General features: G+C 45.3%; 12 protein-coding genes, 1 long non-coding RNA gene and 1 other non-coding gene across 31 annotated transcripts; 8 read left to right on the top strand and 6 right to left on the bottom strand.

Moving 5' to 3' along the window:
* On the bottom strand, positions 17,773-28,128 carry C1H9orf43 (chromosome 1 C9orf43 homolog). Of its 2 annotated transcripts, XM_021067775.1 has the most exons (10): positions 27,770-28,128; positions 25,179-25,245; positions 24,279-24,421; positions 22,680-22,830; positions 22,015-22,075; positions 21,676-21,734; positions 21,388-21,448; positions 19,260-19,339; positions 18,467-18,533; positions 17,773-18,249 (listed from the first exon to the last, which is right to left on the bottom strand). In XM_021067775.1, the coding sequence occupies exons 1-10, from the start codon at positions 27,811-27,813 to the stop codon at positions 18,038-18,040; spliced, it is 945 nt and encodes a 314-aa protein (XP_020923434.1). In that variant the 5' UTR covers positions 27,814-28,128; the 3' UTR covers positions 17,773-18,037. The 2 variants fall into 2 exon arrangements, with proteins under 2 accessions (XP_020923434.1, XP_020923445.1); XM_021067786.1 differs by lacking the exon at positions 18,467-18,533 and having other exon boundaries at positions 18,153-18,249.
* On the bottom strand, positions 34,668-38,497 carry LOC110256105. The gene is made up of 3 exons (XR_002337349.1): positions 38,218-38,497; positions 35,624-35,823; positions 34,668-35,520 (listed from the first exon to the last, which is right to left on the bottom strand). It is a non-coding gene; the product is annotated as an uncharacterized LOC110256105 (long non-coding RNA).
* POLE3 (DNA polymerase epsilon 3, accessory subunit) lies at positions 38,583-41,429 on the top strand. The gene is made up of 4 exons (XM_003122084.4): positions 38,583-38,968; positions 39,069-39,154; positions 39,514-39,632; positions 39,903-41,429. Exons 1-4 carry the CDS (start codon positions 38,903-38,905, stop codon positions 40,073-40,075), a joined length of 444 nt encoding a protein of 147 aa, XP_003122132.1. The 5' UTR covers positions 38,583-38,902; the 3' UTR covers positions 40,076-41,429.
* Positions 47,223-59,381, top strand: ALAD (aminolevulinate dehydratase). The gene is given in 13 exon segments (XM_021067765.1): positions 47,223-47,357; positions 52,889-53,076; positions 54,611-54,661; positions 55,125-55,159; positions 55,162-55,220; positions 56,001-56,136; positions 56,229-56,312; positions 56,413-56,501; positions 56,724-56,779; positions 56,867-56,954; positions 57,045-57,131; positions 58,009-58,138; positions 59,228-59,381. Coding segments are annotated over 12 exon segments (987 nt in total). The 5' UTR covers positions 47,223-47,357; positions 52,889-52,963; the 3' UTR covers positions 59,287-59,381.
* HDHD3 (haloacid dehalogenase like hydrolase domain containing 3) lies at positions 65,003-68,789 on the top strand. 4 transcript variants are annotated; one of them, XM_021067749.1, is made up of 3 exons: positions 65,003-65,114; positions 65,706-65,754; positions 67,712-68,789. In XM_021067749.1, exon 3 carries the CDS (start codon positions 67,886-67,888, stop codon positions 68,639-68,641), a length of 756 nt encoding a protein of 251 aa, XP_020923408.1. In that variant the 5' UTR covers positions 65,003-65,114; positions 65,706-65,754; positions 67,712-67,885; the 3' UTR covers positions 68,642-68,789. The 4 variants fall into 4 exon arrangements, with proteins under 4 accessions (XP_020923408.1, XP_020923405.1, XP_020923415.1 ...); XM_021067746.1 differs by having other exon boundaries at positions 67,679-68,789; XM_021067756.1 differs by lacking the exon at positions 65,003-65,114 and adding an exon at positions 65,202-65,328.
* BSPRY (B-box and SPRY domain containing) lies at positions 71,638-98,828 on the bottom strand. 2 transcript variants are annotated; one of them, XM_021067718.1, is made up of 6 exons: positions 98,564-98,828; positions 94,017-94,115; positions 86,287-86,517; positions 84,275-84,300; positions 74,714-74,838; positions 71,638-72,989 (listed from the first exon to the last, which is right to left on the bottom strand). In XM_021067718.1, exons 1-6 carry the CDS (start codon positions 98,783-98,785, stop codon positions 72,463-72,465), a joined length of 1,230 nt encoding a protein of 409 aa, XP_020923377.1. In that variant the 5' UTR covers positions 98,786-98,828; the 3' UTR covers positions 71,638-72,462. The 2 variants fall into 2 exon arrangements, with proteins under 2 accessions (XP_020923377.1, XP_020923383.1); XM_021067724.1 differs by having other exon boundaries at positions 84,275-84,297; positions 98,564-98,824.
* Positions 108,038-132,237, top strand: WDR31 (WD repeat domain 31). 4 transcript variants are annotated; one of them, XM_005660341.3, is made up of 11 exons: positions 108,038-108,236; positions 111,730-111,825; positions 115,137-115,280; positions 115,786-115,918; positions 117,676-117,750; positions 119,436-119,580; positions 119,675-119,775; positions 121,201-121,268; positions 122,506-122,647; positions 124,326-124,488; positions 125,984-132,237. In XM_005660341.3, exons 3-11 carry the CDS (start codon positions 115,165-115,167, stop codon positions 126,142-126,144), a joined length of 1,104 nt encoding a protein of 367 aa, XP_005660398.1. In that variant the 5' UTR covers positions 108,038-108,236; positions 111,730-111,825; positions 115,137-115,164; the 3' UTR covers positions 126,145-132,237. The 4 variants fall into 4 exon arrangements, with proteins under 4 accessions (XP_005660398.1, XP_020923319.1, XP_020923322.1 ...); XM_021067660.1 differs by lacking the exon at positions 115,786-115,918 and having other exon boundaries at positions 108,108-108,232; positions 125,984-128,857; XM_021067663.1 differs by lacking the exons at positions 111,730-111,825; positions 115,786-115,918 and having other exon boundaries at positions 108,120-108,232; positions 125,984-128,857.
* RNF183 (ring finger protein 183) lies at positions 108,105-150,685 on the top strand. Of its 2 annotated transcripts, XM_021067676.1 has the most exons (10): positions 108,105-108,236; positions 111,730-111,825; positions 115,137-115,280; positions 117,676-117,750; positions 119,436-119,580; positions 121,201-121,268; positions 122,506-122,647; positions 124,326-124,488; positions 140,887-141,341; positions 146,381-150,685. In XM_021067676.1, the coding sequence occupies exons 9-10, from the start codon at positions 141,215-141,217 to the stop codon at positions 146,989-146,991; spliced, it is 738 nt and encodes a 245-aa protein (XP_020923335.1). In that variant the 5' UTR covers positions 108,105-108,236; positions 111,730-111,825; positions 115,137-115,280; positions 117,676-117,750; positions 119,436-119,580; positions 121,201-121,268; positions 122,506-122,647; positions 124,326-124,488; positions 140,887-141,214; the 3' UTR covers positions 146,992-150,685. The 2 variants fall into 2 exon arrangements, with proteins under 2 accessions (XP_020923335.1, XP_013849219.1); XM_013993765.2 differs by lacking the exons at positions 108,105-108,236; positions 111,730-111,825; positions 115,137-115,280; ... (4 more) ...; positions 124,326-124,488; positions 140,887-141,341 and adding an exon at positions 144,863-145,677.
* Positions 148,957-149,028, top strand: TRNAE-UUC. The gene has a single exon. It is a non-coding gene; the product is annotated as a tRNA-Glu (tRNA).
* On the bottom strand, positions 149,124-168,549 carry PRPF4 (pre-mRNA processing factor 4). 2 transcript variants are annotated; one of them, XM_005660339.3, is made up of 14 exons: positions 167,986-168,076; positions 167,036-167,213; positions 164,908-165,094; positions 161,211-161,298; positions 160,712-160,791; positions 160,445-160,538; positions 159,510-159,604; positions 158,012-158,109; positions 157,452-157,575; positions 155,721-155,810; positions 152,800-152,922; positions 152,578-152,685; positions 152,374-152,492; positions 149,124-151,853 (listed from the first exon to the last, which is right to left on the bottom strand). In XM_005660339.3, exons 8-14 carry the CDS (start codon positions 158,091-158,093, stop codon positions 151,660-151,662), a joined length of 840 nt encoding a protein of 279 aa, XP_005660396.2. In that variant the 5' UTR covers positions 158,094-158,109; positions 159,510-159,604; positions 160,445-160,538; positions 160,712-160,791; positions 161,211-161,298; positions 164,908-165,094; positions 167,036-167,213; positions 167,986-168,076; the 3' UTR covers positions 149,124-151,659. The 2 variants fall into 2 exon arrangements, with proteins under 2 accessions (XP_005660396.2, XP_003353667.2); XM_003353619.5 differs by having other exon boundaries at positions 150,973-151,853; positions 158,012-158,070; positions 167,986-168,549.
* On the top strand, positions 168,148-181,141 carry CDC26 (cell division cycle 26). Of its 7 annotated transcripts, none has more exons than XM_021067707.1 (5): positions 168,154-168,722; positions 169,193-169,370; positions 171,527-171,636; positions 172,560-172,653; positions 178,504-181,141. In XM_021067707.1, the coding sequence occupies exons 3-5, from the start codon at positions 171,584-171,586 to the stop codon at positions 178,678-178,680; spliced, it is 324 nt and encodes a 107-aa protein (XP_020923366.1). In that variant the 5' UTR covers positions 168,154-168,722; positions 169,193-169,370; positions 171,527-171,583; the 3' UTR covers positions 178,681-181,141. The 7 variants fall into 7 exon arrangements, 6 of the variants coding, with proteins under 6 accessions (XP_020923355.1, XP_013849220.2, XP_020923366.1 ...); XM_021067701.1 differs by having other exon boundaries at positions 168,159-168,343; XR_002337331.1 differs by having other exon boundaries at positions 168,205-168,343; positions 172,532-172,653; positions 178,504-178,975.
* On the bottom strand, positions 181,672-206,418 carry SLC31A1 (high-affinity copper uptake protein). The gene is made up of 5 exons (NM_214100.3): positions 206,331-206,418; positions 185,676-185,833; positions 184,968-185,040; positions 184,509-184,677; positions 181,672-183,549 (listed from the first exon to the last, which is right to left on the bottom strand). Exons 2-5 carry the CDS (start codon positions 185,799-185,801, stop codon positions 183,348-183,350), a joined length of 570 nt encoding a protein of 189 aa, NP_999265.1. The 5' UTR covers positions 185,802-185,833; positions 206,331-206,418; the 3' UTR covers positions 181,672-183,347.
* On the top strand, positions 206,622-268,886 carry FKBP15 (FK506 binding protein 15). Its single transcript, XM_021067627.1, is given in 30 exon segments — positions 206,622-206,826; positions 217,754-217,869; positions 221,407-221,491; positions 221,924-221,993; positions 226,328-226,402; positions 226,727-226,825; positions 229,002-229,151; positions 230,233-230,301; positions 231,666-231,812; positions 234,939-235,081; positions 235,553-235,610; positions 238,452-238,559; positions 241,478-241,580; positions 242,324-242,430; positions 244,082-244,196; positions 245,843-245,952; positions 246,253-246,360; positions 247,029-247,123; positions 248,204-248,306; positions 252,701-252,872; positions 255,518-255,654; positions 257,369-257,524; positions 258,585-258,737; positions 260,237-260,359; positions 260,960-261,067; positions 261,359-261,518; positions 261,521-261,727; positions 261,730-262,036; positions 263,791-263,887; positions 266,384-268,886. Coding segments are annotated over 30 exon segments (3,612 nt in total). The 5' UTR covers positions 206,622-206,773; the 3' UTR covers positions 266,462-268,886.
* SLC31A2 (solute carrier family 31 member 2) lies at positions 269,520-279,802 on the bottom strand. 2 transcript variants are annotated; one of them, NM_001244427.1, is made up of 4 exons: positions 279,686-279,802; positions 274,902-274,968; positions 272,192-272,378; positions 269,520-270,914 (listed from the first exon to the last, which is right to left on the bottom strand). In NM_001244427.1, the coding sequence occupies exons 1-4, from the start codon at positions 279,689-279,691 to the stop codon at positions 270,746-270,748; spliced, it is 429 nt and encodes a 142-aa protein (NP_001231356.1). In that variant the 5' UTR covers positions 279,692-279,802; the 3' UTR covers positions 269,520-270,745. The 2 variants fall into 2 exon arrangements, with proteins under 2 accessions (NP_001231356.1, XP_013849204.1); XM_013993750.2 differs by lacking the exon at positions 279,686-279,802 and adding an exon at positions 278,607-279,580 and having other exon boundaries at positions 269,667-270,914.

Below are 283,012 nucleotides of genomic sequence, written 5' to 3'. Positions count from 1 at the left end.
ATAGACTTCAACAATAAAACCATAGCCTGGTTCTAGACCAATAAAACAGAACTCTGAACAAAAACATTTTTCAAGAAAACTACAAATAAATAAGTTTAGGAAAGAGAAAGATAGCCAAGATACAAAGGTAATTCCTTAAATTATAAGAGAAAACCATTGTAACCCTACTGTAAATTTGAAAACGGGGGGGTGGGGGTAGATGATGCTTTTCTAGAAAGTATTAATTACTAAAACTAATACAAGAGTTTGAAATTTTTAATACATCACTAACCATAGATAAAACACAAAAGGAAATCAAAAATCTACCTGACCAAAAAAAAAAAAAAAAAAAAAGAAAGAAAAGGCGTTCCCACCATGGCTCAGCGGAAACGAATCTGACTAGCATCTATGACCCCTGGCCTTGCTCAGTGGGTTAAGGATCCAGCATTGCCGTGAGCTGTGGTGTAGGTCGCAGATGAGGCTCAGATCTCGGGTGGCTGTGGCTGTGGTATAGGCCAGCAGCTACAGCTCCAATTTGACCTCCAGCCTGGGAACCTCCATAGGCCACAGGTCAGCCCCAAAAACACACACACACACAAAAAAAAAAACTACCTGACTAAAATTATGGAGGACCCAGATAGTTTTAGAGGCCAATTCTACTAGATCTTCAAGAAAAAAATAATGCCTGTGTAATTCAAAACTGTTTCAGAACTAGGGGGGAAAAAACTGGAAGATTTGTCAGTACTAGATACAAGGCTAGGCAAAGATAAAAATGAGGTAAGGTTAGCAACAGAAAACTATAGGCCAAAGGTCAAAGATAAAAGTAAGAGTAGAAGTTAATGAACTAGAACACATAGATAAAGATCTACAAAAATGTGACAAAACTAGGCCCACAGTCTCCCAGTTTTGACACATTCCTAAAAAAAAAAAAAAAAAAAAAGGCCAGAAAATCTCTCATTTTTAATATAACATCTCCCAATTTTTTAATATTGGCTATTCATTCAAATTCTTAAAAATATTATGTAGTCCAAATAAAATATATCTCTGTCCTATAACTAGTTTGAAATCTCTTCTAGACCAATCTGACTTATGAGTATAGACACAAAAATCCTAAGTAAAACATTAGCGAATCAAATCCAGCAGTATATTCATGATAGATTCAAGTGGTATTTATTCCAGGAATGGAAAGAGTGCTCAAATTTAATGAACATATTAGTGCAGGGGTTGGCAAACTATACCTACAGGCCAAATCTGGCCTGCCACCTATGTTTGTATGGTAAGCTAAGAATGGGTTTTCATTTTTTAATGGTTGAAAATAAATAAAAGATTTTCCATGGCCATAAAAAATAACAATTTTAAAGTAAAAAATGAATTTAAAGCATTTATAAAAGATATAGTAAATATTTATATACTTACAAAGAAGTCTTACAAATCAGTAAGAAAGGATAAATGTACCAAACAACATGAATAATCATTACACAAGAGAGAAAATGTAGTTGACTAATGTATAAAATACTAGTAACCGAAAAAAGGAAAAAAAAAATCATCCCACCATTTGCCTTCAGGAAGTTCCAGCATTTGTATTTATAAATGAGACAACTAAGGTTCAGAGTCATTAAATGAATCAGGTTGCTAGGTAGTAAATAAACAGTGGAGAAATAAGAATCCAGCCAAAGAACCACCACAGAATGTCATCTTTCACACTAATCTTCCTGCTTAGAGTGGTGAGGCTACAAACTATTGGGGCTGAGACCTCCATAGCTACTAACACAATAAAATTAAATTCAGCCAGTGTTTGCTAAGCTAAATACCTATGTTGTGCTAAGCCAGACACTGAACACTGGGCACACAGAAGTGAACAAGTTGGAGCCTACAGTCTGGTGGAAAATTGGATGAGTGTTACAATGGAGAAAACATGGCAACCTGCAAAAACACAGATTAACATCGCTCTCAGTCTGGGGAGCTGAGCAGAACAAGATGAGAAGATTTCTCAAAGAAAGTGACCTGAAGGATGCTTTAGCCAAACCAAGGAGGTGAAGGAAGGGTTACAGGCCTGTAACCCTTTGGCCATTTTTCTCTCAAGGCCAAAAAATGAGAGAAGCATTACATGGTTAGTTGAGGAACAATGGAAAGCATGGCAGGAAACTTAGAGTGTGAGGGAAGGATCAACATGCAAGAAGGTAAACATCATACAGGGCTTCACATATTATTAAAAGGAGCTTGGGTTTTATCCTAAGGGTAGAGCAATCGTCAAAAGATTTTAAGCCAGATCCCAAAAGGTTTTGTGTTTTAGAAAGATCACCCTGGCTAGAGAATAAAAAATGGATTCGGAGGGTGAAGGGGTAGCATGAGAGTTGGAAGCAGAAAGTACTGTTAGATAAAGTCTTTTCCTGTGGTCCAAGCAAAAAAATTGTAGTAGCCATAGGGAGGGTGAAAGGTGGACTCAACAGGACTTAGTGGTTGATCGGAAGGTGAAAGGCAAGGAATCCTGGCTTGAGAAGTAAGCTGCTCAGAAGTGCCTTTTAAGAGATGGAAAACATGAGAGGAAGGGCCAGACTGAGGGAAGACTCAGTGAGCTCAACTATGAGCCTACAAAGGTTGAGTCACTTACTTGCTGTCCAAGTGAAGATGTCAAGTGACTGTTGAATATACTGGACATAAGTTCAGGAAAAATTCTTAGGCTGAAAATACAGATTTAGGAATTAATTCCCAGTGAAACCATGGCATGGATAAGAGAGCCCAAAGAGAATGCTTCACATAAGAAGAAGGCTCAGAAAAGACCCAAGAAGAGTACCAACTGAAAAGACAGACAAAGGAAGAAAGGCTGGAAAGGGAGAAGGAAAACCAGGGGTGTATTAAGGAGATAATAGTCAACAATCTCAAATACTGTTGAGAGGTCACGTAGGTTAATTATTGAGAAGAGTCCCGTTGGATTTAGCAACAGACAATCATTGTTGACCTTCCATCCCAGAATAAAATGCTTGGAGGCAACAGCTCCACATGAATGAAACTGTACCAAATGCACTCCAAAAGGAAAAATACCCTGGGCTCAAAGCCAGAAAATATTCTTGGGTCAAGTCTTTTTTTTTTTTTTTTTTTTTTTCTTGTCCTAAATTTAACCAGCTGGAATGTTTTGTTAACTGGTATTTTTCACCCTTGAAATGCAGAATTTGCCTTTTAAAAGTATGTCTGCAATTCATCTTCAAGGTAAAACACGGTATCTTGGGTTAGTGGTTCTCTGCAGGAGCAGATGCTGGTTGCTGTAAATACCACTGAGAAACTTTAATCAGCCTCAGATGTAGAAGCCTTTGCTGACCTAAATACACAAATAGGGTCTAAGTGGGAACCAAGTTAAAAAAATTCAAGATTTCAAGTGAGCTGAGAGATATTGTTTCAAAGTAGAAGAGAATAAAAACTTCACTGCCAAAGGAATGTGAGATAGTAAGTTAGGTCCAATGATAAAAGCCAAAGACTTGACAGAAAAGAAAAGCATAAGAAAAAAAATGGTTTAATTTCCTTGTAGTTATATTGGCAGCCCTTTTAGCCTCTTCAAGAAGCCCCCTTTTCCTGACTTGATAACAAGCAACTTGGCTTGGCATAGACTAGGGCTCCAGAGGCCCTCTAAAGTTTTCCAAACTTAAAACACAATATAAACTTCTGCCTCCTGCCAAGATGGAGTAACATCTTGGGAATGGATCCAATCCAGGGACTAGATTTTCCCTCTCACCTGAAACAACTAAAAGACTTGACAAAATATATGGAACAACAGTTTTCAAGATATTAGACAAATGGGAGTTCCTGCTGTAGTTCAGCAGATTAAGCACCCAACTAGTATCCACAAGGATTAGGGTTCAATCCCTGACTTTGCTCAGTGGGCCAAGGATCTGGTGTTGCCCTGAGCTATGGTGTAGGTTGCAGATGTGGCTCAGATCTGGTGTTGCTGTGGCTATGGCAGCTGCAGCTATGATTCAACCCCTAGCCTGGGAACCTCCAAATGCTGTGGGTGTGGCCCTAAAAAGAAATTAGACATCAAGTAACAAAGGATGGTGATCCCTGAAAAACAAAACCAACAAGGTGAGCCCTATGATTGCCTCAGCTAGTTGCCTAGAGAGACTTTCTAAAAGGAAGAGGCCAACTCCTAGACTCTAAGTTGAGGGGTTCAGGAAGCCAACACAGCTAGAACTCACAGGGGCGGGGGGCACCAGAGAGGAAAGAGCTGCACAGAGAGCTTCTGAGATCTGCAAAGGGTCTCCTGGCAAGACTTCAGTTAAGTGCTGATGAACTCATAGGTGTTAGGAAAGTACAATGAGGATGGGGAAAGAACCACCCCAAACCCCAAAGGGTTAGAGGGAAAATTTTTTTTTTTTGTCTTTTTTGTCTTTTTGTTGTTGTTGTTGTTGTTGTTATTGTTGCTATTTCTTGGGCGCTCCCACGGCATATGGAGGTTCCCAGGCTAGGGGTCTAATTGGAGCTGTAGCCACCGACCTATGCCAGAGCCACAGCAACGCGGGATCCGAGCCTCGTCTGCAACCTACACCACAGCTCACGGCAACGCCGGATCGTTAACCCACTGAGCAAGGGCAGGGATCGAACCCACACCCTCATGGTTCCTAGTCGGATTCGTTAACCACTGCGCCACGACAGGAACTCCGGAGGGAAAATTTTTGAAGTTCTCACAGGACCAGGATTCTTATCAGCCAAAGTGGAAAGACCTTCTAATTCATGGGGCATTGGGTTGGTACTCAGAAGGGTTTTTCTTCAGTTGTGGGGAATGCCTAGCCCTGGATTAAATGGTGCTCTGTTCCTTATCTTAAAAGCAAGACCCGGGAGTTCCCATCTTGGCGCAGCAGAAACAAACCTGACTAGGAACCATGAGGTTGCATGTTTAATCCCTGGCCCCGCTTAGTGGGTTAGGGATCCAGCGTTGCCGTGAGCTGTGGTGTAGGTGGCAGACGTGGCTCAGATCTGATGTTGCTGTGACTCTGGCATAAGCCGGAACCTCCATATGCCGCAGGTGCAACCCTCAAAAAGACAAAAGACAAAAGACAAAAAAAAAAAAATAAGCAAGACCCAAAAACATCAAAAGCTTTCCAGGTAGCCTAACTCCATTCCAAAAGAAGCTTAAGAATACATATAGGAATACAAATATATCCAACACCCAACAAGGCAAAATTCCAATGTCTAGGTAGTTAAAAGTTACCAGGCATGCAAAGAAGCAGGGACATGTGACCCATAATGAGAAGAAAGATCAATTGAAACCAATCCAGAAATGACATAGGTGATGGAATCAGTAGACAGCACATTAAAATAGTTACCTTAGCTGCATTTATATGTTCAAGAAGCACTTGAAAATCATATAAATAGAGACATGTAAGATATGAAAAAGATCAAATCAAGCATCTGGAGGTAAAAAAAATATGTCTGAGATAAAGAAATACACAGGATGGAATTAACATTCCAAATTAATGTAGGGGAAAAAAGATTAGTGAGCTGGAAGACATAGCAATAGAAACCATCCAAAATAAGACACACACACACAAAAGAAAAAACAGAGCATCAGTGAGCTGTGGGACAATTTTCAGCAATAGGTGATAGAAAATATATTTTAAGGAGTTCCCGTCATGGTGCAGTGGTTGGCGAATCCGACTAGGAACCATGAGGTTGCAGGTTCGATCCCTGCCCTTGCTCAGTGGGTTAACGATCCGGTGTTGCCGTGAGTGGTGTAGGTTGCAGACACGGCTTGGATCTTGCGTTGCTGTGGCTCTGGCGTAGGCCGGCAGCTGCAGCTCCAATTCGACCCCTAGCCTGGGAACCTCCATATGCCGCTGGAGCGGCCCAAGAAATGGCAAAAAGACAAATAAATAAATAAAAGAAAACATATTTTAAGAAGTAATGGGTGGAAATTTCCCAAATGTGATGAAAACTATAAACCCAAAATTCAAGAAGCTCAATGAACCCCAGGCAGAAGAAAACTATACCAAAGCACATCATGATCAAACTGCTTAAAATCAGTGACAAAGAGAAAAATCTTGAAAGCAGGAAGAAGATACCACATTATATACAAAGGAATAAAGATAAGAATGACATTGAACTTATCACAAATATGTACAAGACAGCAGTGAAGCAACAACTTTAAAGTATAGGAAAAGAAAACTGCCAACCTAAAATACTTTACCCAGCAAAAACATCATTTAAAATGAAGGCCAAAATTAAAGATTGTCTCAGATTTACAAAAGCTGATTGAATTGATCATCAACAAACCTACACTACAAGAAATGCTGAAGTCTTTCAAAAGCAGAAGGAAAACAATACCATATGGAAGTCCTGATCTACAAAAGGAACGAACACCAGAAATGGTAACTATGTGGGTACATATAAAGGAGAGTTTTTTTCTTACTATTTAAATCTCTTTAAAAGAACAATATAGCTGGGATAAAGAACCACTAACTAAAAAATACCATAGCTCCCTGCAACCTGGAAAAAAATTGTTCCTTGTTGCCTTGTCGAAATTCTGATGAGGTAATTGCAAGAAGCAAACCCTAGGGAAGCTATTAGCAAGTTAGCATTTGCAGTCATATGGGAATGTGGATTCTATTGATGAAAGAAAATAATATAGATATGTTTAGTATAAAAGGCAACAACCACAGCTGAGATCTGTGGCTTAGCTTGATTATACTCAAAGCTTGACTATAAGGCTTATGGAGAGCAAAGCCCTTTTCTGGCTCAATGTACTGTGATGACGAAGTACCTTCCAGTGGACAGCAGCAGATCCTGCAGGGGACAGAGGTCAGGGCATCCAGAGATTCCCAAATATTCTCCGGGAATTTCATTGGGAACTAGGGAATTGATTCAGGCTGGTTTTACTGGAGCTGTAACTGAGAGAAGTAGCATGTATTCCCTTTGCTTCCAGGCTCTTAACAGTCACTGTAAAGTCACTGTCAACTTCCTCATTATGAAAATCGCTTGCCTCTTCTTAGTCCTCACCTCCTTGCTTTAGTTTCTCTCCCACTTCTCTGATAATTCCTCTATTTCACAGCTCTTCCTGCCTTCCAATAAGAGCGTGTTACCCAGTTGTGCCCTTCAGTCTCCTTCCTTCCTCAATATTCTCCCCTTCTGAGATCTCATCCACTCCCATTTTCAGTCTCGCCTACTTGTTCGGATGATGACTCCCAGGTTTCCCTCCCACACCAGGGCTCCTGGGCCACCTCTGCGTTGACACACTAACCAACAGTCTCCTTCTTCTCTGCACCCACCCTCTCCCTGATCACTCACCTACACTGTAGCCCTAATGGTCTGCTTTCACGTCCTTCTACCCAACTACACTGTGAGCAACTCTAATGCAGTGACCGAGATGTGTCTTCTTAGTGACTGCCAACTGCCCAGCTGAGCACCTGGCACACATTTTAAGAAGGCAAGTCTTGATGTTCCCGTTGTGGCGCAGTGGAAATGAATCCAACTAGTATCCATGAAGATGTGGATTTGATCCCTGGCCTCGCTCAGTGGTTTGGGGATCCCGCATTGCAAGTGAACTGTGGTGTAGGTCAGCATAGGCCGGCAGCTGTAGCTCTGATTCGACCCGTAGCCTGGGAACTTCCATGTGCTGTGGGTGTGGCCCTAAAAAGCAAAAAATAAAAATAAAAAATAAAAGGGCAAATCTTGTCAGGGAATTCAGATCTAAAAATCAGCATGTAAAGCATAAGATTGTAAACAGTCAAAATTGCCCTCAAATAAGCCCTCAGTCACCCATAAAATGTACATAGTGTTGTAAATTGAAAGGGGAACAGCAAATTCACCTTCCCCATATTGCACTCCCTCTGGGATGTATTTTCACTGAGTGCAGAACCGGAAGAGCCCCCACCAGCTGCATTATATCCTGTCACTCCCGCCCACTTGTGCTTCATTTTCTGGCCCCCTACACGGACTGAATTTCCATAAGTAAAAAGCATAAGTAGCAAGAACTCCATTGTAAAGGTTTGATGAACGAACCCCTTTATTGCTCCTTAAACTGGTTCTTCTTTTGACTGCACAATTTCTGATAGAGGCAGCGCCTCACTGAATCAGGCTGAAAATTCTGACTCCTTTCTCTCCCTCACTCTCTTTCCACTTTCCAGGTTCTTCTTTAGTCTTCCTTGGTACAACAGCCCTCTGTCTCCATTTCTTATTGCTACCTATGTGATCCAGGCTCAGGTCACCTGCCGTCTTAACTTTTATGAAAGCCTCCTAACTGGTCTCACTGATCTTGCTGGTCTCTCTCCATTGATGTTCCGGTGCCATGAGATTCACATTTTCTTTTCTTCCTTTTTTTTTTTTTTTTTTTTGTCTTTTTGTCTTTTTGCCTTTTCTAGAGCCACTTCCCTCAGCATATGGAGGTTCCCAGGCTAAGGGTCTAATCGGAGCTGTAGCCACCGGCCTATGCCAGAGCCACAGCAACGTCAGATCCGAGCTGTGTCTGCGACCTACACCACAGCTCATGGCAACGCCAGATCCTTAACCCACTGAGCAAGGCCAGGGATCAAACCTGCAACCTCATGGTTCCTAGTCGGAGTCATTAACCACTGCACCACGACAGGAACTCCTAGATTCACATTTTCTAAAGCACTATTTTTGGAGTTCCCATTGTGGCTCAGCAGAAACCTATCTGGCTAGGATTCATGAGGTTTCGGGTTCGCTCAGTGGGTTAAGGATCCAGCATTGCCATGAGCTGTGGTGTAGGTCACAGATGCGACTCGGATCTGGCGTTGCTATGGCTCTGGCGCAGGCTGGCAGCTACAGCTCCCATTAGACCCCTAGCCTGGGAATTTCCATATGCCACGAGTGTGGCCCTAAAAAGACCAAAATAAATAAAATAAAATCTAAAAAAAAAAAAAAAAAAAAAAAGAGCCCAAGTAATCTCATTTAAAAATAAATAAATAAAGCTTAATTTCAGTCCTATCTCACCTCTATTCAAAATCTATCAATGATGCTATCACATGGAGTCCATTCTGTCCAGTCCAGCACTCAACCAAGCCACAAGCTGTCTCCAGTCCTACCTTCCACTCTCCCCAGATAGGAACACCACACCCCTTGACTATCCCTCACACTTTTCCCACCTGCATAACTTCACTTCACCAAAAGGCCACCTCCACAAACATCTCCACTTGCCAAAACCTAACCCAGCCTCAGATGGTAGCATCCAAAGTGCCCCTTCCTCAACTCACCCCTGTAGCTCCTTCTTTGTCCCCTCAGCTCACATTGCTACATCATATGCACCCCAAAGAAAGGGAGTATGTCACACATGTTTTTTATTCATTCACTCATTCAGCATATATTACTGAGCATTTAAATGTGCCAGGCACTCAACCAGGTGCTAAAGATTTACAGTGAAGACAGATGCCAATCACAGAACTGATAGTCTGGCAGTGGAAGGTGGCAATGGACAAGCTGTGGACCCCACAGAGGCTATGAGAGGAAAAGGGAAAGCTCTCACCTTGAAAGTGGTCAGAAAAAGCTTTCCAAAAGAGTAACTTGCAGGCCAACACCTAAAGAATGAGTAGAAAGTCATTAGATAGAAGGGAAGAAATACAGAACTTTACAGGTTGAAGGGAAAATAATGGGGGGGGGCAGTCTGAAGGTAACAGAGGACAGGGATTATTTAAAAAAAAAAAAAGGACCTACTGTATAACACAGAGAACTCTACCCAACGTGACAATCTATGGGTGATAATCTGTGATAATCTATGTGGGAAAAGAATCTGAAAGATCATGGACGTGTGTACATGTATAACTGAATCACTTTGTTGTACAGCAGAAATGATCACAGCCTTGGAAATCAACTAGACTTCAATAGAACTTTAAAAAAATCAAAAGAAAAAAAAAAAAAACATGGCTGGAGAATGAGGTGAAAGTTGGGGGAAATGGGACTGAGGAAGACAAGTAGGGCCCAACCAGGTCACAGCCCTACAAAGAAAAAGAGGTTGGGTTTGATCCTGGGGGCAAGGGGGAGTTTTGGGGAAAGGAGTAACATGATTACATTTTCACGTTGGCAAGATGGGAGAATGAAAGGGAGCAGTAAAGATCCGAGGTTGATGCGGTGACCCAGGTGAAAGAAGATGGAGGCGTGGACTAGGTAAGAGCAGAAGAAACAGAGGAGCATGCATTGGGTGCTTATAGCCAATTGGGTTTGCTGATTAACTGAACTCAAAGAGGCCGTGAGAGGAAAAGGTCAGAGATGATCACACAGCCTAGGCCAGTGCTTTGTACATAATAGGTGCTCAATTAATATTTGTGGAATGAATAAATGAACAACAAATAAATTACTGCAGGAACAAATGTAGGAGAGGCAGAGAAGAGTAAATTATTTTTGGAGATCCATTCCAAGACAGAACCATAGTTAAAAGTAATAGAGACTCAAGGAGTTCCCATCATGGTACAGTAGAAACGAATCCAACTAGGAACCAGGAGGTCGAAGGTTCAATCCCTGGCCTCGCCCAGTGGGTTAATAAGGATCTGGCATTGCCATGAGCTGTGGTTTTGGTTGCAAACATGGCTCAGATCTGATGTTGCTGTGGCTGTGGTATAGGCTGGAGGCTGTAGCTCTTGATTGGACCCCTAGCCTGGGAACCTCCATGTGCCACAGATGTGGCCCTAGAAAGCAAAAAAAAAAAAAAAAAAAAAAAAAAGTAATACAGATTCAAGGGAAAAAAAACCCTGAATTTGTTGATTTATACCTCCCCTATATTAAACAAGTGAAATATCATCAAGATAAATTTAGGTGTTAGAGCTCATCCACGAATTTGGCAAAGTCGCAGGATACAAAATTAATACACAGAAATTGATGGCATTTCTGTACACTAACAATGAAAGAGAAGAAAAAGAAATTAGGGAAGCAATCCTGTTTACCATCACATCCAAAAGAATAAAATACCTAGGAGTAAACCTACCTAAAGAGACAAAAGACCTGTACTCTGAAAACTATAAGACACTGATGAAAGAAATCAAAGATGACACAAATAAATGGAAAGATATACCATGCTCATGGATTGGAAGAGTTAATATTATCAAAATGACTATACTACCTAAGGCAATTTACAGATTCAATGCAATCCCTATTAAATTACCAAGGACATTTTTCACAGAATTCAAACAAAATATTTTAAAGTTTGTTTGAAAGCACAAAAGACCAAGAATAGCCAAAGACATCCTGAAAAAGAAAAATGGAGCTGGAGGAATCAGGCTCCTGGACTTCAGACTATACTACAAAGAAACAATCATCAAAACTGTATGGTACTGGCACAAAGACAGAAATATAGATCAGTAGAACAGGATACAAAGCCCAGAATTAAACCCATGCACCTACAGCCAACTAATCCATGACAAAGGAGGCAAGGATATACAATGGAGAAAGGACAGCTTGGTCAATAAGTGGTGCTGGGAAAACTGGATGGCCACATGGAAAAGAATGAAATTAGAACACTCCCTAACACCATACACAAAAATAAACACCAAATAGATTAAAGACCTAGATATAAGACCAGACATTATCAAACTCTTAGAGGAGTTTGATATAAATGACAGCAACATCTCCTCAGATCCACCTCTTAGAGTATTGACAATAAAAACAAATATAAACAAATGGGACCTAATCAAACTGAAAAGTTTCTGCACAGCAAAGGAAACCCTAAACAAAACTAAAAGACAACCCACAGAATGGGAGAAAATCTTTGCAAGTGAATCAACTGACAAGGAATTAATCTCCAAAATTTATAAACACCTTCTGCAGCTCCATACCAAAAAAAAACAAACAACCCCATCCAAAAAAAGGGCAGAAGATCTAAACAGACAGTTCTCCAAAGAAGACATACAGATGGCCAAAAAACACTTGAAAATATGTTCAACATCACTCATTATTAGAGAAATGCAAATAAAAACCACTATGAGGTACCACCTTACACCAGCCAGAATGGCCATCATCCAAAAGTCTATAAACAATAAGTGCTAGAGAGAGTATGGAGAAAAAAGAACCCTATTACACTGTTGGTGGGATTGTAAATTGGTGCAACCACTGTGGAAAGTAGTATGGAGATTCCTCAGAAAACTAAAAATAGAACTACCATTTGATCCAGCAATCCCACTCCTGGGCATCTATCCAGAGAAAACCATGACTCGCAAAGACACATGTACTCCAGTGTTCACTGCAGCACTATTTATAATAGCCAAGACATGGAAACAACCTAAATGTCCATCAACAGAGGACTGGATCAAGAAGATGTGTTACATATACGCAATGGAATATTACTCAGCCATTAAAAAAACGAAACACCGGCATTTTTAGCAACATGGATGGAGCTAGAAATTATCATGCTAAGTGAAGTCAGCCATACAATGAGACACCAACATCAAATGCTTTCACTGACATGTGGAATCTGAAAAAAAAGGACAAAATGAACTTCTTTGCAGAACAGATGCTGACTCACAGAAATTGAAAAACTTATGGTCTCCAGAAGAGACAGTTTGGGGGGTGGGGGATGTGCTTGGGCTGTGGGATGGAAATCCTGTGAAATCAGATTGTTATGATCATTATACAACTACAGATGTGATAAATTCATTTGAGTAATAAAAAATATATAAAAATAAAATAAAAAATTTTTAAAAAGGTAAATTCAGGAGATGCAAAGCAATATAAGAGCCTCAGATTGCTTTGGGTATTTCCATCTTCCCAAATGTTGCCTCCCTGAGTCTCTGACCAATAGATGATCTGTCAGGATCCAAATTCCCCCAATTCTAGTTCTCTGTGCAGGCTCTAGAATTTTCCACACTCTTAAAATGGTTCTTCCAATGACAATCTGAATTGTTTAAAGGGTAACTCATTCATTTATTTATTTATTGTATTTATTGAGTATCTACTGCATGCTAGGACTATATATAACCTGGGGCTATGAGCACGACAACAAGAGACACAGCCCCGGCTCCAGGAGCTTCTGGTCCCCTTGAACATTTAAAATGGATCACATATGTAAAGAGCGAAATGTGGCTTTTCCTCTATTTACTCACAAAGAAGTCTCTCTGGCTATGTATATACAGTCTTGAAAATGACCAGAGGCCTCCAGTCTAAGACTCTTCTAGAGTATCATTTTCATAATGTAACATCTCCACCTAGTGGTCTCAAAAAACTTTACCATTTGATCCAGTAAAATTTCTAGTTATGTTCCTGGGAACAACTCCCTCCATCTCTCCAGAACGTTTCCTTTCTCTATCTAAAGATAATCTAGGGACTGCTTCTCTAACATACAATAAGAACTTAATGTTTTTAAGTAAATGCATAAACAGAAGAGCAAATCAGGGAGTTCCTTTGTGGCTCAACAGGTTAAGAATCCAGCATCCTTACTGCAGTGGCTCTGGCGGGGATCCATCCCTAGTCCAGGAACATCCACATGCCGAAGTGCACCCAAAAAAAAAGAGTAAATAAATTTCATACCCTGGTGCCTTGTAGCAACTGAAAGAGAAAATTTACAAATTTTTCCCCAGATGCCTCTTTTTTTTTTTTTTTTCTTTTTAGGGCCGCACTCACGGCATATGGAGGGTCCCAGACTGGGGTCAAATAGGAACTGTAGCCACCAGCCTACACCAGAGCCACAGCAACACTGGATCCAAGCCACGTCTGCTACCTACACCACAGATCACGGCAACACCAGATCCTTAACCCACTGAGCAAGGCCAGGGATTGAACCCAAAACCTCATGGTTCCTAGTCAGATTTTTCACTGTGCCACGATGGGAACTCTGAATAAGCTGATTTTTTTTAAGTGTCACTGCCACCATGAATAAAACCCTGACTCCCTCCCATCCAAGGGAGCTTTTTATAATCCAAAAACGGTGAAGAACAGAGTCTGCTACCCTAGATGTCAGGACCAATACCAAAATAAAAGACAGCTGGCTCTCCAAGGAGACTGTGGACATAGAATGTCTGAAGATGCCTTCACTGACTCTGCTTCTGCGCACAGGTTACACTGGGCCAGGTGTCCTTGGGAAGTATGCTCAGAAAACCACCCAAAAGTGGCTGGTCCCTAGTAAAGATCACAAAGAAAGTAGAAAAATACGAAACCAGAGTTTAGTTTCTTAGGATCATAAGGCTTCCAGGACAACATTCGAACAGACTAAGTCTTCGGTCCTTTTGTCTGCTTAAGTGTGTAGAGCGGATCCCCAAGCAATGCTGGCTGGAGCCTCCTGGCTCTTGGGCCTTAATTCTCCTGATTGCCACGGCCCAGATAGTGGGGAAATGGCAGTTAGCAACAATTACCTGGATCCTCTATCTCTCAGAACATTGAGAGGCTGAAGCAAAGGGTTCATGAGGGCTCTTCCCCACCAGTCAATTCTTCCTTTCTGATTATGACTGTCGGCTGTGCCTAAAGAGAGGGAATCGGAGAGGCATCAAACACAGTGGACAAGAAGAGCGAGGACTCAGGTTCAAGGCCCAACCCCCTCACTTGCTGGCCTTTGGTTTCTGGCAAATTATTTAACCTCTCCAGCAAGGCCACTAGGTGCTGTTGTGCAAGTTGTAGCCCAGTTTAGGGGTGTTGTTCAAATCGTAATCACCATAGATTTGTATATTCATTGAAATAATTTTTCAGCAGATAGTAGTAAAATGTCTTAAAGGGTGCTTTTTAATTTCACCCAAAGGCCCCAAATGGACTCGCATCAGCCCTGTATTCTGAGCCTCAGTTTCCTTAAACCATAAAACAGGGGAGTTCCCGTCATGGCGCAGTGGTTAACGAATCCGACTAGGAACCATGAGGTTGCAGGTTCGATCCCTGCCCTTGCTCAGTGGCTTAACGATCTGGCGTTACTGTGAGCTGTGGTGTAGGTTGCACACATGGCTCGGATCTCACATTGCTGTGGCTCTGGCGTAGGCTGGCGGCTACAGCTCCGATTCGACCCCTAGCCTGGGAACCTCCATATGCCACGGGAGCGGCCCAAGAAATGGCAAAAAGACAAAAATAATAATAATAATAATTAATAAATAAATAAATAAATAAATAAAACAGAAACAATCCACATCTATCGAAAGAGTTGGCCAGAGAACCAATCAAAACAGTGGGTACAAATTGCCTTGAAACCCATAATGTGGGATGTAGATTATATCTCCCTAAATTCTGTTTGTGGTTATATAAATTTGAGGGATTGGCCTACCAAAGATGAAACAAATTTCAGCCTATAATATTTTTTCTCTCTTTGAAAACAGAAGCAAAGGCCAGTATCCAGGTAGCAAATATCTCCACACTCAAAATATGTCATGATTCAAAGGGTAACTTTGTCATAATCTGCAGGACTTAAAAGAATATGCCAATTTCTGGGAGTTGTTTTACTAGGTACAGGAGTTGAATTAGTTATAAAATAGTTAGACCTTCCTGTCTCTGAGTCTTCAGATAAAATGAGCAAATGAAAGCTCGGCCCCGCCCATCCTCAACCCCACTATTGACCATTGGAAACTGGGTTTGCTCTGGAGGACAGGTTTGGAGCTAGGCTAAGGAGAAATGGGAAAAGTGGTAAATTTTTAATTTAGCCCACAGAAGTCCTGCTGCAATGTAATGTACATTTGAGAAAGAATTATTAGGAATAACAGCCCACATAATGCCTCTTGGATTCCTCTCACCGTGAGGATTCAGCTTTCAGTTTAGTTCAGTCCAATAACACAAAAGATGTCATATAACATTTTTTTTGTCCACACCCAGGCCTGGGATTGAGCCCGCACCACAGCAGTGACAACACCAGATCCTTAACCTGCTGAGCCACACGGGAACTGCTGGTGTCATGTAACTTTGATTTGGCTTGGAAAAGAAGAAGAATGGACAGGCAGCAGTTTTAGCTTTCTTATTTGGTCTGTCTTGAGACAATGTCAAAAAGGAGTTGAACACTGAATCTGCCTTTCCTGTACAAACCATACTTAGGGTAACCAAATAATTGATGAGGGGTGAATTCTCTATTTTAAGAAAAGTTCTCAGGCCCAGTCCAGAGCTTCACTTCTAGCCTCACAATGCAAGGAGCTCCACAAACAGCTCTCCAGGAAAACTAATGAAAATCATTTTAAGTCTCTGGAAATGGCTCTAAGAGCATGCAACAGGAATTCCCATATGGCTCAGTGGTTAACAAATCCAACTAGGAACCATAAGACTGCAGGTTTGATCCCTGGCCTTGCTCAGTGGGTTAAGCATCTGGCATTGCCATGAGCTGTGGTGTAGGCTGCAGACGCGGCTCAGATCCCATATTGCTGTGGCTCTGGCGTAGGGCAGTGGCTACAGCTCCGATTGGACCCCTAGCCTGGGAACCTCCATATGCCGCTGGAGTGGCCCTAGAAAAAGCAAAAAGACAAAAAAAAATAAAAATAAAAATAAGAGCATGCAACAAAGAAAGAAACATTTGTTCAAGAGATCTACCAAACTTCAGTAAGAACTGCAAAAGTCTACGGCCTGTGACCCTAGGCCCATTCCCTCCCCTTCACCCCCCACTTCAATGAGACAACTCTATACCAGACTGCTGCAGCCCAAGGACACAGGGCTCCCTCTCACCTAGTTCCAAGTCAGAAGGCTACTTCCCAGGAGGAACAGGATGTCATCATTTCTCATCCTGCCACTAGCTACCTGTTGCTGAGGCTAAGTTCTGTTAAGAATAGCCCATAGGTAGAGGCTAGAAGCTTGACCCTGAGTCCAGAACTGCTGGGAATACTGAGGCCCCAGCTGCCCTTAGCCAACGGGGCTTGGGGCCCAGGCTTTTATTACCCTAATCTAAAGTGCTGAGAAGATGAGAGTTTCATTACATTTTCCTCTTTTACATAATTTTGAATTTTTCCTATCTTAAAAGGTTTAAGGATGAAGTTCCCGTTGTGGTGCAGTGGAAATGAATCCAACTAGTATCCATGAGAACTCGGGTTGGATCCCTGGCCTCGATCAGTGGGTTGGGGATCCAGTGTTGCCATGAGCAGTGGTGTAGGTCACAGACGCAGCTCAAAACCCACACTTCTGTGGCTGTAGCGTAAGCCGGCAGCTACAGCTGATTTGACCCCTAGCCTGGGAATTTCCACATGCCACAGGTGTGATCCTTAGAAAAGAAAAAAAAGTTTAAGGACAAAAACATTTTTGACTTTTTAGGGCCGCACCTATGGCATATGCCAGTTCCCAGGCTACAGGTCTAATCGGAGCTGCAACTGCCGGCCTATGCCACAGCCACAGCAATGCCAGATCTGAGCCACATCTGCAACCTACACCACAGCTCCTAATGCCAGATCCTTAACCTACGGACACAGCTCCTAACGCCAGATCCTTAACCTACGGAGTGAGGCCAGGGATCAAACCAGAATTCTCATGGATACTAGTCAGATTCCTTACCCCTGAGCCATGACGGGAACTCCCAAGACAAAAACATTTTAAAAAATCCTCCCAAAAACCAAGTGCAAAGGACTCCAAGACACTGAAATTCTGAGTCTTTATGAGCATCACTGAAACTTTCCTGCAGACTTAGTAACTTAGGAACTGGATCCTGAGACTCTTTCAGGTTAATATGCGTCTCCTACCACATACCCAGAGATATTACACATAACACGTCACATCACAATGAATGTTATGTGATAACGATGCAGATGTCATTCTCGAAAGAAGCCACTGCCAGAGAATAAAAGGAAAAGCAACGTGGTAGGGGTTCCCACAGGCCAAATTCATCTTCCTGTAACTAGAAACCTTTCAAAGTTTCAGCGGGGAGATAACAGTAACCCAGAAAAGAGATACCAAAAACATCTCTCCCCTCTTCCCAGAAACAGAGAATGAGCCTTTTGATGAAGCAGCAGCTGTATTTAATCACTAAAATTATCCTGGCCCTGATGGAAGAGAAACTATGTTAGAAAGGGGTAGGGCTTTTTCTCCCTCACTTATTTTAGAAGCAAGTAGAAGCAAACAGAATCCCCAAGGTCAGGCCCGAGTAAAGGCTCCAGAGAGCAGCAGTCCCCTCTCCTTCCCGCCCTCATGGCCAAGGTCGCTGTCCTCAGGATCCAAGCATCCTGCTCTGCAATGAGCCTGCCCTGGTGATGCCTTCCACCTACGCCTCCAGGGACTCTTCACTCTGTGTCCCAGAAGGTTGGTTCTCCTCGTCCTCTTCATCAGTGGCCTGAAGAATCCTCAGCAGTTTGAGCTCAGGGTGCCAGCCTATTCTAGAAGCACTGTTTGGGGTTCTCTTGGAGGCTTCCAGCAAAACCTCCACCTGAGTCCTGACGTCCTTGCTAGTACATTCTATTTTGAGTAATTCAGCACCTAAAAACAAAGACAAAAAACAAAACAAAACAAAAAACACCATCATAAATTGCACCTGTAGCCTTCTGCCAACTAACCGTGAAAAACAGAGGACAGAAAAGGCAGAGCTGGGGTATTTTCAGGACCCTTCTGAGGGCTGAGGACTGTGCCCTCCAGGGAGGTGAACCATCCTGGTCAACCCATTCTCAGTCACTAGGTACCTTACTTAGTAACTTACTTTTCTTACTGGGGAAGGAATCCAGGCATTTCTGAGAGGAGGCCATCTGTGGTCTCTTTGTGGCATCCTGAAATCCATAAGTGTAAGGAACCTTGATTCAGGATTTTAGGAAACAAAGGGCTTGTCTAAAAGATGCTTTCCTTGGAGAAATTAATGTCTAAGACAAAATTAATGTCTAGGACAAAATGCCACCTCCTAAGCTTGAAGAGAGAAGCCTGTGTCACATATTTTTTGCCCTCCAGGCTGACCACATGAAGCCAGAACCCAGGTCTTCCCCGTCCCCACTGTCAACTGAGGGCAGATTTGCCTGCAAAGGTGGCTGCCAGAAACCGCTCCCATTCCTCTGTCACACGCTGTTCTTCCCATCAAGAGGCAAAGCCAGTTTCCTCTCCTCTTGATTCCAGGCTGGACTTCTGTTTTTTTGTTTTTTGGGTTTTTTTTTTTTTTTTTTGTGACAAATAAAATGTGGCAGAAGTGATACTGTTCCAGCTCCAGGCCCGTCCCTTAAGTGCTTTCATGAGATTATTATGCTGTCAAGAGGCCCAAACTAGTCACATGGAGAGGCCTCATGGAAGAGAATTAAGACAGTTTGGCCAAGAGCCCCAGCCCAGCCTCCAGCTGAATGCAGCTGCATGAGTGACCTTAAGCAAGACCCGAAAAACTGTCCAGTCAACCCACAGCATCGTGAGAAATGGCGAACCACTGTGGTTCGGCTTTGGGGCATGACAGACTGTCACTACAGGCCAGACAACCGAAACCAGGCCCTAGCCAAATGGCCCTCGTTCACCCTCACCTGTTTCACGGCAGGGCCTTCTGTCTCAGTCTGCTGCTGCTGCTTTTTGTCACCTTCCTGATGTGGTAGCGTTCTGTGACCTAGTGACCACGAGATCAGTTCAGTTCTCTTCTGATGGGTATTTCACATCCCATTGCTGGGCTTCTAGTTGACCCCTAGTCTACATGTGACTCCCCATTCAGGACAAGACAGGACCTGAGAGGCAGGTAAAAGGGAGTTAGGCCTTCTGAGTTCTACTGGCAAATCTGTTCACTTGGGACTATGACCACATCTATTACAGAATTAGCAATTACAGTAAGGTAAGGGTTAAAAGAATCAGGATTCCTCCGAGAAACCTCAGGGGCAGGTGCCTGGACATCACAGTAGCAAACGAAACCCCAATTCTATTCTTATCAGTTTATGAATACTCCTCTTACTTTCTCGTGCCTTCCCTAATGTTGGTTTCTGAAAATGAATGTCCTTCTTGCCAAAAAATTCTAGATCGATGATTCTTTTGTATCAGATGTTTCCCCAACTAGTCCCTAAATGCACTCATTCTTTGCTTTCTCCATCTCCCTTTCTTTAAATGAACATCTTCCAGGAGTTCCCGTCATGACTCCGTGGTTAACGAATCCAACTAGGAACCAAGAGTTCAATCCCTGGCCTTGCTCAGTAGGTTAAGGATCCAGCACTGCCATGAGTGTAGGTCACAGACGCAGCTCAGATCTGGCGTGGCTGTGGCTCTGATGTAGGCCGGTGGCTACAGCTCCGACTAGACCCCTAGCCTGGGAAATTCCATATGGTGCGGCTGTAAAAAGACAAAAAAAAAAGAAAAAAAAAGGATCACACATGGCAGCAGGCTATTCGACCTGATTTCTCTCTCCCTTAGACACCCGACCCCACAGCCAAAGGAGACTGCCCAGTGCTCCCTGCAGCCACACTCCTCCAAGACGCCTTTCCCCAGCCTCTCCCTCCCTCCATGAACTCTCATCCACGTTCACACATATTCAAGATCCAGTAGAAAAATCATCTCTTCTAAGAGGCCTTTCTCAACTCAGTGAGGACATGGAACTGCTCTAAGAACATACTTCAAAGGGGCAGCCCGGTCGCCCAAGCAAAGCCACTCCTACTGGCGGATCAGGAAGAGGAACGAAAGGCACCAGCATGAAACTCAGGGGAATGGGGAGCACCCTGGGCACGGGGTAACCCTGGACAAGCACTTCCGCCCTGGGCCACAGCTTCTTTTCTGTCTACCTCCCATGTGAAGGTCAAGATCCTTCTTAGGTCTTCTGGTTAGAAGACAGAGTTGGTATCAGAGAGCTCAGTGGGATGGGAAATAAACCCAGAGCAGCAAACTTCTCAGGAAACAGCTCACCCGGGCCCTCCCAGGGCCCCAGGGTTGGAGAGTGAATTCTGATGCTTAAACAGTTATTTTCACATTATAGTCAGCAATGTCCAGTCTATTTAGGGTAGAAGAATCTTTCAAGGTTTAAGGGAATTCCTTCTCCTCCCCCCGATTCTGCACTCGAGCTGAGAAACGTCAGAGGGAATGGGGTAGGTCTATCCTTCAGCTCAGACACGATAAGGACCTCAAAAAGGGGAGTCTCTTGTCTCCAGGGTGAATGTGAGAGGAAAGAATGGCCCATCAGAATCATCCCTGGATGGGGCTAGAGAGTGTGTGGCTGCTGAGACTTGAACCCGTGGCTGGGAAGCCAAGGGCCCTGACTCTGCTTCCTCAGAACGCTCTGGTGAGGGGCTCTGGCTCTTCCCCACCTCACTGGCCAGTGGGCCCTCAGGGCTCTTATCTTGGGCAACCTGGCCTTGCTCTTCAGCCTCAAACGCTGCCTTTTCTAAGTAGGACCTGAGGGAAAAACAACTCTGACGCATGCTCGTGGTCACCTCTCAGATCCCTGAGTGAAGCGGCAGCCGGCCCCGCTTGCTTGCTTAGTAAATATCTCATGGAAGAATGATTCACACACACGCAGAGCAGCCAAAGCAAAGCAGTCCAAGGAGTCCAAGGCCTGACAAAGGCTGGTCCTCAAATGACAAACATGTGGAGCTTTTCCTGTCCTCGGCTCTGTCCTGGGATTCTGTCACTCCCGAGCCCATACAGTCTCCTTACCACAGTGTGGATCATAAACCACGGCACCTGAATGTTTAGGTGAAGTTTTATGGCTCCCTGCTGCACTCCTGGATTTCTTTGTGGCCTCCTGAAACCCACATAAGGAGGAACTGAATTAGGACTTGGGGAAGTGAAGAAGTTTCCAAAAAGATTTTAAAAGAAGGAAGTGAGCACCTGTAACCACACAGGAACTTGCATCTGCAACCAGAGAGACGACAGGGAGACCCCCTCTCTCGCATATCCCTTCCCCTTCCAGGCTGTGCCCAACTGCTCCCATCCCAGCAGGTTCCGGGGGTCCCCTCCCTGCCACTCTACCTGCTTCCTACTAGGTGTCTTCACCCTCTTCTGTTGCGGTCGCTGCTGCTTCCTGCCACCTGGTGACCAGAAAGCCAGCTCAATCCCCTTCTCCCTGGCAGCTCCCACCCTTCGCTGGGCCGCTTGCTGTGCCCTGCGACCCAATGGTGACACTCTCTCTCTCTGGTCAGGACCGAGTTGGGAGGGGGTACTTTTTGAAATTGCAGTTTCCTGCGTTCTACACATGACCCCGTATGACTGCGGCCACAAACCTAACCGAACTGGGACCCACATCAAGTATAAGAAACATGGGCTGAAGGGGAATGGTACTAGGAAACCTGGCAGCAGCAGAAAATCTACCTTCTGTTGTCAGGTTGTTATATAACTTCCTCAAATGTTCGGGGTATCTCAGTGCTGGTCTCTAGAGAAAAAAAGAAAAGAAAAATGAAGAAGAAAAGCTCTACTGCAGGTCTTTCCCTTTCCCAAAATGTATTTCCCAATGCATTTACCCATCTAGTCAGCAAGCACTTTTTGAGAAGCCAGTGTACACACATTGCCAGGGGCTCTGGAGAGGGGAGGGGTACAGGGACTGAAGCGCAGAGGAAAGGGAGAAGGCTGCTCTCCTTAGCCCTCTCGCCATACATTGGCTTTCACCGACACACAGCCCAGCCTCCTGTGGGGCCTGGCCCCAGAGTGTCTCTTCCAGATAGAAGAGAAAGGAGAAATAGAAAGTTAAGGGAGTTCCCACTGTGGCTCAGCAGTAATGAACCTGACTAGTATCCATGAGGACACAGGTTCCGTCGCTGGCCCTGCCTAGCCGGTTAAGGATCCAGCCTTGCCGTGAGCTGTGGTGTAGGCCGGCAGCTGTGCTCTGATTTGACCCCTAGCCTGGGAACTTCCATATGCCGAGGGTGCTAAGAATAGAAAGAAGGAAGGAAGGAAGGAAAGTTAATCCTCCAGCCCTGAGGAGAAAGGAGTCTGGATTTGCATGTAGACATCCTTCTCTGAGGTTCTCTAGCCCTTACTTGCAGGGTGAGGCGGTGTACAGACAAATACATCTTAGCAGAAATGGCACTGTCAGGTCGGCTCTTTTCCAGGGGAGGTTTCTTCTTCATCACAGTCAACTGTGTCTTCATCTCCGGAAAAGGTATGGTTTTCCCTTTATCCAGCAGGAGGCTGAAGGGAACAGAGACAGCGGACCGTCAGCAACGCTCTTCTTGAAGAATGGGGCTGGAGTTCCCGTCGTGGCGCAGTGGTTAACGAATCCGACTAGGAACCATGAGGTTGCAGGTTCGGTCCCTGCCCTTGCTCAGTGGGTTAACGATCCGGCGTTGACGTGAGCTGTGGTGTAGGTCGCAGACACGGCTCGGATCCCGCGTTGCTGTGGCTCTGGCGTAGGCTGGTGGCTACAGCTCCGATTCAACCCCTGGCCTGGGAACCTCCATATGCCGTGGGAGCAGCCCAAGAAATAGCAACAACAACAACAAAAGACAAAAAAAAAAAAAAAAAAAAAAAAGAATGGGGCTGAGGAGAAAGATGAAAAGGGCTCCCAATTTTGAGAACTGTCCATTCTGGAACTTAAAAGGCCTGTACTAACAGGTGCTCATTCCATGACCGCTCTCAGATGCAACGATGATGACCACAGCTGAATACAGGAAGTGTTTACTGTACGGCAGGTTTATCGTATGGCGGGCTCCTGTGCTTTACTCCACTGAATCCTTACCACACCCCCAAGGGCAGGCATTATTATCATCATTTTGCAAATGAGGAAAATGAAGATTAAAGAGGCTAAATAAAGTACCAAAATTCAAGAGGTAGTAAATATCAATACAAAATTCAAAGGTTGTCTTGTTCCAAACCACCGATTCATTCTGCCTCCCACTTAACCATAACTCATTTATAAAAAGAGTGTGTTGTGGCTCAGCAGTTAATGAACCTGATTAGCATCCATGAGGATGCAGGTTCGGTCCCTCGCCTCGCTCAGGGGGTTAAGAATCTGGCGTTGCAATGAGCTGCAGTGTGTCGCAGACCTGGCTCAGATCTCGTGTTGCTGTGGCTGCGCCATAAGCCAGCAGTTACAGCTCAGATTTGACCCCTAGCCTAGGAACTTCCAGATGCTGTAGGTACGGCCCTAAAAAGCAAAACAAAAAAAGAGTGTGTCTACCTCCCAGCAGAAGTTTACATAAGAAAATATATGTGGTGCGCTTATTTAGCACAGGGCCTGAGAGATGGTAAGTGCTTAATAAATGGTGGTGATACTTGTCATCACTGCATAGCGCTGAGGCTAAGAACTCAGTGACCAGAATTACCACTGTGGTTCATCGAGTTAAAGATCCGGTGTTGTCTCTGTGGCAGCGTGGGTTCAGTCCCAGCCTAGCACAGTGGGTTAAAAGGATCCAGCATTGCCACAGCTGTGGCATGGGTCATAGCTGCAGCTCAGATTCAATCCCTGGCCTGGGAACTTCCATAGGCTACGGATGCAGCCATAAAAAAAGAGAGAACTCAGTAACCAAGTTAGCGTTTCCTCTCCTCTCTCCTCACAAAGAACACACTGCTTAGGCCCCTCGCAGCTTCTAAAGAAAAGAAGACACTCTGGTTCTCCCACAGGCTTCCGTGACACTTACTCCTGCAGCAGATCCTGAGGTAACATGTCACAGTGGTTCCAGAAAGGTACGGATTCTAAACTGAGTTGCTCCAACAAGTGTACTGGGGACGAAGGAAGCACCGTCACCCCTGTTCCCGTGTGGACCCGAGATGACCTGTCCTTCTGGAAGAGAAACAATGGCAAGAGCTTCCTGAAGCACTCTCTTCAATGCCACCTCCTCCTGTCCACATTCCAGCCTCCCAAGACAACCCTGGCAAGGGAATCTCCTTGCTTCCAGACCGACCCCAGCATCCTCGCCTCCTCTGCATGGCGAGAACCCTCGCCTTCTCCCCAGTCTGCCTCCTCAACCTTTCACTGAATTCAGATCATACGGGGACTAGCGTTGTTTAGTTTTTCCCCAAAAGGTTATTTACTTACTGAACAAATATTTACTGGCCAACTATGTGACAGGCACAGGGCTGGGGCTGGGGATTCAGCAATGAACAAAATGGACCAAGACACCACTCCCTTGGACATGGACCTTCCAGCCCTGGGACTTATTCAAGGCTACGTTTAGTCACTGAATGGCAGGATTAGAATTAGAGGCGCAGGTCCATCATAACTTCTAGTGTGTGGATAGTCTATTCCCATCACACTGAAAATTAGTTTTTATCAACCACATATTCCCTCTGAATACCCAAGAGTTCCTCCTAACACCTCCTCAAAGTGCTCATTCACTTTCCTTCAGGAAGGAGAGGAGGGGGTGGGGGAGTCTCTGAATAGGAAATGGTTTGGTAATTATTCCTTAAAAGAGGTTTGCTTTTGCAGATGTTGTTCATTTAAAGAGAGCATGAGGGAAGGGGGAAGATAACTGAAAGGAAAACAAAAATAAACTCTTCAGAGTAATATCAGGAAGATTTGGCCAAAACACCAAACTTACGCCTGCAGATTTCTTTCTTTCCATCTTTCCATTCTGGCTGCAAACTATATGTTTCTTCTCAGCCGGACTGGAAATAAGAACCACCACAACTTATTCCCAGGAATCTTAAACAGACACATTAGGATATTTATGAATGATAACCATGAGGATTTCTGTCCTTCATTCAGTACTCAAAGATAGCTGATTGGGGGAGTTTTGTTGTGACTCAGGAGAAACAAACCTGACTAATATCCATGAGGATGCGGTCTGACCCCTGGCCTCACTCAGTGGGTTAAGGATCTGGTGTTGCCGTGAGCGGTGGTGTAGGTTTAGGTTGCAGACGCGGCTCAGATGACTCATTGCTGTGGCTGTGGTGTAGGCCGGCAGCAGTAGCTCCAATGTGACTCCTAGCCTGGGAACTTCCAAACGCTGCACCTGCAGCCCTAAAAAAAGGAGAGAGCTGGGTGGGAGCCCAGGAAAACCTGCTGCCCAGAGACTGCTAAAAACAAGACGCCCCCAGCCTCCATCTCACCCTCATTTCTAAATTAGGTTTCTCACCATTCTCCACCATTCTCTCATACTATCCAGTTATTCTTCCATAGAATTAATCCATAGTAATTACGTACTTAGGTGTGGTGATGTTATAATGTCTGAATCCCACCACCCCCTAAGACACTAAGAGGACAGGGACAAAGTATTTAGTTCTCCACTGAATTCTCACTGCTTAGCTCAGAGGTGTTCAAATAATTTTTAGTCCGTCATCTTCCTCCTCCTTCTTGCCTGGAACACAGACATAATGGCTGGAGCTCTAGCAGTCAACTTGGACCTTAAAAGCCCCAACAAAGTACTGAGACGATGGAAGCTGTGGGCTAGGGATGATGACCCCCAAAGCTAGAAGGAGCTCTGTTTCTAATTTCTTCATGGAGCTGACAAACTAGCTCTGGCCCATCTGCCTCTGGGTTTCTTTCACGTGAAAGGAAATAAACCCTTAGAGGATATTTATTTATACCACATATATTCACACACAAAATGCATATATAAAGAAGCATTCAGGGAGTTCCCATCATGGCTCAGCAGAAACAAATCTGACTGGTGTCCATGAGGATGCAGGTTTGATCCCTGACCTCACTCAGTGGGTCAAGAATCCAGTGTTGGAGTTCCCGTCGTGGCACAGTGGTTAATGAATCCGACTAGGAACCATGAGGTTGCGGGTTCAGTCCCTGCCCTTGCTCAGTGGGTTAACGATCCGGCGTTGCCGTAAGCTGTGGTGTAGGTCGCAGATGTGGCTCGGATCCAGCGTTGCTGTGGCTCTGGCGTAGGCTGGTGGCTGCAGCTCTGATTAGATCCCTAGCCTGGGAACCTCCATATGCCGCGGGAGCGGCCCAAGAAATAGCAAAAAGACAAAAAAAAAAAAGAATCCAGTGTTGCTGTGAGCTGTGGTGTAGGCTGCAGACATGGCTCAGCCCCCATGTTGCTGTGGCTGTGGAGTAGGCCAGCAGCTACAGCTCCGATTCAACCCCTAGCCTGGGAACTTCCATATGCTGCAGTGCGGCCCTAAAAAGAAAAAAAAAAAAAAAGAAGAAGAAGAAGCATCATTCACAGGATTTTTTTAAAGAAAATTAAAGAAAGTCTCATTGTCTCTAAACAGTCACTTAACAATAACCTGAAAGCCTCAGCAGTCACGAAAGAAAAACCAATTTCTTCCAAGGACTGTCAAAATTAGCAAGAATTTGGGCATTTACCAAATGAATGATGTTTGTCACACTTGCTTTATACACAAGTTCTCTATGCTATTCATTTTGTACTAATGTGTTAGTCCTTAGGGTTGAGACCAAAGATTCAAGTATTTCACCGAAAACTGTTTTAATAGTTGCCGATGGCTATTAAGAAAAACTGATAGTGGAGTTCCCTGGTGGCTCAGTGGGTTAAGGATCCAGCACTGTCACTTCTGTGCCATAGGTCACTACTGTGGCTCAGGAACCCTCTCACATGCCACAGGTGCAGCCAAACAAAAAATTTTTTTAAATAAATGAAATAAGCAATAAAAACTGATAGAAAGCAGGTGTTTCTTAATCAAAGCTCACAAATAAAGGAGTTCCCGTCGTGGCCCAGCAGTAGCAAATCTGATTAGAATCCATGAGGACATGGGTTTGATCCCTGGCCTCACTCAATGGGTTAAAGATCTGGCATTACCGTGAGCTGAGGTGAGGTCAAAGACGCAGCTCAGATCTGGTGTTGCTGTGGCTGTGGCGTAGACCAGCGGGTACCACTTCCATTCCACCCCTAGTGTGGGAACTTCCATATGCCTCGGGTGCAGCCCCAAAAAGCTAAAAAAAAAACCAAAACCCTCACAGATACATTGGGTCCTATCTTGTACACTCTGTACTGCCAGGTAGAACTTGACATAGAGAAGTCCCAAAGCATGAACCTCAAAGTGTGCCAACCAGGATCCCAGTGTGGCAAGAGACCAGGGTCTTCCACTCTGCTTGACCTTCTGCTTCTTGCAGTGAGGTAGCCAGAAAGGAGATCACAGAGGGAAGGCCTGCACTGGACAGCAGGCATCTGTAGAACACAAGAGTTGAAGACTCCCAAGTTCTAGACATGAGACTCACCTCACCTGTTTCTCTGGTTCTTCTGGGATCCAGATTACATCCATATTCCTAAACCCTTGAAGGCAGGGAAGTCGAGTCTCATTCAAATTCAGCACTGACAGCTAAGAGGAAGATATAAAGCCTATGTATGACTTGAATGCACCCACTCCTGCTGGTATTCAGCACCAGGCTAAGGACAGAATTATTACGCTAACCAAAAAAGTATGGTGGCTCAGAAGATGGTAAAAAGGCATATCCTATCCCCAAAATATCTTCTTACTACTCCCCCAAGAAATCAGGTCTCGGCAAACGTACTCTTCAAAAGCAAGCACTGGGGAGTTCCCATTGTGGCTCAGCAGGTTAAGAATCCAAGTAGTATCCATAAGGATGCAGGTTCGACTTCCAGCCTTGCTCAGTGGGTTAAGGGTCTGGGGTTGCTGCAAGCTGAGGCATAAGTTTCCAATGCAGCTTGGATCTGGCGTTGCTGTGGCTGCAGCATAGGCCAGCAGCTACAACTCCAATTTGACCTCTAGCCTGGGAAACCGCATATGCCCTAGGTGTGGCCCTAAAAAGAAAAAAGAAAAAAAAGAGTAAGCACAGGCAAGTGAGTAGTTTCCCCTGCCTCCCTGTGACAGTAGCAACTCCCAGCACCATTTCATAGGAGGATAGCTTGGGGCTTACCTAAGGAAACATACTCGGAGTTCCCATCGTGGTGCAGTGGTTAACGAATCCGACTAGGAACCATGAGGTTGCGGGTTCGGTCCCTGGCCTTGCTCAGTGGGTTGGGGATCCAGTTGCCATGAGCTGTGGTGTAGGTCGCAGACACAGCTTGGATCCCACGTTGCTGTGGCTCTGGCGTAGGCTGGCGGCTACAGTTCCAATTAGACCCCTAGCCTGGGAACCTCCATATGCCATGGGAGCAGCCCAAGAAATGGCAAAAAGACAAAAAAAAAAAAAAAAAAAAAAAGGAAACATACTCACTCTGCCCACTCCACTCCAAAGACTTAGATGCCCTGCAGATAAAACAGCACAATCTGGGAGTAGGGAGAGAAGCGACAGAGGCACAAGCAACTTTTCTACTTTTACCCTGTCTACAATTAGAAGCATCTACATAAAAGTTAAAGTCATACTTTTTTTCACATTTAGCTACTTAGGACACAAGAGTACTGGTGCTCAAGGAAATCTTATAAATAATCCAGTCTATATCCCTGGCAGGATTCAGGCAAGGGGAAAAAATATTAAAAATAAGGTTGTTCCCATGAAAAGGAACAGACTGTGTTGGGGTAAAGAGGAGACTTTATTTGCACCACAAACCCTTTCATGCATTATGTCTTTTTTTTTTTTTTAAGGGCCCCACCTGTGGCATATGGAGGTTCCCAGGCTAGGGATCGAATTGGAGCTGCAGCTGCTGGCCTACACCACAGCTGTAGCAACACCAGATCTGAGCCTTGTCTGAAACCTACACCACAGTTCATGGCAACACCGAATCCTTAACCACTGAGCAAGGCCAGGGATCAAATCCTCGTCCTCATGGATACTAGTTGGGATAGTTTTATGGCCGTGGGTGTGGCCCTAAAAAGCTAAAAAAGAAAAAGAAGACAAACAGAGTTGCCATATGATCCAGCAATCCTACTCCGAGGCATAGATCTGGAGAAAACCATAATTCAAAATGACACATGCACTCCAATGTTCACAGCAGCACTATTAACCATAGCCAAGACATGGAAGCAACCTAAATGTCTCTCAGACATGAAAGGATAAAGATGGTAGAGGAGTTCCCTTGTGGTACAGCAGGTTAGGATCTGGTATTGTCACTGCAGTGGCTCAGGTCGGTGATGCGGCACAGGTTCAACCCCTGGCCTGGGAAATTTCATATACCACAGGCGTAGCCAAAAAAAAAAAAATAAGAAGATGTGATATATACACACAATGGAATACTACTTAGTCATAAAAAGAATGAAATAATGCCATTTACAGCAACATGGATGGACCTAGAGATTCTCATACTGAGTGAAGTAAGTCAGAAAGAGAAAGACAAATACCATATGGTATCACTTATATGTGGACTCTAAAATATGACATAAATGAAAAGCCAATCACCCAATGGAAAAATGGGCAAAAGACCTGAATAGACCTGAATAGGAAGATATACAGATGGCCAAGAAACACATGAAAAAATGCTCGACATCCCTGATTATAAGAGAAATGCAAACCAAAACTACCATGAGATACCACCTCACACCAGTCAGAATGGCCACAATTAATAAGTCCACAAATAACAAGTGCTGGAAGGGGTGTGGAGAAAAGGGAACCCTCCTGCACTGCTGGTGGGAATGTAAGCTGATACAGCCACTATGGAGAACAGTTTGGAGATATCTTAGAAATCTATACATAGAACTACCATATGACCCCACAATCCCACTCTTGGGCATATATCTGGACAAGGGTTCCTTGAAAAAGACACATGCATCCGCATGTTCATTGCAGCACTATTCACAATAGCCAAGACATGGTAACAACCCAAATGTCCATCAACAGATGATTGGATTAGGAAAATGTGGTGTATACATACACAATGGAATAGTACTCGGCCATAAAAAAGAACGACATAATGCCATTTACAGCAACATGGATGGAGCCAGAGACTCTCATACTGAGTGAAATAAGTCAGAAAGACAAAGACAAATACCATATGATATCACTTATAACTGGAATCTAATATACAGCATGAATGAAAATTTCCACAGAAAAGAAAATCATGGACTTGGAGAATAGACTTGTGGCTGCCCAGAGGGAGAGGGAGGGAGTGGGAGGGATTTGGAGCGTGGGGTTATCAGATGCAAACTATTGTTCTTGGAATGGATGTACAATGAGATCCTGCTGTGTAGCATTGAGAACTATGCCTAGATACTTATACTGCAACAGAACAAAGGGAGGAAAAAAAATGTATACATGTAAGTGTAACTTGGTCCCCACGCTGTACAGCGGAAAAAAATAAAATTAAATTTAAAAAAATGAAAATAAAATACGACATAAATGAAACAAATGAAATATTTATGGAACAGAAAGAGATTCATAGACATAGAAAACAAACATCATTGCAAAGTGGACAAATTAGGAGTTTGGAATTAGTAGATACAAACTACTACATATAAAATAAATAACAAGGTCCTACTATAGAGCACAAAGAATTATATTCAATATCCTGTAATAAACCATAATGGAAAAAATATGAATATATATATATACACACATACATGAATCACTTTGCGGTACACCAGAAACTAACACAACATTGTAAATCAACTATTCTTCAGTTTTAAAAAAACCAGACAAGTAGAAGGGTTTTTCTTCTTAAACTCTAGTATAGCTCTTCCCCTAACTGGCTGTGCATTCACAAATCACTTCCTATCTGGGCCTCAGTTTGTGAATTGGAGCCTACGGGGATTTTAAAATGACACAGAATAAAAAAGAATCGAATAGAAACTTTCAGAGTGTATCACTCATAGTTAAGGTAAAGGTTGTTCTATGACATTTTAAGCTAGGACCTCTTACCACAGGTCCTAGCTTAAAGTGTTTGAAAGTCATGAGAGTAGACAATATGAAGGCTCTTTTTTTTTTTTGGTCTTTTTGCCATTTCTTGGGCCGCTCCTGCGGCATATGGAGGTTCCCAGGCTAGGGGTCCAATCGGAGCTGTAGTCAAAGCCACAGCAACGTGGGATCCAAGCCGCGTCTGCAACCTACACCACAGTTCACGGCAACGCAGGATCCTGAACCCACTGAGCAAGGCCAGGGATCGAACCCGCAACCTCATGGTTCCTAGTCTGATTTGTTAACCACTGCGCCACGATGGGAACTCCATGAAGGTTCATTTTAAATGTGACATTACGACGACATTCTAATTTCCCTGTATTATGAGACGACAGTATTTACCTAGTAGCTGAACATGCTCTGTGCAAGCCGGAGATAGGAAATTCTTTCCTGTGCCAAATGGCCACAAATCAATCCTACTGGGTCTGGGATTTCCAGAAACAATACAGCAGGTAAAGGCATGAGCACAGAGCCTAGCAAATAGTAGGGCCCATGGTGATATCAGATGGTTATCAGCATCATGATCATCATTATTCAGATCATGTTCATCCTATATGTTAAATAAAGGCAAATATTTCATTCCCACTAGTAAAGAGTAAATGCTGAGGAAGTACCTTTTTTAATCTGTGACTTACTTTGGGAGGTCTATCGGTACGGTTTATGAAGTCTTTGTCAGATAAATCCTTCAAAGGCCTGGGAAATGGAAGTTTCCAAACACGAAACAGAGTCACAAAAGATGTAGTGGGATGATAGTGCTATGTGAAAAGGCTCCTACTTAGCTACAGAAAATCTTGGGCTTAAGACTCACCCAGCGAATGTAGGGTATCACCACCTCCTAGTTGGGTTTGATTGTTTCTCCTGGAATGGCTTCCAAACAGATACTGCACCCTACAAACCCCTCACAACTATTTGCTTCATCAAACTGCATTTACAGGAGTTCCCGTTGTGGCACAGTGGTTAACGAATCCGACTAGGAACCATGAGGTTGCGGGTTCCGTCCCTGCCCTTGCTCAGTGGGTTAACTATCCGGCGTTGCTGCCGTGAGCTGTGGTGTAGGTTGCAGATGTGGCTCGGATCCCGAGTTGCTGTGGCTCTGGCATAGGCCGGTGGCTACAGCTCTGATTAGACCCCTAGCCTGGGAACCTCCATATGCCGTGGGAGCGGCCCAAGAAATAGCAAAAAGACAAAAAAAAAAAAAAAAAAAACTGCATTTACGGCCTAGGCCTCTCTCCATTATAGATAGTTACAAAACCATCAATAAAAAGTTTACCTTTGGAGTTCCCGTCGTGGCTCAGTGGTTAACAAATCCGACTAGGAACCAGGAGGTTGCGGGTTCAATCCCTGGCCTTGCTCAGTGGGTTAAGGGTCCAGCATTGCCATGAGCCGTGGCGTAGGCTGGTGGCTACAGCTCTGATTAGACCCCTAGCCTGGGAAACTCCGTATGCCGCAGAAGTGGCCCAAGAAATGGCGAAAAGACAAAAAAAAAGAAAAAACAAAAAGTTTGCCTTTGATGCAGATGTTCAAAAACATGTTAAATAAACAAAACGTGGCAGAGACCTATAATGGAGTATTTTCCAGCCTTAAAAAGGGATGAAATTCTGATACATGCCATAACATGAGTGAACACTGAAAACATTACGTGAGGAGAAAAAAGCTAGACACAAAAGGACCAACATTGTATGATTCCACTTATATGATATACCTAAAATAGGCAAATGAGGCAAATTCAGACAAAAACAATAGAACAGAGATTACCAGGGACCAGAGGGAGAAGGGAATGGGGAGTTATTGTTTAATGGGCACAGGATTTCTGTTTCAGATGATGAAAAAGTTCTAGAAATGGATAGTGGCGATGGTTGCACAATGCTGTGAATGTACTTAATGCTACTGAACTATATACTTAAAAATGGTTAAAATGATAAATTTTCTGTTATATATACTTACCACAATAAAAGTGTCAATCTCTTACATTTTCATATGACTTGCTATTTTATTTTTTTAAAAAAATAGGTTAAATGTATAAACGAATGAATATTGCAAAGAGGTGTAAGACAAAGACCCAACTCCTTGGCCTGATTTATGAAGTCATCTGTGATACAGGCCCCTGCTTTTCACTCCAGCCCCCCAGCCTCACCTCTGACCATTCCTGTTCTATGTTCTAGACACAATATCTAAAGAATCTCCTCTTGCCTCTAGGCCTTTGCATGTGCTGTTTCTGTAGTCTAGAACTCTCTTCCTGTCTTCCCACCCGCAAGCCCTACGTGACTAGAATGTTCAATTTCAGGTCTAGACACAGATGCCACCTGTACAGAAGACAGTGCCCTGGCCTAGGAGCCCTTCCTGTGTGCTTCCACAGACCAAGGGAGCACTCCTCTCGCCACACACATCACCCTAAATGGTTATTTGTTTTCCTGAAAGCCCCTTGAAGGTAAAGACTGTATCTTTTTTACCACTGTATTCCCAGCATGCAGCAAAGTGGCCCCAACTAAAATATACTTGCAAATTCAGTGAACGACTAAACGAAATGTCACATTCTGCCTTGACAGGCCCTGACTGCAAGAAGCCACTATTTTTTCAGGATTCAAATCCCAGAAAACCAGAAAGTGGTCCTACCATTTCCTATTCCACCTTTAGCCTAACAAATCATCAAGGGCTACTTAAATCAAACAGGAGACAAGAAACCACTGTAATGGTCCCCACTAGCACTTTGATTCCAGGCAACAGGGTCTTTGAATTTTAAGTCTAAGTTTTCCATAGACACCTGTCCCTTAGCTTCCAAATCAGTAAGCAGTAACTGGATGCGTAGACTCTAGAGGCAATTCGGGAAACCATCGCTTCTACCTTTGAGAGCTTACAAATGATTTCACACCTAAAAATTAAAGGTAAGAAATGCAGCATAGGAATTCCCACTGTGGCTCAGAGGGTTACGAACCCAGCTAGCATCCATGAGGATGCAGGTTCAATCGCTGGCCTTGCTCAGTGGGTTAAGGATCCAGCATTGCCGTGAACTGTGGTGTAGGCCGGCACCTGTAGCTCCAATAGACACCTAGCCTAGGAACTTCCATATGCTGCAGGTGTGGCCCTAAAAAAAAAACATACAAACAAACAAGCAAAAAAAGAAATGCAGGAGTTCCCGTCTTGGTACAGAGGAAACAAATCCAACTGGGAAGCATGAGGTTGCTGGTTGGATCCCTGGTCTCGCTCAGTGGATTAAGGATCTGGCATCGCCATGAGCTGTGGTGTAGGTTGCAGACACAGCTCAAATCCTGCATTGCTGTTGCTGTGGCTGTGCTGTAGGCCAGCAGCTGTAGCTCCAATTTGACCCCCAGCCTGGGAACCTCCATGTGCCTCGGGTACAGCCCTGAAAAACAAAACAACAACAACAAAAAGAAATGCAGCATATATGGACAGTTTTCTAAAGATCTACAGAAGCTGGTGAGACACTCTCTGTTATGGGCTGAATTGGGTTCCCCAAAATTCTTATGTTGAAGTCCTAACTCCCTCTTAACTCTGAATTTGTATTTGGAGATAGGGTCTTCAAGGAGACAATGAGGGTAAAATGAGGTCACATAGGTGGGCTCTAGTCCAATATGACTTGTGTGCTTGCAAGAAGAAGACATTCAGACACGGATACACACAAAGGGACGACAGTGTTAAGACACAGGGAGAAGAGGGCCACTAAGAAGGCAAGGAGAGAGGGCTCAGAAGAAAACACCTCTGCCAACACCTTAATTGGACTTCTAGCTTCTAGAACTGGGAGAAAATTAATTTGTTGTTAAGGCACACAGTCTATAACAACTCTAGTACTTTGTTATGGTGACCCTAGAAAACTGAAACACCTCCCCCATTTTCACCAACTCCTACACTGCAAATAAGGCTTCTTTGTTTCCCACTGCCTATTCATCACTCCTTTAACTGAACTGATGTCACGCTTAATCTAGCTTTCCCAAAGTCTACTATATGGGCAAAGGATGTCAATCAGGAATTTTGAGGTAGTAAGCCCTTTAAAGAAGATTCCATGATAGTTTACCTGCCTTGAAATTTCAAGTCAAACTTTGAACCTTGGGACAATAAAGGACGCGCCTTGGTGAACGCAAATTTTGACAAATGACGGTGAGCAAGCCTCTTGGCCTCGAAGCAGGAATCGGTGAGGTTTACAACAGTGAGCATTGGGAGTCTTTCTGAAAGACCAGAGTAGAAGAAAACACACAACATATCAAAAGGGAGCCAAAAAGAAATAATCCGAGGATCTTGTAAAGAAGGAGACAGGGCTGGCTAATTCACCTTCAACATTCAGAGGTGGTTTGCAGGAGGAGCTTAGAATTCGAGGGTGGCCCCTCTCAATCCGGCGGATAGCTGCCCAGCATTGCGGATGCTGACAAACAGCCAGGTGACACGTAGTTTCATCCCACTGGCTTTCATCTGGCAAGTTCATAGCCACAAATGGTTTAGGACAAAAGCCAATCTTGCAGCTTTCCAGCCCCCTGGAGAAACAACCACCAGATAATTAGGGAGTATTATATATCAGTCATGCAGACCAAATATTTAGACTCAAAACATAAAATATTTCCTCTGAACCATATAGATAAATGGTAGCCAAAGGATAGTTAGGAAGTGGATAATAAGCAAGTATGAAAAAAATCTCAGCATGGATTAGCAGAGTGACAAGAGTTTGGGTGCAGACTGACTTCAGAAGGTCTCCTAATTGGCCATTGAATTAGCAGCTGAGTGACCTGAGATTTAACCAATCTGAGCTTCGATTTCCTCATCTGCAAAATGAGGATAAGCCCATTTCACAGGGTCATCACAAAAATTAGTTAATGTATATCAAAAGGTCTGGCATCCTTTCCTTTTTCCCATCATTAATCATTAAGAAGAAGATGCCACCCTCTCCAAAAAGCTTTATCAAATTACAACTAAGGTACATGAGACTTGATCATCCACGGTTTTTGATACACACAGGGGCTCCTGAAACGGATCATCTGCAGATAACGAGAGACGGCTGAGTCACAGAAGTGTATTAGATGGCTCAAACCTTCGGAAGATACACTTTATTTTTCAGTATGCTCCAGTTTTCATACAGGTAGCTAAAACACCCAGCAGAAAGGAATGGGTCTGCTTCAACAGCAAATCAATCAACCCACAGGTGAATCAGAGGCCACTGGCTTTTCATTGACTAGTTGTATGGTCTTGGGCAAGTGACAAGTGACTTCACCTTCCTTAGCCTGTTTTCTCATATAAAGTAGGGGAGGGGATATCCCTAAGTAGGACTGTGGAAACATTAAATGAGATAATGTACTTTTACGTATGATATACAGCAGGTGGTCAATAAATGTTACCATCTTTCTCTCTTTAGAAATGTTTAGACAATCTGGAGTTCCCATCATGGCACAGTGGAAACGAATCCGACTAGGAACCATGAGGCTGCAGGTTCGATCTCTGGGTTAAGGATCTGCATTGCCGTGAGCTGTGGTGTAGGGCAGCAGCTACAGCTCTGACTGGACCCCTAGCCTGGGAATCTCCATATGCCTCTGGTGTCATCCTAAAAAAAAAAGAAAGGAGTTCCCGTCGTGGCGCAGTGGTTAACGAATCCGACTAGGAACCATGAGGTTGCGGGTTCGGTCCCTGCCCTTGCTCAGTGGGTTAACGATCCGGCGTTGCCGTGAGCTGTGGTGTAGGTTGCAGACTCGGCTCGGATCCTGCGTTGCTGTGGCTCTGGCGTAGGCCGGTGGCTACAGCTCCGATTCAACCCCTAGCCTGGGAACCTCCATATGCCGCGGGAGCGGCCCAAGAAATAGCAACAACAACAACAACAAAAAGACAAAAGACAAAAAAAAAAAAAAAAGAAATGTTTAGACAATCACTACCACCTATCTGCAATAAACTTTTAAGTGTCTATTTCCTCTTTCTTTTACTCAACACATTTATTGACCACCAAATATGGGAAGGGACCTGTTATGGGCATAGAGAACAATAATGACCAAAAAAAGTCCCAGTTCTAAAGAGTTTATAATATAAGCCAAAGATAGCAAACTACTGGCCTGGGATTGCACCTGGCATATAACTTGTTTTGTATGGCCTGCACTTTGAGCCATTATTTAAAGATGGAAATAGCCCATAATGTTCAGATTTCTGGGTTCTCTCAAAGGGGGGTCCAATTCCAACTAGACAGCCACTGGCTGGAGCTGTGTACCTCCTGACATCTTTAAACCATGTGTATTCTAGTCAAGTGGAGCCCTCCCCCACCAAACCCCATATTCTCTAAGAGAAGAGTTTCAGTTGCCATTTATCACTGCATTTGCTGTTGTTTTTCTCATAATAGGGAAATAGTTCTCTGTACTCATGTTTCTATCAAAAACAGGAAAACTAAGCATGACCTGAGGCAGCAGGTTTCAAGGAAAACAACTGTTCAGTGGGAGTGAGGAGAGTTTCTACTACGTAATATGAAAATGATACAACTTAAAAAGCCAATGCAGTATTTCTCTTGTGGCGCAGAGTGTTAAGGGTACCTCCCACCTGAGTCACTGCTGTGGTGCAGGTTCCATCCCTGGCCTGAGAACTTCCATATGCAGTGGTCGCCCCACCGCTCCCTCGGGGGGGGGGGGGGGGACCATTGTAAAACCATGCTGATGCTTTTGACTAGGAAAGATGAACGATGATCAAGTCAATGAACTAAAACATAAATACAAGTTTAACAGGGTTTGTTTTTGAATGCGAATGTTATTCTTAAAACCGGCTGCTTATGGACCTTTTGTTACCTGACCAGCTCGAAGTGAACCCCAAGGTCTAATCATGCCCATCTTTTTGTTGCCAGCCCTACACTGTACTGACAAAGTAGTCTGCATTAAAAATTTTAGGTTAACACTTATCCTTAATACCATTATTACAAAGTTGAGAGCGGTGAAAAGATTTAAGAGGGGATATCAGGGCCTGGAGAGTTCAATAAAGATTCCCTGCTTCCAGAAGAGGGAAGTGGGAGAATCCGGCCAAGGAGGGCCGCGCTTCCGCGGAGCCAAAGCAGAGGCCAAGCGGCTAGGAAGCCGAAGCCTACAAGGAAGACGCTGCTCCTCAACCCGCGGTGAAGACAGCAGCGGGGCCAAGCGCCAGGTCCCGCCTCTCTTCCGAAGGGACCCGCCCCGCCGGCTCAGTCCACGCCTTCGTCTCCCAAGCCAGCCTCCGACAGCACCGTTGCCAGGCAGCGGCGCAGAGCACTATGGGAAAGGGACGGAAGCCCCAGAAGGCCATACTTAATTTGCTAAGCAAGTTCCAGACGAGGTGGTGGCGTGAAGCAGGGAAGCGAGCTTGGGAAGGGGCGCCAGGTGCCGTTGTGGCCTGATAGAAACCCCTAGGGCTAAAACTAGCGGCGTGGAAAGTTCAGATGAACAGACGACTGCAGTCGGAGGCGGGGCTGGGGGAGGAGGGAGGATATGGCGCGCGGGGCACTGTGGGACACGGTGTGGGCAAAACGGGGCGGAACGGAAGCCTCGTTGGGTCAGACGGTGGCGACGCGGGAAGTCCGGACGCTGTAGCGGCCTGAAGAGGAGGCCGGCTCCGGCCGTGGCAATGGCGGAGAGGCCCGAGGACCTAAACCTGCCCAATGCCGTCATCACCAGGATCATCAAGGAGGCGGTGAGCATCTCCGGCTGGCGGATGGGCCAGGGGCGGACGAGCAGGCAAGGGTAAAGAGGTCCTGGGGCAGTAGCTTTGCTCACCCCCTCTCTTGTCACAGCTCCCGGAAGGTGTCAACATCTCCAAGGAGGCCCGGAGCGCCATCTCCCGCGCCGCCAGCGTCTTCGTGTTGTACGCCACATCCTGGTGAGGCGGGCAGAGCTAACCAGAGCTTAGCTGGGGGCTGAGGCTTAAGGGAGACGCAGACACCCCCCCCACCCCTGGTTCGGAGTTCGCGGCCTAGAACCCGCAAACCCCAATAATTATGATCTTCCCCAGTGGAGGGAGGTTCAGAGTCTTCATCCAGGTATTGCAAGCTGTGGAACAAAATAAAACAGAGTAACTTTGCCTTACCCTTTTGTACAGGGAAGGGAGGGACTTACTGTGTCACCAAAATCCATGTATCTTAGACTTGGGCATTTCCATTCCACCTCTGGGTCGTCCTTTTCCCACTCACTGCATACGGGCCAAGAAGGATTCTGACAGCCCTTAATCTTCTTGTTCAGCGCCAACAACTTCGCGATGAAAGGGAAACGCAAGACGCTGAATGCCAGCGATGTTCTCTCAGCCATGGAGGAGATGGAGTTTCAGCGGTTCGTTACTCCCTTAAAAGAAGCTCTGGAAGGTAACGACCTCTTCGTTTACTCAACCAAGTAGATGTTCATCCTGTATGACCTGCTCACTTGGCCCTAAGTCTTCATTAGCTTGAGTCCCTTTAGGTCCAGTAAGCAAGTATTGGGTGAGATTCAAATGGCACTACCTCATATCAGTTTTGTGATGCTGGGCAGGTTATTTTTCCTTCTGTGCCTCAGTGTTTCCAGTTATGCAGTGGTATTAGTGGCTGCAGTCTGTTTGGTTCAGCCTTGTCTCCCAACTCCCTCCTTCATCCTTACAGCTTATAGAAGGGAGCAGAAAGGTAAGAAGGAAGCTTCAGAGCAAAAGAAGAAGGACAAAGACAAAAAAACAGATTCAGAAGAGCAAGACAAGAGCAGGGATGAGGACAACGACGAAGATGAGGAAAGGCTGGAGGAAGAAGAACAGAATGAAGAGGAGGACGTGGACAACTGAAGAGGATGGGGAGACTGGCGCCTTGGAAGGTACAGCTCTGAAACGTTTGTGTGCAGCTTTTTCCTGCTGGACAGAGTAGTCTTGGGCAGAAGAGCCTGAGAAGATGGAAGTAAAAACTGATTAAAATTATCATCAAAACCAGCGTGTCCCAGATTCAGAGCATCTGAGTAGCAGAATCTTGTTTTGCTTCATGAGCCTGAAGGTTATGACTTTTTGGCAGGAGGGATTATGAACAGCCAATTGGTCACTGGGAGCATTTTTGTTTACTTACGTACATAGTTAGGCAGTTGTTGATCCCCAGGTCCCACCCATTCACCCACGGCTCAAAAAAGTAACAAAGCTTCCATGCCACCTACTGCGTTCCAAATCACAGAAGCAGTCAAGACTCAGGAAAACCTGGGGCTTTGCTTATAGACAGCCTATTTGTACAGTATTTGGCAATACTAGCTTCTTACAAGTGATCAGAATGACTTAGCTTTAGGAAACCACTAAAGGGTGTAGAACAGTGAAATCTGTTCTTTTGTCTCTTCACTTGACAGTAACATTAACTGAATTTTGGTTTTTACAGACCCACTTGGCTTAGAGCCCTTCTCTATTGCCAGTAGGCATGTAACCCGCTTGGGTGGCTACCTTCTGGGCACCAAATGCATTTACATCAGCAGTGTAGAGTAGAATTAGTCAAGCAAGATTGCCAATGTGTCTTACAACAGATGGTGTAGTCTTGAATGCACCTCACTGCCTGCCATTGTACAGCTTTAGGGTATGTGGTCACCTCCTGGAAGGTATAAAACTCCAGGCTTTCTCTTGTAGTCCCGCTCCCGGATTTGTGGTATGGCTTTTCATTCTTCTAATTCCTGATGAATTCCAAACTTTCTTTCTTCTAGGTACAACGTTCTTGCTCTGTGCTTCTCTCCTGTCTCTGTTCTGCCTCTCCTCTGCTCCCCATTCCCACTTTCTGTCCCTCCTTTTTTCACTTCTGCCAGGAACTTTGATGACCTGCTTAATATCTCAAACTATGGGTTCCTCTGATTCCCTAGTTCTAATCTCATGTCTTTTAAAAATGATTTTGTAGACCTCTCTGAACGTTAAGGGAAATCCGATGGTGCTCAGGAATCCAATTCCTCCCCCAAGCCATCCCTTCTAAAGTATCTCTGTTAACCTTATTTTCTTTCCATTTGGCGCTTCAAGCACTTTTTGTCTCTAAGTTGAGTGCTTGGAGGTTGACAGGTAGTGAAATATAGTTTGATGCTGTTCATTTGTTAAACGAATCCAGTGAAAAGTTTGTCAAGAAATGAGTGAAGGATATTGAGAAAATTATAATGCCTTGTATAAATAAAAAACATTCTTGTAAAAAGTGACGTCTCCTATTTCATCCTACTTGTTTATAAGTGTGCTTTTGGGGAGGACCCACTGATCATGCGCTGCAGTTTTTAGAGTGTAGACGAGGACAGACCCTTATAAATATGAGGTCCTGGAGTTCCCGTTGTGGTTCAGTGGTTAACCATGAGGTTGCAGGTTCAATCCCTGGTGTCGATCAGTGGGTTAAGGATCCAGCATTGCCGTGAGTTATGGTGTAGGTTGAAGACACGGCTCGGATCCCTTGTTACTGTGGCTCTGGCACAGGCCAGCAGCTACAGCTCTGATTTAGACCCCTAGCCTGGGAACCCCCATGTGCCATGCATGCAGCCCTAGAAAAGACAGAAAAGACCAAAAAAAAAAAGAGGTCCTGCATCATTGGATGACTGACCAGCAGATGCTGCTTGTTAACAGGCAAGGGTGCTGCTCTTCAGTCGCAGTGAGAGCTTTCTTTGGCCTTGCTAAGAATTCATACATACCCGATATTCAACAACTCCAAACACGGAGTCCCTTCTCTGTGTCTGACTCTGTACTAAGTGCTTTCAAATATTAACACTTAAACCCTATGAAAGAACATTGAGTTTATCTCCATGATTTCAACTAGAACTAGATAATGTAGTCATTGTCTCTAACCTACATAGCTCTTTCAAATCATGTTTCACAGATCGACAACCCCAACTGTCAGATCCAGTGGCTTTTTCCTCCACAGCAGAAATATCTTTTTGTTTGTTTCCTCTCATATTTGTATGAAAGATAAAGTTACTCATTATATTTGTTTTGCATTTCTCCGTTGAAATTTATATTGATGATTCTTTTTTTTATTTTTATATTGATACTTCTTTTCTTTTTGGCCATGCCTGTGGCATACGGAAGTTGCTAGGCTAGGTGAAAGTTCCCAGGCCAGGGATCAAACCTGCACCACAGAAGCAACCCAAGCTAATGCAGTGATAATGCCAGCCGGATCCTTAATCCAATGCACCACAACAGAATTCCTAAATTGATGGTATTTATTTTTTTCTTTCTTTTCTTTTTTTTTTTTTTTTTTTTTTTTTTTTGGTTTTTCTAGGGCCACACCCAAAGCATATGGAGGTTCCCAGGCTAGGGGTCAAATCAGCCGTAGCTGCTGGCCTACACCACAGCCACAGCAACGCCAGATCCTTAACCCACATCCTCATGGATACTGACTGGATTCACTTCAGCTGAGCCAGGATGGGAACTCCCTGGTGATATTTCTATAGCAGTTACAATGTCACAGTATAATGCCTCTGAGAAAGTAGCATACACTGAGTCCTACATAGCTGGTTATTTTAGTGACATGATTATTCTTTTCAGTGGACTTCAGTTTTTTCATCTCTAAATGGGCAGTATTAATACCTACCTTGAAAGGAGAGGGGGTTTTGTTTGTTTGCTTGTTTGCTTTTTAGGGCCTCACCTGCTGCATATGGAGGTTCCCAGGCCAGGGGTCTAATTGGAGCTACAGCTGCCAGCTTACATCACAGCCACAGCAATACCAGATCTGAGCCACATCTGCAACCTACACCACAGCTCACAGCAACGCCAGATCCTAAATCCACTGAGTAAGGCCAGGGATCAAACCCATGTCCTCAAGGATACTAGTCGGGTCCATTAACCACTGAGCCACGAAGGGGACTCCTGAAAGGATAATTTTAAAGGTAACAAAATCATCGATAACAACATTTTTTTAAAAAGATAAAATTTGGGGAGATCCCATTGCAGCTCAGAGGTTAATAACCTGTCTAGCATCCATGAAGACGTGGGTTCAATCCCTGGCTTCATTCAATGGGTTAAAGATCCGGCATTGCCTGCGGCATAGGTTGGCTGCAGCTCCAATTTGACCCCTAGCCCGGGAACTTCCATGTGCTGCAGTATGGCTATAAAAAGAGAAAAAAAGATAACTTTCAGCACTGTACCATGCATATAGCGAGGCCTTGTTTTTTACCCCACTTTCTGTACACATTTTTATTTCCCTTCGTATTAATAGAATGGCTTCAGAATTGGAAGATCATTTTTATAAGAAGCATTGAGAAAGAATCAATCTAACTGATATTCACCTCTAAGATAATTAATTTGTTCTCTCTCATAAGAGTAGCCTAAGAAGAATGTAAAGTCTGGAAATTATTATACACACGAAACACTTGTACTCTGATGAAACTGAAGACTAACCTCTGTGGCTTCTAGTAGACATCACAGGCACTGCCATCAAGTATATAATTGCCTTTGAAGCAGAAGAACATCATTTAAGGGATACTGAAATAGTTCAAATGTAATCCCAGTTTGTTCATCTTATATGAATATATTCCTTTCTAATTGTGTAACTTTTAAATTTTATTTAATACTGATTATAACAGGTTTCATGTGTACAACATTATATTTCTACTGCTGTATACCCTACAACATGCTACTCACCAGAAATGTATTTTCCATCCTTTACCATACTGTTCATTCCCTTTACCCATTTTTCCCTTCCCCTCTGGTAACTACTGCTCTGTTCTCTGTAGGTTTGGTTTGATTTGTTTGATTAGTTTGGTTTGGTTTTTATTTGCTTTAGTTTTTAAGTTCCACATATAAGGAAAATCATACTGTCTTTCTCCATAGGACTTATTTCCCTTAGCACAATAACCTGAAAGTCCATTCATGTTGTAAGTGGCAAAATTTCATCTTTTTATGGCTGAATAATGTTCCGCTGTATGTGGGTGTGTCTGTGAACATATGTATATACACACAACATCTTTATTCATTTGTTGTTGGGCACTTGGTTGTTTCCATATATTGGTGATTGTAAACAATGTTGGGTGAACTTAGGGGCGCATTAAGTTCCATGAGCACCACCCAGCTAAGCCCTCAGGTCCCATCTGGACTTTTGTGGCTTCCTTTGAGCTCAGTTTCCTGCCTCATCACTGCTTCCCCTAGCTTCCTTTGTGTACTGCTTGCCAAGTGGGACTTCCTGGAACATTGCTATGTTACAGTCCCTCACTGCTTTCTATTAAATCAAATCCATAGCTAGACCTGTTACTCCATGGACCTTCTTCCATTGTTTCTACTCCAACATAAGGCTCCAGTCAAGAACGAATCCTCAGGGAGTTCCCGTTGTGGATCAGAAGTAACAAACCCAACTAGTAACCATGAGGACTCAGGTTTGATTCCCTGGTCTCACTCCAGGGGTTAAAGACCTGGCATTGCTATCAGCTGTGGTGTAGGTCTCAGACACAGCTAGGATCCCATATTGCCGCTGATGTGGCTGTGGCATAGGGCGGCTGCTACGGCTCTGATGCCCCCCCTAGCCTGGGAACTTTTTAGGTGTGGCCCTAAAAAGCAAAAATAAATTAATCAATTAATTTAATTAAATAAGCAACTTAGTGGCACTTAACACATTCCTAGCCACCACTTCTATCTAGTTCCAAAACATTTTCATCACCCTGAAATAAAACCCCATACCAGTCAAGCAGTTACTCCGCCTGCTTCCCTCCCTCCTTTCTCTGGCAACCACTAATCTTTAGTTCTTTTTATGCTCTTGCAAGCATTTAGCATAATGTCATGTACCTACATGGGAGGCACTCACAATAGTTTAGTGGGGGCTTCGGGTGGGTTTTTTTGTTTGTTTTTTGTTTCAGTAAGTATAATACACATATAAAGAGGCGCAAATAAGAGTAGAGCTTGATAAATTTTCGCAAACTAAACACATCCATGAAAGTTACACTGGGATCAATAAACAACATGACCAGCACTATAAAAAAGACCCTTTGGTCTCCCTTCTGGTCACTTCCTATCTCCCCAGTAGAAGTCACTATCCTGATTAATTTTGCTAGCACAGATTAATTTTTCCTGGGCTTGTACGTTATCATAAATGAAATCATACAGTCGTACAGTGTCTGACTCCTTCTGTTCAATGCTATATTTAAGATTTATTCATAGTGTTGCATTCACAATACTTTTTATGGATAAGAGTGACAGATTAAGGAAAAATATTTTATTATTATTATTATTATTGTTATTATTATATTGCCTTTTAGAGCTGCACTCACTGCATATGGAGGTTCCCAGGCTAGGGGTCTAATTGGAGCTACAGCTGCCAGCCTACACCACAGCTCATGGCATCACCAGATCCTTAACCCACTGAGTGAGGCCACAGATCAAACCCACAACCTCATGGATCCTAGTCAGATTCGTTTCCGCTGTGCCATGATGATGTCCTGAAGTAAAATATTTTAAAAGGTGATTCCTGAAGTAAAATATTTTAAAAGATGATGTCCTGAAGTAAAATATTTTAAAAGATCGGGAAGTGGGAACCGATCTTTCAGTCAAAAACAAGAGCGAGACATGGGAAAAATAGATTACACCAAAAAAAATTTTTTAATTTTCCACCCTGTTTGAGATCTTAGAGGTAATAGATGGTCCTAATTTTTTTTTTTCCACCGTGATCGTGGCATGCTTAAGTTCCCTGGCTAGGGATCGAACCCCTGAAGCACAGCAGTGGTAGTGTCAAATCCTTAACTGTTAGGCCACCAGGGAACTCTGGTCCTAATTATTTCTAGTTATCAATAAAGTCAGAGATGGAACAGGTGTCATGAAAGAAACAGGCAGCGGATCTAAACTTGAGGTGGGGGGGTAATAAATAGTAATTACCTCTATGAGTTGAAGGAGTATGGATAGCAGGAGTTGAAGAGAAAGCCCAGTGTGACATGGGGCAAATTAATCTCCTGGCAATTGTTTTCCCAGTCTATAAAATGAGGATTGTAACAGAATTATCAAATTAGGTAAGTGAATGTAAAATGTATGGGACTGTCCCTGACTCTTTAATGCACAGCCTTCTTTCCACCACCTTCCTTATTTGAACGCAGATCAGAACTTGTAGCAAGGAACTAAGCAGTGTCGTATTTCCCCAGCATTAAGCCTCTTGGACTTGTAATAGAAAGATGCATAAAACAGGTTTGGGATACAGATTTTGAGAAATAAGATCTGAGAATAAATATAGTACAACCCACTGGCATCCTTCACAGTTCAAAGTCAACTTTTCAATAATCCCTGTCTCACCTTTATAAAGGAATTCCTTTGCTAGGGTATATTGACCCCGACCCCTATTTCACTCATCTGATCCCACCAGTTCACCTAAGCCCCATAAGCGTCACCAGATCCTTCCCACCCTTGCACATACCCTGCAGCATTTTACCTCCACCCCCGCCCCGCCCCCGGACTTGCGGGCAAATCTTTCTTTGTACCCGTCACGGACAGACAGGTCTGATGCTCCTATCAGACTTGGAGCCTTTCCAAAGTACCCATGTCTTTCACATCACAGCTCTGAAACTATGGCACAAGAGTAGGTCCTGAGAAATTACGCTGGAATAAATTTTGTCTGAAAACTTGGAAGCCAGCCTGGTGCTTAACTAATTTAAAATGCTCAGTCCGCAAAAAAGGACTTAGCTATTGTGTTAGGTATTACGGTGTTGTTTAAAATCCTTGAGATCTAATTATTCTTTCAACAATCAGCGCCAAACGTGCTGGGCTGGGAAGAGAAAAGCTGTAAAGAGAACCGCAAAGCTGTAGCTGCCTCCCACGCCTGCTCACACGCAACGCCCCTCTCGCAGTGCTGCAGCACTGTCCAAGTGGGCGCCCTGGCGGTCTTCCCTGCACAGGCGCGGACCTCGCTGAGGGGAGGGGCGGGCCCTCCAGCCCTTCAGCGCACCCGATTGGCCAGGTCTGCCGCCGTGCGTGGGCGGGGCTGTAGCTGGAGCTGACCAGCCCTCAGGCAAAGCACCCGCAGGGGGCGTGGCCTGCAACCTGTCGGGGGCGGGCTGTGAGAGGGGGGCGCTGCTTCCGGGTGAGCTGCCCCGCCCCCGCGTGGGCCCAAGAGACCAGAGCTCGCGACTGTGGTGGCGGGAGTAGCGGCGTGGATTCCTTACGAAAGCCGGTGAGTGGGGGCCAGACTCCGGGAGTTGGCAGACTTGGACGCGGGGGCTCTGGCACCAAGAGTCTTGTATCCCCAGACCCAGATCGTGCTGTACTCCAAGGAGCGCCGGCGATGTCGCTGGAGACGGAGTCATTGTGGGACCCCTGTTTGGGTTCTTAGAGTTAGATGTCCCGCTGCAGCGGGGTTGGGGTCTCCGCGTGGCTGTAGTCCTTGGAGACTCGGGGCTGTAGTTCTTGGAGACTCCGAGTCTCCTCTCTGGGCTCCATTCCCTCGGAGATCGCTGGGGTAGTCTCCATCAGTGCAGAGCCCGCGGTGCCTAGCAGTATGGGGGAGGGAGGTGCAAGCAATAACAGCCACTCTGTGCTAGCCTTGTATGTACGGTGCATGCATTGGCCCATTCAGTCTTACAACAGCCCATCAAGCTCAGTTCAAGCCCTTATTGGCCAGATGAGGGGACTGAAGTCACACAGCTGAAAAGTGACAGAACCAGGATTTGAACCCACGTGTAGAGACTCCAAAATCCACAAGCCTAACCATCTTGCTGCTAGCTGCAACCAGGTCCAGAGTTGCCTTTCTACCTCTTCCCTCCCAACCTCTTTCACCAAGAGCTCTCCAGGAGTCCACCTCTGCTGATGAGCAGCTTTGAAATCTATACTTAGGAGTTCCTTTTGATTCCGTGTTTTAAGAATCCAGCTGGTATCCCTGAGGATGTGGGTTTGATCCCTGCCTTTGCCCAGTGAGTTAAGGATCCAGCCTTCCTGCAAGCTGCGATATAGGTCACAGATTCCCCTTGGATCTGGCTTGGATCTAGCATTGTTGTGGCTGTGGCATAGGCTGGCAGCTGCAACTCTGATTCCACCCCTAGCCTGGGAACTTCCATACGCTTCAGCTGCAGCCCTAAAAAGAAAGAAAGAAATCTATACTTAAAATATCAAAGGGGAGTTCCCGTCGTGGCGCAGTGGTTAACGAATCCGACTAGGAACCATGAGGTTGTGGGTTCGGTCCCTGCCCTTGCTTAGTGGGTTAACGATCCGGCGTTGCCATGAGCTGGGGTGTAGGTTGCAGACGCGGCTCGGCTCCCCCGTTGATGTGACTCTGGCGTAGGCCGGAGACTACAGCTCCGATTAGACCCCTAACCTGGGAACCTCCATATGCCACGGGAGCGGCCCAAGAAATGGCAAAAAGACCAAAAAAAAAAAAAAAATCAAGGGGTAATGGTGGACACTGATGACCTCACTGCCAGAGACCTGGATTCTAGCCCCAGATCTGCCATTGGCCCCTGCACAATCTTGGCCCAAATGCCTGCCCCTCTCTGAGCCCAGTTCCCCATCATGCCAATAGTGTTCATTTCAATGATGCAATCAGCAAGCTTTATGAACCCTCCTAACCAGCATGTTCTGGGATTTTTGGAATTGGCAAATTCTCCAAATTCTCCTAATGGCTAAGCCCAGACGAGACTGGGCTCTTCAAAGGCAAGGCAAGGCCTGGGTCTCATTCTTCTCTTTTATTTCTGTTTCTAGCACCGGTTAGGCCCAGAGTAGACATTCAGAAAATGCAGGCTGAATCAATAGGCAGCTGGTCAGTCCCGTTTCAGAACTGCCTGACACCTGCTGTCCTGGGCCTTTCTGGGACTTTGGATTTCTCAGTTCTGGCCACCTTCTCCCTCCTGGCCCTCCTGACTGCCTCCTCCCCTGCTAGTGGCAGAGCCTGCCATAGCTGGCAGTAGCTCCCAACCCTCTGTGCCAGGACCACAGCCTCTGGAATCCTCAGCAGAGCACAACAACAGGGAATCGGACCCTGCAGCTCTTCTCAGCCCCTCCTGGTGGTAGTTCTCAGGGCCCAGCTTCCGTTACTCCCCACTTGAGGAAGTTACCTTCTAAGGAAAGAGGTAACTTCCTAAACAATCTGAGAATTTACTCATCCCTCAGTGTCCCCTCTTCCATGAAGCCATCCATCCTTGTCTCTCAGAGACACAGTCCACCCCTCTACAGTAGCGTCTGGGTGGTGATTATTTTTCCTCCACCACATAAGCTGCTGGAAGGCAGAGATATGACCTCAGAGGTCTTAGAAGACCCCGTGGCCCATACAGATTTGAGTGAAAGTCCCTTCCCGGTATGGTACCGAAGGCACCGCTGTGACGGCACTCTAGGAGGTTACACCCTGCTCACTTCTACTCCTCATAATAGTAAAAATAGCTGCATGTTTACCGTGCAGCTACTTGTGCCAGGCACATACCTCGTTCCCTATCTCTGATCTTCTCTGCAGCTCTGCACCTCTGATGGTATCATTCCCATTTCAGAAATTGCGAAATGCAGATTCCGCAGCATTGCCCAAAGTCGCCCACAGAGCACAGGGTCTGTTGGCCTCTGAAACATGGTTCTTTCTGCCCTGCCTGATACAGCCTTTCAGTTAAGCCAACCCATTCTGAATCCCAAGGTGACTTGCCCTTGTCTTCAGTGGGGCATCGCAGGGCTTCAGCTGTGGCTTATGGGCTCCCTTGATCTGGGAGAAGGGCCACTCCCAAGTATGTGAAACTCTTCCAGTCTTTGAGGGACTTTTGGCAAAGCAAAACCTCCACCTGGATTTGGCTCTGCAAACAGAAAAGCACCTCCGTTGCCTGGATATTTATTACTACACAGATATTTATTAAGCACGAGTTGTAACAGAATGACTATGTGTGGTGCAGGTAACAGGGAACTTGAGCAGAAGCCAAGAGACCCATGGTCAAGCCCAGCTCTGCACCTGACTCTGGGGATGTCAGACCCCTCCCGTCGCCTTTCTCCACCCTGCTTTCCACATCAGAATGTAAGAGGTTAAATGGTATTGGTGATGTTCAACATTTTAATTTTTTCTGCACTAATACCCATTTCTCAAATCTCTTGCTGAATCCAAAATTAAAGGGGGGAAAAAAAAAACAGAAAAAAATGGAACTGCCCTAGTGAGGCCTCCCCCTCACTACTCTCTCCCCTTCCTCTCTTGTCCCTCATCCCCAAACCCTCCTCTCCTCTGGTGAATTAGACTGCAAGGCCCCTAGGCAACCCAGCCCTGTGGCTTCTGATAAGCAGAAGGCATGTGCAGCCTTCTCATGTCGATGTGGGATTGAGGCCAGTGGAATGCAGCTCTGGATTCCAGAAGCTAGGGTCCCCCTGCTACAAAAGTAGCCTTAAAGTGAATCAGAGACCTAAAGACCTGGCTTCAAAACATGAGCTGCCTCTGCAGATTGACAGTGAGCAAGTCACTTAACCTCTCTGAGTCTCTGCCATTCAATGAGATAATAAATATATAAAGTTCCTAGTACAGTGCCCAGCACATAACATATACCCCATATATTTTTATCTGCTCTCCTCCATCTCTCTAGCCCCAAGGCAGAGAGATGCCTACTGAATCAAGTGTGGGGTATCATAGGGAAAACCTGTCTAGAACTAACTCACAGTTTGGCTTAGTCACCAGCTAGCTCCCTGGTCTTGCGCAAATGATTTAGGCTCTCTGAGCTGGGCTAATCCCTGGCAGACCTGAGAGCAAAAATTTCTCACCAAAAGAGCACTCAGGACTTTGTATCCACCAAAGAATCATTCAATTGGGGGTTGGGACATCTGGGGAGGCCTGGCTGGCCCCTGGGTCTGTTGATGTGGCTGCCTCAGGGGCGTGGTGGGAGGGTGGATCCCGCGTGGCTCTGGATAAGCCCGCCAAGGAGGAGGATCAGACAAAAGAGGCCCCTGACTGGTTGGGAGGGAGCCAAAGGGGCCTGGAAGACTGGGGGCCAGGGAGAGGGAAAGGCGTTATCAGTGTACTAAGGGAGCCTCCACACCGGGCCCAGAGACTGTGCAGCCTCGGGTAAGTCCCTGAGCCTCTCTGGGCCTTGAGGTCCCATTCATCCAAGCAGGGATTGGTGGCTCTTTTTTTTTTCCTCTCTTACTTGGCTATTAGGCATCTCCAAAAGGAAATGTCTAAAACAGAGCTCTCCAGCTCCTCTCCAAGCCAGGCTCCCCACCGCCTTCTTCCTGCCTATCCTTGTCTCCCGTGGCTCTCTAGGTCAAGCAAGCTAGAGCATCTGCCCCAGGAGACAGCCTCTTGGCCGCCTTAGGGTGCCCCCCCCTCCCCGCCACTCTAGCCCCATAGCCGCTGTTCCTCTGCTTCTCTTTGGCTCTGCTCAGGCTTCAAGAATTATCTTCCTAAAGCCAGGCTTTGACCCGGCCCCTCCCCCGCCCCCTGCTCAGAAATCTTTCTGGTCCTCAGTCTGGCTCCCCTCCACACTTACCACATCCCCTGTTGCCCCTCCAGTCCTCAGAGCATCCACAGCCCGTCCCCCTGCTCCACCCTTGACCCCTTTCTTTACCTCTGCCAAGGTGAATGCGTTCATCCTGCAAAACCAAGTTCAAGTCCCATCTTCGCACAAGCTTCTTCTGACCTCCTAACTCTAAATGGGAAGTCATGCTTCCTTTGTGGTAGGCTCCGCCTCTCTGAGATGCCCTCGGTCAGCCGGACCTCCCAGGACCGCAATGCCAACTTGAGACATCATGTGTGCGAGTGCCCAGCATGGCCTGGCACACAGTAGGTGCTCAAGAAACCAACGTGAATGCCCCAGCTTCATTCTGTCTCACGCCCCTTTTTTGACATTTAGGGCATGTTGTCTTGTACCTCATGTGGCTAAATATTTACTGTGTATGCAGGGTGCTGCAGGGGTGGCAGGAATGAACTAACTGTGGACCCTGCCCTGCAGAAGCTCTGTCCACTGGGACAAAATAAGCTAGGTCCACAGGGAACTGTCATCTAAGAGAAATTGTGATCTGGAGAAGAAGAGATGCTGCAGAGGGAGAAGGAAGGAGGGGCTGCCTGGTAGAGAACCTGGCAGGATTTGGGGGTGGGGGGGTCGTAGAAAGAGCACCAGCCTCCTAGGGAAAGAGAGGGTGAGCCAGAAGGAAGTGTGGCTAGTTCTGAAGAAGCAGCAGGAGTTCTCATGGGCTGGAAAAGACAGCTGCCATGGCTATTCCACAGGGGGTGTCTCTCTGTCTGTCGGGCATGGTGCTATTTTATCCTCTTAGTGTGGGTCCTGCCTGATAAGAAGTCCAGGTACCAAGGGATTGGGGTGCTTTTCCATAGTGGTAGAATTACAGGAGATTTTGTCCCCCTTTTTTTGCTTATCTGTACTTTTCTAAAATTTCTGCCATGCACATGGACCTTGTTCATGGAATAGGCAAAGTTTAAGTGGTGGCCAGTCCATCCCAGCCTGATTCTTTGATAAAATACAATGAAAATGAGCTACTAGAGACATGTTTTTATAAAAGAGAGAGACCATATAAAATCCAAACCCAGAGTTTATATTACTAGATTGAGATTGCTCTCGAAGTTTCTGAAGGCCTGCTTTTATGCGTCTGCCTATCTTGGTAAAGACCAACAGGGATAGGTGAACCCCACTAGGAGTAGCCCTGGGGTACAGAGCAGAGGAGTTAGGAATCTGGAAGAACCTGGGGGTGCGTGACCACCTCCCAGGGGCAGGGACCATGTCTCATGTACCTCCCATCACCCCACAGAGCTGAGCACGAAGCAGAACCCCCAGGAGCCCTCCATTCCAACCAGCTGGCTGCTCTCTGTGCCCCCTGCCCACCATGCAGCCACAGTCAGTCCTGCACAGCGGCTACTTCCACCCACTGCTTCGGACCTGGCAGACAGCCGCCACCAGCCTTAGTGCCTCCAACCTCATCTACCCCATCTTTGTCACGTGAGTCCTCCAAAGAGCCAGGTCTCTGCAGGGGGTGTATTGGGGGGACATGACCAGAGCAGGTGTCTGTGTTACTGTTGGGGGGTAAAGTGAGCTGTCAGCTTGGAGCACGAGGTATTGGAAGTGGCCTGCTGGGTTAAGGACAGCCATCTGGGGGCGGGGGGAGCTTGCAAAGAGTAGTCTTCCTGTTTGGCAAATAAAAATAACCCTTGGAGTTCCTGTCGTGATGCAGTGGTTAACGAATCTGACTAGGAACCATGAGGTTGCGGGTTCGATCCCTGGCCTTGCTCAGTGGGTTAAGGATCCGGTGTTGCTGTGAGCTGTGGTGTAGGTTGCAGACACGGCTTGGATCCTGCGTTGCTGTGGCTCTGGCACAGGCCGGCAGCTACAGCTCCGATTGGACCCCTAGCCTGGGAACCTCCATATGCCGAGGGAGTAGCCCTAGAAAAGACAAAAAAAACCAAAAATTAAAAAAAATAACCCTTACCTGTCATCCTGAGCTTTTGCAGTAAAATAGCATCTGGTTTGTTTTTTTGTTTGTTTTTGTTTGTTTGTTTGTTTTTGCAATAAAACAGAAGCTGAGGAGATGTTCTGTAGGTTGTAAAGTGCTGTATGCATGTAAGAGGTGGCAGCTGTGATCATTCATGATAGAATCAGCTGACCCTTCCTGAGGGCTTACTGTGTCCCAGGTACCACTGTGCTGAGCTCCTACATAGGTTGTCTCCTTCAATCCTGACAGTATTCTCATGGGAAAAATAGGAATATTATCCCTTGGAATGTCATAGCCACGAGGGCAGGGATTTTTGTCTGTTTTGTTCACTGCATATCATCAGAGCCTAGAACAGTATCAGGCACATAACAAGTGCTCAATAAATATGTGTTGAATGAATGACTGAATCCACTCAGAATCCAGGTGAGGCATTCCTGTCATGGCGCAGCGGAAACAAATCCAACTGAGAACCATGAGGTTGTGGGTTCGATCCCTGGCCTTGCTCAGTGGGTTGAGGATCTGGTGTTGCCATAGAGCTGTGGTGTAGGTCGCAGACACGGCTCAGATCCTGCGTTGCTGTGGCTGTGGTGTAGGCCAGCAGCTACAGCTCTGATTGGACCCCTAGCCTGGGCGCCTCCATATGCCATGGAGGCGGCCCTAAAAAGCGAAAAAAAAGGAATACAGGTGAAGGGACTGAAGGTCAAAGAAAGTACCATTTGGCCAAGGTCGCCCAGTCAGTAAGTGGCTGGGATAGCAGGTGAGGACCTTCTGACCTCAGAGTGTAAGTTTTTAACCACTTGCTGCCTTCCTGTGAGTGCTGTTGTTTTAGTACAGTTGCTTGTTGTCACTGTTATTCTTGTTCCTATTATTATTTCAGGCCCTGGGCTTGGCCAGGCAGGGGAACCAGATACTGGATCCCATCCCTCTCCCACCATTTGCACCTCCGTATCCCTCCCCAGCTTCCCCGCCATTCTTCCCAGTCACCCCCTCACCACTGGCCCTTCCCACAGTTACCAATCCATAGCCCATCCCCGGCTCTTGCAGGGATGGTCCTGATGACAAACAGCCCGTCGCCAGCCTCCCAGGAGTGGCCAGGTAGGCGACACGGTTGGGAGGGCAGGGTGAGGATGGAGGGAGTGATTTCCCAGGTGGAGGTGCCCAGAAGCAGAAGCAGACCCAGGAGCAGATGGTCCGGAGAGGCCAACTTCAGCTCAGAAGGGTTTTCGCAGGGTCAGAGCTGTTCCACAGCAGAAGAGGCAGCACTGTGCAGTACTGAGCTGCCCCTCTCCAGAGGCATCATAGCAGAGGAGAGCTGAACTCCAGATCAGAGTTCAGTAAGAGCACTTTAAAGGGGCCTTCCACAGCTGAATCCCATACCTCTGCTCTGTGGAGCCTCAGTTTTCCCATCTGTTCAGTGGGTGCATTCCTGCCCCTCCCCGTACTGTGGGGCTCGAACCCTCCTGGGTCAAGTGCAACTTGGCTCTTAAGAGAGGCACGGCCACAGGGGTGGGGGGAATCCCCTGCCTGGGACCTGCCTCACTTTAGCCCCTGCACGTAGATATGGCGTGAACCGTCTGGAAGAGATGCTGAAGCCCTGGTGGAAGAGGGCCTGCGCTGCGTCCTGATCTTCGGTGTCCCCAGCAGAATTCCCAAGGTGAAGAATTGGAGGTGGGATCAGAGGGAAGGGGAGGGGGCTTCGGTGAGGATAAGCTGAGGTTCCATGCTGACCACACCCTCTGGCCTTGAGTTGGTCCTGCAGCCACCAGTGAATGGACATGACCCCTGCCCTTAAAATAGGAGCCGTGGGAGTTCCTGTTGTGGCTTAGTGATAACATGAGCTGTGGTATAGGTCGTAGAGCCAGCTCAGATCTGGCGTTGCTGTTGCTGTGGCAAAGGCCAGCAGCTACAGCTCCAATTTGATCCCTAGCCTGGGAACTCCCATATGCCACAGGTACAGCCCTAAAAAGCAAAAACAAGCAAACAAACAAACAAAAAAACCAGGAGCCGTGTAGGGCCAGGAAGCTAAGTAGGGCTGCAGCTCCCTGAACGGGCAAGTCAGGTCCCCTCTGCAAAATGGGAACAGTGCTCACTGTGCCTTCTCATCTAGGGCAGTGGTAGTGCTAAAGGAGAGGGCCAGGGGAGTTCCCGCTGTGGTGCAGTGGTGGGTTAATGATCTGCTTGTCTCTGGTGTCACCGGTTCAGTCCCAGGCCAGGCACAGTGGGTTAAGGATCCCACATGGCTGCAGCTGTGGCGTATGTGGCAGGTATGGCTCCGATTCGGTCCTTGGCCCAGGAACTTCCATATGACAAGGGTGTGGCTGAAAAAGGAAAAAATAAAAAGAGAGGGCCAGGGGTGCGCTCTGCTGGCTGGCCACCATGCCTCCCATAGGCTTCTTGTGACAGACACACCACTTTGTCCTTCCTCGGCCACCAGGATGAGCGGGGCTCTGCAGCCGACTCTGAGGACTCCCCAGCTATCGAGGCGATCCGTCTGCTGCGCAAGAACTTCCCGAGCCTCCTGGTGGCCTGCGATGTCTGCCTGTGCCCCTACACCTCCCACGGTCACTGCGGTGAGCTCCCTTTTTCCACCGGCCCTGCCGCCAGCTGCGCTCCCACTATACTCCCCGAGACACTTCCCCAAACTCAGCTGTCTGTCCTGCAGGGCTTCTGAGTGAGAATGGGTCCTTCCAAGCTGAGGAGAGCCGCCAGCGGCTGGCGGAGGTGGCACTGGCCTATGCCAAGGCAGGTGAGTGAGCCACCAGCAGGGGTGAGCACCTCTGGGTCAGGGAGGTGGCAGGGTGGGATGGAGGTTCCCAGAGTTCTGAAGGCTACCCTCTGCCCTTCAGGATGTCAGGTGATAGCCCCGTCGGACATGATGGATGGACGCGTGGAAGCCATTAAGGAGGCTCTGATGGCACATGGATTCGGCAACCGGGTAGGGGCAGGGAGTGCAGGGAGGGGTGGGAGGAGGTAAGAAAGCCTGGACCAGACCTGCCCTGACATCTGCACCTCAGATGGAGAAAGCAAGGCCCAGAGCTCCAGGGGGATTAGGACATAGGCCCCTACATCCGGCCTGGGTCCTTTGTCTCTTTGTCACATCACCCTGGGACATCTGGAAAGAGCTGGCTGAGCCGAGCCCCCCATTGTCTCCCTGTAGGTATCAGTGATGAGCTATAGCGCCAAATTCGCTTCCTGTTTCTACGGACCTTTCCGGTGAGTGGGGATGGATAGGGGTCTGTTGGTGAATCCCTGACCTATTAGCCCAAAGCCAGAGCCCACCCTGGTGCTCCTGCTTCCTAGGGATGCAGCTCAATCAAGCCCAGCTTTTGGAGATCGCCGCTGCTACCAGCTGCCGCCTGGAGCACGAGGCCTGGCCCTCCGAGCAGTGGTGAGTGACCAAGCGCTCGGCCCCACCCACCCCGTGTCCCAGGCACCTCGCCCCCCCGGGGAACTGCCCACACCTCACCTCACCCCTTAGGACCGGGATGTACGGGAAGGAGCCGACATGCTCATGGTGAAGCCAGGAATGCCCTACCTGGACATCGTGCGGGAGGTAAAGACCAAGGTGAGGAGTTCATGTCGTGGCGCAGTGGTTAACGAATCCGACTAGGAACCATGAGGCTGCGGGTTCGATCCCTGGCCTTGCTCTGTGGGTTCAGGATCTGGCGTTGCCGTGAGCTGTGTTGTAGGTTGCAGACGCGGCTCGGATCTGGTGTTGCTGTGGCTCTGGCGTAGGCCGGCGGCTACAACTCCAATTTGACCCCTAACCTGGGAACCTCCATATGCCACAGGAGCTGCCCAAGAAAAATGGCAAAAAAAAAAAAAAAAAAAAAAAAAACCAAGGTGAGCACAGACAGGGCAGAGGCCGGAGGGGGCTAGGGGAGACGAAAGTGTGCCCACAGATTCTGGGACCTCCGATCGAGAGGTGGCTGAATCTCAGAGATGGAAGCTATCCACCCCCACGAACAGGAATCCTCCCATTCCTGTCCCCAGCCCTGCCCGGGAACCACTATGGGCCTCTGTGCCCAGACGCGCAGGAGCCTCTAAAGAGCTCTGCCTTAACAGCACACGAATGAGGCATTCCCTTGATGGCTCAGCAGAAACGAATCCAACTAGGAACCATGAGGTTGTGGGTTCGATCCCTGGCCTCACTCAGTGAGTTACGGATCTGACTCAGATCCCACATTGCCGTGGCTGTGGTGTAGGCCCACAGCTGTAGCTCCAGTTAGACTCCCTAGCCTGGGACCTTCCATATGCTACATGTGCGGCCCTAAAAAGCAAAAAAAAAAAAACAAAAAAAAAAAGAATGAGCCAGGCTACCAGCAGCGCTATCTCAGGGCATGGGGCTCAAGACCAAGTGGGTGGGGAAAAGGGGACACTCCCAAAGGCACAACCCCTCAACTTCAACCTGTCTCCTCCCCACCCCCACCTCTTCTCTGCAGCATCCTGAGCTCCCTCTTGCTGTGTACCACGTTTCTGGAGAGTTTGCCATGCTGTGGCACGGGGCCCAGGCCGGGGCATTTGATCTCAAGACTGCAGTACTGGAGGTCATGACTGCCTTCCGTAGAGCTGGTAAGCAGGCAGGGCGGGGTTTTTTTTTTGACCTGTTCCACAAGGGCTGGTAGGCACTTTGCCCTGATAGGCAAACAAAGCCATGAGACAGCCTGGAATCTCATGCCTGGAAATACCAGTGATCTGAACAAACAGGACGAGGAAGGGATATGAAACGGCCAAAGAGAATGTAGACCAGTGAAGGCAGCAGAGCCCTCTGTTACTTTTGGTTTTGAGACCTTGGCCAAGCCCCTTCTCTCTCCTCAGTGTCCCCATTTATTTATTTATTTATTTATTTATTTATTGGTCTTTTTTGTCTCTTTAGGGCCACACCTGCAGCATATGGAGGTTCCCAGGCTAGGGGATCCAATCCAATGCCAGCCTATGCCAGAGCCACAGCAATGCAGGATCGGAGCTGCGTCTGCGACCTACGCCACAGCTCACAGCAATGCTGGATCCTTAACCCACTGCGCGAGGCTAGGAATTGAACCTACCACCTCATGGTTCCTAGTCAGATTTGTTTCCACTGTGCCACGATGGGAACTCCCAGTGTCCCCATTTATAAACTTGAGATAAGATAGCTGGTGCACAGATGTCAAGAGGTTTAAGTGAGATGATACGTGTAATCGGCATAGGTGTATCACTCCCTAAATGGGAGCTAGTTTCATGTTGAGCACACAGTGTGAGGAGGAAACTCACAGCTTACCTGTTTCCCCCACTGTGCAATTTTACCCTCCCGTGTGGCTCAGCAGGTCAAGGATCCAGTGTTGTCACTGCAGCAGCTCAGGTCGCTGCTATAGCACAGGTTCTAGGAACTTCCCCGTGCCTTGGGAGCAGTCAAAAAAAAAAAAAAAAAAGAAAAGAAAAAAAAAATGTATACATTGGCAAACAGGTCCAGAAAGAGAAAATGCCTTCCCCAAGGTCACGCACTGTACAGAGCTAGGACGGACGAGAACTGGACCCAGTCTAGGTTGTGACACCCATGGGCTATGCCACTTCATGGTAGCCTGCTTCCCCCCACAGCCCTCATCTCCCAGAAGGGATTCCCAAAGCCGATCTGATGCTTCCTCCCGGTTCCCTCCCCCGCTTCCTGCTTCTCTCCCAACCCAGGTGCCGATGTCATCATCACCTACTACACGCCTCAGCTATTGCAGTGGCTGAAGGACTGATGGAGAAAGTACGCCAGACCCAAGAACTAGAACTTTAAAAATTCCTGAGCCTTGGAGAAGTGACAACCAAAGTAAACACTGCTTTTAGAACTGTGCGCTTGTGCCCTCTTCCTGCTTAATGTGCTGGCAGGTGCCCAGAAGCCCTGGGTGGTTTTTGCCAAATCTTACCCTCCCAGCCACATCCTCCCAAGCTGTCCCAGCCACCCCCCCCTCCCCGACGCCTCCCCTAGGTCAGCCCTGAGGCTCACCTCTGCCACCCCAGCTCCTTCCTCTGGTTTGGCTTCAGCTTAAAAGCCACCCAGAGTCAGGGGCATTGGCTCCGTGGGGCCTGGGAGAAGGGCTTGGAGCATTAAGGGAAGAGGAGGGCGGTTGGATCTTGAACCCAAGCTCGAGGCCCCTGGCAGCAGAGCTGGGTGCACTGGGACTGAGGCCTAGTTTGGCACCCTGGGTTGAGTTGAGATTTGCTGCGATTCCACGGGAAGACGCTGTCCACAGAGGCCAGGGGCTGCCAGGCTTCCTGAGCTCTCCTGTTGTTTTCTGAGCAGTAAACACAGAGAAGAATTACTCATTAACAGGCAGAGAAGAATTGCTCATTAACAGGCAGGAACGCTGCCTAAGGATTGAAAATCAGAAGCAAAGAGAGAGCTCCTGTCACAGATGCCACCAAAAAGGCTTTTTATTGAAGAAAGTGGTTTTTGCTTTTTTTTTTTTTTTTTTTTTTTTGAGAATGTCTGCTTTGTGCCCAAGCACAATGCTGAGTCCCAGGGCTGTAATAGGACAGACCTCAGCCTCTGCATGCCATGGACAAGAACAGGGGCAACAGACAAGAAAACACAACAGTTATGAATTGTAATACATTGTTACAAATTGAGGGACAGAAAGAATCTGAGGCAGAATGAAAGATGATGGACCTCTCTGGAAAAGCCCTCCCTGAGTCTGAGGGACAAGGAAAGAGCCTTAGGAAGGGCGCAGGGAAGCAGCTACCAGAAGCCACAAGGATGACACAGAGTATGTGGCTCCTGCCCTGGGAGAGGCTTGGCAGGGCCACTGGGAGTCAGATGAGGAGGAAGAAGGTGGACCACGGGACTGGAGGTTGGAAAGGTAGATCCTGCGCCTCCAGAGGAAGCTTGGGTTTTATTCTGCATCTGAGAGGAAGCCATCTGAAACATCTTCACCAGGAATTGCACGTGTTCCAATTTCCCCCATTCCACTGCTAGGGAAAAAATGGAGGAGCCGGTCAGGAAAAGCCTGGCTGGGAGGCTGTCGTCAATCCCACGGTACGATGAGAGTGGCCTGGACCAGGGTGGTGGCAGTGGAGAGAGAGAAGGAAGCAGGATGCCTTCAGGTTATATTCTGGAGCAGACTTTACTGATGCTTTCACATTGAGGGGTTGGGAGAGGGAATGAGAGAAAACAGGGGTGTTTTCGTGGGCTTCTGGCTTGAGCAACTGGTTGAGTGGTTTCCATTCACCCTTCTGAGGGTGTCGCAACAAGGCCCAGCCAGGGCCCAGTTTGCCAGTCTACCTGTTCATCTACAAAGTGACAGGGAATCCCAGCTCTAGAACCAAAGTAAGCTGAATGTAGACATGAAAGCAGTACAATCTGTATTCAAACTTAGAAATATTTGAGGCAGAGGCAGCTCCCGTCTGACACCTGGTGGTCTTTCCCAAAGCCGTGGCCAACTTCACTGAAAACCTGATCTCATTCTGCCTTTGGGAGGTGGCCAAGACTTGAAGAGTCACCTGGAGGCCCAAAACATTCATGGAAGCTGAGCCATGGATGGGCCTCAGGGCTTGGACCCCACCGGAACTTTCTGCCACCGTAGTTTCTGGCCCATTTCTGGTTAGTATGGAAGGGAATGTTCTTTAAAGCCATCCCACACTCATCATTGCTAAGCGCACATGGGGCCTGCTCTGTTCTAGGCACAGGAAATGGGAGGCAGGCCCTGCCCTTTTGCTACAAACAGTCCTCAGGAAGCAAATAACTCTGTGCCCAGGGCCCCCAGGAGTGAACATTGAGCAAAGAGATGACTCTTCCTGAGGAGACCCGAGACCAAGACGCAAGTGTGTAACCAGTGATGTGGTGACAGGTGCTGTGAGGGTCACCAGGGCCTGACGTGGTTGGAGGACCAGAAAAATGCTTCCCTGAGGGTCTGATATTTAAACCTAGACCTGGAGAATGAGCAGCCAAGCCAAGACATGTCTAGGGAAGAACATTCCCCGCAGAGGGAACCAGGGGGCTAGAGTGAGCTGGAAGACTGGGGTGGCTGAAGCACAGGGAAGGATGAGGAAGAGATGCATGAACTGCATGGAGAGAGACTCAGACCAAATCCTGCAGGGGCTCAAAAGCCATGTTTAAGGAAGATGGAGCACCTTTTCATTGTGCCCCAAGAAAAGCAGGTCATTTGAAGGCTTCTGGGCAGGGGAATGACTCACTCTGGCTTGAATTTTAGAAAAGCATTTTTGACAGCACTCTGGCAAAGTGCACATGAGAAATATGGCCTAGGAGTTCCTTGTGGCACAGCAGGTTAAGGATCTAGTACTGTCATCGCAGCAGCTCAGGTCGCTCCAGTGACGTGGGTTTGATCCCTGGCTGGGAGGCTTCTCCATGCTGTGGGTATGGCAAGGAAAGAGTTCAGTCTTCTAACTGATCTGAATCTGAAGCAGGAAGAAAGCATTAAAAAAAAAAAAAAAAAAGGTTTTAAAACACGAAAGAAATGTGGCCTATTCGGGGTGGTGACAGTGGGATGGATAAGGGAATGTTTTTGGAGGTAGATGTCAAGGGTGAATTTGGCTTAAGCTCCTCGGGGGCTGATAGGCCATTTACTGAAGTGGGAAAGCTTGGAAAGGGGTCAGGGTGGCAGGGGAGTGCTAAATTTACCTTGGGTTTGCAACCAAGAAGTTCTGTCAACAGAGTTTATATGACTCCCAAGGCTGCTCGACAAATTTGGGGCAGAACTGGATCTAGAACCGCAATCACTGACAACAGAGCTGGGATGTGAACTCACATAGCCCACCTCCAAGGCCTCTACCCTTACCCATGACACCATGCCCCCTCCCAGTAAACAGTAACGAAATCATCAGTCTAACATTAGGCGGTCATTAGTTCCAGTAATGGTGCAAACCAAGGGGCTGAGTTGCCTTTAGGCATCATGGTCTCCTTGAATGATTCCCTCCAGAGTCAAGGCTTGGAGCCTACGGTCTGCTCCTGCCCCATCCGCAACCACCATGTTTTGCCTACAAAAGCAATAATGGCCAGGTGGGCAGCTGGAGGGGTTGGGGTAGTCCTGGGTCTGGCTCCTTCCCAGTCCCCATTTCCTGCTGTGGGCCTCACTCTCACTAGTAACTTTATCCTCGGGCAGAGAACTCAGCTTTCACAACCAGCAAGGCATATTATTCTCAGATGTCCAGGCCTCTGGTGAGCATTAAAAACCTCTCTTGGGGAGTTCCCATCGTGGCTCAGCGGTAATGACCCTGACAAGTATCCATGAGTATGCGGGTTTGACCCCTGGCCTTGCTCTGTTGGAAAAGGATCTGGATCCAGTGTTGCCGTGAACTGTGGTGCAGGTCAAAGATGGGGTTCGGATGGGATCTGGTGTGGCTGTGGCTGTGGCTGTGGCATAGGTCGGCAGCAGCAGCTCCGATTTGACGTCTAGCTGGGGAACTTCCATATGCCACACATGTGGCCCTAAAAAGCAAAAAAAAAAGAATGTCCATAGAAACATTTTCTAATATTTGAATTAACCAGTAACTGGATATTTGAAATGACCAGTAACTGGAGATAACCCAAAATATCCATCCACAATAAAATATGGTATACTCATATATTGAGGTATCACAGGTGGGACATGAATGCCCTATAAACTACTCAGAGCAACATGGATGAAACTTACCAATAAAATTTTGAGCAAAGAAAGCAAAAAGAGGAGTTCCCGTCGTGGCACAGTGGTTAACGAATCCGACTAGGAACCATGAGGTTGCGGGTTCGATCCCTGCCCTTGCTCAGTGGGTTAACGATCCGGCGGTGCTGTGAGCTGTGGTGTAGGTTGTAGACGCGGCTCGGATCCTGCGTTGCTGTGGCTCTGGCATAGGCTGGCAGCTATAACTCTGATTCGACCCCTAGCCTGGGAACCTCCATATGCCATGAGAGCAGCCCACGAAATAGCAAAAAGACAAAAAAAAAAAAAAAAAAAAAAAGAAAGCAAAAAGAATGCATGATGTATTATTCCATTCACACACGGTTCAGAAACAAGTATAACCATGCATTTTTTTTTATTATTTTTTTTTTTTTTTTTTTGCTTTTTCTAGGGCCGCACCAGTGGCATATGGAGGTCCCCAGGCTAGGGGTCCAATTGGAGCTACAGCTGCCGGCCTACGCCACAGCCACAGCAACGTGGGATCCAAGCTGTGTCTTCAACCTACACCACAGCTCACGGCAACGCCAGATCCTTAACCCACTGAGCAAGGTCAGGGATCGAACCCGAAACCTCATGGTTCCTAGTCGAATTCGCTAACCACTGCACCACGACGGTAACTCCAATATAACCATGCATTTAGAAGTCAGGATAGTGGTTCCCCTTCATGGGAGTAAGTGACCAGGAGACAGGGCACCAGAGTTCTAGAGATGTTCTTTTTCTTGGTCTTTGCACAGATTGCATAGATATGTCCACTTTGTAAAAATCCAAGGACAAGTACACTTCCTTGCACTTTTCCCTATGTATGGTTTTAATAAAAGTTTAAAAATAAGTAAATGAGGAATTCCCGTCGTGACTCAGCAGTTAATGAATTCAGCATCCATGAGGACATGCGTTCGATCCCTGGTTTCATTCAGTGGGTTAAGGATCCGACATTGCGGTGAGCTGTGATGCAGGTCACAGACATGGCTCGGATCTGGCGTTGCTGTGGCTGTGGTGTACGCCGGCGGCTACAGCTCCGATTGGACCCCAAGCCTAGGAATTTCCATGTGCTTAAGGTGCGGCCCTAAAAAGACAAAAAGGCAAAAAAAAAAAAAAGATCCGGTGTTGCCGTGAGCTGTGGTATAGGTCGAAGACGCAGCTTGGATCTGGCATTGCTGTGGCTCTGGTGGAGGCAGGCAGCTGTAGCTTCTATTTGACCCCTTGCCTGGGAACCTCCATATGCCATGGCTGCAGCCCTAAAAAGACAAAAAGACAAAAAAAATTAGTAAATGAAATTTTGGAGAGAGAGAGAGACAGATGTGTGTCTTGTGGGCCCAGCTTGGGTTTACTTAGTTCCCTTGAATGAGAATCTCAAGGAAAAAGCCCCATAAGAAACTTGATTTCTCAAAGAGAAATAACCAAAGCTAGCTAGCAGCCAGTGTTGTGACATGGTCAGGTGTCTCCAGAAGCAATTACCAGGCCAGAGTCCACATAAGATAGATCAAGGGATAAAACCCTCTCGGAATTTTGGTCATCTGACATATGGAGGAAACTATACCCATGAAGTGGACCCATTTTTGAACCGGTAAATTACAAAGAAGCTTGTTTCAAAACAGCAGGACCTGTCATTGGCTTTTGTGTGACATGCAAGGCCCCTTTTTCTCTGCTGAAAAAGTTACTCAAAGAAATGTCTGGAGCCGTGGGCTCTCCCTTGCCGGCCAAAGGTCTGTGACTGAACTTTGCGTTTCCTCCCAGGCCCGAGCCCAGTGAGGGGGAGGTGGTTACCCAACACAAAGCAAGCCAGATCCAAACCCAAATCCCTTCTTCCCAAGTCAGCCTGGGCACCTCCCAGGAGGCGTCCAGATCCAAGGGAGGCGGAAAGGTCTTGGGGAGGAGGAAGGCAGGCAGAGAGAGCACAGAAAGGGGATAAAAAAGTGAGGGGCTGCGAGGGCAGGGTGGGCAGGGGCCCGCAAAGAGGGCACAAGGGGTGCAAAGTAATGGTGAAAGGCGGAGTACGGGACGGAAGGGGGCGCAAGAGGGACTGAGATCGCGTGGTGTCTGACGAAGGGGTAGGGAGGGTCACAGAAGGGACACGGAGGGCAGAGGCCCGCGGTGAGGGCACGTGACAAAGGCGCAGGGTCTCAGGAGGTGAGGGTACGGCGAGAGGGAGCAGAAAGGACATGGGGGGGCGGGGGGGCGGGGCGAGGCGGAGGGGCGGGGCGAGGCGGAGGGGCGGGGCGAGGCGGAGGGGCGGGGCGGGGCGGGGCGGGGCGGGCGGGGGCGGGCGGGGCGGGGCGGAGCGAGGCGGAGGGGCGGGGCGGGCGAGGCGGAGGGGCGGGGCGGGGCGAGGCGGAGGGGCGGGGCGGGGCGAGGCGGAGGGGCGGGGCGAGGTGGAGGGGCGGGGCGGGGCGAGGCGGAGGGCGGGGCGGGGGCGGGGCGGGGCGAGGCGGCGGGGCGGGGCGAGGCGGAGGGGCAAGCGGAGGCCTGGGATCTGGGAGAAAGGGGCGTCTTCATCTTTTCCCCAGTGGCTGTGCGGCTGCGGTTTCTTTCTTGACTGGCTTCTCGGCGAGGCGGGTGAGTCGTGGGCCCCAGGGACTGGCGCCGCAGGTCTCGCTGCTTTTGGCAGAGGTCGTAGAGATACTTCTCTAGCCGCGGGCTACCCGGACTTTGCCACCTCCGAGCCCTGGAGGTGGGGAGGGAGGGTGAGCAATTCAGGCCTGCGGCCAAAGTCCCTAAATTCCCCTCCAGAAACTGAGGAAAATGCTGTGGGCCCTTTGTTCTAGTTTTAGCAGCGCCAATGGCTCCCCGCGTGACTTGGGGCGAATTTCCGCCCCTCACTGGGCCTCCACCTACCCACCTGCAAAGGGAGGGCATCTTTGGACGGGTGTCCCTAAGTTCCAGACTGACTTAAATTCATTTCCTGACAAACCTCCTCTAAGGCCTGTCCCCAGGTTCACCAGCCATGATTGTCCCTCAGCAGCAGCTGGGCTGCCTTCTGAACTCTGGCCCCTCAGGTTACAGCTGAACAGGTTGGGTGTCTGGAATCTGCTCTGTCTGGGACCAGAAGCTGCTTCCACCCTCTAGACGTTGGGTTAAAGAATTTGTTTTCTCTGCAGTCAGTAATCCTTTCACTGGTTCTCCACCCAGGCAGGCATCATCACCTGGGGCTCAGAGAGGCTTTAAGACAGGGAAGACCAGGACCTCTAGGATGTGGTTGAGAGGGTTAAGAACCCGACTAGTATCCAGGAAGATGCGAGTTCCATCCCCGGCCTCTGGTTAAGGATCCAGCATTGCTGCAAAGCTGTGGCATAGGCCCCACCAATTTGACCCCTGGCCTGGGAACTTCCATGTGCTGAAGGTGTGGCCATAGAGAGGGAAAAACAAAGAAGAAGAAGGACCAGGCTGCTCTGCCCTCCCTTTTGTCCTGTGCTGTACAGGTTCACCAAAATCAGATTTTAAAAAAAATCCAACGGAGTTCCCGTCGTGGCGCAGTGGTTAACGAATCCGACTAGGAACCATGAGGTTGCGGGTTCGGTCCCTGCCCTTGCTCAGTGGGTTAAGGATCCGGCGTTGCCGTGAGCTGTGGTGTAGGTTGCAGACGCGGCTCGGATCCCGCGTTGCTGTGGCTCTGGCGTAGGCCGGTGGCTACAGCTCCGATTCAACCCCTAGCCTGGGAACCTCCATATGCCACGGGAGCGGCCCAAGAAATAGCAACAAGAACAACAACAACAGCAATAACAAAAAAAGACAAAAGACAAAAAAATAAATAAATAAATAAAAATAAAAAAAATAAAAAAATCCAAATAGGTCTAAGCAATGGAAGGGAGTACTGGCCATAGAATCTGGAGGTTTGGGTTCTAGTTCTGGCTGTGACCTTAGGCAAATATCTGCCCCTCCCTGGCCCAGTCTGTCCTGGCTGAACATTCAAGGAGTTGGTCAGATGGTTTGCAAGGATTCTAATGTCTTTCACATTCCTAACAGTAGCAATGGCAGTCATAATAATTGTTTCCTTACCTTGACCACAAGGCCCTGCCTGCGCTAGCCCCTCTTTCCCCAAAGCATCAGACTCCTTGCCCTGCCTCAGGACCTTTGTACTCCCTGTTTCCAGTGCCAGGAAGATTTAAAACCACCTCCATTTCCTGAATAGGCATTCAGCTCTCCACTGAAATTTCACTTGCTTCTGGATTTACATCATGGGGCATGCTGCCTTCGTTATGCTTAAGTATTTGTGTAGTTCTTTGTCTAATAGCTGTATCCCCTGTTCTTTAATGCCTGTAATTGCCATGAAATCTAGACATCTCTGTTGCATTCCCAGCTGCTAGAGCACATAAAAAGTGGAGTAAACATACAATCTCATCGAGACCAACAATCTTGTGAGGCTGGGCCCCTGGGCTTGTCTTACACATAAGGAGACAGGGCTTCAGAGAGTGACACTCCTAGGGTCACACGGTGAGGTGGCAGCATCACAATTTGAACCCTGTCTGTCTCCGCCTCCAAGGCCTGACCTTCCACGTCGCCTGCCCTGTTCCAGGATCTTCTGCTGTGAAGACGTGACCCAGGTGCCAGCAGATCTGACCCACGAAGCCTGGAAAGAGAAGACGATCAGGTTGGGGAGGGCAGTGTCTCGTCCAGCTCAACCTCCTCTTGGCCCCTGGGACCTGAGGCAGAGGCTGACCTGGGGTGGACGGGTCCCCTCCTGCAGGCCATGGTGCACCGGCTGCCATTACGACTGCTGACATGGGACGTGAAGGACACGCTGCTCAGGCTCCGCCACCCTGTGGGGGTGGAATATGCCAGCAAGGCCTTGGCCCACGGGCTGCAGGTGGAGGCCGCGGCCCTGGGACAAGCCTTCCCGCAGGTGTACAAGGCTCAAAGCCACAGCTTTCCCAACTATGGCCTGAGCCAGGGCCTCACCTCCCGCCAGTGGTGGCTGGACGTGATCCTGCAGACCTTCCATCAGGCGGGTGTTGGGGATGCCCAGGTTGTGATTCCCATTGCTGACCAGCTCTACGAGGACTTCAGTCACCCCCACACCTGGCAGGTGTTGGAGGGGGCTAAGGCCACCCTGAAGGGGTGCCAAAAACGAGGTCTGAGACTGGCAGTGGTCTCCAACTTTGACCGACGCCTGGAGAACATTCTGGTGGGTCTTGGCCTGCGGGACTACTTCGACTTTGTGCTGACCTCTGAGGCTGCCGGCTGGCCCAAGCCAGACCCCCGCATTTTCCATGAGGCCTTGCGCCTTGCACAGGTGGAACCTGCGGCAACAGCCCATATTGGGGACAGTTACCGCTGTGATTACAAGGGAGCACGGGCTGTAGGCATGCACAGCTTCCTGGTGGCTGGCCCGGAGCCTCTGGATCCTGCGGTCAAGGATTCTGTACCCCAAGAACACATCCTCCCCTCACTGTCTCATCTCCTACCTGCCCTTGACCGCCTGGAGGGCTCACCCCTGGGGTTTTGAGTCTGATGAGGGAAGTGGTGGGGCCTGACCAGCCCTGGAGACAGGAAGCCCCAGCTTTCCCAAGATTTGGCCTTTGCCTGTCTGTCTGCCACCAACTCACAACAGTCTGATCATAAAGCAGAGCTTCAGCCCTGCCCCACTAACCAGCTCCTGGTCTCCGAGATGGTTCATTCATCACACCTGTGTCCCTTTTCCATCATGCATCCCCTTCACCGCCAGCAAGACCCACGAGGGCCCAACTGGCTTCAAAACCAGCGCTTTCAAACTTGGTTTTAGCAGCACGGCTTTTTGCCGTGGGTGAGCTCATGTGGCACCCCAACACGCAAAACGGGAAAAATGAGAAATTGCTAGGATTGAAGCAGAGGACCTGGCGTCCCTCATTTCAGGCCCTGAACCCTCTGCAACTCTCCCCCTGAGAAGCCTGAGATCAGAGGTGGGTAGTTTGAAAACCAAGATGCTAAGGCTGAGCTGTAGGGACCCTGCCCTCTAGGACTGCGTAACCAGAAATGTGGAAGTTTAGACAAGAAATTACAGTCAGGAGAAGAAAGCGTTGATGCCTGTCTGCCATGTGTTAGGTTCTCTGCCAAGGCCTTTATATGCCTATATGAAGCTACCTCCGGGGTGGAGGAAGTGTGACTACCACCTAACAAATGAGGAATCGGATTCTGGGCTGAGTAGTTGCCTGAGGTCGCAGAATCGGTGGGAGCTGGGGTTCCAACATAGACACGTTTAACTCTGAAGCCCATCAGCTTGACTGCTAAGTTGCAAGTAGAAAAGGATCCGGGTCATGTGAGACAATGCATTGGAGATCCAGGGACAATAGGGAAGGCGTCCTAGAGGATGGGAGTCTTAAAGTTGACAAAAGTCCTGAAGGAGGAGTTCCCGTCGTGGCTCACTGGTTAATGAATCCAACTAGGAACCATGGGGTTGTGGGTTTGATGCCTGGCCTCGCTCAGTGGGTTAAGGATCCGGTGTTGCCATGAGCTGTGGTGTAGGTTGCAGACTTGGCTCGGATCCTGCATTGCTGTGGTTCTGGCGTAGGCAGGCGGCTACAGCTCCTATTCAACCCCTAGCCTGGGGACCTCCATATGCCGCAGGAGTGGCCCTAGAAAAGGCAAAAACACACACATTCACACACACAAAAAAAAGGTCTTGAAGGATCCCTGTCCTAGGGATGGCATGGGGGTGGGAAGGCCCAGGAAGAGGGACTGGAGCTCCAGGTGGCAGGAGGCAGGGGATGTGGGGGCAGTCACTGGAGGCTGAAGAAGTGAGTTGGGCTTTTAAAATGTCATATCTCTTCCTGCCTCTCCCTCTTCACACACTTCTTGACTTGGTATTTACTGGACACCTGCGCCTTGCACAGGGCATCCCACTGGTGAAAAGCTTATAGGCACGTACACAATGTATGTTCTGGTGCCAACAGTCGGCAGGGGGGCTCTGGAGTGGACCCTGAACTGGGGGTGCATGTAGATGGGCAGTGGGCCTATGACCTATAGGCTGAAGGCTGATGCGGAGACTTTTTTTTTTTTTTTTTTGCTTATAAACATTTATTTCTCACAGTTGTGAAAGTTGGGCAGATCTGCTGCCAGCCGATCTGATGTGGCTGATGAAGACCGCTTCTCACTGGGCCTTCACATGGTGGAAGGGCCGGGGAGCTCTGTGGGGTCTCTTTCTAAGGGCACTAAATTCCCATTCGTGGCGGCTCCCCTCGTAAAATAAGCACTTGCAAACCCTCGGGAGGCTCCACCATCTAATACCATCACATAGGGCATTAGGTTTCAACATATGAATCCCCAGAGAGACTGTGTGCTGTGATACCATTTCCAACTAGCTCCGCGGCCGACAGACCACCCAGCAGCCCCCAGCTTCGTCGAATGCGGAAGCCCAGGAGGTAACGCAGCATCCTCGAGTCACAGCCTCGCCTCCAGAAGGCTGCCCTCTGATGTGGGGATTCGATTGCTGGTTGGGGGAGCATGGCTTGGGGGCCTTTGGGTGCCAAATAGAAGAGATTGGCTTTGACCCAGGTTTGGGGGCAGAGACTGCCCAGGCAAAGGCAGGGAACTCTTCTCGGACTTGGTTAACCCTCCCGAGGGTTTGTTTTCTATGGGCTTGGTGCCATGGCCAGGTGACTCAACATTCATTCCCAAGTGCCGAGCCGTTAAGGACATGGGTCGTGAACTGTGCTCTCAGAGCTGTGAGGTCATGTAAACCGAAAAAGTTGACTTGATCCACCCAGTGTTTCAAGTAAATTATTGAGAAAACTTAAGAGTGGGGAACGGGAGTTCCCATTGTGGCTCAGTGGTTAACGAATCCCACTAGGAACCATGAGGTTGCAGGTTCGATCCCTGGCCTTGCTCAGTGGGTTAAGGATCTGATGTTGCCATGAGCTTGGTATAGGTTGCAGACAAGGCTTGGATCCTGCGTTGCTGTGGCTGTGGTGTAGGCTGGCAGCGGTAGCTCAGATTCAGCCCCTAGCCTGGGAATTCCATATGCCACGGGTGCGACCCTGAAAGACAAGACAAAAATAAGGGGGGGGCAGAGAGGCATTTCCACCATGGTGCAATGGGTTAAGAATCTGACTACAGCGGCTTGGGTTGCTGCAGAGGCACGGGTTCAGATCTCTGGCCCGGCGCAGTGGGTTAAAGAATCCGGCCTTGCCACAGTTGCTGCGTAGTTTGTAGCTGTGGCTCAGCTTTGATCCCTGGCCTGGAAACTTCCATATGCCATGGGTGTGGCCATAAAAAAAATGGGAGGGGGATTGCTATTCTAATGGGACCTCCTCAGAAGAACAGGAAGGGACCTGCCCTGCCAGCAATGCAGGGCACAGAACTCTTGTCGAGACTCTTTCAGCTGTGTATGCTGAGCTGCCTCCAGCCTCTATCTGGGAATATGGGCGAGGGTGAGGGAGACATCAACTTCCCAGCAGGCGCACCAACAAGATCCAAGCTGGCACTTGGGGGAATCAGCCTGATTACCAACAAAGAATGGGGAAGACATTTTGCAGTCTTTGAAAACCTTTAATAATGTCCATGTTCCCCAAGGCTGGCCCTCTTGTCCCTCAGCTGTTTCTTTGAAGGCCTCACTGCAGGTCTTCACATTATGTCAGAGAAGGCACTAGGTGGGGCCATTCATCAGCTGCAGTGGGGAGAAAAGTTCATCCCTGTTGCCCCGGGTAGGCAGGGACTGGAGCTCTGCCTAGTCTCAGGCAGGGCTGCCGACAGGTGTGTTGTGGGCAGGTCACCTGGACAGGATCCCTTCAGTGTTCCGAGTGGCCAGGCAGGGTCTGGCAGAGGACACAGCCCCCAGGCAGAGTCCTGTGGCCAACCACAGCCTGGCAGGAGTAATAACTCCCCTGCAGGTTTTCCTGTGTGCTAGAAAAAATATTTTCTCTGTGTGCCATGTCATGAAAAGGACTAAGGAGCAGTGAATTGAGGGGATGAAAGAGCTTCAGCCATAGGCTATTCTGCCAGAGAATGGCATCTACTGGAGGCAGCGCTCCGTCACCTGTCCATCCATCCATCCATCCATCCACTCGCTTGCCAAATATTTATTGCACTTTCATTATGCACCAGGCACCGTGCTGGATGTTAGAGATACAGTGGCAAACAAGACACCACCAGTGGAACAGATGTGTAGGCTGGGGAGACCAAGGCTGGGGAACAGCAGGTTCCCCACCGATATCCAGCATGGAGTGGCTGTACCCAGATGCCCTCCTAAAGCTGCCCATTGGACACAGGCAATGTTTGGGAAAAAGACATTGGGTAGAAACATGGCCCGAAAGGGCGGTAGGGAGGCCGACCTGGCCTCCCCACGGCCAGAGGTCAGTGGATGATGGAAATGGTCTGGTCGGCCACGGCAAAGACTGGGAAGAGGGGCCCGGGGAAGGACGCGTGGTGGGTGTGTAGCACCGTGCCCGAGGCCGGCTCATAGAAGAGAAGCTCCTGGGCCTGCAGGTCCAGCAGCACCCCCAGCTGAGATGGGCACCGCAGCAGGTCCAGGGGCTCGTGCTGCCCATCATGTGAGAAACGGAACTCCTGGTCGTAGCGGGAGAAGACCCAGGAGAAGGCGTTGTAGCCCAGACGGGAGTCGCTGCCGGAACCCTTGCGGGGCAGCTGGCCTGAGGCCACGCCCACCTTATAGGCACCACTGTTCTGGACGTTCACCACCCAGGCGTGCAGCCCAGCCTGGAAGGAAGTGGTGGCCAGGGCATTGGGCCAGTGGTCAAAGCGCTCCGGGCCATCTGCCCAGGCCTTGGACTTCTTGGCATGGAAGGTCAGGGTCCTTCGGTCCTCTGACAGTTGCAGGAAGGGGCTGACAGTCCTCTCGTCGATACGCACGTCTTCCATGCCTGCGGAAAGAACTCTCAGAGTTGCCCAAGTTCCACCCTCAGCCCTAACCTGGTCCCGCCCGGTAGCAGAGGGCTTCCTCACCACTCACCAGCAGACAAGCCATAGACTGTCTCTGAGCCTCATCTTAAAATGGGGATCAAAGTAGGACTTATCACAGGGTGGATGCGAGGATCAGAGATGGTATGTGTGAAGTGCTGAGCATTAGTCAGTGCTCAATAAACTATGGCCATGAGAAGAGTAGTTATTATTAGTCCAAGACTCTCATCTGTAAACTTTGATAGAAAGTAGACCCTGAGATGAGTTCCCGTCATGGTGCAGCGGAAATGAATCTGACTAGGATCCATTAGGTTGTGGGTTCAATCTCTGTCCTCGCTCAGTGAGTTAAGGATCCAGCATTGCCCATGAGCTGTGGTGTCCGGTGCAGACACAGCTCGGATCTGGCAGCTGTAGCTCCAATTAGACCCCCTAGCCTGGGAACCTCCATATGCCATGGGTGTGGCCCTAAAAAGCAAAAAAAAGAAAAAAAAAAAAAAAGGCCCTGAGAGGAGAAGTGAGTTACCCAAGTCACACATACACACCAAGTTGGTGGCAGGGGCAAGGTAAAGACCTAGCATTTTGCTTCTACATCTAGGGTCTAGCACTGATCATGCTGCATTCTTTTTTTTTTTTTTTTTTTGGGGGGGGTTGTTTGATTGTTTTGGCTTTTTAGGGCTGCACCTGCGGTATATGGCGGTTCCACAGGCTAGGGGTCCAATTGGAGCTATGGCTGCTGGACTACACCACAGCTCACAGCAACACCAGATCCTTAACCCACTGGGTGAGGCCAGGGATCGAACCCCTAATCTCATGGTTTCTAGTCAGATTTGTTTCCACTGTGCTGCAACGGGAACTCCTCATGCTGCATTCTAGTCAGTCGTATCTGCGGTTTCCAGATCAGACTTGTCATAGCAACACGGTTCTTGGAGGCATCAGATATGCAGTTTCAACAACCAACTAAATGGGACTACTGGGAAGTCAGGCACAATTAGATACCAGAATCTAGACAGGCGAGCTATAGCTTGTACTAACATTTTAAGGATAACATGCAAGGAGGGAAGGTTAAAATTGAGAAAAATTTAACCCTTTAACCTAACCTTTGAGTACATTGTGAAAGTGTCGCAGCTGGCAGTGTGGAAGCTTCCGGGTAGCCTGGGGGGGAAGCCTGCTTTGAGAACCCTCGCACTAAGGGAATTCCTAGTGCAGGAAACCGTGTCATGTCCACCTCTGTGGCCCCAGCATACAGCCAAGGCCAGGCCCAAAGTCAGCCTGAGTCAGTGTTTGTTGAGTAAGTGAGATGAATCCCAACAGCTCAATTCTCGCTCCAATTGGCTATCAATTCTATATTCCTAAAGACAAACTAGGTTTCCAAGAAATAATACGGAGTGGCCACCCTAGGGCAGGACATGAGGAGGACATGATTTCTGGGAAGAAGATTTATCCCAGACGCAACCACCCAACCACAGAGCAGGCTGGTCTGGAAACAGGGAAGACCTGGCCCAGCTGCCCCAGAACTTGGCTGTCCAGAACTTGGCTCCACTGACAAGCCTGCATCCAGCATCACCGGTTGCTCACACTCTGAGCCTAGATGCACCAGTTCCTGGTGTGACCAGGCAGCAAACCCCAGACAGACAGACAGACAGAAGCCCAGTTGCTCCAAGGGGCCCAGGCTTGAGCAGCTCCTAACCTGAGAGGGACCAGAGAACGGCTGTCGCCCAGAGCTGGGACAGTAGTGGGCTCCGAGTGCACTTCTCATTAAAGTTTAACTTTTCCGACTCCTGGGGATCCAAAATGCCCTCTGCTTCCTCCGTCCTTGTGCAGGAAAAAAAAATGGAAAAAAAAGAGAGAGAGATTTAGGAAGGTTCTGGAAATGTATCTGGATCAACATAGGAGGGGAAGAGAAGTAAAATTCTCTTCCCACCAGGGTGACACCAAGAACGGCAGCCAGCCCTCACACAGGAGGGGGGCTGGAGCCAAAAGGAAAGGTGGACGTACCCTCTGTACCCTGGAGCCTTAATCCCGGCAAGGCATATGTTTTACAGGGAGGGAAATACTTGGTACCAGTATTAGAACTTGGAATCAGTGTGCTCTGTGGGGGAAGCAACTGGCCAGGGTCTCCTGTAAATTAGCAGCAGAGCTGGGACTGGGCCCTGAGCCTCTTATGCCTCAGTCTTTCCATTCTACCAGCCTGCGTGAAGAAAAATATGGCCTTCTTCCAAAAAAAATCTCCTACAGCAAAGCCTCTGGGTGTGGTCAAAAGGTACCACCATGCCTTTGCTTTTAAAATGCCAACACGGAGTTCCCCGCGTGGCACAGTGGAAACAAATCCGACTAGGATCCATGAGGATGCAAGTTCAATCCCTGGCCTCACTCAGTGGGTTAAGGATCTGGCATTTCTGTGGCTGTGATGTAGGCCGGCAGCTACAGCTCTGATTCAACCCCTAGCCTAGGACCCTCCATATGCTGCAGGTGTGGCCCTCTAAAGCAAAAACAAACAAACAAACCGCAAACACCCCTGAGGGGTCATGCGGGGAGGAACCATCAGTTATCATCCCAACCAGAGCGTAGTCACAGTGCTTTGTGCCCAAAAACCTCCTCTCTTCAGCTTGTAAAGGGACTGGGTTTTGTGGCAAAGGGTTTAGGGACATAAGATGCTTAGGAGGGGAGGATTGCCATTTACTAAGCAGTCAGGCTCTGGGCTTTTCTGTATAGAACCTCAGATGATCTTTGCTATAACCTGGGAGGCAGTTGTTACAGTATTTGATAGGAAAGAACAGATTCAGAGACAGTCTTCAGCTAAAAAGAAGACCCGGATTCAAGTCTTGACTCTCTGCAGAAACAGAACCAACCAGGCTAGGGGCTGGCACCATTCAACAGAACCTTCCCCTTGACCTGAAGCAAAATCCGAAGGGGTGTGGGGCAAAGCAAGGATTCCCCCCAGGGTTTGGGAGACCTCTGAGCTGGCCTCTGAGAAAGAGCCTTCTCACTGCCTCTAATGCAGGAGATGACTCTGAGTTCAGGTCGCAGAGAAGTGTGAGCTCACACTCTCTCCCCCAAATCTCATGGGTCTGTCTGTAAACAGAGAGGGGAGGGAGGATGTGGTATGTCTCCTCGTGGACACGAGGTCTTTTTTGGGGGTAGGGGTGGTTTAGGGCTGCAACTGCGGCATATGGAGATTCCCAGGCTAGGGATCCATTTGGAGCTATAGCTGCCGGCCTATGCCACAGCCACAGCAATGTGGGATCCAAGCCATGTCTGCAACCTATACCACAACCAGAGCAACGCCAGATCCGAGCTGCGTCTGCAACCTGCACCACAGCTCACAGCAACACTGGATCCTTAGCCCACTGAGCGATGCCAGGGATCGAACCCGCAACCTCATGGTTCCTAGTCGGATTTGTTTCTGCTGTGCCACAATGGGAACTCCAAGATCTCTTTTTTTTTTAAGACTGTCACTGACTGTCCTGGCTTGGGAGGAATGAGGTGAACAGTGCCTAGGAAAGCTGAGAGTAGGCCCTGGTTACAAAGGCTCTTTGTCATCAGGACAAGGGCAGGTCTGTTGCCATCTTCTCAAAGCACTGAGGCTGGCTCTGGAAGAGTCCCAGACATCAGCTGAGGAGGAAAGAGGATCCGGTGTCAGCAATGCTAAATCATCAAATCTGAGCAGCGGAGCAAATCTGAGGCCCATCATAGACACTACAGTTTAGAGAACTAACTGGTCCAGCTACCTCTTCTCATACAGAAGAGAAAATTCATGATGCCAAAGGAGGAGGAGTGAAATGGGGCTGGGACACAGCAGGGCCTGGCTGGGACCAGAAGGCCTGGTCTGTGCAGCGGGACCTGCTGCCATGGCAGGTCAGGGCTGAGCTTAGCCACAGATGTGGAAACCTTGGGGGCTAAGGTTTTAAAAACAGGACAGTCATCCCTCTATATCCTGGGGGCTTGGTTCCAGGACCCCCACAGATACTAAAATCCTTGGGAGGTTCAAGGCCCCTTACAGCTGGCTCTCCATATCCGAGGTTCCCCATCAGATTCGAAAACATTCAAATTCATGATTGGGTGAATCTATGAACGTGGAACCACAGAAATGGAAGGCCAGCTCCTCTGAGAGTGTGCACCCTCAGGCGAAAGGCACAAAGAACTACAAACAAATCTTGAAATCTATGAGAAGGTTTGTCAATCATAGCATGGGTTTAGCAACGCTCAAATAATTCTGCATGTATCATAAGGCTGAACGAATGAATAAATATATTTGTTGCTGTTGCTGGGAGCTAAGGTTCTCACTCTGAAAGAAGAACAACATAAATATGGATAAAGGAAGGCAAAGGGAAAACCCTTTCAGTGTTTGACTGGAATTAGAAGTTGTAATACAAACACAAGAATAAAAAAAGTTACGTGCACACACACTCCCTAGTTCTGTCTGCTGTGCACTGGACAGGCCTGGAAGCAATGATGCATCAGTAGCAATGAACACACCTAATGGCCAAATCTTGGTTTTTAAATACTATTTCCTACTAAAAGGAACCAAGAATCCTTGGAGAAATAGCTGATTCCAGGGCTGAGGCAGGAAAAGAGCAAGTTGAGCCTGGGACTTTGTCTTGTGTCAGAAAGCAAGAAAGTGCTCAAAGAACGATGAGGAGTTGTCAAACCACACAGAGTCTGGCTTGAAGGGGCTCCTACAGCCAAATCTGGGACAGTTTGAAAATCAAAATTAATAACAGCAGTAATATATTATAATGCATGAGTTGACATTGATACTAAATAAGTGAATGAATAAACAAGCAAACTAAGTCCAGAACAGAAAATAAATACATAAAAGGAATCTAAATTGGAAAGGAAGAAGTAAAATTGTCACTGTTTGCAGATGACATGATATTATACATAGAAAGTCCTAAACACACCACCAACAAACTACTAGAGCTCATCAATGAACTGGTAAAGATGCAGGATACAAAGTTAATATATGGCATTTCTATATGCTAACAATGAACCATAAGAAAGAGAAATTAAGGAAACAATCCCACTGACCATCATATCAAAAAGAACAAAATATTCAAGAATAAACTTACCTAAGAGGTAAAAGACCTATACTCAGAAAACTATAAAGCACTGATGAAAGAAAAGGAAGATGAGACAAACAGATGGGAAGATACACCGTGCCCTGGGACTGGAAGAAATAATATTGTTAACAAGCTTCTCAAGACAATCTATAGATTCAAGGCAATCCCTATCAAAATACCAAGGGAAACACTGTAAGTTAACTACACCCTATACAATTTTTAACAAATATCAAGGGCAGGAGTTCCCACTGTGGCGAAATGGGATCAGCAATGTCTCTGGAGCACAGGGACACAGGTTCGATCCCCAGCCCGGCACAGGGGGTTGCCGCAGCTGCAGTGTGGGTCACAACTGTGGCTAGGATCTGATCCCTGGCCTGGGAACTCCATGTGCTGCATGCCTGGTGGCCATAAAAGAAAAATAAATATATATATATACATATATATGTGATATATATGTATATATATAATCACATTTTCCACAAAACTAGAATAATTTTAAAATTTGTATAAAAATACAAGAGACGGAGTTCCCGTCGTGGCGCAGTGGTTAACGAATCCGACTAGGAACCATGAGGTTGCGGGTTCGGTCCCTGCCCTTGCTCAGTGGGTTAACGATCCGGCGTTGCCGTGAGCTGTGGTGTAGGTTGCAGACGCGGCTCGGATCCCGCGTTGCTGTGGCTCTGGCGTAGGCCGGTGGCTACAGCTCCAATTCGACCCCTAGCCTGGGAACCTCCATATGCCGCGGGAGCGGCCCAAGAAATAGCAACAACAACAACAACAAAAAGACAAAAAGACAAAAAAAAAAAAAAAAAAAATACAAGAGACCCTGAACAGCCAAAACAATCTTGAGAAAGAAAAACAGAACTGAAGAATCATACTCCCTGACGTCAAACTATACTACAAAGCTACAGTCATCTTTAAAACAATGTGGTACTGGCACAAAAACAGACACACAGATCAATGGAACAGGATAGAGAACAGGATAAACTCATGTACTCATGGTCAATCTACAACAAAGGAGGCAAGAATATACAATGGAAAAAAGACAGTCTCGTCAATAAGCAGTACTGGGAAAACTGGACAGCTAACATGTAAAAGAACGAAATTAGAACATTCCCTAACACTGTATACAAAAATAAATTCAAAATGGATTAAAGACCTCAATGTAAGACTGGAAACCATAAAACTCCCAGAGGAAAACATAGTCGAACAATCTCGACATAAATTGCAGCAGTATTTTTTTGGGGGGGGGGAGGAATCTGCCTCTTCAAGCAAAGGAAATAAAAGCAAAAATAAACAAATGGGACCTGGAGTTGCTGTTGTGGCTCAGCGTGTTAAGAACCTGACACAGTGTCCATAAGGATGCAGGTTTGATCTTTGGCCTCTCTAAGTGGGTTAAGGATCTGGCATTGCTGCAAGCTGTGGCATAGGTCACAGATGCGGCTCAGATCCAGTGTTGCTGTGGCTGTGATGTAGGCCAGCAGCTGCAGCTCTTATTTGACCCTTAGCCCAGGAACTTCCATGAGCTGTGGTCATGAAAAGAAAAAAAGGGCAGGCGGCGGGGCGGGGGGAACCTCATGTCAAACTCAAAAGCTTTTCACTGCAAAGGAAAGGAAAAGACATCAACAAAACAAAAAGACAACTGCTGAATGAGAGAAAATGTTTGCAAATGATACGGCCCGTATGGGGTTAATATCCCAGCTATATAAACAGCTCATACAACTCAACCTCAAAAAAACAAACAACCCAATTAAAAAATGGGCAGAAGACCTCATAGTTCCCTTATGGCTCATCAGGCTAAGGATCCAGTTCTTTCATTGCAGTGGCTCGGGTCACTGTTGTGGTGTGGGTTCCATCCCTGGCCCAGAAATTTCCACATGCTGAGAGTCTGGCCAAAAAATTTTTTTAAAAATGAGCAGAAGACCTTAATACACATTTTCCCAAAGGGGACATACAGATAGATGGCCAAGGAGCACATGAACAGGTACTCAACATCACTAATCATAAGGGAAATGCAAATCAAAACCACACCTGTCAGAACTGCTATCACCAAAAAGAACACAAATAGCAGATGTTGGTGAAGATATGGAGCAAAGGGAATTCTTACACTCTTGTGGTGGGAACATGGATTAATGCAACTACTGTGGAAAACAGTATGGAGGCTTCCTTAAAAAACTAAAACTAGAACTATCATATGACCCAGCAATTCCTATTCCTAGGTATATATCCCCCCAAAAAACCAAAAATACTAATTCAAAAAAATACATGTACCCCAGAGTTCCTGTCGTGGCTCAGCAGAAACAAATGTGACTAGTATCCATGAGGACACAGGTTCAATCCCTGGCCTTGCTCAGTGGGTTAAGGATCTGGCATTACCTTGGGCTGTGATGTAGGTCACAGACACGGCTTGGATCTGTCGCTGCTGTGGCTGTGGTGCAGGCCGGCAGCCATAGCTCCAATTCGACCCCTAGCCTGGGAATCTCCATATGCCTTGAATATGGTGCTAAAAAAAAAGATATATGTGCCCCAATGTTCATAGCAGCATTATTTACAATTGCCAAGATATGTAAGCAACCTAAGTGTCCATCAACAGATAAAGATGTGGTACACACACACACACACACACACACACACACACAATATGGAATACTACTCAGCCATAAAAAAGAATGAAATTTTGCCATTTGCAACAACATGGATGGACTTGGAGGGTATCATGATAAGTGGAATAAGCCAGACAAAGATAAATACCCTATGATAGCACTTATGTGTGGAATATAAAAAATAAACTAGTGACTATAACATAAAATATATAGAGACATAGAGAACACATCTACAGAGAATCAGTGGTTATCAGTAGGAAGAGGGAAGGGGAGACGGGCAATTTAGGCATAGGGGATTAAGAGGTATAAACTACTATGTATAAAATAAGGTCATATTTTACAACACAGAGAATATAGCCAATATTTTATAATAATTGTAAATGGAGTATAACCTTTAAAAGTTGTGAGTCACTATATTGTACAACTATAACATATAATATGGCACATCAACAACAATTCAATTAAAAAAATAAGCAAAGTTGTATGTCAATTACACTTCAATAAAAAAATTAGTATCCATAGGAGTTCTCATTGTGGTTCAACAGGTTAAGAACTCAACTAGTATCAAAAAAAAAAAAAAGAACTCAACTAGTATCCATGAGGATTAGGTTCAATCCCCGGCCTTGCTCAGTGGGTTAAGGACCAGACATTGTTGCAGGGGTAGGTTGCAGATGCAGCTTGGATCTGGTATTGCTGTGGCTGTGATGTAGGCTGCCAGCTGCAGCTCCAATTCAACCCCTAGCCTGGGAACTTCCATATGCCACAAGCGCAGCCATAAAAGGAAAAAAAAAAAAAAGAGAGAGAGAGAGAAGGGGGAATTAATATACCTGGTAATGGGACAAAATGACATCATCTGCCCACTAGGTTTTTTTTAATGAGATTTTATTTTTTTTATTTATTTATATTTATGGCCACACCCGTGACATGTGGGAAGGTCCCAAGCCAAGGAATGAATTCCAAGCCCAAGCTAAGGCAACACCAGATCCTTTTAACCCACTGTGCTGGGCTGGGGATGGCACTCATGGCTCTGCAGTGACCAGAGGCACTGCAGGTGTTTTCTTATCCCAGTTCACCACAGCAGGAACTCCCATGTGCCCCCTGGTTTGACAGACTGAGGACACATCGCTTATGAGATATTCCTGCTTGAAATGCATAACCTGAGTCTAATCATGAGGTAACTTTAGATAAGCTCAAAACTGAGGGATATTCTAGAGTCATGGACTCTTTAAAATGTTTGGGGGAGGAGTTCCCATTGCGGCTCAGTGGTTAACGAATCTGACTAGGAACTATGACGTTGCGGGTTCAATCCCTGGCCTCACTCAGTCGGTTAAGGAGCCGGCCTTGCCGTGAGCTGTAGTGTAGGTCGCAGACGCGGCTTGGATCCTGCGTTGCTGTGGCTGTGGCGTTGGCTGGTGGCTACAGCTCTGATTGGACCCCTAGCCTGGGAACCTCCATATGCTGCGGATGTAGCCCTAGAAAAGGCAAAAAGACCAAAAAAAGAAAAAGAAAAAATGTTTTGGGAAAATAATGCTAAGTAATAATTACAGATTAAAAGAGACCAGATGGGACGGGGCAGGGGGGAGGAATCCAAACACTGTTAAGAACTTTTGTAGTACAACTGGCTATATTTGAATAAGGACTGTACATTAGGTAACAGTAGTCCATCAACATTGGATCTCCTGAGTGTAATAATTATACTGAGGCTATGTAAGAGAAGGTCTATTCTTAGGACATACATGTTGAAATATCTAAGGATAAAAGATCTTGCTTTCTGCAACCTTCAAATAGGTCAGAAAAAAATAAAATTTTTATATATACACCAAACACACACACACACACACACACACACACAGAAAGAGACAGATGAGAGGCAGAGCAAATGTGGCCAAATTTTATCAATTATTTCTAAGTTCCTCATACTTTTCCATATGTTTGAAATATTTCAAAACAAAAAACAAAGATAAAAATTTTTTTTTTCAAAAATCAGATCATTTTGAAGTTCCCGTCGTGGCTCAGTGGTTAATGAATCTGACTAGTATCTATGAGGACATCGGTTCAATCCCTGGCCTCGCTCAGTGGGTTAAGGATCCAGCATTGCTGTGAGCTGTGGTGTAGGTTACAGATGCGGCTCGGATCCTGTGCTGCTGTGGCTGTGGTGTAGGCTGGCGGCTGTAGCTCCAATTCGACCCCTAGCCTGGGAGACTCCATATGCTACGGGCGTGGGCTTAAAAAGACAAAAGACAAAAATAAAATAAAATCAGATCATTTTGATATGGAGGACTGACTGTATTAGAAGAAGGTGATGAAGATCAAGAAGAAAAAGAGGACTAGCAGAGTGTAAGCTAAATTTGGGTATATCCATATTGTGGAATACTTCACAGCCTCTCCAAAAAGTGAGGTAAGTCTAAATATGCTGGCATGAAAAAATTCCAAGATAGATAGCCTGATAAGTTATAAAGCAAATATGAAAAGACCCCATCTGTTTAAAAAAAAAAATTTCAGAGGGGAAAAAATATCCCACATAGTCTCCTATGTAACATAGGAAAGCCTACCAAGACTCATATCTAACTGCTAAACTGATCACCACTTGGGAACAGAATGGGGAAGAGGTGATGGAGGCATTTGACATTTTAAGTGGTTTTCTACTGGTGAATTTCCTTTCTTTCTCTCATATGCATATATTGCTAGTGAACTTGAATATAAAAATAAATAGAAGAATGGACTGTGCTCCGCAAGTACAGTTCTGAAATCTTACGCAGACAGAGTAAGGGTTTAGTTTCTTTGGCTGGAAAATTACACCCTCTTGGCCACATCCTCAGGCTCTTGGGTCTTCGGACCATCCAGAACTCAGGCAGGGCCTTGTGAAATTCTTTTATTATTGCATAATTAAAATGAAGTTTGGAGTGCTAATGCAGACTTAGATTTCAAAGATTCTTTCATCAGAGAGAGGGGGTGAGGTAGAAAGAACAGTACTGAGTCAGGTGTCAGGTGTGGGTCTGAGCCCTGCCCTGCAGCTTAGGCAAATCCCTAAGCTCTTTGAGCTTCACTATTCTCATCTATAGATGGGATCATAAAATCCTTGGCAGGGTGACTGTACATTTTAAAATAGGATAATGGTATTTTTTTTTAATGGTCACACTGGTGGCATATGGAATTACTCATGGGCAGGGATTGAATCTGAGCCGAAACTTCGACCTCTGCTGCAGCTGCAGCAGTACCGGATCCCTTACCCAACTGTGCTGGGCCAGGGATCCAACCTGTGCCTCTGCAGCAACCTGAGCCACAAGAGTTGGATTCTTAACCCACTGCACCACAGAGGGAACTCATAACAGGATAATGATTAAGAAAGCCTGTGGCAAGCTTCTGATGATTTATTTCATTGCTCTTCCACATGGATCTAAAGCAGCTCTTCATCCTAGGAGCAGGAAGGTCCCTGCCCATCGAGCCAGGCTTCAGGGACACCACTCAGCTGCCCTCCCTGAGCTTCCTCACAGGGGCAGCAGTGCCTGACAGCAATGGACCAAGTAGAAGCCTAAGGCCATGGTTTCTGTGACTGCCCAAGCCAATACCAGGGACCATACTCACCTCTCAAAAATCTCCTGCTCCTTCTGCTGTGAGAAAAGAAAACAGAGTCAGGCTTGGTGCCAGGAACCCAGCAGGTAATTAAGACCTAGATATGATTCACTTGCATGGAGGGCTGCCTGTGGACAGAGACCCTAGAATAAAACCTTTTTTTTTCCTTCCTCAAGACTCCGTGCAAAACTTTATGGGTCCTTCTTTCACATACCTTCCCATCACATACTCTGAATGAATCCCTCTGTCCCCTGTCCCATGGATGTCCTGGGTTTCCCTCAACTACACTTCAGGACAATCATATATTTATCCAACCTCTCATCCCCCACCAAGACTGTCAGGAGTTCCCGTCGTGGCGCAGTGGTTAACGAATCCGACTAGGAACCATGAGGTTGCGGGTTCGGTCCCTGCCCTTGCTCAGTGGGTTAACGATCCGGCGTTGCCGTGAGCTGTGGTGTAGGTTGCAGACGCAGCTCGGACCCCGAGTTGCTGTGGCTCTGGCGTAGGCCGGTGGCTACAGCTCCGATTCAACCCCTAGCCTGGGAACCTCCATATGCCGCGGGAGCGGCCCAAGAAATAGCAACAACAACAACAACAACAACAACAAAAGACTGTCAGCTGCTCGATGGCTGGGACTCTTTCTGAATCTTCTGCTGTGACTGTCCTGATGTTTGGGACAGAAGGTGCTCGGTACATGGAAGCTGTGTGACAAAACGAACGTACAATCTGGGACAGTCACGGAAACTGCCCCACTTGAGCTGCAGCGGGACAGCTCAGGTGCTTCCCATTCTCATTTCTCTGCTTGGCACTTCTACCCAGATGTCGCCCTGTCACCTTAAAACTGTAGGCATATCTATATAAAATACTTTGAAAGGACATGCACCAGCACTTTAGTCATGGTCATTTCGGGGCAGCAGGAGTGAGGATGAGCTCTGTACTTGCGCTGGACCCCTTGTCGATGCAGTGTCCTCTCTGAGAGCTCCTGGACTCTCTCCACCTCCCCTCTTCCTTTAACCTCCCTGTGACTCTTGTCTTTCGGGCATCAACTCCGATTTTTTATTTTTTTATTTTTTGTCTTTTTGTCTTTTCTAGGGCCCCTTCCCGCAGCATATGGAGGCTCCCAGGCTACGGGCCTAATCGGAGCTGTAGCCACCAGCCTACACCAGAGCCACAGCAACGCAGGATCCGAGCCGAGTCTGTGACCTACACCACAGCTCACGGCAACGCCGGATCCTTAACCGACTGAGTGAGGCCAGGGATCGAACCCGCAACATCATGGTTCCTAGTCAGATTCGTTAACCACTGAGCCAGGATGGGAACTCCTCAGGCATCAACTTCTAAGTCACTTCATTCAGGAAGCCTTCCCTGACTACCGCCTCCCTCAAGCCTGGATTGCGGGGGGGTCCCAGTTCTCAGTAATGCCCTTTACCACAGCACAGTATTCCTCCATATTCTAATTATCAGTTTATATAGTCATCTCTTCCATGATGCTGTGAGTTGCTGGCAGCTGTATACCTCCACCCCATAGCACAGTGCTTAGCATTCAGTAGGCACTCAGTAAATATTTGCTCACTATTGAAAAAGCAGTTACCAGGTGCAAAAAAAAAAAAAAAAAAAAAAAAAAATCCGTAGAGTTTTATTGCCCTGTCTCATCTCTGTTCCAAATTATCATTTCCCACCTATCTCCTACCAATCAACATTCTTTTTTTTTTTTTTTGTCTTTTTAGGGCCGCATCCATGGCATATAGAGGTTCCCAGGCTAGGGGTCTAATCAGAGCTGTAGCCACCAGCCTACGCCAGAGCCACAGCAACTCAGGATCCGAGCTGCGTCTGCGACCTACACCACAGCTCACGGCAACGCCAGATCCTTAACCCACCGAGCGAGGCCAGGGATTGAACCTACAACCTCATGGTTCCTAGTTGGAGTCATTAACCACTGAGCCACGACAGGAACTCCCCAATCAACATTCTTGATGTGTCCAGACTTTGGGGGAGTCTAGTGTCTTCACCCCTGCCTGACTTACAATTAGCTGGAGGTCATCCAGATGGGTGAGCATGTCCACCAGGCTGGTCCGGATGGTGTCGAGCTTCTGCAGCGCCTCGGCCCAGTGTACTCGCTGCGTCAGGATGCTCTGGTGGGCCCGCTCCTCTTCGCCATGCACCTGTTCCAGCAACCTCTGCTCCTCGCTCTCACACAGACTCCTCACCAGACCCAGCCGCTGGATGACCAGTTCCCGCGCTGCACTGGCCCTGCTCTGACAAGGGATAAAACGAGGTCCTGGCAGAGCCCCAGTCAAGATCAGGAGGGTTTGGGCTCAGCCAGAGGAACACGGAGCTTGATTAGCAATGTCTGCCATGGGGACAATAAGGGCAGGAAGACTGCTTATACCATCGGAGCCCTAAGATTTCCCAATTGTGGTTTAGGGTAAAGTACTCTGAGATCGAGGAGATCCGATTGTGGCTCAGCAGAAACAAATCTGACTAGGTTTGATCCCTGGCCTCACTCAGTGGGTTAAGGAGCTGACATTGCCATAAACGGTGGTATGGCTTGCAGAAGTGGCTTGGATGTAGCATTGCTGTGGCTGTGCTGTAGGCCAGCAGCTACAGCTCCAGTTTGACTCCTAGCCTGGGACACTCCATATGCAGCTGGTATAGCCCTAAAAAGGCGAAAAACTAAACCAAACAAAAAACTCTGAGATTCAGACATCCAGGCCGTATCTCATGGAGCTAAGATGACAGGACGGAAGAGCTGAGCTGGGCAGGGCTTAGAGATCAGCTGGAATCACCTGCTTATTTCACAGTTGGGAATCCCAAGGCCAAGAGACCAAGGCCAGAGAATCACAGAACTGCAGAGCAGAGAGGACTAAAAAGTCATCCCCATCAACAGGATGCACACCAACAATAGTAGTCTGATTGCTATTTTATCTTATTTTATTTTTATTTTATTTTAGTCTTCTTAGGGCCCCACCCATGGTATATGGAGGTTGCCAGGCTAGGGGTCGAATAGGAGCTGCAGCTGCCAGCCTACACCACAGCCACAGCAACGCAGGATCCTTAACCCGCTGATCGAGGCCAGGGATTAAACCTGCATCCTCATGGATACTAGTCAGATTCGTTTCTGCTGAGCCACAATGGGAACTCCTGTTTGCTATTTTGAATGTCTGAAGATCAAAAGCTCATTACTTCCCAAATCTGTCCATCCCCGCTGCTGTCATGGTAGAATCCTTATCTGAAATGCAGAAGGGCTGAAATCAGTTCTGAGTCAGTGAAGTTAGCATGTGTCCCCTAGCAACCAGCACAGTGCCTGGCACAGAGTAGGTGCTCAGATATTTACTGACTGACTGAATGGGAACGTTTTTTCCAACGTAGTCAAAAATCTCTTGGTAGTGCCCACATGCCAAGTCAGTGGCAGGGCAGTGGCAGTTCTCTTGACTCTCAGTCCATCTCTATTCCCCTACACCCATGCGTTTGAGAGTACCCAGTCCTCCCAAATGCATCACTAAATGAAGCACCTGCATTCTTGCCAGAAAGTAAGAGGAGATCTGTTTCCTTCAGGCCAGAACATCAGTGAGAGCCAGCAGCATTCCTCATTCCCTGCCCCTGAAGACTCGCTGTGCACAGTGCAAGGGACAATTGTGCCTGTTTTTCAGAAGAAACTGAAACCCAAAGTTTGCCCAGTGGGGAAGAGAGAATGGCTGAGTGAGTGCCCGAGGGAACCCAGGGGTTCAGGCTCCAACTCCAGTGTTCTTTTGAGGCAACATAAGACAGTGATTAGGAAATTAGGGTGTAGAGACAATGCCTGGGTTTAAGCCTTAGCTGTCCACTTACTATGTGTAGAACAACCAGCATGTTACTTAGCTTCCCTGTGCCTCAGTTTTCTAATCTGTAAAATGGAGATACTAATGGTACCAATCTCATAAGCCTATTGCAAATATTAAAGGAGTTAATACATATAAGTAAATAGAACGAAGCCTGGCATGTAAGTGTTTGATAATATTAGCTACTGCTCTTCTCTCTATCCCACCTCCATAGCTTTCCATGGGTTGGGTCTCTGCAGCCACATTTATACTGTGTGATCAGGATCAAGGACAGACCCAAGATGCATCAAATACTCCCTGAATAGAAGGTTGTGGTCAATGGCAACATGTTTCTTGAGTTATTCCCAGAAAAGAATAGCAGAGAAAAAAGAAAACTTTGCTTTCCGAAAATATGCCTGAATAAGCCAAAATTCCTCCTAGAACAAAACACAGAAATACAGAGTTCCCCGGGGGCCTATCGGTTAAGTATTCTGCACTGTCACTGCTGTGGCTTCTGGTTTGATCCCTAGCCTGGGAACCTCTACATGCCATGGGCATGGCCAAAAAAAAAAAAAAAAAAAAAAAAGTTGGAAAAACAGCCCAAAGCATTTTTTTTCCTTTTAATGGCCGCATCCATAGCATATGGAAGTTCCTGGGCCAGGAATTGAATCTGCGCCACAACTACAACCTATGCCAGATCTTTTAACCCACTGCCCAAGCTGGGGATCAAACCTACCTTTCTGCAGCAACCTGAGCTACTGCAGATATTCTTAACCCACTGCGCCACAGCAAGAACTCCCAAAGCATCTTTTTAAAAGTAAATCTGCTCTAGCAGCTAAGGGAAGGAAATCCCCTGGAGCCCAGAAGTTGAAAAGAAACTGAAAACCAGTGTAATCAAAAACTCAACTAGTTGCCCTAAATGGGACTTGTGATTTACCTTAGAATCTTGTACTCATCTAAACTATCATAAAAAATGAGAGCATAATAAAGATGTCTCTGATCAAAAATCAAAAACTTCTTATGAATGGGGGAATTATTAAGAGGTGTACTTTAAAATATTTGACATCTTTGGTTTTTGGTTTTTGTTTTTGTTTTTTGTTTTTTTTGGTTCTTAGGACCATACCCATGGCATATGGAGGTTTCCAGGCTAGGGGGTGTATCTGAGCTCTAGCTGCTGGCCTATACCACAGCCACGGCCATACAGGATCCGAGCCACATCTGCAATCTACAAGACACATCATGGCAATGCCAGATCCTTAACCTACTGAGAGAGGCCAGGGATCGAACCCGCAACCTCATGGTTCCTAGTCGGATTTGTTTCTGCTGCGCCACAACAGGAACGCCTGTTTGTATTAAAATCATAAGGAATCAAAAATAGGCCATAAATAGAAAGTGTAACTTTCAAGCTAGCACAGGGAAAAGGATGGACGAAGAGTTGATCAACTCAAAAGAAAGGAGGAAAAGAAGAAAAAAAGCATAGAAAAAGCTGACTATATAGAAAACATAAAATAAAATGATAGCCACAAATCCAAGTGTCAGGAGACATGTTTCTACAATATTTTCTTATTAGCCTCTTTGCTGAAAACTCTATCTTGTCCTGTTTTACTTTACCCCATCTTCCTGCTTGAAAAACAGTCGCAGTGATGGTGAATGTCTTAAGCTTAAGAACAAAGACCCAAAGGCCTAAGTTATTCATAGGGTCAGCTGAATGAGGTCTTAATGCATTGGTCTAGGCACGCCAGACCTGTGCAGATTGGCATGCCCTTTGCACAGCATGATTCGTCCTCTTAAGAATAAAAGAGGAGCCCCATGGCCCCAAGGGGTTTGTGAGGGGTCGTTAGCTGGATATGCACTAGCAAGGAGCACCGAGGTACAAACCTAGGCACGCTGGGTTGCTGCAGATAGGCATGCCTCTGCAGAAGCAATGGTGATTCTCTAGATGCTGTGCAAAGATAGCTGACGCCAAGTTTCCTCAAATGCTAATGACTGTTAAATGCCTAAAGGTCAGAGTAAAAGCTTAATCAGCAACCGGCTATGTGACTTTTAAAATAACTTAAAAAAAAAAACCTATATCCTCCACCTACAACCCCCTTCTCACTTGACGTAATCCTAAAAAACACAATAAAAGCAGTGTGGTTTCTTGAGGTGGTGCTCTTGGTCCCTGAGACCTTGAGCCCCCTGGTTCCCACCTTTACTTAAGATAAATGTCTCTGTGTCTTGCTTTATGTTAACTTTTTTCCTTAAGTTCCACAGCACCCGTTCTTCAGCCCCATCTCAGCAAGATGGGTCTCAGCACCCAAGTAAATCAGAAATCACAATAGTGATAAACTGATGAAACTCCCTAGTTAGAAGGCAAGGATTATCAGATTGGACTTTTTAAAAAAGGAAACAAAATCCAGTTTTAAGACACATCTAAAACATTAAGAACATAAGAAGCTGAAAGTAAAAGAAAAAGTGTTATAACCAGAAAACATTTGTTGGTTTAGCAATGAATAAGGGACAAAATAGACTTTAAGGCAAAGATTCTTGGGCATGAAAGGTCATTAAAAAGTGATAAAAGGGGTGTTTTACCAGGAATATATAGCAAATCTAAATATATAGATTTAATAAATAGCACCAAAATATAAAAAGAATAATTGACAAATTAGAAGAAATAGACAAGTCCACAGCATACTATGAAAATGTAAATGCCCTTTGCCAGTAATCAATAAATCTAGCAATACAAAATTAGTAAGTATAGAGAAGATCCAAACCAATAATAAGCTTAATTAATAGACATATACAGAATCCTAAACATTGTTTCAAGTGAATGTAAAACATTCACCTAAATCAGAGTTCCCATCATGGCTTAGCGGTTAACAAAACCCACTAGGATCCATGAGGACTCGGGTTTGATTCTTGGCCTTGCTCAGTGGGTTAAGAATCCAGCATTGCTGTGAGCTGTGGTATAGGTCACAGACGTGGCTCGGATTCTATGCTGCTATGGCTGTGGTGTAGGCCAGCGGCTGTAGCTCCATTTTGCCTCCTAGCCTGGGATCTCCATATGCCGCAGGTAGAGCCTTAAAAAGACAAAAAGCCAAAAAACCATTCACCTAAATTGACTGTACTTTGGGACATGAAGCAAGTCTCAACAAAGTTCAAAGGACTGCCATCATACACATCATGATGCTGTTAGAAATCAGTAAAAAATATGTAATGATGATGATAAGTATCCTAATTTAAAAAGTAAAATGTGAAAAGACATATTGGGAAATTTTAAAGCACAAATAATTAGTAATAAAAAATCAGGACTTCCCTGGTGGTTTAGTGGTTAAGGACTCAGTGTTGTCACTGCTGTGGCTCAGGTTGCTGCTATGGCACAGGTTCAATCCCTGGCCCAGGAACTTCCACATGCTCCAGGTATGGCCAAAGAGTAAGAAAATTTTATAACTGAATGAAACTGAAAATACTCTGAATGAAATGAATGAAACTGAAAATCAAAACTGTGGAATATTGCTCTATCAATACCTAGAAGGAAAAAAAGTGAGCTTAAATGCTCACCTTGAAAAAAGACTAAAATCAACAGACTTCGTTCAACTCAGGAAGTTAACAAACAACAGGGTAACCCCCCCAAAAAAATTAGAAGGAAAAAATTATAAAGAGGAAATAATAATGGAAAATAGAAACAATCAGAAGAGAACTTCCATAAGCTCTACCCATCACCATCACCTACCCATCTATCTGTACCTCTGCCCATACGCCCATACATTGTCTTCCCTATTTCTTCCTTTCTTTCCTTTTTTTTTTTTTGCTTTTAAGGACTGCATCCTCGGCATATGGAGGAGGTTCCCATGCTAGGGGTCTAATCAGAGCTACAACTGCCAGTCTCCACCACAGCCACAGCAACGCAGGACCCGAGCCTCGTATGTGACCTACACCACAGCTCACAGCAATGCCACATCCTTAACCCACTGAGCAAGGCCAGGGATCAAACCCGCAACTTCATGGTTCCTAGTTGGATTCGGTTCAGCTGCTCCACGATGGGAACTCCATGTCTTCCCTATTTCTGTGGATAAACTGCCCGTGCTCTTACCAATGTTCAACCTTCCAATTGTTGACTAGATCCCATCCCCTTTGCTATACCAGATTATTCCATTTCTCCGGCATCATTAATATCCCCCTCTCTACTGGACAATTGCTATCAGCAAACACAAATAGAGTAATTGCTCCCATCTCAAAGCAAACAGAAGTTTCCACTGTGGTGCAGTGTGTTAAGAATCCGACTGCAGCAGCAGCTCACCTCACAGCGGAGGTGTAGGTTCACTCGTCAGCCTGGCACAGTGGGTTAAAGGATCTGTCATTGTCGCAGCTCTACATCATAGCAGCAGCAGCTTGGATTCCATCCCTGGCCCAGGAAATTCCAAATACTGATGGTGCTGCCATTAAAATAAATAAATAAATAAATTTTAAAAAAAGGAGTTCCCATAGTGGCAGTTCCGACTAGGAACTGTGAGGTTTCGGGTTTGATCCCCGGCCTCACTCAGTGGGTTAAGGATCTGGTGTTGCCATGAGCTGTGTTGTAAGTCACAGACATGGCTCGGATCAGGCATGGCTGTGACTGTGGCTGTGGCTGTGGCTGGTGGCTACAGCTCTGATTAGAACCCTAACCTGGGAACCTCTATATGCCATGGGTGCGGCCCCAGAAAAGACGCGCGCGCACACACACACACACACACACACACGCACGCAAAAAAAAATAACCCTCTCAATCCCATATCCCCCTCCACTGTCATCCCATTTCTCAGCTCCCTTCTACAGCAAAGCTCCTCAAGAGTGGACTGTGCTGTGCCAACTCTGCCCAATTGCTCTTCTCCTAGCCTCTCAGAAACTCATTCTAATCAGGCTTTCACCCCAACACTCTACAAAACTCCTCTTGTCCAGATCTCCAATGATGAGCATATTACTAAAGAGTCCACACTCACTTCTCACCTTATTTGATCTCTCTGCAACATTTGACACCAAGGATCTCCTTCATCTCCTTGAAACCTACTGTGAGACATAATATTCTCTTTGTTTTACCCCTATCTCACTAATTGCTCTTCCTTGGTCTCCTTGGCCTGTTCCTCCTACCTTCTTTCTATCTTTCTTTCTTTCTTTCTTTCTTTTTTTTTTTTTTTTTGTCTTTTTAGGTCCACACCCATGGCATGTGGAAGTTCTCAGCCTAGGGGTCAAATCAGAGCTGCAGCTGCCAGCCTTCACCACAGCCACACGGGATCCAAGCCACATCTGCGACGTACACCACAGCTCACGGCAATGCCCGTGAGGCTAGGGATCGAACCCACATCCTCATGGATACTAGTTGGGTTTGTTACCACCAAGCCACAAGGGGAACTCCCCTCCTAGCTTCTCAATGGTTAAAAGCTTCTCAGTCCTTGGACCCCTGTTTTTTCCTATATGATCCTTCATTGGAAGAAAGTCATTTTCTATCAGTCTTCGCACCAAGTGTGTGCTGGGAATAATTCACTCTGGGAGTTCCCGTCATTGCGCAGTGGAAACGAATCCAACTAGGAATCATGAAGTTGGGGGTTCGATCCCTGGCCTCACTCGGTGGGTTAAGGATCTGGCGTTGCCGTGAGCTGTGGTGTAGGTCACAGATGAGGCTCGGATCTGGTATTGCTGGGGCTCTGGCATAGGCTGGTGGCAACAGCTCTGATTAGACACCTAGCCTGGGAACCTCCATATGCCTCCACTGTGGCCCTAAAAGGACAAAAGACGAAATAAAATAAATCATCCACTCTACCCAGATGGTAAAACCCAGAGAGAAGAGAAGTCATCTTTCCTGGGCATCCAGCTTTGCTAATAGCACAATGAGTCTGAGAGGTTGGGAAGGGACCCTAGGCTGGTCCAAGCCCATAAGGCTGAGGTCTTATCCTAGGAGGGGACCAGGAGGAGAGGGAGAAGGGCAAAGAATAACCTACCACTGCTCTCTGGTTCTTCCCTGGCAAGACGTCAGCCACATACTTGGTGATGGTAGCACTCTGTAACTGCAGCCTCTCACACTGGTCCACGATCTTGTTCTGCAACACAAATGACTTCCATGGCATCTTGATCCATGTTAATGCATTGACTCCATTCCAGCAGTTTTTTTCCTTTTACCCCAGCTCAGCTACCCTCTCCCACAGCCCTATCGCAGACCTCATCATTACTGAGAACTATACCACCTCCAAAATCTTCATTTCAAGGATCCCACACCCTTCCCATCACTTCCCATTCTTCTAGATCACATACTCTAGAATCTCCATTCCAACAATTCTTTTTTTTTTTTTTCTTTTTCTTTTGAGGGCCTCACAGCAGCATATGGAGGTTCCCAGGCTAGGGGTTGAATTGGAGCTGTAGCTGCCGGACTGCACCACAGCCACAATAACGCCAGATCCGAGCCGTGTCTTCGACCTACACCACAGCTCACGGAAACGCCGGATCCTTAACCCACTGAGCAAGGCCAGGAATCGAATGCACAACCTCATGGTTACTAGTCGGGTTCTTTAACCACTAAGCCATGACAGAAACTCCCATTCCAACAATTCTTCAGCCTAGATGGACCAATACATTAGTCTTACCACTTTCCACCATTCATCATCCCCTTTTGTGGCCTCACTTCCCTCTTTATCCTGAAACACCATGCCCATCATTATAATCACTTTCTTACGTACACTCTCAACCCTCCTCCATACTCAGCTCCCTGGAGTTGGTATAGACTCTCCACACCTGCTTCTGAACAGAAGAACATGGCTTCTCAAGCTGCTCTTCCCACTCATTAAACAGTACCATCAATCGCCAACCTCATTACCCAAACCCCAAAACCCAGGAGTTACTCTCCAGCTCCACATCTAATCCATCAGTGAATCCTATCAACCCCATCTTCAAAGTCTCTCTCTGTGTGTCTCTCTCTCCCTCCCTCTCCCCTCTGGCTACTTCTAGTCACCTCTACTCCTGCTGTTCCACCCAGATCACAATTACTTCTCACAGGAACTGCTGTTAGAGCCTCTTAACTGAACTTCCAGCCATCACCACCCTTGTGAAGGAAATCAGATCAAGTCACATCGCAGCTCAAAACCCTGCAATGGTTTTCCAACACACCCAATGTGGAGTTCCCATCGTGGTGCAGTGGTTAATGAATCTGACTAGGTACCATGAGGTCTCGAGTTCGATCCCTGGCCTTGCTCAGTGGTTAAGGATCCGGCGTTGCCGTGAGCTGTGGTATAGGTTGCAGACGTGGCTCGGATCCCACGTTGCTGTGGCTCTGGCGTAGGCTGGCAGCTGGAGCTCCAATTAGACCCCTAGCCTGGGAACCTCAATATGCCTTGGCAGCAGCCCTAGAAAAGGCAAAAAGACAAAAGACCAAAAAAAAAAAAAATACACCCAATGTGAAACCTGAGTCAACAAGGCCCTACCTATGGGACTCTGCATATCTTTCCAATAGTCAATCTTTCCAATGTCACTTCCTCCCACTCCCCACACTGGCTTTTTTCTGCTCCATAAACACACCCAACGTGTCTTGACCTCAGTGCCTTTGCACATGTTGTTTCTTCTGTCTCCAGCAGTCTTCTTCCAAATACATCCCACTCCCCGACTCCATGTCACCTCTTTGGAAGCCTTCCCTGACCACCTGCACACCCCATTCCCTACTTTATTTTTCTCCCTTGACTTATCACTCTCTGACGGCATATCATGGGTCTGTTTACTTTCACTTATTTTTTTTGATATCTGTCCCCCCACCACAGGAACGTAAGAACGATGACTTTGACTTGTTCTCTATGTCCTACTACCTAGAATAGAGTTCCTATGCATAGAAGGCCTTGAATAAATATTTGCTGAATGAATGCACACCCACTTCCTTGGTCACAGGAGCTTCAGCAATTCATTTAGAAATGAAGACACTGGGCCCCATCATGGCCCAGAGGATACGAATCCAACTAGGAGCCATGAGGTTGTGGGTTTGATCCCTGGCCTCGTTCAGTGGGTTAAGGATCTGGTGTTGTCATGGCTGTGGCACAGGCTGGCAGCTACAGCTCTGGTTTGACCCCTAGCCTGGGAACCTCCATATGCCGCAGGTGCAGTCCCCCCAAAAAAGCAAATAAAATAAAATAAATAAATAAATAAGAAATGAAGATGCTGAGGCCCACTGAGAAGTGATTAAAGCCAGACTGCTGCTCTGCTACTCCATTTCTCCAGGTAACAACTGGAGCCCTTCCAGGCAGCAGTGCACCAGCATCTCCCCCAAGAGCCTTGCCCCAATTCTATTTGCCAAAAGGCAACCCAGCTGTCTCTTCTGGGCAGCCTTTTTTTTTTAGGGCCGTACCCGCAGCATATGGAGAGAGGTTCCCAAGCCAGGGGACTAATCAGAGCTGTAGTCGCCAGCAATGCAGGATCAGAGCTGAGTCTGTGACCTGTACCACAGCTCGCAGCAACATCAGATCCTTAACCAACTGAGCAAAGCCAGGGATCAAAACTAGGTCCTCATGGATACTAGTCAGATTCATTTCCACTGAGCCACGATGGAAACTCCAAGGGAACTTTTGTAACCCCCCCCCCCCAATTAGGAATCAATCTTATACTTCACCAGTCCAAACACAAAGTGAAAGAACTGAATCAACTAGAAGGAAGCTGAGCAAACTGAGTCTAGCTTCCGAAAAGCTACAGGGCAGGTATCCAGAAGGTAAGAGAGAGGTTGCTGAACTGGTGTGGTTTTTGCCCAATTCAGTAACAATCTTGCCCTGGGGCAAAATTTCTTTGCTGGCTAGAGGGGGTGGAGGAACCAGCAAAAACCAAACTCTGCTCAAAATTGGAGGGAGAGAGAGCAGGACATCTCCCTTCAGGCAAAGAAGATGAATATGTTAAGGGCCTCAGGAGGGTTAAGCAAAGATTCCTTGCTCCCAGGCAGAGTGCATTCTAAAACAAGCCCCTGGCCTGCCACCCTGGCCCAGTCTTCACCCCTCCTACCACTCAGATTCAGCCTTGATGGCAACTTTTTTTTTTCCGTAAGGTTTCATTAAATTCTCACTCCCATTAGCATCACTTCCTGCCTCCAACCACTGAAGCAAAGAAGTGGTTTTCTCTGGCCTAGTCAATGACTCCCCTGCCCCGCCCCCTGAACAAAAGGAACCTTGGAGAAGTTACTGCCCTGTTGTGGGTCTCAGTTCCCTCATCTGTAAAATGCAGGTAGGACCACTGCTTCAAAGGCTTGGTCTAGATCCAACGGGATGAGGGAGACATATATATATATATATATATATCAGGTTTTTTAAGGGCCACACTGGTGGCATATGGAGGTTCCCAGGCTAGGGGTCAAATCGGAACTGTTACGGCCACAGCAATACCAGATCCGAGCCACGTCTGAGACCTACACCACAGCTCACAGCAATGCTGGATCCTTAACCCACTGAGAGAGGCCAGGGATCCAGCCTGTGTCCTTATGGATACTAGTCAGATTCATTTCCTCTGAACCACAATGAGAACTCCAAGATGACAGATATTTAAGTGCTTTGGAACTGGCAAAGTTTCTATGCACTGTGCAAATCCATTATACCACATTAGCCAAACTTATCTTCATCATCACTCTTGTGGATAGAGGTGACAGATAGGATCAATCAGAAGCTGTCAGGCACTGTGGAATAATTCTGAATCCCTTAGCCCCAGCAACCTGTTAGGTGTGTTTATCACAGTCCAGCCTGAGTTCGCAACTCCAGGGGGAAGAGCCCTCAGGCTGTTGGGAGAATCAAGCCGCTTAATAGCTTAATCAAATTGCAAGGAAATCCCCAGGGACCACAGCTAGGGTGGAAGGAGGAAGGAAGCCTTGACTTGACTCTCCAATCTCAGCAGCTCAGAAGAAGGAAGGTGGCTCGCCTGGAGCCTAGCTGGAAGTGGAGGTTGGGAGAAAGACACCCTAGGAGAAGGGTTCGAGTAGAAACCTCGGATTTCCTCCCTGCTCCCTCCGTTTACCCAAGTGAAACAAACCAGCCTGAAGTGCAGTCCAGCCAATCCTGAAAGGGAAATCTTACCAGGAAACCTGAAGGGCGGACAAGGGGAGCGGCTTTGAGTTGAGGGGCTGAGGAACAAGGAGGAGCCAGGTTTCATCAGATTTCAGTTTCCAATGGGGCGGAAGTTGGGGCACTCCAGGTCCTGGGCAACTGGAGCAGTGAAGCCCTTTATTGCCCAATGCCAAGCCCATGGCTCAACAGCTCTAATAAACGCGCGCTATCACTGCCCCTAAACTACAAATGAGGACACCGAGGCCCAGAGATTTATGATACGCACAGGAGGGACCTGAGGGAGGAGGGATTCGAACTCTGGTCAGCTTGACTCCAGAAGCCACACCCATAACCGCCTAGTTCTACAGCCAGTGCCACTTCAGAGCCCGAATTCCCAGACCAGCCGGTGGGTCCCCGCCGGGTCCACGCCCAGCGCCTCTCCGCCGGCTCCCCCTTCTTCCGGAGCCCGCGGTCTCCTAGCGCCCACGCCCGCTCACCCGCAGCTCTTCCGCGCGCTCCTCCGCCCGGCGGATGCGGTGCCCCTGGCAGCGGCCGTCCAGTCCCGCGCAGGCGGCGCACACGGGTCGTCGCTCAGAGCAGCAGAACCAGCTCAGAGCCTGGCCGTGCTCGGGGCAGAGCGGCCCCGGCTGGGGGGACCCCGTCTCAGACCCTGGCTCGGGCCCCGTCTCGGGCCCCGGCCCCGAGCTCTCAGCGGACATGGCCGAGCTGGGCGCCCCGCGCGCTCCACCTGTCGCAGGTGGCGGCTGGGCGGAGCCTCCCTGAACCCGCCCCCGGGCTCCGCCGAGCGCCCCGCCCCCGGGCCCCGCTGAGTGTCCCGCGCGCAGGCGGGCTCTCGAGGCTGGGTGGGCGCCCGTCCCGACTCAGGGTCAGATCCCGCCCGTTTTAGTAGTCTTTATTTTTGGCTGAATAACTTCGAGCTGTATGCGTGCTTTGTTTTATAACAAACATAAAATACCAAATATTAATGACTGTAAGAAATTGAGTGCTATTAACTGAGCATTTTATTAAGTGCCAGAGTTTGGAGTTCCCCCTTGTGGCTCAGCGGTAACCAACCCGACCAGTATCCGTGAGGACGCGGGTTCCATCCATGGCCCAGCTCAGTGGGTTAAGGATCCGGCATTGCCGGGAGCTGCAGTGCAGGGTCTCAGAGCGACTCCCATCTGGCGTTGCTGTGGCTCTGGCGTAGGCCGGCAGCTGCTGCTCCAATTCGACCCCTAGCCTGGGAACTTACATATGCTGCGGGTGCAGCCCTGAAAAGAAGGAAAGAAGGAAGGAAGGAAGAAAATTGCCAGGATTTTGCTAAGCGCTTTACAAGCTCTCCAACATGTAATACAGCAGCCCCTTTCAAAAGACAACTTAAAACTGGGTTAAAGCTGCGTTCTGGAGTCAGACTGGGCTCAAATCCCATTTAGCCGCTCATTGGCTGAGTACCCTCCAGGACTTCGCCTATAAAATGAGAATAAGGTGGGTACCTACTTCATAGACCTGTGCTGAGGATTAAATGAGTTAAAACACAAAACAGTATCTGGGGCACAGACAGCAGCTGCAATTGCTGAGCATCTGCTCACAGTACAGGGAAAGTACTGCTATGATCCCCATTTTATGGAGATTTAGTCTCTTGCCAGGGGTCACAGTTACTATTTGGTAGCAATATGATTGGAACTCAGGCAGTCTGACTTTTGGTTAATATGATTAATACTGTTTAAACTGCACATCAAGATGCAAGGAGGAATACCTGTGTTAGGCTGATTCCCCCAAAGAATTTACATCCAAATTTTCTTAATTTGAAAAAAAAATGTTAAACCAGTATTGAAAAAAGTAATGCATCTGTATTGAAGAAAATGGAATATGCAAGTGAGCACATGGATGAAAAACCCATCCCCCTAAAGAAATACTGCTAATACTACCTGAGCTGTCTTGGGGCTTTTTTTCTTATGTTTTAATAAAGGAGTCTCAGGCCAGATTGAACTCTCTGTGGAGGATCCAGGTGAGTCTGCCTGGGCATACAGGGAGAGTGCAGTTCCGCAAGCCCAACCTCCATTTTAGCAGAGAGCTCGGCCAAAGGGTGAGGGGCCAGGCCTTGGGTGACAGAGGGTATTCTGAGTTCAGAAACTGGACTCATCACTACATCCCACTGCATGGTGGGACTCAGGCAGCTCAACCCTGTGGCGCCTCTAAGGGGCTCTCATCTTTCCTTTCTCTTAGCTCCTGTGGCTTCAGCTTCAGAGCTACACCACTTAGAGCTATGGGCCCCTGGATTTCCCTTGTGGCTCACGACATAACTACTTGGCGTTGCTTCTACAGCTATGGGCCTTTGATCAGGTTATTTCGAATCCCTGTACCTCAGTTTCCTCATCTCTAAAATGGGAGTGATAAAAGCAGCTATCCCTGAGGGCTGCTTTAAGAATTAAATGAGGGAGTTCCCATCATGGCTCAGTGGTTAACGAATCTGACTAGGAACCATGAGGTTGCAGGTTCGATCCCTGGCCTTGCTCAGTGGGTTAAGGATCCAGCGTTGCTGTGAGCTGTGGTGTACATCGCAGACGTGGCTCAGATCCCAAGTAGCTGTGGCTGTGGCATAGGCCGGCGGCTACAACTCTGATTAGACCCCTAGCCCGGGAACCTCCATGTGCCGAGGGAGCCACCCTAGAAAAGGCAAAAAGACAAAAAAAAAAAAAAAAAAAAAAAAAGAATTAAATGAGATCCTATCTGCAAAGCCCTTAGCTTGGGTGTATGCCATACACTAGGGGCTCATAAATGTTTTATTAGACGGATGAGGATCTGTAAATATACTTGTAGCAAGTTTTCAGAAGGTACACTGTATGAGGTTCTTTGGCTAAGGGGGTACATTGTTCCTGACATCAAAGGAAGTTTCTAGTGCATCCCAGTGAAAGCATAAAGCCTTTATAACAGTGTTTACCCTCTTCTGGGGATGGAGATGGAAATAGCCACCGCAGAGACTGTGGTTAGAATTTTTTCTTATTTTAGGGGCCGCATCTGGGGAGGGCTATTAAACCGTAAGGTAAGAACAAAGGAAGCAGACAAGTGATGTTGTGTGAAGAGAAAAGAGACTGGGGAGAGCAGGGGGAGGGTGAAGGGGTTAAGGTCCTTGGGGAAAGTGGGGCCCCTTCATTGGGTGTGGCCCTGGAGCCCTAGTGGCCTTAGAAGGACTAGAGGCAGGGAGGCAGCTGCAAAATCATCCGATGTACTCTCTAGCAGAGGGACGAGAGAGTGCAAAGGGCTTAGGGAAATGGATTTACTTTTACAATATTGGGATGGTCTGATCCACATTCAGGAGCTGGCTTAGACTGGAACTGGAGGATCAGGCCCTTCCTTTCATGTGCGTTAGGCCCTACTCAACACGTGTCCCCATGAGAGGCCTCGGGATACTTATAAACTCCCAAGTGGTGGCTCTCAAGCTTTATCAGGCTTCAGAATCACTTGGGGTGGTGGAAGGAGGGGTGGTTAAGCATACCGACCTTCCAGGAAGTCTGGTGGGGACCCAGGAATCTGCATTTGTGGCACTTGTCCTGAGACTAGGATACAAACGATTCTCTGACTGCTCCTAGAAACACTGCCCTAAGGCAGTGGTGACCTGTTGGTATAAGGAGAAATTTATTCAAGAGGTGGAGATGAGCATCAGAAAGGGAGGAAGGAAAGAAAGAATGAGAAAGGGAGAAAGAAAGAAAAAAACACTGCTCAAGGGTTTTTTTGGTTCTTTTAGCAGCATATACATGTGCAGGTATGAGTACTGGAGATTGAATATATGTATATATATATATTTATATATATATGTATATATATATATATTTTAGGGCTGCACCTATGGCATATGGAAGTTCCCAGGCTAGGGGTCCAATTGAAGCTGCAGCTGTTGGCCTACGCCACAGCCACAGCAACTTGGGATCTGAGCCATGTCTGCAACCTACACCACAGCTCATGGCAACACCAGAACCCTGACCCACTGAGCAAGGCCAGGAATCGAATCTGCATCCTCATGGATACTAGTCAGGTTCAATACCACGGCGCCACAATGGGAACTCCTGAATGTATTTCTTACTGAAGGTCATGGTCAAAAAAGTTTGAAAGCTACTGCTCTGAGGTGACATTTAGAGCCTTGGCGAGAGTGGAGAGGGCTGTACTTGAACTTTAGGGCTGGCCTAGGCCCTAAAGCTGGGGACAGAGAAGAATGGCACCTTTGTTACATTTTACTCCTTCAGCAGATTTATTGAGCACCTGTCTGTGTGCCAGGCTGTATTTAAGACACTAAGGATACAACAGTAAAGAAGAACAAAGTCTACTCTCCTGGACAAATAAAATAAATGCATATGGGAGTTCCCGTCATGGCTCAGTGGTTAACAAATCCGACTAGGAACCATGAGGTTGCGGGTTCGATCCCTGGCCTTGCTCAGTGGGTTAAGGATCTGGCGTTGCTGTGGCTGTGGTGTAAGTCGGCAGCTACAGCTCCTATTGGACCCCTGGCCTGGGAACCTCCATATGCTGCAGGTGTGGCCCTAGAAAAGACAAAAAAAGACAAAAAAAATGCATATGTAATATAATGTCGATAAGTGTTAAGAGCCATGAAAAAGACACACGAGTTATAGGAGAGAGGGCGTATGGAGGTGATGATCTAGAAAGAACGAAGGCGGTCTCTTGGAGGCGTCAATTGGAACTGTGCCCTGGATAAAGACAGCAAGCAAACTGAGTCTATCTGGGGAAGGACCTTTCCAGGCAGAGGGACAAGCAAGGGTAAAGCTTCTTTTTATGCCATGAACCCTGCTCCCTCTCTCACCAAAGAACTGTACACGATTCACATTGTGAAAAGGTGCTACAGGTATATTTACAGATTCACACACATGATAAAATATTTACTAGCTCCTGGGAGTCCCTGCTGTGGCACAGTGGGTTACTAATCTGACTGCAGCAGCTAGGGCTGCTGTGAAGGATTAGGTTCAATTCCCAGCCCGGTGCAGTGGGTTAAAGGATTTGGTGTTGCTGCAGCTGTGGTGTAGGCCGAAGCTGTGGCTCAGATTCAGATTCGGCCCTTGGCACAAGAACTTCCATATGCTATGGGTGCGGGCATAAAAAAAAAAAAAAAAAATGGGGAGTTGCTGTCGTGGCACATCGGAAACGAATCCGACTAGAAACCATGAGGTTGCAAGTTCGATCCCTGACTTTGCTCAATGGATTAAGGATCTGGCGTTGCCATTGAGCTGCAGTATAAGCCAAAGACATGGCTCAAATTTGGCGTGACTGTGGTGTAGGCCGGCAGCTGTAGCTCTGATTCAACCCCTAGCCGGGGAACCTCCACATGCTGTGGGTGCAGCTCTAAAACGACAAAAAAAAACCCGAAAACTGAAACTAAAAAACATTCATTAGCTCCTACTTATGACCTAGGTAAGAATGTATTTATTTTTATAAAATTGGGATTATCTGTACCTTCTGCTCTGTAATCTGACTTTGCACTTGCTTGCTTATTACATTTGGTTTGGGTCTTTTTTTTTTTATCATCTTAGTAGTGCACATTTGGGAAAGTCTGTTGGAAAAAACTGTCCTTCCCTGGCCTTTACTCTCCCTCGGGGCTGTTCTTTAACGGCCCTTGTCTGCCGGCGGGTCTCTGGTGTCAGGGCTGGAAATCACCTGACTGGGGTTTGCAAGGTTTCCAGTAGTGACGAGGAGAGTCTCAACATTGTGGCTTCTTTTCTCCGTTGACGCATTCAGGACCCAACCACCTTCGACTGTCACCTTTAAGAGGGACTTGGCAGCCTGCCAGTGCAGACAAACTCAGATGGCACAGGTTCCACGTGATGAAGTCCAGGTCCCCAGGGAGAGAGCGTCCCTTCTGCTCCAGCCAGACCACACTGGAGGGGATGAGACCAGACTTGTGTCCAGAAGGCTCTCAGGACCAGCCCCCTTTAGAGGAGAAACAATGTCTCACAGTGGACAAGTGCAAGAGAGAATAACCAGCTCAGGCAGTAAAGAGCCAAGAACTAGGACTGGATTTATATAAGGTGGTGTTAAGCAGAAGGGGTGAAAGGTGAGGAGGAAGGAGGGGGTCCATGAACTTTTCTGTTGCTTATACCCACAGCATTCTAGCTTATATCTTCATCGGCTGTCCATGACTGTCTTCCTCTTTATTTTATTTATTTTATTTTTTTTTTAGGGCTGCACCTGCAGCATATGGAAGTTCCCAGGCTAGGGGCTGAATGAGAGCTACAGCTGCTGGCCTCCACCACAGCCACAGCAACACAGGATCTGAGCCGCATCTGCAACCTACATCACAGCTCACTGATGCTGGATCCTTAACCCACTGAGCGAGGCCAGGGAATCAAACCTGAATCCTCATGGATCCTAGTCGGATTTGTTAACTGATGAGCCACGATGGGAACTCCCTTCCTCTTTCATTTTTATTCAAAAATATTCAATGATTCAAAAAGAAAGATAACCAATCTCTTGTGATAGAACACAATGGAAGATAATAGGAGAAAAAGAATGTATGTATATACACACATATATATGCCTGGGTCAATTTGTTCTACAGCAGAAATTGACACAACATTGTACATTGACTATAATTTTTTTAAAGTATATAAAAGTGTTCACAAGAAAGAAAGAAAGAAGAAAAAAATAGAACCATGGAAAAGAAATCTTAACACTAGAGAGAGATAGCTCCTTCCTGGATGCATTAGTATTTGGAGGGTGAGAGGTGAATAATGACCAGAAATAGTGGTGGTAGTCAGGGAGGAGGGGGACTGGAAGGGGACTGGAGGGGGACTGGAGGGGGTAGGGGAGAGGATGGGGAAGAGGAGGAGGAGCAGGTTTGGGATCGGGGCATTGTCAGAGCTGTGGCGTGGCTCAGATTCGATCCCTGGCCCAGGAACTTCCATGTGTGAGTAGCTTTGACCACTGAAGCCTATGATATGGGTGGTAGGTAGAGATGGAAGATGTGGCTCAAAAGGTATATACCAAGCCTTACAGACCTAATGAAGGAATTTGGATCTTAGTTCTCTATTGTGTATAACAAACTATCCCAAAGCTGAGTGGCTTAAAATGACAACTGTTTCTTTGCTCACAGTTCTGAGGGTCGGCCAATGTGGCTGGGCTCAGTTGGGCTGGTCTTCTTCTTCTTCTTTTTTTGTCTTTTCCCTTTTTTTAGGGCCACACCCGCAGCATATGGAGGTTCCCAGGCTAGGGTCCAATCGGAGCTGTAGACGCAGTCCTATGCCACAGCCCCAGCAACAGCAACATGGGATCCGAGCCACGTCTGCAACCTACACAGCAGCTTATGGCAATGCCAGATCCTTAACCCAACGAGCAAGGCCAAGAATTGAACCCGAGTCCTCATGAATATTAGTCAGGTTTGTTAACCACTATGGGCTATTCTTCTGATGGTTACTCATGTGGCTGCAGTCTTCCGATTGCTCACCTGGTGCTGGATGGTCTAAAACAGTATCACCTTTGGAGTTCCCTGGTGGCCTAGAGGTTAAGGATTTGGCCTGGTCACTGCTGTGGCTCAGGTTTGATCCCTGGCCTGGAAATTTCCTCATGTCACTGGCATGGCCCAAAAAAAAAAAAAAAAAGTCTGACTATGTCTGGCATTTGGTGCTATATACTGGATGGGCCATGTGTCTCAAATAGACCAGCCTGGGCCTCTTCCCACAGTGGCCATATTCCAAGAGCAGAATTTACTAGGCCGGAGTTCCTGTTATGGCTCAGCAGAAACAAATCCGACTGTAACCATGAGGTTGTGGGTTCGATCCATGGCCTTGCTCAGTGGGTTAAGGATCTGGCATTGCCGTGAGCTGTGCTATAAGTTGCAGACATGGCTCGGATCCTGCGTCGCTGTGGCTGTGGTGTAGGCCAACAGCTGTAACTCCGATTGGACCCCTAGCCTGGGAACCTCCATATGCCGCAGGCGCAGACCTAAAAAGCAAAAAGCAAAAAAAGGAAAGAAAAAAAGAAAGAAACTATTAGGCCTTTTGAGGCTCAAAGTCAGGAGTAGCACAATGTCAGATTTCCCGTCGTGGCACAGTGGAAATGAATCCAACTAGTATTCCCTGTTTGATCCCTGGCCTTGGCTCAGTCAGTTATGGATCTGGCATTGCTGTGAGTTGTGGTTATGGGTAGCAGACACGGTTCTGATCCTGCGTTGCTGTGACTGTGGTGTAAGCTGGCAGCTGCAGCTCTGATTCTACCCCTAACCTGGGAACCTCCGTATGCCACAGGTGCGGCCCTACAAACGGGAAAAAAAGAAAAAAAAGAAAAAAAGTCACTTCCACCACATTCTATTGGCGAAAACAAGTTACAAGGCCAACTCTTATGGGAGAAGCTACATAGAATTTATGGCTTTTCTCTTCTTTTCCCCCCATGCCTTTGTCATGTGGAAGTTCCTGGGCCAGGGATTGAACCTGCGCCACAGCAATGGCCTTAGTCGAACCTGCGGTGACAATGCCAGATCCTTAACCCACTGTACCACACGGGAACTCCTTTGTGGACGTTTTTAATATATCATATCCTGGGCAGATGTTAGCCTGAACCAAGATAGGGGGTAGAGAGAAGCAGAGAGATTTTCATTTTCAAGATATTTAGGAGTCAGGACTGAGAAGTCTTAGGGATTGTTTCTTGAACAAGGAGGAAAGGGTGAAGTTACAAGTGACTCCTAGATCCTTGGCGTGGGTGATTGATGAATACTGGTGCCCAGAGAGAAAATACTCAGAGAGAAAAGAGGCAGAACAGGTTTGGGGAGAAGATGATGTTTCCAGTGTGAGTCAGGTCAAGGATGATGTGTCTTTAGAAAGGCAGGTGGAGGTGGGCAGGAAGCAGGTGGATATGAAGATCTTCGGAGAAACCCAGCTAGAGATTCAGTTGAGGATTCTCAGGTGTCTTAAGCCTAGAGCATCTTTCAGGGGGCTGTATTCTCAGAGCTAGAGCATCTTATGGGCAGGGATCTGCTAAGTCATCTCTGCAGCTTTGCTGAGCCTAGCCCAGTCCCCCAGGGCAAAGCAGTCAGTCTCTCCTGGTTGAAAGTTGCCAGGCTGTTATGAGGAAGAGAGATTAAGTGTCTAGGGAGAGTCTTCAGCAGCTCTGAGCTAAAATCTATGTCACAAGTGGCATGAGGGTAGATCCCAGCCCCTGTCAGGAGGAAGTTTCCTAACAACAGGCCACTGACTAATAAAGTAATGAATGCATCATCACTTGAGGGAACATCAGCAGGGGCTAAAGGAACCCTGAATGAGGATGCTGTGGAGGGGATTCCCCTCTGGGTTGGATGACAGACGCTATGACCAGCCGTGACATTCTTTGAAGGTAAATTTCCCTCACCACTCCAACCTCTGTTCCCACAGGCACCTAACATTCAGAAACTCAAGTCTTTGTTCTGCTGGGAGATCAGCACTGCAGAAGGCACCCACTAGGGTGCAAAAGAAATGTTGGCTAGGGTCCTTGCCATTCATTCATTCATTCATTCAAGCCCCTAGCAACCCTGTGCTCTCTGCTATGAATACAGAGGTGAATAGACTCTGGAAGCAATTCAATTGCAACTACAAAAACGTTGTCTTGTAGCTGCTGTTAGTTTCTGGATTTGTCTTCTCATTGGATCTCAAGAGGGTACTGAGGGGTCTCTTTGCTATAGTCCTGGGCTGTAAGATTTGATGAAAGAAAAAAATGAAAGGAAGAGAGGATTGGGAGACCTGGGCAAGTGTACAAAGGAGAATCTCAACCTGGGTGGAATCAGGGAAAACGTCAAAGAAATAAAGCAACATCTCTATCTGAACGAATAATTTACAAGATGGTATTTATTAAGTGATTTCTCCGTAGCTATTACAGTGATAGCTTTCTTTGCATTACATAGATTCTCTGGCAGCGTGGACACATCGGTCCTATTCTCTGGGCCCTCGTCCATGCACTGTTGCAGTAGGGAAAGCATATTGTTGCGCCCCGCTCAACCTTTGGGAGACCGGAAGCTAGGGGAACTGAGTTCGGCGGTGGGAGAGGGCACCCGGAGGGTTTTCTCAGGGACTCCAGCCCTAGAGACGCGCCCCGCGTTGCTAAGGGAGGCGTGGGAGGCTGTGGAGCGTAGAGGCTGCGGACGCCCTCCGCCTCGGCGTCCTCGGTTGGCCTCAGCTCCTGGCCCGGCCGACCCGCCGGTGGGTAAGGACCCTAGGGCGGGAGGAAAGGGGGCAGCTAGAGGGCGGGGGAGTGGGAGCCGCAGCGCTCTTTGAGCCGAAACCGCCCACCTGGCCAAAGAGGGTTGGGAGTACCTCAGGCCGGCTTTGGGTTGGGGGGCGCTACGTTCTGGTTATGGACGAATGCCGCCACCCTCTTCCTTCCCACCCCCTCTCTCCTATCAAAAATCAGCTTCGGCCATACGCGTGGAAAGGATTAGGGGCATTTGGGATCTGAGATGCCAGAGAGGAAGAACTGCGCACAGGTTGTCCCCAAAACTTGGGGCAACCTTGGGAGTTCGGAGCTAGTATTGATTCCCTGAATGGCTTTGGGCAAGACCCTGTTTGGTATCCTCTCGGCCTTAGTTTCCCACATCTGTACATTAGAAGGTCAAATCAGAGCATTTCCCACGTGCTTCTACTTGTTTGGTTTAGGTTCTTTGGTGTCCTAGAATGTAGTTTAAATGTGTGTACAGGGAGATTTGGGGAGCAGGAAAGAGATGTGAAATCATCATTTACATGAACAGTGGGCCAGAAGTCCAGGGGAATACGGTATGGTACCCCCGGTTTTGCTCCTGTGTGTTTTAGCACCTTACAGCTCTCTTGAGTCCCAGTTTCTTCATGAAAAATAACAGGTGGATAGGTGGATATATTCTGGAGTATATTAAGGAATGTTGTACTGGAGAGTTAAAAGAGATTTCTTTGAGTTAGAGTAACCACTGGGTATCTCAAGGCCTTTGGAAAACAGATTGTGACAGAAATGGGTCCTAGGATTCAGATTTAGGCCTGATTCCATCTGGAACTGACAAGGACATTGTGAGCCATATGAAGTTGCTGGATTTTCCAAGTCCTCGCCAGCCTTCCCAGGCCTGAGATCTGGGACAGGGCAGGGTAACTGCTCTCTAAAGGATTTATTGTTGAGCAGATTTAAAGGATTCTCATGTTGGGTCCTTAAAATGCTTCTTTTTAAAAAAAAATTTTATTACAGTTGATTTACAATTTATAATGTTCTGTCAATTTCTGCTGTGCAGCAAAGTGACCCAGTTATACCTATATACACTTTTTTTTTTTTTTTTTTTTTTTTTGGTTTTTAGGGCCACACTCATGGCAGGTGGAAGTTTCCAGGCTAGGGGTCGAATCGGAGCTATAGCTGCCAACCTACGCCACAGGCACAGCAATAGCAATGCAGGATCTGAGCCAAGTCTGTGACCTATACCACAGCTCATGGCACTGCCAGATCCTTAACCCACTGAGCGAGGCCAGGGATCAAACCCACAACCTCAAGGATCCTAGTCAGATTTGTTAACCTCTGAGCCATGAAGGGAACTCCCTATACATTCTTTTTAAAAAGCTTCTTGTCAAGCAGACTTTTCCACCTCAGTATGCCATTCATTCATTCAAAAGATGTTTGCCTTGCATCTGTTCTCCCAGACTGTGCGTAAAGTGCAAATACAAAAGTCAACAGGACACTGCCCCACCTCTCAAGTATAGTGCATGTTCACAGTGTAAACTACAGAGCATTTTCATTTCTTAGTCTACTCAGTAAATTACAAGCTGGATATTATCCAAGTACATGTAATTTGTTCTCAAGGTTTTAAATTGCCTTGCTGTATAATATCTAACATCATGAATTCTTAGCCTTAGTATGAACATTCACTGGTCAGGAGACACTGGCTTCAGTTTAATATCCTCCAGACTCATATCCACTTGTGCATGTTCTCTGTGTATATTTGTAATGCAAGTTTAATATATGTGTATTAAGAGTAGAATTTGTAAAGGCGAAATTGCTGCTTTCAGCACTTCTATCACTGTTAATCTAGTAACCATGCTAGTAGTTGTCATTTGTTACTAATAGTTTGCTAGGCTGAACCAAGAGCTTGCTTGCTTTATTTATTTATGTATTTATCTATTTATTTATCTATCTGTCTTAGGTCTTTTTAGGGCCACACCCGCGGCATATGGAAGTTCCCAGGCTAGGGACTGAATCAAGGCTGTAGCTGCCGGCCACAGCCATAGCCACAGCAATGCCAAATCAGAGCCACGTCTGTGACCTACACTGAAAGAGGCCAGGAATCGAACGTGGATACTAGTCAGGTTCGTTAACTACTGAGCCATGGTGGGAACTCCCCAAGAGCTTTAAATGCCCTAATTTTTGGAGTTCTCTTGTGGTGCAGCAGGTTAAGGATCCAGCATTGTCACTGCAGTAGTGTGGGCTGGTGCTGTGGCACGGGTCTGGGAATTTCCATATGCTTTGGATATGGCCAAAAAAACCCCCAAAAAACCCAGAAAACAAAACCCAACCAACCAAAAAATGCACTAGTTTTTTCAGAGATGCAGTATAGTACATGGATGGAGAGCAAAGCCTCTTAAGAGTCTGAATGCCTGGATTCAGGTTTCAGCTAGGGTACGTATTTACAACTTACTTGTAAACTTGGGCAAGTTACATCTCTGTGCATGAATTTTCTCATCTACAAAATGAGGATAGTAACAGCATCTATCTCAGGGGCTTGTGGAATAATTAAATAAGTTAACTACAAAGTCCTTGGACATTTTAAGTGCTGTTTTGAATCTTCACAGAAGTCTAATGATAGAGTTATTACCCCATTTTATGCATAAGAAAGTGAGACTTAAAAAAGTTCAACAGCTTGTCCTAGGCTGCAGTAGAACTGTAGTTTAGACCTAGGCCTATTTTCAAGGCTAATGCACTTAATTAAATATTATTCTGACTATTTTGTGCTGCTCTTAATTCTTAAAATAAGCCATGCTGTCACGGATAATTCGAATTTTTTTGAGTTCTTAAAATAGAGTTGTTAAAATGCAGTAAAACTTTGTTTCTTCTTTGTAGATGTTTGTAGTGGAAAGTCTGGACTAAAAGTCAAGAGCTCTACCTGGTTAGAATTTTAGGCAAATAATGTTTCTGCCCACATTCTCCAGATCTTTAAATAAAGAGCTTGTATGTGATAATTTTGAAAAGCTCTTTCATCACAAAGTCTATTAAAGTATTATTTTAAGCAGGAGAAATTGCCTTTCTCACGAAAACAGTAAGCTCTGAAGATTTTTGATGAACAGAAGTCCTAGGAGTAGAAGTTCCCACTGTGGCTTAGTGCGTTAATGATACAGCTCATCTCTCTGACATCCCAGGAACATCTGTATGCCACAAATGCAGCCAAAAAAGGAAAAAAAAGAAAAAAGTACTATGAGTAAAATAAAAATATTTGATGATGAGTTTAAATGTATCCTATTTTATATATTTTATTTTTTAATTTTTAATTTTTTTATATTTTAAAGGTCAATATTTGTATAATTGACCTTACAATGTAGTTTCCCTAATTATTGGAAGTGTACATTTTTGCAAAATACTTTTTTTTGTGAGGGAAAACTGCACTTAACAATCTCTTATTTACCTTATAACTCTCCTTTCAATGGCATACATACGATTAAAGAAGAGATTAATTTAAGTGTCTTTTCACTAATTACAGAGATTAGGAAGTGGCTGCCTGAACTATTTTCCAAAAGATAAACATTACAAAGTATTGAATACGGCAGCTCACCAAGAAGATCCTACTGGTTTAGGGGTGAGTAATTCTAAAGATTTTATTTTCCTTAGAATGTCCCATGACTATACTTCAAGATGGGAAGTATGGCTCTCTGAAGATACCAGCTAAGAATCCAATCAGTTTTAAGCAGAGCCAATCCATTTATAGCATCTGTAGTTTCCAGTGACCTGGATCTATGTATGGCATCTGTTCTTAGTTTGATGACAGTGTTGAAAAATGGGTTAGGTTGGCAGATAGGAAGCCCTGCAACCTCTCTCTGTCTGCAAACAATAAAACAGCTTAAGCTTTTTGAAAACTCTCCTGGAATTTTTCCTGTGGGCATGCTTGTGTTACCTGATAAACTGGATTTGCCTTACCTTTGGTGGGTGTCTAGCCAAAAGACACAACCAGAGAGTTTCCTGGGGTTAAGGACTCCACATTGTCACTGCTGTGGCACTAGTACTGCTATAGCTCAAGTTCGACACCTGACCCGGGGAACTTCCACATGCAGAGGGTATACCCCCCAAAAAAGAAGGGAGGAGTTATTACTTGCAGCAAGCAAGAACACCAGTGTCCCTCCAAACAGCAAAATTGGGGAAAGTGTTTTTTTTTTTTTAATTTTATTTTTAAAAATCTATTTTATTGGCGCAAGGGTTCCCATCATGGCTCAGTGGTTAACGAATCCGACTAGAAACCATGAGGTTTCGGGTTAGATCCCTGGCTTTGCTCAGTGGGTTAGGGATCCGGTGTTGCCGTGAGCTGTGGTGTAGGTCACAGACGGCGGCTCGGATCCCGCGTTGCTGTGGCTCTGGCATAGGCCAGTGGCTACAGCTCCGATTCGACCCCTAGCCTGGGAACCTCCATATTGCCACAGGAGCGGCCCAAGAAATAGCAAAAAGACAAAAAAACAAAACAAAAAAAATGTACCACAGGCTCACCTTTTCCTTCAAAAGCAAACTGGGAGTCTTCACAACTGATTTATCGTTTCCCTGGCCTGGTTAAGAGCAATCGTCATGGCCAGACTTAGAGCAAAGAATGGCTTAGGCCTAAAGTGTCTTGTCTTATGTCAAGGAGGTTATTTCTGGTTCTCTTCCCCCAGGATCCCTTGTCTTATGTGTCTATACTGTGCATGAGAATCTTACAGCATCTCAACTAGAGGAGGCCTTAGGTTCGCTATTTCACAACAAATGTGTTTGTCACACTGTACAGGCTACTTGAGGGACAAAGACTATGAGAGTCCTTCCTTTTATGGAGCAGATCATCTGCTAAGATGTGTTTATTCTGGTGTCCTTATTTGTAGATGGGGAGGCTGAGAATAAAGGAGTTTAACCACACTGAAATGAGCCCAGGGCTTTTGATGCCACTCACAGTGTTTTTTCCACTGCGGCTGCTTCTGTACCGGTTACCTATGCTTGTCAGGAGGTCACTTCTGGCAGCTTCTCAAAATGCAGTCTGAAATTCTCCTAGAAAACTGGTTTTTTGGAGGAGTTCCCCTCGTGGATCAGTGGTTAACGAATCCGAATAGGAACCATGAGGTTGCAGGTTCGATCCCTGGCCTTGCTCAGTGGGTTAAGGATCTGGCGTTGCTGTGAGCTGTGGTGTAGGTCACAGATGCAACTTGGATCCTGTGTTGCTGTGGCTGCGGTGTAGGCTGGCAGCTACAGCTCCGATTAGACCCTTAGCCTAGGAACCTCCATATGCTGTGGCAGTGGCCCAAGAAATGGCAAAAAGACATTTTTAGAGGTAAACGTAACCTGTACCATAGCAGCGACCAGAGCCTCTGCAGTTACACCACCAGATCCTTAACCCACTGTGCCACCAGGGAACTCCAAGAGTGGTATTGGTTTTACATTTTTGCAAATCTCTTTACTGTTTGGCTTAAACAGAAGACAATTGGATTCTCACATCTGCTTCCATATTCAATCTATTGCAGTGTTGGTCGGTTTGCAGTATAAGAAGAAAATCAGGCCTCACACAGAGACATTGTTGGAAAAAGTAGGACCCCACAAGTCCCCAAAAAGGTCTCAGGAACCCCCAGAAGTCCTGAGATCACACTTCGAGATATCCCACATCTCATTCTTTCCTACAAAATAACCTCATGGCCTTGGCACACTGATTTAGTGAAGTGTCAAAATGAAATTATTTAATAGCAATCCCGCAAGCTGGGAAGGTTACACTCTTTAAATAACTAAGGCTCTTTTTCAAGAAGCCTCACTGGTGAAAATTATTTATTATTTTCAAAAACACACTCTTAGAATTTATTATAGCAGAATATACATAGTAAATTTATTACTATTATTATTATGAAATAGACAGTGTTATGCAGCTATCACCACTATCTCATTCCAGAACATTTTCATCACCCCAAAGACAACTATTAAGTAACCATTCTTCTTTCCTCCATCCCTTGGCAACCACTGATCTGCTGTCTCTATAGATTGCTGAGTGTGGATATTTCATACAAATAGATTCATAAAATATGTGGCCTTTTGTGACTGGTCTCTTTTGTATGGTGTTTTCAGGGTCCATCGTGTTATAGTATATGGCAGTACTTCATTTCTTATTATGGCTGAATGATATTCCATTGTAAACATATACCACATTTTGTTTATTCCTGTATCCATTGATGGACTTTTGGGTTGTTTTCACCTTTTGGTTATTGTGAACAGTACTGCCAGCAACATTCATGTATAAATTTTGGTTTGGACACCTGTCTTCAGTTCATTTGGCTATATGCCTAGCAGTAGCATACTGCTGGATCATACGGTAACTCAATGTTTGACTCTCTAGAGAAGATCTTAGTATTTTTCAAATTGGTTTTGTTTTGTTTTATCTGCTAATGCCATGTTGGTGCATGCATTCCCCAGGCTGTTAAAGAGAGAGGCAGAGAAAGGAGGAAAAGCAAATGTGTCCAGTTAGTCTTACTCAAAACAAGGATTTTTTTTTTTCTTTTTTCTTTTTAGGGCTGCACCAATGGCATATGGAGGTTCCCAGGCTAGGGGTGGAATAGGAGCTACAGCTGCCAGCCACAGCCACAGCCACAGCAACTCAGGGTCTGAGCTGCGTCTGCTACCTACACCACAGCTACCTAACCCACTGAGGGAGGCCAGGGACCGAACCCTCAACCTCATGTTGATTCTTTTGTAATAAATAATGCCTGTAACTTTCTATAGCCATTTAGAATCTTCAGATTCCATTTTCACCCTCTATTTTATTGATTCTATTTGGATTCGTTTCTGCTGTGCCACAGTGGGAACTCCCAACAAGGATTTATTTTTACATAACCACACTACCAATCGTTATTGTGCCTAACAAGATAAGCAGTGTGTATTCTTCTTTTTACTATACAGGGAAAACAACTTCCAGCAGCCACAAGGAATGCTGTTACTCAGGTGCCATCTGAAACAAGCTTCGCCCCAGAAGGTTTTGTGCAGGTTCTGTGCAGCGATGGGGAAACTACAGAGCAAACTCAAACACAGCACTTACAGATACAGGTACAGCAGTCTTACCTCGGGATCCCTAGTTTTATCGGCCCTCATTATGGTTCTCCGCCAGATAAAGAGCAGGCCTGGAGTTCCCTGGTGGTCGCATGGTTAGGATTTGGTGCTTTTACCACTGCAGCCCAGGTTCAGTCCCTGGTCTGGGAACTGAGCCACCACTGATTACCTTCCCTGAACAGTCAGTTTGGTCTGTTTCCTTCTGGATGAGAAGCAGCTTAGTAGCTAGTGTCTGCAGCCACGTAGAGAGGGGCCCTCCATCTCTAGAGTGAGCAAAGAGTCCTGGCTTCTTCCGTTATCAGCTCCCAGTCATTCACTCATTCTGAGCATTTGCAGCATTCGTAAAACCATTTCTGGTGATGTCAGCACATCTTTCTCTACTCCTTTCCTATCTTTCCCCTCAGCCTGGCCTGAATTGCTACTGTGGCCCATGTGCTTCTTTCCCCTTGCTCGGCTGTGCACCCTCTACCATTGGGCCCCTCACTTTCCATCCTCTCTTTAGCAGCCCCGATGGATTTATAGAAGAGAGAATGCAAACTAAAGCTTTTCAACAGTATAGCCCAGCTCACGTGGATGCCGTCTCTGTTGTTGCTGCTCTGAACTCAGACCTCTGTGTCTCCGGAGGAAAAGATAAGGTGGGGTTTGGAGTTCCCTGGTGGCCTAGCAGTTAAGGATCTGGGGTTGTTGATGCTGTGGCTCAGGTTTGCTCCCTGGCTGGGGAACTTGTGTATGCCATAAGCGTGGCCAATAATAATAATAATAATAATAATAATAATAAAGTAAGGTGCAGTTTGCAGTGCTGCCCGAGGAACCAGCTTATTGCAGGGAAGGGAGGATATTTGGAAAGGAAGTGCTGGTTTTGAATTTCTGGCAGCATTATTGTGCAGTGGAAAACCATGGGCTTCAGAGTTAGAAAGACTGGGTTTCAGTTCCTGCTCTGCCACCACCTGTTAACTTTGGGCAAGTCTTCTAATTTTCTTGAGTGTCAATCACCTTATCTATTAAATGGGGAGAATAATGCCAATTGCACGGGACAGATCCAGTGATAAGATCCTTGGCACTCTGCCAGGCCACCCACAAGCTTTTTATAAATGACAAGTATCATCCCAGCCTATCCATTTTTACACCTACAGGCAGACAAAGGAGTTATTAGCAAAAGGAAACTTCTAGCCTCTCTTATGCCCCTCTTTTGTCAGAATGCTACGTTGGTTTGCACCGTGATTCCTCCCCTTGTCACTTTGGATCTGCTTGCTTTCTCTCCCTTTAATTTGGCTCTATCATAGCACTCAGAGCATGGCCCTTGCTAGCAAAAGTGTTGATTCTTTTGTAATAAATAATGCCTGTAATTTTCTATAGCCATTTAGAATCTTCAGATTCGCCTTTCATGCTCTATTTTACTGATTCTAAGATGCACATGTTTCTGCATTTTAACACCTCTGAAAATAGGATGCATCTAAAAATTATGATATCTTTTTTTTTTTTTTGGTCTTTTTAGGGCCGCACCCATGACATACGGAGGTTCCCAGGCTAGGGGTTGAATTGGAGCTGTAGCTGCCGGCCTGCACCACAGCCACAGCAACACCAGATCCTTAACCCACTGAGCAAGGCCAGGGATCGAACCTCCATCCTCATGGATGCTAGTCAGATTCATTTCTGCTGAGCCACGATGGGAACTCCCCCAAATTTGATATTATAATTTAACTGGCAGCATTTTGTCTTAACATCTATATCATCTTAGACATATGATACCCTATGTATTTGAGCCCCATCTGTGAGGGGTATATAGGACAAGGATTATCCTCTCTCTTTTGCAGATTAAGAAACTGGGCTTTAACTAGGTCAAGTACTAACGGGCTCCTTCCTCAAGCAATGAGTAACAGAGACTAGGCCAGAGAATGCTTCTGAAATCCTGTTCAGGGGGAGGAATACAACAAAATACTAAAGTATGTACCTGGAAGAAAGAAGATTTTAACAGTGATTCTCTCTGGCAGATGGGATTATGGATGAGAATTTTTGAAAGTTAAAAAAAAGTATGATCTGTTTCACAACAGTGTGAATACCTCTAAAAATGATTAAGGTGGCAAATTTTTTAAAAAGAAAAATACGATACAGTCAGAGAAAAAGATCTAATCCCATGTGCATTCTCCTTGAGCCACTACCACCAGAACCTCAACCTAAATCAGTTCCCCTTGGGGAGTGTTATCCCAAACCCATCAGGAAGGCTCAGAGGAGCGGCCCAGTGTCTCCAGAAGAGACAGAAGGGCTCAAAGTAGGGGGACAGGAGGAGTGACACAGCAGTAAAACCTGGAGAGAGAGGGAGAAATTCGGTAGAGAATGAGGTAGAGTCTTATTTCAGTTTAACAACATAAAATATTCCGACGACTCTCTGCAGACAGTTGTGGCCTATAACTGGAGAACTGGACATGTGGTGAAAAGGTTCAAAGGACATGACCGTGAAATCACCAAGGTAACTCTCATATGCTTGTTATCATGGACAGAATTTGGAACTGAATAAAGGAGTGTCTGATGGCTCTAGGTAGTAAGAGTGACTGAATAGTCCGAGTTCAGAAAAGATGCAGGGGCTTCTTTTGATGGTGGGTGGGAAGCCCCACTCCAGGAAAAGCAGAGCAGACCATTCACTTAGCTATTGTTACAGGTGTAGTAGACACACTTTTTCTTTTATTATTAAGCCCTTCCTATAGTAGGTGGCAGAGTGCAGCTGAGAATAACTCATCCTGACCTATCCCAGCTTAACCGAGTTATGCATGTTTACTAGGGTAGGAAAATGACAAACTCTCCATGAGCAGGAACCTTTTAGTCTAGTTGGGGAAATTTTTTCTAAAGCCAGCAACAGTTAAATAAAAATTAATTTGTGGAGTTCCCGTTGTGGCGCAGTGGTTAACGAATCCGACTAGGAACCATGAGGTTGCGGGTTCGGTCCCTGGCCCTTGCTCAGTGGGTTAATGATCCGGCGTTGCCGTGAGCTGTGGTGTAGGTTGCAGACACGGCTCGGATCCCGCGTTGCTGTGGCTCTGGCGTAGGCCGGTGGCTACAGCTCCGATTCAACCCCTAGCCTGGGAACCTCCATATGCCGCGGGAGCGGCCCAAGAAATAGCAACAACAACAACAACAACAACAACAAGACAAAAAAAGACAAAAAAAAAAAAAATTAATTTGTTAGCCTTACAGAGTAGAGTGAGCTTCCAGCAAAAATGATAGAAAATGTCAATTATATAACTCCCTTCTCTGAAGTCCACCTCAGTGAACCAAAAATTCAGACGAAAACTCCCTCATAATGAAAGTAGGCATCATGGAGTTCCCTGATGGCCTAGCGGGTTAAGGATCTGGTGTTGTCACTGCTGTGGCTTGGGTTACTGCTGTGGTGGGGGTTTGACCCCTGGCCCGGGAACTTCTACATGCCATGGGCATGACCAAGAAAAAAAAAATGTAGGCACAGCAACAGTCATATAGCAGAGAATATACTTACCTAACAGTGCTTTTTTGGGTTGTTTTTTGTTTTTTTTGTTTTTTTGTCTTTTTGCTATTTCTTTGGGCCGCTCCCACGGCATATGGAGGTTCCCAGGCTAGGGGTCCAATCGGAGCTGTGGCCACTGACCTACGCCAGAGCCACAGCAACGCAGGATCTGAGCCGTGTCTGCAACCTATACCACAGCTCACGGCAACGCCAGATCCTTAACCCACTGAGCAAGGGCAGGGACTGAACCCGCAACCTCATGGTTCCTAGTCGGATTCGTTAACCACTGCGCCACGATGGGAACTTTTTTTTTTTTTTTGCTCTTTAGGGCTGCACCTGCAGCATGTGGAGGTCTCCAGGCTAGGGGTCTAATTGGAGCTGTAGCTGCCGGCCTACACCACAGCCGCAGCAACGCCGGATCCGAGCCGCGTCTGCGACCTACACCACAGCTCATGGCAACACCAGATCCTTTACCCACTGAGCGAGGCCAGGGATCGAACCCGAAACCTCATGGTTCCTAGTCAGATTCGTTTCCGCTGTGCCACGACAAGAACTCCTAACAGTCATTTTTGAACCAGACTGAGAGAGCACACCAGGCTGTTGCACTTACCCCAGGTCTGTTTCCCATTTGAAAGCCCAGTCAAATAAGCACACTAGAGCTTTTCTTTCTTGAGCAGATTGCCTGTATTCACAAGTCAAACCAGTTCTTCAGCGCCTCTCGCGACAAGATGGTCATGATGTGGGAGTTGCAAGGCCCTTCACAACCAAGGCAGCAGTTCTCCGGCCATGCCATGGTGGTCACTGGATTGGCTGTGAGTCCAGGTAAAGCTGATCTCTTCCCAACACTATGGTACTTTCTGAAAAGCCCTGTTCCAGGCCCGTCTCATGGACCATCTTCTTGCCGTTGTTTCCAAAGACTCATCACAGCTGTGCACTGGCTCCCGTGACAACACCCTGCTCCTGTGGGATGTGGGGACCGGACAGTGTGTAGAGAAAGCTTCAGTCTCCAGAAACCTGGTACGGACTCAAACTTGGTACAGAGCAGGGCAGCAGAAAGGAGCATGGGGTGAGGCAGGGCCTGGGAAAGAGATCGGGAGACCCAGGACCAGGCGTTAGAGGCGGGGGTCCTAACTCTCTGTGAGACCCCAGCCTCTCGGGGTTATTGGATTTGATGAATTCTGAAGGGCTTCTGCTCCAGAAAACAACTCCAGTAGTTTCTACCGGAGTTTAAAATGGTGTCCTCACTTATTCCTTCAAAACATAGTTATTCTATATCTTCTGTGGGCCAGACGCTGTGCTAGAAGCAGGGTTAGTGACCCAGGACACGGTCCCTGACCTCCAGGAGCTCACAGTTCATGCTTATGGTGTGTTCTGTATGTGTGACGTTATGCAGGGAAATTAAACCCAACCTTTTGCTGTATGTATAATTTGCTCTGCTTAAGAAGACCAGTGTTTTTTGCTAGCAGACTGGTACCTCACCTCTACAGCCTTTGGAGTCAGTCATACCTGGGTTCAAATCATGGATTCATCACTTCTTTTTTTTTTTTTTTTTTGTCTTTTTGCTATTTCTTGGGCCGCTCCCACGGCGTATGGAGGTTCCCAGGCCTACACCACAGCCACAGCAATGCTGGATCCGAGCCGCGTCTGCAACCTACACCGCAGCTCACGGCAACGCCAGATCGTTAACCCACCGAGCAAGGGCAGGGACCGAACTCGCAACCTCATGGTTCCTAGTCAGATTCGTTAACTACTTCGCCACGACGGGAACTCCGGATTCATCACTTCTTAACTGTGTTACCCCAAGAAAGTTACTTAGGGTCTCGGAGTCTTCATTTCTGAAATGGGGTAGAATTATAGCACTAGCTATAGTAATGTCCTTTAGTCATTGTCGTTGTCTTTTCCAGTTTTGAAGACCACTGCCAAGAGCGAGATGTGCTTGCCCTGCGCCCTCTATGTTTGTGCAGGGTTGGTGGAAGAAAAGAAAATCCAGTTACCTTGGGTTGTTTTGAGAACTGTTCCATTCCTGTCCAGCAGGGGGCTGCAGGCATAAAGAGAAACAAAGACCCTCTTCCTGAACACTAGGAGGCCTCAAGCTAGGGTTTCATTGGTCCCGCTTTAGAAAAGGGGCTGCTCTCTGGAGGTGCCACCCATCCAGTAGCATTCGGGTGGCAGGCAGTGAGAGAGTGCCTGCACACATGTGCCTGCACACATTTCACAGCTCACAAGTGGTCCAGCTGCTGCCATTGCTGCTGCTAACCCAGGAGCTGCAGGTGGAGCACAATTGGAGGGTATGTGCAAAACATAAAATCCATCTAAGTCAGATGTACTAGGTCTGGCATCCTTGAGGAGTAATGGCAGAGATGCTGTTTAGCAAAGTTTATGGGAATTACAGCAGAGGAATGACGCGGTATGGAGACGTTTTGGAAATGTTCTTTCTTCCAGGTCACTCACCTGTGCTGGGTCCCCAGAGAACCTTATATACTCCAGACTTCTGAAGACAAAACCATCAGGTGGGCTTACTGAACAGCAGCAAAGGTGTTTCTGGTGAAGGTTTGTGGCTCCCGTGCTTATTACCTGCCTCTGTTCCTGCTCTGCTCCTCCACGTTGCTGTGCCCTTCCCATGGCCTTCTGCCCCTCTGCCCCTCACCAGCATGAGGGTCTCTCTGATCTGGTCCCTTGGATCATCAGAGGTTGAATGGCAGGAGGTCAGCTTGTTCTGGTTGGTTTCAAAGTAGCTGATTCTGCCGGCCTCCACTGTGGAAACGTGTTCAGATTGACTTTGGGGTCAGGCATTTGCTCGTCCCACCCCTTCCAGGGGATGCCCTTGCCTGGCTCCAGATGTTCTCCCTCACCCAGCCCTCAGGTGAAGCCCTCCCTGTGGAAGCAGCGTCAGAATCACCGTCAGGGAAGTCAAATGAAGTAAATCCTTCTTAGTCTAGAAACTTTGGATCTCAGAAGAGATTCTACTTAGAAAATGATAGGAATGAGATGAAGATGTTAAAAATAAGAGGTAAAACAAAACACTCCCTAGTAGGCCCCATGGCTCAGGTTGGCCAACGCCTATAAATCTTTTGTATCTGATTTTGTAGTGATGACTGCTCCTCTCCATGCTGAGAAATATCTTTTTTAAAAAATTTAAAATCGGAGTTCCCGTGGTGGCGCAGTGGTTGACGAAGCTGACTAGGAACCATAAGATTGCAGGTTCGATCCCTGGCCTTGCTCAGTGGGTTAAGGATCCAGCATTGCTGTGAGCTGTGGTGTAGGTCACAGACGGCGGCTCGGATCCCACGTTGCTGTGGCTCTGGCGTAGGCCGGTGGCTACAGCTCCAATTAGACCCCTAGCCTGGGAACCTCCAATATGCCGTGGAAGCGGCCCTAGAAAAGGCAATAAGACAAAAAAAATTTTTTTAAATCACAGGCACAGATCTCCTGTCTGTTAAAAGTAGTATCCCGAAGGACTAAATTAACAAATTAACTTGTACAATTAAGATGCTTGGTCTAAATTCCTATTAACTAGATCTCAAAATAGAAAGGACTCAGATGGCATTCAATTTGGTTATTTCCTGCCAGCTTTGGCATCTCTGAGACTGATCTGGTTCATGTTGCTGTTTTTAGGTGAATCATGATGTTCCATTCTGACTGGTCAAACAGCAAAGAGCCAAGACTTTGATATTAGTGGGTTGTTACAGGTGCATTTCATTTCAGCACATTTACTACAAACCTGTTTTCTGTTGTAACTTCTTTCAGATTGTGGGACAGTCGGGGGCTGCAGATAGCTCATACATTTCCCACAAAGCAGCACATCCAGACCTACTGCGAGGTCAGTGAGGATGGACACAGGTGTATCTCTTGCAGCAGCGGCTTTGGAGGGGAAGGCTGCGAAGCCACGGTGAGACACTGGGTGGGGTCCAGATGTTTGGTGGCCGATGAGAAATTACTTCCTCTGGCCTCATGCCTGTACTGGGCTACACTGATGTCTCAGGCCTATTCCAGGTGCATACTCTGAGTGATCCTTTGCATTCCAGATGCTTCTTTCCAGAACCCTCCATTGCCTAAGCTCTGTACATTGGTCATAGAAAAGAAGAACGTGATGAGAGTCAAGATAGGAAGGTGCTAAACATAGAACCAACTGCCTTACTGGTGTCCTGCTCCCACCTGAGCTTAGAAAAGGGAAGGACTGTTTGAAGAAGCAAGTGTGTCTCCATTGTACATGTGGTCACAGGAAGGGAGTTCAAGCGCTTCAGCAAGTTTGGGGCTCTGCTGTTGATCGAGGGCCCACCCATCCGTTACCCGTATTCCTTTCCTTGCAATTAATTTTGGGATAGATTACCTAGGCTCCTCCAAAGTACTTGGGATTCCTAATTATAAAATAGCAGTTCAAATGCTTATCTGGTATCCCAATGGGACAATGATCGCTCCCATTTTATCAGACATTTACAATGTGTGAGGCACTGGGCTGAGCACGTTACGTGCATTATCTCATTTAATCCTGCAAATAGGAGTTCCTGTCGTGGCGCAGTGGTTAACGAATCCGACTAGGAACCATGATGTTGCGGGTTCGGTCCCTGCCCTTGCTCAGTGGGTTAACGATCCGGCGGTGCTGTGAGCTGTGGTGTAGGTTGCAGACGCGGCTCGGATCCTGCATTGCTGTGGCTCTGGCGTAGGCTGGTGGCTACAGCTCCGATTGGACCCCTAGCCTGGGAACCTCCATATGCCATGGGAGCAGCCCAAGAAATAGCAAAAAGACAAAAAAAAAAAAAAAATCCTGCATATAAGCTCGTAAGTTAGGTATTATTAGAGTTCCCATCTTACAGATGAGAAAATAGAGGCCTGGCAAGTTGAAACCTCTTGTATAAGACCACACCTCTAGGAAGTGGTTGGTTGAGGTGGCGAATCCCAGGCTGTTGATACAGCATCTCTTCTCCAAACTAAGCATTTGCAGCTCTTACAACTGTTCCTTGGATGACATGGTGTCCGGCAATTTCATTATTGTTTGGACACAATTCCATGTTCTGTCCACGAACATTATTCTCTGATTTGTGTGCACAAGAGTGGGCCGGCAGGCCTCTCGTCTCCCTTGTCGTGGTGTCTCCCCTTCCTATACTGAGATTCAGCATCTAGGCGTTGACTCAGAAGGTCTGCACTTGTATGCACTTATGAGAAGGTGCTCCTAACTGTGGGGTTCCCACAGGACCCACAGATGCCAAGAGGCTGATATGAGGCAGCTCTTGAGCTGTCATAGAAAGTAGGCGACCCCATACTGTCCCATCTGCTGTAGGACTTTGAGCTTTCCCTTCCCTAACTGTGAGGTCAATGAGGAAGGCAACAGCCCTCTGACACATCCTTAACCTTGGTCATTTGGGACATGGTTGATGCTTAAAATAGTCACTGCATGGCTGGATGTCTGGGTTTATGGATGGGATGGATGAAGATGAGGGGTGTCTGTGGGGAGGTAAATGGAGGGAGTAGGTGCATCATAAGAGGATGGGGAGAGGACATCAGCGAATGAAGCCGCTATGAAGCTACAGAAATATGCATGTGCGAGCTCGTCTGTCATTGCTCTGCAGTTGTGGGACCTGAGGCAGACGCGGAACAGAATCTGTGAGTATAAAGGCCATTTCCAGACTGTTGCATCCTGTGTCTTTCTACCAAGAGCATTAGCCTCCATGCCTGTAATTGCTACCTCATCACATGACTGCAAGGTGAAGATCTGGAACGAAGATACTGGAGGTAAGGAGCCAGCCTCCCTTAAAACTCTTTCTTTCTATTGCTCAGCGTAGACAAAGCCACCCATGTCCTGCCCTGTCCAGTCCCATAGTGGTTAAGAGATAACACCAAGAGACCGGAATCTGTGTTCAGCCTCTAGCTAGGAGCCGTCACCACATAACCCTTGATATCATGTTGTGCAGACTCATTCCTGAGAGCTCAAATGTATTTGGCTCTTTTATTCTTTCTGCCTGAAACTCCTCATCAGGTTTTAACTTGTGATGTTTAAAGCGTCTGGAAAAGAGAATAAGAATTACCATTTTAAAATTCATTTTTAAGTACTAAAATGAGAGCCTCAGCTCAGCAGGGGTGAGCAAGGATTGTCCCAGAAAGACTCTGCCTTCTCTTGACTCTGCAGCCAAGGTTTGGAATGGCAGAAACTTCAAAGCACAGAGAAAATGATGTTTTAGGAACAAGTGCCCCAGAGTCCTTGATGCAGTGGTGTGCCAGCACTGACTGTTAGATTCAGGAATATTTAATATGGTCATGGTGTGAGTGTTTACACCACGAACATGGGCAAATGCTATGAATAAAGGTGGTTTTATTTCTTCCAAAAAGCCAATTTACCAGCACCGTACTGCCTCCATGTTATTCTGTCATGGGCACTGGGTTCTGCCAGCCACAGGAATAGCATTAATTCAGAGAACCTCAAGCCAAATCCTTTTGACAGTAATCCTTCAGAAACTTAGCTCCCAGCATGGGAGGATAGGGTCGCCCCCTCAGAGAAAAGATGTGGGATCACATCTAGCAGCTCACAGGGCAGCTTTCCACAGCAAGCACAGCCTTGCTGCACCCCCACCTGGAGTTGTGCAAGGAGGAGGAGAGCAGCTGTTCTAGATTCAGGGACCATAAACCTGAGACTGGGGAGAAGCAGGTCTGAGAGCGCTGCCCTGCCCGGCAGGTATGCACCTCAGCTCTTAGAAGAGCAATCTGCAAGGAGTTCCCTGGTGGCCTAGTGGCTAAGGATCTGGCATTGTCACTGCTGTGGCTCAGGTTTCATCCCTGACCATAAGAGGGGCCAAAAAAAAAAAAGAGCAGCCTGCAAGAAGTGATTAGAGGAGGTTGCCCTTCAGGTGCCCCAGCATCCTTTGTCCCCAAGCCCAAGGGAGCCAGCAGCTGAAGATCAGTGTCCTTATCTGCTTTTCTCCGCCTGACCCTGACTGACCCTGACCTGTGCTTTGTTCTCTGGGCAGGTAACTGAGGGCAGCATTTTAACTTGGCCTGGGAGGTGAGGCATCAGTTGTCAGACATACTTGCAGGTGGTATGTGTCCTGTTGGTTCCCTGTGCCATCTCTATAGCTGACGTCTTGGGGTTGACTTGCCTGCCAGTGCCCATCTCTCTGAGGGACACAGTGCTCTCTTATCTGGGTTAGGTGCGCACAGCTCGTGCTTTGTCTCTGTGGGTTTCTCACAAAGATGCTGTTTCCTGATGTTGCACTCTCGGCCCCTCCTTCCCCAGTCTGCCTTTTCACCTTGTCTCTGGATGGATCGGGACCTTTGACTTCCCTGGCTGTTGCCGACACCATCTCCTTACTGTGTGCAAGTTTCAGCAGAGGAATTCACTTACTCAGGGTGGACCACAGCCGAGGGCTGGAACTGCGGGAAGTAGCAGCATTCTGAGACTAAGAGACTGTCACTGGACAATAGCAAATGCTGGCCCCTCCTTTCTCAGTGTGACTTTGTGTTTGTTCATGTCATCTTGGGGGAGGATGATGTGGGGTTAGTGTTCTTTGCTTAGGTTCTTTTAGAAGGTACATCACTGTTAAAAGTCAGTTGAAGTCCAGTGGTTCAAAATCAGGTGCAGAGATGAGAAACACGGATACAACCGTAACTTAGGTTCTCAATCTAAGTTAAATCCACATGCAGTGTTTTTTTTGGGGGGGGTTCTTTTTAGGGCCGCACTCGCGGCATATGGAAGTTCCCAGGCTAGGGGTCGAATCAGAGCTGTAGCTGCTGGCCAACGCCACAGCAACGGCAGAGCTGAGCCGCATCTGCAACCTGTACCACAGCTCACAGCCATGCTGGGTCCTTAACCTACTGAGCGAGGCCAGGGATCGAACCCAACTCCTCATGGATACTAGTCGGATTTGTTACTCCTCCGTGTGCAATTTTTAATAAGCTTCAGGGACTCTTCAAAAATAAATAAATAAATAAGTTATGGCTCAAAGTGATGACCATAGGTATAAGAGTGACAGGCTTCTATCTGTGAGAGTCAGAACACAGGTCTGAGTCTGTTCAGCTGACCTTTTCCGTGTCTCCACAAAAGAAAGAAAAAAAATGCAGCAGGGCCGGAAACCCTGTTTTGGCTGCGTCAAAATTTCCTAGCTGGGAAAGAATGGTACAGCTCTGTGGAGGAAATGGATTATAGGCCTGAGATTAAGCACTAATCCCTGCTCTCAGCAATGTGAAGAATCGAGGTTCAGGCAAGAAAGCAGAAGGCTTGGTTTCTCTTCACATTAGTCACAGAGCGGGAGGTGGCACATCCCGGGACCGGTGCTAGGGCTGCGTGGACACAAGACCCGAGAGGGTGTGGAGAGGCTGCCAACCACAGCGAGCCTCCCAGAGTTATATGCGTCATCAGATCCATTCCATGGAGAGGAAACGGAGAATAAGGCTGCAGAATTTCACTTGTATATTTTAATATTTGCATGTAATTTTATATAAACTCTTCCTGGAGAATGACCAGAGTGAGGCAAAGGGAATCTCTGCAATAACCATGGAAAATAAAAAGTCAAAAGATGGACTCAACTATGCCAGCCAGAGCACCCTCAGTGAGAAGGGGCAGGGTGCTCGTGTCTGCCTGTGTGGCCCCCAGGAGATCCGCCCCCAGCCTGGTGCTTATAGCCTGCTTTCCTCCAGGGAAAACAGTCACAACACCTTCGGGCAGGCCCACACATAAGGCAGCTGAGGCCTAGAGAGTCCCTTTCTAATGAATCCCAAAGAAAGTGTTTGTCCTCTCTGTCCCTTGCCTGTCCCTGATACCAGTGAAGGATAGCAGTCTTCCTTGTCCCTCTCCTGCTCCTCTTCAGGGCTGGCTCCCCCGTGCTGTCTCCAGACACCAGGGAGAATCTTAAGCTAGTACAAAGCATCAGACCTGAGTTGGACTCTGTTTCTCCATTTAGCTGGATCATCTTGGGAAAGTTATAAAACCTCAGTTGCCTCACTTATAATATGGAGCCTGGAGTTCCCGTCATGGCTTAGCGGCAACAAACCTGACTGGTATCCACGAGGATGCAGGTGTGATCCCTGGCCCTCGCTTAATGGGTTAGGGATCCCGTGTTGCCGTGAGCTGTGGTGTAGATTGCAGAGGCAGCTCGAATCTGGCGTTGCCATGGCTGTGGTGCAGGCCGGCAGCTGCAACTCTGATTCAATCCCTAGCCTGGGAATCTCCATATGCCACGGGTGTGGCCCTAAAAAAACCACAAATAATGATAATAATAATATGGAGCCCATAATCATACACCCTCACAGGGCCACTCTGAGGATTAGACTATGTTAAATGCCAAGCAGGATCTGGGTCCTTGCAAGTGGCAGTTCTAGCTACTTACTGCCCTCTCTGTCCAGACTAAACGCTGCCCTTTCAAAACGACACATTTACCATCCCTTCATCGTTCTCCTTAGACCATATTTTTTACATCTTGCGTCGTTGTTCAGCTTCCCCGTGACTCCTTAAGTTAGAGATCTTTGAGCCCTGGAAGGACAGAGAGGGTGGTGGGAGAGGAAGCTGCATCACTGAGCACCGAACAGATGGCTGAATACCTTCCGTCTCACTGCAGTTCTGTTAGTCCCGTGTCGCAGATGAGGAAGCTGAGGCCCAGGGACGCCCAGTCCTTCGCCTGAGGTTACGCACGTCGGGAGGAAGGGGAGGAACTGCGATTTGAGCCTGAGTCTTGCCTGCCTCTCCTCCTCAGCCCTTTGCCTCTGCATGATGTCACAAAGTTCACTTGAGAAATTTGTAGACCGTGACATTGTTTGTGTATTTTCTAGACTAGTTATTAACTTTTTGGCTCCAAGGACATCCTCCCGGCCAGGTGCCCACGAGCAGTAGACAGGTGTCTCAGGGAAAGTCCTAGTGTATCCTGAACTATTAGTGCTACAGCTGAGCCTCTCTTCTAGAGGTTAGACAGAAGATCCAAGGGAGTGGGTTGGGATGGAGTTCCAGGGAAGGAGCCAGAAGGAACATACATGTGAGAAAATAGGAGGCCACTGAGGAATTAAACCAGTTGTTACCAATTAAATTGCTTCCTACACGCTACACCTGCTTGATGTAAATAGTCCTTATCTGTGCATTTTAAGTAGAAAGTTGATTAATAAATGCAAATGTTTTATCGGATTTTTCAGTCTTATATACCCTAATCAGGTACTCTGAGCAACTAAGATACAGGCTGCTAAAACGCATTCATTTGTTCATTGAACACTTCATTTTTTTTTTGTCTTTTGTCTTTTTAGGGCCACACCAGTGGCATATGGAGGTTCCCAGGCTAGGGGTCAAATCGGAGCTGTAGTTGCTGGCCTACGCCACAGCCACAGCAACACAGCATCGGAGTCATGTCTGCAACCTGCACCACAGCTCATGGCAACACCAGATGCTTAACTCACTGAGCAAGGCCAGGGATCGAACCTGTGTCCTCATGGATGCTAGTCAGATTTGTTTCCACTGAGCCATGAGGGGAACTCCTGAACACTTCATTTTCGAGTCTGTTCCTCTAAAATCATATAAAGGGATTTTCCAAAGACAACTGACTTTTTCTAGGAAAATTAAGTCCTTGGAATCTGGCCAATTATATATTAAATTTTTAAATTTATGTATTTACCTACATGAGTTAAAATATTTATATCTTTAAGGAAAATGAGTGGTGATTATTAATGACCTTTTATTTATTTGCTTTCTTTGTGGTTTAAACTCTCTTAAAAGATGACCTTTATTTTTACTGAAAAGTTAAAAATGATCTGGAAGAGAGTCATTGTTCTTTTTCAAATAGCTACCACCAAGAACTGTGATGCAGTGACTGTCATTGGTGGTACTAAAGTATCAGATAAGTCCCCATTGTCACTGTCTTCCTGGACAATGATTATTCAAGAAGATTCTCCAGAAGTCCTGAGTTCCCAGTCACTGAAGAAAAAATACCAATCTTTTAGCTGTAGCAGCAGAAAGGTACCTTCAGATATAGGGGTTTTCAGCATTAGTCTTGAGAGACATGTTCTTTTCAGTCCGTAACAGCCTTCATTTTGACCTAGGAATTACAAGTATCGAACTCAGGTCACTTGGTGGTTTTAATCTTTCAACACTAAGAGAAAGGAACTTCACTTCTTCTTTTTCTTTTTTGTCTTTTTAGGGCCACATCTGCAGCATGTGGAAGTTCCCAGGCTAGGGGTCTAATCAGAGCTGAGCTGCTGGCCTTCACCACAGCCACAGCAACATGGGATCTTTAATCCACTGAGCAGGGCCAGGGATCAAAGCCAGGTCCTCATGGATACCAGTTAAGTTTGTTATCATTGAACCACAGTGGGAATGCCTGAACTTAGCTTTTTTCTGGGTGGCCTTTTGAAAACGTCATCATTAAAGAACAGCTTTATCTTTAAAAACAGACTGCTAGTTGTTCCTGAAGTTGGCATTTCCTGGCCTAGGCTGTTCAGCTAAGACCACATTCTCAGCTAGGCACGGCCGTGAGAATAAACTCGTGTCAGTGGATTGTGATTGGAAGCGATGTGTGTCACTTCCGCCTTATTAGCCAAAACGAACATGTTTGTCCAGGACTCCCCCTCTGGGTCCCTTTCCACTTGGTGGAATGCAGACCGCCAAGAAGAGCTTCAGCTACTCAGTCAAGGACAAGATGATGGAACACAAGAAAGAAGGAACCCGGGGTCCCAAATAACCTCCGGGAGCTGAACTCTACCAACAGCCTGACCAGCGGGACCGTGACTTGAAAGAGACATGAACATGCTTTTTAAGCCACTGCATAATCTTTCAACTTTTAATTCCAATATAGAAATCATAAATAGTTTCAGACAGGAGTCCTTTTGTAGCACAGTAGGTTACGGATCTGGCTTTGTCACTTTCGTGGCCAGGTTGCTGCTGTGGCGCAGGTTCGATCCCTAGCCCAGGAATTTCCACATAAGCGGCCAAAAAAAGAGTTGCAGACAGCTTAAGTTTATCGCTGGCCGAGTTTTCATATGCTGAGCACACGCTAGTAACCTAGATGAAGACACGTGATACGGCCAAGAACCCAGATGGCCTTCTTTGTACTTCCCTCCAGAGCGTCTGCCAAGGAGTCTGTAACAGCATACATTGGTTTTGTCTGCTCTTCTACTTTATATAAGTGGAATCTTATTGTAGTACATGAAGATACGGCCACAAATTTCTCCCATCCCTGCATGCGTGACCCTTTGCAAGGTAACATCTCATTAAAGGGTGGGATCTATTTTCCCACCCCTTGAATCTGTGTGGGTCTTTGACTTGGTTGACCAACGGAATGCAGAGGAACAAATGCTGTGCAAGTCTGAGGCTCGGCCTTAAAGAAAGCTTGCAGGTTCACTTTCAACCTCCTGGAATGCTACTCGGAAGTCTTCATGTCAGGGAGGTGACCTAGGCCATGTGGAAAAGAATCCAGCACCACAACACATGTGAACCAGGTCACTTTGGACCACTCAACCCTGCCAGATCTGCAGCTGAATGCAGCTGCAGATGAAGTCAGAAAGGAAACTGTACAGGTAGCTCATACAATCATGAAAAATAATAACTTGTTTTAAGATACTAAGTTTTGGGACAGTTGGTTATACAGCAATAGATTTACATAAAACAGTACGTGCTCTTATTTTTGGTCAGGCTTCTCTTGCTCAACACGATTGTGAGGTTAATTCACATTGTTGTATGTAGCTGAATATCATTCCTTCTCATTGCTGGATAGTATTCTGTTGTGTGACAGTATTATAATTAACCACTTAACTACTGATGGGCACATGGGTAGTTTCCAGTGTGGGGCTCTTATAAGTACTGCTGCTATGAACATTCTAATATTATGTCATTTGGTAAAATATACATGCATTGGTGCTCATTATATAACCAGCAGAGGTCTTTCTGGGCCACAGGGTAACTTTGCATGATCACTTTTCGAAGATACCACCTCTTTCCCAATAGGTTTGTCCCAGTTCACACTCCCACCCGCTGTGCAGGCGAGTCAGCAGAGTTGCATTTGTTTCATACCCTTGGTAACACTCTGTGCTCTTAATCTTTGCAACCCTCAGTTTTAAAGATGAGTATGTAGGAGTTCCCACCATGGCACAGTGGGTTAAGAATTTGCAGCAGCTCAGGTCACTCCGGAGGTACGAGTTCGATCCCCAGCCTGGCACAGTGGGTTAAAGGATCCCGTGTTGCTGCAGCTGTGGCTTGGATTCAGTCTTTGGACCAGAACTTCCATATGTTGTGGGTGCAGCTATAAAATTAAAGATGAATGTGTAGATGTTGAAGACTGTGCTAAGGAAGTGGCAGCTCCATGGGCCAACATTAGAAAGAAGCTAAGGAGTTCCTGCTGTGATACATGGGATTGACAGCGTCTCTGCAGCAATAGGATGCAGGTTCCATCCCTGGCCTGGCACAGTGGGTTAAAGGATCCGGCTTTGCCACAGCTGCGGGCTAGCTCACAAGTAGGGCTCAGATCTGATCTCCCTGGCCCTTGGAACTCCTTATGCTATGGGGTGGCCATGAACAAAAAAGAAAGATGCTGAACCAACTGGTTTTGATTTTTGATTCTACCTGATATCCCCAGTCAAGACCGGAATTTTTTTTTTTTAAGACTGGAATTCAACAATAAAACTTTATATGTGTACAAACCACTTTCACAATCTGAGTCTTCCAATAAATAACACTGGTTTCAACTAGTACTGCATGTCCAGGTGCTGAACTCTCAGATATTTACCTTGCAGATATTTAAAATGAGGCTTCATGGACCTTTGTCCATGACTCACCCTAAGTGGAAAAAACAGGTAACAGGAATTCTGGTTGGGGATCCAGCATTGCTGTGGGCTGTCGTGTAGAGGGCAGCTCGGATCTGGCATTGCTATGGCTGTGGTATAGTCCCGCAGCTGTAGCTCGGATTCAACCCCTGGCCCGGGGACTTCCATGTGCTGCCGGTGCAGCCCTAAAAAGCAAAACAAAACAACAACAACAACAACAAAAAAAAAACAGGTAACAAAAGAGCCCTATACAGCTTTGTCTGATTATGGTAAAAATATACCTGCATATATGATGTCTGTACATTCATATATGAAAGGTCTGGAAGAAATAGAGCCAAAATGTTAACAATGCTGTCTCGGTATTAAGTTTAAAGATAATTTGTTTTCTATTTTATACCTTTCTGTATCTATTTATTTATTTCAGTGAGGAGGAAATCAGTTTGGGTTTTTTTTATCTTGTTGTTGTTGTCTTTTAGCCTTTTCTAGGACCGCTTTCCCACGGCACATGGAGATTCCCAGGCTAGGGGTCTAATCAGAGCGGTAGCCACCAGCCTACACCAGAGCCACAGCAATGCTGGATCCGAGCTGCGTCTGCAACCTACACCACCCCTCATGGCAACGCCGGATCCTTAACCCACTGAACTAGGACAGGGATTGACCCCACAACTTCATGTTCCTAGTCGGATTCGTTAACCACTGTGCCACGACGGGAACTCCTCTTTTTGGCTGCACTTGCAGCCTGTAGAAGTTCTCAGGCCAGGGATCGAACCCATGCTATGGCAGTGACAATGGTGGATCCTTAACCCTCAGAGCCACAGGAACTCCTGAATCAGTTTCATTTTAAAAACTTATTTTTGAAATAGATAATGCATTCATATAGTCACAATCAAGAGTAAAAGAGAGTATACAATAAAGTCGTCCCGTCATCCTTGTCTGCCTTCCATCTGGCTCCCTCTGGAGGTAACCAGTGTTACCAGCATTTAGGGTACCCCTTCAGAGATAGTTCACACACGCACCACAAGCAAATACATAAATGTATTTCCTTTGTCACTTATATGATCAAAAACTTTCACTTTGAAGAAAAGGTTGTAGAAGAATATTTTATGATACGGAAAGACAAGCAGAAAGAAAAGCCCGCCAAAGTGCGTAGGGTGTGACATATTTTATAATAATTTATGAAAAAGTTTTATATTTAAAATACGTATAGGACTTCCCATCATGGCTCAGTGGAAACGAACCTGACTAGTATCCATGAGGATGCTGGTTCGATCCCTGGCCCTGCACAGTGGGTTAAGGATGTGGTGTTGCTGTAGCTGTGGCTGTGGTATAGGCCCCTAGTCTGGGAACCTCCATATGCCGCACTTGTGGCCCCAAATAAAACAATAAATAAATACAATAAAATGCTTATAAAGAGACTGAAAGGCTGTACATCCAGTGTCTCTGTGGTCATCTCTGCCTGTAGGATTTGGGGTGAGTTTATCTTCTTATAGGTCGCGTTGTGTCCTGGGGGTTTAGGGTGTGGACTCCAGCACCACAATGCCTAGTTCAGATCCTTGTCTTCTGCTTCTCAGCCCTATGACCTTGACTTAATCTTATTGCCTTTATCTGTGAAATGGAGAGGATATGATGGTAGCCTCTGCGCACAGAGTGGCCATCAGGAATGTTCCACGGTTCTGGTAGAGCTCCTGGAACAGTGCCTAGTATTGTTCCTAAGTGTCAGTGAGTGTCACATTCATCTGAGCTTCCTAATTTTTCCATATTGGGCATGTATTACAATAAAAAAGACTAAACTCCCACAAGAGAAGGGAAACTGGGTAGATACAGGCCCTGCGGACCCAGTGACTTCCCGGTTTTGACTAAAAGCCCCATGAGAGGGTCTGTCTGTCTGCGCTGCCAGGAGCCTTCCGAGAGCAGAGATGGACTTTGGCCCAGGAGCCCTCTGTCTCTCCGGGCATTTGGAGAAGGCCTTTGAGACCTTCCTGGAAGCTCCCTGGCCCTTCCTTGTTTGTACAAACGGCCTCCTGCAACTCTTTGCCACTGTCTTCCCGGCAGGGCTCACCTGAGAACGGGCTTCAGAGTAAGAGGGAGGACTCACCCAACTGTGTCTGGCCCAACTCATAGCAGGGGCCTTCAGACGGGCAACCACTGCCACCCTGACGTGGTGGGAAGTCTGGGGGATTAGAAGACAAGATGCTTCATTCACAGCCCAGCTGGAGAAAGAACTGACTGTGGTTCCGTGCTTCTACACACACCAGGTGGCACGGGCAGGTGGCCTGCTGTCCTGTGTCCTCAGCCCAGATGTCCTTTGCCTGGGGACAGGGAGGGGAGGACAGGGCTGTATGAGAGCAGATGAGGGCAGGGGAGGAAAGTGAGGGACCAGGAGCTGGAGGCCATGGGTTCCAGGGGCCCAACCTCAGCTCTGACATTGTGCATTGACGTTAGCTGGTATAAATTTTTTTTTTTTTTTTTTTGTCTCTCTTTTCTGAAGCCACTTCCCATGGCATGTAGAAGTTCCCAGGCTAGGGTTCTAATCGGCTGTAGCCACTGGCCTATGCCAGAGCCACAGCAACGTGGGATCTGAGCTGCGTCTGTGACCTACACCACAGCTCACGGCAATGACGGATCCTTAACCCACTGAGCAAGGCCAGGGATCTAACCCGCAACCTCACGGTTCCTAGTCGGATTCATTAACCACTGTGCCACAACGGGAACTCCCTGGTATAAATTCTTAATTTCACCAAAAACCAATCACTCCTCACAAAACTCCTCAAGTTGATCTGGGAATGACAGTGCCAGATGTGACCTGCTTAATGAGAGGAAGTATGTGAACTACTTTATATTTGAAAGAATATTGAGATCTTGCAGTTCTTGCTACAACTGAGATAAACAAGGGCTAGGAAATAGTACTATATCCATCTTTTAAATTTTATTCAATTGAAGGGTTAGGGTTAGGGTTAGGGTTAGGGTTCTAAAAATAAAACACTGAAAGTTCATCATCCTCATCCACAATTCTAAAATCCCTACACTCTGAGACAAAGTTTTGTTTGTTAAGCTTGGTACCAAAATTGACCTGACCTGATGGTGCTTATTCTTGTTGGTATCAATCTATATAATAAATTGCAGAATATTAATGTATTGGATTACAGGGTGCTGCCTCAGATCTCACTAGCATATGGTAAATGCATCATGTTATCTTCCTAAAATATGAAAAATTCTATTTCTTTTTTTTTTTGTCTTTTTGCCATTTCTTGGGCCGCTCCCACAGCATATGGAGGGTCCCAGGCTAGGGGTCGAATCGGAGCTGTAGCCACTGGTCTACGCCACAGCCACAGCAACGCGGGATCCGAGCCACGTATTTGACCCACACCACAGCTGTGACTCTGGTGCAGGCCCGCCAGCTACAGCTCCGATTAGACCCCTAGCCTGGGAACCTCCATATATATGCTGCAGGTGTGGCCCTAAAAGAGGGAAAAGACAAAACAAACAAACAAAACCATATCTGGCCCCAAGGGTTTTGGGTGAGGATTGTGACCTTGAAAAACAAATTCAGATGCTGCACAAAGGAGACGCAGGTGGAGTCACCCAGCCCTGCCTAGGGTGTCTTCTTCCTGGTGTCAGGTCCCTGGGAGTCTGTGAATCTGGAGACAATGGCCCCAGAGAGAGGTGCCCCCCCACCCCACCCCCACCCCCGCGCCCTTGGCCAGATAGGGGCTTGCCAAACACTGATGATCTGACCAAAAACCTGCCTCATCACCACCTTTTCTCCATCCTCCACCGCCCAGTTCCTGCCCTCTGCTGCCTCTTCGCCCGACACAGCTTCCTCCCACCCGCTGCCTCCATTCCAGACCTTGGCTGGGCTCCACCAGGTCTCATGACTCTTCACTCACCGGTTCCAAGGTACTGCTTAGAGGAGGTTCTTTTCTGGCTGACTGACCTCACCTCCCAAGCATGAACTAAATTAGTTCAACCCTCGGATTCCTAAGATGCCTCACTATCTCTCCTGGGTATCTCCCGGGAAAAATTTCCACTGTTTGCAGTGTTCCCAAGCCCTGACCCATGCGGAGATATTATGATCATGCATTTGCTCACTAGACAATTAGTGACCTGGGGAAGGGCCATGCATGGCTATCTTATTTTTATTTCAATGCTTGCAGTGCCCTGTCTGATTTCTTACACACCCTCCTTGCTTTTCTTTCAAAGTTTTGGATTCCCTGGTTGCAGAAAACTCAGACTGACTTACTTTCCAAGTGAATTTTCCTATTACAAAAAAAATACATATTTATTATTGAAAGTTTAGAAAATCCAGATAAGAGGAAAATGACAATACCAGTAAGCTTATCACCCAGAGATAACCATTGAGATATTTTGTCTTATGGCCATGCAGCCTTTTTTTTTTTTTTTTTTTGTCTTTTTAGGCAGCATCAGCACATACAGAGGTTTCTAGGCTGGGTCAAATAGGAGGTGTAGCCGCTGGCCTACACCGCAGGCACAGCAACACCAGATCCAAGCCATGTCTGTGACCTACACCACAGCTCACAGCAACGTCGGATCCTTAGGCCACTGAGTGAGGCCAGGGATGGAACTGCTAGTCAGATTTGTTGCCGCTGAGCCACGATGGGAACTTTGCCATTCGGTCTTTATATACATAAATTTTGTTTTACAAAATCTGGCTCAGACAGCATTTTGTAAACTGCTTTGCCCCCTCCATTTATATGTATCGTGACCATTTTACAAGTCAAAAAAAATTCTTCCACAAATTATTTTAACTGATGATGTAATTTTCTACTTAACTGATGTGCTGTAGGTGGCTCTTTTGTTTTTTTTAGTCATTTGTGGTGGAAATAAAACTGCAATGGAGTTCCTGTTGTGGCTCAGCGGAGACAAATCTGACTAGGAACCAGGTTGCGGCCTTGCTCACTGGATTAAGGATCTGGCATTGCCGTGAGCTGTGGTGTAGGTTGCAGATGTGGCTCGGATCCCGTGTTGCTGTGAGTGTGGCACAGGCCACAGCTGTAGCTCCAATTCGACCCCTAGCCTGGGAACCTCCATATGCCACAGGTGTGGCCCTAAAAAGCAAATAAATAAATAAATAAATGAAACTGCAATGACCATTCTTACTTAACCAAAAGATACAGGCATTTTCTAATTGTGACACTAACTCTGATGTGTCTTTTTTTTTTTTTTTTTTCTCTCAGCACCACCAATTAATTCTCCCACACCAGCTGGGTGTACTGTTCAACCCAAATCTGACACTACCTACCTGGAGATGGCATCAGATGCCACACTTGAAGGGTTCAGTCCCACAGGACTGCCTCCCCTCCACACACATTTCAGACACCAACCGAAAGGCCACATTGTCCCCTGTGCTTCTGATCAATTGGCTATAGGTCGGAGGTTCCCATGACCACTTCCGTGGGTTTGATGAAGGAGCTGGAGAGGCTCGCAAGGCTCCAAGAAACATTCACTTACATTTACCAGCTTATTATCAAGTATATTCGAAGGACATTGATGAACAGCCAGAAGGAAGGGATGCGTAGGGCAGGGTGTGTGGGAAGGGCCATGGGGCTTGCACTGTCTGAGCGTGCCATTCTCCCAGCACTTCATGTGTTGATTGGCCCAGAAGCTCTCTGAGCCCTGTCTGCTTAGGTTTTTATGGAGGCTTCATTACACAGGCATGATTGATCAAATCACTGACCATTGGTGATTGAACTTAAATTTCAAGCTTCTCTCCCCTCCCAAGAGGAAGAAGAGAGACGGGGGACCAGACTGAAAGTTCCAACTGCCAAATCACCCAAGTTGGTTCCCTTGGCAACCAGACCCCAAAAGTCACTTCATTTAACCTAGCAAAACACCTTTCTAGTTCTCCTTACTTAGGAAGTTTCAAACGTTTTAGGAACTCTGGGCCAGGAACAGGATAAAGGCCAAATACATATATTCTGTACTATATATCTCTATATCTATCTATTTTTTTCTTTTTTTCTGCTTTTTTAGGGCCGCTCCCACGGTGTATGGAGGTTCCCAGGCTAGGGGTCTAATCCAAGCTGCAGCTACTCGCCTACACCACAGCCACAGCAATGCCGGATCCTTAATCCACTGAGTGAGGCCAGGGACCAAACCCGCAACCTCATGATAGTCGGATTCGTTTCCACTGCACCACAGTGGGAGTTCCTATTCCTTACTATAAATCACAGTATCACATATATCTTTTGGCTACTTCCAGGGAATTATATTATGATATCAAAGTGTAAAAACTTCATCATGATTTGCATGAGTTGCCAAACCAGAAAGCATGGCTTCCAAACTCTCAAATACAAACCAAATCCTTTGTGCTGAATCATTGTCTTCAATTCCCACTAACCTAAGTTACTCAGAAGTGACACTGGAAAACAGGGAATGCCAGGCTAAGAGGGAATTCTAGGCTACCAGGGCCATGCCTTGAGGCATCCCTGATTCCTGTTCAGAAAGAGGAAAAATGTTTAGAGATCTTTGCCAGGGACCTACAACCTCCCAAAGTCCACAGCTATTTTCCAGACCATGCTAGGCGAATCTAAATCCTGCAATCATTTCAGCATTTATTTTTCCATGCAATGTTGATATATTTAAAATGAAGGGATTAGATCAATAAGGGAGTGGTTAAGTAATTTCTGATACAGCCATTCAATGAACTATGATACAACCATTAAACACCTGAGAAAGCTCATTATATACTAATACAAAATGATGTCTCAGATACATCAAGTTAAAACAAGGTGTAAAACCATGTATACCATATGCACTTTAGTGTACAAAGGAGGAAAAGGAATACACAGACACCTCATCATAGGAGTTTGGTGTATTCATAAAGCTTCTTTGGAAGGACAGATGAGAAATTTATAGTATAATACCTTAATTTTCAGGGAAACGGGTAGTTGGGAGAAGAACATTTTCACTGCAAACTCAAACCTTTCACATGATGAATATGTAAATATATTACCATTTTTAAAATTAAAAGTGTTGGGAGTTCCCTGGTGGCCTAGTCACTAAGGCTCAGGTGTTGTTACTGCAATGGTCTGAGTCACTGCTGTGGTTCATATTCAATCCCTGGCCCAAGAACTTCTGCATGCTGCAGCATGGCCAAATAAATAACTAAAAATAAAAATTTTTAAATAAAATATAAAATGTTTAAAACAAAATAAAGGGACTAGGGCATTTGATTCCATCACCAGTCAAATGCATTTATTTGTTTATTCTCTACACTCCATTTAAATGGTCAATAAAGGAATAAAAAGAGGATGGTAAGTCCTGAGAATAGGAGATGGAACAAAAATGTATCTTTAGGGGAAGACAGTGAGGCAATGGCACAGATTTCAGAGCCAGATTTGCAGTCTGGCTCTTTTAAGTTGCTTCTCAAGAGCTCTTGGGCAAATAAATCCCTTACTCGCTTTGAGCTTCTGATTCCTTATCTATGGAAGAGTAAGGACAAGTCTTACTATATGTGTTCCATATTGTGCCTCTTGGGAGTGTCTGGAGGTCATAGGTCAGAAGCATTTACTAAAGCACATAGTAGAAAACTATCATTACTTTCAATAATAATAGTGGGGTTTTAGCTACTATTATTTTGTTTATTTTTTGAAAGCAAATTTCTGGTCATTTTATTAGAAATTGTTGATAATTTTGTCTTTTTTTTTTTTTTTTGTCTTTTTGCCTTTTCTAGGGCTGCTCCTGCGGCATATGGAGGTTCCCAGGCCAGGGGTCCAATTGGAGCTGCAGTTGCCAACCACGGCAACATGGGATCCGAGCTGTGTCTGTGACCTACACTGCAGCTCAGGGCAAGGCTGGATCCTTAACCCAATGAGCAAGGCCAGGGATTGAACCCGCATTCTCGTGGATGCTAGTCGATTTCATAACCCACTGCACCACAGTGGGAACTCCAGAGCTACTATTATTTTAATGTTTTTCAGTCTGATAGGAAAAATAGCAGTATCTTATTTAAATTTAAATTTGAATTTCTCTAATTGTAAATGAGGTTGAATAACTACAAATATATTCCATTTGTATTTCTTTTTCTGTGATTTGCCTGATCACATCATAATAATTAATATTTACTGCATGTTCCTGTGTACCAGGCACTGTGTTATGATCTCTGCATGCATTGTCTCATTTCACCTGCCAAGCAAATAGGTAAAATTATTACACCCATTTTCAGGTAAGAAAACCAATATTTGAGAAGTGAAGTTGCTCACATCTCCATTGCTAGTAAGTAGAGTCTGGATTCTGAGCGAAGACTTGCCTCTGACCCAGAAATCTGACTTGATTGGGAACCCAGGCTCTTCAGGTTTATGCTTAAACGAGTCTCCCCTGATTGTTTCCCTATTGGATTGTTTGCCTTTTCTTAATGTTTTACAAGCGCCCTTTGTATTTTGGTTGTAGGGCTCGGAATAGGGAAGGATCCATCCAAGCTGAGGAGCAGAAGTGACTTCAGCGGCGCCCTGCCTGCCCGCCAGCGTAAGGCAATGTGTGAGCCAAGGCGGTGTAGTCAGAGGGGATGGCAGGAGACCAGCCCAGCGCAGAACAGAGGCCTGCAAAGATGAGTGGACTTCGACCCCCTTAGAGAAAAAGCAAGAGTGACTCACAGGAGGAAGATGTAACCAAAGCTTCCAGGCTGTCTGTCCCCCGTAAGCCCAGACAGTCCAAAGTCAGCAAAGGGGAGAGGAGGAAAACCTGAGCTGGAGAGCTGGCCAAGAGCTGCCTGAAGACCATGCAAATGAGACCCGCCCACAACTGCCTGGAAACCAGGCCTGGAGAAGCCAGAGCCCAGAGCACAGGCTGCAGGGCTGCGTTCGGGAAAGGAGGAGGAGGAAGTGGGCGAGATTCCGAGGGTGCAGGTAAGGAGCTGGGAGGGTCTTGGAGGGTCAGGTCACAGAACCCAGCCGTCCAGAGAGGCAGCATCCAACAGGTGCACACCAGCCTGGGAGTCAGGGCTCCTGGAGGCAGCTTTCAAGCTCAGCCATTCTTTAGCTGTGAAGCCTTGGGCAAGTCACTTCACCCTTCTGAGCCTTGATGCTCCTGTGTATAGAATGGGTGTAAAAATATCATGCTAACTACTTATTGAGCATCTGCTGTGCTTTGCTGGGCACATAACACGACATTCTCCCTTCCTCGCAGCAAGTTCATAGGGTGGGATCATAAGCCTATATTACAGAGGAAAATGAAGCTCAGAGTGGTTAAGCCATTTGTCTAAGACCTCACAGCAAAGAAGTCTGGTTCCAAAACTGTACACTTTCAACTCCTGATCCTGCTTCCTTCAGAAGGTGTTTTAAAGGATCAAATGGTTTAGGCAGATGGAAAAAAGTTGTAAAAGGCAATTACACTGTCTAGTTGTAGGTTACCACACTTAAGACCCTGGCCGGGACTGAGGACCTTGGTAAACTGGGAAGTGCTGTAAAAATACTCGTTCTTCACCTCTCCCCTCTGGAGGTCAAAAGGGTTGCAGTGATGCTACAGACAGTTGATATTTGGCTGACTGACCCGCTCACAGGCTAAGGCTGTATACCCGTGGGGGTGGTATTGGGATGTCCTGGCTTGAGGGTGAGGGGTGGGTGGATAAGTGGCCAGAGTCTGAAACCACAGCAAGGCCTGAGGGGCCCATGGCAGATAAGGGCCCAGGTGCCGATGCAACAGTGATCTTCTCCTCTTGAATGGCCCTTTACAGCTTTGGCCGTGGAACTTTAGACAATGTAAGTCTGCTTTGTGGGGAGGGAGCTCTTGAAGGGTAGTAATACAGGCATGCTGCAGTAAAGTTAGAATTTTCAGATAAGACAATTAAAAACAAACCAACCTATAATCCTACCCCCAGAGATAACCTCTGTTGACATTTTGGTGTTTGATTTTCTAGACATATTTTCCATTGCACACATCTATTGAAAAGTTGGATTGGATTGTAATATGGTTTTATGACTGGTTCTTTTCACTTAATGACATGTCATGAACGTATTTCCATGCCCTCGGCATGCGGAAGTTCCTAGGCCAGGGATTGAACTGGAGCCAAAGTAGTGACACCACCAGATCCTTAACCACGAGGTCACCAGGGAACTCTGAGCAGAACCTATTTAATCAGGGTCCTCCTGCTATTGGATAATTGCCAGTTTTCAACTTTTCACCATCAGCGCAGTCTTTGATGGGCAACTCTCTCATCAAATTTTCACACAGGTCCTAGATTATTTCCATAGGATAGATTCCCAGTGGGGGACCTGCTGAATCAGGGTTATGATTCAGCCTTGAGCCTTCCTGTCTTCCAAATCCATTTGCAAGGATAATACAACCACCTCATACATAGTCTTTACCAGGTGCTAGGCTCTGTCTAAGAACTTTACCCTCTGAGCTGCTACTTTTAGCTCCCTTTTCAGAAGAAACTGAAGAACAAAAGGGTTTTAAGCAGGTCAGTTGGAATCACAGCCCTGAGAAGCAGTGGCTTGGGTGTCATGGGCTTGACAACCTGGTTGGTTCTAGAATCTATGCTGTCCACTGCTTCTTGGGAAGTACATTTGATTCCATCTCCAAAGGACTCTTTCACCCCGTGCCCTTGCTCTTCTCCATCATCGCCTCACCTTTGTCAAGCCCTGCCATCCCCACCTTGACTGTCCCCAGAGCCCCTAACTGGTTTTTCATTTCCACTCCATCCCTTTCGGTCTGCCCTCGGCTCTACAGCTGAAATGATATTTTTAAAAAGGAAATAGGGAGTTCCCATCGTGGATCAGTGGTTAATGAACCCCACTGGTAACCATGAGGTTGTGGGTTCGATCCCTGGCCTCGTGCGGCGGGTTAAGGATCTGGTGTTGCCATGAGCTTGGTGTAGGTCGCAGACAAGGCTTGGATCCTGCGTTGCTGTGGCTGTGGTGTAGGCTGGCAGCTGTAGCTCCAATTCAACCCCTAGCCTGGAAACCTCCATATGCCACAGGTGCGGTCCTAAAAAGACAAAAGACCGAAAAAAAAAAAAAAAAAGAAAAGGAAATAGGATCAGGTCCTACACATCCACCCGACCTCGCTGGCACACCTGCACAAACACCCATCCCTAGAATGAAACCTAGATGCATTTCCCAGTCTCCAGGGCCCACCTCCTACCTCTCTGGCTTTTTCACTTCCTGCTCTGGATCCACCTGCTATACTTTAGTCACCTGGCTTCCTTTCACTTCCTCAATGGGCAGAGTGTTTCTCACCTTAGGGCTTTGGCACAGGCTGTTCTCTGGAGCTGGAATGCTCTTCTTCCATCCTGCAGGACTGGCTTCTTCCCATCCTCCAGCCTTTCATATTAACTCCTTGGAGAAAACTTGCCCTGGTGGTCTTATCGAAAGCAGCCAGCCCCCTAAATCCATTTTCTTTTTTTTTCCTTTATAGTATTCACTGAAATTATGCATTTACTTATTGCCCATCACTCATTAAATGTCTCTTTCCCTCAACTGACTCTGAATGTCATGGGGTCAAAGACCATGTCTCTTTTGTTCCCCATTATTGACCCAGTGCCTAGGACAGTGCCTGGCATATGGTGAGCTCTGACTGAGGCAGTGACTATAGAATGGACAAATGATCCACAGAAAGAGGCACTCACTGGTAAGGATCCTTGGCAAACGAGCCCGGCTTTGGCCAGAGCTGTTCCATCCTCTTCCTCAGGGCTTCATTTCCTCTTCCCTACACGAGGCAGTGACAGAGGTCTAGGGTCTAGAAGAAAATCAGCAAGCTGTAGGTGAGAGGGTTAGCAGGTTTTGCTTCAGATGCCAACTCAGGGAGATGATGTCATGCTGGGGGCATAAGGAGACTTCCTGCCCCTGAATCCCTCCTGTAGGCTTCCTGGATTCCTACCATGAGAGACTTCAGGTCACAAGGAAATGCAGATACTCGCTCTCCAGTTCACAAAACACATCCAGCAGGTGGACTGAATGGATGAGCCTTCTGCCTTTCTCTTGGCACGCGGTGGCGGTCTGCAAGTCCCAGTGTCACCACTAACTAACTAGCTGGGTCACCTTGGTGAGAGTCGCGTGCCTCCCATCTGCAAAGTGAGAGGTTAGGATGGAGAAGAGGCTTTTAAACTTTTTTTCCCCCTCAGAAGCTTAACTCTTCTACTTATTCAAATGACCAATATGAGAAAAGCCAAGTGTTTCTGTTTGAAATGGGGAAGTGCGGAGTTCCCGTCGTGGCGCAGGTTGCGGGTTCGATCCCTGCCCTTGCTCAGTGGGTTAAGGATCCGGCGTTGCCGTGAGCTGTGGTGTAGGTTGCAGACGCGGCTCAGATCCTGCATTGCTGTGGCTCTGGCATAGGCCGGAGGCTACAGCTCCGATTCAACCCCTAGCCTGGGAACCTCCATATGCTGTGGGAGTGGCCCAAGAAATAGCAAAAAGACAAAAAAAAAAAAAAAAAAAAAAATGAAATGGGGAAGTGCCACTTGGGCAGCTCTCTGGCCTTTGCTGCAGGCGGGTGCGCTGGAGTGCTCCTTCTCCCTGACTGCCTCTTTTAAGTCCCCAGGGGTGGTGAGCTGGCCACCCCTTAGACTCCTGGATCTCTGTGGTCACTGCCTGCCAGGCTGAGCATCTGTGCCTGAGAACAAAGAAGGCAGCAAGGCTCGCAGTTCTGTTTGTAGCTCCTCAGGCGCATTAGATGATCAGAAGGGGATGGGAGAGGACTTGCTGAATTTGACATTCAGAGAACATTCAGAGATTTTAGGCTGTGCAGCAGGTGAATTTCATAGCAACCGAAGGGCAGGGCAGGCAGCCCCTTGTGTGAGAAGGAGGTTTCAGCCATTTCAGAAAAGAAATGAAAGTCCAGGAAAGAAGAAGCCTAGAAGGCTCACTTACCACCCCACAGTCTAGAGAAAGGAGATTGCCTTTCCAGGCCAAAGATCCCAGGTCTTGAGACCGCCCACAGTCTCGCAGATACTGGGCTTCAGGGTTGGTTGTTTGCCATGCCCCAGGGGAGCTCAGGCCCCCCACCTCCCCACCCGCCACCTGGGCAGCTCTCTGGCCTTCGCTGCAGGCAGGTGTGCTCATGAGGCTGCAGCCTGGGCCACCTGGCAGCTCCAGGTGCTGCGTGTGCGCTGCCATGGAGACGGCCCCGGGGTTGCTGGTGAGAAGGCAGAGTCCCAAAGCTTTGTGGATTCTGGAGAGGAAGAGGCTGGAGCCTCAGACCCTTCAGGGTAATCTCCCTGACCACCCCAGTGCTAAGGAAGCCCAGGTGGGTGCTCTGAGGGTTTCCTGGGACAAAGGGATGGAAGAGGAGCCGGGGTGGCCAGACCTTGGGAGGAGGCTCTGGAAGGGCTGATCTGAGCTTGCTGGGTGGGGGAGCCTCTCCAAGTTTCCAGTCAAGGGGAAAGGCCTTCCCATAGGCCCTCTTGCCAGGCCAGCGCAGTGCCCCCCACAGAGGCTGGGCCAGTGGCGCTGAGGATTGGTCCTGCAGCCCAAGGGGAGGAGGAGGAAGAGAGGGCCTGGCATTTGCCCCCAGAGGAGGGACAGACCGGGAATTTGCAAAGCCCATCTCCATGCTAGTCGGGGATCTGGGGCAGCAAGGGGGGGACACTTAGTCTCTAGCCTGAAGCACTGACTGTGGCTCCCCCGCCCCCCGCCCCCATTTGAGAAGCCAAGGGTAATTGCCTGCAGCACAAAGAGCACTTTTATTCATTTCCCTACAGAGCCTCTCCTCCAGGGGGAGCTCGCTAATGGTGAGGTGGCTCAGGCCTTTGCCCCATAGACAGGAGGCTAACTCTATGGCTTAGGAACTGGGAGATCTGGAACAATCGCTTCATCTTTTTGAATCCAAGTTTTTCATCTGTGAAATGTGGGTGATAACCCCTTTGAACAATCCACAGGACACAGCCTAGGGCCGAGCCCAGGCATAGAGTTTAATGGGAGTTCCTTTGCTCCTTTGTCCTTTCTGCCAGGACATCTCCTGCCAGACCTCCCGGTGTCCGGACTGAGGATGGCCGAGCTGCAGGGCCGGGAGCCTGAGTGCCCCGTCTGCTGGAACCCCTTCAACAACACCTTCCACACCCCTAAAGTGCTGGACTGCTGCCACTCCTTCTGCGTGGAATGCCTGGCCCACCTCAGCCTGGTGACTCCGGCCCGGCGCCGGTTGCTGTGCCCGCTCTGTCGCCAGCCCACGGTGCTGGCCTCCGGGCAGCCTGTCACTGATTTGCCCACGGATACTGCCGTGCTCACCCTGCTCCGCCTGGAGCCCCACCACGTCATCCTGGAAGGCCGCCAGCTCTGCCTCAAGGACCAGCCCAAGAACCGCTACTTCCTGCGCCAGCCCCGCGTCTACACGCTGGACTTGGGCCCCGAGCCTGCGAGCCAGGCTGGGCTCCCCCAGGACACGGCCCCTACCAGCAGGCCGGCGCCCAGCCCCAGCCCCAGCCGCTCCTCTCTGAGGCAGTGCTTCCGCAACCCGCAGTTCCGCATCTTCGCCTACCTGATGGCCGTCGTCCTCAGCGTCACCCTGCTGCTCATCTTCTCCATCTTCTGGACCAAGCAGTTCCTCTGGGGTGTGGGGTGAGCGTCTGCTCCAGACAAGGAACCAGGCCTTTCTTGGCTGCCGCTGAGCAGGGGGACTGCAGAGCCTCATTCGGGATTGGCTTCCTTTGTAGTATTGCTCAGTTTTACAACCCAGGGATCAGCTAGGCTTTGCGTCTGCTTCTAGGAACAGAGAATCTGGCAGTAATGAGAACCTCTGAGAGCTGAAGGGCTGGGGAAAGATATGAAGAGAGCTCTGGGTCCTGGAAGCACAGAGAAGCAGATCTGTGATTACAGAGCTACTTAGCAAGTTGTGCCAAAGGGCTGGACAATGGTGTCCAGAACCTAACCAGCCCAGAGAGCAAGTTGCATTTCTTACTGGAACTGCTTTGAACTCAGTTCACATTTTTTTTTTTTTAACCCTGAGTTGCTCTTTTTACTGTTTGTTGCTAAAAAACTTGGAAAGTGGACTTCAACTGTGAGCCAGTGTGTGTGTCCCCCCCCCTTTCAGTTTTCTCTTTGGATGTCTTGTCACCAGTCCCAGTAAAAATGGCCCGCATTCATTACATCATTCACTTACTCATTCAACAACCATTTGGCCGGTGCTCTGTCAGGACTAGGGGAAGAGAAGCCTAGGATCATCCAGGGTGGCCGTCAGAGTCCTTATCAGCAAGGGCACCCTCACTCAGCTGCTTCAGGTACAAGACGACCTCTTGTCAGTATGTGATTTATAAGTGTTGAGGATAAAGGTTTTAAGGTGAAAAAACCAGAATCAGTGACTTGAAGCAATCTGTGATTTGGAGGAAAAGGTTTTTATTTCTCCTGGTAGGTGCAGGGTGGAGCTGATTGCTCTCCCCTAACCATTGTAATTCTGGCCTTAGGAGCTAAGGCAGAAACCCCAGGTAGAGTAAAAGCCTTAGCTCCCATCCCAGGCCTTGCAGGGGCGGGGACCCGGTTTTCATTTTTATATGACAGAATCTAGGAACCAAGGAAAACTAGGCAGAATTTGGATGCTCGGGGTGCTGCTTGACTACAAGTTGCTACTTCTGCAATGTCTAAAACCCTGATTTCTGCCCCCCCCCCTTTTTTTGGTCTTTTTAGGGTCGCACCGGCAGCACATGGAGGTTCCCAGGCTAAGGGTCGAATTGAAGCTACAGCTGTGGTCCTACGCCACAGCAACTCGGGATCTGAGCCGTGACTGTGATAGGTCCTACACCACAGTTCATGGCAATGCTGGATCCTCAACCCACTGAGTGAGGCCAGGGATCAAACCTGCGTCCTCATGGATACTAGCCGGGTTCATTTCTGCTGAGCCACTACGGGAACTCCTGCTTCCCCACTTTAAATATCATCTGGTTGCTTGGGGCTCTGAAACAACCTCAAAAGCAGTTAAAACACCATCACGAGATTTTTTTTTTTCTTTGCTTTGTAGAATAACTATAGAATAAGGCCAGATATTGAGTTGGTTTTATTTGCTCTAACATTTAATAAAGGTAGCTTCTATAAATTCTTAGGGGTCTTAATGTTCCAGATATTCCAAAATAGCCAAGACATATACTTCAAGTTTAGGAAAACCAAGCGGTCTTGAGCTCCACCATGAAGAAAAAATTCTTCATTATGAAATTGGAAAGCCACCTACATATCCTGCCAGGGGACTAGCATCCACCTTTCCACTTGCGCCATCAAAGATAATTACATGAAAGCTGGGACTCCACCTCTCCCCACTGACTTCATTTCTTTACACAGCCTTCCTCCATAACTTTGTGGCAGGTAAATTAGGCAGTGATCTCACCACATTGTCAGAGCCATGAGGATCCGAGAGGAGCTGGGGGATGCTCAAGAAGGGGCATTGCCTCTGTAACTAGGGCCTACTGCTCCTGACGGCAAACAGGATTCATCCCATTTCATAGATGAAACTGAGGCTCCTGAAGTTGAGCTGCCTTGTTCAATGTCATCCAGCTCGTATGTGTGGCCTTTCAGTCAAAATAGAACTCACAGGGAGGGGAGTTCCCTGGTGGTCTAGTGGTTAGGATTCCGCACTTTCACTGCTGTGGTCTGGGTTCAATCCCCGGCCTGGGAACTGAGATCCCACATTAAGCCACAGCACACTGAGGCCAACATCCCAGCCCCCAAACAAAAACACAAAAACAAAACAGACTTATACTCTTGGAGTGTCTGATTCACCAAATAAAACTCAGCTTTGAGTATTTTTTACTGGGGAAGCCTATACTAAACATGGCAACTTCTGTCTTCATCTTCAATAGTTCTAATATTGGGGCAGTGCCATCCTTCCAGAAAGCATTTAGAAATCTTTGGTACTCCGAGGCAGGGGCTGTTGGTACTCCAGAGGTAGGGATGCTAAGACACGCTGCAAGGCTCAAAATTCTACACAACAAAATATCATCCATCCTAAATTGCCAATAGTATCCTATTGAAAAACACTAGGTTTCTTGTAAGTTCTCCAAGTAGAAGGGGTAAAATTAGATTGTGAGGATGAAACAAGACGTCTGAATGTGCCTGGCAGTGTCGAGGCAGAGTAAGTGTCCTGTCTAATGATGGTATGATATTTATCTCACCATTATGATGAAATGCCATACTTGGTTTATGCTCCTCGGCTAAGTGCTAACAATGATATTTCCAATGAAGAAATGTATATTCCACAAGACATTTGTTTTGCCAAAGGCTTAGAGGAAATGCCTATACTAAACATGGCAACTTCTAAATCTCTTGTTGCCACCTCTAAATCTCTTGGAACAACTGAAAAAAAAAGTTTTTTTCATGAAACGTATAGTAAAATTTCAACTTGAAAACTGAAACGTTTACCACACTATATTCAAATTGCATGCTAATACACTAATGGTCATTATTAGTTTATACACACTACAAAGGCAGTAATGAAAAAATAATTTTTCATGGCCAACTGTGGAGGAAATAAGAGCCCATTAATACTTAAGCTACAGTGAAATGCCCAGTGGAGGGTAGAGCTGATAATCCCACAAGTTGAACAGACACACAGGATATGCAACTATTTGGTTATAGTTGAAATCAGGTCAAACAGACGATTTAGCTACACATCACACACAGTCCGCATGACAGAGCTAGACAGTCACTCTCAGCCTCCCCAGCACGGCAAATGAAAAGTGCTATTTTGAACATTCAACTAGAAGCCATCATATAAGCCCTTCTTGAATTCTCTACACACAATCCTTTTTTTCCAAATTCCTATGCTTTTGTGTGAATTTACTGCCCAATTTCAGAGTTCAGTGGTTGTATACGTGGGGTAGAAAGAGGTGAAGGTAACTGCTGCACTGGCAATGAAGAACTAGAGTCCAGATACAGTTCATGGGGAGTCTGGCCCAAAATGCAACAGCCCATATTAAGAAAAATAAATAAAAAATTCACTGACAATGCTTATTACTAAGGAGATAGAATTGGAGCAAGCCATAGAGATTACCTGCTGTATCTCAAACTGAAAAATAAGAACCTCTGTAGACTCATGGCTGGGATTCAGAAAATACTTAACTATACAAAATCATTGTATAAAGGACAGTTTTATTTTTGGATGCAGCCATGGGACGTGGAAGTTCCCAGGCCAGGGGCTGAGCCCATGCCATAGCAGCAACTTACACCACAGCAGTGAAAATGCCAGATCCTTAACCTGCTATGCCACAGAAGAACTCCTAAAGGGTAGTTTTTATAATAGAATTTTACTCTGTAGCAAGTGTGTAATGAAGGAAGAAAAAAAAAAAAAAAAAAAAAAGAGTTCCTGCTGTGGTGCAACAGGATTGGTGGCGCCTTGGGAGCACTGGGACGTAGGTTTAACCCACAGTGGATTAAGGATCCGGTGTTGTCACAGCTGTGGCTCGGCTCTGATCCCTGGCCCGGGAACTCCATATGCCACGTGGCCGCCCAAAAAAAGGAAAAAAGCAGCTTATGTTTAGGAATACCCATTACAGATTTTCCCCAAGTTATCTCAACATGAGGGGTATATCCTTCAAACAAAGAGAAGACAACAGAGACGTCATTTTTGCTTTCTAAAAATTTCATTGACTCTTCACACTGGCCCAGCTTTTGGGTAACAACAAAGGATGCCAAACTTCCAAGCAAAATGGAAGGCATTATGTGACGAGGCAAATGTTTATTTCTGAGCTTCCTGGTGCAATGAGCATTCCAAGTGAACTCGACAGGAAGAGGTAAAAAGCTCAACTACAAAACCCGAGCATAGCTGTGGTTTACCTCTTCACCTTCCGCTCTCAGGGTTCTTGCTCTGCCAGCCACTGTTTAGCCAGCGTGTGGTGAGATGTGCCTCTCTGCTCAGACTATAGCCCAGCCCTTGCTCTCTGGGTCACGTGTGGTCCTGAAGCATGTACCATGTAATGGAAAGTCAAGTTTCAAGAATTCAAAATGGAATCCTGAGTACTGTGAGGGAGGCAACAGGGCATCCAAACAAAGGATTAAGAAACACAATGTCCACACAGTTCGTGGCAGGGCCTGAAGATGAAAATTAAAATTTCAACCATGAAAGGGGTTTATCATCAACACCCAAGGAGGGGGCGGCCTGCCTACAGTGGGAGCTGACGTGGAAATCCAACTCTTTTGCGGATCTATGCATGGTAACTGGCAAAAACATGATAGAACAAAACACATCGATTCCTTTCTTTTGAAAATGGCTCTGTGAGAGGGAGGTAGCGTCCTTTTTCTATGGTCCTGCCTATTCGGCCATCCAGAGCTTGAAGGTCCTGTCATATGAGCAAGTGGCTATGAGCTGCCCATCGGAAGAAATGTCTAGGCCCATCACTTTGCCTTCATGGCCGGCCAAGGTCTTCAGTGGGGACCAGCCTGGGTGGGTCCAGATCTTGGCTGTGTTATCATAGGCACCAGTGAGCAAGAAATTCCCATGGATAGCTACAAAAGAAAAGGGAAGGAATTCAAGTATTCAAAAGAGCATAAGAAGATAAAAGCATAAAAATCTGCTAGAACATACTCTTTTGAAAATGAAGGTATTATCGCATTCAGCAAAACCCAACACTCTGATCTATGTTCTTAACTAGGCCTCTAGGAAAAAGAAAACAACTAACAGGCAGACTTCGGGAAACAAAGAACATGACTAAGGTCCTCTGGCTCTTTTCCTGAGAGACAACCTGTTCAGAGTAGCAGTAAGGATGCGGTCCTTGGGACTTCCATGGGGAAACAAAAAAGGAAGCAAACCATTCACAGAAGTATTCTTTCCTTCCCAGCAAGGAGAAGCATGCTGTGCCATAGCTCTGCCTTGAAATGTGGTGGAGGGAAGGAAATTATAATTTTTTTCTTCAAGAGAGTTCAAATGCTCTCCTGTTCCGCTTCCAAGTTAAGCTAACGCCAGGCCTACATTCCACAGAAGTGCAATCTGTCTTGCAATTAAGCCTACAACAGGAGGAAAGCTTACGCTCAAACTTGACACCAGTTACTAAGTTCTGATGGGCAGGAATGGTATAGACACAACGCCGTTGCCGAAGGTCCCACACTTTGCAGGTGTTGTCACCACTGCCAGTTGCAATGTGGTAGCTGTGGATCACATGTAGTACTGACATTAGAAACAGAGCACTTGCTGACCAATAACTCCCTCCACCCTTCAATGAGCTTATTTTACCCATTGGGGGAGAAATTTATTCCATAGATCTCCTTCAGGTGGCCTTCGAGGAACATGATACAACGTCCCGTGCGCAGGTCCCAAACTCGACCAAATGCATCCAGTCCCCTGATAAAATAATTTATGAATGAATGAACACTTTGAACCTAGTTCTCTGTGGAAGCAGGTGTACACAAGAGGTGAGACTACCGAGCTGCCCCGGCTATGTGCAAGAAGCCTTACCCGGTGCCAGCCAAAGAGCCATCTTGATGGAAGGCAATGTCATACACACCCATGCTGTGGCCTTCCTGATGCAGGATCTCTTCTTGAGCCTCCAAATCCCATAAGCGCCATGAACGGTCATAGCTAAAAAGTCAAACTAACTATTAGCTAGCAGATATGCAGTTCCTACAATATACGAAGTACAATAAACAGCTGAGGTTCAAATTGTTTCTGAAATTACTCACACAACCACATTAACAAATTCTTTTCTGGCATAAACAATGCCTCAAGAACGAAGCCTCAACAACTGTCTGTCTGGGCTGCTATCCTGGACTTCCTCTAAATCTACTTCAGTGGCTATTTTAAAAAGGGAATTTCCTAAAAATGGCCCAGCAAAGATTTTGTTGCTTTCTTTCTTCCCCAATTCCACTGTTATGTCTTTCCAATCACTGACCATTTACTGGGACCTAAATGGAATGCTGGGGATACACAAATCAATCATAAACAAGAGATCAATAGAAGAGAACAAAGTATAGAAATAGGCTCACATATATACAGTCAAATGATTTTCAATGCGGCCTCTGAGGCAATTTCAATAAGGGAAGTCTCTTCAATAAATGGTGGTAGAACCGTTACGCACATGGAAATAAAGACAAGAGAAACAAAACACTTAATAAAGCACCTAGACACTGGACGAAAGAGGATATATACATAGCCAATTAGCAGACGACAAAGTTCTCAACACCAATGGTCATTACAGTAGTAAAAATTGAAGCCATGAGATTTCACTATATACTCACTAGACTGGGCAAAATGATAAAATTGACAAGGATGATAATATTGGCAAGGATGTGAAGATACCAGAATTCTGGGACTGTAAAATGGTACCAACACTATGGAAAACCACTTGGAAGTTTAAAAAAGTTAACATGTATACCTGCCCTATAACCTGGCAAATTTATTACTAGGTATTTATTCAAGAGAAGGAAAGGAAAACAGGTCCACAAAAAGCATTGTGCAAGGGTATTTACTGCAGCTTTATTCTGACTAGCCAAAGCCTGGAAACAGCCCAAGTGTCCATCAACAGGAGAATGGATGAACAAACGGTGGCAGTTATACCACTTAATACTCCTCAGCATTAAAAAGGAACTACTGATATGTGCAATGGCATGAATGGATCTTAAAATGTTCTGCTGAGTAAAAGAATGAATTCACAGAGTATGAATAGAGAGAATTAATTTATGGTGAGAGAAATCAGGTCAGTGGTTGCTTTGGAAGGAGGAGTTGACTGGGAAAGGGCACGAAGGAACTTCCTGGGGTGATGCAAACGTTTTCTCTGTGGACAAATGCATGGCTGCGAACATAACTGACGCCGTCCTGGGCCTGTACAGTTCTTGTCCTTCTGCTGACCCTCCCCAGAGCTGGACTGTGCAGTAAATCACTCTTTGTCGTCAAGGGGTTTGTAGTTAATAGATACGGTTTAATGATCATTAGGACTAGGTGGCCTCTACACTCTGTTAGTCCCCAAACAATGATGAAAACCTTTGCTGATGTATTCTCAGCACCCACTAGTTACCCATTCATAAATCTTCACTTAATGTACTTCCAGTTTCTAAGCACATAGCCCCAAACCCTAGGTTACATGTAAAACTGTCCCAGTGGCTCCTTTGGGGTATGGAGCGCAGCTGTGAGTGCTTCTGGATTGTTGTCCACTGGATCCTACCCTGTAAGCTGCCCTAAAATTAACAGATCCATGGGTTATATGGAGCTCCCTGCCTTATTTTTTGGTCTCAAGACACCTTCACAGTTTGGTGGGCACTTTTCATTCCCTTGGTCCTCCAACAATGGGGATGTGTCACATACATACAATTCAATATACTTATATCATATACTTATAATATATACTTAAATCCACTGCTCTACATATGAGTAGTATCTCAAAAAATTCTTTAACATGGGAGTTAAAGAATTATATACACTTATATCCATTGCCCTGCATATAAGTGGTATCAAAAAATTCTTTAATATGGGAGTTCCCATCGTGGCACATCGGAAACAAATCTGACTAGGAACCATGAGGTTGTGGGTTCAATCCCTGGACTTGCTCGGTGGGTTAAGGATCTGGTGTTGCAGGTCACAGAACAGGCTTGGATCTGGCATTGCTGTGGCTGGAGCGTAGGTCAGCAGCTGCAGCTCTGATTAGACCCCTAGCCTGGGAACCTCCATGTGCCACGGGTGCAGCCCTAAAAAGCAAAAAAAAAAAAAAAAAAAATTCTTTAACAGATTCTGGCCTCACTGAATTTACAGAAACAGAAAAGGAAACTGATTTGTAAGCAGAGAAAGTGTAATACAAAGTATTGCAAAACAAACGCCCCTGCCCTCCCCCAAAACACCTCTAGTATTGGCCAAGAAAGAGAAAAACTCGAGTTTTCTGGCAATTAATGACTTTGAAATTTCAGATTACCTGCAATTTAAAAACAAATACACTTGGAGTTCCCATTGTGGCTCAGCGGTTAATGAACCTGATTAGCATCCACGAGGACGTGGGTTCGATCCCTGGCCTCCCTCAGTGGGTTAAGGATCTGGGGTTGCATGAACTGTGGCGTAGGTGGCAGACTCGGCTCGGATCCTGCATTGCTGTGGCTGTGGCGTAGGCCTTCAGCTGTAGCCCCGATTTGACCCCTAGCCTGGGAACCTCCATGTGCCACGGGTCCAGCCCTAAAAAGCCCAAAAACAAACAAACAAAAAAACAAATACACTTGACCCTAACTATATCTTATTCTTTCTGATTCTGATTTATTATAGTCCAAGAATATTTTACCTGGGGAAAAAAAAGTCATACTTTAAAAGATCTCTGCTCTAAAAATGTACTTGGCAGTTAGCGTAAAGAATACCAAGATGCCAGAGGCCTGTATGGACAGAACAATAAGAAGATAGCTTACCAGGTGGTACCTAAGAAGCGTCCTGATGGATGCCACATTACACGAGCCACACGTACTGTATGGCCTTCAATATCTGCCACTGGTTCATCACTGAAAAGGAATCCAGAATATGTAAGTAAAATATTTTACAGTCATGTAAATATTCACTGAATTTATCAACTGCTGAGCACATATGCACCCATTTTGCATGGTTTGATAGGCCAAACTGTAACTAAGCTTGTAATCTGTTAAAATTTTAGGGGTAATGGTAATTTTACTCACTTCCCAAGATTATAAAAGCGCTAGGACCATTTCATGGGCCCACATGGCAAAACTGCCTACAGTAAGTACTTCAATAAACTTTCTATTTCGATTCACAATGACAGTAAACTCTTAATGCTATACCACTTAAGATTTGAAAAGGATAAAAGATCTTTCAGCCTGACAAGGAGTGCTGAGATTCTAGAAAAAAAAATACTTTAATAAAGACACGGGAGTTCCCATCGTGGCACAGTGGAAATGAATCCAACTAGGAACCATGAGGTTGTGGGTTTGATCCCTGGGCTTCTCAGTGGATTAAGGATCCGGCATTGCCGTGAGCCGTGGTATAGATCGTAGACGTGGCTCAGATCTGGCGTTGCTGTGGCTGTGGCATAGGCCGGCGGCCACAACTCTGATTCGACCCCTAGCCTGGGAACCTCCAGATGCTGTGGGTGCGGCATCCCCAAAAAAGACCCCCCCCAAAAAAAATAAATAATAATAAAGATATAAGGTCATATCAATTTTGGTGCAAGTGGATTTCAGATAATTTTTCTCGAATTTCATCTTGTCCAAGATCCATATGAAAGAGGGAACTCCTAAACAGACAGAGGCTTTGTTTCCTTTTGGCAGCCATTAAATTCTACTACCAGCAACCACAGAAAGAAGACCTGAAACACCAGAGAAAGGAAATAAACATGAACCCTAAAGAGGGCAATTAAAAAGGGAACTTTGTCAGTGTGCATACGTAGAACTAATCAAAGCCTAGGGGAACAAATATTGCTATGTATTACCAAAGCCAATTAAAACTTGCTGTGCTCACAGGCAAGATCCTGTCTGGCAAAAAGTGGAGACACTAATTAGTTCTTCAAAAAATCCTAAAACAAAAGCTTCATGTGCTTTTCTAAAAAAAGAAAATTAAGCAACTGAATTCAGATGTCTTTTAGCCAACAAGGTGCTTCCAAAATTTTCTTGGAAAACAAGCATCACAAACACCTTAAAACAACAACAAAAACAACTGCTGAAATTGGAAAATATGGTCGACATAAAGAGGATCATGTTGGGAGGAGACAGTACTTCCTTGGCAAGTGACAGAACTCTCCTCTCCCCTGTGGCTGCTTGCTAAGAACCAATGTGCTGCCTAGAATCTTCCCTTTAGTCAATCTGCCAAACAGCGCATTTCTCCAATGTCAATCTGTCACACAGGGAGGGGGGGTATAATGGACCTTTTCAGAGTAACCGAAGCCAAGAAACAGTGGCCACTAATATTAGAGGCAAAAATCAAGGTACAAAATTAACAAAGAAGAAAACCCTGACACAACGTCTCCGGGGAGAAAAGGTCTAAGAAAAAACTCTTCCTCTCTACTTTCGCACTAACTTACCCCAACCGTTACAGAATCTCTGGGGTTAAACACCAGATTTTCAGGTCCCAAGGGCCAACCAATCAACTATTTACTTTAGTGACTGCAGTATGGACAGAACAGTAATATTCACCTGTCAAGGCTCCAAAGCTTCACAGAACCATCAGCAGCACAAGAGGCCAGATTGACATCTTTTTGGTCCAAGGAGACAGTGGATTTCGGATGGAAGACAATTGCTCCCACATTTGTGTTATGGCCTGAAGGAGCGTAAAAGATGAAAAGCAAAGGGTTCCTGCTCCCTTACAACTCAAGTGTAAATACAGACAAGGCTGAATATTATGTACACATACATCAGGGACCATGGGAACTAAAGGGTATTAAAGTAATTATTCAACTACTGAAAAATCGAGCTATTTTAATTCAAATTAATACATAAATTATATTTTAAAAGGCAAAACACACAAAAAACTGTTTTTTTGGTTTAAGAGATTGTAAATGCCAGAGTGGAGCAGGGCACGAAAGAAAAATGGTATGTATATAAAGTTATTATCCACCAGCCTTGCAGCCAGAGTCAAATCAAGCCAAGAATTAATTGTATGTACTGGGTCTGAGCGTCATGCAGTTTTAGAGTCATACTGCTTGACAGAGGTCAACTGGGAAAAAGACTGAGGTTCAGACAAGATTCTAACTCACCTCGAAGAGTGTGAAGGAGATTGCAATCAGGAACAGACCAGAGCTTGCAAAGCCCACTCCTATCAAATACAAAGGAAAGCATCTCAGCCAGGGTTGGTCTGGGAAGGAAAAGGTACCTTGGTAATATGACTAAAGGACAATCTCGTCACACCCCCCACCCCCCAGCGCCGCCCCATAAACATTATAGTGGCAGAAAGAAAAGAAAATGGAAAAGAAGAGGCTTATCATTTGAAGGGTTGGAGAAGAAGGCTATATCCAGATCTCATGCAGCCAGAGGCCCCTACTGGACTATAACTATTACAGCAGAGGTTGCTCTTCTCCTTAACCCTTGGATCAAGTTCTGGGAGAAGGTAAGATGAATTAAACTCTCCAACAACAATATTAACAATGACACACTCTCCTGAAATGTGAATAGCATTTTGCTCTTCTTAAAATTTTAAAATACTTAAAGTTTTTTAAAAAAGCTTTACTTTTGAGTTCCTGTCGTGGCACAGCAGAAATAAATCTGACTAGGAACGATGAGGTTGTGGGTTCGACACCTGGCCTCGCTCAGTGGGTTAAGGATCCGGTGTTGCCCTGAGCTGTGGTGTAGGTCACAGATGCAGCTCAGATCCTGCGTTGCTGTGGCTGTGGTGTTGGCAACTGTAGCTCTGACTGGACCCCTAGCCTGGCAACCTCCATATGCCATAGGTTTAGCCCTAAAAAGCAAAAAAAAAAAAAAAAAAAGGCTTTATTATGGAAAATTTCCAATACATTATTTTCATATCTATCACCTCAAATGATCCTTATGACAGACCTATGACAATGATCATTTCTACTTTATAATGAAGGTAACTGAGGCGTGGAGGGGTGGAGGGAATTGTGTAGGTCCTCGGCTTTCTCCTGAACCACAGTCTCAATTTCTGCCTAGTCAAGGAGCTCCTGTGTGTATAATATAAAAGACGTTTCCCCTCCCACAAGAAGAACTAACTAAATAACTAAATAAAACAAAACAACAAAGTTATCACTCTCTAAGAGTTTTCTGCACATGTAGTGGCAAATGGAAAACAAAATGAAGATAAAAATAATAATCCGTGTTTACTGAGTCCTTACCACCTACTAGGCACTATCACGGCAAAATGCTTTACAAACATGATCTCACCTTTACCAATAAGGAAACTGAATTACAGAGATGAAGTCACACAACTAAAAAAGAAAAGCTGTATCGAGATGGGCAGAGTAGCCAGTCTATAAGCTCACTTATATACCTGCTCCAAAATGATGCAAGTACCAAGACACGACAGACATGTCAGGGATCTCTGGGGTCCCTTGGGAACACTAAGAACTGCTAATTGAAGGCTCTGCTGTAAAATACAATGAATGAGCACTGACCTCTCGAGCGTGGTGTGGCCATGAGAAGCAGAGGCAAATGGTATAGAAATGGCTTTGTAAGACCAATGCTGATTTTTTTCCCCGAACCCCACTTAGAAAAAAAATGGCACTGTAAAATGGGACTTACCAACAAGCTGTGGCCAGCATTTTGGAATTGGGACTAAAGTGACAGTAGGAAATAGGCCGATCATCCCCAATTTGACTGCAGAAATTATTCAAAGACTTAAAAAGACAAACAAAGGATCATTATCAGGCTAATCTCAGACCTTCTTGGATTTTCCACCAGTAAAAAAAAAATCACACACATACACATACACACACCCCAACCCTCCCCATTGTGCCTCCACCCCCAACAAAAAAACCCTCCCAACACCTTTCCAATTCAAACCCACTCGTAGATTACTCCACCCTTTTTTGGTAGGAGACATTTGTATCAATGAATGAATGGAAACTCCATCCAGCTGTCTTCTACAGTCTTAGTATCACTAGCTTCTGTCAGCTAAATATAAACAGGAAAGCCGAAGTTCCCATCGTGGTACAGTGGAAACGAATCCGACCAGGAACCATGAGGTTGCAGGTTCAATCCCTGGCCTTGCTCAGTGGGTTAGGGATCCGACTTGCCATGAGCTGTGGTGCAGACTTGCAGGCTCGGCTCGAATCTGGCATTGCCGTGGCTGTGGCATAGGCCAGCAGCTGTAGCTCCAATTAGACCTCTAGCCTGGGAACCTCCATGTGCCACAGGTGCAGCCCTAAAATGACAAAAAAAAAAAAACCACCCCAAAAACCAAACCCCCCCAAAAAACAGGAAAGCCATGGCAAGATCTAAAGTACAGTCTAATGTATTAAAACGGAGAACTGAAGAGTAGAAGCACAGGACTCTGCAGAGTACAAAGGACACTAGCTTCCTGCCACCTTAACTGATAGCTTCTTGCAAACAGCAACAGTGTAAGCAGAGAAGGATAAGCATAGCTGGCTTCACTTGCTAGAGACAGGCCAAAGTAGAACATCTAATAAATATTTAAGAATCTTCAAGACATTGGACAATCGCTGAGAGCATCTCACCCGGAGAGACTTGTGCAGCTCTTGCATCTGGGAGGTTCTAGTTGTCTCAGGAATCTCTTTATGAAGACGGGCCTCTTCCAAGCGTTTCATTGCCCTGTGACAGAAGCATTATCACCCTGAGCAAAGGGGTTGGAAACAAGGGTCCACACAAGTCTCTCTACCACTCAACTTTAATGAACAACCACAGTAATTATAAAGCAGATTCTCAGTCTTTGAGAGGAAGTAAGAAAAAGTATGCTCTTTCCTCCCTCTCAAGGCTCTCCTTACCTGGGCAGTGAATAATTAGCAATCCACAGTCTAGCAACCTTCAGGCTGTTTGGTCCTTCATGGTACCAGGTTTGCTGATACTGAAAGTTAAATTAAGAGTAGAAATGTCAAGTCTCAAGCAATGCCTACCCCTTTTATTGCTGTCAATTTCCTATTATAATTGCCCAGAAAAAAGGTGAATTGGTTCAGGAATAGGACGAAATCAGGTACATGTGCCTTCTCCTGTGTTTCTTTCTATGAACTCTCATTGGATGGTTTCTGGTTCCTTATTAAAAGCGACACCAAGAATGCTATGGTTCTGTCTTGAATGGGAAACTGACTTACCTCCATTTAGACTTACACAGGAACCACAAACTACTGCCAACAACTCTTTCTGAGCAGTAGAGTCTTCGACTCCCCGTCCCCTAATCTAGCAAAGTAAACCACCGAAAGCAGAAGACGAGAGCACTACCCCCTTGTTCACTGCATGTTTATACTATGAAGTCGAAGACATATTTACCTCTTCTTTGGACTTCTTGGATTTCTCATCATCTTTTTTGGTCTTTTTTAAGGCATCAGTACCGACCACTGAGAGGATGTTTCTTAACCTGTTACCAAAAAGATCAGATTTAAATAGAGGTGAGATTGTGAAAAGTCTCTCTAAGAAGAGGACAAGTCAGCCCTACTCTCTCACCATTCAAACCCAGGCCACCTTCTTTAGGAGTCACGTGGTGATGCCTGAACTTCCTGTGTGATTTCTTCCACTCAGAGGTCTTGATTTGCAGAGTCCCTAAATTGAACTAAAAGCAATCACCCTGTTCAACTTAGTTGTCAGCCAGCCCCACCACTGCTACCACTTGGGCTGTGAATCACTCAACGCCACAATGTGCTGGATACTGACTCAGGTGCTGAGTATAAAAAATGACTGAGCGGAAGTTCCCATCATGGCTCAGCAGTAATGAATCCGACTAGTATCCATGAGAACACGGGTTTGATCCCTGGCCTTGCTCAGTGGATTAAGGATCTGGCGTTGCCGTGAGCTGTGGTGTAGGTCGCAGATGCAGCGTGGAATCTGAGTTGCTGTGGCTGTGGTGCAGGCCAGCAGCTGCAGCTCTGGTTTGACCCCTAGCCTGGGAACTTCCATATGTCGTGGGTGCAGCCCTAAAAAGCCAAGAAAAAAAAAAAAGACTAGGAAACAGTTCTTGATTTCAAGTAGCATGGCGGGGGTGGAGGTGAGGGTGGACAGGATACAGGATATACAGAAAGTACTGGGGAACCATAGTACATTACATTAAGTGTTATGATAGTGGTAAGCCCAGGCTGCTAAGGGGAATCATAGAAGGAGTAAACAGCCTAGGCCTGGGAGATCCCACTGTGGCTCAGGAGGTTAAGAAGCCAACATAGTCTCCATGAGGATGCTAATTCCATCCCTGGCCTTACTCAGTGGGTTAAGGATCCAGCCTTGGAGTAAGGTTCGGTGTAGGTCACGGATGCAGCTTGGATCCTGCATGGCTGTGGTGCAGACTGGCAGCTGCAGTTCCAATTTGATGCCTAGGCCGGGAACTTCCATGTGCTACAGATGTAGTCATAAAGAGAAAATAAACAAATAAATAAAAAATAACCTAGGCCTGAAGGGAATCAGTGAAGGCCTCATGAAGGTTCTCAATTAATTAGGTCAGTAGGTCAAGAATGAGAAAGGACAGCTGAGACAGAAGGTTCAACAAATGTTAAGGTCTGGAGGTCAGAAAACCATGGAATCACAACAGTACGGTGCGGCTGGACCATGCACTACTGGGAAAGGGCTGGTGAGAGAAAAGGCTGCAAATCTAAGCAGGGCCAAGTCACAAAGGCAAGGAAATTAGACAGTGTACTGTTGCATCCTCTAAGTCTTAATGGACTGAATTAAGACAACAGCAGTGGGGACTCAAAGACATTCATCTAAGGGACACAATAAGACAGACCTTGCTGTTAGAGAAGACAGCAAACAACAATAAAAGTATACCCTCTGAAAGACGATTAAGAAAGTACATGCCATGGGAGTTCCCGTTGTGGCTCAGTGGTTAACGAATCCGACTAAGAACCATGAGGTTGTGGGTTCGATCCCTGGCCTTGCTCAGCAAGTTAAGGATCCGGCGTTGCCATGAGCTGTGGCATAGGTTGCAGATGCGGCTCGGATCCTGCATTGCTATGGCTCTGGCGTAGGCCGGTGGCTACAGCTCCGATTCGACCCCAGCTTGGGAACCTCCATATGCTGCAGAAGCAGCCCAAGAAATGGCAAAAAGACAAAAAAGTAACGTGTCATGATACAGCATAATGGTGGGGCTTATTTTACAAGGGGTCAGGTGATAGGATTCTTTAAGGAGCAATATTTATGCTGAACTCCAAAGAATAAAAAGGATCTAAAAGGCAAGCGAAGGGAACAAAAGGAGAAAAATTAAGTGGAAAGACAGAAAAAAGAGCTTGACTATCCCTGGAGTACCATTATGGCTACTGAGTCTAGAAAACTGGGGAAAGATGGCACAAGGTTAAGATAAAGAACATGATTAGGAGTTTTTCACTCAAAGTTTAAATAAGAAGAAGACGCTGTAGGATTTTTAAGCAAACAACACAACAGATTTGGGGCTATTACAGTAGTCTAAATGTGAAAGCAATAAAGGGAAAGAAAAGAGGACACACTGAAGGTACATTTCAGACATAGAATAAGATTTTGCTGACAGGTTATACAGGTGAGGCAGGTTTTCAACTGAAAATTGGGTGAGTGGTAGTGTTATCTGCAAGGAGAATAGGAAAAGGATGGAGAACAGATGAGTTCAATTTAGACCTGTCAAATTTGAGTGCCTCTAGAATATCTAGGCTACAGAGACCTAGGAGTCACCGAATATATACGTGTTCAACAATGTCATGCAAATGGACCTGATCACTCAGTTAGTGTTGGACATGGGCAAAGAATAGAAGTGTATAAAAGTTAGGCAGGGGAAAAAGAAGCTTAGAAGAATTAGCTAGAGAAATGGGAGGAAGACCAGGAAGATTTGGTCTTATGAGGAGAGCCAAGGAAAGGGGGTGTGTGAAGGAGGAAGCAGATGGCCGGGTGCTAGGGCTGTTCTTAGTAAAGATACGCTGATGACCTCAATAAAGAGCAATTTCTACATGGCAGGGGTCAGTCTGTCTGCAGCCGGTTGAAGAGTAAATGAGTAGTAAGGGCCCTAAAGAGTAAATGCAATGAGTGAGGAAGAGCTGAGCCCCAACTCCCGAAGAGACAGGCAGGCAGGCCAGGTCCTCCTAAGTGCATACGACTAGTCTGTCATTAAGAGATTTTTTAACTTTAAAATCACCAAAGGAGCATCATCTGAGGACAGGGCCTCTTTTCAATAACATCTGAAAACACTTGTCATTATGTTCTATGTTAATGACAAAGAATGTGTTTGTCGTTTGAATTTTCAGAGTTCGGTGACAAATGTTTACCCAACTCACAACTCCACACCGAGGAAAGGAAGGGAGGGAACATGTCAACATCCTCTTCACAGTTTATAAAGAAAAATTAGTAGTGGAGTAAAAACTGGACTAAGACTCAGATTAACGGCGTCCCAGTTGTGGCGCAGTGGAAATGAATCTGACAATCCCTGGCCTTGCTCAGTGGGTGGGGGGGATCCAGCATTGCTGGGAGCTGTGGATAGGTTAGACACGGCTTGGATCCCATGTTGCTGTGGCTGTGGCGGAGGCTGGAAGCTGCAGCTCTGATTCAACCCTTAGCTGGGGAACCTCCATATGCCACAGGTGCAGCCCTAATAAAAAGCAAAAAAGAAAAAGACTCAGATTCAGGACTAAACCATATTAATACATAATACTTAATAAGATATTCTGTCAACAATATCTGAGATATTCTATAAAAGTTTTAGATATGAATAGTAGTTTTAGCTGACTAAAATTTGGAACTAGAACCCCATGATTAAAACAGAAAGACCAGGGAGTTCTCTTGTGGTGTGGCAGGTTAAGGTTCTGGATTGACACTGCAGTGGTGCGGATTCAATCCCTGGCCCAAGAACTTCCACATGCAGTGGGAATGGCTAAAAAATAAGTTAAAAAAAAAAAGTAAGTAAAAGTAAACTTATCTAAATATCTTGCCAACATATATTCAATTATATTAAAATTAAATTAATACATTAAATAAAAAACCAAATTTAAAAAAAAAAGGAAAGAGTAAAATTCAGAAAGGGCACCTTTCTCTTCTTTCAGCAGGACCCTCTCCAAAAAGCGTGATGGGTTCCCCCAGGGCTCTAAGGCAAGCCTTGACCTCTGAGTCATCTGTAGAAACATTGATTTGCCGGGCTCGCTTCCTTCTCTCAAATTCAGCTAACACTTCGGCCTGTCGCTCACTGATGTGCTCTTCAATTTCAAACACTTCTCCTATAAAAAGAACAGGCAGCATCAGCATAATCACCAGATCTTCAAGTAGGGAGAAAGAATTTCTTACAATTGGAGTATATCTCTAAGGAAAGTTAATTGTCCTATCTACTTCACACTTAACAGTTTATGGATTCTTGGTTTATTAAAGTATGCCAATCATAGAAAAATAATCAGGATTTAAAAGACAGGAAAATGGTTGAAGCCATACTGTTTCATCTGGCAACCTTAACACTTATATAAACATACAATTGACATGAGACAATGAGAGTACAGAGTCCCTTTAACAAGTTAACTGGGCTTTCTATCCACAGTAAAACAGAAACACTATTTTAACAACTGCTAGAGCTACTCTCTAAACTAGTCTTAGTAGGAGTTTCCATTGTGGCAACACCAGATCCCCTAACCCACTGTGCCAGGCCAGGGATCGAACCCGCACCTCTGCAGCAACTGGAGGCACTGCAGTTGGATTCTTAACCCACTTTGCCACAGAGGGAACTCTGACTATAAGGCTTTTTGGATAATCCAGCAGCCCAGATACAAGCATTTGGATGAAAAATGAGAAGTATAGTAGTGATGCTGTTATGTTTAAAACAACATAAAAAGTTAAAAAAGTCACCAGAGCACATGTGTACAGAAAAAGAAAATGTGTGGGAGTATTAATAGAAATGACAGAATCCTATCTGCAGAGGTCTTTCTACACCTTTCAGTACGATTTGAATTTCTTATGACAAATATGAATAATTTTATTTTAAAAACAGTGGACCACTAGTTACTGACATCAAAAGATATCCTCAACAGTAAACAGAATGACAAATGCAGGTTACGAAATAATTTATCATGATTTCATTTATAGAAAAAAATCTTGTATTTCTGTAGCTTTATTAAATTCTTGGAATAATATAGACCTAATTAATAAGGATTATAGGCTTTTCTACCTCACACATTTCTAACTAATCTCTTTCAAAATAAAAACAGCTATTGCTTTTAATTGAAAGAGATATTTCATTTTGGGTGAAAAATAATTGGAAAACTGAACAAGTTAGAATATTATGAACCAGGGTAGTTCCAAACCAATGCCAGAACTATCCTAGATATCCATAAGATAAGTGGAATCAATCTGAATCCAAACACACACTGAATAAATTCCCAGTAAAATTATTAACAATTCAGGGAAGAAAACCTGTATAAAAGGTTTTAAGAAAAAAGGTTCTGGGAGTTCCCGTCGTGGCGCAGTGGTTAACGAATCTGACTAGGAATCATGAGGTTGCAGGTTCGATCCCTGGCCTTGCTTAGTGGGTTAATGATCCGGCGTTGCTGTGAGCTGTGGTGTAGGTTGCAGACGCAGCTTGGATCCCGAGTTGCTGTGGCTCTGGCATAGGCTGGCGGCTACGGCTCCGATTAGACCCCTAGCCTGGGAACCTCCCATATGCCGTGGGAGTGGCCCAAGAAATGGCAAAAAAGACAAAAAAAAAAAAGTTAAAAGAAAAAAGGCTCTGGGGTAATGTTAAATGGGTAGGCAGAAAGTATGGCCTTCGAAAGATGCAAATTTTTGTTTGTTTTTTTGTTTTTTTGCTTTGTTAGGGCCGCACTTGGGGCATTTGAAAGTTCCCAGGCCAGGGGTCAAACTGGAGCTGCAGCTGCCAGCCTACAACACAGTCACAGGCTCTTGGGATCTGAACCACGTCTGAGACCTACACCACAGCTCAAAGTAACAGTGGATCCTTTAATCCACATTTGAATGAGGTCAGGGATCCAACCTGCATCCTCTTGGATACAAGTTGGGTTCGTGTAACCCGGGAGCCACAATAGGAACACCAATAGATGCAAGTTTAATATGCGAAGTTTTCTGACACTATACTTGTGATATCTACGTTTAGGAAAGTAAATATTACAGAAATTTTGAGCACCCAAAGTAGAGATGGACTACAGTTTGCATCTTACCAGAGGTTATGTTAATATTCCCTGCTTCAATTCCTGCTTTAAGTCCTTCTTTTCCCAAAATCCCAGACTCTCCTTTGGCCAGCCGTTCCCTCTCCTTTTCTTCCAAACTTCCATAATAGATGTGTGGTTTCTTCACAACAGGAGCGACTAAGTCATCAGGTGCCTTAGTTTTGGTTGCCTGTTAAATCAAAGACCTGGATGAACCTAAAGCTTAATCTCAGCAATTTGCTAGCTTCCCAGAGGATGAAGCTTATCCAGAGCTTCAATCCTATTCCCTCCCCCAAAAAAGACAAGTTGGACACCAATTAAGATGTATCTTCCCTGATGGAGTGGGGCAGGGGGGAGTGTTCCAGTCTCTCAGTCACTTTAAGTTTTGCAGATAGGAAGAGATAGATAAAACTAGTGAATTTCTCTTGTGATTTTTCTATCAATGGTTTGCTTTGGAACATGTTTACTTCATTTGGTTGGAGGTGCAATCTCTTCTTGGGTTTTATGAAACTTTCAGGGCCACTGCTCATCACAGGAGATATCAAGAATAACTGAAATAACCAACGCCATGATAAAGGGGAACAAGTTATAAAGTTACCGGTCTATACAATTCAAACGTTTTCAGACGCGAGGTAGTAGATATGAAGTTAGGAGGCCTCATTATAATCAAGACTGACACTGTCGTAAATCTTGGCCAAAACCCTACTCCCTTTCAGAGCTCCGTTTCTGAACGAGACGGAAGAGGTATTTACATTTTAGGGTTGTTGTAGTAAGAGATGAAAATGACCTAAAACACACTCCGGTCACTCAAAGAAAAACGCTGCTCAGCTCTCTAAGACCAGACCGAGTCTGGCAGCCTTCCTCCTCAGTCCTCCACCGCCCGTTCCCTAACGGCTCTGTTCTGCACGGACCCCCCACCCCTCCGCCCTCCCTGCCCTGCCAGAGTGAGCCGAGATCCGTACCGTGGAGGAGGCTCGCGAGGAAGCCATGCTGGGCTCCGAGGCCGCGAAGCTTCAGCAAGAGGCGAGCCCTACGTTCCAGACCATCCACCGCGCGCCTAACAAAGCGGAATTACGTCCAGACCGGAAGTGGGCCGAGGGCCGAAGCCGCGTCCTGGGCGCCGTAGAGCATGATGGGAATCGTAGTAGGAAAGGCTCTGGGTGCGTTGAGCGTTGTGACACGTACAGCCTCTAAAAAGAGCACGCGGAGGACGAGGTTCTGCGAGGAGAGAGACTCAGAGCAACCTGGGAGGTGTAGTGCAGTTGACATAGCAGAAGATTCGGGGTGGGCGCTGAGGTTCCGGGAAAGGGCTGAAAAGAGGTAGGTGCTTCAAGTCGCGCGCCTCCGGACTGAACTCCGGGAGTGAAACGGCACCTTCCGGGGTCTGCTGCCGCTCCCGGCCCTGCGAAGAGCTTTAAGTCCTCCTAGAGTGGTGGACCATGTTGCCATGGAAACCTTTGCCCCGGACCCAGGAGTGCGGTCCTGTAGCCGCGAAAGGAGTGTGCTTTCCTCCGCTGTCGGGAAGTTCTCTCGGCAGCTTCTTTTGAGCTGGGTGGATTTTCGGTGCATTTGGGCAGTGGCGAAAGAATAAGCTCGAAGAGCCCTCTAGCGCCAGAGTAAAATAAAGAGCCAGCGGAGGAGCCATGGCCTGTGTTTGGTCTATATTACTCGGAGTGAGATGAAGAATGTCAGGCGTCAGGTAAACTGCGCGCAAGCAGCTCTGCACAGCCCTGTGTTGCCCTGGGTGTTGGGGCACCAGAGATCGACAAGACAAGGTTTTTGCTCCCGTATCGGGGGTGGAGATTTTTCAAAATTTATTGTTGTTTCCCGAGCTGGACAGAGCCTCCTACCCTCTCCAAGGGCAGTTACAATAATAATGGCTACATATTTGAGCGTTTACTAAATGCCAAGTTACGTACGTTACAGGCACTTATCTGCATCACGTCATTCAATCCATACAACACCTGAGTACAGATACAAGGGAAGAAGCTAAGATCTAGTGAAAGGCGAAGCTAATTGTCCAAAATCAGTGGCAACAGAATTTGAGTCTCTGCCCTTTGCCTCCAAAGCAAGCACTTTTACCCATTACACTATACTTCTTCATAGTGGTGAGCTTTTTACAGCTTGCGGGAAAGTTAGAATGTATCACAGTTGTTTTTTTCTTTTAAGCATTCTCTTGGAACTTTGGCTTCCTCTTGCCTTTGTCTACGTTGGAATCAAGATCCTATTTGATTTGGGAGTTCCTGTCGTGGCGCAGCAGAAACGAATCCGACTAGGAACCAGAGGTTGTGGGTTTGATCCCTGGCCTTGCTCAGTTGGATCCGGAGCTTAAGGATCCGGCATTAGGGTGAGCTGTGGTGTAGGTCGCAGACGCGGCTCGGATCTGGCATTGCTGTGGCCCTGGCGTAGGCCGGCAGCCACAGCTCTGATTAGACCCCTAGCCTGGGAATTTCCATATGCTGTGGGAGCGCCCTAAAAGGACAAAAAAAAAAAAAAAAAAAAATCGTATTTGATTTAGTACCAAAAAATTTGAAATGTAATGTGTCAGTGTTTTGTGTTGATAATATCATTTGTCTCAGTCCCAGGCTTCATGGGAGGAGGGGAAATTTTATCTTTTGTATACTTCACAGTCCCTAGCTACATCCTAGAAACATGTAATAATCATTTATGTTTGTACATACTTTTTTTTTGCTTTTTAGGGCCGCACCTGCGGCATATGGAGGTTCCCAGGCTAGGGGTCTAATCAGAGCTACAGCTGCCGGCCTGTACCACAGCTCACCACAACACCGGATCCTCAACCCTCTGAGTGAGGCCAGGGATGGAACCCTTAACCTCATGGTTCCCAGATAGATTCATTTCCACTGCGCCACGATGGGAACTGTACATACCTCATTTTATTTATTTATTTATTTTGTCTTTTGTCTTTATTGGGCTGCAGCAGTGGCATGTAGAGCCGAGTCTGCAATCTATACCACAGATCACAGCAATGCTGGATCCTCAACCCACTGAGTGGGGCCAGGGATCGAACCTGAAACCTCATGGTTCCTAGTTGGATTTGTTTCCGCTGCACCATGAGGGGAACTCCAGAACTATACATACTTTAAAGGAGGTTTCACTTACCTCATTCTCACTTTTTTTGTGTGGTCTTTTTTAGGGCCACACCTGAGGTATATGGAAGTTCCTAGACTAGGAGCCAAACTGGAGCTATAGCTGCCGGCCTACACCAAAACCATAGCAACACAGGATCCAAGCCCTGTCTGCAACCTATACCACAGCTCACGGCAATGCTGGATCCTTAACCCACTGAGCAAGGCCAGGGATCAAACCTGCATCCTCGTGGATACTAGTGGGATTCTTAACCTGATAAGTCTCAGCTAGAACTCCAAGGCTGAGACATTTGTTAATCAACTGAATAGCTTCAACTTTATCTGTAAAATAGGGTAATTTTGCCAGTGTCATAGTATTTCTGTGTTAAAAATGAGAATGTACAAGAAAAGCATAGCATGGTGCTCGAGAAAAGTTCATTTCACTTTTTGAATTTGAATATCTAAATTTATTCAGCAAAACATATACTGATTGGTTATTATAGACATTCTCTACAGGATGCTGTTGGGAATATAAAGATGATGCCATTGGAGTTTCCTTCGCGGCTCAGCGGTTAACAAATCTAACTAGGATCCATGAGGATGCGGGTTCCATCCCTGGCCTTGCTCAGTGGGTTAAGGATCCGGGGTTGCCATGAGTTGGGGTGTAGGTCGAAAATTCGGCTCAGATCCTGTGTTGCTGTGGCTGTGGTGTAGGCTAGAGGCTATAGCTCCGATTTGACCTCTGGCCTGGGAACCTCCATATGCTGCAGGTGCAGCCCTAAAAAGAAAAAAAAAATGATGCCCTCAACAGCTTTTAAACTCAGTTTAGGAGTTTCCTTCTAAAGAAAATCTTTTTTTTTGAGTTCCCGTCATGGCGCAGTGGTTAATAAATCCAACTAGGAACCATGAGGTTGCAGGTTCGATCCCTGGCCTTGCCAAGTGGGTTGGGGATCTGGCATTGCCGTGAGCTGTGGTGTAGGTTGCGGAAGAGGCTTGGATCCTGAGTTGCTGTGGCTGTGGTGTGGGCTGGCAGCTGCGGCTCTGATTCAACCCCTAGCCTGGGAACCTCCATATGCTGCAGGAGCGGCCCAAGAAATGGCAAAAGTCAAAAATAAAGAAAAGAAGAAAACCTTTTTTTTTTTTTTTTTTTTTAAGCATACAAATTACTTTGGATTTTCATATTCTAGGGTGTTCCCTTGGCCTCTGTGCATACTTGTTCTCTCTGCCTCGGATGCCCTTAAGCCCCTTTCTCTGCCTGCCCTTCACACATCAACTAAGACATCATCTCTACCAGGAAGTCTTGCACATCCCTCTTCACCCCACTGGACTGAGTGCTTATGTGATACCATTGCGTTACCCTCCTCAGCGTTCTTATTACACTGTATTGAAATTTTCTCTTTGTTTGTTTTTTCCACAGACTGTGGCTATGCCTTTTAACTGTGTAGCTGGAGTACAAGAAGTGTTTGTTTAATGAATGACCTATCCATTTAGCACCTACTTAGACCCTAAGGATAACCCTGTGAATTGGTGAGTTAGAGGGAGTTTTCCTAAGATTTAGTAAACTGATTTTAGTATTTGCAAGTGATCACAAATCCCTCACAATTTGCACATAATATTAATCAAATTTAATGGCTTGTGTATATTCCTATTAACTACACTGAATTAAGATGTGATATTTAATTTTACTCTCTTAGCTAGAGTATTTGCTTGTGAACAGAGCATGAGATTGAAATGATTGTTGTCTAGAATCCTCTTTTATAGGCATCTTGCTTGTTTTTCTTTTTTTTTTTTTTGGTGGGGTGGGGGGTATTGGCTGTGCCCACGGCATATAGAAGTTCCCAGGCCAGGGATCAAATCACACCACAGCAGGACCTGAGCCACAGTAGTGATAATGCCGGATCCTTAACCCGCTGAACCACCATGGAACTCCTAGGCAGCTTGCTATTGTAAGTTCTGGAAGAAAGAATTTTGTGGAACTTCGTGGAACTTCATCATGTAATAATCACACAGCTAAAGACCTAGAAGTCAGTGTGTGAATCTAGATGAGTCTTTTGTACTGCCATTTGTTTTAGTGTGGTTGCTTACAAATTGATCTGATATTTGTAGCTGAGATTTATCTTTTCCATTTGTTCCTCCTGTCTGCAATCTTTTTTTTTTTTGTCTTTTTAGGGCCACACTCGCAGCATATGGAGGTTCCCAGGCTAGGGGTTGAATCGGAGCTATAGCTGCTAGCCTACGCCACAGCCACAGCAACGCTGGATCCAAGCCACATCTGGGACCTACACCACAGCTCACAGCAATGCTGAATCCTTAACCCGCTGAGTGAGGCCAGGGATTGAACCCGTGTCCTCATGGGTGCTAGTTGGGTTCGCTAACTGCTGAGCCATGACGGGAACGCCATCCTCTCTGCCATTTTTAACAGCTCATAGTTTGCTGGGTCTGTTCCTTAGTGTTGATTTCATCATGCTGCGACGGAAACCAACCCGCCTGGAGCTGAAGCTTGATGACATTGAGGAGTTTGAGAGCATTCGAAAGGATCTGGAGGTAAGAGTACAACTTTCAAACCCTTAGGACTATTTAGAACACTAACTCCAACTTTTGAACTCCAGATTCTTATACCAACAGCTTATTTGAAATCTCTATTGGGTATTTTCCAAGCATCTCAAGTGTAATGTATTAGTTTCCAGTGGCTGCTGTCGGAAATTGTTACAGACTTGGTTTAAAACAAATTTATGCTGTCACAGGGTTTTGGTTTTTTTTATCAATTTTTTTTTGTCTTTTTGTCTTTTTTTTTAGGGCTGTATCCGAGGCATATGGAGTTTCCCAGGCTAGGGGTCGAATCAGAGCTGCAGCTGCCAGCCTACACCACAGCACCGCCAGATCCAAGCCACGTCTGCAACCTACACCACAGCTCACGGCAACCCTGGATCCTTAACCCACTGAGCGAGGCCAGGGATCAAACCCAAAACTTCGTGGTTCCTAGTCAGATTCCTGTCCGCTGCACCATGACAGGAACTCCTGCTTTCACAGTTTCGTAGTCCAGAAATCTGAGATTGTTATCACTGATCCAAAATCAAGGTTGCAGGACCATGCTCCCTCCAGAGGCTCTAGGGAAGCATCTGTTGCTTGACTATTGCAGCGTCTGGTGGCCAGTGGCATTCCTTGACTTGTGGCCACACCATTCCAGTCTCTGCCTCTGTGAAGGCAATGGCCTTCTCCTCTTCTGTCTGTGAAGTCTCCCTCTGCCCCTTCTTGTAAGGATACATGTAATGGCACTAAGGCCCACTCAGATAACCCAAGATAATATTCCCATGCAGTATCCTTAAATCCATCACATCTGCAAAGACCCTTTTCACACATGAAGCAACAATTACAGGATCTGGGGATCAGGAACTGACAGCTTTGGAGGTCATTGTTCAGCCTACTACATTTAACATTAAAACAAACAAAAAAACCTCATGATTTTTCCCTCAAACCAGTTTCACCTCAGCGTTCCTTATGTCAGTGTCTATGCAATTGCTCAAGCCAGAAACCTAGGAGTTGATGTTGAGGTCTCCCTTTTCCTTACCTTTCATATTCTGTCTGTCCACAAATTGTTTGATTCTACCTCTAGAATATTTCCAGAATCTACCCATACCTTTTCATCTCCACTTTTAGAATCTTAGTCCAAGTAACCATCATCTCACTCTGTACAATTTCAGTAGCATCCTAAGTTGTGTCTCTACTTCCATTTTTGTGTCTTCAGTCCATTCTCCATCAGGTATCTAGAATGATCTTTAAAAAAATTCAGGTCAGGAGTTCCCTGCTGTGGAGCAGTGGGATTGGCAGCATCTTTGCATCACCAGGATGCAGGTTGGATCCCTAGCCCTGCACAGTGCGTTAAAGGATCCAACATTGTCCCAGCTGTGGTATAGGTCACAGCTGTGGCTCAGATCTGGATCTGATCCCTGGACTTGGAACTCTATATGCCAAAAAAAAAAAAAAAAAAAAAAAAAAAATCAGATCGTATCATTCTTGTGCTTAAAACTCCTCAGTGGTTTTCTGCATTTGCAATTGAAACCTCAATTCCTTATTGTGGCCACAAAATTTTGTATGTTCTGGCCCCTCTCAGGATTCACCTTCTGCTACTCTTTGCCTTGCCCCCTGTACCCTAGGCACACTGGTTTTCTTCCATTTCCTCCAACATGCAGAACTATTTGTAATTCGTGGCTTTTGCGCACATTATTTCTCTCTGCCTGGGGTGCTTCCTCTTTCTTCATGTCTCAGTTTGAGTGTCACAGCCTCAGTCTAAGAGGCCTCTTCTGAGCCTATCCAGCTTAGGTGTGTCATCCCTGCCCATGTTGCCTCCCTCTCATTAGAGTCTCTCAAAGTGGTTTGTTCTTTTATTTCATGGCACTTATAATTTACAATGACTTGTTTATTGTAAAATCATTTACATTAGGAACTCTGATTATAGAAGACTGTAGAAGGAAGATATGTCTGTCTTCTCTGCCTTTGAATTTCCAGAATCTAGTACATAGTAGTTCAATATGTATTTTTAAGTGTAGCCTTACCCTGTGGTATTAGATATCTCTTAATAAGGCTTAAATGATTTACTGGCCTTCAGAATAAAGTCCAAATTCCTTAGGATGGCATAGAAGGCCCTTTGTGATCTGTTGCTTGTTTGCCTGTCCACTTTATCTCCCACTGCCAAGTTATCTTTAATCTCAGTGCCCTACGCACACTCTGTGCCTTTCCCTGGCGTGCCCTTTATGGTTTAAACTTCAGTTGTAATGCGTCTCAGAAAGTGTTAGTCTCATTCTGAACTTTGACTCTCCCGAGTCAGCTTACTGTTGAGTTACCCTTTTTTGTTTGTTTGTTTCCTTTTTTTTTTTTTTTTTTTTTTTTTTGTCTTTTGTTGTTGCTGTTGTTGCTATTTCTTGGGCCGCTCCCGCGGCATATGGAGGTTCCCAGGCTAGGGGTCCAATCGGAGCTGTAGCCACCGGCCTACACCAGAGCCACAGCAACTCGGGATCCGAGCCGCGTCTGCAACCTACACCGCAGCTCACGGCAACGCCGGATCGTTAACCCACTGAGCAAGGGCAGGGACCGAACCCGCAACCTCATGGTTCCTAGTCGGATTCGTTAACCACTGCGCCACGACGGGAACTCCTGTTTGTTTCCTTTTTAGGGCCGCACCGCGGCATATGGAGGTGCCCAGGCTAGGGGTCTAATCAGAGCTGTAGCCGCCGGCCTACACCCCAGCCACAGCAACGCGGGATCCGAGCCGCGTCTTCGACCTACAGCACAGCTCACGGCAACCCCGGATCCTTAACCCACTGAGCAAGGCCAGGGATCAAACCCGCAACCTCATGGTTCCTAGTGGGATTCGTTTTCGCTGCATCTTGGCGGAAACTCCCTTTATTTCTTGTCTTTCTGAGAATAGCCGTTCTAATGGGCATGAGGTGATATTGCATTGTGCTTTTGATTGGCATTTCCCTGATGATCAGTGATGCTGAATGTTGGACATCTTTTCCCATGCTTGTTGGCCATCTGTATATCCTCTTTGGAAAAATATCTATTCAGATTTTCTGTCCGTTCGACAGAAAATCAGACAATTTTTAAATTGGGTTGTCTCTTTTTGTCGTTATTGACGTGTATGAGTTCTTTATGTATTTTGGATATTAACCCTTTATCAGCTAAATTGTTCGCAATTGTCTTCTTCCATTTGATAGGCTTTCACTTGTGGGTGATTTTCTCTGCTGGGCAGAGGCTTTTAGTTTGCTATAGTCCCATTTGTTTATTTTTGCTTTTGTTTCCCTTGTCTGAGGAGATATACTCTGAAAGATACTGCTAAGACTGATGTCAAATAGCATATTGCCTATGTTTTCTTCTAGGAGTTTTATGGTTTTAGGTCTGACATTCCAGTCTTCCATCCATTTTGAGTTAATTTTTGTGTATGCCATAAGATTGTGGTCTAGCTTCATTCTTTTGCATGTGGCTATTCCGTTTTCTCAACAGCATTTATGAAAGTAGCTGTCCTTTCTCCTTGGTATGTTCTTTGCTACTTTGTTGTAAATTAATTATCCGTATATGTGAGCATTTGTTTCTGGGCTCTCATTTCTGTTCCATTGATCTGTATTTTGTATTTCTCTTTTTCTGCTAATACTGTGCTTTTTGGTTTACTATGGCTTTTGTAGTATAATTAGAAATCAGGGAGTGAGTGTGTTACCTCCAGCTTTGTTCTTTTTTTTTTTTTCAGGATTGATTGCTTTGGCTACTTGGGGTCTTTTGTGGTTTCTTAGAAATTTTAGGAATTTTTGTTCTCTTTTTGTAAAAAATGTTGGGATTTTGAAGGAGATTGAATTAAATCTAAAGATGGCTTTAGGTAGTATGGACATTTTAACTGTTAATGGTTCTATTCATGAGCATAGAATACCCTTTCATTTCATTGTGTCTTCTTTAGTTTCTTTCAATAAGTTCTTATAGTATTCAGTATACAGGCCTTTTCACCTCCTTGGTAAAAATTGATTCCTAGATATTTTATTGTATCGTTTTTTAGTCTTTCTACTAAGGGCAGTTATCTAGTGGGTTTCGCCTCTTTTTGAATAACTTAGGAGGGAGAGATACTTTTTGCTGCACTGAAATGAAACAGTAGAAAACTGGTATTTCATTTTTGTTTGTTTTGTCTTTTTAGGGCCATACCCGTGGCATATGGAGGCTCCCAGGCCAGGGGTTGAATCAGAGCTGTAGCTTCTGGCCTACATCATAGCCACACGAGATCTGAGTCTGCAACCTGCACCATAGCTCACAGCAACCCTGGATCCTTAACGCACTGAGTGAGGCCAGGATTGAACCTGTGACCTCATGGATACTGTGTCCTCATGGATTCATTTCTGCTGACTCCGGTTTTTCATTTGTTAATGAAAGTAGTTTTATTACATTTTGATGACTCTGACTTCTGAAACAGTCAGCAGTTAACAGTGGGTAACAGTGGGAATCCTTTTAAGTGATTTCATTCTACTTGGATATTCAGGGTTTCTCACGACTTTTAAAATGATATCATCCTTTGCCATCTGAAACTTGTTTTCACAAAGGTGTTTGGGGAGAACTTTCTAATGTTATTTATTGGGTAGTGTAGACTAACCAGAGAGTAACTAGGCAAGGTCATTACATATATATACATATACATATATGTATAAATACATACATATATATACATATACATATATGTATAAATACATACATATATATACATATACATATATGTATAAATACATACATATATAAAGTAATACCTCGCTTATTCACTGTAATACTTTGACGTTGGGCTGTAAATGCTCACAGTTCAGCAGTAAGTGGTGAAGAATGGTGGTGATTCCAGGGACTAGTATAGTAACAAACTCTAGATAAAACTTCTGTTCACTCTCAGAGAAAGTTGTTATCATCTAATATCTTTACAGGCAGGTAGTGGTAGTTGTGGGGCAAGTGTTAAAAGTCTTTTTTTAGGGCTGCATCCGAGGCACATGGACGTTCCCAGGCTAGGGGTCAAATTGGAGCTGCAGCTGAGGGCCTACACCACAACCATAGCAATGCCAGATCTGAGCTGTGTCTGCAACCTACACCACAGCTCATGGCGATGCTGGATCCTTAACCCACTGAGCAGAGCCAGGGATGGAACCCATGTTCTCATGGGTACTAGTCGGGTTCATTACTGCTGAGCCACAATGGGAACTCCTAAGTCTCTTTTTGAAAATGATCAGAGATCAAAGATAAAGACTGTGAATTCTGCAGTCACTTGTGGCTTAAGAGCCAAACCTTTTATCTGAAAACAGAATGACCCACCCCCCTCCAAAATCAGGCCTCATGATAGGATAGCACAAAACCTTCTATTCCTGTGTTTCATTTAATTTCATGATGTCATCCATGCAGTTAATTTCTGGTGGTTATTGTTTTATATGTCACTTTATTTTTTCATTTGTTGTGTGGACTTCCCTATCTGTTGTGTGGACTTTCCTCTGTGATAGCCCTGATCACCCTTTTGTAATTGTCTATTTATCTGTTTTCTTGTTAGATGACATCCTGGAATGTAGGGTTTATATCTTTTTTTTAATGGCTGCACCTGGGCCAGGGATCAAAAGAGCTGCGGTTATGACCCTCCACCACAGCTGCGGCAACACCAGCTCCTTAAACTGCTTGAAGTGCCATAGCGGGAACTCCAGGGGTTCTATCTTTTATCACCAGATCTTTGCACTTCCCCTGTACCTCTAACCATCCAAATCTGGGATTCCAGTTTATTGTTCCATGGACTTGATCCCTATCCTTTACCCCATGCCCCTTAAGTGGTAGGTACTAAGTAAGTGTCTGGTTAATGGAGAGAATATTGCCTTAATACTAAAACTTTTATACTTTCAGACCCGTAAGAAACAAAAAGAAGATGTGGACGTTGTAGGAGGCAGTGATGGAGAAGGTGCCATTGGGCTCAGCAGTGACCCCAAGAGCAGGGAACAAATGATCAATGATCGAATTGGTTATAAACCTCAACCCAAGCCCAACAATCGTTCATCTCAGTTTGGAAGTTTCGAATTTTAGAGGTGGATTATCTCGCATGCCAGAGCCCTGGGATGGAGTCAAATGATGAAAGAAAGATTTAACAGAATGTTTTACCTCCTGCAGAGAGAAACACTTGTGCCTGCTTCACTTGCACTCTTAGCTGAAATTCAAACTCTGGTTTGTATCTGGAAATTTTCACTCTATAAAACTTGTCTCATTTTTGTTTTTTGAAATGCATTTTTAGAAGTGTGCAACGTCCTTAATGAAGTTTAATAGCACTGTTGACTTGTTGTATTGTTCTTCCCACCTTTATTAAAAGACCGTAAGCACAGAACACTCCCTTGATCCCTGTCACGGACTATTCAGCAAGTATTTATTGAGCACCTGCTGTGTGCCAGGTACCATTTGAGGCACTCAGTAACATCAGTGAACAACTCACAGATGCCTGCCCTTGTGGAGGTTAGGATTCTTGTATTTTGTATAAACTTGATCAAGTTGTGCATTTCTTGATGGCTTTGTAACTAGTTTGGGTATCATTTTGGGAAAACAGTGGAGTATCAGAATTACCATCATTCCAGTTTTCCTTTCTTTTCAACATTAGGTAGTTTTTCCATTGAGGAGCCACTCTGAGAGGCAGCTCAGAGGGTGTTTTAGAATCATGTTACTGTGATAGAAATCATGCCAACTGTGGTAGAAAGAACCTCTGGAACCACTGGTTCTAGAGACCCCTTAGCCAAGACTTCTTTACAGGCTGGCCAAAAAAATTTACCAGATTTTTAAAGAAAAGATTACAGCTGTAAACCTTTGAAACCACTGAGATCACATGCATCGATTTTTGTATTTGGTAGGTTCTAGTGTTCCTTTGGGGGTTGCCCAAACTTAGGAAGATGGTCAAGCACTTGTGAAGAGGTACTGACCTTAGCTGGGAGCATATACCTTCCACTTCCTGAAAGCTGGAGTGAAAATAACCAGATTAACTCAAGTGGGTACTATTATTGCCTTTTTAATAAATGAGAAAACTAAGGCTTAGGTATCATTAAAATACCTTTATTATTGAAATGCCTTTCCTAAGGTGCCACTTCTAAGTGGAGCAAACCAAGCTCATCATGCCACTGCACTATGGGAAAGTCTAGGAGTGGTGCTGAATGGCAAGATGCCCATCTAGGGGCCAAAACACCGCTATTCTGGCATGAAGGGGACAGGCAGGGCCAATGCTTGACTCCAGGCTTGGGGGTTCCTAGAGGGCCTTTTGCCCCAGAGCATAAACACAAGGTTGGGACTATGAAACTACAAATAAATTCAGGAAGTCTTAGTATACTGCAGTACAGCTTCATGAAACCCTGTCTCCTTGCAAAAGGTCATGTAGATTTTCTGGCATGTACAAGGCTTGTCATTTTAAGCAGGATAGGAGAGCAGGATGGAAACATGGGATCATATCACCTCAAAGACTGCCCTTTTTGGCTTTTTAGGGCCACACCTGCAGTGTATGGAAGTTCCTAGGCTAGGGGTCGAATCGAAGCTGGCCTACGCCACAGCCACAGCCATGTGACTGTGACCTACACCACAGCTCATGGCAATGCCGGATCCTTAACCCACTGAGCCCAATGGGAACCCCCCCCAGTCTTAAAAACTGATGGTAATGGCCAGACGCTGTGTGGGCAATGAAGAGACCACTTATTCTGTTAGCACTCTGGGTAGAAAGACACACAAAGAATCACAAAATCAAAATATTTTATTTGTTCTTTTGCACATGACATGGGTTAAAACATTCCTACTACACCAATACTGCTCTCCAGGAGCTTACAATCTGAAAGTCAACATTAATTGGAGACCCAGTGATTAAGGCATTATCAAATGCAGACTTTTGTATCTTTAGATGTGTCTTTTGAAAGAAGCCGGAGAGGCAGGATTAACACTAAATGACATGAAGATGTACTCCCAGCCACCCCCCCTTCCAGTTTCTACATGAAGCCCTGTGGCTAGAACCCAAAACCAATGCTCCATGGGCTGAAAGTAAAGAAACCAGGAGGATTCTGTTTGTGGGCAATGTGGAGCTGAGTGTCCCTCCAACATAGGTTGGATATGGCACCTAAGATTCTGTAACTTGATGGATAGTACCAGGTAGCCCTTTCCCAGCTTCATAGAAATTACAGCAGGAAAACTAACTGCCCCTTTGAAGTGTGCTTAAGGTCTCTGTCAGTTTTACCACTTCTGGTTGGTATTTCTACCCAAATCCACTATCCATAGCATTGCTCACTGTATCAGGAAGGCTAGGGAGATTTAATCAACTAGATATATGGGATAAGAAACTGAAAGAGCAGAATAAGGTGCAAAGACATGGGGATACAAGCTCCTAGCAGATGTGAAAATGAAGAGAAATCTGGATCCAAAAGGAAGAAGTCAGGCACTAAATTCTAACCAAACAGGGATGCAGAAATGAAAGTAAACAAGATTATCACAATCCAAGAGCTCAGAAAAAAAAAAAAAAAAAAAAAAAAAAGGGAATATAAGCTTTAGTCTAGTTTTCCCTTCATTAGTTTCTTCCTTTGGCAACCTAGCCTAAGATCGCTGGAGTTCAGGTTTTTCATGAGACTAACTTGAGTACCTGGAGACCTATCCCCAAACTGCTGTTTCTCAGAGTACGAAATTCACAGCATTGTCTTAACTGGCCTTGATTTTTCTTACTGTTCCTGAAAGTATTTTGTAGCAGAGCATGTCAAGATTTCTGGAGTACCGGGGTCACTACTGAACATTGATTTCTTATTTCTCGGGGTTTTATTATTCCTTGGTGAGAACGAACAGGCTCTTTGTACCTTAAGGTTGGATTCTGTCAGTACCTGCATTCACTATGCTTATGCTGAAGAGCAGCACTGCAAGGGATGGAATGAGAGGAAAGCATAAAACTCTAAATGTTGATTCTCATGTTGATTGATTTTAACCTCAATCTAGTAATCTTACAACCCTCTCTTGGTTCAAAGCCAGGGAAGTACACATTTCCTGCCCTCCAATATTTAACTGGCACCAACAGAAAGAGTACAAACTTCAAAACCACAACAGAGGCCTAAGGAGATACCTCTGTTTTGTTTCTCCTGCCCTGAGGCACAATTGGAGTCTAGCACCAAGGAGGGCAAGATTTAATAAACTAGCACAAGAAAAGTCACTTTACAGAGGTAGGTTGGCCTAGGAACGAGACTGCAGTGTAGACTAACAACTGAACAGAATAAAAATCCAATGTGATTCTTCATGGAGGAAAGTATTTTTGGCCACTTGTGACCTAATTAAGCCCCCAAAACAAAGACAGTCATGCAGAAAATGAGGGATCTGCCTGGTGAGAGGGCCTGGATGTTGGGGCCAAGGAAAATCTGGCCATCAGTCCACCATACTCTAAGCCTCTCCCAAGACAGGGCTGGGCTTTGCCCTTCTAACCTATTCCTGGCGGATTTACACTGCAGATCAAAGGTCTTTCTCAACCTTCAAGCTATTCCCACGAAATTACAGTTCTTTAAAAAGATTTCACATATGCTAATAAAATTACTTTGGCCACAGCCCTTTGTATGCCTGGGCACATATAAACCCAATGGGGCTGAATAAATGTTTGTGGAATGATTGAGTATTCAGCAGCATTTATTCTATGAGTTAAGCCCAGATACACCATCTACTAATAGCAAGTCGAGTTCCAGGCCCAGTACCAGATAGCTTAGCCACCACGTGATACTCCCTTAGTTTATTTAAAGCAGAGATTCTCAAAGAATGGTCCTCTGACCATCAGCAGGAGCATCACCTGGGAACTTGTTAATGCCAACTTGGGGGCTCTGGGTTGAGGCCCATCAACCAGGGTTTTAACAAGCTCTCCAGGCTTGGAGATTTTGATGCATGCTAAAGTTTGAAAACCACTGGTTTAGCGGCATACACATGAAAAAAATAATGGGAGAAAATGCTTAAATGCTTGTTTCATCCAGCTGTGACAAAAGAAGGTACTAAATCGTTACTGATTGATTGGATTGTCATTTTTTTAAAATGACAAATAGTTAATTCTGTCTAATCAGAATGTAGGAACACAAGCTGATGTGTCAGCCACCCAAGAATTCACACTCTTGCAAGCTCAGGTTCTGTATGTATAGAGCCTCAAACCACCTCTCTGCCTGCTACAAAGATTTCAGTTCAGTGCAACATGTCACACCTAGGGAAAGGCACAATCTCCCAGTCACTGAGTCCAAAGACCTGGGACATAGATATCTCTTAATGTGAAATCTGGGTTCTGGGTTTAGCTGGGCAAGAATTTTCCTCACCTGCCATCAATCCTGGCTAAAGTTCATCTCTTTCTATCACTGACCTGGGAAAAACCCCAATTCACATGTTGTCTGTCAAAAAAAGGAACACAGATTAAAAAAGGAAGCAGGTGACCAAGCCATCAAATAAAAAGCTACCTGGGTTAGATAAGAACATGTAATTTGGATCTAAGATGATGGGGGAGCAGAGGACATCTCCTGGGTGGCTTCACCTGAAGAGAAATGGGAAACTCAGCTCATTAGGAAACCATTTTAGCTCAGAGCTACCCCTCTGTCGAGCAGGGGTGTGTGTATGTGTGTGGTGTAGTGTGGTGTAGTGTAAGGAGACGAGGAGGCGAAGACTGGTGGAGGAATCTTGTCTTCCAGTCTGGAACTGTTTCCCACAGCAGTGATAAGGCCACACCATGGAGTCTGAGGTTAATGGCAATGCTCTGTGATGTCCACGACCACTGCCTTCTTCCAGCTGAAGAGAAAGTACCCTGTGCCGGCCCCTGCGGCTACCGCGATGCACAGGTACCCGTTGTAGGTCATGAAGATGAGCATGAGGAAGTAGCTGATGACCACCTGGATGATATGCAGCACTGTCTGCAGGAGGTGAGGAAAACTCAGCATCTGCTGCCTGGAGAGAAAACAAAGACACAAGTCAGGGACCCCAGGAGGGCTCTGGCAGCTCTGCATGCAGATCAGGAGAATGGTTACGGTACTGACTGCCCTCCCAGCCACCCTGGCAACTCACAGGCACTGTTGTCTATGGAGGTTGCTTATTGGTCCTTGGAAACAAAACATGATAGGGCTGTGAGGCGTACAAGCCTTGGCCAGATATGGTTCTATGGCAGCAGGAGGAGGCAAGAGGAGGAGGAGTAAACATCTGACTTACCTCCACCTTGGATCCTCGAAGGGAAGCCCCAAACCCTCCCATACTTATTTGCCTGAGCATTTTCAGGCCTTCCACCTTCTAAAAAATTAGCAATAGAATGATCTGAAGGCTGGGTGGTATAGTAGAAAGTTCTTACTTAGAGATAAGGAGACCTGGCTGTTTATCCCTTCTGTCAGTCACTAGTTCAACCAGCACAATGGGAATAAATATTCTGCTTACTTAAGAGCAGGACATTGGTAGAGGATTCCTGAAATTCCAGTTTAGCTTTAAAACCTACATTTCCATTATAACTGAATCTCAAAAAGCACTTGCCAATCTGTGGGCTTTTCCCCATAGTCATCTAAGTGGAACACAGAGGGTCTTAACAGAAAGACTAGAATCGGGTAGGTAAAACTTTTTATAGAAAGGCATTAACTGGATTCTGCCATTTTATATATACTCTGACCTGAATCTCCCAATTTGTTTATTATTATTTTGGCAAATATGTTGTGGACCCCTTACCTTCTTCTAAAGTGACTGATCAAATTCGGAATAAATGGCCTGCTAATGACCAGACAGCCCCACGCCTCCGAAGACAGTTTTGATCAAGGTCATGTACAGAATCACTAACTCTAAGAAGAGGACTGTTGCTAATAACATAGCAGCTTTACTACTTAATCAGTCTCCAGAACCGTCCATCTGAATCTGTTTAATCTTCTTACCCAACTGTTTTGTGTGTCTCCATAAGGATAGTTCCATTTGGTCCAGGGACAGGCATGGAATTGTACCGAATGCTGACTTGTGATTTGCGCAGGAGGCCCTCTCGGGCTATCTTGAGTCCTTCATAGAACATGGCTAGTAAAAACACCGCCACAAAAGCTCCAGCCATTTCTAAAGAAGGAAGGAAAAGATGGGGGTCACGTCAAACGTGCAGAATCATTAGCTTGTGTGTTCTCCAGGCTAAAAAAATAGAAAAAACTGCTACTCTCAATTTCTGAATATATTGTTACCTCTTGTACAGATGTAAGAGAAGAGCTAAGACGGTGTTAGTGAAAACGGCTGCCTCCACTGAAGAATATACTGATTTTCCAGTTAAGATACAAAGAAAACACATCTGAACAACAATCATTTCCTCGGGTGGCTTGATGTCATTAAATTCGCCTACCTGATGGCTTACTCACCTCCAGCTGTATTAATCACCAAACCAGCAAACAATACTTCCACCTTCTTAAAGCCAAAGTAGAAGGTCATAGGCTGCCAGGAAACCAAAACACGTCAGTTAGAAACAACTGAACATTCTAAATGAGCATTTCTGATCAAGAATCCTAGAACAGTTAAAAAAGCAGCAGATCTGGTTAAGACACAGTCACTGAAATGGGCGGCTTCCTCCCTCAGCAGCACCATCACAGGCACTTTTCCACAAGTATTCTTGGCCCCCACTGTAAACTTCTTTTTTCTACGCAAAGTATAAAGAGTAGAGCTTTATCCAGAAAAGGGCCATTTTTTGGGGTGGGGGCTGCATCCATGGCATCTGAAGTTCTCAGACCTGGGATCAAACCCATGGTGCAGTTAAGACCTGTGACACAGAAGGATCCTTAACCCACTGCTCCACAAGCCAACTTCCAGGTCAATGTTGAAAGAAAGGGATATGCAAAAAACAAAACAAACAAACAAAAAAAACCAAAGAACAAAAACACCCCACAGAAATCTTGGTTCTGGTGTGGTTTGATATTGACCGCCAAAGAATCTTGGGGAAATCACTTGACTTCTCTAGATCTGCCTTGGTTTTCCCTCAGCTTTAAAGGGAATAACCTTAGAGTTCAATTCAATTCTTTGTGTTACCCAAGTAGGTGGGAAAGGGCCCAGGCTGCCTGTCCTGTGGCACTTACCATCATCATGGACTCATGGGAGCCTGAAGAGGTTGGGTGATGATGAGAAGGTGGCATGGTAGTACTGTGGTTCATATCGCTCATCCCCATGTGGGTGCTCATCCCCATGTGGGCAGAATGGTCCATTTTTCCAGGAAAAGGTGAGTCAGCAGAAGATTCTTTTGAGAAAAAAAAATTCTACGTCATAATTAAAAATACAAAATCTAGATTATGTTTCATACCTGAATCTTTTCTGAAAACATGAAAAATTGAATGGCTTGGACTTTATAACTTGTGAAGTTTACACATTTTTCCACATTCTGGTAATGCCGAGGCTTCCTTATTTAGGTCTCATTGATGTAATTCTTTGTGTTCTCTTAGTCATATTATCCAGTCTTTTTTTTTTTTTTCTTTTTAGGGCCGCACATGCAGCATATGGAGGTTCCCAGGCTAGGGGTCTAACCAGAGCTGTAGCCGCCGGCCTACACCACAGCTACAGCAACTCGGGGCGATCCGAGCTGTGTCTGCGACCTACACCACCCCTCACAGCAACGCCAGATCCTTATCCCGCTGAGTGAGGCCAGGGATCGAACCCGCAACCTCATAGTTCCTAGTCTGATTCTAATTCTTATTCTTATCCTTTACTAGATATGTTCAACAATGTGTGTTCAAATCTAAATGAAATTAAGGAAAAGTAGCTTCTGGTTGGGTTTCAGGAAACTGTAATAAGGGACAAATTGATGCCATTAATAAAATTTTAACCGCTTTTCTAATCATAAATGTCAGTAGATAAAAGGAAGTATTTCAAGATAATTCATTCTAATTGGATGGTCTGTGTTCAATAAGGATATTAAGAATACATTTTCACATATAGGACAGTCTTCAGCTAATTTAAATTCGAGGTAAAGGTCTACTGCTGCCCTAGGCGAGCAGTGTGCTCAGAATTTAGATAGAAGTATCAATCCCAGCAGGACATTAGAGCTAAGAACACAGAAAACAAGGTATAAATTGGATGTTCTATATTAAATTAAGCCTAGACACCTGCGTATTTCAGTCTAGTAGCTTCACAACCACTTACTGCAAATGTCCATCTGAGACATAATGCAAGCAGCAAAAAAAAAAAAAAATCCCATGGGAATGTGAAATTCAAGTGACATCAGAAAAAGAGAAACAGAAATTTACTATTAAAGCATAATCAATGTTCTTTGGTTTGTCTATCTCCTCCAATGACGTTTAATCTAAGATCCAAATTCAACTTCTTCCAGATTAAAAATGTGTGAAGTAAGAATAAATCTAAGAATAACAACACAGCAATACTATCTGCTGACTCAATTTGTAATCTGAAGACAGTGGTTACAATGGTTTAATGGTTTTATTGAAGTATAGTTGATTTACAAGGTTGTTGATCATTTCTGCTGCATAACCCACGGCTTCTTTCTAAGAACTAGGTTCAAGGTCCACAGAGTAGCCTTATTGTACTTTTATAGAATCAGTTCCTTGACTTAAGAGTCATAGGTAGGACCTTAGCAAAATTTTTGTTTACTGATTTCTGGTTTTAGAACAACATATCTTCACATCTTAATTCCAGGCTAATTGTCTTGTTGAAAGCCTCCACCGTTCATTCTTCTTATTCTTTCACTTCATCACAAAACACTGTCAGCTTCTCTCCTGCAGAGTAATTCTAGCCAAGACTACTTTCTGCCTATCCTGTCTCCTGAGATCCCAAAGTGACTATCCATACTGATGTGGCTAGTTTATAATAGCTCCTTCTTTAAGGAAAGGATATTTAAGGAAATAGAAATTGTCTAGGAAATGGCTATAGAAAAAAAAATCAAGTATGTGCTTCTGTGTAACTTTATATAAAATAGCTGAGAAGTTTCTCATGAAGGCTTTTACACCACTCAGTTTCTAGGGGACAATTATCCTCATTAGGTACTTGAGGTTGGCTACATGCCAACCTTATTACCTTGAATACTATTAGATATGGAAAATGAAATGACACATTCTAACTGAATGTCATAGCTTTACATTTCTTTCTGTGTGCAGAATTTATAAGAATACTTTTCTTTCTATGAAATATAAAAATACTAATTCTTTCTCAACCTACTGAGGATTGAATCTAAAGAAGTTTCCTCTACTCCTGCCATACCACCCCCAACACATGTATTATAAAGCTGAACCAATAGGCCAGATTCTTTGTCAAATCTAGCATCTCTAGCAAAATAGTCAATGCAGGGACAGAAGTTCGGAATGAGAAGGCTAAATTCTGATGCCCATTCTGAGTCTTAACACTGACCTTACTTCCAAGAGGTTTAGTCTCAACTTGAAATTCTCTTTTATTTTCCTGGTATTGCACAATGATGAATGAGAAACAATCCACAGGGACCATGGAGATTAGACCCCACAGAAGAGGTCACACATCTGCCACGTGGTCCTTTCTTCCAGCTCAGACAGATGTAATCTGAAGCCTCAGATAATTTTTTTGGAGACTGCCTCCAATCTTTCCTGACTTCTATGATAAGGGAACATTCTTAAATGATTAGGCTCATGTTCCTTTTTAGATTTGTAGAAACATTAAACAAAGGGAAATCTTAATTTACTCTTCTGCTTTCTGTCTATCATCTACTATTGGTGACACAGGCTTTTGGCAAGCAGATAGGGGAAATTCATGGTCAAAGACAATATGCTACCATAAATAGAGACTGGTATGTATGGATTCTTGTTCATGTGATCAAGTAACAAGTTCAACTGGACTAATCCCGCCTTTTGGTGACCTGTATAGGGTCATCAGATCCTTCTGAAATAGCTCTGACCCTATAGGTGAACTTGCCTCACATTCTTACTCCAATTGACTGCCAGAAATGTGGTCATAATTAAATATAACTGCTTTGGATATTTTCAGTGCTTTTCCTTGGCCCGTGTCCTCCTTGAGGTGCAGTAGTCATAAGGATGCTTACTTATACCAATTTCATTTACAATGGGTATTAGGCTTGAGTAAAATCACAAGTTTACACCCAGAACTGGCAAAAACTTATGATGCTCAAAGTTCTGTCTTTTCAATGTGCTAAAAACAGTTAAGTAAAATGAGGCAGTAGAGGTAGAAAATAAGTCAGTAAGAAAAAAAAGAAATGCAAAAACACCTTAAACTCTCACATACACATTTCCCCCCAGATTAAATGTGACAGGTGATGGGAGCTGAGGGCTCTTGCTACAGTCACAACTCAGGGGAATTAACTGCCAAAACCCCACCACTAGCACTACCCCCTGAAACCATGCAGGACCCTGTGGGGCTCCCAGGCACACAAACCTTCCTCTGTCCCCCATTTCTTGTTTGTAGGAAATAGGCTTCATTCAGCCTCCAAGACAAGACCTTCCCTGAGTTCCAAAGGGTAGGTTCAAACAGTTGCTAATCAGGGAAGGGAGGGGATACAGAGACCAGGGAGGAGCAGTCAAGAAACATTAATAGTGCAGCCTTGCAGAAGGGCCCTGGTTCCTCAAGATCTTTGAGTTCTGCTAAACCCCTAACAAAAGAAAGATGTTATGAAGCACTTGTAAATTCCACAAAGAAGGAGGGCCACCAGAACCAGTCCCGGAGCCCCTAAATACCACTTGAAGAATCAAAGCTTGCATCTACCCTGATCCAACCTGTGGCCCTAGTTTTTACTCCCAAACTATAAAACCACTTCCTATTCTCTCCCAGTGGAGGACACAATTTTTAGGGCATTAGCCTGATGTGGCCTCCTTTGCCTGACAAAGCGATAAAGCTATTTTTTTCTCCTTTGCCCAAAACTTTTTATTTGACACCGGCAGACAGAAGCGGAGTTTTGGCAACATCACTCCACCAAAAAATTAAAAAGCTTTTTAAAAAGAAAGATTTTTACTTTTAAAAATTCCTCATTAGAGCTAAGGCGTTCCCTTCTAAAATTTGGCTTTTGTTGATAATAAAAACTCCAACGGATCATACCACCCACAAATTCACACCCTTCTCTTCGTGTCAATGGTTGGGTTGAGATGAGAAATTTAGTGTTTTACAGCTATTTTTTCTTCACCATACCAAAAAAAAAAAAAAAAAAAAAAAAAAAAAAGCACTCTACTGTAAGCAGACGGCACAGGAGACCCTGGAAGAAGAGAACCAAATACAGCTTTTTGACATAAGCAGCCACTTTAGGCCTAAGTGACTGTGGGATCTAAGCCTGGCCACAATGCCTGCCCTTGAGCAGGTCTAATAATGGTAAAGGGAACAAAAGAACAAATGACCTATCAGGCAAGAGAGCTAACGGAAGCAAAGATGATAAATCAGTTACCATTTTCCTTGTACTTTACATGGAGAGAAACTAAACTACGCGCAGTCTACATATTCAAGTAATAAACAGCGTCTATGTAGCTGTATTACTCGTACATCAGACTAATGGGCTGCATCAAAACTAGTAACCAACTGCCAGAGACAAAGGGGAGACCTACTTCAAACAGGCATACTGAAAGGACCTTCCTTTATGAGTGGTCAATGATCTAGGCAAACAAGAAATCCTGCATGGACTGACACGTTCTTAGAATAAAAGAGCAGCTATGAATTAGTGGGAGTATATCTATTTTAGTATAAAGGACAACAGCTAAGGCGCTGCCCTGAGAATCTCATTCTAACTTGTCCACGGAAAAGAAAAAGCAGACCTGTGGTTTGATTCTAATCAGAAGAGTTTGCTTCCAGATACTGATTCAAGGTCACCCTATTCTACCATGAATTTTATCTTCCCGTATCTCCACTCCTCCTCATTAAGCTGCTTGGGCTGAACAAAGGAGATGAGAAGTCTAGTTGGGCAAGATGGATCCTGGAGCAAGTGATTACACGGGGAATTATACAGCTATGTGATAAGGGAGGTCTGTCACTTAAGGAAAGCATGCCAAAGACATTTTTTAAATGCTCATTGTCCAATCTCTAGATGGCCTGTGCCTTCTGGGCAAACATGAATGGACCACGCTATTACTCTATAAGCAACAAAATATAAAAGGAAAGGGGAGTTCCCATCACAGTGCAGTGGTTTGATCCCTGGCCTTGCTCAGTGGGTTAAGGATCCAGCGTTGCCATTGCTGTGAGCTGTGGTGTAGGTTGCAGACGCAGCTCGGATCCCGCATTGCTGTGGCTCTGGCGTAGGCCGGTGACTACAGCTCCAATTCGACCCCTAGCCTGGGAACCTCCATATGTCACGGGAGCAGCTCAAGAAGACACACACACACACCAAAAAAAAAGGAAAGAGAACTAAGTTTGAAAGATATGCGGGTGATAAATACTATCTATATTGGGCAAGTAATTTGATATTTTGATTTTCATTTTCCTTAACCGTGTGTATAAACACTACATGATATGATTGATAATGTTCCGCTCAGACCTAAACTACTATTCTACTTCTTTTCAGTTCAGTTTTCCAGAACAGAATGTTTCTCTATCCCTACCCTTACTACTAGATCATAAATTCTATCCAGACCCTGTCTTATTTATGAATCGCCTGCATTCTTGAATATCCTGCCCACAGTAGCAAATTGCAAGTGTTCTGAAATAAACTGATTTTCTCTCCTGTCAACTTAGATAAAAATTTGGTTGTGATGAGTGTTGTACACCTATAAATGTAATAAAATTCATTAAGTAATTAAAAAAATAAATCTGTTGATACGGGGAAAACTTTTTTTCCTCTCCACCACCTCAGTGCTTCTGAAATAGTATGTAATAAGACCCGGCCAATATGCTTAGAAATTATTCCGTAGCTCTATAGCAAGAAGCAAAATAGTTGATACAAGGTATGAAGCAACCTATTCAGTATTATTCTAGAAAGCTATGGAGGTTCCTTGGCATAAATCTATGTTTCCTCATTCCTGACACAGGGATGATTCTGTTAAAACTGCCTTACTTTTTACCCAGCATATCCAAAAATGTCACAGTTTGTGACTTTTCCTATCCCTAGTACATTAGAAGATTTACCCAGCCTGCCTCTGGTTTTTAAGATCAGCAGCTCTGTTATAAACACGGGCTTTTACTCCTGCCCTCTGTTTATGTTATCAATGACAAACCAATCTAAGGCACAGGTCTGCTCATCTGCCCAAGATTCTGCTCATCCTACCAACCTTTCCACTGTCTATTAACCTCCTTGTTCTAAGATCACACGTCTCTCTAAAATAAAGGCCTCAACTTACCTTTCTGCCTACAGGCACACTGTGTTCCAGCCAAACAAGTCCAATAGGCCAAGTTTCTACTGTTCCTGTAATACACCCCCACACTTTTCTGTATCTTTGCTGACAATGACAGTGGTATATTTCTCCAAAAGTTCATCTCATCTTCAACCTGAAACTGATACCTAGTGCCCCATCTCAATTTGTGGGTTATAAGAATTGGATTAGAAGTCATTTCATCGAGCTCCTCAGTAATTGACGGTTTTACCTTCCTGGCCTTCTCTCAATCTAATTCTCTTCACACTCAAATATTCCACTAAAAACTTTTTTTTCCCACTACTCACTTTTTCTGACTAGTCCCTTTGACACTTGTCTGCCTTTTTTTTGCCTTTTTTGGCTGTGTCATTCTCTATAATCTGCCCGCTCCCCTTTTTCTGAATATGTGCAAATCCTCTCACTTGTTCAACATTTACCATGCACTTAAAAATGCCACCTCTTCTATGAGTTCGTGACAGAAGAAATCTCTTATGAATTTTCTTAGCAATCTTCTCTTATGGAAAATTTGACTTACAGTTCTTAAAACACAAGATAAAAAATATATATACACAGCAAGTTCCCAGAGGGTAAGCAACAGATTTCTACCTTCTTACTCCATCTGGAAGAACACTGGACAAAAAAAACATTCATTCCTTCCAGAAGCACTCAATTCTTACAAAACCGCTGTGGGTTTCATATCCACTAACAATATAAAACACAAGATTCTTGCCTCTGTGGAACTTACTCTAGAGGAGGATACCCTCATTAAAAATGTAGATAACACAAGTATATACGATTATAAATTGTGATAATATGAAGTAAACATGGTATTGCGGCAGAATAACAGTGAATAAAATAATTTAGATGGAGAGGGGTAGGAGGTGAGAGGAGAGAAGCCCTCTCTAAGGAGGTAACATTTAAACAGACTGATAAATTACTGGAGTTGAGTAAAGGGTAGAGAATAGCATCTCTGAGGCAGGAAAAGGTCATTCAAGGTCAGCGTGAAAAGAACACCTTGAGTGAGAGGAAGAGATGCCAATGAGGTAGAAGACAGAAGGGTTACACTTAAAGCCTTAAAGGAGGGAAGTTCCCTGGTGGCCTAGTGGTTGAGGACTTGGGAGTTGTCACTGCTGTAGCTCGGGTTACTGATGAGTTCTGGTTACTCTCTGACCCAGGAGCTTCTGCACGCTGTGGGCCCAGTCAAAACTTTTTTAAGAAATAAAAATAAAACCATTTAAGGGAGACTAAATTTTATCCCAAGGGCAAATGGGAGCTATTTAAGGGAGTGATGTGACCAGATTTACGTTTTAATAGAATACCTTGCTGTGTAGAGTAACTGTCCTTTATTTGTTCTTCCCTAGTATTTCCTGCTCAAGTTTTTCTATGAGGCATTCACAAACTGGAGGAAAAAAAAAAAAAAAACTTAAAGAGAGCCATGGGCCATAATCCTAGATTCTGGATTTGCAATAATCCAGAACGACATCTGTTAAAACTTTAGAAGGATCAGAAAAAAAACTACATTCTGGGTTGTAAAATGGTCAGAGGGGCAAAACTGAAAAAACAGTCCTCTACAAAGGCTATCCTGGATTGTAAGAGCTTCTCAAGATACATGTCACCCTTTGTAGGGAGAGTTAAGCATACACAATACTTTTAAGAGCACGAATTTGGAGTCAGATATCTAAGGTTCAAATCCTGGCCCTGCTAACTTTAATTTCTTCCCGAGTACTCTGGAAAAATCCCAAAGATCTTTTAGGTTGGCAGTAGGTACGTACTAAGCATAGAGGCCGCTAAAGAGGCTGTGTCCAGATTTCAATAGCATTTAGGTAAATTAGGTAGTTAATAATTTTAAAAATATGATGAAGGTAGACTAAGCTCCCTGCAGGATATGGACAGTAGACTAAGACACACCGCAAGTTTTTAGATTATATGATCTGTACTATACATGGAAACCTTCAATAGTGATAGCAACAAACCCACTTTTCACTCCTACCTCCACAAAACATTAGCAATAAATCCTGAATTTATGTGACTCCGGTTTTTAATGCCCTTTTCTAGAGGCAGTGGGAAACACCCTAGACTGAGTACAAAATTTTGACTCTGGTTCATCCAACTCCGTGTTCTTTGCGATAAAACACCTATATTAGTTTCTCAATCTTGGCTTTATTAACATTTGGGCTGAGTAATTTTTGTAGTATGAGGTGTCCTGTGCATTGTTGGATGTCTAACAGTGTCCCTAGCCTTTACTCACTAAAGGACAGCAGCACTTTCTCAATTATGAAAATCCAAAATGTCCTCAAGACTTTGGCAGATGTCCCCTGGGGGGCAGAATCACCCTATTTTTTTTTTTTTAATTAGCTGTGTTTTTTGGCTTTATTTTTTTCACTTTTTTTTATTGAAGTATAGCTGATTTACAATGTTTCTTCTATTTCTGTTGTACAGCAAAGTGACCCAATCACACACAGTTCCCTGTGCTATACAGTAGGGCCCTCTTACCCATCAATTCCAAATATAAGCAGTTTGCCTCCAAAATCACTTTTTTTTTTTGCTATTTCTTGGGCTGCTCCCGTGGTATATGGAGGTTCCCAGGCTAGGGGTCCAATCGGAGCTATAGCCACCGGCCTACGCCAGAGCCACAGCAACGCGGGATCCGAGCTGCGTCTACAACCTACACCACAGCTCACAGCAACGCCGGATCCTTAACCCACTGAGCAAGGGCAGGGACCGAACCCGCAACCTTATGGTTCCTAGTCGGATTCGTTAACCACTGCGCCACGACAGGAACGCCCCACCCTATGTTTTTTGAGAACCACTTTTGATCTCTTTGAGTTTCAGCATCTCAGAAACTTGGAACAGAGATGACATCTGTATTGTTCTCTCAGGGTCACCGTATGATTCAATTAAGACAGTGAACGGGAAGAAATACTGAGAAAAAGACCATATAACATACATAAAAAACATTATGTTATGTTATTAGGTTCTGTGAGTGTTCAATATTGAGGCTGAAGAAAATACATCTTGTTTATGAAATTCATTGCAAGACCTAGCTTAGGCTACGTGTTGTCTAATATATGTTTTCCCTTGGTATTCAATAAATATCTGTTGATTGAATGAATTCTGAGTCTGGGTCCAATAGAAACTTTCATTTACTCTTCTGGCATGTTCTCAGGCTTTTCTGCGGATCTACAACAGTGTATTAAGTTTATAAACCTAACTGCACTTGAAGGATAGGCCTGTATTAAATAAGAATGGCTACTTTACAGCTGGAAGATCAAGGTACAGGAGGTTTAACTTATTAGACAAGGTCACAAGGCAGCTAGTCTAATTAGAATTCAGATTCTGCCTTCAAGTCCAGTGACCTTTCTAAGTATCCTTGCACTTTCACCCTTGTGTCCCCACACAAAGTTAGCTATTTTGCTTTCTGGGGGCAATCCCCAAAAACTGAGATAAGGAAACAATTGCAGTTTTTAGACTATTAGACCTATTTCTAGTGGGAGGCACAAGTGGATATATATATATATCCAAGGGCCCTGCCAAGTCTATGAAGCCCATTAAGCTTAACTATTACCTGTAGTTTTCTTGGCTGTTCTACCTTTATGTAGTTCTAGGTCATGTGAGAATGGACCTTCAGATAGTCTGAGCTCCAGGCCGCATTTCAGCATTCTGTTAAAACTCTCCCCAAAGTCTCAGTGCTATTCTACTACATTATTTTCAGCGTCAGACACAGAACTTTTGGCCATGCCTGCAGCATGTGCAATTTCCCAGGCCAGGGATCAAACCCAGCCACATCAGTGATCAGAGCCGCAGCTGTGACAATGGCAGATCTTAACCTGCTATGCCACCAGGGGACTCCAGAAACATACCTTTTCAAGAGTAACTCATTAAAAAAGTCAAATGCTCAACATTGTCACAAAGAGTCATCACTCCCAACCATTGATTCAGTCTTCTGAGTATTTCACAGGCAACATGGGTTGCAGCCCACCTTAACATGTATAATCATTACAATTTGAAAGAAAAGACTAGAAATAAGGAAATGCTGGTTCTAGCCCTGGTTTTTCCATTACATTAGGTCACTTAATCTTTATGGTCACAAATTTCTTAGTGAAGAAATAGAATAACTGATCTTTAGGGCCTATTTCAACTAGAAAAGTTTAGGTGTGTACAATATTGTTTCAATGAAAAACAAATGCATACCTGTCTTTTCTAGGAACACTATCAGATATGCTTTAGACCGTCCAATATTTCAGTGGCTTTAACTTATAAAACACATTTCAGAATAGTCTGTCATATCAATTCCAATTCACCAATCTTTCTCTTTTTTTTTTTTTTTGTCTTCTTGCCATTTCTAGGGCTGCTCCTGCGGCATATGGAGGTTCTCAGGCTAGGGGTCAAATCGGAGCTGTAGCCACCGGCCTACACCAGAGCCACAGCAACGTGGGATCCGAGCCGCATCTGCAACCTATGCCACAGCTCACGGCAACGCCGGATCCTTAACCCACTGAGCAAGGGCAGGGATCGAACTCGCAACCTCATGGTTCCTAGTCGGATTCGTTAACCACTGCGCCATGATGGGAACTCCCCCAATTCACCAATCTTAATCATCCCTTCTGAGGATAACTCGCTGAAGCAGAAATAAAAAGCAAGTGCCCTCCTTTTTACTGGAGTCACATTGCCACAAAGCAATGTTTTAGAACAAGTTACTAAAAATTTTGGAGCTCAGAAAAAGTAACTAAAATTTTGTGGGGATAATATATACACCTAAACCTGGGATAATAAAATATCACAGTATTTTGACCATCAAATGTAAAACTACGGCATGAAAGTGGGACTGGCACATTAATAACACAGTAGATAATAAATGTTAATTATCTCCTAACTCAAGTGTGGTCCTAGGATCAGAATAATTTGACATGCTTGGCTAAAAATGAAAATTACGGACCCCTCTCCAGAGTACTGAGTCTCCTTTTACAGAATGGGGCTTCAGAATCTAGATTTGTAAAAATATATAGGTAATTCTTATTGCTCTAAAATTTGAGAACCAAAGTTCTGAATTATGGAGATATACAAAATCTAAGTACTGTACATTTAAGATTCAACTGGGAACTAAAAGCATTTGTTTATTTTAATGTGCCAAAAGGGCACAAAGCAAGCCCAGCCTCACCAATTTATACTTTAATAATCAAAGAATTTTTCTGGGCTAACATTAAATTTAATACCAAATGGCTCAACTTTTGAGATTTGAGAGGTTTCCCCCCCCTCCACTGGGTGAATAAAATCTGAGTTCAAGATGAAGGGGAAGTTATGGGTCTTCTAGTTTTATTTAGTTATGAAATACAGGAATTGAACTACCAGAAAGAGACTTCAAAGAGGAAATGTTGTAATGCTTCACTCACTAAAAACAAAAAATCCTGTGTGAAGAAAATATTGGGTATAGTTCCCAACATGATTAATGAAATTAAGATTTGCTCCTAGCTGAGCACTCCAGCACCCTGGAACCATCAACTCCTGCATTTCTGAGTTAAGTTTGAGATCCTGAATAGGCCACCAAAAACAAACAAAAACAACATGAGGAAGCTGTGAGCTGAAAAGATATTTTCCCTTTCTTTTTTATGGCAGCTCTCCAAGTACACAAGGAAGTTATAATCATTCTCTAACTGGTAAAACTGTACCTACTGGTTGTGGCCCCTTGGGCCAACAACTACTTAATATCTCTGGGCCTCAGCCCTAAAATCAGGATAAGAGTAGCCTACCTCATGATTGTTTTTTAAGAGTGTTAGTTCACTTAGGTGATAGCATAGCGGTTAGGAGGGCAAGTAGTTTCCTCTAAGAAATGGATGGCTGAAGAACCTACCTCCCGTGCCTTAAACAAAAACTGAGCACAGCCCCTCAACACAGTAAACCATTGGTAAATATTCATTACTGTCACTTCCTAATCTATTGTCAGTCTAAACTCGGCATAGGTATAATCCCCCAAATCTTGTTTTGTGCTTCATCCATTACTCCATGGCTGACCTTTCTTTTTCTAACCTTTGCTGTTCTCATTTAGGGAGTTTTCAGGGTGTGCTAGTGAATTCTAGCCACTTCCCAGGGTGGGATGTCCTTTACCTATGTTGAATCAGGTGGTCAGTGATGTCTTCCATTTGAATCCACTCTGCATCTATATCCTTTGAAATGATTTTTTGTAAATTGCCTTTTTACCTGTGGCTTCCCAAGCAACACAGGCTGGGTATCTTAAAATTCAACTCAATTCTAGCATTAGATTCCAGATTAAGAGCTCAGCCCTACAGGACTGCCCTCCATTTCAGATGCCAATGTAAGCTTGGGCTTGTGACCCACTTGCTAAAGGAATCAGAGGTCCCCACAATCCCCTCTCCTTGGGTTCTGTGAATTTGCTAGAGAGGCTCACAGAACAAAGGAAATCTGTTTACTCACTAGATAACAGATTTATTACAAAGCACATTAAAGGGGATGAATCAACAGCTAATGACGATCTTTGTAAGTCAGATAGACACAGTAGCTTGTGGAAGTGTCTTCGTCCCTTACCTGGAAGCTCTAGAAACCCTTTCCTTTTAGGTTTTTACGGAGGCTTCAGCACATGGGTATGATTGATTCAGTCACTGGTCATTGGTGATTAAACTCGATCTCCAAAATCATAAATCCGCACTAGTCAAATTGTCTCTTCTAAATGTACAACTTCATTTATAGGCCAGAGTTTGTGTTCATCCAATTATTCACTTTGATTTTTATGATTTCATACTCATAAAATGAGACTTGGAGGAATAAAAAGATATATGTTTGATTTGAATATTCCTAAGTTATTCCTACTGATGTCTAAGTCCGAACCACTAGTGTGTAGTTTAATAAATTAACATTCCAATTTTTTTTTTTTTTTTGGCTCCACTCACAGCGTATAGAAATCCCAAGGACTGAACCATTGCCATAGCCAGGACTCAGACTGCTGCAGTGACAATGCTGGATCCTTAAGCCATCGCACCAAAAGGCAGCTGCAAGGTTTTTGTTTTGTTTTGTTTTGTTTTTTTTTTTTAACACAATGGCAATAGGAGGTAAAAGAATGTATGTGTGTATATTACTTAAATATACACAGATACACACTCCTCTTCAAGATACTTTACTTGGCCTTCTGTTCCTTCTTGAATCATGTTAAGGGGTGGGCTGGAAGGTCTGTCACTTCTGTGCAGGTGAAAGGAAAGAGGTATTATCACCTTGAGAGGATGGCAAAGTAAAAGGCTGGGTTAGATGGCTCTGGCACCTATCCAGACTCAATTCAACAAATTTAAGTACTCTGTCCCAGGGGCTATAGGAAATTTAGAGATGAAGAGGATGGAGGCTCTAGCGGAAACCTGCTATTTAGAGCAGATTTCACAAATGGCTTAACACACATAAAGTCAGAAGGATGGAGGTGAGAAAGGGAGGGAAGGAAGTTTAGTAGGTTTGGTCATGAAAGTGTGAGGGGATGATTTAATTCTGGTCTGCTTTATGGTTCCTGTCTCCTCAAAAATGGTAAGAGATTGTTGTGGCATCACCCATTTCACAAAGTTATCACTCATCCCACCATCTTCAAAAAACCTGAGAAGCCAGTAAAAAACACACCAACAGACAGACATTAGGTAGGCTGTTTCTTTTCCCTACATGGACTGTAAAAACAAACAAGCCCAAACCAGCTATGTGGTAAATACTGGTAGTAAAAGTGGCTGGGAGACAGTCCCTTTTGTCCTGAGTTTATAAAACTCACCTTATAGATTAGCTCCTGAGTAATATCCCACTGAACAGCACTAGAAAAACCTGAAAGACTGTGATGTATGTTGACTTTAGTCAAATTTGTAGTTCATCATTTTGGTGAGACTGCCTATACTTGGCCCTTATTTAAGGATTCTTTGAATAAAAATCATTTTCAAGAAAATGATACCCTGTCATCTCTTTTACTGTTCATTTACAATTAAAATTCCTTTGACTATTAGACCTAGCGTATCAGTCTGATGCACAACTCTTGTTACTTAAACATACAGATACACACTCCTCTTCAAGACACTTTACTTGGCCTTCTGTTCCAGCCAGAAAATCCATTTCTAAATGCATGGGATATCATGTGTATGACACATAATGAAATGTTATAGGAACCAAATTATCTATCACAGGGCTGCCCATAACAGCAAAATACTTAAAAAACTAACCTAAATGTTTGTTGATAGAGCACTGATAACATAAAAAGCTTTATTAAAAGGGATAAAAACACACACATCTGTAAACACCGATACTAGCTCTCGGGGGTGAGAGGGTAAGAAAGCAGTAACACTGATCTCTAGCAGGAGAACTGGTCAGAATGTGGGTTTAACTGGAAGGAACATTTCCCACTAAATATCCTTGTGTGTCTTTTAAATTGTGAACCAACTGAATATACTTCCTATTGAAAAATTAAGTCATCAAGTTCAACTCTTATTTTTCAGATGGGGAAACTGAGGGCCATGTTCTTCAACTAGCTACTAGAACATGCTCTTTAGTCAGCTGAACCCCTAACATCTGCTTCTTGGATAAGGCTTCTGTAACACTAGGCTAACCACTTTCCCCAGACCTCCCATTTTTCCAGATAGAAGACATTTCAGGAGGAGTTTCTGAGCTTTATATATCCTGTTTTAGTGGCAAATATATAGAAGCTCCTGTTTCTCTTGCCCACTCTCACCTTTCTGTACAGAGAAGATCAAGTGTACAACTGCATTCTTCACAAAGGCCTTTAGAAAAGCTTTTTATTTGCCTGGACCGCATAGGACAACTCAAATTTGATATGTCAAACAAACAAACTAGTTATGCAATGATAGAAGGGCCTAAGTCCAGTGGGGAGTGGATCTCCCAGCTACTATACTATACTCCACTTCTGATACCTTTTGTTGTTGGCTAAGCCACATCCTGGAATAAAGCAATCACAAGATGCCCCCTTTCATACTCCTTTTACTGGATCCTTTTGTAGGCTTGACAACTTCCACTGTACTCACCATAAGGCTTAAGTAAGATTTATATGCATATTTCAGAGTGTTTTATAAGCAGTGTGCCAAGAGTGGAAACAGCCGTGGACTAGGTATCAGAGGTGGTGGCGCTACAGACCTAAATTTGACCTATATTATCTATGTGACAATAAGCAAATCAATCCTGAATTCAGCAAGTACTAGTTCCTTTATTGCAAAATGGATATAAAAATACCTACTCTGCTGCCAATCTCACAGGGTTCTGAGGATCAAACTCACAACCAGTTTAACTGTTAACACATTAACTAGGCTATTCTCCAGTATCATATGCGCAACAATTTCTGCTCTCCCTGACAGTGAATAATTTTCTAATTCTAAGGTACAGGATATATCAGCTATTGTTAATGATAGATTGCTCTCTTTCTTATTAGGACAAAATTAATACCTGAAAGGAGTGGACCAAGACGCACACAGGGCTCACTTTCATGTCCATTATGGTTTCTTATAGTTTGATTTTTTGTGGGGGGGCTTTTGGGGCCACACCCACAGCATATGAAGTTCCCAGGCTAGGGGTGGAATTGGAGCTACGCCACAGCCACAGGAACACAGGATCCAACTACTCTTACCATTTCGTTTAAAGAACACTAGCTAGTTAAGTTTCATATACATTGGCAAAGCATTGCTTTAAATGTCTTGTCAAAACCAAAGGCAGAAAAATCTTGCTAAATTTAGTTATACAGGATTTCAATCGCCTAGATTAACAACATTGTTGGTTTGGCTGAGGAATTGTATTTGGTGTGAGGCAGAAACTAGAAAACATTTTACCTGTTCCTTTTGCACTCCGCCCTCCCTTTAACAAAGGATGATTTAATAAAAATGCTTTGAGAGAATGTAAATGAAAAGCTCAAAACCTCAAATAGAGGCTACGTGGCGTGGTGGAAATGTGCGGGGCTAGGAATCAGAAAACCTGCTATGTCTTGACTCAAGGATTTTGGCCTCTTCATTCACTCCATTTATTCAATTTACTCAAATTTACTTGTGTTAAGTGAGTGATGGTACTATGATGAAACCATTTTCACAAGGCTGGTCTGATGGAGAAGAGATACATACAAATAATGTAGTATGAGATGTACTGAGAGATAGATTATGCACAGGGTTGAGTGGGAACATATACGAGTGGAATGGTGCATAGCATTCTTCTGCCTTTCATAAGTTGAATGACTACATTCTAGGTGCTCTAAACTTCACTCAGTATCTATTAACACATCTACCTATTTTGGGAAAAAGACTCCCAACTGGCTAGAAAAAGGTCCACTAACATTTCACTGGTTGCTACAGTTTTACTCTCTTCATTCTCCCCACCCCCACCCCAAATCATTCCTATTTACTTTTGTAATGCAGGTTTCCATCTCATTATGCTGTATTGCACAATGTCCTCAGCCTACAAAAGCAGGTTGTATACAAAAGCCTCAGGCCTTTGTGCAAAGGAAGAGAGGTAGGGTGGACCCTTCTCAACCCTTTCCTTCTCTGCAGGGCTTTGCATTCCTGAGGATGGGCCCCTCCTCTGCTTGGGGATGTTGCCCAAATCATGAAATGATATTACTTACTCAAAGCCGTGGAACTTCAAAAGCATTTCCGTCCCAGTGCCTAACTCTAAAGATGTCTTTTGGCATAAACTGCTCATTTTAATGTATTAAGAATCAGACTCTTGCTGACTTCTCACACTTAGTCACAAACTACAGAAAACTTTTTGATTTTTTTTAATGGGTCTATTATGCTTAAAGCTGCATGTGGGAGTTCAGGCACCAGTCAGCAACCTGCCCTTCCTCCTCCCTGCCTTTTTCCCCATAGTGCCTGGCTGGACAACTTTAAATGGCAGAGTTATCTGGGTGCTGCCTGGCCACTGACATATCTGATATCTTCCAGTAGTTGAAGTCATCTTGTGAGAGCTATGTCATCTTTTTCTCTTTTGCAACTTGGAAGGCGAGGAGAAGAATCAACAGCAGAGGCAAACTGGAGCAAGGAGAGAACAGACTTAAGGATCAAAGACTTGCACATATGGTATAAATGCTACCTTTTGAGAAGTCATTGAATTTGATTCACACGGTCTGGAATATTAATTTCTCATTTCAAAAATTTTATAATCCAAAGAAAAACTGGAATGAGATTTTTAATAGATGAATACTAGTGCCCTAAGTAATGTTTACCACACTTATCTCACTCGATTCTCACACCAACTCCACATCCTAAACCATTTGCTTTTGTGTCAATCATGGCATTTAGAATTAAGAAAATTCCATTTCCTACTGGGTTAAGTACAAACTTGTCAGGGTGGCCTTCAAAGTATTTGGCAAACATGGCCCTAGTCCTTGCAAACTATTGCACAGAACTCTAAAGCAATTCAAGTGATATTAGCTAGGATGGTCTCCAGTGTTGCTCATGGGAGCAAAATTCTGCTCTCCCTCTCAGTGAATTTGTGCTTATCAAGGTTATGGGGTGTTTATTTACAAACCAATTTACGCCAATCGCGTTTATTATAGTAAATATATAACTCAATAAAGTAACATAATACAATGAAATACAATAAGAGGAAAGCAGTTAATATTAACTGAGTACCTGCCAGGCACTGTTCTAAGTAGTGAATTAACTCATTCATATAACCTTCACAAGAATCCCAGGAAGTAGATACTATTATATTGTCCCTACTTTACAAAAGAGACTGAACATACCGAAGGCCTGTGCAACTCAAACGGCAGGACAACTTTGCTCCAGAGCTTAAGAATTTAACCACTGAGCTACACGCACTCTCATGAACTTGTCTATGAAAATGTAGTTGAAAGCTTAGGTAGATAAGTCGCACAGATGCCCTCACACTACAGTTAGAAGATCACTTAAACTGAAGCTCCAAGAAAAGGTTCATGTTAAGAGAATGTTCCTCCTGTGGCGCAGGTTGCAGCTTCAGCTCAACTGGAACCCTGGCCTGGGAACTTCCATATGCCATGGGTGCAGCCAAAAAAGGTCAAAGACGGTTTTTTTTTTTTGTGGGCTGGATCAACTTCCTTTGGAATGCAATCACTTCTCCTTGGAATCCTAGTTCAAAGTCCATTATCTAAATCACACTCTCCTCCAAACTAGGGTGGATCAACTTCCTTTGGAATCCAATCACTTCCACCTGGAATCCCTTAATTCAAAGTCCAAAGTATCTAACCCACTCTCCTCCAAACGGTACAGTGGATCAACTTCCTTTAGAATCCAATCATTTCCACTTGGAATCCCAAGTCCATTATCTAAATCTTCCAAATCATTAATTTCTACTTATGGGACTTAAATTGCCCTCAATCTGCCTCATCACTACCTTCCCCTTCCTCATACTGCCAATTAGAACCATTAACTGTGTTCCCAAAAGGGGATCTGGGCAGGCAGTGTTTCCAACACCAAAAAGGTTGATCCAGATTTTAGGAGTCCTGCCTATCTAACTCTCTGGATTAAAAACACCCCTCAAGGACAGAAAATAAGCCCTCAATGATTACTGGCATTAGCGTTGTTAAAAGTACAATTCAGATGTTTCAGTGCTGGAGTGACAATGACCAGTACTGTGGAGAGGGCTAAGAATGAACTATGTTGCTGCTGCAGCAACGTAGCTCATTTTTTTTTCTGAGGTAGCCAAGCTCACATTCTGAACAGAGCTACTACAAAGGGTTCCAGTTCCAGTGCTTAGACTCCAATTGCATCATTGCTTTAGCACTGTCAGACCTCACTGCTTTAACCATCTTGTAAAATAAACACAGGAAGTAGAGAACAACCCTAGTCCTCAGGTTAACAGAAGGATACTTGAACAAAAGTAAAACCTACGTATACTATTTCTAGCTACACTATTCCCCCCTACACCTTTCAATAGTAAAGCCTTCAGTTAATAAGAGACTAAGCAACCCAGACAGTTCACATCTAGTACAGCATTTTTCTGTGTGTGTGTGTGTCTTTTAGGGCTGCACCCACCGCATATGGAGGTTCCCTGGCTAGGGGTGCAATCGGTGTAGCCTACACCAGAGCCACAGCAACCTGGGATCTGAGCTGATACCTACACCACAGCTCACAGCAATGCCAGATCCTTAACCCACTGAGCAAGGCCAGGGACCAAACCCATGTCCTCATGGATGCTAACAAAGAATGAGAACCCTTGGAGTTCCCATCGTGGCTCAGTGGTTAACGAATCCCACTAGGAACCATGAGGTTGAGGGTTTGATCCCTGGCCTCACTCAGTGGGTTAAGGATCCGGTGTTGCTCTGAGCTGTGGTGGAGGTCGCAGACATGGTTCGGATCCAGTGTTGCTGTGGCTCTGGCATAGGCCAGCAGCTACAGCTCTGATTAGACCCCTAGCCTGGGAATCTCCATATACCCTAGAAAAGAGCAAAAAAGAATTACTGAGAACCCATTATGGGCAATAAGGCAGTGCTCTGTGACACAGGAGTCACCAAGATGAATAAAGTAACCATCCTTGAGCTTACAATTTAGTAGAAGCACACAAAACTACAACAAAAGTAGAACCAGGAAAGTGCCAAGAGGTTATGAAGTCTCTGGGAGGGGAAGTCACTTCACCTCTATTTCATGCAACAGATTACTAAAACATTCAGGTAAGGCACACTTATACTACTCTCATTGAGAGAAGCCCTGAGGAGATCAATGGGTCCTACAAAGGGTTATTATCTGCTTATCCACACCTTAGCTAAGCCAGGCCTACCTGGAGATTGTTCCAGGAGTTACACTAGGTTAACATATATAAGAAATGGTTATGATATACAGAGAGGGTGGAAACTGGAGGCAGGGAACTGATGTTAAGTCTGTGGCAAGAAACTAAGCAAAACCCAGACCAAGGTTGTGGCTGAGGATCTTCAGATTTTGAAGTTTCCTCCTTTCCATCACCCATCTCCATTGTGTTCTAGCTCTCCTGCTAGGTCTACTCTAGGGAGAGGACTTCTCTCCAAAAGCATGCCACAGTGTAGCAATAAACACTCCGAACGCGAACCCAGTGCTTCAGCCCTGATAAGGTCTAGACACCAAGCATCTAGCCCCAGCCTGCCCTTTACTCTGTGTGACCTCGGAATAGTCCACTAGTCAGCCAAGGGCTTAGTTCCTCCCTTACCTTACCTATAAATTCTGGGATTATGAGACTGCGATTGAATTTGATGACCAATCCAGCCAACACACGGAAGCACTGGATAAACAATCCGTTGAATAAACAGCGAGGTCAGCCACAGGGTACTAAGCGGTAGGGGCAATCAGGTCCCCCATTTTACAGACGGGGAAACTGAGTCACAGAACACCCTGCCCCAAGGTCACTCCAGCTAAGTCACTCTTACGGGCCTGGCCGAAAGCTCTGGTTTTCAGATCCAGTCCCCAGGCCCTTTCGCGGAGCTGAGCAGAGTGGCGCGAAGGTCCTTGCCCTAGAGGGGGAAGGACTGTGTGCTCGTGCTGCCAAATGTTGCAAGAAGGGCGAAAAAGGCCTTACCTCCCCAGATCGAGTGCCGCCACCGACGCTTCCCTCTCAGAGCCTCGATCCGCTTCTCTGTCAAGACTCTTCAGAAGACCCCTGCACTTCTGACGGCTCGACGTGTACAAGACCTCCACTTAAGTGCCGATTCCCGCCCTTATCCCGCCCCTACCCCGCCTCTTGTCTCGCCGGCCAATTGCCGCACGGGATTTCGGAGCGTCCGCGGATCAAGCCGCCTCTGAGTGAGCGAGAAGCTTTACGTCACGCGGCGTGCCTCCCACGCCTGGTCCCCTCCTTTGCCTTTGCTCCACCTCCTCAATAACCTAATCTTGCTGGCAAGAGTAACCGAGAGTTCGTCCTGCCGGAAAGCAGCACGCCCCTGCGGCAATTTACGACGTCGGCGGTGAAAGGCCCTGGAAATTCGCCGACCTCCTCCCTACAGCGGGGCGAAAGCCAGCGAGATGTTCGGTGCGAGCGACGAAGACGACACCGACTTCCTCTCGCCTAGCGGCGGGTGAGTGACAAAAGCGTGGGACAGAGGGCGTGGCTGAGAGAGCCTGGCGCACGGTTGGAGGGGTCTCTCTCTTATCAGATCTCTTCCCAACTTCCGGGTCCAGACGCTTGCCGCATTTCGGTGCTCCACAGGTCTCAGTCCCGACGGAGCGCGAAACTGCTGAGTCTGTCCACCGGGATTCTGGACCTGGCATCTCCCTGAAGGCGACCGTCGGGTTCGCTTTTTCCTTTCGGGGTCACAGTTTCTCCCGTGAAGTGGGGGTGATTGTTAATGAAAATACCCGTCTCAGAGTTTTTATGCCTCACCTGAGGCCGATATGAGACTTTTTTTCCGTAGATAAGGCGGTGGCACTTCAAAATTGGAGCTGGCGGGTCAGCTTCAGCATTCTTCAAGACCTAGCTTGGATGTCAGCTTTTTGTTGCTTTCCCTTCCCCACGGTCCCACGTGTGTCTGCCTTCATCTTTGCACACCGAACCGACTAGAGTATGAGCCCTGATAGGACAAGGCCTGCTCACGTTGTCCATCTCTGTCCAGTGCTCAGCACAGCCCCTTTCACAGGGGGTGCTTATTGAGTGTATAAGAGGTGTGAAATTGCATTCTAAACCTTAAAACCAATGTAATAAACTGCAATTGCTGTTCTCTGTCCCCAGCCATTATATATACCAGGCTGGGGTACAGGTCTTCAAGTGGCAGGACTTTGTCTCTTCCAGTAATTACTTAAGCATTTTCTCCTTTCTTTCATGTCAGTAGACAGCTTGACTACTTTCAGACTTGTGAGCTGTCAAGTTCTGATCCTTGCAGAGCCTGTCTTTGAATATATCTAGCCAATTTAAGAAGGTATTGGAGAGTGATGAATGCACCAGTATATACTTCTTGTTCTACTAAACGCTTAGGGGTTAGGTTACAAGATGATTAAGCTGCTCTGCCTGCTCTCAGCTTCCTTCTGGTCCTGGGGGTATGTTCAATATATGGTTGGGAGTTCCCATTGTGGCTCAGCAGTAAGGAACCCGACTAGCATCCATGAGAACCCGGGTTCCATCTCTTTCCCGCTCAGTGGGTTAAGGATCTGGCATTGCTGTGAGCTGTGGATGTGGCTCAGGTCCCAGGTTGCTGTGACTGGTGTAGGCCGGCAGTTGCAGCTTCAACTGACCCCTAGCCTGGGAACTTCCATATGCTGCAGGGTGTGGGAAAAAGACAAAAAAAAAAAAAAAAAAAAAAAAAAAGATTAATCATGAAATGATTAATGGTCTCTTTTGGTCTTAATAAGGATATTTAGACTTATACTATGACCCCTCTACATTAGCCATCCTAAGTCCTCTTTTCATTCTCACCTTCCCGTTCCACCCCTACCCTCACTTAGGGTAGCCTACAGCCACTACAGTTCCATTTTGAGTTCTTTCAGTTGCTTGTTTATTTTGGAGTTAAGCAATGCTTTGGTTCCTTTTTTTCCCTACTCCACCCAAAAACATTGACTAAAATTGCCATGTAGTCCAGCCATTTGCTGTTGACTGTGTAGTCAGCCTTTGGAATTAGTGCTTTTTCATCCAAACCTGTCTTGTAAATGGCCTGCCTTTTGAATATTTACAAGATGCACTTTCAATGCATTCTCCACTAGGTGCAAGCATTTGAGGGCAGTCTGTAAATGAATGTTAGATCTCCCATCTTGCATGCAACAAGCAGTACATTGCTGACTGAAAATTCCTGCCTAGATAATGACAATCATGTGCTCTTCTCCAGCTTCCCGGCCTGAGATAAGTTCTTGGTGGCTCAGCTATGCTGCTTTCCTGTGCAGGCTGCTCAAGGAGCTAAGACACTAGTTCTAGGCATAAGTCTGTGCCTCTAAACACAGACAACAGCTACTTGAATGATAAAAGGCTTAGTAAACAAAGTTATTAAGGTAACTTATTTTTGATCCCAGTAATAACCAGAAAAACCAAATCAGGTTTGAGAATGCAGAAAGTTTCACCAACATTCGCTGATTCAGCTTTTCCTGCTTTTTTCACTAAGGAAGTAGAACATATGACAGTGAGCACTGCCGTTGCTTCTCAGTTCCTCTTGTACAACTCTAATGGACTGTAAATATTCTTGATTATTAATTTTTTTAAGTATCTTGACCAAAATATATGGCCTACTTGATTCCACTTAAGATAGTCAAGCCTAATAGAAGTGGGCGTATTAGTGCCTAGAATGACTGTATAGATGATTGATAATCTGTATTCCAAGTTTCTAGGCCTCTTAGAGTCCATAATTAAACTGTAAATAAAGAGTAGTCAGCAGATTCAGGAGGCTTGCTGTTTTTTTTGTTTTTTTTTTTTTAATTTTCCCACTGTGCAGCATGCTGTGTTTTTTTATTGTTTTTTGTCTTAGCCCTTTCTCTACCATTGAGTCTTTGAAATGAAGAAATGTGTAAGCGCCTATTAAATGTAGGACTTCAGCTAATACAGATCCTACCCCTAAGAAACTTCCAGTTTAGTAGTAGAATAAAATCACAACAGTAGTAATAAACACAAAGCATTTTTAAGGGGCCAGTTATGTGTATACTTGTGTTTTGGATTATATAAAAGATATATGTGGAGATATGATTAACATGGTAATGATAAATTACCCATGTAACTCTAGAAAAAAGAGAAATCTGGAACTGCTCATCAGAAAGCATCTTTATTTATTTTGCCTTTTCTAGAACCGCACCTGAGGCATATGGAGGTTCCAGTCCAATTGGAGCTGTAGCCACCAACCTACACCACAGCCACAGCAATGTGGGATCCGAGCTGCCTCTGCAACCTACAATACAGCTCAAGGCAACGCTGGATCCTTAACCCACTGAGCAAGGCCAGGGATCGAACCCGTGACCTCATGGTCCCTAGTTGGCTTCATTAACCACTGAGCCACAATGGGAACTCAAGAAAGCATTTTTAAGTTCTGTAAAAGGTATGGAAAAGCCTAGATTCTGATGTTGATTCTGCCCCCAGTTAGCAGTGTGATTTTGTGGACAAGTTGCTTCCCATCCTTGGCTCTCCATACCCCAGTCTATTTATTTATTTCCTTGCTTTTTAGGGCTGTACATGAGGCATATGGAGGTTCCCAGGCTAGGGGTCCAATCAGAGCTACAGCTGCCAGGCTACGCCACAGCCACGGCAATGCAGGATCTGAGCTGTGTCTGTGACCTACACCACAGCTCATGGCAACACCAGATCCTTAACCCACTGAGCGAGGCCAGGGATAGACCCCACACCCTCATTGTTCCTAGTCGGATTTTTCCTGGATTCGTTTCCGCTGTACTACAGTGGGAACTTCCATACCCCAGTCTAATAAATGATGGGGTTGCGCTAGCTGATCTTTGAGACTTTCCAATCCTGTGGTTTTGTATTTATGCAATTATCACTTTATAGTTGTAGATCAGTTTGTGATTGATCAAGCATACTTTCTTCCTTCTAGGGGTGTCTGAGTTGGACCAGCATTTTAAGGATATGTGCACATGTATGTAAAACACACCTTGTTACTCAGCGCCGGGTACTAAACTAAGTACTATATGTGCATTATCATATTTATTTCTCTCTACTACTCTCTGAGGTAGTTTTTACTATTATAGCCATTTTATAAATGGGAAATTAAGGATCAGAGGGGTAAGTTGCTAAGATCAAACAGCTAAAAGTAAAAAAGAACCTGGATTTGAAATCATGCAAGCAGATTTCCACCAGATTGCCTGTATGCCTTATTATTATAGAAGTAAATGTTAGGTACCACGTTTTGGAAAAGAAGTACTTTAACAACAAAAAGAATCCCCACTTATTAAAATGTTGATACATCATAAATACATGTGTTACTATTTTTGATGAGAAAAGAAAAGGTGTATAAAACTCAGGTTAGATAAGGACTTTGACACCTAAATGCATTGGTGAACATTTATTTTAAGAATATGATTAATGCAGTAATGACTTTTCCTATGAGTTAGAAACTTAGAGACTTAAATCCAGAGTTTGCAAGTCCATTTGTGGGAACATAGTTGGGGGAGTGTGTACATTTGAGAACATTATAGAAGCGGAAAAATGGAATAAACTACAGAAAAAACTCATGCCCCTGAAGTCTGTGTAGAGTTCATTTTTAAAAATTAATGGAAAGTTAAAAAAAAAAAAAAAAAGAAGTTCCCTTCGTGGTGCAGGGGAAACAAGCTGACTAGGAACCATGAGGTTGTAGGTTCGATCCCTGACCTTGCTCAGTGGGTTAAGGATCTCGTGTTGCCATGAGCTGTGGTGTAGATCACAGATTTGGCTGGGATCTGACATGGCTGTAGCTGTGGCTGACAGCTCTAGCTCCGATTGGACCCCTAGCCTGGGAACCTCCATGTGCCTTGGGTGCGGCCCTAAAAGAAAAAAAAAAAAATTAATAGAAAGTAGATTTAATCTGAAAGACAGTTGGGTTGACCAGGCTTTGGAATTGATTTTTGCAGTCATCAAATGGCTGACCTTTAAGGAAAAACAAATCAAATACCCTTAGTTTACAGAAGTTAACAAGGACATTCTTATCACTGGTTTGTGTGTAATCTGTTAATCTTAACTAGGTTTTAAGTTTTTTCACAAGGTTAAAGACATTGCTCAACTCTTTCAGAGTCTTAGTCCTTTTAGGGGAAATCTGCTCAGATTGCCCTGGCTAGGAGAAATCTTAATCGCTTCTCAATTTCATTAACATCTTTTGATGTCATCTGTAGGCCAGCATTGCTCTTTACCCTTGGAGTATCATTTAAACCTTTTAGTCCTTTGTTTATTTATTTATTGCTTTTTAGGGCCGCATATGGAGGTTCCCAGGCTGTGGTTCCCACAGCCACAGCAACCAGGATACAAGCCTCATCTGCAACCTACACCACAGCTCAGGGCAACGCCAGATCCTTACCCACTGAGTAAGGCCAGGGATTGAACCTGCATCCTCAAGGATGTTAGATTTGTTAACCACTGAACCACTACGGAAACTCCCTTAGTCCTGTAAAGTAGGCATTGTTGGCCCCACTTACAGGAAACCCACAGTACACTATTTTGAGAAAACAAGGTAATAGTTTCCTTTCTTTCCTTTTTTTTTTTTTTTTTTTTTTTTGTTTCCTTGGTTCTTTTTGCCTCTTAGGGTTGCACATGCAGCATATGTAAGTTCTCAGGATAGGGATTGAATCTGGTCCTGCAGCTGCTGGCCTACACCACAGCCATAGCAACATGGGATCCAAGCCTCGTCTGTGACCTATACCACAGCGCATAGTAACCCGGGATCCTTAACCCACTGAGCAAGGCCAGGGATCAGACCCACATCCTCATGGATGCTAGTCAGGTTCGTTACTGCTAAGCCACAATGGGAACTCCCACGGCAATTTCAAGTCAAATTATTTTGTAAAGTGCTAGTATGTATTATACATTATTGGGTAAAAAGGGCCAAAAGAGTAGTTGGGAGTACTTTACCTAATCTAAGGATTCCATTGGAGAGGAGGAGCTTAGAGCTAGACTAGACTTTGAGTTCATTATCGAGCCTATTTTATACCAGATGCTAGGCAAAATAATAGTCAAGTAACGATTGTAACAAGTCATCAATTATTATGTTATATGATAAATGACTGAATAAATTTTATTAATCTCTATGGACTGTGACTCTGTATAAGAGCTGCTTGTTATATATCTCATATTACAGTTTGCAGTTATATACTCTATACCTTATTACCTTGTTAGAATATATACGCTGCTTGAAAATAGAACCCAGATTTGATCACCAATGCGTACCTAGCCCATAACGCAGTGTCTGATGCATATTTCTTGAATGAAGTATAGATTTATATGGAAGCTAGACTTTGAGATTAAGGGGTAGCTTCCAGAGGAAGAATGTTTCAGGCAGAGGGAACAGCATATCAAAAAGCTGTAGACTGGAAAGGTCTTGCTTTATTTGAGAAATTAAAAGATCTCCATTGTGACTGTAGCATGCAGTTGGAGATGAGCAGTGGACAGATAGGAGGTGAAGGCAGTAAGGAGAGGTGAGGTCTTGAAGGGGCTTAGAAAAGTTGTCTTGTGCAGTTTGGATTTTTATCTTGGTAACACTGAGGTGTCATTGAGAGTTTTAAATAGGAAAGAGACTTGATCTAATTTGTTTTGTAGAGAGATCACTATGGGTGCAGTGGGGAGGGTGGATAAGAAGCAGGCATTGAAACTGAGCAGGGCCCTGTGGGACTCCTGGGCCAAGCCTTCCTTTGTTCCCCATTTCTTGTATTTAGGGAATAAGCTTCAGCCTCCAAGACCTTCCCTGAATTCCAAAGGGTAGGTTCAGACAGTGGCTAAACAGAGAAGGGAGGGGGATACAGAGAGCAATCAAGAAACAATAGTGCAGCTTTAGGGCAGGGTCCTGGGGTCTCCTCAAGGAATATACACAACAAGATCTTTGAGTTCTTCTGAAGAACTAAAACCATCAACAAATGAAAGCCAGAGAGGAGGACCACTAGAACCAGTAATAGGGCCACTAAACTCCAACTTTGAAGAATACAGGTTTGCACCTGCCCTGGTCATGTCCATGGCCCTATTTTCTCCTCTCAAACTATAAAACCACTTCCTAATCTCTCCCAAGTGAGGGCACAGAGCTTTTAGGGGATTGGGCCTCTATGGTTTCCTTTGCCTAGCAAAGCAGGACAGCTATTTTTTTTTTCTCCTTCCCCGAAAGCTTTTGGCATTTCTTTCCTTTTTTTTTTTTTTTTTTTTAAGACCTGAACTCATGGAATATGGAAATTCCCAGGCTAGGGGTCGAATTGGAGCTGCAGCTGCTGGCCTATACCTCAGCCACAGCAATGCAGGATCTGAGCAGTGCCTGTAATCTACACCACAACTTGCAGCAAGCCAGATCCTTAACCCACTGAACAAAGCCAGGGATCCAACCCGTGTCCTCATGGATCCCATGCTGAGCCACAATGGGAACTCCTTGTCTCTGAATTTCTACCCTTTTTTTTTTTTTTTTTTTTTTTTGTCTTCTGTCCTTTTAGGGCTGCACCCAAGGCATATGGAGGTTCCCAGCTAGGGTTCTAATCAGAGCTACAGCTGATGGCCTATACCACAGCCACAGCAATACCAGATCCAAGCTGCGTCTGCGACCTACTACACCACAGTTCACGACCGGATCCTTAACCCACTGAGTGAGGCCGGGGATCGAACCTGCAACCTCGTAGTTCCTAGTCGGATTCGTTTCCACTGTGCCACAGTAGGAACTCCTGTCTCCACATTTCTATTTGGCACCACCGGTGGACAGGGCCAGGTTTTGCCAACAGCGTGACCAGGGCAGGGAGATGATTCAGGAGGTAATTGCAGTACTTCAAGCAATGTTGATGTGATGGTAGCCTGAACTAGAGAAGTGACAGTAAGAATGGCGGGAAATGAATAAGTTCACAAAATAGCAAGTACACTCAAATGGACTCAGCAATTGGTCATGAATAGCTGGAGAAAGAAAAGTCAAGGTTAATGCTCAGATTTCAGTTTTGGTTATGGATGTTTGCAAAAAACGGTAACATAGTAGAAATGAGACAGTTATCTTTAGAAAGACCTGCTTACACATTTGGCACTTGGCTGGCAGCCAGAACTGGACTGATAAACAGTTCTCCACACTGATATAAAACTATCTACAAGTGATAGGAGCAGCTCACTGTGCCTGATCTGTACACATGATATAGTTTATACTAAACCTTGTCTTCTAGGAGTCTAGAATTTTAGTAAATGATAGAAGATTGCTATGTGACTAGCTCACAGTGAAAAACCTTGGCCACTGAGTGTCTAGTGAGCTTTCCTCGCAGACCACAATCACACATGTTGTTACAACTAGTTGCTGGACGAATTTAACGTGTCTTGTGGGAGAAGACTCTGAGGAGCTTTTTCCTGGTTTCCTCTGGACCTTGCTCCAAAGATCCTTTTTCCTTTGCTGATTTTGCTGTGTATCCTTTGTAATAGATCTTAGACCTGTGTACAATTCTATGCAGAGTTCAGTGAGTCCTTCCAGCAAATCACTGAGCCTAGGGACAGTCTTGAAGACCCTGATAACAAAATGTCATTCATTAAGGGTGAGGACAGAGTTTGCCAGGGCAGTGGGCTTTGGAAAATGTGATTGCTGGTTTGGACCTGGTGCATTTTTCTTCACTGTGGAATATCTGTGTTGGCTGGCACTCAGACACAAATTTTGGGCCAAGAATACAGATTTGAGCAGCATTAGCATTGTTGCTAATATTGTTGCGGAAAACCAGTAAACGTGGTTTTACAGTTTGAGAGTGGAAAACAGAGCCACGAATAAGGATCAGGGGAGGTGCAAGCTTGTTTTCATTCATTGAAGGTTTTAGTTCTGCCAAGAACTCAAAGATCTTGTTATGTATATTCCTTGAGGTGAAACCAAGACCATACCCCAAGGTTGCACTGTTGTTTCGTGACTGTTCCTCCCTAGTCTCTGTATCCCCTCCCTCCTCTAATTAGCAACTGTTTGAACCTACCCTTTGGAAGTCTGGGAAGGTCATGGAGAGATGGAAAGACCTTGAGAGGGTGCTCGCATGGGAGTTCTCCCTGTGGTACAGTGGGTTAATGACCTGGCTTGTTTCTGTGGAGGTACTAGTCCCATCCCCCCACCTATCAGAGTGGGTTAAGGATACCGAGTTCCTGCAGCTGTGGTTCAGGCTCAGGATGGGTGCCTGGCCCGGGAATTTCCATATGCCGTGGGTGCAGCCGAAAAAGAAAAGGGGGGGGCATTAACATTTATTGATGTCTTATTTTGTCCAGTCCTTTCTCTTCTTGCTGAAACTTGGTCTCTGTCCACCAGCACCAGATAGAAATGTGGAGACAGAGTTTGGGTGAGGGAGAAAAAATAGTTCTGTTGCTTTGCCAGGTGAAGGAGAACAAAGCAGGCTAATTCCTAAAAGACTGTGCCCTCCCTTGAGAAAGGCTAGGAAATGGTTTTCTAGTTGAGGAGTAGAAAATAGGGCCACAGATAAGGATCAGGGTGGATGCAAGCTTTCATTCATCTTCAAATTTGGTGTTTAGTGGTCCTGGCACTGGTTCTAGTGGTCCTTCTCTCTGGCTTTCATTTATTGATGGTTTTAGTTCTTCAGAAGAACTCAAAGATCTGGTTATGTATGTATATTCCTTGAGGAGAAACCAGGACCCTGTCCCAAAGCTGCACTTGACTGTTCCTCCCTGGTCTCTGTATCCCCTCCCTTCCCTGATTAGCAACTGTTTAACCTACCCTTTGGAACTCAGGGAAGGTCTTGTCTTGGAGGCTGAATGAAGCCTATTTCCTACAAACAAGAAATGGGGAACACAGGAAGGCTTGTATGTCCAGGAGCCCCACAGGGTCCTACTTGGTTTCATTCTCTCCCCTGCAGGTATCCACTGAAGTCAAAAGAAGAGTTTGTTTAAAGAAGAACAAATAAATTGACAATGTAAAAAGGCAGAATGCAGGCCAAATAAGTTAAGGGCTGTTTATTAACGAAGAGGTGGTTGGTGACTTTATTTTTATTTATTTATTTTTTGCTTTTTAGGGCCGCACCTGTGGCAGGTGGAGGTTCCCAGGCTAGGGGTCTAATCGGAGCTACAGCTGCCGGCCTATACCACAGCCACAGCAACACCAGATCGGAGCCCTATCTGCGACCTACACCACAGCTCATAGCCAGATCCTCAACCCACTGAGCGAGGCCAGGCATCAAACCAGCAAGTTCATGGTTCCTAGTTGGATTGGTTTCCGCTGTGCCACAATGGGAACTCTGATGGTTGGTGACTTTAGTAAGAGCAGTTTCAGTGGAATGCTTGGGGCATAAGATTCGTCCCAAGGGCTGATAAAAGAATGGCTCTGCCTGTTAGATGAAATGGTAGATGGGACTATGCCCCATGGAGTAAGTTTGTAGTACGCCTTTACAAATAGGAGGAGCTCCCATGTGGCACAGTGGATTAAGAATGTGGCATCGTCATTAGTGCTGTGGCGTGGGTTCCATCCCTGGTCTGTGAACTTCACGTGCCACTGGTACGGCCAAAAATAATAATAATAATATTAATAACAGGAAACTGACTTGCTAAAGGCAAGAATTTAGTGTGAGGAGGGAGTTCCCATTGTGGAGCAGTAGTTAACGAATCTGACTAGGAACCATGAGGTTGCAGGTTCGATCCCTGGCCTCGCTCAGTGGGTTAAGGATCTGGCGTTGCCGTGAGCTGTGGTGTAAGTTGCAGACGAGGCTCGGATCCCACGTTGTTGTGGCTCCTGGCATAGGCTGGCGGCTACAGCTCCAATTAGACCCCTAGCCTGGGAACCTCCATATGCCATAGGAGTGGCCCAAGAAAAGGCAAAAAGACAAAAAGAAAAAAAAAAAAAAAGAATTTAGTGTGAGGAGACCATAGCATCTGGACAAATCAAAATCATCTCAGTTTGCAGATGCAGAAACTGAGATCCAGAAAGAAGAGATGCCTTGACCAAAGTCCTGGAGACAGGGAAGGCCATTTGATGCTGCTCAGATCAGAAATACAATTTTGGGAGTGCCTGTCATGGCGCAGTGGAAACGAATCCGACTGGGAACCGTGAAGTTGTGGATTCAATCCTTGGCCTCGCTCAGTAGGTTAAGGATTCGGCATTGCTGTGAGCTGTGGTGTAGGTCACATACATGGCTTGGATCCACCGTTTCTGTGGCTGTGGCATAGGCTGGCGGCTACAGCTCCGATTCGACCCCCTAGCCCGGGAACCTCCATATGCTTTGGGTGTGGCCCTAAAAAATGACCAAAAAAAAAAAAAAAAAAGGAAGACAGTTTTGATTTCAAAGACTCTTAGCTGCCTCTTCTAATATTGAATGGTGGGATATGTAGTCAAGGTGGTGTTTGTTTATTGTTGGAGGGTGAACAGTTTTTATAATAATTCCATGTTTGAGATATGTTGAAATATCATTTTTATTTTCTATTAACAGTGCCAGATTGGCTTCTCTTTTTGGACCAGATCAGGCAGTTGCTGGCCATGGAAATGAGTTCTTCCAGTATACAGCCCCAAAGCAGCCTAAGAAAGGCCAGGGCACAGTATCAACAGGTGAGTTAATAGGTTAGGATTGGCCTCTGGGGAATGGTAAACAACCTGCCAATAGGGACCTGCCAGATCATCCATCCTTGATCAGTCTGGCCAGGCTTACTGCCATTGAGGTGCATGCTGCTCCGAGTTCTGAACTCCTGAATTCCAGCAGCTAGTTAGTATGTCCCTTTTTGGAAACTGATGGGAAAATGTCACAGGCAAGCTCTTTTGCCCCATGTGGATACCACTCTCTGAAACTCTGCCCAGGGCAGTCTTAAGTAGGCAATGTCCAATGTTTTAGCGGAAGGGAAGAGCTGCTTTTCACGTCTTTTCACCTGAATGGGTTAGATGTATGCTGACAGTGAATTTTTCCCAGCTAGACAGTGTATCCCTGTACCTTTCATCATGATGGACACAAATATTTGTTGAATGAAATGGGAGGCTAATATTTTTTAAATGCCTCCTATGTGTCTGGTCTCAGGTGCTTTACTTAGATTGTCTTATTTAATTCTCACAACAATTCTACAAAATGGGTGAGGCTCAGAGAGGTTTAGGGACTTGGTTAGAGTCATATAGGAGTAAGTGACAGAGCTAGGCTTTGAAGCCTGATTTGACTCACTCCAAAGCTTTTTCGCCCCCCTTTATACTTTATCTAAGAAGCTAAGGAGCAAGGGACTGATAGAAATTACCCAGAGTAGATGGGTGGGAAAGGACATTAAATTAAATATCTGTTGAACGAAGAGGAAAGTATTGAGTGTCTTTTACATGGTAGGCACAATGCTGGCACTGAGGATATTGTTAGTATATTTAGAGTTGAATAGTTGCGGCAGGTACTGTTATGGCCCATAATGCCTAAAATATTTACTCTTTGGCTCTTGACAAAATGTTTGCTGACTCTTGCTCTAAATCTTACCTGTCACTTTTGGCAGTTTTGCTGTGGATTGCTGGTCCTGTTCTCCAAGCCATAACCTGGCCAGATTTCTAGTCGGCTATGCCTTATATTTCCTGAGCTACATCTCTTCATCAGTGGTATACTTTTAACTCAGTTTAAAGTGGTTGAGTTAATGGATGTGGATAAAAACAACCAACCAACAACCAACCTCAGTCCCCACCCAATGAAGTAACTTGATTTTTTAAAATTAGAAAACAGCAACAACTATTAGTTAATTATATTTTCAAAGGGGAATTATAGAGGCATTTCAACCCAAAAATTACTCATAGTGTCTGACGCAGACATTCACAAATAAAATAAAAACTAGCAATACAGGGAGTAACCACCATGGCACAGCAGGATTGGCAGCATCTTAGGAGCACTGAGATGTGAGTTCAGTCCCCTACCCGGCACAGTGGGTTAGGGATCCAGCATTGCCACAGCTGTGGCCTAGATAGAGACCGAGGCTCAGATTTGACCCCTGGCCTGGGAGCTGCATAGGCCGCAGGGCAGCCAAAAATGGAAAAAAGAAAAGAGAAAAAACAGCAATACAGGAGATGCTGTCTGTTCAAGGGATATTTATATAACAAGTCTTTGTGGGGAAGGAAGTAGTTGCAGCATAGTTCTTGAATCTGTTTAGATTTTTATAAAACAGAGCAATTAGATAAAAAAGAAACCTATGGATGATATTTACAACAAAACCAATGGGAAAGGTGTTTTCATGAACCCCCAAATACAAGCAGGTATGGAACAAGGCTTTCCTGGTGTCAACATTTGCATAGGAGTCAGTAGGGAAGCAATGGAGAATACCTGAGTCCAAGAATGAGAGAACCCCAAAATAGCCACCAGGTGTTCATGGAAAACATAGCAGGCCAAGCTGAAACTGGAAAGCCTTTTGCCTGCTCTCATAGTGGGTAAGTACAAGGGGTTGATGATGGGGACTGGAAGACCCGAAGCATCTTGCGCCTATCAACTTTTGAAACTTACCCACCATAATGACCTTCTAGGAGCAGTCCCCACCCTGAGAAGAACCTGTTGGGAGTAGTGGACGGGGATGTTAGAATGAAGGAAAGAGGATCCAGATAAAGTAGGGCTAGAATAGAATCCTGAAGCCTCAGGAGGAAGCTCCCCTCTTCCCCGCCTTTTTTGAACTCTGTATAACCACAGAAGAGTGAATTCCATGGAGTCAGGAAAGCCACCCTGAACCACACTTCTATCTAAAAGTTCAGAAGGAAAAAAATAAAAGTTCCGAAAGGCAAATTTGACATAAAAATGAAAAGCATCCAGTCTGGTAGATAAGCACCCAGTCTGAAGAGTTGTACGAAATGAAAATTTTTAATTTTATTTTTGGCTTCAGTGTGCAGGGACTTAATGTGGGATCTCAGTTCCCAAACCAGGGGTTGAACCCCTGCCGCTGGGGTGAAAACACTGCTAGACCACCAGGAAACTCCCATGAAAGTCTTTTTATAGGCTGAAGGGAGTCTTGTGTAATACCAGGCTGACCTTTAGAGGATAGCAGAGGCCCATCAGACAGATTGCCTAACTCTTGCTGATGAGATAATTCCCGATTGATTGATTGATTCTGTTTCTGGGAGAGCCAAAACTCTAATTAGGTTGAATCTGTTTGGTGAGGTGGGGCCTAGCCTAAATCACTCCATTTGGGCCTGTTGTCTTGTTTGTAACAACAAAAAGAATCAAGGATCCTTCTGAAAATAAGTTCTTGGTTGCTGTGTCTATAACCATGTTCTCACTATTCCATCAGCAGATTCATTCGTGAGTATAAATATGTGATTTACTTTAAAAACCGTTTTTAAATGTTAATGTTACTATATACCACTGTGAAAGAAAGCAGCGGATATAATCTGAATATCATCAATTTTCTACTCCAGAAGTAAGGAAACAACATTTTTTTTTTTTTAACTGTCAAAATATTGGAAGGAAAAAAGAAAGTAGATAGACTGTGACCTTTCTTTCTAGATAGTGCTTCTTGTCCAGCCCAAAGACTTGTTTGGAGTGGAGCCAGAGTCCTGGGTTCTAGTCCTAGGCTTGCCGCTGTCATCGTGAAAGGCGCTTGGGAGCTCCGAGCCTGTTTCCTCAGCCCCAAACAAGGTCATAGGGCTGTTTTGTGGCTTAAATGAGGACAATGCTCATGAAAGCATTGTATCACTAACTACAAGGTTAAAGAAGAGTATGGGGTGTTTTTGTTTTTTGTTTTCCTTTTTTTAGCCGTCCAAGGCATATGGAGTTCCTGGGCCAGGGATCAGATCTGAGATGGAGTTGTGACTAGTGCTATAGCTGCAGCAGCACTGGATCCTTAACCCATTGTGCTGGGGATCCCTGAGTTCCCAAGACACCACTGATCCCAATTTGCCGCAAGGGTAACTCCTAAAGAATAGAAGTTTTGAAGCTTTTTTTGTTTGTTTGTTTGTTTGCCACAGCTGCGGAATGTGGAAGTTCCCAGGCCAAGTATCAGATCCAAGCCACAGCAGTGACCTAAGCTGCAGCAGGGACGATGCCAGATCCTTTAGCCACTGAGCTGCCAGGGGACTCCTGAAGTTGCTTTAAAGTTTAAAAATCAGTTTCAAGCAAGAAATTAATGCCAACTTTGTTTTCTCCTTCATCTCCAGGAAATCAGGTGACACCAAAAACAGCACCCACCACAACAGGCACATCCACAGTATTGGTTGCAATAGCAGTCCATGCATATCGTTAGTAAGTAGATGAGAAGGAATGCTTTCTGAAGTTGGTTGGGAAGGGGGGCCGCCGGTGTGGGTTAAGCCCCTGTCTTTTCGATCTCTGCTCGTGCAAAATAGCTACTCAGTCCTGCCATAGACAAAAGTGTCAGTGATGCTCTTTAACATCTCAGTTGGAGGATTTTGCACACAAAACTTTGAAGAGCTGTACCCTCTCTAGGAAATGGTTATGCCCTCAACAGCTGCTTTTTTAAGTGCTCAAAGAAATACCATGAATAGTAGATGTTTACAGAGTAAAGAAGTTGTATAAGAGCTTTAAATTATAAACCACTCACTTCTCTCCCTTTCTCGAGGCTGAATGACTAGATTCCCCACTTGTCTATGGCATAAAAGGAAGCTGGTTCTACTTAGTTGAAGGGGGTATTAATACCTGTTTTTCTTGTTTCTGTAGCACAAATGGTCAGTATGTAAAGCAGGGCAAATTTGGTGCTGCAGTCCTGGGAAATCACACAGCCAGAGAGGTGAGAATGCCCCTTGTCTCATGGATATTCGGGTGCCCCAAATCATACCAATGAACTGAAATTTTTTTTTTTTTTTGGCCATGCCTTCAGCATGCAGAAATTCCTGGGCCAGGGATTGAACCCTGGCCCTAACAGTAACAACACTGAAATCTTTAACCCCTAGGCTACTAGGGAACTCCTTTGTTGCTATTGTTGATTGAACTGGTTGTTTGTTTGTTTAATGCTTTTTACAGCCATACCTTGTAACATATGGAAGTTCCCAGGCTAGGGGTCGAATCAGATCTACAGCTACCAGCCTATACCACAGCCATAGCAACACCAGGTCTGAGCCACATCTGCGACCTATACCACAGCTCACAGCAACGCCAGATCCTTAACCCACTGGATTGAACTGGTTTTTATCTGGACTCGCCTGCTGTCTTGCATATCAGAGGGTTAGAATGAGTGTTTGTACTGAGTATGAGTTTTTAATATTAGATATATAATAATATAGTCACATTTTGCTTCCTGTGGTAAACAAATCCAACCACTCAAAATCTTTAAGTTTGGCTTTTGTGATGTGGATCAAGCTTAAGAATTTGGAGAGTCTGAGAGTAAGCTGTTTACTGAGGACATTATTAGGTAATGAACAACACCTAGTATACCACTTAGAGCATGACCAGTGTTTATCCTTTGAAAGTTTGGTGATTTGGGCAGTTGATTACACACCAGAGTATTGGTTTGAGGGGAGTTCCCGTCGTGGCACAGTGGAACTAGGAACCATGAAGTTGCAGGTTCAATCCCTGACTTCCTCAATGGGTTAAGGATCCGGCGTTGCTGTGAGCTGTGGTGTAGGTGGAAGATGTGGCTTGGATCTGGCATTGCTGTGAGCTGTGGTGTAGGCCGGAAGCTGTAGCTCCAATTAGACCCTAGCCTGGGAACCTCCATATGCCACAGGTGCGACCCTAAAGAGCAAAAAAAAAAAAGAAAAAGAAAAAGAATATTGGTTTGAGTTTAAAAGATGTGGTTAAAAGCCCAGAGACTGATTTCCTTGTGTAGGTTGTATCTAACTTCAAATTCTGCTCCAGAATATTGTTGAATTATGCATATGAAATAATAGAATTTGAGAGGTCTAGGGAATATGGAATCCATGTACCTGAGACTCTGAGACAGAGAAAATGACCTGTTCAGGGCAACTAATATAATGGAAAACACTCATTTGCATTCAGAACAAAAAAAACCCCTTAAATTAAAAAAAAAAAAAAAAAACCATTATGCCATTATGACACCTAAACAAAATACACAATAATTCTTCCATCTCATTTACTACCAGTTAGTAATCAGATTTCACTGATTCTTTCTCCTTCTATCCCTCTCTCCCTTCCTCTCCCCCCACCCCTCTCTCACTCTCTGCTCTCTCTAACAGTTTGTTTTAATTTAATAAGGTTTGTGAAGGAGTTCTCATTGTGGCTTAGCAGGTTCAGAGCCCGACATAGTGTCCACTAGGATGCGGGTTTGATTCCTAGGTTCACTCAGTGGGTTAAGGATCCAGCATTGCCACAAGCTGTGGCATAGGTCACAGTTGCAGCTTGGATCCTGTGTTGCTGTAGCTGTGGCGTACGGGCAGTTGCAACTCTGATTCAACCCCTAGCCCAGGAACTTCCATATGCTGCAGATATGGCCCTAAAAAGCAAAAAATGAAAATAAAATAAAAAATAACCTTAAAAAAAATAAGGTCCATGCATTGCAGTTGGTTACTGTGTTCTTTCATTCTGCCATTGGGAGGTAAATAATGTATGATTGTCTCTCATTTTGTTATGTTAGCAGCCACTGTTGATTATTATCTAAACCTATGAATTCACTAGGGGTTGCCATTTGGATTTTTAAAATCACCACCCCTCTGCCAGATAGGCAACGTTCCCAATGTAACAATTATAAAAAATACTTTAAAATATATAAATTACAAAATTTGTATTTTAAAATTCACTGGAGAGCTATGGAACAACGAGCGCTAGATGAACTAAAATTTTGAGAGGCTCTGGCGTGGGCGGGCAGCTACAGCTCCGATTGGACCCCTAGCCTGGAAACCTCCATACGCTGCAGGAGTGGCCCTAGAAAAGGCAAAAAGACAAAAAAAAATAAATAAATAAAGATAAAATTTTGAGAGGAGGGAGCCAATGAGCTGAGTGTTTCCATCCCCTGAGACCTTTGCCGATGCTTAGGAGTAAACTAAACATCAAGTATGTGGTTTGTCCCAAACAGAGAGACTGCTTGGGGAAGAGGACATTGACAAAAACTCGAGGAGCTCCAAAACCCATGGTTTTTCTCCATGGGACAGTTGCTGGGTTTTGGGGTGGTGTGGAAATCTAGGGGCTGTGCCAGAAAGGCAGAGAGAAACCTCTGTAGTTTTATGCTGCATAGGAAATAAAATCCTACTGTAGGATGGGGAAGCAATAAGCAGCAACCTTCTCTCAATACATTTGTTAGATTTTGAGTTTCCTGGGAGGAGATTCTCAGCCCAGAATCTCTGATGGGCAGAAATGTCAGGACTGAAGAGTCAGAGACCTTCCAGGCTCTCAGTCAGAAGCCTCCGAAGATAATGTTTGAGAATAGTGACAACCCAGAGGAGGATCAACTCTTAATAAGTCTATGATCCTTCCCTGACCAGCTCAATCTATAGTTGGATCGGGTTGAGGTGATGAGCCCCTCCGTCTGAGCCTGCCTCACATAGAACAAAGTCCTTCCTGGTGCAAGATTGTCCATGAGCCCCCATAGTCCCTCCCTCCCCGGTGGGGTTGAATTTTTTCCTTTTTTTCTTTTTTGGTCGCCCTGTGGAACATGGAGTTCCCAAGCCAGGGATCAGATCGGAGCCACAGTTGCTACCTAAGCCACAGCTGCCCCAATACCAGATCCTTAACCAACTGTGCCAGGCTGAGGATCAAACCTGTGACCCAGTGCTCCCAAGATGCTCCTGATCCCATTGCACCACAGAGGGAACTCCTCCAGGGTAGAATTTTAATCATTTAACTCTGGTTTTTGTGTGTGCATATATTATGTATATACACAATATATACGAGACATAAAATGTGCCATTTTAGCCTTTTTTTTTTCTTGCTTTTTAGGGCTGCACCCGTGGCATGTGGAGGATCCCAGGTTAGGGGCTACATTGGAGCTACAGCTGTGGGCCTACGCCACAGCCACAGCAACGTGTGATCCAACCCGAGTCTACAACCTACACCACAGTTCACGGCAGTGCTGGATCCTTAACCCACTGAGCGAGGCCAGGGATTGAACCTGCAACCTCATGGTTCCTAGTCGGATTGGTTTCCCCTGTGCCATAATAGGAACTCTCATTTTAACCGTTGTTAAGTGTATAATTCAGTTGTGTTCATTACATTTACAGTATTGAGCAATCATTACCGCTATAAATTTCCACTTTTTCATCACCCCAAACAGAAAATCTAACCATTAAGCAATAACTCCCCATTGCCTTTCCCTTGTTCCTGGTAACCTCTAATCTGTTTTCCATCTCTTATGAATTCACCTATTCTAGATATTTTGTGTAAGTAGAATCATACAAGATTTTTCCTATCGTGTCTGACTTACTTCACTTAGCAAAATGTTTTCACAATTCATCTATGTTGCAGCATGCATCAATACTTCATTTTTTTGTGGCTGAATAATATTCTGTCGTATGTGTATAACACATTTTATTTATCCATTTATTATCTGATGGACACTTGGTTGGTTTCACCTTTTTTTGTGAAGAACAGTGCAGTGAACATTGATGTATATGTTTGAGTCCCTGTTGTCTGTTCTTTTGTGTATATACTAGGAATGAAATTGCTGTGTCATGTGGTAACTATTTGTTTAGCTCTTTGAGGAACTGCCAAAGGGTTTCTCCACTGTCTGTACTGTTTTACATTCCTATAAGCAAGGAATGTAAAACTACCATGCGTCACTATCTGACCTTTTTTTGTTAATAACCATTCTAATAGGTGTGAGTTGATGCCTTATTGTGTTTTCATTGGCATTTTTCTAATGCCCGGTGATGTTGAACATTTTTTCATGTACCTGTTGGCCATTCGTGTATCTCTTAGTCACTTCTCATGCAAATAAAAACACTGACAAAATAAAGTTATTGCTAATTGCAGTTAAAGAGTAAGGTCAAAATGAGAAGAGATTAAAATGGATGCTGAGAAGATGTAATTTAAACTTGTAAGCTTTAAAGGATGAACTGAGTTTAGAGTTTTATGCTTGTATGAAGCCCGACCTCTGACATCTTAGTGCTGATTTTGTACTATGGCCTTTTAACTTCTGTTCTTTTTTTTTCTGCCCCATTTGCTTGAGTATAGTATAGGATCCTTCTGTATATCAGTCAACAACAGCCAGTTACTGTTGCCAGAATTCATCTGAACTTTGAGCTAATGGTAAGACTTCCTACATTGGAATTATTAGCTGCTTTGGGATTTGGAGAGATTGGTCTGTGCATACCTGGCAGGAATTAGATTCACTGCTTCTGCTCTGGACGCCAGAGTGGATATCTTAACGGAGCCTCTCAGAAAGGTCTTTTGGCTGCCATCTGGGAATGTGGTCTGGGGAGTGGTTGGCAGAGGGTGGGAGGGAAGAAGAAAGTTCCCTGATAGCTCTCTTTGGGACCACCTGAGTCAGGGCTGTTCAGTGTGAGCTTAGGCATTAGATTTATCGCCGTGCTGCTTGCAGTCAAGTTATCCCAACATTTCTCCTTTCCCCAGGTTCGGCCCAATAACTATAGCACCTTTTATGATGACCAGAGGCAAAACTGGTCCATCATGTTTGAGTCAGAAAAGGCTGCTGTGGAGTTCAATAAACAGGTAATATGATCTTATTCTTCCTGTGGAAAGCCAAACACTACACTGGATTTCCCTTGATTTTAAGAAAAGATATGGAAAACCCATAACTTGGCTATATTTTGTTAGTGACGAGCATTAAAAAAAAATCCATTAGTCATGTAAGCTTTTAAAGTCATTACATTGTCATTATGGAAAATTTAGAAAATAATTTTTTTCATTTTTTTAATTTTTAATTTTATTTTGTCTTTTTGCCTAGGGCTGCTCCTACGGCATATGGAGGTTCCCAGGGTAGGGGTCTAATCGGAGCCCGGTCTACGCCAGAATCACAGCAACGCAGGATCCGAGCCACGTCTGCAACCTACACCACAGCTCACGGCAACACCGGATCCTTAACCCACTGAGCAAGGCCAGGGATCAACCCCGCAACCTCATGGTTCCTAGTCGGATTCGTGAACCACTGAGCCACGACGGGAACTCTGAAAAGAATTTTTAAAAAAAATCACTCATAGTCTTACTACTCAAAGTAACACTCTTACTACTCACTATTAACGTGTTACATTTCTTTTTTTTCTATGCATAATGTACATAAGTAGTTGTAGTTCTTTAAAGACTTTTTGCTTTTTTATTTAGTGTTGTAAAATGCATCTTTCCCACACCTCATGAAAAATTATTTGGAAACATTTTTGAAAGCTGCATAACATGAATGTTCCTTAATTTATTTAACCATCTCCTTATTTTTAAGCAGTTAGATTATTTTCAGTTTCTAAAATAAGTGATATTGTTGGTATTATAATGAGCATTTTTGTATACAAGTCTTTGCGTTCCCCCTGCCCCCCATTATTTCTTCAGGCTAGAGTTCTAGAAAGATTGAATCAAAGGGTTCATCTGTTTTTAGGTTCTGTATACACTTTGGCACACTGCTTTTCAGAGAGATTGTCCTATTTCACATCCTTATCAGTTCTCTCACTTTACCTTTCCCAACATTTAGAATTATCTTTTTTTTTTCTTTTTAGTCTTATTTGCTTGATAAAAAACATAAATAAATAGGAGTTCCTGTCATGGTGCGGCAGAAACGAATCTGACTAGGAACCATGAGGTTGTGGGTTCGATCCCTGGCCTCACTTAGTGGATTAAGAATCCGGTGTTGCCATGAGCTGTGGTGTAGGTCACCGACAAGGCCTGGATCTGGCATTGCTGTGGCTGTGGCATAGGCTGGCAGCTGTGGCTCTGATTAGACCCCTAGCCTGGGAACCTCCATATGCCTCGGGTGCAGCCCTAAAAAGATAAAAAGACAAAACAAAAACAAAAACAAAAAACAAACTTCTCATTGGTAGCATTTATTTGATTGCAATAATGAAACTATTTTTTTTTTTCTTTTTATGGCCACACCCTTGGCATATGGAAGTTAACGGGCCAGGGATTGAATCCAAGCTGTAGCTGCTGCAATGCTGAATCCTCAACCCACTGTGCTTGATCAGGGATCGAATCAAACCCACACCTTGACAGTGACCCAAGCTGCTGCAGTCTATCCTTAACCAGCTGTGCCACATCAGGAACTCCAATAATGAAACTGTTTTTAAAGAAAATCTATCTGGTTTCTTTGTCTACGATCCATGCTAAGAAGATATGGATAAATCTGAGGTGGTAGAGAAATGAAATCTGGGAATACAATATGGTTTTATATATGCCCTTGCCTTTGTTTTGTTGTCTTTAGAAATGTCCTTTGAAATTTTTTTAGATGCTCCCCTATCTTTCATAGGTTCCCAAACCCTGAAGCAGTTTTTCAGTATAGTAATGATAGCTCATGTTTATTGTGTACTTAGTATTATTTGCCAGGCACTGAGCCAAGTACTCTACTGGTACTAGCTCAGTCGTCATAACTACCCTAGGAACTATGCAAAGCTTTTATCTCCATTTTGCAAACCTCTATGAAATAAAGCACACAGGAGTTATTTGGCTGAAGTCACAAATTAATAAATGGTAGTGCCCAGAACTCTACCCAGACAGTCTGACTCCAAAGCCATACTCTTAGGCACTTGGATTCCTGCAAGATTAGTAACTTTGGAATGGTTTACTTCTAAAGATGTAATCTATTTTGCTAGTGAATGCCATTGTTTGGATAAGAGCATTAGCAATAATGGAGTGAGTACATACTGAGCTTAAACTGAGTTTTTGCTGCTTTGATTTTATCTTGCAGGTATGCATTGCCAAGTGCAACAGCACCTCTTCCCTGGATTCAGTGCTGTCACAGGACCTTGTCGTAACAGAGGGCCCTGCAGTAGAAGTTGGAGATTCTTTGGAAGTAGCCTATACCAGCTGGGTCTTTCAGAATCACACGCTGGGCCAGGTAAGAAAATGTACCCTGCGAGTTATTTTGTAATTTAAATAGCTTGAGAGCTATTCAGATGTAAGATATTATTTCTGTGGATTGCTGCTGTTGGCAAATAGAAATCTTATAGGAGCCCTGCGTGAGTTTCTACAACTGTTTTGGGGGTGTAGCCATGAAATGCTAATGTATAAAACCAGGTCTGGGAGTTCTTGCTGTGGCTCAGCAGGTTAAGGATCTTACATATTTGTAGTGGCTCGGGTTGCTGCTGAGGCACGGTTTCTATCCCCAGCCTGGCGCAGTGGGTTAAGGATCTGGCATTGCGTGGTATAGGTTGCACCTGCAACTCAGATTTGATTCCTGGCCCAGGAAGTTCCATGTGCTGAGAATGCGGGGGGTGGGGTTCTGCTCAGTGCCACTATGTCTCTCCTACTCAGAGAAAGTGGAAACCATTTTCACAAATGTCATTTTTGGTAGTTGTTCACAAGTATGTCTTGTCCTCCTATACCAGTTTAAACTTGAATATATTCTTATGGGATTAAACTTTTTTAGACTTGCCTCACAGTTGTTTCTCTGTTCTTCTTATACTAGGTACTGTAATAGATTGGGTTTGTTGTCTTTTATATTATTAAGCCCTCAAAAGTAGTATGGTATGATAGAAAGAGCTTTAGACTGTGAGTTAGGAAAATGTGGATTCAAGTGCCAACTTTACCCTAACTTGACCTTTGGTCGAGTCATTTAAGCTCTTAATTTATTTCCCCCCACTGTGGAGTTTAGTGGTGCTTACCCTGATTGCTGTCAGCAACAAATGAGATAGTTTACTTGAAAGTTCTTTATAGGTGAAAATACTTTTAAATACTTGGTGATAGAAATTTAGTTTTTTCTAAACCTAGAAATCCTTGTCTCAGAGATATTCAGTGTGATAACACCTTTTAGCTATGATGTGGTCCCTTCTTATCAGGTTTTTTAGGACATAGTTTTCCAGTATATTTGACAGTACCTATTTTAGAAGTACTGTGCTGGTATATGTTGAGTTGAATATCATAATGATGACTGGTATTTTTGGAATGGGCTGACATTGTTTATTTTGATCAACTTTCAGGTTCTTGACTCCACTGCTAACAAAGATAAGCTGCTCCGCCTGAAGTTAGGATCAGGAAAAGTCATCAAGGTAAAGGCTTAGCTGTGTTTGTAGGTGGGTTGATCCGGTCACAGCAGGCTTAATTTAAACTGCATTTTGTGAAATTTCTAATCTCAGCATGTTTTCTGAGAATCTGAAAAGGCTTACTTACAAGACGGGAAGAGAAAAATGTGTTAGATTATCTCATAGATTTTTACCTATGAGGCAGTATGTTGAAGAAGGGTTCTTTTCTCTCGTACGTCCCTTTTCTTTTTTACTTGGTGATTCTGAGAAAACTATTAAATCCTTCCTTTTGCCTAATAGGGAAACTGTTTCTTCTAGAGGTGTATCCTAATGAGTGATTCTAATCTAAGATGCTTTGAATCATGTATGGGAAGCAACTCTAACAAAGCAGGAGGAACACTGGGGTTAGAGTCTGAGGATCTGGGTTCATGGACATTTCTTCTTTACTAACCATGGAAGGATTTTATAAAATAAAGAGTATTTTACACATGTGGGGTATCCTTGTGTTATGATATATTGATACATTGTGAAATATTCATTCATCCATATGCCAGAATGATTTTCTCCTTAGCTTTCTGATTCCTTTTTCCAGAATCCTTTGGAGACTTTTTTCTGTAGATCAGAGCAGTTAGGACATGACCTTTAAAGCTAGATAGACCTAGTGTTGCATCTTGGTTTAATAATTTACTAACTGTCTGATCTTGGGTTAGTTACTTAACCTCCCTGAGCCTTGGCTTTCTCTTCTGTAAAATGGGGATATAGGAGTTCCCAGCATGGTGCAGTGGAAACGAATCTGACTAGGAACCATGAGCTTGCTGGTTTGATCCTTGGCCTCGCTCAGTGGGTTAAGGATCCAGCATTGCCGGGAGCTGTGGTGTGGGTTGCAGATGCAGCTTGGATCTGGCGTGGCTGTGGCTGTGGCATAGGCCGACAGCTCTAGCTCCAATTAGACCCCTAGCCTGGGAACCTTCATATGCCACAGTGTGGCCCTAAAAAAAACAAAACACAATGAAACAATAAATTAATTAATTTAATTAAATGGGGATATAGCTACGAATCTTACAGTTATTTCAGGGATTAAACAACATAATGAAAATAAAGCATTTATGCACAGTACTTGAAAAAAATGTGTTTGATAAATGATAGCTTTTATTTCTCTTTTAATACCATTCTTCTGTTCCTACCAATTCCTCTCATCATCTAAGATAAGTATATTTCATACAGCCCCGAATATACTGGCTTTGAAAAGTGAGTTGAGAAACAGTATTCTAGATACTCTTATAACCAATGGGGTTGGGAGGGAAGGGGATATAAACTTGATGATCCTGATTTATTTTAACCTTATGAGAAGGTTTGTATCTGATGAGCTTTTTCCTCTTTGATTCTTAAAGGGCTGGGAGGATGGAATGGTAGGCATGAAAAAAGGAGCGAAGCGGTTGCTTTTCATCCCTCCAGCCTGTGCTGCTGGGTCTGAAGGAGTAATAGGATGGTCTCACTCAACAGACTCCATCCTGGTGTTCGAGGTGGAGATTAGGCGGGTAAGTGAGATTGTGTTGTGTTTGATGAGTTCTCATTGCCAGTTAACTAGTTAAGTAAAATGAATAAATAAGTACATTTGAAAAACAGGTTCTGAAGATATCCTTTTTTTTTTTTTTTTTTTTTAAGTAGAAATGGTGGGAGTTCCCGTCGTGGCTCAGTGATTAATGAATCTGACTAGGAACCATGAGGTTGCGGGTTCGATCCCTGGCCTTGCTCAGTGGGTTCAGGATCTGGCGTTGCCGTGAGCTGTGGTGTAGGTTGTAGACGCGGCTCGGATCCCGCGTTGCTGTGGCTCTGGTGTAGGCTGGCGGCTACGGCTCCAATTAGACCCCTGACCTGGGAACCTCCACATGCCGCGGGAGCGGCCCAAGAAACGGCAAAAAGACAAAAAAAATAAAAATAAAAATAAAAAATAAAATAAAATAAGTAAAGTAGAAATGGTATAGTTGGAAAGAACAATAGCTTTGTAATTTAATGGCCCAGGCTGATGTCCTTCTGGGTGTGTATTCAGAGTCTAGAAGAGGTTGTGACTAAATAAATCACTTCTCTATACTGACCTTTTAATTTTATTTATAAAATAATGATTCCTATGCAGTGTAAATACCTTTTGAATTAGGAATTCCAAAGCTATGAATACATCCTATCAGTATGTTTACATAAGAATGTAAAGATGTGAGAGTTCCCACTGTGGCCCTGCAGGTTACCTGAGGATACAGGTTTGATCCTTGGCCTTGCTCAGTGGGATAAGGATCCAGTGTTGCCACAAGCTGCAGATAAAGTCTCAGATAAAGTTTTGGAACTAGTGGGTCTATGATGTAGGCTGGCAGATGCAGCTCCAATCCCTAGCCTAGGAACTTCCATATGCCTCAGGTATGGCCCTGAGAAGGAAAAAAAGAAAAGAATGCAAAGGCCAGAGTTCACAGCAGAAATGAATCCGACTAGGAACCATGAGGTTTCAGGTTCGATCCCTGGCCTTGTTCAGTGGGTTAAGGATCTGGCATTGCCGTGAGCTCTGGTGTAGACCGGCAGCAACAGCTCCAATTAGACCCCTGGCCTGGAAACCTCCATGTGCTGCAGGTGCGGCCCTAAAAAGACACACAAAAAAAGAATGCAAAGACCTGTAGATAGATCGATAGGTAGATGAGGTAGAGATAGTTTCTTCCCTCTGCCACGTTGTTTGTAGTAGTAAGAAACTGGAAAGAGCTTAAGTGTCTGTTATTATAATAACTGGTTAAATTATGGTTTTTCATACAGTAGACTTCTGTGTAGTTCATAGGGAATACCCCCAATTCCCAAAATTACTTTCAAGTGAAAGAGGCAAATTACAAAACAGTATGGGTAATATGATCTTGTGTGTGTGTCTACAAACATGTACACACACACACACACACACATATACAGATATATATATTTGTCGTCATATATTGTGTATGTATGTATGTGTATGTACATACAAATACATGTATGCCCATGTTTGATATAAAATTTCTGGAGGCAGTAAAAGAAATGACTAGAAGTGATTTTTCTCTGGAGAAAGCAAATGGAGTTCTAAAAATTTTTCTTTTTTACATTCTACCCTTTTGTACCATTTAAAAATTTTTTATCATGAATAATTTCTATAATAAAATTTCTTACAAATTGTAGTTAATTAATGCTCCCCTTCTCATCTCCCAACCCCCCAAAAAAACCCCCAAAAGACCCTCTTTGCTTTTTTATACTGTGATTGTGAGGTCCAAATGTGCTGTGGTATTTGTGACTATGAACTATCAAATACAGTACAAATAAATATCATGGTCATCTTTGTTGTGGCTGTTATTCCTGCTGCAACACGGGATATGCAGTTTTTTCTCAGTGATTCTTTGCTAATTGGACACCTTTGTCTCAGCTGGATATTCCCGTCCTCTTTCACTGACGTGAGTCCAGCTGCCTTTTCACAGCTTATACATTCTTTCTCATTTTCCTCTGAGTTGGAGAAATCATGACCAGTGATAGATAACAAATGAATTTGAATCCATCTAGACTAGCATTTTGTAAACACAAGAGAAAATACTCTATTATTAATCAGAAAATTACAAATTGACATGTTTAATTAAAGTGACATAGAATAGTAATACCCAGTGTGACAGAAGTGTTGAGAAAGATTTACATACTTCTCACAGAATATAAAAGAGTTCATCCTGTGTGGTGTGAAATTTATTGGTATATATCTAAAGTTAAAAATAAGCAGGGAGTTGCAGTCGTGGCTCACCGGTTAACGAACACGTCTGGCATCCATGAGGACATGGGTTCGATCCCTGCCCTTGGTTAGTGGGTTAAGGATCTGGCATTGCTGTGAGCTATGGTGTAGGTCGAAGAAGCAGCTCGGATCTGGAGTTGCTGTGGTTGTGGTGCAGGCCAGCAGCTGTAGCTCCGGTCAGACCCCTAGCCTGGGAACCTCCATATGCTGCCGGTGTGGCCCTAAAAAACAAAAAAATAAAACAAAAAAAAATACCTTTTATCAACAATTTAACTTCTGGGAATTTATATTTTGGAAATGGTTATGTGCAAAGATACAGAGATAAAGCTATTCATAGAAGCATTGTGTGTGTGGGAAAATTTATATGTCAAGGGAATGACCAACAACTAGGAATTGATGATAAACATTTTGTGATAGCATTCATATTTATGACTTTTGTTTCCAAAATCTTTTGGAGACTTCTTCCTATAGATGATAGCAAGTAAGGGCATGACCTTTGAAGGTAGATATATTCTTCAGTAGTTAAAAAGGATGTTGTCAATTAATAATTTAGTAACATGGAAATATGTTAATGTATCAGTAAATGAGCAAAGCTGGATACAAAACAGTATGGCCCCATTTTTGTAAAAAATACACACATGTTGATAATATCAATGTGAAATACTACATCCAAAATTCTAACAATGTTATTACTTAGTAGTTGAATTGCCATTGGTTGTTATCTTTTTTTTTTCTTTTTCTGGCTTATCTGCATTTTCTGATTTGCCTACAGTGAACAGCTAGTGACTTGTATGATGAAGATTCAGTAAAATAAAAGGAGAATGGAGGGGGAAGGGTATCTTTTTTATGGTCTGTTAGCCTGCTCTACCTGTGGTTGATCTTTTCCTAGGTCAAATTTGCTAGAGATGCCGGCTCTGATGGGCACAGTGTTAGTTCCCGGGATTCTGCAGCCCCTTCTCCCGTACCTGGTGTTGACAACATCTCTGCTGATCCTGTTGTGTCACCGTCCACTTCGGTGCCTTTCAAATCAGGGTGAGATACTGGAGTTGTATCAAGCTCTAGAATTATCCATACAAATGATTCTTAGAGGGTTCAGAAATAGGGATATAGTTGAAAACTAAAATAATTTTAAATAATTGGGGGGGGATGAGATAGGGAAATTAATTGCATCACATTTTTCTGACAAAGGAGTAATATTCATAGTCTATAAAAGCACTATCCCAGATATAAAAGAATACTTGCCCACTCTGGAAAAAAATTGGGCAAAAGGCATAAACACAAAATTTACACCCAAGGAAAAAATGTAAATAATAAGCATTTCACTGGGCAGTTGTTCATCTTCACTAGCTTTCAGGATTATGCAGACTATAGAAGCGTTAAAATTCTGTTTTACAGTCATTAAATTGACAAACATTTTAAAAAACAATTTCTTTGTCCAGTAGAGTCTAGGCTCGTGATTCTGGATTTTGTCTTTAGCTCAGGATGTATCTTGTTTGCTTTCAGGGAGTCAGCTCTTCGTTCCAAATCTAACTCCCTCAGTGAACAGCTTACAATGAATACAGTGAGTATACACATCTGTCTCCTCATCCCCAGTTTGCTGGGAAGGTTTCATGAGCCTAGGATAGGGTTGGTTAGAAGGAAAAAAACGTTGAGTGCTGTTGATTTAGGCCAGAAATCAGTGGTAACTTGATTCACTTTCCCTTACGTTTGAGTCAGAACTATTTAGCCTGGACCTCTGAGTAGAAGACCTAGATTCAAATATTTATTCTTATAAGCACGTGGTCTTGAGAAAATCATGATTTCATAACTTCCCTGATCCTCAGCCTCTTCATTATTAAAATGGAATTCTCACAGCCCCTCTGTAGGGTCCGTGTGATATGTTTGTAATGCACTAAGCTCAGCGCCTACGAAAAGTGTATCCTCAGTAATCTCTTGAGATTTTTATGAGGTTTAAATGAAAAAATGCCACTATTGTAGTAAACTGTGGACTTGAAGACCTTTGGGAGGATGTACACTGTGTTTACCGCGGCCCTGCCGCGGTATCTGAGTTTGCCACATGTGGCATCTGAGTTTGCCACATGTGGGTGAGAGGATAGCCGAAGTGCTTCAAGTTCTAAAGCCCTTTGGCTTTCACCGGCCGCACTGGGCAACAAGATAGTTGTGCTACATGAAATCGATGAGTAATTTCTCTCCAACCCTGGTTTACTTGTTATATTGAGCCCTAAGTCGAAATTAATTAAGCAAATAATGTATCTGATACATGTTAAAAAAAAAGTGATCTAGACCCAGAAGGTTAAGCCAAAGATTCAAGAAAATTGAAAAATAATTAAAATCAGATCTTTGAATGGCCACAGAAATTGTCCACTATTGGTTCTGTTGTACTCTTTAAACACAGCTACTTTTGTCACCTGTTTCTGTGCTTCAGTAGCTTTTGGTAGACTAGTGGTCTCCAAATGTTTCCTTCTTTTTTAACAGTTTTGTTTCTTTAATTGAGGCACACAACAAAATTAGCCATCTTTGGTTTTCCTGCTGTATGTAGCGCAGTGGGTTAAGTATCTGGTGAAGGTCACAGATGAGGTTTGGATTTGATCCCTGGCCCCAGGAACTTCCATATGCTTCAGGTGCGGCCGAAAAAAGGGGGGAAAAATCTCTTTGTTCTTTTTACATTTAAGGTTTGTTTTGAATAGGTAATTATATTCAAATGGCACAGTTAACAAAACAGTATAACGACATACATTGAGAAGACTCATTCCTACCCCTGCCCCCATGTACCCTATTTTATCTCACCCCTCACCTTGGATAACTGCTTTTATTAGTTTCTTATATACTATGTCAATGTTTCTTTATGTAGACAAGCAAATAGGAATGTAAATTGTATTCTCTTCCCTTTCACCAAAAAAAGCATGCATAGGAGTTCCTGTCGTAGCTCAGCAGGTTAAGAACTCAACTAGTATCGATGAGGATTCGGGTTTGATCCCTGACCTGTTCAGTGGGTTAAGGATCTGTGCAAGCTGCACAGATGCACCTCCGATCTGGGTTGCTGTGGCTGTGGCGTAGGTCAGCAGCTGCAGCTCTAATTCAACCCCTAGCCTGGGAACTTCAATATGCCGCGGGCGTGCCCCCCCCCCCAAAAGCATACGTATTATCTATCTTGCTTTTTTTTCTTATTTTTCTTTTTATGGCTGCACCTATGGCATATAGAAGTTTCTGGGCTAGGAATCAAATCTGAGCCATATCTGCAACCTTCACTGGACCCTTAGCCCACTGAGAGAAGCCAGGGATCGAACCCAAATCCTCATGGATACTAGTTGGGTTCCATATTAGTATATAGAAAGCTTCCTCATTCTTTTTTTTTCCCTTTTTAAAAGTTTTGTTGGAGCATAGTTGACTTACAATGTTTCTCGTGGTTTTTTTTAAATTTCTAGATCACAATATTCCATATTGGTTTATATAACTAGTCCTCTTTTGATGGACCCAACTTTTTTTGACTATGTATCTCCATTAAGAGAAAGTGAGCACAGGAGTTCCCGTCATGGCTCAGTAGTTAACAAATCCGACTAGGAACCATGAGTTTGCAGGTTTGATCCCTGGCCTTGTTCAGTGAGTTAAGGGTCCAGCGTTGCTGTGGCTGTGGCATAGGCTGGCAGCTGCAGCTCCGATTAGACCCCTAGCCTGGGAACCTCCATATACTGCAGGTGCGGCTCTAGAAAAAAGACAAAAAGACAAAAAAAAAAAAAAAAAAAGGCGAGAGAGAAAGTGAGCACACACTCTCAGTATGTCTGTTTACAAATTATAAAGTACTGTCCACCCCTGTAAACAAGTTTAATATGTTTACTGCAGCTTAAAAATAATTTAAAAATAGAGGTTATGCTCATGTCTTTTCCAACTCAGTAGATCATCTGGTATACACTCCACTCTAAACGCTGCACTGTGAACCTGTTAATGGATTCAGAGGCTTCTAGCACAGGGGTTAGTGTGTTGTCAATGCCAAGTCAGAGTTAAATGAACCTGAATATTTATCTACTGAATTGCTCCTGAGCTTTTAAGAGGATACTTTCATCTAAAATGCCTCCCTCTCTTAATCTGTAGTTTAGTTTTTATCTGTAAAATGAGAATACTTATGCCTGGTAGGGAGATTTGGTTGAAATGAAGCAATACAGTTGAAAACCGTGTTGTCCATTCCAACATAGAGGGAATTATTTTTTTCAGGGTTATTAATTGTGACCCATGTATGCTTCTGTAGGCAAGAAATCTTTCATTCTCGTATTCTAGAAGAAATGCTTTCAAATAGATATGACACGGGGACTTATTGAAGGATTTGATACAAGAGCCAAAGACACAGGGTTGACTGAAGATAATGAACCTTGAATACAGTGATTTTTGTGACTTTCTGCTTTTTTAGAATCCTGATACAGTCAAGGCCAAGTTGATCTCTCGGATGGCTAAAATGGGCCAGCCCATGCTGCCCATTCTTCCACCACAGCTGGATTCCAATGATTCCGAAATTGAAGTATGTTCCACTGGCTGTCTTAAAATGAGTAGTGCAGATGTTGCTGTCCTCTGTTCTTGTAACTAAAATTATTGCTTTTTCTGCCTCTAACCCAGAATCATTATTTAGAGAGCTTATATGAAAATGATACAAGTTGTACTGGTACCTGTGTTTCTACTATAATTAGCACTTCCCCTGAGAAATGGAAGCAATTCTGTATATCTGCCACAAGAACTGGGTAGTTTTAAGTAGTTAATTTGGCTTACTACTGGAATCTCTGATGTCACTCTTTAGGCAGCATGATACATGACCCATAAAAGGGTACTCAATTCATATTTGTTGATTGAATATTTAGATTCCCTTGGGAATTGTTGGTTTTTTTCCATTGATTAACCTGATATTAAGATCACAGTGTAGTATCTTTTGGCTTTGTATGTGATGTGAGTTTTTTGAAGTTCAAGAATTTTACTGCAATCAGATGTATCACTTTTTCCCTTGTTTTTTGCTATTGACATTATGCTTAGAAAGCCTTCCCATATGTAACACTGTAAACATCACATATGCCTTTTTAAAGTATTTATTATTATATTTAGATCTATTTTATATTTAATCCATCTGCAATTTGTGTATGATAAGAAGTAACTTAATTCCAACTAAGTTCTATTCCCATTGCTTAACTCTTTATTGAGTAAAATAATCCTTTCTCAACTGAATTGAAATACTTAGCAATGATTAATTCCCATTGGGAGCAGTGGTTAACGAATCTGACTAGGAACCGTGAGGTTGCGGGTTCGATCCCTGGCCTTGCTCAGTGGGTTAAGGATCTGACGTTGCCGTGAGCTGTGGTGTAGGTCGCAGACGAGGCTCGGATCCCACGTTGCTGTGGCTCTGGCGTAGGCTGGTGGCTGCAGCTCCCATTCGACCCCTAACCTGGGAACCTCCATATGCCGTGGGAGCGGCCCAAGAAATAGCAAAAAAAAAAGACAAAAAAAAAAAAAGAAATACTTAACAATGATTAATTTTTAGGATTCTTTGATATAAAACAAAGCAAAGGTGATGCTCTTAAGAAAAAAATTTTCCGGAGTTCCTGTCGTGATACAGCAGAAACAAATCTGACTAGGAACCATGAGGTTGCAGGTTCGATCCCTGGCCTCACTCAGTGGATCAAGGATCCAGCGTTGCCATGAGCTGTGGTGTAGATCGAAGACTTGGCTCAGATCTGGCATTGCTGTGGCTCTGAAGTAGGCCGGAGCGGCTACAGCTCCCATTAGACCCCTAGCCGAGGAACCTCCCTCCGCATGCCTCGGTGTGGCCCTTGAAGGACAAAAGACAAAAAAAAAAAAAGAAAAAAGAAAAAAAATTTCCAAAATAGGCTTTATTTTTCACTTTTTTTTTTTTTTTTGGCTGTATTTGCAGCATGCCAGAGTTCCTAGGCCAGGTACCAAACCTGTGCTGCAGCTGTAACCAGAGCCAAAGTAGTGACAATGTTGGATCCTTAACCCACTGAGCCACCAGGGAACTCCACAATTTTGTTTTATTTCTTCATGGAAAAGCTCTAGATTTAACATTTTAAGGAAGATAGGGTGTTCCTGCTTTTGCTCAGCGGGTTAAGATCCCAACATAGTGTCTCTGAGGATGTAGGTTTGATCAGTGGGTTAGGGACCCAGCATTGCTGCAGTCTGTGGTATACGTTGCAGATGCAGCTCAAATCTGGTGTTGGCTGTGGCTATGGTATAGACCACAACTGCAGCCCTGATTCAACCCCTTGCTGGGGAACTTCCATATGCCACTGGTGCGGCTATAAAAATAAATAAATAAATAAAGGAAGATATGATTTCTGGGGCCTGTTGTTGTAGCATTGATTTTTTTTTTTTTTTTTATCTAGTTTCTAGAAATAAAATTTGGGTCAGATAATATTCTTATTAAAATTTTTAAGTGCTATATATTCATTGTAGAATAAATTAAAAAGAAGAAACATTTAACAAAAAGGGCATTCTTTATATACTTTTTGTAATCTGATTTTTTAACTTCATGTTGTATCATGAAAATTTTTGTTAATATCAATAACGTTAAATAACATAAATAAAGCATAGTTTTATCACCTTTAAAGGTAAACCAGTCCTCTGTATATTGATTTATCGTAATTCCCTTCACTCTATTGTTAGATATTTAGGTTGATTTAGATAGTAATATAAAACTGGGGTGCTTTTCCCGAAATGCATAATTCATTCCTGAGATTATTGGGAAATGAGAAAGTTCTAAAGTAAAAGAAATCAAAGAGATTTCAGCCCTTGAACTGTAGCATAGCAGATCACAGTCACTGTATATTGTGTCCCAAGTTTTTCTTTTCCTTGTATGAATCAGGAAGATGTTTGTAAGAATTACAGTAGGGACCAACATTGCTTTGCTTTTATGAGAAGAAAGTAGGGGGTGAGGGTGAAGATTCTAAAACTATAGTGTCAAAAACAGCACAGTAAACGAGGCACAGTGACTCATCCACTATCTGATTTTCTGTATGGATCTTGACATCTATGGAGATTATTTGACAGAAGAGAACGGCTACGTTATTCCCTGGGTTTCCGTGTAAGAGACCCTGATTCTGTAGGAGCAGACTAGGTCAGTCTTAAAGTAGCTGCTGGTTTAGAAAGTGAGACTTTGCTATGGAGGGCAGTCACTTTAGCTGCTTCAGAAAAAAATAACATCAACAACTTTGACTGAGGAAATTGACTATATTATTATTTGGTGTAATTTATAGGGAGAAGGAATCCTGCTCTGGTACATAATAGAGTGCTTTCTCCCCATAGACCTCATCTTAAACTTCTGCCATTCTGCTTGCCTTTCCTTTGCATAAAAACACTGGTTGTAAGCAGGTTCAGCCCCAGCCTTCTATTAAGGACCCCTAGAGGTAGTAATAACCAAAATGCTTGTACCTGTTGCAGGACGTGAATGCTCTTCGAGGAGCTGGGCAGCCCCTGGGGACTCTGCCCATTCAGCCCTCTCTTCAGCCAGCCCATCCAGCGCTACCACAGATGACCTCACAAGGTAAGGAACCTCTCTGAGGCCCTGTGGCTTAAGTCGGTCAGTACCAAAGGTATCATTACTGTTCCTTAAATTGTTAAGTAGGCTGCATTGTTTTAGTATGGAGAACCGGACTAGAATATAAAACCTGTCAGTTTGTCCCTGGGAAGGGCATTTTCAGACCTAGAGATGTATTTGGTCCGCTTGCTGTGTCTTCTGCTGTGTTGCGTTGTGAATTTTGGAAATCAGCACTCAGCTAATGAGACATCTCCCTGGGTGTAATTCTGCACTTCCTGTCGTCTGATGGGATCACAGGTCTGAGTCATTACACCCGAGAACACCCAGTTTCTTTCCTCTAACCCATTCCTAAGACTTCGGTAGAGCTGATTATAGGGGACTAGGTGAGAAAAGTGGTCAAGTTCGAAGGGTGATGGTATGTATGTAAGGTGCTAGTCCAGACTTGCACCAAGAAGCAAGGGATTGGAGTTCCCGTTGTGGCACAGCGGAAGCGAATCCGACTAGGAACCATGAGGTTGTGGGTTCGATCCTTGGCCTCGCTTAATGGGTTAAGGATCCAGCGTTGCTGTGAGCTGTGGTGTAGATTGCAGATGCGGCTCGGATCTGGCATTGCTGCAGCTGTGCTCTAGCTCTGATTGAACCCCTAACCTGGGAACCTCCATATGCTGCGGGTATGGCCCTAAAAGAAAAAAAAAGAAGCAGCAGCAGCAAAGGGTGGATAACAGTGAAAACTTCTTGCTTTGTCTTAGCACCTCAGCCATCTGTTTCTGGGCTTCAAACGCCGTCTGCTGCCTTAATGCAAGTTGCATCACTTGATTCCCACTCCGCTGTATCTGGAAATGCCCAGTCCTTTCAGGTAACAGCATTTTTAAACCCTACTGATTATAGGCTATGATCTGTTGTAGTTTTAGTCAGTCTCTTCTTCTTGCACAATTCGTACAGTAGCAGTTCTCCACAATCAGAGTTTATAAAAGTTTTTCCCCTTCCCAAACCACCCTTTCTCATCTCTAAAGCAGGCAAAGAGTTCTCTATCTTACAGGTTGTTTTAAAGATTAAATGCAAGAACAAGCAAAGCACACGGTATAGGCCTGGCACATAGTAAAAGCCCAGTGTTTATCTTCTTTCCTTTCCACACATGTCTAGTTGAAGGGTATATGTTCAAGCCTTCTGTGTTCTCTCTGTCAAACAGCTGATAGGTTAAGATTCTGCACTCCACTCTACATAGTGGTTGTGGTAGAGGCTATATGAAAATATAGGTGAACTCTGTTGTCTGGTTAACCTCCAGAAGTGATCGCTTCAAAATAGGTTGTTTTTTTCTTTTTTCTGTTTTCACAAAAGGCAATGAGTCTGCCTCTACTGACTCTTTCCTAGGACAAAGGACTCTTTCTTTTGCCATGACACATTTGATGGATAAGTCCCAATGATAACAGACCCTCACTTCCTTGGTGGTTCTTAATGGAGGGGTAGGAGTGATGGCGGGTGGACTACGCCCCATAGGAAAGAGGTATCAGAATCAAGGAAAGTCCTACCTTGCAGTCTCCCCATTCCCGAATGGACCTAGTGGAGAAGTATCATCCTCTCAAAGAAGATTTTTTTTTAATGATTATAATGAATGGGTAGATATATCTGTCCTTGGAAATGAACTTGATTTCCTTAATTCAAGGAAGAATAACTATCATCATTAAAATGGTAGCTGCTGCTTATGGAGCCTTTGTTATCTTCCAGGCACTCACCTACCAGCTGTTAAGACCTTTACCTGGGCATCACTTTATTCAGTCCACATAACAACCATAAGAAGTGGTATTATTTTCATTTAATAGTTAAGGCGACTGAAGCTTAGAGGGAAAAGAGAGTTCTTGGTCATACAGATAAGCATCAGAATCTAATGGGAGAGGCATCCTTTGGAAACTGTTGGATTTAGTTTGGAATTGCACTGAACCCCTCTTCTTTTACCTCAGTGAAACCAAGCAGAGTTAGTTTCATTTTAAAATTTCTTAGACCATTGGGAGTTCCCGCTGTGGCACTGTGGGTTAAGAATCTGACTGCAGCAGCTTGCCTGCTATGGAGGTATGAGTTCGATCCCTGGCCCAGTGCAGTGGGTTAAAGGGTCTGGCATTGCCGAAGCTGTGTTGTAGGTCGCAGCTATGGCTTGGTTTCAGTCCCTGGTCCAGGAACTTCCATATGCTGCAGGTGCAGCCATTTAAAAAAAAAAAGAAATTCTTAGACAATCAGTAGGCCTGTTGGCTGGGGCCTGAGTAATGGGGAATGACGTGAGATACCTTCCCTCAGTCTCTGGGTAGGGCTTTAGAGATTGAGCATCACTGGATCACACACACAACTATCCTGTTGCATTTCTTACCCAGTACTAGACCCTGGACTCATCCATCTCCAGCTTCAACCAATAAGTCTCCTTCTAGCTTACCCACCTTATTCCATCAAAGACAAATTAAGCAGAAACGAGAGACATGACTGTTTTATAAACCAGCTGTAACTTGGCATTTTCTCAGCCCTATGCAGGTATGCAAGCCTACGCATATCCCCAGGCCCCAGCTGTCACTTCCCAGCTGCAGCCCGTTCGGCCCTTGTATCCAGCACCACTCTCTCAGTCTCCCCACTTTCAAGGTAGGAGTTTCTCATGTGCTCTGGCTGTGCTCGCCTCTCCTCCCTCCTATCCCTTTTTCGTTTTTACTCTAATGGATCTCTGCCCTTTTTTTCTTTTCCTTTTTTTAGACAGCCTAGTTGAGGTGTGATTTATGTACCATACAATTTACTCATTTTCAGTGTACAATTCATTGATTTTTTTTTTTAGTAAGTTTACAGAGTTGTGCAAATGTCACCGTAATTCAACTTTAGAACATTTCCATCACCCCTCCTAAATAGCCTCATGCCCACTTTCTGTGTGTTGTTTCTTGAATTTTCTCCTGCCAGCCCTTCTTAATTCCTCTGTCGCAATGGCTCTGTAGAGTTCATTGTAAATAATAAAAGATGGAAGGGAAATTGGGCAAAAATATGATGACTGTTCAGTATCTCAAGAGCTGCTTTGTTAAAATTTTTTAATAGTGAAAAGAATATCCTTTTAGCAGTTCCTGTTGTGCCTCAGTGGGTTAAGAACCCGACTAGGATTTGGGTTCAGTCCCTGGCCTCAGTGGGTCAAGGATCCCATGTCACCGCAAGCTGCAGCGTAGGTCACTGATGCAGCTCGGATCTGGGGTTGCTGTGGCTGTGGTATAGGCCAGCAGCTGCAGCTCTAATTCATCCCCTAGCCTGGGAACCTCCATATGCTGCTGGTGGGGCCCTAAAAGACCAAAAAAAAGAAAAAGAAATCCTTTTATAAAAAGGTCAAACTACACAAAAGAGTGTGAAATGAAAAGTTACTGTCCTCCACTGTTAAAACCCTCTGACCTTAGAAATCTATTTTTAACAGTCACTTGGGTAACTTATATACATGTACAGGTATGGGTGTCTTGTGTAAGAAAACAAAGTAAAATAAAATGCACCCAGCTAGGAGGGTATCCCGCCTTCTTATGCTGCAGCTTGTCTTCTGCATAGTCATCACCTTTGATATTAGGACAGTGGTAGAAAGAAGCAGGTATATCCCGCAACATAATTTATGGTCCTGGAGTGGTAAGGGCTTCCTGGCTGCATTCTTTGTCTGGAAGCCCTGCCCTTTCTCCTTCTGGGAAACCATTGACTCTCTCATCTCCTCTGCGAAGCCTTCCCTGACCGTTAGTTACCCTCCCTCTCTCCTCTCCTAGCAGAGACATAACTGTGTGGTGTGACACCAAAGAGTTAATCTTGCTTCCCTCTGCTCCTTTTGTACCTTGTAACCTTGTACATGGTCCATTTTTGCACTTAGAACACTCTTGTAATGATTTGTTTACATGTCGGTCGCCTCACCAGACTGAGTTTGGCACGGGCAGGACGGTGTTTTATTCATTGCTGTATCCTGGCACCTGTTTCAAGGCCTGGCTTGCACTTGGATGAATGGAGAAGGAATCCGAGCTGCTGGTGCACTCCTCGTGCCCTTGAACCAGACCAGATCCCGTGATGCATTTTGCAGGAGTGTAGCCTGGTTGTTAACTTTGCAGCTCTTTTGCCTCCTTCCCATCTGCATCTTCCCCTGACAGTGTGACTCGCCTACAGCATTTTTCAGTGTTTGGACATGTGCGTTTCTTTTCTTTCCTCTGCTGAAAGAGCTTTTGGCTTTTCCTCATACAGTATCCTCTGCTCCAGTTTCATAAGTTTCTTTTTGACTTATGTCTGTTTAGGATCAGGTGACGTGGCTTCATTTCTCATGACTGAAGCCCGGCAACACAACACTGAAATTCGAATGGCAGTCAGCAAAGTGGCTGATAAAATGGATCATCTCATGACTAAGGTGACTGAGTCAGGGTTGGAGCTGTGTTGAAAGTGGGAGTATACAGAGGAGGTTACAAACAGGGAGTAACCAGGGCTATAGGCAGACTCTTCCTGGTTTCCTGTATTCATAGTCGTTAGTAGTTATTTCCCCAAAAGGATCATTTGGGGGGGTGCAGTTAGCAGAAGAAAACTCCTGTTTACATTAGAGATCATCTCAGAAACTCATTAGCCCTCTTTAAAAATGTGATCAGATCTTGGGTAAATTGTATTTCTCCTTTTAAAATTTTTGTAAACAGTCTTTCTGGCGCTCCTTTTATAGGTTGAAGAATTGCAGAAACATAGTGCTGGCAATTCCCTGCTCCTTCCTGGCATGTCAGTGACAATGGAAACAAGCATGATCATGAGCAACATCCAGCGAATTATTCAGGTGAGAGTGGTCAAGAATAGAGCACTCAGCCTGGAGATCCTGCCCCTGCTCTCTCCTGAGAGGTACTGCCCTTTAAAACAGCTGCTGCAGGAGGTCCCGTTGTGGCTCGATGGGTCATGAACCCGACTAGCATCCATGAGGATGCAGGTTCTATCCCTGGCCTTGCTCACTGGATGGAGGATCTGGCATTTCTATGAGCTGTGGTGTAGGTTGCAGATGCAGCTCTGATTCAACCCCTAGCCTGGGAACTTTTACATGCCACAGGTGTGGCCCCAAAAAGGCAGAAAATAAATAAATAAAATCAATCAATCAAGTAAGCAAGCAAGCCTCCACTCTGGAATAAGAGCAAGTGGTAAATGCTGCACGGAGTTGCCAAATTCTGAAAAATCCAGTATGGCTTAATTTGGTCCAAGAAACTTATCACTCTATAATTAGAAAGAAACATTTCTTTGTGACCATATTCGAGAATTTTCTTCATTTTATAGCCATTTATGTGTTTGATCTATTGGATGTGGTGATGTTTATCCATCGGGTGGAATTGGATATGTTGTTCTAGATTTTTGTCTCAAATATGACACAGTGTCACTTGTCAGTTTTAAGTTGATTCCCTTTTACCTGGTGCTTTTCTTTTAAAAATTTAAGTTATCCATCATGTATTTTGAATTTAGGAAAATGAAAGATTGAAGCAAGAGATCCTTGAAAAGAGCAGTCGGATAGAAGAACAGAATGACAAGATTAGTGAACTGATTGAACGAAATCAGAGGTAATGACAGGTACAGAGCACTGGCTAGGACAGACCAAAAAGGTTTAATTGGGTTAAATAAAGTAAAATAAACATGTTTGCTTTGGGAGTTTATGCATGTTTCTGCTCTTTCTGTTTCTGTTTCCTGCCTGTCATGTGAATTAGTGCTTGTTGACAGAGAAAGGGTTCAGGAGGCTGTGATGTAAGGCAGACCTGCCTTGTTTATTCCTGCTGGTGCTAGTTTCCCCATCTGTAAAAGTGCTTTTAATACCTAGAAAACTCTGATGTCAACGCCTCTCTTCTATATGGGTTGACTATTTTATCCATCAGAACTTCATTGACGTCTTGTAAAACCCAAGTGTTTTATACTTGTAGATCCTTCTGAAGATTTTTTTTTGTTGGGGGAGGTCGGGAGAACATGTCACAGCATATAGTACTTCACTTTAAAATGATCATTGTCCCATATTTCTCTTCTCCAGTGTCTTTGTCTTTTTTTTTTTTTTTTTTTTTTGTCTTTTGCCATTTCTTGGGCCGCTCCTGTGGCATATGGAGGTTCCCAGGCCAGGGGTCGAATCGGAGCTGTAGCCGCTGGCCTACACCAGAGCCACAGCAACGCAGGATCCGAGCTGCGTCAGGAACCTACACCACAGCTCACAGCAATGCCAGATCCTTAACCCACTGAGCAAGGGCGGGGATCGAACCCGAAACCTCACGTTCCTAGTCGGATTCGTCAACCACTGAGCCACGACGGGAACTCCTCCAGTGTCTCTTGACTCCCACGTGGAAGCGGGGAGGGCAGTGACTTTCTTTTCTTCCTTCCTTGCAGCTTTTGTACCCCTGTCTCTCTCCTTTCTCATTTCCCCTCACCACACATCTTCAAATTCCTCTCCTCTTCCTTCTGCAAATGCAGGGCAATTCACCCCTGGCCCAGGTTCCTGCCTCCAGACTTGATTACTGCAGAGTTAGGAAAACAAAAAGGCTTTCAGATTGTTTCTGGTGAAGCCATAGAGCAGTGCCGTGATGACAGAATGTACATGGGGTTGGGCCTGCTCTGCGCTGAGTGCTTGGTGAATGTTTTCCTCTTTGCCGTGTGTTTCACAGGTATGTTGAGCAGAGTAATCTGATGATGGAGAAGAGGAACACCTCGCTGCAGACAGCCACAGAAAACACACAGGCAAGAGTATTGCATGCTGAGCAAGAGAAGGTAAAGTAACTGGGGAGAGAAAAGCCCCGGTCAGGATGTGTAGAGCTAAGGAGTGGTCCTCTGTACGTACTTCGCAGTCTGCTTTTCAGCAGAACTTTTGCCAACATACCGTAATATATCCACCAATGAGATCTCCATTGTGTACTGTGCTTTCCAATAAGTTGACTCAAAATCAATCACCGATCTTAGTAACTGGGTTGTGGTAAGGATGACGTAGTATATTAGAAACTAAATTGATTCTGCTGAAAAAAATTAACAGAAAATTTCTGTTTTAAAGTCGTGCTGTTTGAGTTCAGTCAGTTCAGAAATAGGGTTTTTGACCTGTTTCTGAGGCAGCTGTAAGGAAGGAAGGCTCTAGTGGGTCTAGTGGCCTTCAGATCAACTGATTCTGAAGGCCACTGTCTTTGCTCCAGTGACACTGTTTGTATGCAGTGGGTTCCTTCTTATTTGGGCGCCCCCTAGATCGGCTGGGAGATTGCCACCCTTTCATCTGCTATTGTCTCAGAGGTTTAAGAACTAGATTACATTTTATATCTGAAACTTTTTTGAAAACATGAAAAATTGAATGACTTGGGCTTTTCTTTTCTTTTTTTTTTTTTTTTTTTGTCTTTTTGCTATTTCTTGGGCCGCTCCTGTGGCATATGGAGGTTCCCAGGCTAGGGGTCTAATCGGAGCTGTATCCACCGGCCTACGCCAGGGCCACAGCAACGTGGGATCGGAGCCGTGTCTGCAACCTACACCACAGCTCATGGCAACGCCGGATCATTAACCCACTGAGCAAGGGCAGGGACCGAAGCCGAAACCTCATGGTTCCTAGTCGGATTCATTAACCACTGCACCACGAAGGGAACTCCGGCTTGGGCTTTATAGCTTGTGGCGTTTACACACTTTTCCACACTCTGGTAATGCTGAGGGTTCCTGACTTAGGTCTCACTGATGTAATTCTTTGTGTTTTCTTAGTCATATTATCCAGTGTTTTGTTTTTTGTTTGTTTGTCTGTTTTTCTTTTTAGGGCTGCACCTGCGACATGTGGAAGTTCCCAGCTAGGGGTCAAATCAGAGCTACAGCTGCCGGCCTACCCCACAGCTCGGCAACGCTGGATCCTTAACCCAATGAGCACGGCCAGGGATCGAACCTCATGGTTCCTAATTGGGTTTGTTAACCACTGAGCCATGAAGGGAACTCCCTCCAGTCAAGTAATTGCTTAAAAAATAAAATGACCCCTTATCCTTACATAAGCAGTGTTTCACCCTGTCCACTCCTGGCCCTGATTCTTTCCTGTTGCTGCTTTTCACCACCCCATTTATTGTGGCTGGCTCCCCATGCCTGGATCACCACTCCCCACTGTGTACTTTTTTACTATTTCTCCTTCATCTGCTTTTATTTTCTCTCTCTTTCCTAACGGGGGCACTCAAATATATTGTTGGGTTTAGCTGCGACTATTTATAGTTACAGTTAGGTCTGAAATGGTAACTATAACCGTCCTAGATCAGTGGTTCCCAAACACTGGTCTGGCTGCCTCAGAATCACTTGGGGAGTTTGACTAAAAATACGTATTCTTAGGAGTTCCCGTTGTGGCTCAACAGTTGACGAATCTGACTAGCATCCATGAGGACGCAGATTTGATCCCTGGCCTTGCTCAGTGGGTTAGGGATCCATCCTTGCCCTGAGCTGTGGTGTAGGTCACAGACGCGGCTTGGATCTGGTGTTGCTGTAGCTGTGGTATAGGCCGGCAGCTGTAGCTCCGATTTGACCCCCCTAGCCTGGGAACCTCCATATGCCATGGATGCAGGCCTAAAAAGAAAAAAAAAAATCTTGGGAGTTCCCTGGTGGCCTACTGGTTAAGGATCCAGTATTGTCACTGCTGTGGCTGTGGTCACTGCCGTGGTGTAAGTTTGATCCCTGGCCCAGGAACTTCCACATGGCAAGGGTGTGGCCAAAAATAAATAAATAAATAAAAATAACACGTATTCTTAAACTTTACCGTGAGGTTAATCCAGCATTTCTAGCCAAGGTCTGAGTCTGAACTCTTTGAAAGCTCCCCTTGATTTTGATATACAGTCAAGTAGGACTCACTCCTCTTGTTAGTGATTTCTTTTGCCACAGTCTGTGGAGGTGGCAGCTGGACACCTTTGTTTATAGTAAGTTCATGTGACTCCCATGCTGAGTATTAGTGGGTGTGCGTGTGTGTATTCCAGTAACACTTTATTTACAAAACAAACAACAGTTGGATTTGGTCTGTCGCTGCTAGTTTGCCAACCCCTTGAATTAGCTTATTAATCCACCCAAGTTCATATTGATAAACTCCAAAGGTGTCTGTCACAGCGCATTGAACCTGTAGGTGCTCTACTTACAATAGCAGAAACAAGTGCTAATAATAACAGAGTCAGTCCTACCAGCTAACATCTGCTGAATACCTACTAGGTTCTAGGCATCGTGCTTTACACAGATCTGTTTGAGGACATCTCCTGCCCTAAGCACCACTGTTCTTGATGAGTCTGGTACCATGTACCACATGCTTCCCTTGGTCCCCTTTCTTTCAGTAAAACTTTTCAGGCCTTGACTCTCCCGTCTTTCTTTTGATCCACTTCTTACTTATCAGCCTTCCCTGTGATAATCTCTCCCTTAAAGGGACACAATCAAGGTGCTTCACACAACTTCAAACACAGACTTAAGGTTACGTGATCAATGAGTATTTGATAAATTAAATTAATTATTTTTCTCTATGACAGTATTAATATTTCCACATAAAACCATGGAATAATAAAGCTGGAAGAGCAGTTAGAGGTCATCTAGTTTAGTATTATTTGGCAAAAGAGTAAACTGAGGCCCAGAGAGAGTAAAAGACGTGCCCAGGGTCTTAGCTCTAGTCACCTGTGTTCTTTTTCTTTGCCAAGTGGCCCTCTCTTTGGTACTGTTCTCCTCCTCCTAACCCGAACACTTTGTTCCTTGTTTTGTTGGATCCTCGGTTCTTCCTGGCCTTGCTTTCTTTTCCCAGCTCTCCATTTCAACAGCAGAATTTGATCCCAGTGGGAACCAGGGAGCTGTCCTATCAACCATGTAGGTTTTTGATGTTTCCCTTTCTCACTTGACATTGCAAACCCTTACTTTAAAATGGGGAGAGGGGTTCTCGTTGTGGCTCAGGGGTAATGAACCCAACTACTATCCATGAGGACATGGGTTCAATCCCTGACCTCGCTCAGTGGGTTAAAGGACCCAGCGTTGCTGTGAGCTGTGGTGTAGGTCATAGACTCAGCTCAGATCCTATGGTGCTGTGGCGTAGGCCGGCAGCTACAATGCTGATTCAACCCCTAGCCTGGGAACTTCCATGTGCCGTGGGTTTGGCCCTAAAAAGCAAAAACAAACAAAATCATAATTAAATATACATACATGTGCATGCACATATGTATATATGTATTCACACATACTTTTTTCTGATTACAACTGTTGCATCTCTTCATTGTAGAAAATTTAGAAAATACAGGTAAGCAAGCATAAAACATAATTTATCAATAATCCTCCCACTCAGACAACTTTTGTTAAATGTATATTTCATCCCTTCTCTGTTTTCTCTTTGTGAGTGTTTTGTTCACACATCTTGCTTTTTGTGCTTTAATAAGCCTTTCTCTATAAGGGCCTGAAATGAAAAGAGCTTTTGAGCAACCTTCCACTCTGCTTGTTCTGGACCATCCACCCCACTGCCTCACCTTTGGAATTCATCCCCCATTGGTCTTAGCTGCTGTGAGGCCTTGTGTAAATGGTCCTCATTCTGATATTAGTGACCTTGAGCCGTGATAGACGAGAAGCTCTCTGAGGATTGTGATAATTTAGTGTCTCTTAGCCTGTTGGGGGCAGAATGGGGAGTCAAACTTTTATTGGACTTGCAGAGGATGAGAACGCCTCTTTTTTCTGGAAGTTAAGGCTGCCATTGTCCTCTGTGTTTAACAGATGAAAAGCTAAGTCTGCTAAACAGCAAAAATAAGGGATAGGATTTCTCATGTATCAGATCAGTGACATTTATAGTAGGTCGTGACTGTATCCCAGGCTATGCAGTATTTTTTTCATAACACTATTCTTAGTGGTTTCATACAGCATAGATATAATATGCTTAAGCTCTTTTTAAAAATCATTTTATTTTTCCATTGTTTGGCAACTATAAACAATGCCACATCAATCCTTGTAGCAAAATTTTAGTGCTTTTGCCTAGTATTTCTGTGGACAGATTATTGCAACAGGATTCCTGAGTCAGAGATTGCACATTTGAGGGCTTGATTTTGCTTTAATGCAGGTTGAATGTGACCTGAGCTCCCTTCCTACACGTTCAGTCAGCACAGAGCGGGCGAGTTTGGGCCAACACCACGTTTAAAGTGACGTCGTATTTTGTTACTTTCCAGGCCAAGGTGACGGAAGAGTTAGCAGCAGCCACTGCACAGGTCTCTCATCTGCAGCTAAAAGTGGCCGCCCACCAAAAGAAGGAAACAGAGCTGCAGATGCAGCTGACAGAAAGCATGAAGGATACAGACCTCCTCAGGAGCCAGCTTGCCAAAGTGCAGGCAGAGCTCTCAGGTATGCCCTTGGTGCAGGGGGCTCTCACTTTGACTGTGTACACTTGAGGAATTCAGTGTTCTCCCAGTCTGTTTGGCCTAATGCCCATGAAGTCTGTGAAGGACTGAGCCAAAAATTAAAGTGGACAAACATAAACCTACATGATTTTTTGACTTCATGGACAACAAAAGAACTGACTATTCATTTAGAGTCAGTCAGTGGCCACAGTTCTGCTTCGTTTGTGTGAACTGATACTTGGTGCTGAGAATTGGCCTCCTAGGCCCTGAAGAGTTAATCTAATTTGTGATTGACTAATCCAACTGAAAGTTTCCTCTAACGTGTGAGTCAGTAGAAGCCGAAGAAGGTGCTTCCTGCAGTGCTTGTCTCTTTCCTAGGGAACGGGTTGCAACCCTTCAGCCCAGCACTCAAGGCTCCTCCAGTTTGGCTTATTTCTCTTATGTTGCCCAGTTCATGCTGGCTCTGAACGTAATAGCCAGCCTGCTGCTGTTTCAACACATCCTGTATTTTTTGTCTTGCTTTTTATCCATTGTCTCCTCTGGACTCAGCGTGCCCACTGTCATCAAGATTTGCCTCCATTTCTCTCCAAAAATTGCCTCTTTCAGAAAATTTCCCCCTTTTTTTAAGAATATTTGATCTCCTTTAAAATTCTTCGTCTCCGAGTGCATTATTATGATTGATAATTACCAGAGTTAGCCTTTGATCAGCACTGCTTATCTGCCTGTTTTCCCTTCTAGAATGCAAACCTGTGGAGGGCGAGGTTAGTGTCTTGCTCATCTTTGTAAGGTCCTTCTCTCCAAATTAGCCTTAGTTTAGTGCTGCTCAAGACAGACAGGGTTACTTGAATAGCAGATTTGTAAAGACCAGCATGTTGACTCATTCACTGCCTTGTAAAGAAATGAATGGGGAAGGTACAGTGGGTGGGGTGAAGCTTGAACAGTAGCAGGATTAAGAAGCAGCAGAAGGAACAAAGGTATAACAACATTACCCATTGGTTCATTTAGCAGACTGAATTTAAATGGCACCTCGTCTTTTTGGTCTCTTAGATCTGCATACAATATACTGACAACAGAAAAAATAAATTAAAACCTGAAAGTACATGTCCTGAGAAACTGCACGGTATAACAGTTTCTAAAGTGGAAATGTAACTTGTGCTGAGACCTAGAGTTTTAATCTATGGCTAAAATAATCAACTTTCAGGGAACCACAATAAAAGCATGTTATTGTCTCTTAAAAAGAAAAAAAAAAAAAAGAAGCAGCAGAATTCACTTGTCCGAAAAGAAAGCTAAAAAACACTGTTGTCAGTTGGCAGAGTGATACCTTGAAGATAAATCACTTTCCTTTTAGAGCAAGAGCTGGGCACACCTGAGGGACAGTCTTAGATGTGAATATCATACTGATACGCTTTTTTGTTTTTGTAAATGCCCTATGGCCATTACCTCAAGAGCACCATAAGAGTCTCAAAAGTTTTCTAACAAAATTTTGTTGCATTATGGGAGTTCCCATTGTGGCACAGCCGAAAGGAATCCAACTGGGAATCATGAGGTTGCGGGTTCGATCCCTGGCCTTGCTCAGTGGGTCGAGGATCCGGCGTTGCCCTGAGCTGTGGTGTGGGTCGCAGACGCAGCTCAGATCTGGCGTTGCTGTGGCTGTGGTATAGGCCAGCAGCTACAGCTTCGACTAGACCCTTAGCCTGGGAACCTCCATATGCTGCTGGTTTGGCCCTAGAAAAGACAACAACAACAAAAAATTGCATTATGGTTTTGCTTTTTTTCCCCTTTGGCTGTGCAGCATGCAGAAGTTCATGGGCCAGGAATCAAACCATGCTACAAGTGTAACCAGAGCCACAGCAGTGACAACACCGGATCCTTAACCTGCTGCACCACGAGAGAACTCCTGTGTTACTTTTTTTTTTTTTTTTTTTTTTTTGGCTTTTTTTTTAGGGCCAGACCCAAGGCATATCGACATTCCCAGACTAGGGGTTGAATCAGAGCTGTGCCTCCACCACAGCCACAGCCATACCAGATCCAAGTCACATCTGCGACCTATACCACAGCTCACGGCAGCACTGGATCCTTAACCCACTGAGTGGGGCTAGGAATCAAACCTGCAACCCCATGGGTTCTAGTCAGGTTCATTGCTGCTGAGCCACAACAGGAACTCTCCTGCATTACATTTTTAAGAAAAATTCCAAATAGTTTTATTTGAGAAGGAATGTTTTGAAAGCAGACTCTTAGTAGAATGCCCCAGCTACCGAGAAGGATGACAGTATTTTACCCAGGCAGTGATAAAGGGCCCGGACCAGTACTAAACAAAGCTCTTGGTGTGTTGAGTCTGATGTGTTGAGATGATGGAATTGTGGGAGTGATGTATTTCAAACATGGTCTCTGACTAGAACATTTCCTTTCCGTTTTGTATGTGTGTCAGACGACGTGTATACGGAGATAAATATAGGTTGGGGGGAATCGGTTTATGGCTTGATAAACCTGTTGCTCATCAGTGAAGGGATGCTGGAAGAAGTGAGGGGAAGACACTGGTGTGGTAGGATTGAGAGATGCTGGAATGCAGCTTTGCAGGAGCTGTCAGGACATCATAAGGCCCACAGCAGCTTTGGTTCGCAGCCAAGTCTCTCTACTGTCATTCCCCAGAGCTCCAAGAAACCTCTGAGCAAGCACAGTCCAAATTCAAGAGTGAAAAGCAAAGCCGGAGACAACTGGAACTCAGGGTGACATCCCTGGAGGAGGAGCTGACTGACCTTCGAGCTGAGAAGGAGTCTTTGGAAAAGGTAAGTTCTCCGTCTGAAGTTTCTCTCTTGGGCCCAAGGGACCAGGATTGGCTAATTAATAAACATTCTTATTTTCCTTTTAAAAATTATAGTAGCATGTGCTTCTTGTAACAAATACAAATAATACAGAAAAGTGGAAAACAAAAAATGAAATTCATCTTTTCCCCTCTTTAATCTCCTACACTAGAGGCAACAACTATTAAAAAATATATGATTGAGTTCCTCTGTGGCTCAGTGGGTTAAGGACCTGGCATTGCCACTGCAGTGGCTTAGGTCACTGCTGTGGCGTAGATTTAGTCCCTAGCACAGGAACTTCCACATACCTTGGGCTTGATCCAAAAATAATATGATTATTCTTCCAGATTGTTTTCTGTGTGTATACATACACATATGCATACATATAGGTATGAAATACATGTAGTATTGTACACTGATAACATTTTTAACAATAATGTGGGGAGTTCCCTTCGAGGCTCAGTAGTTAAGGACCCGACTAGAATCCATGAGGACGCTGGTTTGATCCCTGTCCTGGCTCAGTGAGTTAAGGATCTGGCACTGCCGTGAGCTGTGATGTAGGTTGCAGACACAGCTCGGATCTGGCATTGTTGTGGCTGTGGTGTAGGCCAGCAGCTACAGCTCTGATTCAACCCCTAGCCTGGGAACCTCCATATGTCATGGGTGCAGCCCTAAAATAGCAAAAAAAAAAAAAAAAAAAAAAAAAAAAGGGATCATATTTAACGCTTTGTAAAAAATTGTAATGTGGACATTGCACTAATAAGAATGGAAACTTTCTCATTCCTTTTTTATTTTTTGGCCATGCCCACAGAATGCATAAGTTCCTGGGCCAGGGTCTGAGCCACTGCCACAGCAATGACCTGAGCCCCAGCAGTGACAACACCAGATCCATAACCACTAGGCCACCAGGGAACTCCAGGCTTAGTGCCTTTTTAGGGGATAAACCTTGGTCTGTATTTTGGGGGTTTTTTCTCTATGGTTTTATCAGGGTTTTGTTTTTTGGCCACACCCGAGGCATGTGGAAGTTCCCAGGCCAGGGATTGAAACTGCACCACAGCTGTGGCAATACTGGATCCTTAACCTGCTGTGCCTCAAGGGAGCTTTTTTTTAAAAACCATTTCGGCAACTTTTTTTTAAAAACCATTTCCTTCTGACTTGGGGGCTATTTAATCTTTATGAATATGATCGAATGCTACTTTAAAATAAGTTATCATTTGTGTAATTTCTGGGGGTGTGTATGTGGTGTGTGTGTGTGTTGAAAGTCCTTTCACAGGCTTGTGATTTTCCTACCAGCAGGCTGTGAAAGTACCAACTTCCCTGTACCCTCACCACTGTTAAGATGTTCCCCATCTCTTAATAGATCAGTAGATAAAGCTCTTCTTGTCTAGAATTTGTCTGCCAGTAGCTGAAAATGTTAACTGTCTGGGGGAAAGTAAACTATAAAATGAATTGTTCCCAGAAACGAAGTAAGGACCCAGTGATGTTAATAACTACCAGTACCTGGAGTTCCCTGGTGGTCTACTGGTTTAGGATCCAACACTGTCAGTGCTGTGGATCAGGTTCAGTCCTTGACCTGGGAGCGTCCACATGCCATGGGTGCAGCCAAAAATAGTAATTACCACCACCACCACCACCACCACCATCTTCATTTATCCTCTGTCAAACAGCTAGAGCTGATGATGGTTCTCTTGTTCCTAAGAACCTCTCAGAAAGGAAAAAGAAGTCAGCTCAAGAGCGCTGTCAGGCTGAGGAGGAAATAGATGAAATTCGCAAGTCGCACCAGGAGGAATTGGACAAACTTCGACAGCTCCTGAAAAAGGCTCGGGTGTCCACAGACCAAGCAGCTGCAGAGCAGGTAATGGGAAACTGAAGCGCTTTGGAAATAAAAGGGAGGCATGAAGGACTTTTTCCAGTTTCTTTTTCATCTTTTAGGATGACATTTCTCATAGTCATAGTCTCTCACTTTGGAGAAATGGGAAAGAACATCCAGGAATCAGATGAAGACTCTTAATTCCTTCGTTAAAGCTTAATGAAAATGTTATTATAAAAAAAGTAAATTTTTAAAGAAAGTCTTTATAAAAGCATTCCGAACATGATAAGGTCAAAGTTCTTAACCACCAGACACTACCCTTCAGGCGCATAAGGCGACTTATCTAAGCAATCAGGCAGGACACAGCTGGAGCTCTAGTCCATTTGCCTGGAGCCTTTCCCTTTGTAAGTTCTCAAGTTCATGTTTGTATGTTCTTTATTTAGAGTGAGTTGGTGCCCTCAATTTAATCGCCTGTGGGAATTTTGACAAAAATAAGTTTCTTCTGAACCTATAAATTTTGAGGGTCTGGATCCTGAAAAGTATGATCACATTATGGCCCTGCCCTCTGGGGACCTGTCTGGATAGTCACATCTTTACCTGGTTGGAGTACCTTTTAGAGTCCTGACAACTAATGACATCTTCCTACCTACATTAAAAAGTACACTTACTACGGAGTTCTTGGAGTTCTCGTTGTGGCACAGCGGAAAACGAATCTGACCAGTATCTATGAGGATGCAGGTTCAATCTCTCACTCAGTGGGTTGGGGATCCAGCGTTGCCGTGAGCTGTAGTGTAGGTTGCAGACACAGCTTGGATCCCGTGTTGGCGTGGCTATGGTGTAGGCCAGCAGCTGTAGCTCTGATTCTCGAGCTCCATCCTGGGAACCTATGTGCCTTGGGTACAGCCCTAAAAAGACCAAAAAAAAAAAAAAAAAAAAAAAAAAGTGCATTTACTTTTAAAGTAATCAGGGTCTTCCAAACCGTTGTTTCCCTGTTAAATCATATCTGTTAGCTTATTCTTTCTGCCTTGTGAAAGATGGGCTTCCCTAGATGTGACTGGATACCCCCCACTCCCTCCCCAGTGCAGTGATGACTTTCTCTTGGCAGCTGTCTCTAGTGCAGGCTGAGCTTCAGAGCCAGTGGGAAGCCAAGTGTGAACATCTGTTGGCCTCTGCCAAGGATGAACACCTGCAGCAGTACCAGGAGGTGTGTGCCCAGAGAGATGCCAGCCAGCAGAAGCTGCTCCAGCTGGAGGCAAAGGTGAGGGTTTTTCCTGGGCTTAGGAAGCCTGGTTAATTTGAAGCAAGCAGGTTGTTCAAGTCTTGCCGATCCTTTTTTTTTTTTTTTTTTTAATTTTTTTTAATTTTTAAATTTTTTTTTTATTACTCAAGTGAATTTATCACATCTGTAGTTGTATAATGATCATAACAATCTGATTTCACAGGATTTCCATCCCACAGCCCAAGCACATCCCCCCACCCCCCAAACTGTCTCCTCCAGAGACCATAAGTTTTTCAATGTCTGTGAGTCAGCATCTGTTCTGCAAAGAAGTTCCGTCTGTCCTTTTTTCAGATTCCACATGTCAGTGAAAGCATTTGATGTTGGTGTCTCATTGTATGGCTGACTTCACTTAGCATGATAGTTTCTAGGTCCATCCATGTTGCTAAAAATGCTGGTATTTCGTTCTTTTTGATTTGCCGATCCTTTTGAACCTGAAAGTTGTTAATAGCTTGAAAATGGAATCATACTCGTTTAGCTCTCCAGTTTTATCAGTAATCTTTCACATACACATTTGGGATGGAAGGTCAGTGACCTAGAAAAAGAAAAGGCAGCATTCATGTTCTGATTCCATTCTTATTTGATCCTTCATTTATTAAACAAATACTTACTGAGTGCCAGCTCTGTTCAAGGCACTATGTTATGGAAAGGGCTTACAAAGAACTCTCTTCAAGAATCTCATAGTCAAGGAAGGGAGACAGAGAGGAACAAAGATAAGCATTATGTGCTGTGAGGCCCAGAAGAGGAAGTTCCTAGGGGAGCAGAGCCAAGGGAGATAAGGGGCTTTGGTGAGGAGGGGAAGGTGGCGGATGTCCTGGGAAAGGCGTGAGATGGGATGGAGCCCAGGTAGGTGGGATCATCTGGCATAAAAAACAAGAAAGAGAGAGAGGGGTGGCCTAGGGCCATGTGAAAAAGTCCTCGTGTCTGGAGGTCCGTTTTTTAAAGTATCCAGTTGAAAATCCTTTACTCAGACATGAGGAAGGCCATCTTGTAGGTGAATAGGTTGCTTCTGATGTCCACTCTTCATCTGTCTGTGTGACTAGGGTTCCCCCCCTACACACCCACATGCACACACCACCACTACCACTACCACCACCACCACTGTTTTCATTACTACACGCACACACACACCCACACCCACCACCACCACCATTTTCATTACATTCTTACACACACACACACACACACACACCCCACTACCACCACCACCACTGTTTTCATTGCATTCTTGCCCTGCTGAGGAACAAGGCCAGTGCCCTGGTTGGGAGGGAAGGAGGACATGAAGCTGGGAATTGAGTTTGAGTGATGGAGAAATGAATGCTCTGAGTCAGCAGGCCTCGGGTGGGGGTGGAGGGTGTGGATGGCAGCAGACCTGTGTGAGGTTAACACTTGATGCTCAGGATGGTTCTCCTGGGTTTCCTGACTCCATCACCTGCAAGTGCAGGTTTGGAGGCCACAGCCACAGTCTGTTGGTTTTGCAGTGTTCAGCCCTCCAGGCCCAAGTCACAGCCCTGAAAGAGCAGAATGCACAGCACCTCAAGGACCTGGAGAACAAGCCCCAGGTGTCTGGAGTGGAAGCTGCCACTGCTGACCCCTCAGAGAAGGTGAGCTGGTATATCAGCGAAGTGAACCATGTCATAGCGGGATTGAACGTGCACATCAGGGCTTCAGAAAGAATGTGGTCAATTTTTGGTGTTGGCAGCTTTTTGCCCCCCCTATTGTTGGCATCAGTCCACCACTTATCTAACTTAAGTCAACATTAACCCTTTGTAGCCTACCCCCGTGGTGGCAGACCCCACAGGGCGCTATACTGAGGTTTGGGTAGATAAGGGACATGTTTTGAAGTCACAGGAGAGGAGTGGGGAGTGTGCCTGGCATCTTCTAGCCGCTAATGCTCATGGCCCGTGGCAGCCCTAGTGGTCTTTAAAGGGTCTTATTTTAAGGGGTCTTGGGCACACATGCCACAGCTTACCCATCCTTGAGAGCCCTTCTGTCAAGAGCTCCTCATTCTTTAGGACTGTCCTCTCCGCAGTGACACCCTTCAGTGTCTCAGTTCTGGACCAGCTGTGTCCCGCTGCAGAGTTCTTCGGAGGGCCTCACCTCAGCCTTCCGAAGCTCTCTGGAATTTACGTGCATCCCTTGCTTGCTTGATTTTGGCAGCATCCCTTTTGGTGGTGTTTTTCTCTCCTCATGCCCGCATGCAGGTCAAGAAGATCATGAACCAAGTGTTTCATTGCTTGCGGGGGGAGTTTGAGCTGGAGGAATCTTACAATGGCAGGACCATTCTGGGGGCCATCATGAGCACCATCAAGGTACAGCCAGCTGGTGATGGTTTCACCGAAATAGGTATCTGGTTGCCTAAGTAACCTCTAAGGGATCATGAGTAAAAAATGATTCAAGACTGTTCATGAGTACCTAGGATTCCTGGAATGACCTCACTGGACGAGTATGGGCAGCCTTTCATGAGAAGCAGCAACGTCATTTGAGCAAAAGCAGACAGAAAACAGAGTCACTCGAACTAGACGCCCAGTTGCGTTAATAGGGGCTGGGAGCGCCTCTGTTTCCTGTTAGTGATCATCTCTTCCTCCTTGGCTTTTGAACAGATGGTGACTCTCGAGCTGTTAGACCAACATGAGCGAGAGAAAGGAGAGAGCAGCAATGAAGAAGAGGAAGAAGAGGAGCGACCTCGGAGCCCTGCCCAGGAGCCATCCATCTCAGTCAGTGCTAGGCAGTCTCAGGCACCCTCGCACAGGGAGAAGCAGGAGCCCCCACGGTGCCGACAGAGCAGGTGGTCCAGGAAGCTGCCGCTCTGCCTCCTCAGGCCCTCCCGACTCCCCAGGATGATGTGCAGGGGAGGGATGGGGAGCCCTCAGAAGCAGAGGCCCTCTCAGAGATAAAAGAAGATGCCTCCCCTCCTGAACCAGCTTGCCTCGCCTCCCACAGAGCCCTGAGGCCCCCGACTTCAATTCCCCCAAGCCTCCGGGCCCTGTAACTGTGGACTCTGAGTGTGAGGAGGCCCTCGCTCCCAGCTCCTTGGGAGGTGCCTTTGTCGGGGAGCAAGAAAGCTCCAGGAGACTGTCCCTGACTTTAGACTCCAAAAAGGGGGACCCACTGGCCTTGGGGCCTGAAAGTCCAGAAGGAGAGCCTCGGGCTCCAGAGCTCAAGAATGAGGAGGGTGTTACTAGCACCCCTGCTCCCTCCCAGGAGCCCTGCAGCCCAGAGGCAGCTTCTTCAGCCGTAGGAGCAACAGCTGGATCCAGCCACTGTTCTCAGCAGCCCAGGTATGTCCCCTGAGCAGAATTTCAGGAACAAGGCAGCTGTGTGTGGAGGTTGTCTTCATTTTTCTGGGGCTGGTGACTCATCCTCAGAGAGTGACTAGCTGATTCACTTATTCATTCATTCATTCATATATTTATTCACTACCAACCATGTAAAAGCCTATGGTAGTGTGGTAGGCAAGACAGAGCTAGTTCTTGCTGTGAGGAGCTCACAATTTAGAGAGAAGGACAAAGCCTTATACAGCTAACCTTGAACAACGTGGGGGTTAGGGGTGCTGACCCTCTGTGTGTAACTTTTTTTTTGCTCCATCCATTGTTTTTTTTTTACAGCATGTAAAAGTTCCTGGGCCAGGGATCGAACCCATACCACAGCAGCAACCTAAGCCTCTGCAGTGACAATGCTGGATCCTTAACCCACTGCGCAACAACAGGAGCCCCACCCACACATCCACCCCCGGTGTATAACTTCATGGTCGGCCCTCTGTACCCACAGTTCCTCATCCACAGATTCAGCCAACTGCATGTCTTCTGTTACTACATATAATTGGATCTGTGCAGTTCATACCTGTGTTGTTCAAGGGGCAGCTGAATTATAAATGCATGATAAATGCTTTATTTAGAAAAAGAAAAAAGAAATGGGGTGTTCCTGTCATGGCACAGGGGAAAGAATCCGACGAGTAGCCATGAGATTGCAGGTTCGATCCCTGACCTTGCTCAGTGGGTGAAAGATCTGGCGTTGCCGTGAGCTGTGATGTAGGTCGCAGATGTGGCTGTGGCTGTGGTGTAGGCTGACAGCTGTAGCTCCGATTCCACCCCTAGCCTGGGAACTTCATATGCCCCCGGTGTGGCCCTAAAATAAATAAATAAATAATAATAAGATAAAAATAAGAAGCAGGGTGTACAGAGAATAAAGAGGGAGTTATTCTACATTAGATCGGATGATAAGGGGGTTATTCTGCTTTAGAGAGGTTAGGAGAAGTTATTCTACTTTAGAGGGGTGATTACTCTACTTTAGATAGAGTGCTTAGGGAAGGATTCTGAGAGGGTAACACTGAAACTGAGACCTGAGGGATGGTTAGGAGCCTTCCCTGCCAAGAGTGGGAGGAAGCGTTTGCAGAAAGCAAGAACAGCACATGTGAGGCCCTGTGGCAGGAGGGACATGACACAGTCAAGGAAGAAGGCACGGTGAGTGGGAGGAGGGTGGTGGTAGGCTGAGGTCAGAAACCTTGGTAGGAGCCAAGTCATGTGAGATTTTTTTGGTCACTGTTAGAAGTTTGGCCCTCGGGTGCAGTGAGAAACTGGTAAAGGGATTTAAGCAGAAGGATGATGTGGTCTTACTTACTTGTTTTAAAAGATGGCTCTGGGAGTTGCAGTTGTGGCTCAGCAGGTTAAGGAACCTGACTAGTATCCACCAGGATGCGGGTTTGACCCCTGGCCGTGATCCCTGGCCTCGATCAGTGGGTTAAGGATCCAGCATTGCTATGATCTGTAGTGTAGATCACAGATGCAGCTCCAATTGGACCCCTAGCCTGGGAACCTCCATATGCCGCACATGTGGCCCTAAAAAAAAAGGAAAACAAAAAACAAAAAAACAAGGTGGCTCTGGCTGTAGATCCTGGAGGGAGTCAGGAGTGTCGGAAGAAATTCCTGGGTGATGACCCCAGCTGTTGGCGTCCTCCTCTGGGGCCTGTGGGTATTGTGGCCTAGAGCAGAAACAGTGTTTTTCCGTGACTCCATTTTCTTGATTTTTCTTTCAGTCTCTGTGAAGATGAAGACGACGAACTGTTTAAAGGGGCAACTCTGAAAGTTGCGAGCCCCAAAGCACAGGCTGAGGAGGAGGATGATGACGAGGTGGTAAGGAAATCCCGGGCATTGCCAAGTCCTCCCGCTGCCCCTGGGGGGCCCCTCCCTCCAGCCCGTGAGAAGAGGAGTGCAGCGTGTTGGTGGCCCACTCCCTGGGCTCTGTGTGCAGCGCCCTGCGGGAGCAGGCTTGGGGCTGGGAGGGGGCGGCTCTGTGAGCACGGTGGGGACGGTCAGATACCACTTTATTCTTGAAAAAGGGTCCCAGGCGCTGCTCATGCAGCAGTGATTTCTACTTCCAGTAAGAAAGTTGGGCTCCTTAGTCCTCTGTTAGAATGCCGAAGCCTCATCCTCTATTCTGCTAGAGCATCCTTGGTGTTTTGGAAGGGACTTTGAGGGTCTTCCTGTCTGGCATCCAGACAAGATGTCTGTCTTTATTCATAGACAGAGAACCTAAGGCTCAGAAGGATGGTTTACCTAAAGCCAAAGAGTTCATGGCAGAGCGAGGACTAAAACCTCAGGGTCCTAGTAAGACCATCTGTTTCTGAGCATTTGCTGCTTCCAACCTGCCACCTTGTGTTTTCATCACCACATTCCTGGGCTGAAAATTGGTTCAGCACCAATAGCATAGTCCCACTTCACAGAGTTGCAGAGTGAAGGGCAGGAAGGTGAGTTGCTGACAGAGCCTGGGTCGGAACCCTGATGCTTGCCTCTGCGGTCCCCGTCGTGCTAAGTTAAAGCATTCTTGGCATTTGTTGTGATGGCACTTAGAGTAGCGCGAAAAGTAGACAGAGAGGACAGAACAGCTTCAGGCTCACTGTGTCATAGGAACAGAAATACGAGGTGAAGGGGGCAGATTTTCTCCCCACATGTATCATCAACCAGAATTGTTTTTTTGCCTTTTGCCAAACCCTTGGGAAAGTGACAGAGCTGGAATCTGGCTCATGTGTACCAGCGCCGTCCTCTCTTTCTTGCTTTTGACTAGGGAAAGCAAACCAGTTCATTCATTCATTTCCCCAAGCTAAATTTTCATTTGAGAATTCTGAATATGAATTCTGCACTTTAAAAAAAGAAAGAGGGAGTTCCCTTGTGGCTCAGCAGTAACAAACCCAACCAGTAACCATAAGAACAATTAGATCCCTGGCCCCTCACAGTGGGCTAAGGATCTGGAGTTGCCTTGAGCTGTGGTGTAGGTCACAGATGCAGCTCCAATTGGAGCCCTAGCCTGGGATTTTCCGTATATTACAGGTGCAGCCCTAAAAAAGAGAAAGAAAGAAAGAAAAGCCAATTTAGTATCTCAAGTGATTGCCCTAACTGTAGTTGGAATTTTTTAATTAGCACTATATTATTGGTATTAATAGTAATACCATCGAGTTAATGTCTATTTCTTGGGTATTCTGAAAACTTCTTGACAGACCTTTAATCATTCTGTCCATCAGTGAGGTGTAGACGCTTTTATCCTATTTTATTGAAAAGAGGACGAGGGTCGGGCAGATGAAATAACATGCCCAAGGTTACACATAGCTAGTAGAGGCAGAGCCAGAACTTTAGCTGGAATAAAACAGAAGCAGTGAGCTACATTTTAAAGCCCAGACTATCAGACTTTAGAGATCCCGTAACTGATGCCCAGAGAGATGTACAAAGTCTGTTAGTTGATGGTGGAGATGGAATTAGCCCAGGGACCTCTGGCCACATCCCGCTGCCTTCCCTTTGACTGGCCCTCTGAGGACCGATCCTGGGCCGGGGGAGTGCACCAGAGCAGCAGGTACCTTACTAGAGATTCCTCAGTGCTTGCCTGTCTCCAGCATCAACCCCTGCTATGCCTATGGGACCCGTTCCCTGCCAATCCAGAAGATAAAGGCCAAGGGCACAAGTCATGGAAAGCGGGGAGTTTCCTCATGGCCCGTTAGTCCCCCTTAGTCCCCTACCTGGCTGTGGGTGTGAGGGAGGGGCCAGTGAGACCAGGGGTGTGAGGCTGTGGCCTTGTGTTCCTGGGATTTCTTCATCTCAGGATTCTCCACTTGGTGATGTGGCCAAGCCTCTAAATTCAGCTCTCAAGTGAGGGGCCCACATCCAGAGCCACAGGCCACCTCAGGCCACAGTATTTTTTTTTAAATGTGACTGTATTCTTCTCAGCTTCCCTTCATCTTCCTGCATCTCTTCCTTTAGGGCTGCTCAGCTTCTGTTTCTTAATCCTACTCCTACTCTCTCCATCTTTTCCCACATGAAACGTGTAAATTACTGCATGAGAGGAACCCTGTCTAGTCCATCCATTTGTTTCTCAAATAAATGACAAAATTAGCCAAACCCAGTTGGTCTTCTTGTCTCTGTGTTGAAAGATTGCCTCCCTTCTCTGACCGCTTGTCTCAGCTTTATCTGGAAGCCTAGGTTTGCTGGCCTCAGGGTTAGTCCTTTCAGTAAAACCCAAACTAACAACCTCCTTTCCATCCTGGAGCCGGGATCAGACGCCAATCACGTCACCCTGCGCAGGTGGGAAGTCCAGCGGGGGCAGGACCTAGGGGGACTGACTGCTCTTTCCTGTTTTGTCAGAGCATGAAGGGACGCCCGCCCCCAACACCCCTTTTTGGAGATGATGACGATGACGATGACATTGACTGGCTGGCCTGAAGACCCAGGAAACCGGTGCAAAGGTTTCTCTGCCGACCCTTCCCTGAGCATGATTTTGCACAGCCAGCCCCGGGTCTAGACAAGCCCCAGGGTGAGGTGAAGGTGAGCTTTCTGAGGACAGTAATTCAGATATCCGAGTTAGCCAGCCTCTGAGCCCCTGCCTGGCCGGCAGAAGAGGAGTGAGATCCTGTCTTCAGAACGCCGGTGGTCAGCAGCCCACCGTGGTCCTGCCTCAGTGCCCCGTGGAGGAAGGGCTGGGGGCTCCCCTCCAGCCAGTCCCTGCGAGAGTCCTGCCCTCTCCCAAGCTTTTATTCTCTTAACTCGTGGACTGATCTGCCTCTCAATGCTCGACGGTGTCTCAGCCACAGGATTGTCACCTGGGGTGAGGTCTCCCCAGTAGAACCGAGGGTGGATTATACTGTCCAAGCCAGGATGACTTAACAGCCTTGCCTGCAGTCCTGAGACGTCTTGTCTTTTTTCCTGCCTTAAATCTAAGAGGTCAATGAATATTTGAAATTAACAAAACTAAAATAAATGTCTTCAGTGAAAGTTAACTCAAGCTCTTGGGGTGAAATCAGATTTGTTTCTGAGGGCTGTCTGTGCTCCCTCTCTGGGACTCTAAGGGTAGGAGTTGTAGCAGATCTGGGTTGGTTAGTATGCTTGAAAGCTTTGTGAGGTGTTTGCTTTGGTACCTAACCCTGGAACTTTAGAAGGTCACCACTCTGCTATCCCAGCTCATCCCAGCTACTTTAAGGCTTGGGGCAGCAGGGTTGTCTGAGGACCAGTCCTGTTGTCTACTTGCTGCTGCAGGTGTAGTCCTACACCCTAGGGGCCATGCAGAGGAGGCTGGGGGTAGGGGGGGTCCCTGTGTTCTACTGTCGTTCATCATGGCACCTGAGAGATTGAGTCTTCACTTTGAGAGCAGCTTCCATTCCCTCTTAGTTCAGGCCCAGGATTATGCAGGGAATAGTAGTGAGAAAATGTCTGTAGTTATTGTATTTATTTCAGGACTTTCCAAAGACCATGCAACCAGTCTTCAAAAAATGTAGAGTAATTTTGGAGTTCCCTTTGTGGCTCAGTGGTAATGAACCTGACTAGTATCCTTGAGGATGCAGGTTCAATCCCTGGCCCCACTTAGTGAGTTAAGGATCCGGCATTGGTGTGAGCTGCTGTGTAGGTCACAGAAAGCAGCTCGGATCTGCTGTGGCTGTGGCTGGGAACTTCCATATGTCACAGGTGCAGCCCTAAAAACAAAAAAATAATTTCAATAAAAAATATTCCCTTATTTAAAATGTTTATCAGGTAGGAACCTGAATGGCATTCCATCTGACCTGACGTCGTCCTTTGTGGCGACAGCCTTGAGCCTGGGAGGCAGTAAGAACTACCATTTACTACAAATAGGCACTGCTGTGGAGTAATTTACACAGACTATCTCATCTCCAGCAACCCTCGCAGAAGACACTGTTATCCATTTTATAGTGGAGACACTGGGGCATGGAGCGGTAAAGTAACCTTTCCAAAGTTACCTAGCTTGTTGGCAGCAGAACAAGAATTTAAATCCTGGCCATGGGATTCGAGAGCCTGGGCTCTTGGCCACCACAGCAGCATTTGTCCTGGGTTGAGGGAGGAGGGGAGTGATGTTTGTTAGAAGTACGGGCTTGTAGGCCTCACAATATCCTGACACAGAATTTCTGCCCTCTTAGGGTAAAATACACAGACATGAGAGTTTTCAGCCTCCAGTGTCTGCACTCACGCCCTTGTTCCACTGGGTGGGTGCTGTATGGCTATAGCCAGTTATCCTCTCAGCCTCAGCCCTCATCTGAGTTGATGAATGGACTTGGGGCCAGGCTGCCTGGCTCTGCCACTTATTAGCTGGATGACTTTATTAATTTCTCTGTGCCTCAGCTTCCTCATCTCCAAGACAAGGACAAAAATAGTTTCTACCTTGTTGTGGGGATTAAATGATTAATATTGTGGAGTTCCTGTTGTGGCTCAGTGGATTAAGAATCCGACTAGTATCCATGAGGATGCGGGTTCAATCCCAGGCTTCGCTCAGTGGGTTAAGAATCTGGCATTGCCATGAGCTGTGGTGTAGATCACAGACGTGGCTTGGATCCCATGTTGCCATGGCTGTGGCATAGGCTGGCAGCTACATCTCTGATTCGGCCCCTAGCCTGGGAACTTCCATATGCCGTGGGTGCAGTCCTAAAAAGCAAAAAAAGAAAAGTTAATATTGAAAAGTGCTTAGATACTGCCTGGCACATGATAAGCAATGCATAGGTGTTAAATTCAAGTAGAGAAAATACCACCTTTTGTGACTTGGTTCTGAAGAATGTTGAAGTGCCTACTTAATCTGGCCTATAATCCATTTCTCTAGAGCACAGATTAAAAAAAAAAAAAAAAAAGCCCTCCATGTTTTGAAAGCTCAAATGTATTACCACGTTTGAAGGTAGACTATCAAATTGAAGAGGCTGCCAATCAGTTTGCCGGTGCTTGTAGGGATGTTTGTTGCAGTGCCCCAGGCGAGGAGCCTTAGCTGGTCAAGACTTGTAAGGGGATGCCCAAGCCTCCATCAGCAAGACGACGGCATCTTACAACTGTCGTGACATCCATTTCCAGGCGTACATGGGGAGGATGCACCGGTCAGTACTGAAGGCCTCACATACGAGACTTTGTTGGAGCTGCCTCTTACTGTAAAGATTAAACGGTGGTGTTGCTGTTTTGCTTGTGCACTCAGGGAGGGAAGGCGCTAATACTCATGCCCACCCGGGTCCTCAGAGTCCACAGGACAGTTATTTTTCTCAGGGCAGGCTCACCGTTAGTACCTGTCACGTGAAGGAAGGAACGGCTTGGTGACTAGGCTGGCTTGGGAGTGTCTGCCTGAGGGCACAGCACTCCAGATTTTGCTGGGCAGAGTTGTCCTCATAGCAGACACTCAATCCTTGGCCCTCCTGCCAGCACTGCCAGCTTCGTTTGCCCCACTCAGCTCCTGCAGCTGTTGTCAGGGTTATGTGAGCTTGCTGTTTAGATGAGGAGAAACAGAACTGCAGTCACAGGCTATTTAAAAATATATATTTATTAAAATGCGTCTTTCTTTTTCAATTCCCAAAGCTTCAGACCACCTTTCATCCGGCCCGTGAGGTACCTGAGTACAGACATTACAGTATACAGCAGTGATTTCCTCTCCCAGTACCACTTCTTTCCCTTTTTTTTTTTTAAGTGAAAAGGTTCAAATATCTGAAGAGCCCTATCTAACTCTATAACATAATGCTTTGGTTTGATTACTTATTGCATCTTCAGTCGGTACCCCCTGTGGCTTACTCAGTAGTTTAAGTGAATCATGTTTCCCCACCAGATTATGAGTGTGAACAGTAGGTAGTAAATAGCATTAGTATTAGATGTTATTCAGTGCAGTTCTTGCTCTTGCATAGAAGAAGGATCAGGATAAAAGGAGGTTATTAAGGCCACAAGAGCTACCGGACACCTGAAGGCATTGAACTATCTTCTTCCCGCAGGCAGTGTCATCTGATGGGAGGAGTTCCCTCGGTTCAGATAGGTCAAGGCCTTGAAAACAGTCCTGCTTCTCTGCTTTTAATCTGCTGTCACTTCCTCTCCCCAAGAAAGGGAAACAGGTCCCAGCAGATGCTGCTATGATCATGAACAAAATAAAATCATTTCAGTAAAAATTTGGTTTTGTTATTAATGTGCAAAATTGCCAACCAGGCATTCAGTGGGAACAATGAGAAATCTCAGTTTGTCAGCATGATCCACAGAAGGCACAATCTTCACCTGTCCCAGGGCAGAAAGGTGAGAAAAAGGAGCCACCGCATCTCTGTCCCCGAGAGGCCGAAGTCAGGAATTCCAGTGGAAGGTGCTCCTCTGCATAAGGCACAGATCAGGAGAGCAGAGGATATCCAGGTTCATCACCCAGAACCATCTCCCTGTCTTGATCTTTGGAAATTCGTAAGTTTTAAGTCAGATAAGTCCTCACGGGCTCAGCAAACCTGCCCCCTGGTTCTGGTCTCTCCATCCTCCCTCTGGTCACAGCAGCCTTTTTAAGGCACAGACTGACTATGCCTGAGCTCTCTACAGGCCGGCTGAGGAGCCGCAATGGCCTCTGAACTCCAGGGAGCATGCGCTGGCTTCAGCTGAAAGTTTTCAGGAGCTGAGAATGGTGTGAGACTAGCCAGCAGAAGAGACAGAAGACATGAGGCTGGAAGATAAATGTTTGGGGAAGGGGCCCCTGCTCTCTCCAGCCCTTAGTTCCTGCACAGCCCTCACGAGCTAAGTCATGTTGAGAAGTGGGTAGGCCAGGTAGTAGCCCACACCTGAGCCCAGGACCACGCCAAAGAAAATCCACGTGTTGTAGGACATCACAGCCAGCATCATGAAGTAGCCAATGACCACCTGAGCGACGTGGAGTAAAGACTGGCCAAAGTGACACATGAACCACCTAGATAAAAAGAAGAGCCAACTTAATGTTGGTAATGAGCTGGAAGCTAGGAACTGGTGTCAGGAAGCAGGGCAGCTAAGTTACAGGACCATCTGATTTATAATTTATATGCTTAACCCAGGAGAGATTTTCTTTTTAAAAAGTATATCAAAAATGCCTGAGAGGATTCCCATCATGGCGCAGTGGGAACGAATCCAACTAGGAACCTTGAGGTTGTGGGTTTGATCCCTGGCCTTGCTCAGTGGGTTAAGGCTCCGGCATTGCCGTGAGCTGTGGTGTAGGTCATAGACACAGCTCAGATCTGATGTTGCCGTGGCTGTGGTGTAAGCCAGCAGCTGTAGCTCTGATTGGACCCCTAGCCTGAGAACCTCCATATGACGCTGGTGGGGCCCGAAAAAAGAAAAAAAAAAAAAACTGTAAAAAAAACTACTGTATAGGGAGTTCAGGATAATCACTTCTCTCCCACATTTATCTCTGAGCTTCCTGGTATCCTGGGCAAAAAGGGAAAATGAGACATGTAATTATCAGTAAGGCAGATTTTTTTTTTTTTTCCGGAATCTACTGTGAGAAACAGGATTACAATTTAAGGAGCATGGACTTTGGTGACAGAACAATTCCTAGCACTGCCACTTACTAAATGTGGCTTAGCACAAATGTCCTAACCTCTCTGAACCTGAATTTGCTCATCAGTAAAACAGATATATTGGTAAAACAGGTATAAGAACACCTGCCTTGCAAGGGGGTTGTGGGTATTCGAGGCACACACAAAGAAACAGGCAGGCACATTAGGCCCAGCAGGAGCTGCAGGGAGGGCAGAATGGGGGTCCTAGGCAGCTGTTCTATCAGTAATGGGAAGGGAATAAAGGAGAGACAGGGAGCCCCCAGCCAAGCTGTATACGATGCTGACCACAGTTCTTATTTGTGTAGGGACAGCAGATCCAGTTTGGGGTTTGGAAGCTTTTGTGACCTAAGGAAGCCTGCTGAGATTTGGGGGAGGGCTAGGTGGACACCCTTGTTGCAAGACTGAGGCCTGCACCAGAGTCCTAAAGATCAGAGCCTCCCACGTGGCTGTTTTGAAAGCTCTGGCCTGAGCCTCGGGAGAGCTGGGCTCTAGTTCACCTCACTACTGACTGTAAGCACTTCAGCAAGTAAGTCATGGTCCTTCCCTGGGCCTCAGTTTCCTTTCTGTAAAGTAGGCCTGATACCCTGTGGGCCCAGCCTACCTCTGAGGGTGAATGCAAGGACACTGCCTGTTCCCCACCCCCTCTGCTTGTTACCTGAGATGGGTCCTGCTGTCTGGGAGTGAGTCTGAACTTGAATCCTGGTCTGTCTCTTCGATGAGCTGCTGCCTGGTGGGTGTGGACAGGCTCATCAAGGCCTGGAGGAGCAGCCTGGCTTTGCCAACCTTGAGGCTTTCATACAACACAGCCAGGAGCAGGACCACCAACACCGAAATGGCCATGCCTGTCAAAAGAAGCTAAGTTACAGAGACCCAGCCAGGCAAGGGAGCAGTGCTCCCCTTCTGGCAGCTTCCCTGGGGACCTGGCACAGGTGGCAGAAAAACACCTCTCCGCATCCCCTCTGAATCCATTTGTTCTCCCTCGCATCTTATCTTCTCCACCCTTGCTGGGCTCAGAACCTCCTCGCTGTCTCTTTCCCCCTCCAGCCCTTTCTTGGTGGGATTGGCCGACCAGAGTGTGACTCTGAGATACAGCTCCGATTAGACCCCTAGCCTGCGAACCTCCATATGCCGTGGGTGCGGGCCCTAGAAAAGACAGAAAGACAAAAAATAAAATTAAAAAAAGTGAAGCTGCCTGAAAAGGCCAGGGGCTGGGGTGGAGAAGCTCTATACCACCGTCTCCAGCTACACCCCTGGAAGGCAGCCCAAATCTCCCTCCTGACTTCTTGTTAAGGGAGGAGCGTGTATAGCAAGTTCCTGTTTACATCTGTGTACAGGGAAAAGTCTGGAAGCAAGGAGATACAGCAAAGGAGTCATAATTATCGCAGCAAATCAGGAAAGTTTATTTTCTGTTCGTCTAACTTTCCGAAGTTTCTACTGTGTGTATTACTCTTACAATAGTGGGGAAAACCCAATAAAGTATTTTACAGAAAACACTAAGTGCTTATTGGAGCCGCTGTGTAAAATTAACGGCTACTTCTCTTTTGCCAGTGGAGGGATACTAAATGGTCCTGCTATAGTATTTTACTGGGCTTCCAGGAGGAAATCATTTGCCAAAGATGCAGGTGTTTAAAATACGAACTTACATATAATTGCATGCACATGGTACAAATTCAAAACAGTACAGATGGGTATACTGTGAAAAGAATTCTTCCCAGGCCAGTCTCCCAAAAACCTCTGCTCCCCTCCCCAAAGCAGCCTCTGTTAGCAATTTCCTGTGTGCTTAGCTTTTCAGGGATACTCAATGTATGTATAAACCTTTGTCTAAATGACAGCACCCTATCTGCACCCTAACGTCATGGTCGTGGCCCCACTATACATTGTGTGCGGGCTCCCCTTAACTCACACAGATGTACCTTATTTCTGTGGCTTCATAGCATCTGTGGCATATATTTTCAAAGGATGGCCACCTCCCTATATCCCACCCCATGCTCTTTTTACAATGTCAACATCCTGCCAGCAAGTGGTGGCATCTGTGTTTCTTCTTTAGCCTAAGTCTTTGTGACTGCCTCATCCATTGGAGGGCAGTGATGCTCTGTGATTTCCAAGGCTACATCTTAAAAACTAGGCATGGGGTTTTTTCTACCTTGTTCTCCCTTTTTTTCCCCCCTACCTGTTTCTCTTGGGACACTTAACTTGCTCTTAGAACCCAGTCACCTTGCCACAAGAAAGCCCAGGCCACAGGAGATGCCACAAGTAGGTATTTCGCTAACAACCCCTAATGGGGTACCAGCTAATAACTAGCTTCAATCAGACGCAAGAGTGAGGAAATCTTAAAGGTGACTCCAGTTCCAGCCACTGACCATACCTGCAGGAGAGACTTTGAGGGCTGTTTAGCTGAGCCCAGTCAACTCAGAACCTTGAGAACAAATAATAAAGTGACTGCTATTGTTTTAAGCCACTAGGCCTACCCTATAATAGATGACTGGAATGGTAACACATTGTAGGGAAGACCATAATTTATTTGATCAGCCCCTGCAATGATGGCCATTTGGGCTGCTTCCAGTCAGTTTTTAAAATGCTGCAATTACTTGGAGTTCCCGTTGTGGCTCAGTGGGTTAAGAACCTGACATAGCACCTCTGAAGATGCAGGTTCAGTTACTTGGAGTTCCCTGGCCTTGCTCAGTGGGTTAGGGTTCCAGCGTGGCCGCAAGCTGTGGCACGGCTCAAGGAAGCAGCTTCGATTCGTCGTTGCTGTAGCTCCAATTCAACCCCTGGCCAGGGAACTTCCATATGCCTCAGGTATGGACCTAAAAAGCTTTAAAAACAAAACAATTACTTAAGTGGAAAATATAATTCCATCAGGAATTAGTGCCCAACTGTCTTTTCAAGTCAAAGGAATATTATTCTCTTTTAAATTGGTGTCTCACTTGAGGTCAAAGGCTGTAGCAGCTGCTCTGAGCTTCTGAGCTCATGCTTGACAGTGAACCCTGTATGAAGGAGGTACTAGGAGGCAACAAGAGGCCTTGATCTAATTCTGGCTCTGAGGCTTACCCGATGGATGACCCTGGATGAGCTTCTTCCCCTCTCTGGGCTTCAGTTCCTGCCCCTGTAATAGAGGGGAAAGCTGCACCCTCTAGCCTCTCCCTGGGCCTTAGTGAGGATCAGTGGGATAACAGCGCCCTTGGAAGTCTGAAGGGCAGTGGCTGCCAATGGGAATTCTAAATGCAAAGTTCCCACTCAGTGTTTTATGCAAGATGAGTCAGGCCCACTAAAATGTCCACAGAGCATAACCATAGAGAATCCAGGTTTCCACTGCCTGGAGCTAGGAGACTTCTGAGTCTGAGTCTGGGTTTCCTGAATCTTACCTGCAGGACTGTGGACACTCCAGAAATCAAAGAGCAGCACTGCCTGATCCGAGAAGATGAAATGCATCTGAAAGAGAAGGGACTCTGCATCACAAGGGGCTTATTAGGGCGGTGGAAAATTGTGTTCCCTAATGCTCTTCAGCAACCTCTTCTAAAGGCCTAGGAAAATGAGGTCACTGGACTTAGGTGCCGGAAGGGCCACTAGGGGGTCATCAGGGCCGACCGAGGCCAGATAGAGTAGGGACTTGTCCACGCTCCCACAGAGGATCAGCAGCAGAGCTATAATTGAGCCGGCCCTGCTGCAAGGGAGGTGCTGGGAGGGGGAGGGCTCCTTCCTGGGCCAACCAGGTCACAGTGCTCTCCAGTCAGGCTGAAATGTCCCCTCCATGCCCTCCAAAGCCAATCGGGAAGCACTGGACCGAGGAACAGCTGCCTCTTCCTTCCCCGGGGCCCCAGCCATTCCACCCTGGCAGTATTGATTATGGAGAGCCCGGCGCAGCTGTCCTCACCATACCCCACACCTGTTCACTCGACATTCACGAAACATTTGCTGAGTCCAATTCTGTGCCCAGCATTACGGACGAAGGCGAATGTCTCTGCCCTGGATGAGCTCACAGTCTCATGGAAAGAATGAAGGAGCGAGGAGCACCAAAGCACCTGTCTGAAAGCTCTTCTCAAAGAGCACCTGGTCCACCCTGCGTTTGGGTGGTAGCAAGGGCTCTTCATACACTACATTTCACAGCAGTCTCTGTGGGCCAGTGAGGCCCATCTTACCAGGGGGAAGCTAGGTTCCGAAAAGTTAAGAAATTGGCTGAAGCTCACAGAGCTAGTGAGTTGGCAGAGCTGGGATTCAAACCCGAGTCTAGTTGGATCACTGTGTGTCCATGCTGCCTTGAAATAACCAAGGGAGAACATGATGGAAACTGGACAGTGATTCTAAATGCCCACACCAGACTTAATGACTATGTCTGACAAGGTTAAATCCAGACAGATCATTCGGTCCCCTCATGGGGAGTTCCTGTTGTGACTGGGCAGAAACAAATCTAACTGGTATCCATGAGGACACAGATTCAATTCCTGGCCTCACTCAGTGGGTTAAGGATCTGGTGTTGCCATGAGTGTAGGTTGTAGACGAGGTTCAAATCTAGCGTTGCTGTGGCCGTGGCATAAACCAGTAGCTTCAGCTCTAATTCGACCCCTAGCCTGAGAACCTCCATATGCTGTGGGTGTGGCCCTAAAAAAACCCAAAAATCAGTTCCTTCACAGATGGTAAGTTTCCCTCTAGTCACCAGGTAAGACCTCAGCCAGCAGAAGTGGCTCTGCAAACACTGGCAGTGCTCACCCAGCTAAAGAGATCCTGGCTGAGTTGGGCTTTTGCCTTCAAAGACAATGGCCAAATATTAGAATCCTCAACATCAGAGCTAGAAGTATCCTCAGAAAGTTCCGGCTTTTTGGGGTGGTTGGTTGGTTATTTGTCTTTTTAGGGCTGCACCTGTGGCATATGGAAGTTCTCAGGCTAGGGGTCAATCAGAGCTGCAGCTGCCAGCCTACACCACAGCCACATCAACACCAGATAGAAGCCGCATCTGGGACTTACACTACAGCTTATAGTAACGCCGGGTCCTTAACCCACTGAGCGAGGCCAGGGATCGAACCCACACCCTCGTGGATACTAGTCGGCTTCTTAACCTGCTGAGCCACAATGGGAACTCCAGAACATTTTTTCATTGAGATACAATTGACATATATTGGTTTCGCGTGTACAACATGATTCCATATATTGCAAAGGGGGCATCACAAGAAGTCTAGTTAACAGCCCATCTTGACACAGTTATAGTTTTTCTTTCTTGTGATGAGAACTTTTAAGATCTACTCTCTTAGCAACTTTCAAATATACAATACTGTGTTGTTAACTACAGTCACCACGCTATTCCATTACATCTCCAGGACTTACTTTCTCAGAGACTGTTTAGTCCCTTGGTTTTCAACTTCTTTGCCAGAGAACACCAGCAAATAAAATCTTCCTTGTAACTCCATTGTGTAAAACACAGGGATCTGGGAGTTCCCTTGTGACCTAGCAGGTTAAGGATCCGGCATCGTCATTGCAATGGCCCAGGCCAGGAACTTCCACATGCCGTGGGTACAGGCAAAAAACCCCTCAGGGCTCTGGGTGAAGGGGGGAGAGAGGTCTGAGCTCTGCTAAAATTCCATGTGAAAGGAGTTCCCGTCAAGGCGCAGTGGTTAACGACTAGGAACCATAAGGTTGCGGGGTTCCTATCCCTAGCCATGCTCAGCTCAGTGGGTTAATGATCCAGCGTCGCTGTGAGCTGTGGTGTAGGTCACAGACGCAGCTCGGATCCCGCATTACTGTGGCTCTGGCGTAGGCTGGTGGCTACAGCTCTGATTAGACCCCTAGCCTGGGAACCTCCATATGCCTCAGGTGCGGGCCTAGAAAAGACAAAAAAATAAAATTCCATGTGAAAAACTCCAGTCCCTTTCTAACCCCTTATCATTTGCAGATAGGGAAAAGCAGTCCCAAGAGAAGGGATTTGTCCAAGACCTTATAAGAAGAAAAAGGAAACCTATGCAGTCTATGAAAAATCACAAGGAAGAACTCCAAAATAAAAATAGCTTTTTATCTCCCTAATATGAAAGTGCTACTTGCTCAATGTAAAAAGCTGAAATAGTACCCCAAAAGAGTAAAAATCACCTTGCATCCTACAACCAGAGATAACAGTGCTCAGACTTTTTTTTTTTTTGCCTTTGTTAGGGCCACTCTCACGGCATATGGAGGTTCCCAGGCTAGGGGTTTAATCAGAGCTGTGGCCACCAGCCTACACCAGAGCCACAGCAATGCAGGATCCGAGCCACATCTGCAACCTACACCACAGCTCACAGCAACACCAGAACCTTAACCCACTAAGCAAGGCCAGGGATCGAACCTGCATCCTCATGGATGCTAGTCAGATCCATTAACCTCTGAGCCACGACGGGAACTCCAAGATTTCAAAAAGAATATCTGTTGAGGTGGCAGAATGTTCACAGAAGATTGATATGCAGAAACGAACAGGTACAAATCATCCTGTGAAACTCCATTTATAATAGAATTGTGCTCATTCGATTTCAGAAGGCTGCGGCACCATCTCTGCAGGTGGAATAGCGGGAGGTGTGGTGCCTTTACTTCTTTGAGTTCACTTGATAAAGCAGTTGACATGATTAGAATGTCCCCTGTGGCTAATTAATCAGGAGGTTCCATAAATGTGTTCCTTCTAACATTCTGGGGCCTGGGCCAGCCACCTCAGGGGCCCCAAACCCAGTGGACCTGAACACCCAACAAAGCAGTACAATTTGTTCAATCAACAAACACTGTTGTGCTAGAGGTACAGGTGCTGGAGATAAATGAGATAAGTCCTTGGCCCCCAAGGTGCTAACGTCTGTTAGGGGAGAAGGAAATGAACAGTTATTTCAACAGGGTGTATGTATCCAATAAGACAGATGCACAAGGGAGCCCAGTGGTGGTACTGGGGACAAACACCTCTGGGAGACACCTAACCCCAACTGGGGAGGCAGGTGGCTAGGACATCTGCTGAAGGAGGAGAAGCAGCCAGAGAAAAACGGACAGTCCAGTATTTCCAAGCTGGACGTGTCCACACAGAGCGTCCAGCCCCCTGGGGAGTAAGAAACCTGAGAGGGACAAAGACTCACCTCTCTTGCCTTTTCACAGGAGAAAAAGATTCAAATCAGTACACCCAGACTTGGAGCTTCAGTTTTCAGCTAAAGATCCCGGCAGTCAGATATGCAAGGAGCAGGCCTTGCACCCTGTGTCGCTGCTTAGGATAAATCTGAACCTCCAGCAGCGGAGTTTAATCTGTGCCTCATTCAGGGCCCCACCCAGCTAGGGAGGGGCTGTGGTGAAGAAGAGGGCAATCAAGGGACTTGCTTTCTTCTTTCTCATTTGGGATTGCTTACCCTTTAAGAAAAGCACCCTCATTTATAAGCTAAAGAGCTTAGACGAAGATTAAGGTCCCTGTCAGGCTGTTGGCTCGTTGGGGAACTTTTCATATAAGCTCTTTCCATGCATTTCCCCTTTTAGAGAAACGGCAGGCGGTTGGTGTGGACGTTTGACTAAACGATCTACGTTGGCTTCCTGGTTCTTCAATTTTATGACATTTTTTTATGGGATGAAAAAAATCGCGTATATGACTTTTTTATTCAAAGACCAGAGTTTTGCAAACTGTCATTCCAGCCCAGGCGAACTCTATCAAGAAAACGCTTATCTGAAACACTCTAACCCAAGCGTTGGGAGGATGGAAAGTAGCTGACTCTGGGATTCCCCACCTGCCCCAAAAGAATCAGACCACGAACTTGCCAAGTCCGGGAACCCGCCCGGGAGTATGCGCCCGCCTTGGACACAGGCTGAAATGCTCCGGTGATTCCCTCATCGTGGGAGAATTCCTGGAATCTCCCCCAAGTCACTGCGCCCAGGGCGGGGGACTCCGGGACTTGTCCCCGAGTCCTCACCCACCGCCTCCCCACCCTCAGCCGAGCAAGGACTGCTCGTAGGCTGGACTGACTCCCAGCAGGAGGGACAAATAAGAAACCTCCAAAGTCGGGCCAGCTCTGCCTCCAGCGTCCCCCCCAGCCCTGTTCCCGCAGTTGACAAGGCTGCAACACACCCCCTGACGGCCCTCGGCCAGGGGCGGCGGGCACCTCGAGGTGCCCAGGGGCGGCTGCTCCCAGAACCCCGCCCCGGCGTCCACTCCTCTCGTCAGCGCGGGACTCACCGCCATGGTGAGCGCGCTGGTTCTGCGAGGCACCGGGACAGCGTCCGCTCGCTGGGGTCTCGAGCTCCGAGTCCGGCCCTTCGCCGAGGCGAACACTACCCAAGCCGTGTGGTCACGTGACGGGTCGAGGCGCGCACGGGCTCCTGGGAGTTGTGGTCCTCAGGGTGCGCCCCACTCCCCCCTGCCTCAGGCTCACCCACCACTCGTTGGACCTCCTGCCCGGCCCCAGAGCCCCAGCCGAGTGGGCCGACGGGCCAAAGCCACCAGCGTAGCGGTTTCCCTCCTGCTTTCTATTTGGTCCTTTCCTGTTTTGCACTTGACTTGTCTTAGCAATTATCATAAAAAGATTTATTGCTTGTTGTCGTAAACCGTGCGAAGCCTAACACATGTTGAGCTAAATATTGAAATACCATCCTGCGGACTGGATAGCAACAAATTAGAAGCAAATTACAGAAAGTATGCCCCAAGATTTTAATTGTAGCTCCCCCCCCCCTTTTTTGGTCTTTTCCAATCTAGGTGAAAAGCAATATACAACTGTAATCTTAATTTGTATTCCTTTGATTACTAGGGCTGTAAACTTTTTTATTATTGGTATTTCTATGTTTCTATATTGTCTGTCCATTTTGTCCATCTGGTTTAAGGGGGGTGAACTTAGGAGGGGATTTAAAATATAATTCAGTAATTCTTTGCCAGTCCTTCCATGTGGCAAGAGGCTCCTTAGACAAACCTGAACAGAGTCAGTACTAGTGGACCTAGAATCTGGCGTGTGATCTCAGTTCAAATCCTTAGCCAGCAAGTACTGGCCATGGGACCTCTGGCAAAGGACTTGACATTTCTGAGCCTTGGTTTCCTGGTCAATAAAATGGAAAGAATAATAGACTCTATGTCATAGAGGTATTGTAAGGCTTAATGAAGATTTGTGTGTTAAATTCTCAGCATAGAGCCTGACAGTGGGAGCGTGCTCAAAAAAAAATGGTAGCTCTTGTTATCATAAGCTGCAAATATTTCCATTCTATTGTAACCAAGCAGGACCCTATGGGGCCTTCCCAGGACAGATGCCTCCTCCCATGTCCTCTCCCTGCCTCTTTGTAGAAAAGCTATAGTCTCCCAGGCTTCCCCGGAGTCACAAAACCTGACTGGAGAAATAGTGATTGAAGGGGTGTAAACATGTAGTGATAAAAATAGCTGTTGGGGAGTTCCCTATGTGGGGCAGGGGAAAGAATCCAACTAGGAACCATGAGGTTGCAGTTTTGATCCCTGACCTCCATCAGTGGGTTAAGGATCTGGCGTTGCCATAAGTTGTGGTGTAGGTCACAGACACAGCTGTGGCTGTGGCATAAGCCAGCAGCTGTAGCTCTGATTAGATCCCTAGGCTGGGAACCTCCATGTGCTGCGGGTGCAGCCCTAACAGTAAAAAAAAAAAAAAAAAAAAAAAGCTGTTGGGCCAGGAGAAACTAAGAATTTAAACAGTCAGCCATGTGGCAGTCACAGAATCTTTAGTTCCTCCCTGAAATATGTGGATAACAGTATCTAATCCAAATTTCCCGAATTGTTTTATAGATGCTAAAACTGCACCCAATAAAAGTTAGCTAAGCTCCTAGATGACCATGAACATGCAGCCCGCAGACCTACTGTAGCCTGAGGATTAATAATGTTGACGCCACCCTGTTACCGTCAACAAATCTGAGCACTGAACAGGAGCTGATCACATACCCTGAAGCTCCCCTCTCTCACCTGACCTTTAAAAATGCTTCCCTGAAACCTATCAGGGAGTTTGGGTTTTTTGAGCCCCACCCCAGGCCAGTTCTTCTTCAGCTCTGCAATAAACCCTTCTCTGCGCCAAACTCCGACACTTTGATTTGTTTGACCTCACTGTGCATCAGACACACATTTTGTGTTTGATAACGCTGCGAGAGGAAGCCATTGCAAAGGCCAAACCCTTTGCTCTGGATCGCATAGTTTCTAAGAGCTTCAATCTGAAAGACAGTAGGAGTTGAAGAAAGTCAGGGATTGGGGCTGCCTCAGGGCAAATGCCCCACTGTGGCCCTCACTATGAGGAGGTCTGGGAGGGCCTGGCAGCTCTCAGGGATGCGCTAGGCCCCGTGGAGGAAGCAATGGGGAGAAGAGGTATTCTTGCAGAATCTGGGCCCCAAGAGCTTGGCAAATTGGGTGTAATTTTTCACCTGAGTCTCACCTGGGATGTCGGAGTAAGAAGATTTGACCTTCAAACAAGCAGACTCCCGGGCATTCCCCATCCCCCTACCCCCAAGGAAGGATTGTCAACACAGCTTTATTCATTTGACTGTTGTTGTTGGCTTTGATGCAATCTGATGACCTTCACACTTCTCACTTTCTCACTTCCTCGTGTGTGTGTGTGTGTGTGTGTGTGTGTGTGTGTGTGTGTTATGGTAATAACAGCCCTACAGTTCTTTTTTTTTTCCTTTTCTTTTTGGGGCTTCAATCTGTGGCATATGGAGGTTTCCAGTCTAGGGGCTGAATCAGAGCTCCAGCTGCCGGCCTACACCACAGCCACAGCAATGCCAGATCCGAGCCGAGTTTTTGAGCTACACCACAGCTCATGGTAACGCGGGATCCTGCCGGGGATCGAACCGGAGTCATGGATACTAGTCAGGTTCGTTACCACTGAGCCACAGTGGGAACTCCACAGTCCTACAGGTCTAAAGTGCCCCTTTTCTTTCCAAGCCACCAGAGACTCCCCTTCTCTGGCCCCCAGGTAGAGAACTGGGTGCTGGCTACAGAATCTCAACGGGTAAGATAAAACCTCAGCTGGCCAAGCCTAGGTCTACACATGGCAAGGGTCTTTTTCCAGATTCTCTGCTTTGACAGCCTCTAGCCTCCCCTCCTCCCAAGGGACAACAGAGAGTGTGCCTTTGTCTTTCCAGGACACACCTAGAGCCCCAGGCAGGACAGAATCCACAGGCAGAAAAGATTGTGCTGCCTTGAGTGTCACAGAGGTCAGCCAGGGGCTCTTTAAATGGGGTGCTCAGATCATGCGCTGGTGCCCGGGGGTGGGAGGTGGGGGAATTCAACCAGTCATTTCTCCTTTTGAGACTCACTAGAGGAACTTGACGTCTCATGAAAACCTCACATGCGCAAAATGTTATTTCCACAGAATATCTGGTCATGATGGGCAAATAAGGCTGTGTGATCCCATGGAAACCACTCTCCCTCTCTGGGCCCCGGTGAAGGGTGGAACAGGTGATGCCGTCGTACTGCCCCTTCACAGGCCCATGATCTGCAGTTGTAAGTGAGCCTGAGGTTGGGGATGAACGCTTTATGGCTAGGACTTTTGCATATTCTACATGG

This window comes from Sus scrofa, chromosome 1 (genome assembly GCF_000003025.6).
Source record: "Sus scrofa isolate TJ Tabasco breed Duroc chromosome 1, Sscrofa11.1, whole genome shotgun sequence".
Classification (NCBI taxonomy): Eukaryota; Metazoa; Chordata; class Mammalia; order Artiodactyla; family Suidae; genus Sus; species Sus scrofa.
The sequence above is the reverse complement of the archived record's forward strand: the minus strand, read 5'-3'. Positions and strand labels throughout refer to the sequence as shown.

What these genes read in the sequence shown, in the direction of transcription:
- BSPRY (XM_021067718.1), bottom strand. Translation starts at nt 98,785, where the DNA reads ATGTCCGCTGAGAGCTCGGGGCCGGGGCCCGAGACGGGGCCCGAGCCA. An exon ending in TGGATGACCTCCAGCTAATT is followed by an intron (nt 84,301 to 86,286) that starts GTAAGTCAGGCA and finishes CTTTTCTCACAG; the next exon opens with CAGAAGGAGCAGGAGATTTT. An exon ending in CGTTCTCTGGTCCCTCTCAG is followed by an intron (nt 72,990 to 74,713) that starts GTTAGGAGCTGC and finishes TTCTTTCCGCAG; the next exon opens with GCATGGAAGACGTGCGTATC.
- CDC26 (XM_013993766.2), top strand. Translation starts at nt 168,153, where the DNA reads ATGATGGGAATCGTAGTAGGAAAGGCTCTGGGTGCGTTGAGCGTTGTG. An exon ending in CGGGAAAGGGCTGAAAAGAG is followed by an intron (nt 168,344 to 172,559) that starts GTAGGTGCTTCA and finishes TCTGTTCCTTAG; the next exon opens with TGTTGATTTCATCATGCTGC. An exon ending in GCATTCGAAAGGATCTGGAG is followed by an intron (nt 172,654 to 178,503) that starts GTAAGAGTACAA and finishes TTATACTTTCAG; the next exon opens with ACCCGTAAGAAACAAAAAGA.
- WDR31 (XM_005660341.3), top strand. Translation starts at nt 115,165, where the DNA reads ATGCTGTTACTCAGGTGCCATCTGAAACAAGCTTCGCCCCAGAAGGTT. An exon ending in TCTCCGGAGGAAAAGATAAG is followed by an intron (nt 115,919 to 117,675) that starts GTGGGGTTTGGA and finishes GACTCTCTGCAG; the next exon opens with ACAGTTGTGGCCTATAACTG. An exon ending in TCTGAAGACAAAACCATCAG is followed by an intron (nt 121,269 to 122,505) that starts GTGGGCTTACTG and finishes AACTTCTTTCAG; the next exon opens with ATTGTGGGACAGTCGGGGGC.
- SLC31A1 (NM_214100.3), bottom strand. Translation starts at nt 185,801, where the DNA reads ATGGACCATTCTGCCCACATGGGGATGAGCACCCACATGGGGATGAGC. An exon ending in CCCATGAGTCCATGATGATG is followed by an intron (nt 185,041 to 185,675) that starts GTAAGTGCCACA and finishes GTTTCCTGGCAG; the next exon opens with CCTATGACCTTCTACTTTGG. An exon ending in GGTGATTAATACAGCTGGAG is followed by an intron (nt 184,678 to 184,967) that starts GTGAGTAAGCCA and finishes TTCCTTCTTTAG; the next exon opens with AAATGGCTGGAGCTTTTGTG.
- PRPF4 (XM_003353619.5), bottom strand. Translation starts at nt 168,012, where the DNA reads ATGGCTTCCTCGCGAGCCTCCTCCACG. An exon ending in ATGCTGGCCACAGCTTGTTG is followed by an intron (nt 158,071 to 159,509) that starts GTAAGTCCCATT and finishes TGTATTTGATAG; the next exon opens with GAGTGGGCTTTGCAAGCTCT. An exon ending in AACTGGTGTCAAGTTTGAGC is followed by an intron (nt 151,854 to 152,373) that starts GTAAGCTTTCCT and finishes TTTCTTTTGTAG; the next exon opens with CTATCCATGGGAATTTCTTG.
- RNF183 (XM_021067676.1), top strand. Translation starts at nt 141,215, where the DNA reads ATGCAAATGAGACCCGCCCACAACTGCCTGGAAACCAGGCCTGGAGAA. An exon ending in GCGAGATTCCGAGGGTGCAG is followed by an intron (nt 141,342 to 146,380) that starts GTAAGGAGCTGG and finishes CCTTTCTGCCAG; the next exon opens with GACATCTCCTGCCAGACCTC.
- HDHD3 (XM_021067749.1), top strand. Translation starts at nt 67,886, where the DNA reads ATGGTGCACCGGCTGCCATTACGACTGCTGACATGGGACGTGAAGGAC.
- SLC31A2 (NM_001244427.1), bottom strand. An exon ending in GAGTGTCCACAGTCCTGCAG is followed by an intron (nt 272,379 to 274,901) that starts GTAAGATTCAGG and finishes TTCTTTTGACAG; the next exon opens with GCATGGCCATTTCGGTGTTG. An exon ending in GACAGCAGGACCCATCTCAG is followed by an intron (nt 270,915 to 272,191) that starts GTAACAAGCAGA and finishes CTTTTTATCTAG; the next exon opens with GTGGTTCATGTGTCACTTTG.
- POLE3 (XM_003122084.4), top strand. Translation starts at nt 38,903, where the DNA reads ATGGCGGAGAGGCCCGAGGACCTAAACCTGCCCAATGCCGTCATCACC. An exon ending in CCAGGATCATCAAGGAGGCG is followed by an intron (nt 38,969 to 39,068) that starts GTGAGCATCTCC and finishes CTCTTGTCACAG; the next exon opens with CTCCCGGAAGGTGTCAACAT. An exon ending in CTTAAAAGAAGCTCTGGAAG is followed by an intron (nt 39,633 to 39,902) that starts GTAACGACCTCT and finishes TCATCCTTACAG; the next exon opens with CTTATAGAAGGGAGCAGAAA.
- C1H9orf43 (XM_021067775.1), bottom strand. Translation starts at nt 27,813, where the DNA reads ATGGATGTAATCTGGATCCCAGAAGAACCAGAGAAACAGGTGAG. An exon ending in GAACCAGAGAAACAGGTGAG is followed by an intron (nt 25,246 to 27,769) that starts GTGAGTCTCATG and finishes TCTTATTTCCAG; the next exon opens with TCCGGCTGAGAAGAAACATA. An exon ending in TACACCGCCTCACCCTGCAA is followed by an intron (nt 22,076 to 22,679) that starts GTAAGGGCTAGA and finishes TTTTTTCTCTAG; the next exon opens with AGACCAGCACTGAGATACCC.